Source organism: Hippichthys cyanospilos, chromosome 8 (assembly GCF_059441005.1).
Source record: "Hippichthys cyanospilos isolate Australia breed blue-spotted pipefish chromosome 8, RoL_Hcya_1.0, whole genome shotgun sequence".
Classification (NCBI taxonomy): Eukaryota; Metazoa; Chordata; class Actinopteri; order Syngnathiformes; family Syngnathidae; genus Hippichthys; species Hippichthys cyanospilos.
This window is the reverse complement of record NC_142376.1, coordinates 8022786-8292732: the sequence shown is the minus strand read 5'-3', so window position 1 is coordinate 8292732 and position 269947 is coordinate 8022786. Positions and strand designations below refer to the sequence as shown.

The following is a 269947-nucleotide window of genomic DNA, read 5'->3' as shown; positions in this document are numbered from 1 at the left end:
TTAATTTATGTAAGCATGCACATGCACTTGCCAATTTTTTCACTAGTCAGCAACTTTTCCAAGGAAACTACCATTTTAGCTGTCCTTCTACTGCATGCCGATAAGATCACAAAGTTGAATTTGTCATGTTCTACTGTCATAAACTCCACAGAGGTCAGGTGCAGGGCATGGTACAGTTGAACATTTGGCCACTTATTAAAATGTATTAAGAGCATCTGGTTGGGTGAATAAAAGGGAGGATCAAAGTGCTGGCTGGTTACTGAAGTGAATATATTACACCTCCCTCCTCCCTCCTACTCCTAATAAGCAGATATGAAATAATCATTCCCTCTCATGTCGGCGAAATAGAGCCGTCACGTAGATCAGGCTCGACAGTGACGAGATGAGAAGTTTCACTTGTACACAACCCGCTCAATATTGGATGAACTGCCATCTGAAAAGGAATCCAATTCAAGTAACACGGCACCCTCTTCATCAGACCATTATGGAAATATGCAAATAAATGCTTCGTGACCATGTTCATCTCTAATTAATGCATTTTTTAAGGGATAAAACAATGGCTTCACTGTGTGATTTGGGAGCTTTCCCAGACTCAAAAACAAACAGATGTTGCATGCAAGCGTGAGTGAAAATTTACATTTGGTCGTGTTGTTTAACCCTTGTGCAGTATTTTGACCAATCTTTTGATCTTCACAACATTGGTTATTCACATCAAAAGGAATGGATTAAAAGAAAACGTTAGGGAGCTGAAATTTCACCCAAATGGCGACAACATGTCAAAGTTCAGCATGGCACGACCACTTAGTTATCTAATCACCAGGAGTGTGCCACCCCTTGGCTAAAATACCCAAAAAAGTGACCCAAAACGGTCAAAATACTGCAAAAATGATGTGGGAAAAAAAGTGACCCAAAATGGTCAAAATAGTGCACAGCGGTTAACTTGGCAACATAAAATGTAAATGGCACATCAATGACGTGTATATTTACAAAAAGACTCAAGAAACCATGTCTGAACAGTTACAGGATGTTTGCAATTTTGGTTTGAAGCAATCAATTGGCTCTTCTCCAAAATTAAATCTTTCAGAATTATTTGAAAATTCAGTCCCTTCGCCTCATTTAGCATCATGAAAGTTTATCATGAGCATATCACCAGAAAAACTCCATAGGAACTATGCCCGAAAAGAAAAATGAAGACAACAAATTTGCCTCTAAACAGTCCGTTTCAAGTCTGTTTACCATATTTTAGCAGCATGAGATTTGGTATATGTGTCAATCATGAGGAGACCTAGAAAAAAAATGTCTCATGTCTCATGAAGACATGTTTGGAAAGCAGCAAATTTGCCATTTTGATTGGACAATTTTGAGGTGATTGGGTGATTTCCAAAATCGAATTTGGAGCAGCGGCAAGAATTATTCGAAAATTCAGCCCCAAAAGCCGGTTTCAATTAGCAGCATGCGGTTTAGTGGATCATGAGTAGACCTACAAAAAAGCCTCATGAATTCATGCCTGAAAATAAACAGGAAATCTGCCATTTTGGTTCAAAGCGTTAACTTCTGAGTCATGTCCAATATTTAGCACCCACTGGAATCACAGTACTTAATAATTCAGCCCCTGAAGCTTGTTTCATTTAGCCGCAAGTGGTTTAGTAGATGTGTCCATCATGAATAGACAAACAAAAAAAGCCTCAAGAGGTCATGCTTGAAAAAATATAGAAAAGATGCCATTTTGGTTCAAAGTAATCTTTTAAGAGGCAATCTTCAAAATTGACGGAAGCACCCGCTGGAATTATTTTTAAACTTCAGCCCCCAAAGACTGTTTCATCCAGCAGCATGCAGTTTAGTAGATGTGTCCATCATGAGTAAACCTACAAAAAAGACTCAGGGAGTCAAGCTTGAAAATTAACAGGAAATCTGCCATTTTTGTTAGAAGGAATCGGTTTTGAGTCAGTTTGGTCACTTCCAAATTTGGAGTTACTTAAAAAATCAGCCCCTCAAACCTATTTCATTTAGCAGCATGAGGTTTAGTAAATGTGTCTATCATGAGTAGATGTACAAATTTTTTTTGAAGAAGCCATGCCTGACAATTAACCGGAAATATATCAATTTGGTTCGAAGCAATCTGTTAATCAGGTGATCAATGACTAATTGCAACAAAATTTTCAATATAGTTCAATATCTGTCATTGACTCCTCCTTTCGGCATGGGATTGCCCATTTATTGCTGCCTACCGTTTTTTTTTTTTTTTTTTTTTTTTTAATAAGCCAAAAGCAATTACTGCTTCATCGTGATGCATTCAGGTTCATTTTTGGTTAGGTTAAGGTAGTCATCAACTCGGCTGTACGCGTTGTTTGTTTGGTGCTTATGAATCACGCCGAGGCAGAAGGTCGAACTTCGGTCAGGTGTCTGACGTGGGGTGAAGACCCTCGAGGTAGGCGACAAAGCACGAGTGAGTCATACGATCCGCTTCTTTGGCCTTCGCAGACACCCACCAAAGAGGATTGGGAACAAAAGCAGAGTGTATTCTTCCTGCAGAGGCATGAGCGCCAGAAAATCCTTTCAAGAAGCCTTTAATGCTGCAATTATTTGATGCTGTCTATCATACAAATCCCAATAGTCGATTTACCTTAAAGGGAACTATTTGATTCAAACAGAGGGGGAAAATGGTCATAACTTTATCATAAATGAAAATTAAGACGTCAATTTTGTCTCGAGTCTCTACAATTTGGGATTCAACTATCTTTTTGGGAATATTCCTCACAAGATGGTAAAATAATAATTCAATTCTGATAAAATTGGGGTTTCTGCCTTTTAGTACTAGTAAACTGTGGTATGAGGGCATCACAGTAGCCTTTGTCATTATTTCAAATTACTGTATGTTGGTCCGTGTATTTTTTTTTTTTAAGTGGACGGTGAATGTGGGCATGCACTTAAGTGAACACATAAGTGGGTCAAACCACTGGGTCCACTGGGAGGTAAACACACGGAGATGAGCTTTAATCCATTGGATCGGAGCCGCCTCCAGTAACTCAATTATACACACATCAGTTTCACTACATGCACACACAAAGTGAGGCTGGCCAAAATTGCGCTGCAAGATTAGTCGCTTGTCCAAACTGCCACAGAATGAAGGAATTCAGTAGCGCTTTTATGCGTGTGTATGTGAGACATTCTACCACAGCAAATGGAGATCTGAAGCCTGATTGTCACTTAGCGGTATTGTACTGCGCCGTGACGGACATGCAGCATATTTTTCTTAAACTTCAATTTCTTGCTCCTCTCATATTTCCATCTTCGCCATGACTCCTGAATTAAGAAAGTCTAAAGCGAAAACAAGATTAGCGATTCCAGTAAAATAGACATGAATAAATATTTACAATGATATTTTCGCTTGATTTATATAAACACAGATATAAATAATAATCAGGACAGGGTTATCTTTTGTTTCAAGTATGAATGAAAAAAATCGCAAATTAAATTAAAGTGAGATTGAAATTTCGATCCACTCTCAAGAACTCAATGTCCTCATGAATTTTTCATTGAACTTTCTCGTTCTAATGGAAACAAAAAAAGCATATGAAAAACATGAGTACGCCATTTCAAATGACTTCAGTTTGATCAACAAATAAGGCTCTGGCGACCTCGAATGGACTGTAGCGAAAGTGCACAAACTTAAATTCAAAAGACCGCTAGATGTCACTAAATGTCCATAAATTGCCACACGCGTCTAATTCCATTTTTTCCCCTGTTATAGACTCATTTTAAATTAGAATCAATTATGATTTTCTCTCAATTTTACTCACAGCATCGCATAATAATTACATAAAGAATGTTTTGCGATTTTTTTCAAACGAATGAAAAATAACTAAAAATACACATACTGTAACTTCATATTTGCTCTGTCTACACTGGTTATTGGTTTCAATCGTTTAAATCTCAATGGTTTAAATGAATCCTACCACGACGAAAAAAAATTGGTGCTGTGAGCGATTGTCAAAGCTGACGCATCACTCGGGCGTTTCTCCTATGACTTCCTCTTTGTATGCATGTCTATAGGCAATAAACACACAATAAATCCCTAGCTTTTGAGGAACCCCATTGAAATGAATGACTGGTATGATGGACAGCCAACATCGTGGTGCACATAAGGGCTGACTGTGTGCCTTCTTATCTTTATTTATGCTGTTCAAAATAAAACATTTCTTGCGGTTTTCGTTTTGGACGGAATCTTGCTGAGAGTTATAAACATAATGAAATGACAATGCTGCCTCGACGAACGAATGCTCCAATTTAAGACTATAAATGTGAAGATGATTATAGAGAATATTCAATAAATGCTCAAATAATCATGATGTGCAATTACTACTACTACTATAGTAACAAAATTGGACAAGTTAATATATAGCACTGTACTAGAAGTCCTAGTAGTGATTGGAGGTTAACTAATGGACATTTGCCTAACTAGTAATGCATAACTTCCCGCTGACTAAAATGTATTTTGTTATTTGTGATCATTGTGCTGCTACCCGACAATTGACGGATGAAGATTATGTGTTGTGATTCTGGGTGAGGTTGATCGTAAATGATTGTTTTCAGGTTTGTGCATACGGAGTGGGCGGAGCTGTATTAAAGAGGTAGTTAGTTATAGCCTACTAAGCCGATTAGTTTACCTAAAACTGGACACGTAACATTCAGTTGTGCTACTGGTATGAAAAATTGCCATTAAACGATGAAAATAAAGTTACTTGTATGATACATTCTACTATTGCACTGATTTGCCTTACAGGACAAAGAGCGAAATTGTATAAACTTTAAGCTGGATATTAAGGAAAGTGAATAAGTGTTCAAACGTAGTCCAAATAGTCAAAAGAGGCGCTACTTGTGGAAAAAGGTTACTTACGCCGATAAATGTCCAATTGTTAGTAGTTAACATTTCAGACAGCGCTACTAGAACACAGATATCAACTTATTGTCCTAATAGTATGCAGAAATGTTACATGAATTAGAAATGGAAAAACATGACTATAAAGACATTTGTTTTACTAGTGATGGCAACTCTACAACAAATACACGGACCTTAAGGATCTTATCACAGAGATAGAATATTCCATTTTCTTGATATTCAGTTCCAGGTCCTAGTAGGCCAATGTCGGACTAATATTCTAATTAAGTCACTAGTTGGAGAGTAGTTCTACCGGTCCGGGAGGGGAAAAGTAGCAGTGCTGCTGGTTAGCATGCATGCAGTTTGTTTTGTTGTCCCAATGCGAGACGCCGTGTTGACTTGGTAAACAGGCTCGTCCACAACACTCAACGGAAACACTGACGAAGCATCATAGATGCTCGGCCCACTGAATGCAATATAAAATGCTGGCCCGAGGCTGAAGAAAATTTGCTGCTCTGTGTCTGTAAAATAAGTAAATTGTTCATGATTTTTTTTTTTTATATAAAAAGATTTACTAACTGTCAGGGACAACAACCACAAAAGTTGACTAAATCCTGCATACTTTTTAAACAACAATCAATTAATAACTCATTCAATCCCAAAGACATATTTTTATGTTTTTCAAGAGTCCAGTTGTTCAATTCCAGGTACTTATTTACATCTTTTAATGTTTTGGCCAAAGAAAGTTTTATAAATGGCTGGTACTAAATGAATTACTGATAAGTACTACATCAATTACTCAGGTAATGAGGTCATAGAGGAATCAATTACTTCATAAGTACTCACTTTAAATTGCTTTGGTGCTGTAGTACTGATAGCAATCTATTATTTAGTACTTAATTACCTAAAGTAATAGTATTAGTATTTAGTTTAGTAAATACTAATTTCGATTAGTATTTATTTCCTGAAAGTAATTAATTACTTTAGCCATTCAGTAACAGCCATTTTTAGAACCTCTTTTAGACAAACACTTGAATATTTATGAAAAAAAATAAAGTAAAATGCTGTGCTGTTAGAGTAAAGAAATCAACTGTTAGGCACACGGCTGGTTCTGTGTTTTTTGTTTTTTTTCCACACCCTCCCTGAGGCTTATGATGTTCAGATCTATTTCTTAACCCTCATCTGTCACTCAGCTCCAATGATCTTTTTTTTTTTTTTTTTTGACTAACTACATCAAGGCGAAGCCGTTTGATCCCATCGCTTCTCTCCAAAGTGCAAATTTGGTGCAGAAAACGTGTAATATTTTTATCTTAAAAGCACCCTGAAATTGACAAGCTGTTTTCTTTGACAGGGCGAACACCAACAGATAATTACAATCAAAATAAACCGTTGGGGTAAAAAAACAAAACAAAAAAAAAACAAACCCAACCTCACTCTGCCGGGGAGAAAAACAAAATGAGTGAGTGAAAACCGGCACTTCCTGCTGGCCCTGTTTAGGAGGAGATTCTTTGACATAAATAAGACCGCGGCGTGTGCTATGTGTATGACTACAATTGGGGTTTTCTTATGCTGCCAGCAACATCACGGCAAAATGTCAACAAATGACATTGCGGCACGTGACAATCAATAGTGCTTCCATTATTCCATTTCGCAATGAGTTTTTTTTTTAAACTCATTTTCTGCAAACTATTTTCAGACACATTAACCCAGTGCTTCTCAATTATATTTTGCCAAGCCCCCCCTAAAGAAGAGAAAACATTGACGCCCCCCCCCCCCCCCCCCCCCCCAATGACAAAAAGTTAGATTATTATCGATCAAATTTGGATAAGTATACGAAAACCCATATTACTTTTAACAATAAAAGAAAAAAAACAATATACATCACCTTTCAACAATTGTTTATTGTTTTTTTTTTTTACAGTGTTTATACGGGTTACAGCTTAGTCTAGAACAGAAAAAAAATAACCAAGTATATCAAAATGCCTGAAACAACACGCGCCCCCAGGGGGGCCCCGCCCCACTATTTGAGAAGCACCGCATTAACCTCATTTTTGGGAAAAAATGAATCAACTTTAAATATTTAGGATTGAATGTCTGAGCTTTAAAGATGTATACTTACGTTTTTGGGATTGAATGCCGTAAAACAAAAAAATGTCATTTAAAGCTCTTTTTTGTCAGGTCACTCTTTGCAGAAGATAAAGAATATATGTTTTGCTGTATTGTCAATCTACATGTGATGGCTCCACCATTTGTATAACATTTTTTTGTCAGACCTTTTTAAAGACCTTTATAAACAAGTTTGATGCATTCCTTAACTTACCATATATGCATATATGCACTTCATTTAAAAGTTAGAATTGCTCGCAAAAAAATGTGTTAGCCCATTTCTGTCTCTGACTGGCACATTGTATGATCTTAAATTGTTGAACATTCAAAATTTTAAATCATTTTCACTTTCATATTGGCTGTAAACGTTTTCTTTGTTTTAAATTGATTCTATTTCTGTTAAAGCGAATGTTTATTGATATTTTCTCTTAATTTCACTTAAGCCATTTTTACTGAGCAGCCAAATATGACATTTTATCCACTTCTATCCATTAAATCGAGGGATGTCAGCTATTCATATAAGCAGAAAATTTAAAAAAAAAAAAAGGTCATACTTCCCAGCTCTCGTAAACATCATAACATTTGAGGCTAGCGACCAATGACAAGCGATTGTGCAAGGAAACAAAAATGAAAAAAAGTTAAAGAGCAAAGAAGAGAAGACGGAAGTTGAAGTAGAAAGTTTATTTGAAGTGAACACGGAAGCCTGCAGCATTCCGTTACTTTTGCCATCAGCGATGGACACAAAGGTGTGGAGGAACATGCAAAAAGAAAAACAACACGTGGCAATAACATTAACAAAACGAAAGCTGAGTCATCAAAGATCAGAAGCTAAAAGAGTGCAGAGAATAAATGTGACCTAAGTAATAAAGTGTGGCGCTGCCATACTTTGCATGCTGCTCTGCTTACGTTCACTTTTACAACAATTTACAACATTTCTCTCTTTTTCATTTTGCTTACACTTAACAGCGGCATGGAATCGGGATCCACAGGGACAAAGGCAACCTTGCAATTTTTTATCTTTGGAGATGTGTGTGAGCGTAAAAAATATCCTACGACAGCTGTGTGAAAAGAGTACCGAAAGTACCTCGATATGTGAGTTGAATCTGTGTGCTACTTGACCAATAACATTGACTCTGATCATAATCTACATATTATACTGCCCCCTGCTGGCAACGGCAGCCACACCATAAGTAGCAGCACAATGTCCATTGATTTAAAACATAAAATCACAATGTTAAGACTATTGTTAGGATTTGCTGTCACGCATGGTGACACTACTAGCGCTTTACAGTATTTTATCGTACCATAAAGGCGCAAATAAAAGCCTTAAAATTTCTCTGAAATTCACAATACGCCTTGTGTGTGCACAGAGTCCTAAAATCTGTAAAAATGTTATCGTGTGACTTTAGTTGCGCAAGCAGCAATGAGCCATTCAGAAAACATTATGTAATACAAGTAATACGTACAAATAATATGCTGTGAAATATGGTGTGGGAAATGTGGAACAAAAAATACAAAAACAAACTTCGGAGGCTGGAACAAATTTTTGGAGTTTGCTTTTGTTTCAAAGAGAAAAGCTGAATTGAGTTACATTTATTTGAATAGGGAACGTGGTCGCAAAGCAAATTGAAGTTATTAGCCTGAAAGTATTATTTTTAACTTATTGTCACATAAAAAAAACAAAACAATATGCTCTTTCAAATGGTGTTATATCATGCGTTCAAAAAAAAACAAAAAACGCTGACTAGACAACTATTTGGCTAGCAATATATTCTGTGTGGGAACACTAATGCATCATCGTTTGAAATCGTGACATTTCGCACAATAATACCTAAGAACAGTAGAAGAAAAGAAATTACCTCGGTCGTAACAGTGTGTTGTCCTTTTGTTCCACGTGTCTGGACGGTTGTCACCATAAATATGACATATCCTCTGATTTGATGGAATCCATGTCCTTTGGGGCCTTTAAGAACTGCCCTTTGAAAAAAAGAAAAACAAGAATACTGACAGATTTAACACAGGGTTTAAGCGAATATAACTGACTTTTTTGGATTGTAAAACATTAATATCAACTCATTAGAATATTTTTAATTTTTTTATCTCATTTTCTTAAAAACTGCACTGTACACCAAACGCATTGTTATGAGGAGATTCAGTCAAAAGTTGAACATTTAAAAAGCCTTCAAGATATTAGTATCCAATTATTTAAAACAGATTATTTTTATCAGACGGTTATTTAAGGCCACTGCATGCATTTTTTGGTCCTATGTTAGTTTTTCCAAACAAAATTTTGATGTCCAGATGCAAGGCTTGGACAAAGATGTTTTCAGATGGTAGTGGCCATGGAGTTTATAGATGAGATACTGGAGGAGTCACTGAGAGGCCTAGAAGTGGTTATGTCAAGCTTATATCCGGAAATTTCCCACTAAAGCTCAACCAGCTATTTGTGAGTTGTTGTTGTTCTAACTTCGAGCTCATTCCATCAGAGTATAAATGTGAGAAGTCTGCATGAAAGGATCGCCAGCAGCATGTGCTACCGTTGCCTTTTTGTTTTTTTAATGAAAAAAAAAAAATCATGTGACACATTTTAAAAATGCATAGGTCCATCTTTGCACCAAATTAGTGCAAACAAAGTTTGGCTACCTGCCCTACCGATTCGAGTCCAGCCAAATATGGAAGTCTCCACACACTCTTATTAATATCTGCCGTAGGGTTGCAAAGGAGTTTCTGGTAAACTTCCATGGGAATTAAAGATGTGCCATTTGGGCAATAAGTCACCTCAAACAAGATAAAAATTGAAAAGATAACTATGGTAAAATATTTTAATGTGTATTTTGTATGTCAGCCTCTCGTATTCTCATGCTGGAGCTTGTAAGAGAGCACAGAACCTAAACGTGTTAAATTGTCTTATTAATAGATTTGTACACTTTTTTGTAATGTGTTTTCACAAAACCAGGCTTATGTCATAGAGATTAGAGTTATTGACAAAAATACATATTTTTGACAGAAATGCCCATTTTGGGATTTCTACAAAAAAAATGGTTTCAATTTTAATTTTTCATCAGACAAAAAATTCTAATGAACTCTTTCAGTGCCAAGTGTTATGGGAAAAGGAAACCTCATTAGCATTTTCACTCACCTTTCAAAACCAACGGAATATTGGTTTCTATGTCTATGTAAATATGGGTGTTGGCATATGAAAGACTGACTTCCATTCTTCAGTTATAATTGATGTAGGTTGTAAGTGTAGAAACACTGCCATCCAATGGTCACAGTTAGTACTACAGTGTTCAATTGGCTTGTATTAGGTAAGCATCGGTCAAGGGTGTCAGCTACCCTCCATAAAAAAACATATTATTGCTATTACTATTTTAAAAGCTGAGAATTCTTGTCCATGGCATGGAAAATTAAAAGACAAATGTGACATTTATCTCAAAAAAAGAGATTTAAAATTGTCACCATTTAGTAAATTGCTATAACTGTCAATTGTTTCATTAGAGTCATGTATTATATCATATTAAAAGGAATTAAGAATATATCAATATCTAACTTTTAAACATTTCTGAGACATGTTTTGTGAAATCACAAGACAATGATAACATATTAATAAAAGAAATACATTATGAGATGTCTGTGAAAAATATCAGACAAATGTCATTTTTCATACGTCATACAAATTCATACTTGCGGACACATGAGTTTTCAGTGAGATGGATGTTTTTGGAATGTGTAATTGAACTATCCATTGAGAAAAACATCTGTTTGTTTTTTATTATTTTATTCCAATAAACTTCTGTTAATTCCCATGGAGGTATCCAGCTTTGAAAACTCCTGTCATTTTGCAAACCTAATTCCCTCAAGGCTGCAGGTGTCCCTCAGGGCACAAATGAAATGAGGTAGAATTTTTTTTTTTTTCACCCCTCCATTTCATAACTTTTTCACACTCCTTAAAATGTTCCGACAACTTGAGCAAAGCAAGTCTCCCGTCCTACACGGAGCTCTCGTCCGGCCTGGGCATGAGTTGAGTACGTTTGCGCTTCTCCAAGATCCTGTTGAGCTCGTCGGAGAAGGACGGGCAGATCGGCGCGGCGCTTTCCGCGTCGCTCTGAGTGAGCAGCACGTAGCTGTTGCCGTTCATCCGCCGTAGGACGCTGGGCAAGGTGGCCGAGAGCCCGTTGGGGAAGCTGTACTCCGGGGTGGCTGGTAGCGGAGGGGCCGGCGGCGGGGGGGCCGTATCCGCGTTGGGTGAGGTGAACGCTTCGCCCGGGACGATTTGCAGGAAGCCTCCGTTGCGCATGTCGCCGCCGGCCGCTTTGGAAATGCCGTTGTGGACCCCGTGTCCGTTACCGGAGATGGTCTTCAGCTCCAAGTGGGCGGAATTTCGCTTCTGCTTCCCGTGGTTTCTCTTGGCGCCCGGGAAACCGGCGGCCGCCGCGGACAGTGAGTATTTCCCCCGGGTGCCCAATCGCAGACAGAAGCCCAGGTAGAACAGCACCACGGTGAGAACCACGCACAGGCTGCCCAGGATGGTGATGAGGGATAAATATAGGGCTTCCATGTTTCTGGCGGAGAGCATCTCCGAGTGAGGCATCCGGGGCGCCGGCGCCGGGGCCCCCTCGGAGGGAGTGGGCGGCGGCAAGGTGGGGAAGCGGCGGCGGGGTTCTATCGCGGGCGGGTCGGGAGCCATGGTGACGTTGTAGGTAACCATGGCCACCTGGATGTCGTTCTCCACGGCGTAGCAGGTGTAAAAGCCGCTCTGGTCCTGGCGGGCCCGGATGATGAGCAGGCCGTCGGTGCCGGTCCGGAAGCCGGAGCTGAGGCCGTAGCCTTGCAGCTTCTGGCCGTCCAGCGTCCACAGAGGCGTGGCCAGGTTAGAGCTCAGCTCGCATTGCAGGAGCACGTCGTCGCCCACGCGAACCAAGCGAAGGTGTGTTGACACTTCTGGGAGTGGCAGAAAAAAAATCACATTTTAGATCGTGTGCTTTTGGATTTTTATCATACAAGTAATTTGTTTCTTAATCTTTCTGCAGCATTATGTCCAGACCTTAGATTGTTACATCAAACGCATTTCACAGCAAAGACTTTTTTTAAATGCTGTATGAGTTAGTTTCAATTTTATCAACATGAACTGCATCTCTGAGTTTTCCTTTTGATTATTATTTTATTATTATTATATGGTTAGTTTGTTATCTGTAATAACCTTAGTTTAATCCAGTGTTTCTCAAATACTGGGGCAGGCCCCCCTTGGGGGGTGATGCGATGCTGGGGGGGTGTGGATGGCCCCAGGGAAAAGGATTTGTTTTTGTCATTTGAAGTGTAATTGCAATAAAACAAGAACTTTCATCATGATTTTTTTTTCACTTTGATGCACTCTGTCATTTTTTTCAGTTTTAGACTAAGCTGTAACCCATAACGCTGTAAAAAATAATGAACAGTAGTTGAAAGTTGATTTATATTGCTTTTTTCTTTTGTTAATGTTAAAAAGGATACAGGTTTAGGTATACTTAAATTATTATAGATAATCTTATTTATAGTCAGCGCATCGAGTGGGGGGCGCAAAAAGGTTTCTCTTTCCTGGGGGGGGCTTAGCAAAATATAATTGAGAAGCACTGGTTCAATCTGACAAATACACAAACCGTTACACCTCTTGTTCGTGGTTTTTCTTTTTTTAACCCAGAGGTAGGTCAAGATACCTTTTTAAAAATATCTATGTAGACATTGTCCTCGGTGTCATATTTCATCAAGCAGTTCCTTGACATCTCACCATTATACATCAAAGACTGTCCAAAGTTTGAAACTTGTATTACTTTCATCCATCTTATCACCTAGCTCAGCCCAAAACAAGGAGCCGCCACATTTGATCAGATTGAAACTGCGAGGAAGAAGGCAGCATTCGCCTCCCGTGAATATCAAGCAGATCGCCCTTAGAATGGGATTAAAAGAACAGAGCAGAGGAGCGCGTGCATAATCAGTTTTAAAAAGAGCTCCCCATACCCAACTAGGCTTTTTTTTTTTTTTTGGGGTCTAACTTTTTTAATTCCACTTTCATCACTCGTACTCGTTGAGAGCAAACTTTTGGGAAAATTCCACATACCGGCTTGAACGTTGTCACAGCCCCTGCTGCCTTGCTGGATGTCCTGGATTAATGCGGATCTGTGAGAAAACAACACATGAGGGCAAAGCGTAATCATGGAATTTGATGTCGCTCGCTGCAAAAAGAACATTCTGGACAGTGTCGTATTTGGGTTTTATCAAGAGGTTGTTTGCGTCCAAATATGTAACTACTGAATACAGGCATTTATTCAACAGAAATGTGTGCACGCGAAATGTCAATGTTTTTTTTTTTAACTCATTCAATCCTAAAGATGTAGTTTTATATATTTTTTTACGATACCAGACATCCAATGCCAGGTACTTTTATTTTTTTATTCTTATTTTTTATTCATGTTTGGATAAATGTGGGTCTAAAATGGCTGTTATAGATGCATTAAGTTCTAAAGCAATCAATTACTTTAGATCAGTGCTTTTCAATTATATTTTTCCAAGCCCCCCCTCGGAAAGAGAAAACTTTTTGCGCTCACCAACTCAACACGCTGACTACAAATAGGATTATCGATAAAGATTGTATAATTATCCCTAAACCTGTATCCTTTTTAACATGAACAAGAGAAAAAAGAAAAATAATTCAACTTTCAACAACTGGTCATTATTTTAATGCATTATTTATGTTTATGTTCTCAATTATACTTTTCATTAAACAGAAAACATTTTTTTTTAGGTTGTCTGGTAAAAATTTTATGGACAAAACCACTCAGAAAGTTTGGTCATATTGACCTAGATATTACATTGGTATTTTTTTTATTTTTAAACCTGTAATATTTATTTATTTATTTATTTTAATCACACACTTTTTAGAGTGTAACTGACTAAGTAATTAATTTTTTTAGTAGTTAAATATTCTTGAATACCGGCAATTACTTTCTTCAGTACTTAATTCATTTAGCATCTGACATTTTTAGACCATTTTTTTAACTAGATAAAAAAAACATGAAAAAGGTAAAAATATGTCTTTGGGAATGAATGAGTTAATAACGTTTACCTGACCGCTATTTTTACAACACTTTTAGCAAGTAGGTAAATTTTAGTTGTGTTTTTCTGTACTGCAGTGACAAGAAATGTACCCATTTGTCAGAAATGTGGTTTGGAATACACAGCGGCACGTGTTGACTTTCAGTGTTTTTGCCAACAGATAGATTACATAATACTTCTTGGAAAGGACGCTGTGACAGGGCACAGTGTTGTTTGAGGTTTAATCATAAGGCAAGCGGCAGCTTTTTGATCATCTCACCTGATAGTACATGCAGACGCACATTTGCCTAGCCCCATATGTTTACAGTTTCTATTGTCAGTGTTTGCTACAAGGATGCGCCCACACTGTCAAATGTTCCTTTGGAAGACATGCTGACACACGCGCGCTCGCTCACTAATTCACACTCGTGAAGTCTTTTACCCACTCGTTCACTCGCTCACACTGCATGCGAGTGCACTCGTTTGCAAACACTCACAAATTCATACTCGTTCACGTTCATTCACTCAGTCACACACTCAATCACTCATGTGGCTGGCGAGTGAGGGCTCTCGCTTGCTCACATTCATTCACTCACACTGTCACTGTATACTCATTTGCACTTAGTCACTCATTTACTCGCACTAATTCCCACATTTAATTACTCATTCACTCACTGTACATAAGCAACTACATGCAAAACACTCACAATTGCGCACATGTATTCACTCAGTCACTCACTAATTTGTGCATTCATTCATCCACTCATTCATTCACACTGTATGAGAATAGGTGCATGCAAAAACACACTCATTATCGCTCATTCATTCCTTCACTTTCAGTCATTCATTCATTTACTCACTCATTCACACAGCATGCAAATGAGCAAGCGAGTGCATTCATTTGCTGTCTCGCTCACTCACTCACTCACTCACTCACTCACTCACTCACTCACTCACTCACTCATTCAAACTGTATGCGAGTAAGTGCACACAGACAATCTCTCACCTTCATTCACACAGTCACTCGCTCACTTACTCAGTCATTTACTCACTCATTCACAATGCATACGAGTAAGCGAGTGCATTCACTTGCACACTAAGTCACACACACTCGCTCATATTCATTTACACATACACACACACACAAACACGCCACACAAACATGAACTCCAACTACAGTAACCCTCTCACTCGCCAACTTGATCACTCACACTCCGCTCACGTGCACACGATCACTCGTTGATGCATTCACACACTCACGCCGTTAACAGAACGAGCACCCACTTGTTTGTGTACACCAAGACGTCCACGCACTGATCTCCGCTCCAGGCGCAGTGAGGGTCCCTGGCGAAGATGCAGTCGTAGCAGGAAGCGTACCTTTGGCAATTGAACATCGGCAGCTGCACCACGCCCGACGGGGACCCCACGTACACGCTCCCCTGTTTCAGAACGGACAAATATGAAACACTGCGACAAGCGTGTGTGCATGCGTGCGGATCGGACACGCTACCAGTTGAAGAGAGATGAGCACGTTGTCCACAGGCTGCGCTTCTTCAAAGAGCTGCAGCTCCTCAATGATATGCAGCTGACCCTCCACGTGGACGGCCTTGTGCAGCCAGCCTTCATCTGAGGGCCACATTATGAAGAAGGCACTCAAGCTGGGCCATATTTATATGTTTTCTGCACTAGCCATAATTGATATTTATATAATAACAAGGGAATAACTAATTAAATGTCATCCTACTTACCAGAAACCCTTATTCACTCATTTTCATTCAATGCCAGGGATCGTTTCACATTTTTTAAGAGTCCGCACATTAGATCCCAAATTCTTCAGTCTTAAATCAATACTTGAGTACAGGACAAATACTTAAGTATTAAATCAATACTTACTGTAAGTATCTGGGATTGAATGTCAGGACTCTTAAAAAACGTGAAAATACATCCCCGGCATTGAATGGGTTAATACACAGTATTGAAATAGCAAAAGCAGAGATCATTTTACAGTTGTCTATTAAAACTCATTCGATGCCAAAGACATCAAGGTATTCCATCCCAGGTACGTATATATATATATATATATATATATATATATATATATATATATATATATATATATATATATACAGTCAGCCCCCTGCTTACGAGCATCCTGATTTGCGAACATTCCGCCTTACGAGCGTGGATCAGGGAGAATTTTGTCCTCCGCTTACGAGCAAACCTCTCGTCTTGCGAGCATTCCGTCAAACCAGCCATTGAGTATGTAGAAATGTTCTCGCCTAACTGCGTCAATATATTCAGCAGTTGCGTCATCTACAATCATTAATAGATACTTATGGCGGTAACGTGAACGCTATTGGTCTTACAATCTCACACTGACTGTCTCACTCACGGTGTCTAAATATATTACCATTTAAGTGTAGTGTTTGTACAGCTAAAGGGAAAAACAGCTGACATGAAATTAAATGTGCCGATTGCAGGACAAAGAATTGTCATTGGTTTAAATGTGTGTTTTTTTTTTAATTAATTGTCAATACATTCCAACCGTTTAAAAAAAAGTGCGAATAATTATCAGTCAGTCAAGGAGACGCCAATATGCTATTGGTCGATTAAGGTCACCCGGTCTCACTCACGGAGATGCTATTGGCCGGCGTCACACGTCAATCACAGAAATGCCGATATGCTATTGGCCGAACGCCTTTATCTAGCTTGATGGGACAGGATGGAAGGAAGTAGACAAAATGAGTGAAAAACGGAATGTTTTGAAGACTTTGCAAACTTTATCTGTTAGACATAGCTTCTAAAATTACTAGCAGCGGTAAAGGAAGAAATAAGAGGATGATGTTTTAGTATCTCCGTGATTTGCACCATGACTGAAAGAGTTACTGTAACACTGTAAGACCAATAGCCTATATGCGTTGCCGTATTAACTCAAGAGGTTAATCTCTGCACCCTATTACGGGTGATGATACAGCGCCATATAATGGTTGCTAGACAAGATTGCATGTCAGGTTAGTCGGCGATCTCCCGATATGCATCGGGACAGCGTCATTGTTGCAATTTTGTGAGTTGTAACCATAGGTGAACTGACGCTCGAACAAGCCATAAGTGTGCTGCCTAGTAAATGCAACACACACAACCACCTCTCCGCTTCCACCGTGCTCAATTCACGTCGGGAAAAACAGTTGACATGAAATTAAGTGTGCCGATTGCAGGACAAAAAATCGTCACAGATTTAAATGTGTTTTAATCAATAAGATGTCAATACATTCCAACCGTTTAAAAAAAAAGTGCAAATAATTATCAGTCAGTCAAGGAGACGCCAATATGCTATTGGTCGATTAAGGTCACCCGGTCTCACTCACGGAGATGCTATTGGCCGGTGTCACACGTCAATCACAGAAGTGCCGATATGCTATTGGCCGAACGCCTTTATCTAGCTTGATGGCACAGCTGGTTGGGATGGAAGGAAGTAGAGAAAACCCTGACTGAAAAAGTTACTTTGACACTGTAAGACCAATAGCATATCTGATTTACCGTATTGACTTCGAGCATTCATCTCTGCTCATGTCTGCTTATCTCAGCACAAGTCACGTCTTTCCAAAGGTAAAAGTCATTTATCCTTTGTATTTGTTATTTAATGCAACTGTACAGTAGATTATGTCACTTAATATTAATTTATGTATACAGCGTGATGATTTTACCTAAGGCTTCTGCGCGCGTTGCACGCACTCACGAATTAACATGGGTTTGGATTGCCCGCTATACGAGCAATTCGAGATACGAGCGTAGCCGCTGAACGGATTAAGTTCGTAACCCGGGGGCCCACTGTATATATATATATATATATATATATAAACAAACATGTACAGAGGGCTTAAGACACGAATGTGTAACCCGAATTTCAGTGTAAGTAAATAAATAAATAGGTCTATACCTAAAGTAGCACTAGGAGGGTATCCGTTTTCGACGATACTTTAGCCAAACACTTAAAATAAAAAAAAAGAAATATGAACTACCTGTGATTTAATGTCTGTAAAAAAAAAAAAAAGTACAAATATCTTTGGGATTGAATGAGTTCATTTTTTCCACAGTTCTATACTTGTGTTTAGGCGGGTTAGACTGTATGATTATGTTACTGAGCAAGCTGTTTCCCAGTGTTACCCACCTGTTCCCATGTATAATACATGATATTCTTGCCCATCCAAGCCTTGGACGGCGTTCACAGCCATGTGCGTGTAGTCTGTGCTCCTCGTGAACAACAGGGGGCGGCGGTCGAAAGCCTGGACCCGCTGGGACATCAGCGGGTGCCTTCGGACAAAGTTGAGCACGTCATCGGGCAGGGAGGTGGACGCGTTGATGCCCCTGGCTCTGGTGCTGTCTGTGATACACTGAGGGGAGGAAATGATAAAGAATTCGGTTAACGAAGGTGGCATAAAGTACATATTTTTACTTGGTGAATTGCAACAGTCTCATTGGTATTTCTTTGTGAGTAAAGTGGCCCCAGAGATGGTTTATTGTGCTGAATATTTGCGTGCTGATACCAGATATCATATCAGGCAGATACCAGACTTAAAGCAATGTATCGGGTAGTCATGGAGGTTGCTGATGCACGCCACTGATACTTAGGGATCAACACTTATATTTAACTATTTTCAGTTGTGAAAAGGGAATGTTTTGTTTAAAATTGATTTCATGACTAAACTAGTTTCCATGTACAGGTAATACCATAGAAACTATTGTCCCACTTGCTGTCGTTTGTAAATGACATTGCATGAGCTCATGGCTGAGCTCATTTGTTTTTCGGATAGGCAAGCTGAGACGTGATTTGTTGTTATCTGAGCCTGAGTACATGATGTCATTAGAAGTTGAGCCCAAGTGGCATGATTTTTTTTTTAAGTATTAATTGTACATAATAAATCATTTAGTTATCAAAATAATTACGGAAAAAAAACTTGTTGCTGCTGAAAATGGCTCAATGAGTTGCGCTTTCTTTTAGGGCAAAATAAATCTGACTAAGTCCTCCTCGCCAGTAGTAGGCGCTATTGACAAATTGGCAAATTGTATGCGTCAGTTTAAAATATTCTGTTATTTCTGTATGAATTCAATTTTTCATGTCTCATGTATTATCACATTGTATCGATCAGTACTTGAGTGTGAATACTCAAACTCGTATAGAGCCGAAAAAAAAAGCCTCAAAAACACAATCATTTTAATGATATTCTACCGTTGGGTCACACAAACTAATTTCACAAGATGACCAAACCAAGTCTATCTCATCACAACTGACCACCATGCTTGGTGGTTAAAGCACTGAATGTGCCCTTCGCCACTGCACATTTTGATTACGCATACCATAATAGTCACCCCTGGATGGCTGAGATTAAGTTCGGTGTTAGCAGAACTTCATTTATATGGAATCTCAGGAGAACACAAGGATTCAAAGTGACAGGACTATATAGTATTCATTAGTGATGTAGCAAAGTGAAACTGCATGGGCAAAAGTGAAACGCTTAACGCTGGGGGGAAAAAAAATAAAAAAAACCTTTTGCATAGGTCTGTAAATGATTGATGAAAATGAAATAAAACGACACACTCCGGTGCTGAATATTCTTCTTCTTCTTAGTTTCGAGGGAGCTAATTTGAATGTGCTCCAGTTGTTTTGTGGTGAATGTTATAACATTTCTATACAACAATGGCATGTTTATTCTTCGTTTTGTTACATTGACAAACCAGCCATTAGAATGGAAGCCTACCTAATGACTATCGAGGGACTATTTATTATAATTAAGTAAAATATCTCATTAATTTCGACCCAATCATTCTTCATCTTCTTTGATATACAATGGCATTCATAGTGGCATTGATATACAGTAGCATTAACGTTTAATGCATTGGCATACATATTTTGAGTCTGAATTTGAAATGTTCAACAACATTTGAATGCACCGCATGAATAGTTAGCGACTAGCGCTAATGGAGATTTTTGCAGGTATTAGCAGTTTTTTAGCATCCTTAATTTGTGATTGGATAGGATTTTTTTATAGCGGTGTGTAGATGTCGTTTGCCCTGTGACATGACAGCAAGAAACGGAGTTGCGCTGACTCAAGCTAACCACTCCGCTAACACAGTAATGAAGGACTAGAGCTATTGCATGACGGCCATTTGGTTTGTTTGTTTTGAAAATAGCCTTTGCAACACGGCATTAGGGTGTTGTTCTTCTTCCTTGATAGGCCATTTTTTGGGTTAGGGTTGTAGCAGTAGGGTCAGGAAAGAAGCGGAAGTTTGGCTGTGCTTGACCACTAATTGCCTGCCAAGTGATGCCCTCTCCTCCAATGCACGTGTAAAATTCAGAAAGACAAAAATATATTTTTTGGGTCAATACAACACACGATTTTGGATATTTTTTTGTCTTTCAGCCAAAAACATTTGTTTTTGCCATTTTTGGTAAAGCCGTTTTATTCATAGAATCATTATTTTTTATTTAAATATATATATATATATATATATATATATATATATATATATATATATATATATATATATATATATATATATATATATATATATAAATATATATGCTGCAAAGACTTCTTAAAGCAAGGTCGCACAGTATTTGAACTTTGTTACTTCTACTGGAAAGAATAACGGTTAGAACTGTGAGTTGGTGTCAAGGGACTTGGAGAGTGTTTAAGCATGCAACGAAACGTCGACCCCATTTAGCCAGCGAGCGCTAAACACCTGATTGAACATCCAAGGGTCCTTTTCTCAAATGAGTGCGGCCGACTCATCTAAGCGGCTTTCCCGCTCCCTTGACCGTCTGCCGCTTTGCGTTTAATAGCCAAGTTTAAAATTAAGTGTTCAAGTGACAGCGCGGCAGATAATGTCTGCTCTTCGCTAAGCGAGTCACGGACCGGGCTGTCGCGCTACTAAGACGTCGGCGCCAAAGCAGCACGCCTCAGTTAATTGCAAGGGAAATGAATTTCGATGGCATAAGCCGGTTGGGGGTTTGGAGTTGGGAGTTTACAGCCTCATCCTGGTTATCGTTGAGAAGAGCTTCAATTTTTTTCGTATGCTTTAACCCTTCTGTTCAAATGTGGGTCAAACTTAGCAATTTGAAAGATTAAGTAAATGTATAATGATTTTTTTTTCCATACAAAATATCAGCTTTGCTTCTGTATAACAAACATAATATCCTATTAAAATAGCATTTGTAGCATTCCAGAGAAAAAAAACATAACACACAAGTGTAAATTAAGTCTTACCTTTCTTACTTTGTGAGTGGATGTAAAATAAAAACGAAAACCGTGTTTGAAACTTTTGAATAAATACACATACCTCTGGGTCACAATGACACATAAATTAACATAATTCTGGTCAAAACAAAATACTGGAATTGGATTTTAAATATTTCTGACAGGTTTGGGTGACCAAATACGCCCCGGGGAGAAGTGACCCGGGTACAATATTGCTGTTCCTTGCAAACAAACATAACAGGAGGGTTAAGCAAATCTCAAGTGTTCTCATTTTGTCATTGTCTCTTTGGGCCATAAAACAAACAAACAAACAAACAAACAAATAAATAAATACATAAATAAATGTAAGATGAATAAACAAAATAATAAAGTAATTAAATGAATGAATGAATAAATAAATAAATGAATAAAAAGCAACCTGGCAGTGGCTAGCAAATGAAACAACCAGTCAAGGTGCCACATAATGTGTGTTTACCGTTCCAGGTCGCGGGTCAGGAATTTTTCCACTGTACTCCTTCCAGTCGGAACCCGAGTCCCGCATCTCCATGTAAGGCCCTCGGAAAGCCTCTTGGACATCAGACAGCGAGAAGCGACACAATGCAGACGCCTTTATGCTCTTCCTAAAAAAAAAAAAAGACAAAACAAAAAAACAACACGCACGCACATTGAGTGAATGCAGCGTGCATAGTGTGAGCGGCAACGGCGATAAACCCGGCGTCGTCATGGCAACCGCTGTACAAGTACAGTAGATCAGTGGCACACCTAGTTTACAAGATGAAAATAACAAGATAAATGGGAAAAGAGACGAGGAGGGAAGGCGCTGGAGGAGTTCTGGCAGAGATGTAAGGAGCAGATTAGAGAGTAGGAGGGAATATACAGTATGTCGAAAATTCAGAGAGAGGTGAGAAGCAGGAGTTGAGAATGTAATAAAGCTGAGGACATACATTTCTGAGAAAATTACTTGGATAACATCGTTTTGCGTGCGCTGAATCCTTATACCTCCAAATTCTGCATTTTTCAGAAGACCCGAAAAATGGTCAAATATTTGAACATATGTGCAGATTGCTCAAAAGTATAGATTAACCCTTGTGCAGTATTTTGTCTTTACATCAAAGGGAAAGACACCAGGGAGCTGAAATTTCACCCAGATCGTGACAAAATGTCAAAGTCCAACATGGCACATCATTTATATTATCACATCATCTGTAAGAATGATGTGGAAGAAAACGACCCAAAAATGATCAAAAAACTACACAAGGGTTATAAAAACATCATTAAATTGTGGAAGGTTTCATCAGTGATATGTAATCATTTGACAAACAACACAAACTCCATTTTTAAAAGTGCTTTAGTGAGTTAATCAAAGATAATCACTGCCTAATTTCAAACCTTATGAATTTGGTCCCTGCTAGCATCATGCTAACACATGCTATGAATTGGCTTATTAAATTATGACAGTGTTTTGGTTATTATAAACCTTTAAACAACGATTACAGCATCTTAATTGCAACAGTATTGTTTCTCCATCAAATCTATGTGCTGTATGTCTATGCATTACAAACAGATCCATTTTCATTGAATTATCACTAAGGATGTTTGATGACACTTATTTTCTTTCCAGATTTCTTTCCACGAGTACCAATACCTTATAATAAGGTCTGGTATTTGTCTCGATACCAATACGTTCTATTCATTTATTTAATTACTCGATGCTTTTGACAAATAGGCTGTAGAAGTTTTTTTTTTTCAAGGCATCACAAGTATGTTTGTTAGTGTTTGTAGGGCACAGCAGCAAATTAATTTCATATCTGTTGATTTTAATCATTATGAGGGTTTGTTGTTGAGTAGGGACTCTTGATTCCTCTCCAATGGTCTTTAAAGACAGTTTTAAAAGACTTAGTTTTTTTAGTCATTTAAACAGATTGAAATCTGCAATTTTAATCTATTCTCTGCCACATTTTTCCTTCACAACTTTCAGTCTTCGCAGTCTCATCCACCCTTTCATCTTGCTCCGACTGTCTTAGCATATTGATCTCTGACTTTCATCACCCTTTCTCCCCGCTTCCCCGTTACTCACCAGCCCATGCCGAAAATGGCGTAGAAGAGCGTGTCCTGCGGCGAGTCTCCAGGCATGACGAAGATGCTGCGCAGTTCGTTAAAGTGGAAGTCGTACTCGGGCAGGGTGCACGTCAGCCGGGCCTTGAGGAAGGACGTCCAGCGTTTCTGAAGAGTGAGGAGGCCTCCTCGGTCTCCCTAAGGTGGAGAAGGTGGAGAGACAGAGGGTCAGAGAAAAAAGAAAAAAAAAAGGCCCGGCTCAAGGTGGCACATTAGAGAAACTCCGGAAAGACAGCATGAAAGCATCCAAAAAATTGTAACGTATGGGAAGATATACAAATCTGCTTCATTGAGGAGGCCACCAAGATTGGAAGGAGGCAACTGGACTCTTCTTCTTCAAAGAGGTTTTTGTTTTTTTTTACTAATGTGAGAAAATCAAAAACTATATTGGAGAGACTAAGCAACCCCTTTAGAGCGAATGACACATAAGAGCAACATAATTGTCAATATAACGTGGAGAAAAAGATTTAAGTTTGAAAATAAACATTTTAATAATACTATAACATTATATGACTATTTAAAAAATGTCATAGAGAATCAAGTTATGAAATTAGAGAAAAAAAACGGGTCGGAATAGGAAAACTAATATATATATATATATATATATATATATATATATATATATATATATATATACATATATATATATATATATATATATATATATATATATACATATATATATATATATACATATATATATACATATATATATATATATACATATATATATACATATATATACATATATATATACATATATATATATATATATATATATATATATATATATATATATATATATATATATATATATATAAATAATCGAAATAGGAAAACAAATTTCAGCTTGACAAATCATCATTTTCATAATTTCTTTTCAGGATATTTTGAGCAAATCAACACAGAGATTTTGCTCAAATTGACCCATTTTTGCTTCAGTCTTTTTTTGAGCACAACAATATCCCCAACTCATTATATACAGTACGGTCATAAAATGAGAGAAGACCTTCATATTCAAATGCATTCTATCACTAGCATGTTCAAAGTCCAGCCCACGGGCCAATTGCAGCATGTGTTGTGTCATCAAATCAATAATATGCAGCACAGTTAACCACAGTATATAAAACATGTGGTTAAAATTTTTTTTAGCGTATTTTCACAGCCATAAAAGGCATTTAAAAGTCTTAAATTATCTCCAAAATCGATGGGGCGTCGCTACATCGTATGTGTGCACCGAGTTCCAAATTGTGCAAATGTTGCTGAGTGACATCGATGAGCTTGAATGTCAGGAATGGTTTCATCCACATCCTGAACAACAATTAGACGTGCTCTTTCCAAAAGGAAAAAAAAAAGCATTAAATAAGTACAAGTGATGATAGTGATGAATGCTTAAAGATCTGTCAGCATCTTTCTTTATCCCTGCAGGACATTTATCCTCTCTGCACTCGGAATCACTAGACATCCATTTGCGACAAAGGCCTTCCATCAACGCTTGATTCTGGGCTCACCTTGCAAATCCGAGCCACTCGCGCCACCCGGCTGTAGCCGCCAGAGGTGGCGCTGTACTCCCGGCCTCCCTCGGTGAAGAAGTAGTAGATCTTATCATCTCCCGCCACGCTGCTGTTTGAGCTTTCCCTCACCAGTGCTGAGCCCACAAATTTAGCTTCTGGAAGAGGAACATGGAAAAAAACTTGACTCTAAAAATACACTCCAGTACAAAAGTAAGATGTAAAAATGTAAAAATGTATATACTGTATTATATTATTTCATATTGGCTGATTAGAGCAACGTCATGCTTTCAGCACGGATTGCCTGCATGTTTAAAAATAAGAGCAGCACCAACATATTTTCAATGTAAAGTAACACTGACACACTCGGATCGCTAGAATACTGCACCAACACAACAGTAAAACACCTGACTGTGTCTACTAGTGAAGAGTGTCCCCTGGTGGTGAGTAAATAGCAGTTCAAACTCTTCTTCCGTCTCCCTTTGGCTACTGGGAGATTGCCTCCCAATGGTTGGTAAAAAACTGAAAATAAGCCTCACTAGACTATAAACCGAAGTGTTCAAAGCGTGGGAAAAAAGTAGCGACTGATAAATCTATGAAATTTTCAGTTAAAATCCTGTCACATAGAATGTCAAAACACAAAGTACCGTATGTATGTTTTCAAATGTACGTAAGATGTAAAAAAAAAAAAATGTACCGGGAATGTACATACAGCTGAAATGTACATTCGACTTCACAGTACCAAAGTAGTTTATCTGAACTGCTTCCTACTACTGGGAAGGACCGATTTTGATTCCCTGTTGCAATCGAGACCCAATTATATCGAGGGCTTATGTTTATGCATGGTCTCAGCGAAGTCACTGACACCAACACGAGAGGCTCTTTCGGTCCCGCTTGTTTGAAAACAAGCATTAAGATGCACAGCCTGATGAATAGATTTCACTCATTAGGCTTGGAAGAATTCAATAAAAAGACAACAAGCATTGCCTCGCAAGATGTGGCTTTGTTTTGTTTTTTTTGTTTTTTTTTAAATCCCGTCTCATGTAGACATGGTAAGATTAGGGGAGTGCATGCTTTTGTGGTCAATGGTCACATCTGATTTTAAAAGCAAGAGTCGGGGCATATCTTTTGGCGATGGAGTGTAAAAGAAGTGTATGTAAAACAGATTACAATAAATACAATGATACATCAAATAGAATGATACGAAGAAAAAGGTATTTTTGATCTTTTTCAGTTGAATCACTTTATATTGTTATTGTAATCTATTATTTAATAGATTGTTAAATCTACATATCAAATGTGTTATTTTAAAGACATAATCTTCACTTTCACTTAATTATTACATATATTAATTATAATTAATCATTCAATTTTATAATATAATATAATATAATATAATATAATATAATATAATATAATATAATATAATATAATATAATATAATATAATATAATATAATACGCCCAATTCATTGTTTTAGTTCTTGTCAGACACATTTTTGATTCATTGCTCTACAAATACTCAAAAAAAAAAAAAGTCGCATAAAAAAAAGACTGACCTACTATTTGGATTATACTGTTTATACTGGATTATAACCTAATTTTGGAGGTTGTTTTGGAAAAAAAATATGGGATTGTTTTGTGAAAAAAAAAAAAAAAGAACACAAAAGGTTGGGTCATATTGAACCAAATATTGGTTTGGTCATAGTTTTTTTTTTAATGCATAGTTGGGTCATTTTGAACCTAACCTTTTCATGGAAAAAAAAAAAAGATTTTGATGTGACTTCTCACCATTCAGCCATCGCGTGGGCGCATCCTCCGTCTTCAAAGAGGGAGAGCTGCGTCGGATATCTGGGAAGCTTCGAAACTCATATTGGGAAGCGGTAAACACCTCCTGGTCTGAGAGAGAACCAAAGTCATCGTGAGGTTTTGGGCTCTTTTTGGAGGTGACTTGATCCTTTAGAAAGTCCTTACCAACAATAAGACCCGTGTATCCCGTTGTCGGGCTGTAGGGACATTTGTCTCGACCTTCTTCCGGTAATGACATCATAAAGTTCTCAGTATCCTGTAAAAAAGATGGCCAAATTTGAACAAAATCCATTCTGCAGTGCAATCTTAACACTTTTTTTCCATTGCTTAAAATGTGCATTACAGTAATCCCTCATTTTTCGCGGTTAATGGGGACCCGAACCTTCGCGAGTGAAAAACCGCTAAGTAGTGAAATTTAGGTAAGAGATTTACAACACTCCGGTGCAGCACTGCTCTTTCCTGCTCTTCCTTTGCATCTACCTAAGAGTGCCTGTGAGTTTCATGAGGGAGACATGCACTCCTACAAGACACGTGATTGTGTAGATACAACTCCAGGGTGGAAGTAGATTAGAACTCCTGCTCTCATTGTTCGATGGTCGCACAGGGAGCCAATCACGTGTCTAGTAGGAGTACCCGTCTTCTTCATGAAACCCAAACAAGCTGTTAGGGAGGAAAGAGCAGGGCTGCACCAGAGCGTTGGAAATCTCTTACCTAGATTTCTTTTGTAATAAATCGGAATTTCAGGTGTAAACTGATTGTTATCATGTTTGGTCAGCTAAATTCTTCTCTCTAATTAGACTTTCGGGTGCCATTAATATAACTGCGGCTCTCCAGGAGACTACAGCCAAAGAAATGGGAACAGGAAGAGACAACGGAACAGTTATTATATAGTAAGGTTTAATAATTTAAGATTTAAGTAAATATGCATAATGCAGTAGTTCAATGACCAAGCTGCCTGTGGCATGTGCGTTTATAGTTAACTCGTCTGTCTGGCATCCAGGGAACCGTCACCAGTAGGGGAGGAGTGAAGCAGTGATGGATCACTCTAATTCATCTCATGAAAACGGCCAAAAAATTCATAGTTGACTGTGGCTCCTCTTTTCCTACACACCAAAAGGTCATATGAGCAAGTCCTGTAGACCTGTGAACAAAAGCTACACATTCAATCCCTCTTGAAACTTTGTGTTGGCATGGCAACCAGACACCTGGCTTTGTGGCCTTGCGCGTCTCGTTTATGTGTCCTTGATAACTTCAAGGTTGAAATAACAAACTCAAATCAACGCAATTATCAGAAGGAAAATAGAAATAAAGTGACAGGATCACAGTGTTGCGGTGGTTATCACATCTGCCTCACAGATCTGAGGTTGAGGGTTCAAATCTGAGTCTGTCTAGAAAAATGCAGATGTGCGCACTGTTGTACCCCAGTATGTAAATCAGTGACATATGAAATGCAATGAGGTTAAACATACTATATATGCACACAAGGGACTGAAGGCGTGAGTTCCACACATGTAGAGATGCGTGGAGTTGAACCTCTGCAGGAAGCGGATATGATTAAAACACTCCGTCTGGAGGAAGAGGAAGAGGGAAAAAAAAAGATCAGTCAGGATATAAATATAAAATGATGAAGGGAAAAATGAAAATGTCCACCTTGTTGTCTTTTCCCTTGAGAAGACATTGGCGTTTTTGCTCGGGGGTGGCCTCCCACTCAATCTGATGTCACAAACAGGAAGTTACATAGCACCGTAAGAATGACGACGGAATTTCCAGAGTATACTTATCATTATGCAAATTATGAGCCTAATTTTATATAATTATTGAGGCATGAATGATAAGATCAAAGACTGCTTTTCAGTCTCTTATTGCCAGCATTTTGGTTATTTTTATAATGTAAGTCTCTTTGGAGAATGAATAACATGAACAATAGGACAGAAAGTGCATAAAGAATTACAGAACCTCCCTTTTTACATATTTTTTGTTACAGCTGTATTGTAAATTGTTTTTATCCCCAAACCACACACCACCACCACCAACTAAAGGATTTATTTTTGTGAAGAGCAACAATTGAATTTGATTTGGAGATGTTTGGTAATTCCCTATTTGACATCAATTGGACTTTTTTTTTTAATTGTGGCAGCTGTGTACTGACTCCAGTGGGTTTAAACAAGGTTAGATATTTTGAACAAAGAAAGATACCGTCTTTGAAACTACCTACCGTAATTCCCCAAATATACGACGCACCGGTGTATAGGACACACTCTTAATTTTTGGGTCAAATTCTGGCATTTTATACGTTACTGTGTATAGGACAAACCAACAGTTACCTGGTGCACTCTAATTAAATCCTAATTCTTACATGATACTGTCCGTTTTAGTCATATTCCCGCGTGCAACAAGGATGGACTCGGACGTAGGATCTGTCTGCTTGCTTCTTATATTGAAAATAATGCCTTAACAACATCAGATAAAACGAGCTTCAACGGGTACTTGATGCTAACAGCCAACTGAAAAAAAAGATCCAATCTTTAAGTTACTGTTTATAGGGCGGACCCTTAAGTTTGGCCTTTGTTTTGGGGGAAAAAAAAGTGTGTCTTATTTTTGGCGAATTGCGGTAAGTGGGCAAAAAAAGGAAAAAAATGTCAGGAACATCATACTAGAACACATGCTAAATGTGCATCAAGAAAGTACTGAGCAAAGAAGGAAGGACAGAGTTCTTTCAAGATGCACAGTATACTGGAAAGACTGGTTAAGGCACTGTAGCTACCATGCTAATTCAAGCAAAAACACAGGGGCATTGATTTACTATGACAGCAAACAGCAGTTGCTAAATTGCATTCACTCACAAACAGATTGGTGACAGTCACCAACAGGTCTGAAATATATGTGAAAAAAATAACTTTTCCTGTTTTCAAAGCATAAAATGAAGTTTGAGGTGATGGAATTGGAAATGAGACAAAATTATTGTGTTACGTAGGAGAAATCCTGATTTTTAAATGTATTGAATTCAGTGTTGCTGCTGTACATCCGTAGCGATAGAAGAAGGAAGTTTAGGTGCTTGAGAACTGTACACTAAAAAGGCGGATTCAACACAAACAAACAAACAAACAAACTCACGGTGAGCACAGAACCCGCCGAGATGTCAGCGGCGTCAAGAGCGAACGCGGCCCCTCGGGCCCCGATGTAGAGGCGCTGGCTGTCAGCCTCCAGCAACATAGTGCTGTAGTTGACGGCCGAGGAGGAGCTGAAGCGCCTGCAGCCCTGCAGATCTGTGGGCACATGCGGCATTTGTTCACCATTGTGCAAAAATTCTACAGTCACAATAGACCGCTTGTGCGAGATGCAAAGAGGCGGTGACATTTTTAACAAATTGCAGTGGCATCTCGAACTATAAACGCAAACGGTGCTGCAACATGTAGATAGACATATATAGGCATATAGGCATATATTCTTTGCCCAAAACTTGGGCTAAGATTATTGCAACTTAGTCACATCTGTCTGTATTGTACTGACTCCAATTGGCCAAGGAGCAGCACCAATGTCCAGCAAACTGAATAACAAAATGTGGAAAAAAAAAAAACAGTTTAATTATTTTTGTCCTTTTTATGTTTAGTTTTTGTTGTTTTGTTTTGTTGTTTATAAAGTACATTATAGGCACAATTTATCTTAAAAAATAAAAATATATATATATATATATATATATATATATATATATATACACACACACATATATAAATATATACATACATATGTACTGTATATACATATATATATCGATATACATATATGTACACACATACACACACACACGCATACATACATACATATATACTGTATATACACATATATGTATATACATATACATGTATATATGTACACATATATATACACACACATATATAAATATATAGATACATATGTACTGTATATACATATATATATATATCGATATACATATATGTACACACACACACACACACACGCATACATACATACATACATATATACTGTATATACACATATATGTATATACATATACATGTATATATGTACACATATATATACACACACATATATAAATAGATACATATGTACTGTATATACATATATAATATATATATCAATATACATATATGTTCACACACACATATATGTACACACACATATATATATATATATATATTATATATACACAGCTATATATATATATATATATATATATATATATATATATATATATATATATATATATGTATATATACACAGTACATATGTACAGTATGTATATATTTATATATGTGTGTGTATACATACATACCTACATACATATATACTGTATATACACATCTATATGTATGTACACATATAAGCATATAAACATTACAGTAAATACACTGTAGAAAACAAAATACAGTAAAAAAGTCACAAAAAAGTAAATATATGTAGAAAAACTATAAATAATAGAAACAATACAGATCAAAAACACCCCAGGACACTTTACATAAGAAAATGCAGTGTTTCAAAATCAACGCAAACTCAAACAAACATCTCATTGAATTCGCACTCCGACACATCTCACACTATGCATCACTGCGTGTGCATCCCCATTCCACTACTGTGGAATAGTAGTGCAATGTGGTGAGAAAGCCTTTTGATACTTTTCCATTATATTGCCCTCTATTCAATTTGCGCTGTAGCCGCAATGAAAAAGTCAGCTGGGCTAAGAAATAAGGGTGTCTCTATACGCGCAAAAGAAATAAAAGAAAATGAAAAGAGGCTTTTCAGTTGGAGGTTTCGGCCGCTTATTTGTGACCGCAAACTACTGTATGTACTTTCAGCGTATGTACTTGGAGCTTGTAAGTCCTGTGACTACGCTCGGGGCTTGCGTAAGCAAAACGGGCCATCTATCAGGGTGCCACTCGACTTGAGTAAACATGACATTGCCAGCACCTCCAGGCGTTTTGTAACAGCAACATCCAACCGACAGAATGTTTTACAAGCTGTTTCAGACCAAAAAAAAAAAAAAACCACAAAACAAATTTATCGCAAACCCTCTGGTGCGTTGGTAAAAACCCAAGTTATAGGCAAAATAGTAATGATATTTTTACAAACACTTTAGCCTTGCTTTAAGCTTTTTAAAACACACTTTTACAACTTTTGACTGTGGTTACGCTCAGCACACACGCCCGACTCACTTGAATGATGTCGGGCGTGTGAGGTGGACAGGTGTCAAACAAGGTGAACAATTTAGTGGCTTTTGGCTGGCTCTATTGCTACTGATTTACATTTTAAATCCCTATCCATCCACTCATGAGGAAGCAATATGCACTTCCAAGTGTTTTATGGTCACGGGGTACAGTAAATCACCTCCTGTGCAACTTGAGATTCTCGTCAGCTTGTGGCAGCTCTTTCTTTGAATTATCTCTCGAGAAGCGTCGCGTTAGATGTGTTGTTTTAGCAATGAATTGTTCCTCCGGTGTTCGTGACCATGCTTTCAAATCATTTTTCTACACTGAAATGATTGAAAATGGCGTTCATCTCTTCCACAATCCAACCCGACCCCCCCCCCCCCCCCCCCCCCGCCCTATAATACTGTGCGTTAAAAAAAAACAAACAAAAAAAAATATTACAATATCGGTATGATTGCCATACGAGTCAAAAGTTTTGGAAACCTCCTCTAATTGTGAAAAAATGCTGATGGAATTATTTAATTAACCAAAAAAATGTTTTAGAATACATATGCGCTGTTTGCCTAGATAATAGCATTGCAATATGCTTTGTGACCTTGGATGACATTTGCGTTTAAGATCTAATAGCTTTCAATTGTTAACCTTTTAACACATTCAGTGCCAGGGTTATTAAATTGTTAAGATATTCAATCCCAGGCACGTATTTGTATTTACAAGTATACATGTATTTTTTTTTTTTTTTTATTTCCCTTGCTGTATGAAGGAGTGTGAAATCGGCAAGCACTGAAGGAGTTAGTGTATTTAAGTGCAAATGTATTAGAAGGGCGGCTCGGTGGAACAGTGGTTAGCAGGTCTGCCTCACAATTACGAGACCTGAGTTCCATCAAAAAAAATTAAACAGGTGTAGCCATAGTTGTTGCAGAGGATAAAGAATATATACATGTAACTATTATTATATTTCTACACTGTTGCGCCACTTTTTGTGTTCAAATACCAATTGCGGAAGGGGTTATACAACTGCAATAGCCTTTCTATGGCATTTTGCAATGTTTGTTGGCATCAGGCTAAATGGACTGGAAAGCTAAAGTACGTGCTTGTTTGAAATACATCATTTATTTAGTTTGACAGTAAACTTACAAGTTGATAATAACTTGATATGTCTTGCTTGAAATGTGGCGCTGTCTCAGTCGACTTTTGCCACAGTAAATCGGGATTATCAGATTTGCAACTTGCTCCTCTCTCTACCAACGTACCGCATTTCGGTCCTACTGGCTGATTGTGTGTCGACTCCCTCTCACCAGGAGGAAGAGGAGTATTAGCGTGTCGCTGCGTGGGATTCCTGGACAATAACCTTGCGTACATGACAGCGCACACTATGAGCGGCTCACCCACAGCCAAGCGCAATGTCAAGATTATATCTTAATAATATCATGGCACTTTATATTTTTTCTGTCAGCAAATGCAAAATGGGACTGATTTCTATGAATTTCTCTGAAAAAAATTCATGAGTCATGATGGGAAAAAAAACAAAACAAAGACAACGTATTCTCCGGACTATAAGGCACACCGGTATATAATCCGCAGCAGCAAAATATGAGAAAACAAATATTTTTGCCACGCATAAGCCACACTGGACTATAAACATGCAAAAATATGGTATAAGAGGTTTAAGATTTTTTTAGTTATTTAATTTTTTGTAATTGTATGCCAGCAGCAACATCCTCTCCTCAACAGTCTGAACATGCCTGCATGTTTAGTCCCAACATATTTATAGAAAATGGATGGATGGATATCTGTTAGTTAAATAGCAGTTAAAAATCAAAATCAATACTTCAATAACATCTTTTTTTGTCTCCCTTTGTTTGATGGTTTATTTTAGTGAACATAATAACACATTCTACATAATTCATGTACAATCATAAATGCATAAATAAAATCACAGATACTGTGTCGTGTATATAAAATTTACACATAACCTACCCAAAATTGTATACATTCTCTTATTAAATGTAGACATACATATTTTTTTAAATAATATATTGTTTTCACTCTTTTTGAGCACAGCCACTGATTCACATCTTTTCAGTTCTATTTGATAGTTGTTCCATAAATTGACACCTCAAACAGTACACATATTTGCTAGCAAAAATAAATAAATAAATAAAACAAAACAAAACACAGATAAACCGCAATGGACTATAAGCCGCTGGGCTCAAAACATGAGGAAAATCTCGCAACTTATAGTCCGAAAAATATGGTAATCATTGATAGCAGTCTTATCATTAAGCTAGCGGCCTATCGTTAGCCCTAGCATTAAGCTAGCCGACTTTCATCAACTATTTAGTTTCGGTAATGACACAATGCACGGTTCTCTTCATTTTGGTGAACACATTTTACAGGGTCAAGTTTAAAAATATGTTGCTTTCATATTCATGGGGTGTTCCAAAATTTTAGATTCGGGTTAGCAAAAGCCGTAGTGCTGGGAAAGAGACACTGGGGGGGAAGTTTGGGCGAGGTTACATTAACATTATATGATGAGGGAATAACAAGCAGAGTCACGTAGTCCTTGCATACAAGATTGGAGGTGAAAGGCCAAGTTTTGATACGCTGCACGAGGGGAAAAATAAGCAGCGGCAAGACAAGCCGACATCATCCCAAGATTCTGGAGCTGAAGGTTAGAGCTGCACATCAAAATATGGCACATTTGAAGAATACTAAATTTATCAACAGATTTGCAGTGGAACTCATCGCGGTTGGTATTCTACGTACCATTGTAATATTTCTGACGCATTTGTATTGTACAAGCTTATCGTATTGTGACTTCTTTTTCCCCTTAGCATTCTTGGTTGTGTGACTCATGATGCAAAAACAGGTGATTTCATCACCTGGCTGGGAGTCTGTACCTTCATTAGGTTGCTAAGATACTAAGCGGCCGGATTAACATATGAAAGCCTTCACATACTGTAAAAGCAAGGTCAATTAATTTGAAGACTTTTTGACATAAAAAGTGCACGCGTATGAATAGAAAACAGAATTGGAAGACTGAGGCAGATTGTAGATTAGTACTGCAGCTGAGGTGAGTCATGTAGGAGGACTCGTGGGCAAATCTGGAGCTCACCATGCTGGATGGCGTTACAGTACGGAGAAAATTACATGTTGTGTACTTAATCAAACATATAACTTAATAGAACACATTATTGTCCGTTTGCTTAATGCTAACGGAGAATGTAAAACGACACAGCGAGGGCTAATCAAACCAGCATCAATGTTGGCGTAGTTGGAGAACTCTGAAACTCTGCTAGTCACCAGACTGTTTTATTTTCCTTTTTTTTCCTCGAAAAAATGACTACTTTTAGTGCTGTGTGCTCTGACTATCTTCGTACGTAAAATGCTGCTCCCTAGTGGCCAGTGCGTGCACTCCAGAAGAACCAGCAAAATGTTACATAAATTTAATGACAAGAATAACAATGCAAAAACTGTGATGACTATGAACTATTGAATGCTAGTTTACCTATGAAAAAAAAAGGGTTTTATTGGACACTGGAACAGATTAATACCGTTCCCATTCACTTCAATGGGGAAAGATGATTTCCGATACAAATGAATTAACCTCAAAAAGTCAACGTAACTATGAAAGTCAGATGAACACGAATGAACGCGAATTGATAAAATGTTGACGAATCGACGCAGGTGTAGCCGATCTCGAGCAAGACTGTCGCCATGGTAACGGCGCGTCCCTCAAAGAAGCCGAGACGCCGCCAGTCTCTGTGGGGGAGCCGAGCAGGAGGACTTTGAGAAACCAAGCGCCACGGGCGAGACAACAGACGGCGCGTGTATGTGAGTTGGTAGAACGATGTCATTTATACTTGTGGAAAGATGTTGGGATGTGGGGGGGGAAAAAAAAAAAAAAAAATGGCACTGCGTCAGACGAGCGTCGCAACCGTGGGCAAACAGTTCAAGGCAATAAAGAAAGCTGACAATGTGATGAAGTGAAAAAACACACAAAGTGTGAGTGACTCTCACATTATTGAACAATGTTGTTAGAAATATATAGCACCAGTCAAATACTTGGACACACCTTGCAATTCATGGTACTTACTTAAAACAAGCTAAATTCTAAACATTTTTGATTAGCATTTTTTTGTTACCAAACAATTCTATCGATATAGTGTCTCCTTGTTTATGCCGGATGTTATGTTCTCCAAAATACCCACAGTAACCAAAATCAAAATAGAGATATACTTTTTTTTTTTTTTATGTTTTTGACTGGTGTGATGTAACAGGGAGAAAAATTGCAAGAAAAAAAGCAACGTAAATCTGAAGAGGTTATGGTCAAAAAAGAAAATCCACAAAAGAATGAAATTGCTGATGTAATAATGGACCATGGAATGCCTTTGTTATTTTGATTACATAATTGTTAATCCATAGTTTAAAAAAATAAGGGTATATCTAAAATTTTCACTTGCCCCAAAAACATTTTTAAAATGCTTATTTGCGGGGAAAATTTTAGCATGGTATAAATTTCAAGTAAAAAAAAAAAAAAATTGTAAAAAAAAAAAATAGTAATGACATTTATCCATTAAAAAAAAAATTCTCATTGCTCATTCTAAGGCTACATTCACACTCCATTTTTTTGTGAAATCTGATTTTTTTTTGTGTGTTTTTATTTTCTATTTTTGTGTTATATATAAGCTTAGGCAGGTCGGTGAGGCAGTTATTAGCACGTACGCCTCACAGTCCAGGGACCCGCGTTCAAATACACTTCGCTCCGGCCTTCCTGTGTGGAGTTTGCATGTTCTCCCCGAGCCTGCGTGGGTTCTCACCGGGCTCTCCGGCTTCCTAGACACTCCAGTCTAGGTGTATTGGACAAACTAAATTGTCCTTCGGTGTGATTGGGTGTGTGAATGGTTAGTCGTTCGTCTCTGTGTGCCCTGCAATTGGCTAGCAACCTGTTCAGGATGCCTGAACAGGATGCCCGCCTACTGGCTCAAGTCAGCTGGGATAGGTACCAGCAAGCCTGTGACCCTTGTGAGGAATAGTGGCTTTCGAAAATGGAGGGATGGTTGGATATATATAAGCTTAAGGCTAGGCAACATGATCATGATTTTTAAATATATTCAGCTTGACAATGAATTTCCATCGGGAGTGGCGGTACGCTGTAAGGGTGTATCGAAGGTTGTGGTTAATTTCAACCTTTGATGGGAAAGTGACACAAAACAAGCTTACTGTTGCTCAAGACGGTGACACGCGGAGTCACGTCAAGATCCAGCGGGGGTCTGAATGGGTAGGCGGTTGCCGCGCACAAATAACAGCTAACCAGCAGCAGGAGCCGCAGTGATGAGGAGTGGCCCGCCTTCATCTCTTCACGCACACACTCGGAGAGCAGGGTGCATGCACCAGCAAAAAGCTCACACAAACATATTCACACACTGGCTGTTTGGTTCACTGCAAGGACCTGAAAGAAGAAGAAAAAAAAGCAACCAACAGTCAGCAGGGACAATACACTCAAATGCACAGTTGAGGGCCAAGAAGTGGGCAACAATTGCCTGCAGTGGGAAATATGAAAAACATAACAATGAAACCTCTACTAACACATCTCAAATTAGTGATGTCACGTTACAAATAATTTTGAGGACAAATCTAAAAGTTGATCAATCTGAATCTGGGTCAACAAATGCTCATTAATCATTTTGTTCAAGTTAAATCCGCCAACAGTACTGATTCTGAACGCCCTGGACAGGTGAAACTGACATGGCAACCACGACACAAAGGCTGAGATCTGATTGGACACTAAATTTTACGTATTGGAACCGGTTCAGTCAAACAAAAGTTAAATGACGACATTGGACTGTTGTGAAAAAAATAATAGGATTTCATGAAACAGGTAGCAAAATTTGGATTGCAAATGTCACCGTGCTTTTTGAGGGTGACACAAAACAGCTGAAATAAAAACAAGGCAAAGTGTTTTCCTTCTCTGTGATTTCTGATCAATTGGCTGTCACCGTTCTGACATCAAACATGAAGCCTGCAAAGCTATTTGGTTGCATAACACACAACTCTAATTATTACTCACCCAATACCAATGTGGAAAAACAGGGTTGTTGAATTCACCATTGAAAAAAACTAACATTTTGAAAAGACATAAATACAGACAGCGACCGATATGATCCCCTAATATAAAGAAAATTTGGGTCAACGAATCCCCATTTATCGCAGAATATATGTTCCAGACCAACCCGCAAAAGGTGAAAACCTGAGATATGGAGAATCCATATAAAACATATTATTGGAACTTAGTAAAATATTTTGTAAACCGATTTAAAAATACACCAAAAAATACACAGAAATTAGTGCAGGTGTTATTGTGTATTTTCATCATTTTTCATAATTCTCTTTCACATCCATATCCACTTTCCTGCAAGTGTGATAACTAAGTTGGTCGCGCCATTTCAAACTTTATGAACTCCCGAATTGATTCCAATTTTTGCCAGTCGGCTTTTTCAAAATGGGACTCAATTGACAGCCTAAAATGTTTCTATTGGAAATCAGGTGAGAAGCACAAGACCATTTCACGCTGGTAAATAATATATTAGGATGATAAAAGCAGAAGCTTTTGTTATGCAAACATGTGGGAAACATTGCCCCCTGGTAGTATGATGACACAGTGCTTGATTTGAAATGTACAATCGCCAGCTTTTCTAAAATATTAATATCAGCTTAATTAATTGTGGCAGTCAATATCGTGAGCGCGATTAAAATTCGATTAATATTGCAGCCCTACCTAATGGTCCACTTTCTGTCTTTCCAGACTTGGCTTCACTTTTCTGTGGAACTACTTATCAAAGTAAATATAACTTTAGGAGCTACGTTTTACGAGAAAAAAATTGTGGCGATCCCCGGCCAATTTTGCTAATGACCAAATGGACCCTAAAGTGGCTGTTCTGAACCAAAATGCTACATTTTCAAGCAAGGCTCACTGAGACTTCACTATCGCAATAACTTTCCAAGTCTATAGTGTTATAAATATACTGTGCATTGGCTCCACCAATTACCGCAGTAGTGGCCTTGCTCTTGTGAAGGACCTCCATCCACCCTGAGAGCTGTCAACAGCAATAAAAAGGTGCCAGTTGCCTTTACAGGCTCGTCTAAGCTTCTTTTATCGGGTTGCGGAGGAGGCGCGCCGAGAAGCCCTTTAGGAGTCATTTATCTGGCTCGTGCTCACTCAAATGGCTGTCAAGGCCTCTCTATGCTTTCAGACGGACGCTCCATCAGTCTGCCAAAGTTGTGATGATGTGGGCTTAAGAAAGGAAAATGGGAGGCTTTCACATTAGTACACAAAGAAATCCCCAGAAGCGACACCGAGGCGGCGGGAGATATGAAGGAGATATGAAGAAGGTGGGTAAAATACCGTCTGACACTCCAGCAGCTCCTAGAATCAACTCCTCGCTAGGCCACGCCCCTTAACTCATTCAACGCAATGAATGTTTGTAAATGATGTCCCTTAATTGGAAACCAACCATTTAGGCCGCCACCTAGGAATGTTTTCGTCAAGAACCTTTTCTATTATGTGTATGTAGCATTTTGCCTAGCTCGTCTGTGAAATTCAAGCAGACGTAAATGTAATGTTGAACAGATACCAGTAGATGGCAGTCTTGCAAAGCCAGATCTCGGTTTGCCACGTTGATTATGAGGGAGAGATTTACGAATATCTTGGCAATCGGACAAGTTTACGCACCTCATAGCTGAACAGAGCATTTTATACATTGTCAGTCAAAAGTTTGGAACCACTGTCAAATTCTGACCGCCTCTAATAGGGTCAGTTTTTCAATTTAATACCATTTTTTTTCAATTATCTGGAAAAATGTGCTTACTTTGAACTTCTAAAATAAATCACTGTGTTTTGATTAAAAAAAAAGAATTCATTCAACATCTTTTAAGGTCAATGACAAATTAATTAATGTTTTAATCCATAATTGAATACATTTTTAAATCATGAAAAAACATTGAAATCGAGGGTGTTTCCAGTACTATATGTATAGTACAAACAGTACAGTATAGTATAGTACAGTCGTTGCAGTAGGTAGGAGAAAGTATGTCACAAAAAAAAAATATATTTGCATGTTCTGTCTTAACAACGTGAAATTACGGCCTCTCTTCTTGTTTGTGTAACAACACCCCATTTTACTGGATTATACGCCTGATCAAAAGAAGGAAAGAAACATTTTATTTGACCAAAGTGTGCTAGAAACACCCTCAGTGTCTACAAAGCAGCTGAAAAATATGACAAGGCGACTTCATTTATAGTCATACAAAAAAAAAGACCTTGCACTCTTGTCTGCGCGAGACAAATAGTAGAAAAGAAGACAGCCAAAGACATTGTGCGCTTTTAATAAGCCTCCTTGTTTGAATGTGCAGTTTTTTGTTTGCAATGAGTCTACTGTACACTTTGTTACACTTGGCTTGTGCCACTTTGAAAAAAGACAGCAGCAGTTGGAGATGAATCACTTTACTTTTGCTTATGCTTTGTCATCAGGTTTTGACAAAAATGGCTAAATTGTGGGCCTTTGTTTGGGAGAGGGGGGAAAGGATGCAGACAATTTTCAATAGAAGACTAGAAACATTGTAGCACAGACACAAAGCATAAACATGTTGACCCATGGAGGGGCATGACATTTCCACGCAATTTTCAACGGTGGTAGGTTTGTCTGCTGGCGAAACACTATCAGAAGTGCTGAGAAAAAAATTACAACCTTCATTCGAAAAAAAAAAAATCTACTTCAGCGCAATAATTTATCATAATGTTCAGAATGTGTACGTTGTTTTTTTGTCCAGTTACATTTAAGCTTTTATTTTAAAAAAAAGTCAGTATTGTTTGATTGTCTGTTTACATGCGTTGCTTCACTTTTTGTGTTATCCACGCAAGCATGTATTTATTAATCGTTAACCTGTCAGCCATAATGTGTTTACATCAAGTAGGCAGACACTAAAGTCAAAATTAAGTAAAAATTGAATTAAATTTTTCGTCGGCAAATTATAGCTTGAAACGTCTTATTTTAAGAATCTTTAACTCCATGCAACATGTCTGATTACTGTGAAGCAAGTTGCTTTGAATTCTGAAACAAAAACAAATTCGGTCAAACATTGGCTCGCATCTCGAAAAATACCTTATACGTCAGGTCACACGTATCGTAAGGCGTCAGTGTAAACAAAAGCGTTAACGGACTTTGAGCGAACAGAAATTTCAATTTCGGTTCATGTTTTCTTCATGCCAAAATGAAACAAATGGACTGTAAATGAAGTAAACACTACAAATGATATAGCAAGCCGTTTTGATTTTCACACAAGTGCTTGAAATGTTTTTCTCTCTCGCACACAACTACAGAGGCAAGTCAATAATTTGTTTCAGTTGATTAGATCATATAAAAAAAATGATTGATGACTGATGAACTAAGACATGTGGGGGGACGCATGATTGAGATGAAGTGACAATGAGTGAAGGTATTTCAAAGTCGGCCGCGTGGTGTTTAGTCTTACCTTTATCGTGGAAAAATCGTGTAGAAAAAAAAAAAGCAGGACATGCGTAGTCTTCCTGGAGCTGTTCATACCCAGGTGGACTTTAGTCCCTTTTAACAGCCCTGCATATCAACAGCCACGAAAATGAGAGCAGTCAGCAAGCAAAATCCACCCACGACGCTAACACTTGTATCTTCCAAAATCCTCCTTACTTCTTTTTCTACAGGGCCGTTTGCCCATTCACTTTACCCGGTAAAGCCGCTTTGTAAGTCCGGCGAAGTGGCGTCGTTTGCGATGTGACCGAGTGTGAGTGAGTGGGTTGCGGCAGAACTGGAGAAGATTTGGGGAAAAAAAGGTGCACTCGAGCAACTGTCTGTAAAAGACTTGGTGAGAGGGGCGGCAGTGACATCAACAGGACACTTACAGAACTGCAAGCTAAAGCTATTCAACACTTTTTTTTTAGCCGTTTTCCAAAGATAACTTTTTGTTTTTAATTTACACGCCAACTATTTTTTTCATGTACAAGTAATATCATTCAATGCACACTGAATATATATTGAATATGACATCAGATGTGTTCAGGTAACAACCAATCACGGCTCACTTGTTTTGGGGTGTCGGAGTCATGTGACATCCGCAAGCTCGGCCCTAATTGGTTGTTACCTGAGTCTGCGTCATTGTGATGTCATTTTAAGCCGACAGCAGAGGCTAAATGAGTTCTCAAAAATGGCTGCAAAGGTTTTGTATCCCTTTCAGTCAATGAAATGGAGTTCTTAAAGTTTTTACATTAAAGGGACAGCGTGTAAGATTTAAATCATTTTCATTAAAAAAGGAATAAATTAATTGATTGTAAAATTCAAAAACTGGCAAATTAATATGTTCTTAATGACCAACGGTATGTTGTAAATATAATCATAGGTCTAGTTATCATTATATGATATTACATGGGGGTGGCCCTTCTCCATAGACGGCCATGTTTGTTATAGCTACGGCCATGTTTGCTATACGGACATTGGTAAATGCAGCACCTGCAGCACCTCCTCCTGTCCATGATGAAAAACAGCCAAAATCTTACACATTATTCCGTTAACCTTTTCAGACAAAAAATGTATCTATCATTTAATTCGGTGACGGTTATGCACGCAAGAGAAAGCCTGCTGACAGGTTTGAGTTCGTCAAAATAAAAAATAAAAAATGAAACAGTGCAGGTAATGAATAAAAATTGAACACGAAACACAGGTGATGCACTGGGACATCATCAGTGACGAAGTTAATCATCAATAACAATTAGTATAATAATACAGTAGAAACAATATCAAGCAATGAACATTATTGGGACAAAATTTGTATAATAGCGAGCTCAAGGAGTTTTCAAATGGAGTGTGTAAAAGTGGAACGTCATGAGATTAACCACAGTTTGAGTTCTTCAAAATAAAAAACAAAAAACATCTTGAAACATTGTGCTGTCCATTATCAATGATCAAACACTCAGTCATTGAAGATTAAATCAGTAAAATATAAAAGTGAAGCACAATAACAACGCATTTCTAATCGGATAATTCACACAATTATGATTTATGACAAATTTGACAACGCATTAATTCATAATACTGTACGTTGTGGTTTCAAGATTTATGTTAAACAGACAGGTGTTGATACAGTGGCATCTGCTGGTAGCATTTCTGTGTGTATAACGATATGAAAAGATTGAGTAAACATTAACGCATACAATGTCTCCATAATAGCAAATCAATATATTTTATACATATAGTGTTACTACACCCTCCAAGATGCCGAACCGATTTAAAAAATAAAATAAAAAAATGATGTAAGTAATTACTGTGGCCTTGCAAAGTGCAAGCTCATCTATTAAGGGACCCAATTGCAGACCAAAATAGTGTACAGTTGACTAGAGATGAAAAAAATAAAAATACAACCTTTAGTTTTGAAGGATACAAAAGACAACAGCTCAATAGGAAACTACAGTACCAAATTCCATCAATGGCTCTTTTCATGCATGCAGACAGAAAAAATACTGCTTTGCTGATGAGACAGATCCAAGATCCAAATCAGTGAGGCTGCCTCCATGCTTAATGAGCAAGTCTGGAAGGTGAAGATGGCTATTGAAATAACCTAAGGGGGACAAGGACATCACTTTTGTTTTTGTTTTTTTTACCCCCATTAATCTGCTGAACAACTATAAATTGGATTTAAACTTAGCCTGCGGGTCTTTCAACACATCTTGGGATCAAACTGCCCTCTCCAAAATACGTGATTTTTGAATAAGGAAAATTTCACCATAATAATGTACATTACTTTATGAAAACAGGTCTTGAATTGCCGTTTCAATACAATGCTTTTTCTTCTGGAGTGCCTGCATTGCTCACTAGGGGGCAGTAAAATTTGTACAGACATGAAAGAGAAAAACTAATGCGTTCAACCTTTATTAGAAAATATTTATGGATTTTAATTTTTTTCTCATGGAGCAGAGGTGGAGCTACATCTAGGGTATAATTTTAATGATTTCCCTGCCAATTTTATGGGCATGAAGTATTCTTAGGACTAGATACTTCAATTTATCTTCATAATAAAATGTATTTATTTTATTACAGGAAACCTCGAATGCGTATGGTATGATAAAGTATAATGAAAGCATGCATAGCCACCTTTCACTGAGGTGCTGTCACCCCACGGGAAAATTTCTGGCCAAGACTATGGCAGCCAAGTAACCAAATGGGGAAAAAAAGAGGCTTGAGGTGATACAAAGTGTTTTTATTATAAATGTTGAAAATACTACAGTACATCTGAGGTTATACTTCATAGACAGCATATGGAAACATGGTAACAAAAATAAATATATCTGCACTGTGTGATATGCTTGGATGTATGTATGCGAGAGTTGCGAGATGTGACAAAGAAACAGTCCGTAAATTAGGAACACATGGGAAGCCACCATCTTATTGTTAACTAGGTTTCGTGGTAGGCTGCCCAACTTGTCACTGCACATCACTTTATTAGCGGGGGAATGACAGGAGTATTCAGTATCCTCTGGAGTCATTCTTTCCCCTGCGGCGTCAAATCACTACTTTGTGACTAAATAGCACAGTTACAGTCGTGGCATCTCAGCCAAAGCACTTTAAGCATTTATTAAAATATCCTTGATAATAAAGTACACTCTTCAACCTCACGAGCATAACAATTCAGCAATCGTGTGACTTTTTTTTTTTTTACTACTACTAACCTTTGGGCTAGTAGTGCAACTTTAAGATGCTAATAAAGGATGACAAATCAATGCTCAATTGGCTGCGGTATCCTTGAAATATAATAAAAGTTGAAATGTGGTGTACGAGTAGACTGACTTTTTTTTTACTAGTAATGTTTTTGTTCTCCACTTACTGGTTTTGACCTAGTAGTGTTATAGTAGAAGGCGGGAGTGGAAAATCCGCAGTAGTAACATGGACCTTAAATGAATTACTGCCATTAACGGCTAGAAGTGTCAAAGATCTATTTTAACAGCGGTGAGTTAATTAAGATGGATACCAAATAAATGCTCAAAAGCTTTCCGGCATCATCGGCCACAGGATGAACAGCAATTCATCAAATTGTACTTTTTTTTTTTTTTTAATTATCGCTGAGAAGACTTTACAGCTCTAGTGCAGATATACAAAGAAAGGCGCAGTCTACAAGAAATGAGCCTCTGCAATAAAGATTGTCACGGTAACTAAGCATTTGACGCTGCTCAACTAATGAACCGAAAACCTAACAGCTGTGTACAAAATTTCAAATACTGCGTGTTCTGTTTAAATCCACAGTTGCGGTCACCTTAGGAATTCAGACAATAGTAATATAAGAAAGAAAAAAAAATAGTGGAATGCGGACAGAAATGCCACTAGTGTGGAGAAAAGTGCCACAGTTGGGCCACAAAGTGTTCATTAGTTGATTCTTCATTATAGTGCAGGGGTGGGGATCCTTGGTCCAAAAAAGTCCTCAGAGGGTTTAAGTAAATTAAGGAACAAGTATGATGTTGTCAAACTGTTTTTGAACTAGTCTTCTGAGGTTTTATCTTCTGTACGTGGCCCATACGGTACTGAAGGCTCCCCACCTCTACTTTAGTGTTTCTTCATTGTAGCGGTTTCCTTCTCTTCCCGGATTGTTTAAGACAAAGTGTATGTACACACTACTCACAAAATGTTAGCATTATTGGGCTACGGTGTGAGAATTTCAGGATCTGAAAACAAATTTTGTAACAGGAGCCCTGAAACCACTATGAAACCACTATTTTTTGTGACTTTCAGTCTAAGATCCTGAAATTCTACCCAAACGGCCATAAGATCTATCAACTGAGTAGTGTATGTGTGTGTTATTGTGCATGTTGAAATGTGCTGGAATCCTTAAGCGAGGGTTCTCTGTCGTGGCTTTATTCGTGGGTACAGCTGCAAGAGGCAAAAAAAAGAAAAAAAAAATGACCGCCAAGACTTAAAAAAAGGCCAATATTAGCCAATGGGTTCAATTTGTATCTTACCCCGAGTAGGTTGCGGGGAATGTAGCCTTCGTTTTCTCCTAGGCGCGCCCACCACCACTCGATCTCGTCTTCGTCCTCCCTGCGGATGACCGTCATGCAGTCCCCCTCGCGGAAAGACAACTCGTCTGGATTTTCTCCCGTGAAGTCCCACAGGGCGTAGACCACGCCCCTGTTCATGATGCCCATCTTCTCTTGAACGCCTAGACCGAAAAATGAACCTTTTGACCTATCATATAGCTTTTGTGTTTTAGTCCCCCCCCCCCCAATGATATTTTGCGTAGGTAGCACAAAGCACAAAGTTTTCACACATTCATTTTATGACTGGAATTAACGTTTTGGTGTTTGAATGTACAAAAAGCGAAAAACAACTTCCGACTGACCGTAGAGGAACTGGGAGCATTGGGTGTAACCTTCCTCCATCTCCTCACACTTATCTGCTGCCGTCTGCATGTCGCTATATGTCGTGCTGAAGACCGCTGCGGCCGATTCCACGAGGAACTTGCACACCTGGACGTTGTTGCATGAAGCTGCGCAGTGAAGTGGTGTCCTGTGGGCCAAAATCAGAGACAGGGGCTTTATTTGTGAAACCTAACAGGTTATGAAACTTTTAAACTATGATGAAATTTATTTCTACCATGGGCACTTCTAGCCCATTTTTGGCTTGGGCCAAGTACTTGGTACTTGGGCCAAGTACCTCTATCTTTTAATATTTGTTGATTTTCTTTAAAGCATGTCATATTTCAAAAATGGACTATTTTGTGGAAACGTAATATATTAACAGTAAAATTCGAGCAAGGCTTTCCTACCCCCAAGATGAATTGTTCCAACGGTTTGTAAGTTAGCTGACATTTTTTTTTTGAAACAGGAAAAAAGCACCACTGTCCTGTTTCAATTGGAATAAGAGAAGCTAGCGGCACAAGTTGTGTGTGTGTTCGTAACGCCAACGTGCAACTGACAACTTCAAGCTGAATGGCCATTAGCCAAATATGTTATGCTCCTCTTTCATTAATGTAGGCATGAAATTATATTCAAATTTAAAAGAGAGATACATTTCTCTTGCCTGGCTGGATGCTTGAGACTCCAAGACATCTGACCTCAGAAATGCCCCTGATATTTACTTCCTCCCCCAGCATCAATTAACAGAGAAATAGATATTTTTAGAATTTAATTAAATCAAGGACCCTGTTAAGATTTTTTTCCCCCGCTGAGAATGTGAGATTTAATTTCACTAAGGATCATGCTTAATTAACCCTTGGTGGTATTTTGGCCATTTTGATCTTTACATCAAAAGCACTTCACATCAAAAGGAAAGCATTGAAAGAACACACCGGGCGGCTAAAATGCGAGAATGGTGTGTGTTTGTGTGTGTGAGGGGTACTCAAATGCCCAAAACGCTGAACAAGGGTTAAATTATATATCTTAACAAAATACATTGTGTGCATCATTATCAGAAGAACATTTTGTCTTCAATAATCTTAACTCATTTGCTGTATTTACGGGACGGACAAATAAACTTGATTCAAAACTAAAATCTGATTTAATCGTCATAGAATATAAAACTGAAAACTATTACTCACCAGCCGTCGCTGTCTGCGGCGTTGACGTTGACGCCGTACTGCACGAGAAACTTGACAATTTCCGTGTGTCCGGCGCATACGGCGTTGTGAAGCGCCGTGATACCTTCGTCATTGGGCTGACTGGGGTCTTCAACCTGAGTGCAGAGCCAGGCGGTGGAGGAAAATGTCAAGCATAAGTCCAAAAGAGACATCGTGTGCATTTTCAGCGTGATTGTTCACCTCGTAGATAATTCTCTGGACCAAATCAAACTCTCCCTCCAAAGAAGAGTCAAGCAGCAGGGCCAGCGGGTTGAACTTGACTCTCATGTTGTGGTTGATCCGCTCCGAGCCGAGCTTGCGCAGGTTGGTCCTTTTGCCCTTTAAGAAACGACCGCAGCAATGAGTGTGCCGCAAAGTGTCCTCTCTTCTCGGTGTTTGCCGTCAACTGAGATTGGAAGGCGGTACGTGATTTTGCACAAGATTGGAAGGCGGTACGTGATTTTGCACAATCAAGTCCAGCAGTAAGAAACAACTGCAGCGCTCTTAATTCAGACTTATGCAACTTGATTAGCCGGACCAAAAAAAAAAAAAAGAGGGCTTAGGTTTAGATAAATAGGTCAGTGTATTGATTTCTAATTGGTTGCTTTTTGGGGTAAAACCTGTGCAAATCCTCTTTGGACAATGGGATCACAAGGACACGTAAATTGGGTGTTTATTTTTGACACAATGTGTATCTTAGCCTAACCCTATAAAGAGGAGTGTGGAAATCTGGGAGAAAAGTAGGCTGAACCACTACTTAGTCCAAGTAGAATGAAAAGTAGGCTGAACCACTACTTAGTCCAAGTAGAATAAGGAGGATTTTCTGCAAGAAACAATAGTGGTGCTTGATGGGGATTAGCTCATTATATAACATTGACCCAGCTCATGACAAATCTTGACGGACCAAGCAACAGGTGGAATTACATAGAAATTCATTTCAATTCATTTATTCAGTGAGTAGTCTGCACTTTTAAAGCATAGGGGTACCAAGCAAGGGTTAGGTTTCTATTTCAGGTCTTGAATTAGGGTTGGAATCTGGGGTCAGGGTTTCAAATGAAGGATTTTGAGTTTTAAGCATTGAATATGGTTTCCAATTAGTGTCAAGGAATTCAATCAACGGTTTCAAGCAAAACATAGTGAGTGTTTCAAATTGACAAAGTCTGATGAGCAGTTTCAAGTCAAAAGTAGGGTTTTAAACATGAGTCAGTATTTCAATGACCTGCATGAGAAAAAGTAAATTCGTAAGGGGTCAGGATTTCAAATAGTGGATGAATCATAAGTTTGGGGTTTCAAATAGTGATTTAAGCATAACTCATGGTTTCGGATTAGGGTTTCATCCCAGGGTGCAAATGCTGTTAAGGTTTCAAATTTGCATTTTAACAGTAGGCCAGGGGTGGCCAAGTTCGGTCCTCAAGAGCCACAATCCAGCCTGTTTTCATTGTCTCTCTTCAACTAACACACCTGATTCAAATGATTAGCTCATCAGCATGCTTTGCACAATCCTAATAACGACGCTGATTTGACTCAGGTGTGTTGGTTGAAGAGATACATTGAAAACAGTCTGGATTGTGGCTCTTGAGGACCGAACTTGGCCACCCCTGCAGTAGGCTAAAGTTCCTGGTAAAGCAAAATAGTTTCCAATATCAGGCTTCCAATCAATGGTTGGCATTTTGAAGTAAGGTATCAAGCCAGAGTTACAGTTTGAAAATGGGGTTGAAACCCAAGTCAGGGTCGCAAACTTGGTTTTGTCAAATTTGGGATTACAGTCGTAGGATTTTAAGAAAAGTTTAAAAGTAAAAAAAAAAAAATTCTAGTTTGTAGGGTTTCAATCCAGTTACACTATCAGAGTAGGTTTACAAGTCAGCATGCCACAACTACTAGTCAATCAGCATTTTTGGTTCTTACCGGGGGCAGAGCAACCTGTCCAGTGACTTCAGGTGCTTTCATATTAAAGGTGTCATCTACCAAGCTGTCCTGCTCTGCTCCGCTGGGGTATGGAGGGGGTGGGTAAGGGGGGAACTCTTCCAGGAAGCCCTCAGGAGGAGGAGGAGGAGGGGGGAGATTGAGGTGTGGGTCATCCAAAGCAGCAGGGGGCGGCGGAAGTGGGAAGAGCGCGTCTTCAGGGCGAGGGGCCGGGTGTGATGGAGGAGGAGGGGGGATGATGTGTTCCGTGTTGAAAATGGCGGAGGGCGGCATGCTTTGTTCAACCGGAGCTGGAATGTGGACATTCCCACCATGGAAGTGGGGCCCGTCCAAAGATCGTCCCGCATCCGACGGGTGGTTTTCGGCTTCGCTCAAGGGGTCCGGAAGGAATGGCCCCACTGGTACCTCGACCACCTTCTCTGCTTCACCGGGAAAGGAGGGCGTGATTACAGTGGTCTCCATGGCTGCCAAGGTTGTTTTCTGGTAGAGCAGCTTCTGGATGTTGGGCCCTGCTGGCCCCTCCGGCTCTGTGATGGAGCTGCGCTTCTTCAGTGGCCTGGGGGCATTGTAGAGCTTCTTCCTGAGGGCCTCCAAGTCGCCGTCGCTCTGGTGCCGGTAGGGGTTGGAAATGAATGGGAGTAACTTGGTAGGACTGAGGGGCCGTGGGATACGCTCAGTCTCTGGTTGGGTGCCCTCAGATGGACTTGGACCGGTGTGGCTCGCTCCTGTGTGGTCCACCTCGGTTTCAAGTGCTGGAGAGCGACGTTCCAGGTAAGGGTTCTCTGGGTGCGGTGAGCCTCCACTGGGAATCACTGGTTTTCCATAGACTACAAATAAGAAATCACCTATTATTAATATGAAGCAATAGCATATTATCCTACTAAAATCTATAATATCCATAAATAGAAGTTATCCCTTTCTTGTGGCGAAGTTTGTTTAAATTAGTCAAGAGACCATCCCAGGGTGTCTTGCAAGCCGCTTCTTGTACACATTGGATATTTAACTACTGTCAACTCCATTATGTGACACAAAACCCAGATTCACACAGTACTGCCCAAAATACCTTAATAGTGTGAGTATGCGCTGTGATTTAATATTTTATTCATCCCGCATTGACTGACTGTCAGCACCTCACAAGCATGTATATTTACCCATACTTGGATACATGACATAACACTTTTATTAAATCTCTAATGTATGTATTTTGTGATAGGCTTACCACTGACAAAACCATTAGTGCGGCTGTGAGACCTGCTGAGGGCCCCCTGGATGCCAGCCTGCTGGGTGTACATGGAATAGATAGAGCTGGCAGCGAGAGTCTGCGGTTTGGAAGAAGGCAGCTCCGGAGTGAAAGGCCGCACGGTGGCTGCGGGTGGAAGGTCTTGCTTTGGAGGCAGGGGGAGTGTCTGGCTCTGGGAGGGCGGGAGAGGGACATGAGGCTGGGGTTGGTTGCTGTGTGGCTTGGCTTTCGGGAAGGTGCCCGTGTTGAGGCCCTGTTTGCCATACGGGATGACATTTGGGCCTTTTGGTTTGGTAGGCACAGGCGGTGGGACCTTGACTGGAGCCTTAGGAGCAGACTTTGAAAAGAATGAGAAACCCATTAGAAACACAATTAAAATGTATTTCTGTACTTGCACTATTTGCTTGGATTCTTACATGGGCATCCCTGATCAGGTCATCGCTGCTCTGGTTTTTACGGAGTGAGGTAGCGGGAACCTCAGTTGGCTCAAACATGGAAAATGGACGTACCTTCTTGTCCCTCTTAGGCTCAGTGTCATCTATTGAGAAAGAAAAGATTTTGCAGTGCAGTTTCTATGCAGTGCTGTACTATAAGGCACAAGAAATAACTAAAAACTCTGAAACTAGTCATCGTTTTGTAGGCATATTACGGCTGAGTCGTATGAAGTTAGAATAAACATTTTTTTTCCAACAATCAGGATTTTTTTTATTTGCCCCTCATGCAATCTTTTAAACTGACCCTTAACAGCAAAATTTAATTGCCCAGCCCAACTACAAATGTATATTGTTACCTTGGTTTTTGTGTGAGTGAGATGTCATTCGTGGGAGTGTTGCAGAAGCTGGAACTTGACCGCTGGACTCCAGTTTCGATGATTGGTTCCCTGAAGGATGCACAATAGTAGAAAATGAATAAAATAATGAAAAAGAAAGTTTGTAGTGGCGAGTGATCACATACATACACTTTATCATGCATCATTTCTTAATACAACAATGGATTATTGCAACTCTTCTGAATCTGGGGGTTTATGTAGCGGTTTTCATTCTCTGGTGGAAGAATACTTGCATCCCTAGAATAATCATGAGAATTTCATGAAAATTCTTAAAAGCTCCCTTTCCAACAGACAAGCAAACCACCTGACACATTAGGTATAATCTAACCCACACAGAATGTCACTCCAGCTCAAAAACCAATAAAGGCGGAAACTAGTGGAAGAGAAAACTTCAAAAGCACTCAAGAAAAGGGTCACAAAATAAAACCCATCAGCACATCATCTTTTCCTCACAAAAATATTTTCTAACAGAAGGCCAATGAGAAGCATACCCAACAACACTTCTTTTCTACCTTTTCTCTTGGCTCGAAGTTCTTTCAGAGGTTCAAGTAAGAACATGGCTTCTGATGAAGATGCATACACACAAGAGAAAAAAACAAAACAAAAAAAACAATATGACCTTAGAACTGGACATGGTAGCTGAGCCTTGCAAGGACACATCTGAAAGCAACATGGCTGCTTTGGGGGAAGATCGATAGCAATATTCACCTGAGCTTTACGGATGCTTTGATTAGTTTCACAACACTTTAGCGGAAGTAACCACTTTTTTATTCCCCAATAACTACTGGGATTGAACAAAACACATTTACTTACAAAGCTCACATCAACAGTCCACAGCAAAATAAAAGAACCAAAACAAAACCTCCTTTGACAGTGGATGATGCTTAGAAGAAACACAGCAAACCCGGAAAATAACTCGCTACCTTCTAAACTCAGAGTGATGTTGCAAGCATCGGGGGCGTCACACCTCTCTGCTCCTAACGGGAGCAGTGCAGACTTGTCAAATGCCCTAAATTGTTTTGTTGACTTGGATCGAAATAATAGTGATGTATTTTTTTTTAAGTTAAGGTCATGCCAGTGTGGTCTCTGTACAACATATGCACATTATCTTTACACTTAAGGAGTGTGAGTTATACTGCAGAAATTACTGCAATACAAACAACATCAAAGAAATCTTGATAATGGGAATACTTAGTGGACCGGATTAAGAACAGGCCATGATTTGAAGGTGGAAATGACAACGAATTAACACAATGAATTTGGTTCAGTCTTTAAATCTGCATCCAGGACTCACTCACCTGTTACGGGCTTGCTCTGCAGCTCGTGCGTCGGCAAGGTGGAGGTACCGTCCGGGTACGCTGGTTTTACAAGCAGCTCGTGCCTGCCTGAGCCACCGCGGGGCAGCGTGGACGACTGAATGTATGGACCGACCGCTGCCACACGAGATGGACCGCCTGACTGTTGTTGGCTCGCTGGGCCATCGGAAGGCATCTGCAAAAAAATAAATAGGTTTCAGATATCCTGTACAAAAAGCAAAAAAAAAAAAAAAAATATATCGGTATCATAAAACTCATTTAAAAAAATATGTTATCAAATGTCAATGCGCAAAATTTATGTGCATATATTGTGTAAAGTGAAAGAAATACCATGTCCTTTGCAAGTCATTTTTTCAATCCCAATTTGATTAATGATAAGGGGAGTACATATCTGAAAGAAATTTCAAAAGGCGGTACATCATTGAATAAATAGTTGAGAATATATATATTAGTACCCCAACATCAAAATTTCTGCGCACGGTGGAAAAACTGGACGGATGAGATTCACGACACTTATCACAGTTTAGAGTCAAAAACACCTGACTAAAATCAAACTGTAGTAATAAGAGGAAAATAGGTAACAGATGTTCCTGTGCTGACGCTAAGCTTTGATTACCTGATGTTGTGTGTCTTTTGGAGCCCTCTCTTTACTGGGATAGCCATTCTTGGGAGAACAAAAGCACAAATATGCAACAGCAGTTCAAAACAACAACAAAAAAAAGCTGATGCTTCCCCTGTTTTTATTTCCGATTAAGTATCATCCCTTCTCTTAGGTTCTCTTTAACTTGAGTGAGCTTTCTGAGTATTATGTCAGCCAGACGCTGGTTTGTTGGGTTGAAGGAGAGAACAGCTTGGGATGGATAAAGTCTTTTGTGTGGGTGTGAAAAAGGCCTGCTCATTGTGATTCCGGGCAGTGTCGGTGAATCACTACCTTGCAAGAACCTTTTCTGGACCTCCCGTCTAAACTTTAGCCTTACTTTATTGTGAACGTAAAAAAAATAAATGAATGAGCCTTTCATGGAAATACACTTTGGAATGGTTCAATAGAAGTGAGTAGGTGTACATTTCTGGGTAATTTCCATGTAATTTCTTTCACAGCCTAATTTGCTTTCACAGCCCAGTTCAATAGATCTTTGATGTATATAAGCAAAGGCAGTGAATAAGTTAAAAAATCATTTTGATTTTTATTATTCTAAATTTTATAGAAAGTGAAAATGAGATATATATGTTGGCTGTAAGGTAACAATCATGAATATTTCAATGTGTGAAGATAATCGAGTTTCTCTTTTTGAGTGTTAATCTTAGCAAATCATGAATAATTTTGAACATAAAAATATGCAGATTATATTCTGCACCAATTTAGCCTGCAACGTAAACGGCGGGTTGATAGAGAACATCTTTCTTTCTACCTATAGCTTAACATAATCGCATGCGTTGAGATTTGATGCAAAACAACTAATAAAAGGTTAATTTTATTCACACTTTTGAATTCACAACATCCACTGAACATGTTCATTATCCACCAAGCCTGTTCTAGGGTGTTTTTGGCTTAAAAAAAAGTTATCTTTTAAAGAAAAATAGTTGATCTCGCCCTTTTCCTGTTATAAGCCTGAGAAGATAACATCTCCCCTGACATTACGGCTTGTCTGCAATGTCAGCAGGGCTCTTATAAGTCCACTTGCATGTTGCGGGAGTTGTTTCCCTTCAAATGCGACTCAGCAAACAAGCTGAGATATGACAAGTGGAACAAGCAGCAGTCTCACACAGAAAAGCAAGTCATGTTCTGCTTTTATATCATGGTTCATCATTTGTTATACTGCTTTGAAACATTCACATTAATATCCATGTTTTTTTTTTCGTGTGTTTTTTTTCTCTCCCTAATCTGGTCTCTTATCACGGGTGGTTTTGGAAGACAAATAAGATTCACTGAACAAGACACTTTTCTGTGTGCAATGGGCATCTCAGTGTTCAGTCAAAAAACAGCCACTAGAGAGTGCTATGATCAAGAGCAATCCTAGATGTGGTCAACAAAAGACCTTGGTGTTTACTGACGTGTGTTTTTCTTACAGGTACGTTCTCCTTCTGCTGCAGCGCAGCCTTCTTCTTCCACAGCCGATCGCGGAGTTCGCTGATCCTCTTGTCCATGGCGGCCGCTTCCATGTTGCGCTTGTTCAGGTTCTCACGTTGCTGCTGCAGTTTGGAGTTTTGATCCTGGTTGAGCTTGTTCCTCAGCTGATGAGAAACAAATTTCAAGCTCAGTGAATTGAGGAAGTTTAAGATCAGTGAATTGAAACTTCCTTAATTTTTTTTTTCTGGCAACAAATACCCAATTTCTGATAACTGATTTCAGAAAGTTAATGACAATGGATTTAATTCACAAAACGGTCATCCTGCTCCTTTTTTGTCATTTTCAGCTACTCACAACGGCTGTAATTAGGAATTAGAAAGAGCTGAAAGGACAACACTGTGCCCAAACAAGCTCTTCAGTTATGAAGACGGAAGTCACAAAATAAGATTAAAAACAAATCCTGTTGCTTAATTTGAATACATTGATAAAATCTAATAATCACCTAGTCAAAGCTTTGTCGTCATTTTTCTTTCCCCAACGCATACCTGTAGCTCCTTGTAGAGGCGGTCCAGTTCAGCAACGGAGCTCTGATTGTCGTGGTAGTTGTCCACTTTGCCCCTTTTGAGCAAGTCAAGCTGCCGACTGAGCTCCTCCACCTTGGACGCAGCCATCACCAACTCTCGCTGCTTCTGCTGGAAGAGGTTGTTCATCTGCTCGATCTCCTCCACTACTCACACAGAACAAAATCAACAATGAATCAACATCCATCATTGCATAACAATAAAAGATTATACTGCATCATAACATGATTTTGGGAGCTTACCGAGTTTGCCATTGCTGATGCGCTTCTGCTCCACTTGGCCCTTGAGGGCTCGGACCTTCTTGAGGCGACCTTCCTGGTTTTCGATGTTGTCGCGCAGGCGCTGCAGCTTCTCCTGCTCTGAGACCTGCTGCTGATGACGCTGCTCCTGCTGCTTCAAGTAGCGTAGTCGCTGCTCCTAGTGGCACAGGTAGCAAAAGTATTCACAATGTGCTCCTAGTGGCACAGGTAGCAAAAGTTCTCACAATGTGTGTTCAAATGTAAATACATAAATTTGAATTGAAAATGGCTCTGGTAAAGTACTCATTTAAGTCATGTACTTACACATAAATATAAAAATGAAAACTTGGAAATATAGTTTAGTACAAAGTTCAAATTATTTTTTTTACTTTCAATTATATTGTGCACCACTGGTGTTTGTTCTTGTTTTGTCAATATAGGCAAGTGCTGACGATCATTCCAAGGTGCAGTGGCTTATGCACAGCTTTAGCGAAATGGTGGGCTTGAGGGAAAGAGATAATGGAAAATTTATTAAAACTACATATCTGTGAAGGTGGAAAGGAGTAATTTGAAAGGTGCAATATTTAAATTTTATTTGATAGTGTGGTTTGTCTGCGGCATGAACAAGAAACATGATGCATATTTTGTGAAAACTCATAGGAGTCATCTATCTCAGGCATCTCAAATTCTAAACAATTCACCTGCAGCGATTCATAATACCTGTAAAGTGATTCATAGTATCTGTAAAACCGTTCTCAAAATAGTCGTTTCCTTTACTTTAATCGCAGTCCTCCTTTAATCTCCTTCCACAGTTTTTCCATCCGCTTGCTGTGTTACTTTTATCACCGTCGCCACTACCAGCACTTAAGCTCTTCATCCTCTATATCCAATCATCTCAACCTGCCCCAGTCTGGTCTTTCATCTTTCTTCTCTTGTGCTGGTTTGTACCTTGGAAGCGAGGAGTTGCTGTTGGGCTTCGATTTGCTGCTGCTGCCTGGCTGCCATCTCCTGTAACTCAGCTAAGGTCATATCCATCCTTGGAGTTGATACCTGGGAAAAATAAAAATATACACATATATATACATATATTCATTCATTCAGTACCAGCCTTTTGCAGTCCTCCTATTTACCCTGATGCTACACCCGGGAATAAATGGCTGGACTTTGAAAAGACGTATAAATAAATGTATGGGATTGAATTAGTTTAATGCATTATCAAATTATCAAATGTACCCAAAAGTGGTACAGAGAACTGCACTTCAAAGGTCAAATAGAACATGATTTCAGAAGACAGTTCAGAAATGCTTTAATTAGATCTAGTTTCATGAAACAGTGTTGACATTCTCTTTTTACTTGTAAAACAGTTATGTATGTTACTTAAAACACTGCATGAACAATTTTAAGTTTTTACCATGATGTGTTCACAAATTTTGATACTCTTAAGGAAAAAATGTTCTTTGAAAGTCAAGCAGACTGGAGAGTAAATACGTGAACAAGCAAGTCTTTGTACACACGTCCTCGTTTAATTTCTAATTTGCATTTATATTCAGGTTTAATTAGTTCCCTCGTTGCACAGTATAGAGAAACAAGATAGTGGGTCACATACTTTGTTACCATGATGTGCTTCAAAGACAATAGTCAAATAAAGGTCCAATCAGACATTAAAGCTAACATTTTCTTTATGGGGACAGTGTTTTCTACAATCAAAAACAAAATCCCCTTTATAACAGATCAAGCTCCATTAGTATCTCAAACCAATAGCTTTTTAAAATATTTTAATTTTTTAAAAATGTTTGATAGATTGACACTCACCCCATTCTCCATCCGTCTGTCTGATGGGCCCTTCACCCCATTTCTCTTTGGCTCTAAACCTCTGGACCCCCCTAAACAAACAACATGATGGAACATCCGGTCAGACATGACTACGTAGAAACGAAAAACAAAGTTAATTATTCTCCTTTACAAGCAGCTCTGACAGTTCCTACAACAAAGACGCGTGTACACAGTAATGCGTGCGCCTTTCTCTGTTATCTCGCAGGTGCTGCAGCACTGGACACACACCAGTAGGAAGCAATACAAAAAGCTGGCTGCCGCTCAATGATCTTCCCTCCTCTGGGTAACAACAGCATTCTTGTGACTGGCGATCTCAGGATTTAACTTCATACATAACAGCGAGCGGGGGGAGGGCCTCACAAGTACACTTTCGACCACATGAGGGGCGGGAACACTATACCCTGCCAGAACAAGTTGCTTACATTTTCTTTCTTTTTTTTTAAGGCTGGGAACTTTTAGTCTCAATCCTACAAAGCCCTGCCCCATGACCAAAGGTCTTTAGCTTGCATAATGGCTTTTGATGAGCCTTGACATACTATGACTCATATTTAATAGGCAGAATGGTAAAAATAAAAATACGGACAAGATTTTTTTTTTTCCTTCGGATCATTTATGAATATGTGCATCTTGGTAATAACTTCATAATCAAGGAAGTGATTCAATGTCTATGTTAACATAGATGATGCTGACTATGACAACAGACCAAATATTACCTTTAAAATAAAAAGAAGCAAAAGGCGACAGTGTCATAAATATAAGGAAGAAGTGAGCCAATTGTGGGAAAATAAGAGGGGCTAAGATAGCAGGAAGTAGAAACAAGCATCTAATCTCTAGGCCAGACTCAAGCGGTGAGGGGGCTAAAGGGGCTTAGTTACATAACTAAGGGCTGAGAGGCTCGCACACCACCAAAAATACTCCTGTTTTCTGTGCTCTTGAGGAAAACAGACAGGTAACGAGCTTATACCAACTCGTGTGGAGACCTTGTGTTCTGATCCTGCTTTACATTAGTGCCTTTTAAGATACTAGTGACCCGCCATAGTTAAGTTTTGCTTTGACTTGCAGGCAAAAACCTCAGCTACAAGAACTGCATCGTAGCTGTGACTGTATCACAAGTCACTTGGCAAATGGTGAGCAATTCTTAAAATAAATTAATTAATTAATTTAAAAAAAAAAAGGGGGGGGGGGGTTCCACTTATTTGTCACTCTCAATTTGAAGCTTACAGACAAACGTAGGATTGGGCCGTAAGCGAGACCTTGTAAGTGGCAGAATGCTGAACTGGTTTACAAGACTTGTTTACTATTAGGTACAAACTACTTACTATAGGTACAAACTAATTAAATTTATCTAAAAAGTAATAGTCCACTTAACTTTCTTTTAGCAGTAAAAGGTTAGTATTGTCAATAATTTAATAAATTGTCTTTCACATACAATTAATTCTTTTAAAAACAAATGTTCTCATTAACCGTCAATCTTACATCAAACGTGCTCAAGGCTGAGGTACAGAACTATAATGACCTATAGGTGAACCATGATGAGCACATGTCATTTTCAGTTGTCAGGAAGTAGAAAAATGTGTTATTAAAGGAATTGAACATGAAAAATAATTGTTGAAATTCATTAAAGACAATTATTAACTTTTTACTGCAAATGGCAGAGACTACCTCTTTAAGTGGGTTATGCACAAGTTATGAAGAGCTATTCTTTTGCACAAGCTATGGACGTTAAATTTACATTAAAACCGGTTTTAAATCAGTATTCATTATTTAACTGAATATTTGGCAGGATTTAATGTTGATGGGTTTATTTCTCAGAATAAATTAAACTGTCTAGAATGATTGAAGAAAATTGAGATTATTTTTTGACTATTATCACCCATCACTAAAGAATAAAACAAAGAACTTCACATTGCTTATTTAAAATGACCAAATCTTCTGTTAAAGTCTGCTATCTTAAAGCTAATACACATACATGAAAGCTGGTCTAATGAATAGAATTGATGTTCCAGTAAAAAAGCCTATAGGTATTTGAACAGTGACAACAGATGCCAACATTATCCAAGAATACTGACAAGTATATATTCTCTTATCTGTGAAAGAATTACTCATTTTACGGCTGCTTACCAAGGAAAGTACAGTATTATCAAGAGCCAGTGTGTTTAAAAAAAAAAAAAACTTAAACAGTACAGGGAAGTGGCAATGGATTAATTGCATTGACCTTCATTTCACTGGCAAATATGATTTGTGCTAAATTGTGTTTTAAAAACGTAAATTTTGCAGGCCAGGTACACACTTACCAGATTCCCGATTTGGGGCTCGGTTGTGACGGAGAAAGAACCGCACCTCCGACCTGTGTTGTCCTCTTCGTTGGACCACATCCAGCATCCGCTCTCCGTCCCCCACGGCTCGCTCTGCAACATGAAGGGTAGTCATGTTTACACTGGTCCAAAGCACCAAGTAAACAAAGGCGCATGTAAATGACACCACATTACGGTGGCAGAATCAAAGTCATCATTGTCGGGTGAAACGACCTCGGAGAATATGATTGATGAACTGTCAAATTACGCTTGCCAATATAGAGCCAAGGAATTCATTACCCATTCAGGAAACGATTGATTCAAGCCGTTCGATATCATAACACGTTGCAGTCAAGCAGATGTCAAAAAAGGAGAGAGTAGTCTGCACTGCGAAATGGCTTTTGAGCAGTCCCCCTTCACGCTACTTGTGCAAGTCCTCAAACATGATAATTGGCAAAGCGTCGTCATGGAAACACAGACGCAACTATCTACTTCAGCTCCAAATGCGTCTCAGGAATGGATCAAATGTAAGATGAGGTCTGGGTGCTTGAGTTTGTTGCAGAGATTAAGGATCCCATTTGCATTTTGGAGCGTGCATTAAGAAGCATTTAAAAAAATGGCCATGTAGCTGCACAGCTAATATTCATTTAGGCTTCTCATCAGAAACCACATAAACTAGGTAACCGAGTCACTCACCGGATCCGCGCCACACTTCTGACAGGTGACAGTCAGCCTCCCCCGCCTCCTTGCACAAGTCCACCACGTCCCGACATAACGTTTCCGGAGTGATGGGGACCTCAGTAAAATGTTGATCATTGTTACTGAGGTAAACTGTCAGGAACATCTGAGGGCAAAGAGAGCAAGATTAGACAAACAAAATAAGCTACAACAAACAAGTGCTTTGAGTTTATCCTTTCAAGGGTAGGTCGGGTACCAATGCCAGATATCAGGATAACAGGTTCTCCTTTAAAATTATATCTGTTATTTGGGGGGAAATTTGTGGATCAAATGTATTTGTGGTATTAGTGCTTTGTATCAGTGGTAGTGACTACTCAAGAGTTGAATTCTCATACTGATATCAATCTGGGGAAAAAGAAGTGGAACATTCCTACTAATTGAAATTACCATAAAATCCATTACAGTATTCCGTTAAAAGCCTACAGTCATTTTTTTTTTTTTTTTAGCATGGCAAACTGTTGACGGTATACCCCATCTTACTGGACAAAGATAGCAGGGATACGTACAAGGATTATGGGAGAGCTCTTTGATAATAATAAAAGCACTAAAGTAATGTACTTTTGACAAAAACTGTAATAAGAAAGTAAAACTAAAATATTAGAAGCCCGTGTGTGATAGTTTATTGCGTTCACCAACCAATGTGTTCTTTTAGCCAACAGAGGACAGTTCAATCAATGAAACAAACCAACATATACATACATACAAATATCATAAGCTCAAATGTTCGCTGTCTCATTACAAGTACTGAAGTATTGACTGTAATTTTGACACCCAGTCTATGGAGTGTTGTATGGTGTATTAGCATTATGCTAGCTGACCTTCATAAATTATGTGGTTTGGTTAAAAACAGTCAGGCCTACATTAAAAAACAAACAAACTAATATTTGGAATAAGTACTTTTAAGATGCTACTTTCTTGGTGTCTTGAAAACTCGTAAGGTACCAGTATAAAATACCATCCTGGGTGGAAGCAGCAAGAACAACATAATTCCCCTTAATTGGCATCTAGTATGTACAGTATGTCTTGTCTCACTGATAGCAGTATCAGTTGCCAGGTCCACATTCCTCAGTGTCAAGTGCCACCGCGTTGGTGAACCCTGATCTAAACAGTCTTTTAATATAATCCAAGAGGTACTTTTTCTCCCATTCTTCAGATATTACTTTGCACAAACCATCTTTATTCTTAATTTATGACTGAAGTTTGACTGTCATTGTTTTGTGGAAATTACCATCAGAGCAGCTCCATCTAGTGAATGCAAAATATCACCTCAGCCGCGACTATAGTTTCTGTTCTATGCGCCTTACAATGCAGTGTGCCCTATATATGAAACCAGTTTTAAAATAGGCCTTTCATTGAATGAATTCTGTGCCTCTTATAGTGCGGAAAATACAGTAATCGATTATCAAAGATAAACATCAATTAATTTGGTGATGGCTTATTAGTCTATTGTTGCACCTCTAGAAATATATTCTACATTATTGCGATTGGTTGACAACCAGTCCAGCATGTCACTCGTCTACTGCCCGGACACGGCTGGGATAGGCACCAGCAAGCCAGTGACCCCAAGCAGCTATAGAAAATGAATGGATGCATGCAATACACACAAGGAAGCAAGAAGACTTGAATTTTTGTTAAGAAGAGAAATTGCATAGTGCAGATCAAAAGTCTTCTTCCCGCTTAATATAAGCATAGACAGATGCTAACACATGCACAATATTGTTAGGCAACTCCTAACAGATACACATGTATGCCACACTACCATTATTTCTACATTAAAAAAAATTGCGTTGTATGGATTTTATGTGTACATCACTTTGCACTTAAAAGCTTTGTTCACTTCTGGTAAGACTGCATTTAATAGTGGCGTGGCATGACAATACAGCAGAATCAAATCTAGTCTAATCTAATGCCTAAGAGGCTTTGGGGTCAGCACGGGAATATGCTCTCAGATGTAATCTGATCACACGGTAGGAATGGCAGCTTTGATAAGGCTAAAGTAAAAGCAGTGTCGTCCCATAGTGCATCAGGTCCTGCTTTATCACATTGTGGTGCTATGGCCATCCTGTTTTGTTTCCCCCTCATGCTCCAACTCCAGGTCGAGCTGCTAAATGGTTTCTATTCTTGGTATGTTGCAGCCTACGGGGGCGACGGTGGAAAGACATCAGGTCAGCTGGGTCACAGATACAAAGGCTTCATGGGAGCGAGTATGTGAGGCACCCAGAGCTATTAGTCGGAAACAAAAGTATCGGGGTTGCCTTTATACTGCGTGGCAAAAGAGGGCAATTGTGACACAGCCACAAGTGGTTTTATCCTCCCCTTTTTATCTTCAAGTAGATCAGTTACGCCAGGGGGAAGGAGTCACGTTTCCGTAGCAACATGGTTAGTCGTCTTCTACAGTTAAAGTTAAGTGGTGACACCACTAAAATAGAATGCTGATAATAGCACCCCCATTGATAAGGTGAATCAGCTCGTGATTCATCGGTGAGAGTAATGCAGCTGGTGAGGAAGCTATAAACAGCACTGTTCAAGGGAATAATGATGGAATCAACCTTTCTCTACTCCCGTTTGCTCATCACCATTGCTGCCAACCCGGTTAGCAAGTTACTATGACGAATGCTCTAAACTCCGTGGTAGATGCACTTTACTCAGGATTCCAGCAAAAGCAAAGCAGCTGACATCATCAAAACTTCCCAGCAATGTAGGACATTCAAATGACCCTGTTAATATTTGGAGAGTGGAGGAGAGACAACAACAGTGGGGGGTGGGGCAGTGGAAGGAGATGGGAGGGAGCAAATGCTGCCTGCTGAAAAGCCAATTCCTCATTGCACTAAAGTTAATGTACCAGGGCCAAAATTATCTTGTACCCAGCAAGTAAATATTTGATGCGGGACACTGCAGGTATGTGCAGTATGTGCTTTATCAAAAAATGCCAGCACAAATATCCACATCTCAAAAAAATGTCAACACATTTTTTTGGTGTATTTTTTGCACTCTCAAGTTGACACGATGTCCTGTTTTTGAATCAAACAATGGAAATGAAAACATGTTTGATCCCATTTACTGATTTTAAAGTTAGCTGCAGGTACTAAAAATAAATGTGACACAGGTAACACAGAATACATTGTGTACCTTTTTTGAATATAACATATTTCAAGTTAACTGTCAAATCCGGATGCTCGTTAAATATAATCTACCTACATTAGAAGTTCATTCATTCATTCATGGTTTATGTGCAGTATAAGAAGAGGGCATCGTCATTAGTTTGGTTTTGGAACAAAAATTTGCATGTGACAGCACTTTCTTGGAACAGTACATGACGTTTAAAAAGAAACTATTAACCAGATGAAGTTGTCAAAACAAACAGGAGTTAAATGAACACACTGCCTTAGGCAACCAATTGACTAAATTTTGAGCCAAAAAGAAGTAGGCAAGACTTTGACCTAGATGTGTGAATGTTTTAACACATCTTCATTATTTTGCTTTATAATTTGCATGTTCCGACAACACTTTCTTGAACAGTACATTAAAAAAAAATAACCACTTGACCAGATGAAGCAATCAAAACAGAACTTTGATGAACCCACTGCCTTAGGTAACCAACTGACTAAATTGTCTGCAAAAAAAAAAAAAAAAAAAAGTGGTAAGACATTGACCTAGATGCAAGACAGAGTTCCAACACAATCAAAAAATGTCTTTTTCACCAGCGTTTTGGACTGATAGGACATCATCAAATTGACAAACTGGCAATTACAGTGTGAGCGTGACGATGCGAGGGTTCACTGTAGATATGCTTAAAGTAGAGCCGTGATACAGCTAAGGCACGAGAACTGCATCTCAAGGATTAAATTAATCTACAGTATAAAAATACAGCTTTTCACCAGGCTACTGGCTCAGAATTACAGCGGTAAGCTTAAACTGGGCTTGTTGCAACTCTATAGGCAGTGACTGTGCCAACTGCAAACGAATCATTAATGGCGTTAATGTGGCAATTCTCATGAGGTTTTTACAAAGCAGCATGCAATAGTGATGTTTTTTGTCCCTAAGGTTCAACACCTTAAACACGAACGTAAGGAACCAGAATAGGAATAGTGTGTTAAGTGGAACGTATGGCTGACTAGGAAAGCATGTCCATTGCGCTAGTGGAACATGCACAAGGATGTCTTTTACAGACACACACACAAAAAAAAAAAAAAATCTGCCCAGATGAAAGGCAGGAACATCAAACCCTGGACAATTAGGGAGTGCAGGAAGACATCTAAGGGATAGTCAAGAACCTGCAGCTGGAAGCACTTGCTTGATTTGCCATGTTGACAAAAAAGATTGACAATGAATTGAACTGACAATTAGGTGGTAGGACAGGAGGTTATTAAAAGGGAAAAAATCGTTTGTGTCAGACTAATATTGTTTTGGACAAAATGGGTCACTGTTTAGCAGAACCAAACATTGCAGTTTTGTTCGATTCTGACAATATTTGGGGGGATTATGTTGTCAATAGGTTATCAGTTTGAAATCAAAAACAAAAAAGACACAAAAAAAACCTAATACATGTGACAGTATACTGCACAGTTAACATAGTACATCGTTGCGCATAAACAGACTAAAAAGAAATGCATCAATCATGTACAGCATTCCTCGTCAACTTTTTAAATAATATTCAAAAGAGTTGAATTAATCTATGTAACGGGTTCTGTTTGGGGTAGAAATTGTCCATACTATTGGCGGTGGTAGTCACTATTCCTTATTACGAGAAAAATCCAACCAGTAAATTCATTAGGGGATTGAGAAATAAAAATGTTATTAGTGCATATCACTGTTTTTGCTCACGATGAACTCCCATGCGACGCAAGCCCTCAAGCGATTGAAAATATGAGCAATGCTGATACAAATCCAAACTGTTATTTTGGTCATATTGTAGTGGTCAACCTAGTTTATTGTTACATGGTCACATGAGTAAATGATGTGTAAGATTCTCTGCCAAGTCCGCGAAAAGGCTCATAAAATAAGCAAATAGAACATGAAAACAAAAGTTCTCCTCTTGGCGCTTTCACGCTTAGTGCAGGTATGTAAATATTCTGGATAATAAAAGGATTCCAAAACAACTTCATTTGGTCTTTGCATACACCCAGCACTACATGGGTTCCCAAGAATGCATCAGCAAGTTCCACTGCTTTGATGGACATGCTATTTACTGATGTAGTTTAGAAGCAGGCATGTCAACATTCCAAAGCTTACTGAGGTAAACCCAACTCAACAACTTGGTAGAAACAAGACTTTAGATAGCTATTTAGCCTTGAGATAATTTGGAAACTCTGCAGCAGATGCCACTGATTACATGCTGAAAGAACAGGGCTGTTCATAGCTCTGGGTTGTTGTTTTTTGGACTGTGAGGTCTGACTTTTAAACATCAACACTGAAGCCACAGCCAATCAGAATGAGGGAGGAATGCTCAACAGGAGTGCGGCAGTCTTCACCGATTATTCAGATATGAATAGCAAAAAAAAAAATAACAAAAAGGGCAAACACACGCAGCACAGTTGGCGGGTGATTTATGTCTTACAGGTCGTGAATCAGCAGTTTGAAAGCCAATTAAAAGAGCAGTTGGGAGAAAGGTGGGTTAAAAGCACTTTCATCAATTTCAATCCATACATCAGCCCCTTGATGCCCTCATTCTCCTTGTCAGGGTCAATTCGCCTCTGAAGACCATTGTTCAAACGCAATTGGTCGCATATTGAGTTAAGAGCGATGAAACCTCTCTGACAGTGGCAATTTTCTATTTGCAGGGACAGACAGCACACAGGGGATGGGCTCTGTAATTGAGTTACTCTGTAAAAACAGGATAACCAGCCAATGTAAGGTCATTCTCTTGCATTTCATATCGGTACTGGCTAGGAAAAAAAGAAAAAGTCAGAAAGAATTCATTATCTTCATTTGGCATTTGGAAACTGTTCCAAGTGAGATAAGCTATCTTGCTGTCAATCTGAGGCAGAGCTACATTTTTGTTCTCTCAATTGGATCTTTGTATTCACCTTGGCGAGAGATAGGAAGATGAAATTGTCACTGTAGAAAAGCTGCAAAGACTGTTTATTTGGATAATTGATTAATCTGTCGATTAATCTGATATTAACAATAAAAAGTGTTAAAATGGCATGATTTCAAATGTAATTGAATTGTGATTCAGTCACTGGTTTGGCCCTTCACAAAAAACTTGCAATACATTTTGGGTGGACACCCTGAACTGGTTGCCATACAATTCTATCAAAACTAATAAGTGAAAATTAGTTGTCGATTTTTTGGTGCTAATGACTTAGCTCACCAACAGATGTCAACTTTAGATTCTCAAAAGGTAGCTAAATGATTAAAAAATGATCAAAGATAATGATTAATCTAATAATAGAGGAATCATTGCACCCCTCCACTGTTAAGATTCATGCAGGCATGTCAGCATAAGGCTTGAAACATCAAGAAATGTATTAATCCCTTGGACACACACCATCTAAGATAATGCCTTATGGGGAAAAACAAGAAGCAACTGCAAAAGTCAAATCCTTGACGATTCCTCCGGAGGGTAATCTTAGTGGGCCCGTCTCACACTTTTGCTTCTAGCTGAGGTAAGCAAATTAATCAAGTAGTGAGAACAGTCACCTCCCAAAGTGATTACTGCCCGGTGGTGAGACGCTGCAGCAGCATTTCCCTCGGTGGCCATCACAGCTGTCCCAGCCACAGCTTTCAGAGTTGACATTGCTCCAATATGCACCAATATGTCATCATGAGTCCTTCAAAAAAGGCAAGGCAGCAGAAACCGCACCAGATGGACTTTTTGTCTTCGCCAAAATGGACTTTGAGGCGAAGCGACCTCTTTCGGCACTTCATAATCAGCACCCTGGTCTACAATATTATGTCAAGTGGGAAATAAAGTAAAAAGGATGGGAAGTTTGTATTTTCTAAACTACCTCGATGACTGGATGAGGCCTGACAGAGACAACGTTACCTCAGAGATTTCAAATCACAATTGGGTTTTAATGTTTATGCCTTTGTTCAACAACAGGACTTTGTTTCAAATTGACAATGCAAAATGCAATGGTTACTTTTTCATTTGACAAATGATTAGTTATTCAATAATCGATTAATCATTGCAGCTATAATCACAACAAAAAATATTCACATATATATGATGTTACAAGGGCCATTCATGCAAATATCTGATATCAGAAAATCATTCAACCAAAATCCAGCGGCTAGTCTTAGAGCCTCTGAATGGAATTAGCAAAACAAGCAAAAAATGGCTAGTGGCACTGACACAACATGGTGCCCGGACTCATACAATTTCGAAAAGACCTGAACACAGACCAAAAGTGATGAATTCCCTTCATGTTTCTTATGTCCCTCATACAGAGCCGCCAAAATGTCCACTGGAATTGTACCACTTGGATGCTAAATTCTGGACAAGCGGCCGGACACGCACAAGCTCTTTGTCAAAAGCAAGCCAATGCATTTGCTCTACTGTGAGAACAATACCATGGTAGTTGCGCTAAGACGCATTGACAAAAAACAGAACCACAATTTCTCCTTGCGATCGATAGTCACTCTCACAACTCTTTGTAGGCAAAAGTCAAAGCATTGCTGTTGCCCAAGCGTGGTGACGACGTGCTTACGTAACAGCCACAGAGCACCGACACAAAGCCTATAGTGGCTGGAGAGAAGGCCTGCTCGGGTTTCTGTTGACATACACACACTCAATTTCCCACCAACGTGACACACCAGAGACATGCGTACTGGTTTCACAGAGAGGGAAAAAAGGACACATGCATAAGAATGGGGAAACCTATCTGCTCAGAATCTACTCAGCAATCAGCTCTTTCAGGCATAAGAATGAGGAAGAGCTTTGTGATTTCTACCTAACGCATTCGAAAAGAGTTTACGTTCTCATATTTACCTTCTAAATTAGTATTGACATTATCACCCACAACCAACTTACAGAGGCAATGTAGCGTGTGAATTTGTTTGTTACATGACAGCAATGTGCCAACAATGTCAGTGATTTTGAAGGAGCCTCTCTGTACAGCTTCACACGGACATCCTAACGGTGTTGTTCAACTACTCAACATTCTCAGTGTTTAGCTGTGTGACCATCAAAAAGTCAAGCGCAGCTCCGTTTGCTACAGGAAGCAACATTCTTATTTTCCATTATAAATCATGAGATTCCCAGGGTGATCAGACAATCACGATTTTGAGCCTTGTATCTCAACAGATTTTGCCAGACCTGGTGTGTCCCAATTTTAATTTTATGAAAGTCGTGTGAAGACGCACCCCTCATCCCTTTTTTTTCTTATAAAGTCCAGTCAGCAAGCAAATTGTTTAGGCCATGTGTATGTCAATCACAGAGTTGTCATTGATTCTTATGACAAGCAAACTGGAAAGGAATTTAAACAGATTATTTCACATTTGCGAAACATACCAGAACGAGAACTACTTCCTTCTTCATGTTCAAGAATCATGGGAAATGGCATCAGGCCGTAGCAAGCTCAGCGCCTTCTGGAGGTACGATTGATGATTGACCAATAAGACATCTCATATGTCTATAGAAATACATATTTACTGCACCAAACAGCAATGACTAGTTCGTGGGAAAATTTCAGGGACTACGTGGAAACATTTTATTTATTTGACAAACCAAAACCACAGTACCATTCCATCTGAAGTTGCAGGGCGAAAGGACACAAATTTTACGACATTGGCATAACCTTGAGCAAAAAGGGTTGGATAATAGTAAACGCATTGACTTGTTTAGCGCTGCTGAACTGTGATTAAACAATTTGAACAAGGGGTTGAATGATTCAAGATTTTTTTTGTCGTCGACTATCATGTGATGAAAGTCAAATCACAGTCGATTAATCATTGACGTTTTTAATATTTGGTGTTGCTGGTATGACAAGTCACAGTGGCAATTGCAATAGCCAAAGTTAGCAAAGCTAAACTTATTTTTGTACTCTGAGCCATGCAGTTGTTTCATACCCGGCTTGGCATTTTAACCGTATTATGTCTCTGCTCCACAGAGCTTTGTAGACTGATGATGAGAGTTGATGGGTTAATCGAAAATAAGGTAAATTAGCTGATTGGGAGACGAAATGCCAAACGTGTGATTGGTCTGCTTCAAACTTCCATCATCTATGTGGAGTGAGAAGTCAACTAATGTGCTCAATTCCTACTTTTCATCTTGTCTGCGAAGTAGATTTTATAATGGCACAACTTGTTTCAGTGTAGGACTCTCTGGCAAGGTTAGCTAGTTTTGAAATGGACTTTATTTTTTTTTTTAAGTTTCACTGTCCAATCGCCAATCAAAGGCAGATTTGAATGGAGATTAAATCAGTCACATGATTTATAATGTGCAGTAAACTGCCCGTCACTTATCCTGCGCCACAACAGCCCTTTCACGTACAATCTGGTCTCTACCTTAAATATCTGAAGAGTCTCTGCAGCTTATTGTGTTCACTAAACAAGTCCCTCCTCCTCTATTTACAATACAGTTCTGAGAAGCAATAACAACACTGCATTCTCTTCCAGCTCCAGCCCCCTGGTCTGTACAAGCAGGGTCGGGGGTCACGGCTGTCATTTCGAGACAATACCTTGCATCAATGGTGACGTACAGATGCCGTTTTGTGTTTTTTAATCAGGCCAACGCCAGGGGTTGTATCTCATTCAAACACGCACATATAAATTCAACTAGGGTCAACCTCAAGGCAAATGCGCTCGGTAATGAATCTAATCTTGAAAGAATGCCGTTATTTACAGTCGTCTAGTCATCTAAAGACAACCTAGTTTCCGTTGCCGAAGGTGATTCATTCACTGATTGAGCCATCTTACTAGAAGCACCAGTCTGAGCGGAAGGGAAAAGAATCCTTAAAGCAAAAAAAAAAAAAAAAAAAAAAAAAAAAAACTTCTGCTATATCTGGTTAAACTACAACACGTAGTATAATAATACATTTTAATAATGAAATATAATTTGCAAACTATATTAGCATTATGAAAAATGCCAGTACTTTATAAGAGTTAGTATTCAAATATAATTGAAAAAATTACATTGATGCATTAGTAGTAAAGAAAAAAAAAAGTCTTACAGATTATGATTTAGAAAAATTTCCCTTTAAGTGCAATGGCACCGATATGAATTTCAGACCTTCCTGGCTTGTAAAACAAAAACCTTAAAATACGCATGTCGTAAATAACTATCTGTAGTTGTGTCGTAAGTAACTATCTTTAGTTGTCCATTTACTGTACTTACATTCAGCGGGTAGCAGTCGATCAGCTGTTAACTTCAACTGTCGTCAATATTGATCTGGATCTTTCTGTGTATCATTTTTAGAAGTTTACACCACCCTGCCTGGCCTGTCTGTTGGCACTCGACTGGTCTTCCATCACACTATCTGCAGGTGGCCAACACTAGCTACTCCTCCGCTAACATGGCATGTCTTGGGAGGGAGGCATTGAAAGAGACACTATTAGTTGCGTTTGCAAATGGCAAAATCAGTAAGGGTTTATTTGAAACATCTTCAAGCAACTAGGGGAGAAATGAACTATCAATTTCATTTAGCGATTCTTTATGTGTCATTAAGCTGCATGCTGCCCTTTGGAGTTGCCTAGCATGGAAAGAGGGGGACAAAAGAAAAGACCACTACCAAATCATGTGTGCTAGTACCATATGAGTCATTCTTTCAATTATTAATAGGACTAATTTGAATATTTCAGACTATTCACAATCATAAAAACATACTTGTGCGTTAAAAAAACTAAGGCTTTTGAAAGACTGATTTAAAACATTCTAATGCCAATTTAAAATTAAAATATTAATTTCATAATCATGGATTTGAATGCATTCTTAAGACTGTGGGAATCTTATCGCCACAGAGGAACAGCACACAGCAAATGAATTGCAGTCAAATCATGACCCACAAACTTTTATTCTTTATGATATCTTTTGAATATCTATATTGTTGGTACTACTTTTAATGTAGGAGAATTAAGAGGATTCAGACACAAACACACCACTTTTGGTGGTGAGGCTGGAACAGAAAAAATGTCCATTTTGATGTGGACCTGGTGGTTTGAGATATTTGTGTATGTACATGACAATTGACATGTTTAGGCCATTTTAATGCAACAATGTCCTACCAGGTATGTTTGCACTCCTGAGAAAAGTCCAGCTGACTGGAAATTTGTCTTCCACATCTTTTAAGAAACAACGTATAGTGCAATTCTTTCTGTCGCCTTGCTTTGCATTTGATGGTTTTCATGCAGTATTCCCATTTCAGGCAGAGCAATATAACTGCCTTTTGACTTCTCCAAAAAACGTTCAAAGTTTGTGTTTCACATCAATACAGCTCACCAAATTTTGAGGTATTTGAGGACATGCTGACAAGTTAGATCCGATTTGTATGATGCCAAAGAAAATTATAAGGTCCCAAAATGTATGTCATCGGACCGTGACCGTGGTTGGGAGATGCAAGGTAGCATCCAATTCCATCGAGTTGCAAACATGAGTGGACTTTTGTGTGCTTTTGTTAAAAGTGCTATTAATGTAATAGCTAACTTAATCCTTAATACATTGGCAGCATTTAAACATTTCAAGTCCTTTTTACGGGGCTCTTTTTAGTAGCATTGGTTTACTGATTAAAACGTTTTGATTTTGTTTTTGTTGTTTTTGTCACATACCTAACGGGTTTTGGTTAAGGAACGAATGAAATTCGTATCTCAAAGCACCACAAAAATACATTGTTAAGAGACATTACATAACTGAATACTGCATGTGCTCTTCCACCCATAATATAAACAAAGTTCCGCTGTAACATGCGTCATAAAGTAAACACGCATGTCACGTCACTTTACAGTCCATACATGAAAGAGAACGAATGTCATAGCGACGGACTGCACATTCGGCACGTCAAATTGAGGCAACGTTTTGCGTGATTTCTGCATCAAAAATAGAATCTAGAAGATGTGGGGGGAAATGAGCAGGTATAAAACAACTTTACTCACCGGCATCATTTTAGCTTCGTACCGCATTTAGCTTGAGCATTAATGCACACCACTGGCAGTTTCGACGAAAGCCGAGCGACTTTAATCCAAGGACAGCCCGTGAAGCCGCTTTGGGAGAGGAGACTTTCTCCTCACCGTCACCCCCGTCGTCCTGCCATTAAAAAAGAAAAATATGATTTCGAATTTTCATCTGGGGGTAAAAACACCTCCATTGCCGACCTGTTGCAAACATTAACATGGCCTCCATCGCTAGGAAAGTTTCGTCTTAACAACTTCATACTCATTCGTTACGAGCTCTGTGAACGCGTTTAAAAAAAACGTTCTCTCACCTTGGCGACCCCACGGTTTGTTTATGAAATCATATTCGGTTGTATTACAGGTAGTTTACGGGAGACTTACCCGTGAAAAGACGATGGTAATGAGCTATAAACTCCGTTTTGAAGGATTGCGGTGCTTCGGTAGCTCTCAGCCGAGCCCAGAATGACGTGACGTGGTGTGGAGGAAGAGGAAGGCTGTGGCGTCCAGGCCCAGCCCCCCTGATCCAGTCGCTTCTATAAACTCCACCCAGATTTTTGCATATTGTTCATTTCGCCAAGATTTACAAAAAAATTAAAAAAAAAACACCACGCGTTAAAAACATTTGAAAAGACACAAATCCCCCCCCCCCCCCCCCCCCCAGTGATTTTCACCCGAGAGAAATGGCTTCGTTTGCCGAGTGTTGGAGTCATATTGATCAAAATGATACTTTTTGACATGTTTTTATAACATCGTTTTTATAACAAGTGACATAAACATAACAAATAAGACATAAAACAACACATTAAAACCACCAGACATGTTGCTTTACGCCACAGCAACCAAAGCTTAAAAATGCTTTTGTTTCCTAACATTTACTCACACTCAAATATCGTCACTTAATGCTTACACTGATTTTTTTTATCGTTTTGACAAATCTGAAACGCCAGCAAACCGACTAAATATCACGCATTTCTCTAGATCGAGTTGCGTGATCCCTAAATTAAAAACGGCCAATTATTTTTTAATTTACAATGACGCGCTCAAATCTAAACCCATTGTCACAATGTGCATATTTTATTTAAAACTGCTAATCTATCGCCGAGACTTGATAAAAAAAAAAAAAAAAAAACTACATCTTCCAGAAACGTCCTCCTACGGCAAGCGAAATGCCCAAAAATATATTGTGTCACATTTCCACACGTTGAGTGGACGTCTCGCTTCGGTTTAGCTTGTGTTTTACGGCTCGTTTCATTGTAAACAAGTCTGGTGCAACGTGGATCATGGATGAGCATATAGCCTCTATGTGTGAGCAGCTTGTAAAGGCTGTGCATGTGACTATGGATCCGGAATCGAGTCAAATATACCGGCTGGAGGCCCTGAAGGTATTATCGTTATATTGGTTGTTAGCTAGTTGCTAGCCGCTTGCTAAACGTGTTACCTGTATTTACTTCAGAATGAGTGAGTTAACAAAAAGAAACCTCATGTGTCGTTCGGAGATAAAACATTTTCTAAATATTACCACTGCGTCATTAATGTTGCAAAAGTGGATCTTGTAATATACTTTAAGGCAATTGTTATCCATATGTTTTGAAAGTTAGCCTATCATGCTAACATTTTCCACTACATTCATTCAAACCATAGGGCATCACGTGGAGCGTGATAAAGGACCATTCTCCCTGTTAAAAATCGAGGCAATTTTACATTAATCGACTTCTACCAAACAATGTAAATTGTTATGCTATGTGTTATGCAGTTGTGTTGAAGTATTTTTGTGGCTACATATCTGACATGACATGGTTGTTTTTTTGACAGTTTTTTGAGGAGTTTAAAGACAAAAGCCAACTCTGTGTCCCATGCGCCTTACGTTTAGCAGACAAATCCCAGCCAGCTGTAATCAGGCACTTTGGCTTGCAAATTTTTGAACACGTCATCAAGTAAGTGCTAAAATTAGCCTGAAGGGCTATAAGATTTTGATGATAATGAACATTTGAAGTAGCATGTTTATTCCTTGCAGGTTCCGATGGAACGATATGCAACAACAAGAGAAAATCCAGGTCAAAGACTGCACCATGGAGCTGCTGTTAAAAGTGAGCATGATGCGTTGGTGCACTTGTGCTATAAGTGTAACTCCTAGGTGTTGATGGAACTTCTTTTTGCACTCAGGGCACACATTCAATTCTCAAGGAGGAAAGCTACATTAAAGATGTACTCTCACGAGTGGTGGTGGAAATGATCAAGAGGGAATGGCCACAAAACTGGCCTAATATGCTCAAGGAAATGGAAACTCTAGCGAGCGTTGGGGTGTGTACAGTTCAGTGAACCTCCTCTTTTAATAAATGATTGTGATGCCACAAGGCAAAGCTCTTAAAATGTCAAGGACCATAAAGCATCAACATTATACCTCTGGCATGTACATAGTCATGAACCCATGTTATATTAATGACTTTCTTCAGTAGCTCAAATACTCCACAATTAATTCTTAAATCAGGACACCCGTCGATCCTTAACGAATCTTAAAAGGCATTCAATCCTTGAATCTAAAAACATACATGCAATTAACTCATTGATTAAAATATCTCACTTTATTCACGGAAATGACAACATTCACATAGGAGGCCCAGACAGAACTTGTTATGCTGATCCTACTAAGGCTGGCCGAAGATGTGATCACCTTCCAGACGCTGCCTCAGCAGCGGCGCAGAGATATCCAGCAGACGCTCTCGCAAAACATGGAGAGCATCTTCACGTTCTTCATGACTATCCTGCACCAAAACAGCGTAGAGTACAGAAAACTGGTAAAATAAACAATTGAAGAAACAAAATCTTTAAACTTGGAAAAGCTGCATTCACATAAAATACCTATCTCATCTTTTATTTAGAAAGGGTCGCCACAGCTTGAAATGAAGGTAAGTGCTTCATCTTTCCCTATTGTAATGACTGAAAATGCCATTAATCTTTAGCACCCCCCCCAAAAACCCACAATGTTTTCAAAAGAAAAATAGCAGTGTGAGTGAAGTTCTATTGTTTTTTATGTGTTACTGCAGAAATTATGTTCAGATGCCTGTTGCTTCAAGGGTTTTAACTGAAAAATCAATGCTGATTTTATTAGCTTGTCTATGGTGTTTTGTAATTTGTGTTAGTAATAAGCTGGCAGATCTTTATGTTGTTTGAAATGCAAAATGTGTAATTTTCCACGTTAAAACCTCAAAAGGATGGGCATGGCAATATTTTAACATTTTACATCATTATATCAGGCCAGGGCTCACTGCAGAGTGGCCGTGGCGACCCTGAGCACGCTGGCTGGCTACGTCGACTGGGTGTCTCTGGTGCACATCACGTCCGGCAACTGCCGTCTACTGGAGAGCTTGTGTTTGCTGCTGAGCGAGCCTGAGCTGCAGCTGGAGGCAGCAGAGTGCCTCCTTATCGCCACCAGCCGCAAGGTTCCACACGGCAGACTTGTCGGTTATCGTTATACAAATTTTTGGTACCGCTTCTAAATGTGTTGGTGTTGCTGTTCCACAGGGCAAACTGGAGGAAAGGAAGCCGTTCATGCTGTTGTTTGATGATGTCGCCATCAATTATATTCTTTCTGCAGCCCAGTGAGTGTATTGTGATAGTCATTGTGCTCCCTCTTTAGTATTTGCTGTCATTTCAACCTGGTGTGTCTCCTTTCAGGTCAGCAGATGGTCCGGCCTCCTCTGAAACACAGTAAGTAGAAGGGTGAAGGCCTTCAAGTATGCTATTTCTATTCCTTTTATTCCTCACACTTTTTTTTGACAATCGTTTTCCACATAATCCATCGGATTCACATCATTCCAAATTACAATTATTCAAAACATTCACGGCGTGGGTGCTTGTATGTTTTTCATTCCAAATACCTGTGATTTTCCGATTAATTAAAAAAAATGCCTCTAAAAATTCACCATTCATTCCCAAGGAGGCTGTTTTTAATTGTTCATTTTAATGACTTATTCAACATTGCTGACCTGTTGCCGATTCTGGCAGGTCCACCAACCAAAAAAACTTTAAAAAAAAAAACAAAACCCTGGAATGTTTTCAATATTGTGTAATGGTGAGTTTGTTCATGTATTGCAGACCAGTTCACCTGGTAGAGCGCCGCTACATGTTTCTCAAGAGGCTGTGCCAGGTGCTCTGTGCACTGGGAAATCAGCTTGTCTCACTTGTGGTATGTATGCAAGGCTTTTTTCATGTGTAAAATTTGTGCTTGCCTGAGTGTTTTGCAAAATTTCTCCACAGGGTTCTGATGTCAAAGTGGATGTTCCCCCAAACCTCAGCAAGTACTTGGAAGCCTTGTTGGCTTTCACGACACATTCCAGCCTGGTAAGAGGAATTGAATGGTAAACTTTTGCATTTTTCCTTGTATGTAAAAATGTCACTCCTCCTCCATAACTGCTCACTCGTTCGTCCCTTCTCTACTGGCGAGGAAGAGAGGGGAAAAAAATGTTAATTGGAGGTGATTCTTTTCTGAGGCGTACACATACCCAATCAAATAGTGTCCTGATTAGAAATCTCCTCCCAATATAGAAAAATGTAGAAAAAAAGGAAAAAGCTTATTACAGAGGACAGACAGGATTAGCGATCTTCGAAACGATCATTCATCACACCGCTTCGCCTTTTTCCCCACAGTTTACTGTTTTATTGAAATCTGTGATTATACACTTGTATGGTACATTATATAGACTTTTTCTGATGAAATTGAATGTTTTTTTGACCATAGTTTCTGAAGATGGCCACTCTACCTACCTGGGCATCGATCTTCAAACATGAGACGCTTTCCCAAGATCCCGTTGTTGCAGAAATGACCACCAAATTCCTCAGAGCGTCCATCAGCAACCTTGTCAAGGTTAGCATGTTGTCATCGCTAGAGTGCGACTGTGCCTACTCTGATGCTCATTCATGAGGTTTTATTTTTATTTACTTTTTTTCCTATTTTGGATCCAGGTCGGTTTCCCCAGCCGTAACGACCACCCAAGTTGTCAGTACTCACGTGTGGACTTTGAAAGTGACGAGGATTTTCTCGTTTCCTTCAATTGTAAGATTTTCTTGAGTTGACATGCAGAATCATATTTTTCTACAGATGTCATTGAATATTTTGCATGTGTGTCGCTTTCCCCCTCAGCATTTCGGGCACACTTGGGAGAGGGCGTGAGGGGTGTTTCTCGCCTCGTTCCCTTAGAGGCTTTTCAGATGGCCGCCATGTGGCTGCAGCACCAGCTCGGCAATTCCGCATGTACGTACTTCTGCTCACTGGTCCGAGAAATACATTTACTCTTTAATTAATTAATTCCCAGCCCAATTAAAATTGATTTTTGATGTCTATACCCATCAATGGTAGTGAATGATTGAATTACAATGCTTAAATTCTTAAAAGTGCATGATTGTTGGATAAAGTAGCACCCAAGTTTTGTGTTTCACAAAATTCCTGGAAGGCTAGTGGGATACGATATTCATATTTTCATTGTATCTTTAGTAGTGATAAAAAATGTAATCAGTCCTCAACAGTCTACTGTCTAACCTACATTTGTTAAAAACAAAACAAAAACTTAGTTTTATGGAGAAAAATTATACAACAAGAAATGTGGAGTATTTTTTCCTGTTGAAGGATTTACTTTTTATGACTTGATTCTTCTGGGGTGATTATATTTTCTCTTGTGAAATGCCCTCATTTTTAACTAATTGTCATTTGTGCCAAAATTCACTGCCAGCTGATTTCAGACCCTCCTTTACCCTAATATTTGCGGAAAAAAATACTGTAGGTACTCGGGACTGAATGCTGGACTTTTTAAAGACTTTTAGATAAATCTTTGGAATTGAATGAGTTACTAACACTAGTCAACAGCAAATTTTAACCAGAGATGACTTCGTGAGTCCCTAAGCCAGGTCTGCCCAAACTTTATTACCCCAAGATCTACTTTTCCAGCAGTTAATTGACCATTGAAAAAGTAATTCTCATAGTTGTACAATTTTAAAAAGTCAGCATTTTTCAAATACCAAATACAGTATTTGTCCCAATTTCATCCTTTCCAAATTTAGACCGATTTCAATGCAGAAATCATAAGAAACCATTTCAATTTTTTTACACAGTACAGAGTTTTTTTCCCTTGTAAACACATTGTTAATTTTGTGCACATTGTTAATTTTGTGTAATTGTATGGTGTGCTGCTCACCTATCTCACTTTCTCCAGCTCAAGGCGAAGGGCTGTGCTCGCTTTTCTCCACGCCAGTGCTGGAGTGGGAAGCTGTGACAGTGTTCACGGAGTGCGTGGTACCTCGGGTCTTAAAGACCCTCGAGGAGGAGGTAATAGACGCAGCCCAGACGGACAAGGCACCGAACAGCTCAAGACAAGCACATTACGTTTTCAATGTGACCTTGCAGAAGTTGCCTGTGGACGGGAGTATGGAGCTGCTGCAGGCCGTGCTAAACTACGACACCCGAGAGCCGCTCATCGTGTCCTGCGTGCTCACCAACGTGTCCACGCTCTTCCCTTTCGTCAAATACAGACCGCAGTTCGTGCCTCAGATCCTTGGCAAGGTCAGGCTAGGGTGTTTGAGCTGCCGTCATTGTAACAATATTAAAATCTGGAAATTTTACTTCATGTTACTACTTCTCTCATCGTTGAGGGTCTTTTTTTTTTTTTTTTTTTTTTTAATCAAATAACGAATTGGGTCTCATCACACGTGTATATTGCAAAACCTTGATTTAGCTCTGCCAACATTACAAATTTATTACCTCAAAATAAACCAATGATCATTTTTGCAAGAAGTTAACCTGACCTCATTTATTTTGGCTTTGCAGCTCTTTGAAACGGTGACATTTGACACTGTTCAGGACATTAAGGTAAGTTGAATATACGCACTATAATAATTTGTGCTTTTTCCACAACATGTAGATTACCGATAGATTTTTTTTTTTTTAAATAATGTGATTCAATACAGACTCCACGGACCCGAGGTGTTAACACCGTGAGGAGGCATGCCTGCTGTGCGCTCATCAAGATTTGCCGAGATTATCCACAGTTGATTTTGGTAATATAACTGCTTTCTTTTTGAAGCAACAACGATACGGCAGTGCGTACCAGGTGCTTCTTAATAAAAAAGTATCTTGTGTTCATAATAAATGAGAATATTATGAGGGAGATTAGAAACTTTAATATTGAAACTAGGCTGGAATGGGCTTTAGAACAAATGTTTAATGATTTTGGATAAAATAAGAATTTTTTAAAATTTTAATTTAATTTGAATTGTTTTTTTTTCAATAAATATTCTACGAATAAACGTAAGAAATCATTGCAAAATGTTGAAAAAGTGAACCGCTGTAAATTCGTTCAGTATTCTGGACAGCCATGATTCTCATAATGTGTTACAAGTACTCCTTGAGGTTCATGAAAGAATCTCTTCCCAAGTACAGGTCATTTATAGTTAACTTGAAATTATATTCTTTTTTTGTTTGTTTGTTTGTTTAGTGGAATTATGCTGGTATAATTTTTAGTTTACTTTTACCCGTAGTATATTTTAATAAATATAGTTATCATAATTTTATTTAAATACTATGTTAATTTGTGAATGGTGTATAATGTTGGAGTGACATTCAACAATAAACATCATTCAACCTCCTGTGCTATTAAATCTTAACATTGGTCATGATGGGGGCAGTTGCAGTGGTTCTCACCTTTTTATTATAAGGAAAAAATTGTACTGAGCTCTCCATTACTGTACACTTATCTTCTACTTCTCGCAGCCTTGTTTCGACATGTTTTACAACCAAGTGAAGGAGATGTTCAACAACGCCACGCTTACGTTCATGCAGAAGTGTGCCATGATCGAGTCTCTTGTGCTCATCAGTAACGACTTCAAGGATTTCGAGAAGCAGAAAGCTTTCATAGATGAGCTGCTGGCCTCCGTGATGGCCGACTGGACCTCAGACACCATGCAGCAGTAAGTTCTGGGTCCATTTCGCTCTTGGCATTTTTTTTGTCCTCCTGTAGCTTTTTGTTTTGTTCCCTTTGTTCCTGCTTCACAGAGTGCTGTCCAACCCTGCTTTATTCCTTTCCTTCATCGGAGCTGATCAGGTGGTCAGCGAGCAACACCCAGAAGCTGATACTGCTGGTACTAACAGGGGAAGGGTGAGCATATCTTATTATATCATTCACCAGTTAAAGTATCTTCTGTTGTCAATGGCAGTGAATAAGATAATGGCGTTTCCCAGGGGTCAAAATCAACCAACAGCAGCATCGCTAACATTTTTGTCATCTAATTGTCTCCCAGCTGGGCTTCTGTATGAACGCAATGCTGGCCGTGGTGAAGCGGGCGCACTGGCCTACGGACCCGGAAGCTGCCAAGGGCGGAGGCTTTTTCGTGGGCCATTCACCGTCAGGCTCCCCCATCTACAGAAACCCCAGCACTTCCCAATTTCTAGCATTCCTGCCCAACCTTCTGACTCTCATCAGGTACCTGCTTGGTATTTACAAATCAGCTGAATCGAGGATGGTCACATTTTTCTTCTATTTCGCCACAGAACTCAGAACAGTTTGTTTACGCCGGAGAACAGAGCTCGCCTGAGTGATACCTTTATCAAAGCGCATGAGATGTTAGAGGGAGAGAGAAATCTGGTTCTGGGTGCGTTTTATCAACTAACTATTTAACATTTACTGGTTTTACATTGCTCATGTGAGGCAGCATGAATTCATCCTTAAAATACCCTGTTCTCCAGGTCTGGCTCAGCCCATTCAAGAGTCATATGACACACCTTCTTTTAAAACTATCCTGGAACGAATGCAGTTCTTTTTCTCGCAGCTCTACGACAACTGGTAAAGTTCCCCGTGCTTTTTACAGTCATCGCATATATTTGTATCCTAATATTATTGTCGCTTTATTCTGCAGTTTCCAAATCCTTGGTTACGCATCGTTTTCCCTGCAGCAGGAGTTCTACAGCATAGAAGGGCTGGCCGAAGAATTAACCAAATCAGTTTTCTTCTCCCTTGATCATGTGCCGGACTACAGACTTCGCCCTGTCATTCATATCCTTTTTCACTTTATTTAGTATTTCATTTGTTATGCCTGCACCATTTAATAATCTAGAGTGCCCGGAGTAAACCTACGGGGGCTCGGGGAGAACAGGCAAACTCCACTCTGGAAGGCCGAAGCAAGCTCAAATTTAGTTCAGTAGTCTAAACTGTTGAGTCAAGTCAAGTTTTTTTTTTTTCGTATAGTCCTGAATTGGTGCTCCCTCAAAGGGCTTCACAGGTGAAGAAGAAATCATACACAAATCATAAATACACAACACCATCCCCTGAACAAAGCACCCAGATGTGGAAAGAAGAAATAAAATAAAATAATAAATAAATAAAACATCCGAGGAAAATAAGAAACCTTCAGAAGGGAGAATGCTCCTTTCACACTCAACTGGTTGCACTAGATGGCAAGTGCTAAAAATAACACTCTGCCGTATTAGGCAGTAAGTGTCCGGTGCAAATATGCATGTACACCTATAAACCCATGTTTGAGAACTGTTACATTTTGTTGAATGACTCACAGTGGCTTAAGAACTGTTACATTTTGTTGAAAGACTCACAGTGGCATAGGCATAGGCAATATGTATTTCAATGTGTATTTCTGTGATGAAAACATTTCCTTAGCAGCCGTTACGCTTGTTTGTAAGGCCAATGGTACTGTCATGTCCTGCGGAACACAACAACACTCTTCTTTGCCCTCTGCTTGGCCCGCTATTCAGCTACATTTTGCAGGTTTGATACTTGACTACCAAGTACATTTTGATAAAGCTTCTGTCAAGCCAGTTACTCTCTCCTAATGTTTCTTTTTATTCTTATTTTAGCGTTTGAACCTGAGGTGGCAAGCCGTCATCCAGAGGTCTTCAGCCAAGTAAGCATGCACTGAATATAGTTTTATACCTCAATGTGTTAAAATGTTCGTATTCTGAATATGTAATCTGTCAAATATATTAAAACATTAAGACAAAAATTGATTTTATTTATTTTTTTGAGCAGTGGTGAGGAGGAAGAGGAGGAGCTAGTGTGTCAGGAGAGTCAGGTGACACAGGAGATGTTGGAGGAGCAGCTGTTGCGCCTTCTCACCAGAGATATGCTGGATTTCATCAGTACGTTTCTCTTTTCCCCACTCTACTTTTTTGTTTTACATTCTAAAACAGAGATGGGGTTGATTTTAGTGGGAGCATGTGTATTTGTTTTTCAATTACTTTTTGTTTTTACATTTTTATTAATTTTCTAACCCACTAAACAAAACAATGAAAAAAAATGTATTTAATCAAAAAAAAGAAAGAAAGAAATGTGTGTGTATATAGATGTGTATATATACTTTTATATTGGGTGTGGGTGTGTGTATGTATGTATGTATATATATATATATATATATATATATATATATATATATATATATATATATATATATATATATATATGTGTATATGTATATATATATATATATATGTGTATATGTATATGTTTGTGTGTGTGTGTGAGTTTGGGTTGATGTGTTTTGGCTGTGGAGTGCGTGTTGGGTGGTATATGGGGCTTATGTTTTTTCTGGACCTGTTTTTTGTTGTGTTGCAAGGTTGTTGTGCAATGTTTGTTTTTTATGATGAATTAATAATGGCTGTCATCTTCAGCTGCAAGCTGCATTTTACGGAAATTCCCTGATCATGCTGCCAATAAGGAGGAAACAGAAGGTGAGGATCTCGTCTGGCATAAGAAAATTATCCATATTGACTGAGAATTTGGTTGAGCAATATAAGCTCTTTTCAGTATGTTAGTTTTTACATGAACACACCACCAAACATAGACATTGACAAAAGAAATATTTGGCGATTTTTGTAATATTTTCTGTTAGGTTAATCATATAGTCATGGTCAAATATTTTACCAGTAATCTATTCAAAAAAATCTAATTTTGTTTTTTATTTGATAATTTTAATGACAGATGTAAATAAATGAGTAAACTAATTTCAAACATGCCCTTGACAGAGGAGGATGTGATGATGGATGCAACACAAGCTTCACCCGCCGCCTCGGCCACAGAAGAGCTCTCTGAACTGGGGAAAAGCCTAATGAAGGATGAGGTCAGAACTGTCAGACCTTTGCAGGATCTTACACGTGAACACAACTGTAATTTTTTTCTTCTTTTTATGCAGAACATCTACATGACCCTGTTGTCCTTTTCCTTCACCTCACTGTCGTGGAAGGACGCCGCATACTGCCACCGCACGGCTTCCTTCATCTGCTGGACCCTTCTGCGGCAGGTTGGACAATATTTGAATTGTTGTCAGACTTTTTACTAGTCATGGAGCAGATGAAATTGGTAAGTGAAAAGGAGCTATGATGTGCTTTTGTTCTTTCGCAGGTGACTGGATGCAACCTTCTTCCAGAGGCGGTCGCTTGGTTTTTTGTCAGTGTCCTCAAAGCCCTGGAGATGCACGGGCAGCATGAAGTCTGCAACGGCAGCCTCACACAACTGGCCATGCAAATCTATGACAACCTGGTAAGGCCATCACATTTTATGGGTCGGAGGTACTATATGAAGGTGTTCTTTACTGCCTTTAATGCGTCTTTGTTTCCTTTCATCTCATTTCTTTTCATCATCCTTCATTCTTGATATTCGTACATCCTTGTCCCCTCCGTTTCCTTCCTTCCTTCCTTCCTTGCATCGATCCTCCCTGGCTCCTTTCTTTCTTTCATTTCTTTACTCTTCCGGCCTTAATTTCTTTCAACTCTTCAGTCACTTTGTTCTCTTTGTTTACCCGTTTCTTAATCTTCTCTTTCTACCATCTTTCCTTTCTTCCATTTCAACTACTTTTGTCATCATTTGTCCTTGACTTTCATACATGGTTCCTTCATATCGCCCTTCACTCATCCATTCATCCCTTCATCCACCTGTGCATCTTTTTTTAAATTTTTCCTTGCATCCACTTACTTCAATACATTTTTGGTATGTTTTCCTTCATTTCTTATTTCTTTTCCTTCCTTCTCTCCAGGTTTTCATTCTTTTCATATATCCTATTTGCATACATTCATACAGTACATGCTTATATACAGTACTTTAATTTCATAGCACCTACTTCAATATGCACATCTTTCCATCCAGTCATCCTACCTTTCTTTTTTTGCTTAATTTTTTTTGTATCTATTCTTACCTTTCCTTCCTCACTCTATGCCTTTCCACCTTCATTCATTCCTTGGTCAATCATCTCCGCTTCCCTCCCTTCCATCCTTCCAACCTTTCTTTCCGTTTTTGGCCCTTTTATCCCGCTTTTTTTCCTTCATTACTTCTTTCATAGCTTCCTTAATTTTTTATAGTTATTTGCCCTTCCTAGGTTGTTTCATACCTTCTTCCCACAGTACAATCCTTTTCTCTTAATGCTTATATCCGTCCTAGTCTCTTTCCATCCCTACCCATTATCCTTGTGTCCTTATTTCCTGTCGTCCAGCTTCATTTTTTTGACATTCATTTCTGCCTTCATCCATCTATTTAATAAGTGTATACAGTACCTACTTTACTTACTTTTGGCCCACCGGGTACAGTACAACAAATGATATCTGTGTTATTCGTTTATTCCCTTCCTCAGCGTCCTCGCTACTCTGAGCTGAAGGCAGTGATGACTGAGATCCCTAACATCAGCGTGGAGAATCTTGAGTTGTATGACCAGAATTTGCCCGAGCCCAGCGCGCTGAAGGTTGGCGAAAAGAAGAGGAGAGAAAAGTTCAAGAAGCTTATCGCTGGGACTGTAGGGGTAATGTCACATCCGGTCTTTAGGTGGCGTTGTTGCTCTACTATACAGTATCTATAGGACATTCCCATTAACTCATTCACTGCTAAATATGAACTTTCACCAACCACAGAATATTTTGCTCTGTGAAAATGTAAAAACTGACCCTGCCAAAAGAAAGAGTACTTGCAGAGATAAAATGGTTTCTAGATTTTTTCCAGATCTTTTGTAATAAACAGTGAAAAGTGGGTTAATTTTGCCAAAAACACTAGTTTCTTTAAAAAAAAAAGAGAGAAACGAATTAATAGACACAAGTTTTTTTGGCTCGTGTAACACTTAAATCCCAAGAGAAACAAGGCTGAGGACATTTGAATGCATTTTTTGTATTCAACACAAAGCTAAGAAACCATCAAAACCATTCTCACCCTCGAAACACACACGTATACTACTACCTTTCGCTGCATCTGTCTATGTAACAAACTGAGCATCACGCCTAATCTTTTTCTACTTAAAGCTGTACCAATCTCAACTCCACAATGACCCAGTGTCGCCATCTATAGGGCTATGCTTGTCAGTACAGTAATTTTGAAGTTGAATAACATTTACACCAGCAAGTCAGTGGCAGTAAACGTTTAGATTCCAGTTAACAAATCAAAACATCCATGGCAGCGAATGAGTTAATTAGAAACACATTTTTGGTCCCAACCCTTAGACTGAAGAAATGCTGCTCTGCAGAGTGCTTCCATTTTCTTGAGAGAGAGCGAGCGAGAGAGAGAGAGAGAGAGAGGAAAAAATGCACATTTAAAAGACCTTTCTTTTTTTTCCTCGCCAACAGAAAGCTCTGTGCCAGCAGTTCAGGAAAGAAGTCCATATCCGTAATCTTCCGTCTCTTTATAAGAAGGTGAAGCCCGACAAGGATGGGCTGAGCACCGACGAGACGCCTGGGCTTACGGCACTCTTCAATCCAGAGAATTCCTTTTTTTAGGAGGAGGAGTGGGCCACAGCTTCTTGAATGAACTCTTTTGGAACTCCCAAGTGTGCCGCAACCAACGTATTGTCAAATTAAAAGTTTAATTGGCTTAGTCATTTTTGAACATTTTCACAAAACAAGAAACTAATCAGCGAAGAAGAGCCCACTTGCCTCAAATCGACGTTTGCGGATTACCACGACCTGGACGACTGACAATTTACACAGATGTAAAGGAGAAAGAATTTAGTAAGCACATTTATTTTTTTTATTTATATTGTAACAATAGGTTTATGACCTATTGAATTATGTTGTTAGGCGAACAATATCTTGTCAAAGTGGCACAACGACTAATTACTATCATTCTTACACTTTTTTTTTAAACAAGCTAATTTCAGTGATTATTTTCCCTTCACCCACACTAATTGGCTCAGATGGGCTCACATTGTTTTGCATCAAAATCTGTTCAATGTAAACAGAAATGAGGTATACTTTACAGTCACTTTTGAACATTTTCATTTTTCTTGATAAATTAATAGTGCTGGATTATGTTATTTAGTACTTTGTGTAGTTTCCTGTAATGAACAATTAATGAAAACTTTGATATAAGCTTTTCTGTATTGTATATAATGTACAGTACTTGTCAATTCTCAGCACCCCAAGTACCATATTGTCATGTTTTTTTTTCCATTGTGTGCCAAAATGTCATATTTAAAAAGGCCACATAATCACAAACAGAGGACAAAGTCACATTCCTGCAATGTCCAAGAAATTGTTTTATTATGATGTGTGCTGCTTTTATTGAGCTGTGAAAGTGACAATTTTGTTTTCATTTTTTGAGTTCCTCTCACTTTTTTGTAAGCATGCAGAAACAGGCAGCTTAGAAAAAAGGTAACCCTGAATCTTGGAACATTCATTTCAGTCTCTGGTAATTGTTCATTTATTTTAAAAAAATGTGCTTGTTACACTAAAAGGATCTGTAAAAATAATTAAGCAAAGCCTTTGTAAATTTTAGTGTGATAGTTTGCTTTTGAATAAAACGAAAAAGTTCATGTTGTTTTATCTTTTTTTCTTGTGCCAAAAATGTATTAAATTTGAAACGTAAAGCCAATGTTTAAACAGGTCTACTTTAATAATTCCTTTACATTTTTAACATGTTGGCAAATGGGCTTAATACTTTTTTCGATATGAGTACCACTACTTCATTCACATTGAAAATGAGCAATAATTCTTTAACTGCAAATATACCTTAATATATATTGTATCTGGCCCCCTTTCCCCTTTTTAATCGCGAACAAAATACATCGAGCAAAGCATTTTTGGAAGTGGATGACTTACAGTCCATCCACGACTACCTTGACGGCAACGCCCGCGGTTGCCTGGCAACAACATTTCCGACCCAGTCCGATGAGCTAATCGCAAACAGGTGAGTTCAGCTCGCTGACAAGTCTCCAAAACTCGCTTTTCGAATCTCCGTTTGTGAAATACGCCCCGGTTAGTTTTCCCTTATCTCGACATGTTTGAGTAGGCGTGTTCGCTATTTGCGTGTGTGTGTGAGACTTCGGAACCAGGACGCCCGTCCGTGGAGCCAAGACTATCGGCCAGCTTTGCCGGGTTTCGGTGAGCGACCGCCGGATTGTGGCGGCGGCTCACTTCGCTGGGGCAGAATTCAACCGAGTCAACAACCCTGAGGAGCAGTTTGTCTTTCTACCGGTACTTGGTGAATATAATGTCATTCAAAGTTCAGGGAAGAAAAAAAAAAAAACTTTTTTGTGTTTTTGTGGAAGGCGGGTGGTACTCTGTAGCTCAGTCAAGTACAATACTGCTGATTAAACATCTGATCTAGATACTCTGAAATGTACTTAATTGCAAATATATATATTTTTTTATTGTCAGTTACTAATAAGTAATTTTATGAACAAGAAAAATACACCTGCTTTCGAGTTTGCCTTATTTTTAGTAACCTACATACACTAGTTCTTGTATCAGTTTGCATTAAAATATCTAACGCACCACATTGTGAAGGCCCACTGTAAGAAAACATACTATTTCTCGAAACGGTTAAGCCAATTTTATCTTCACTGGTTGGCTCACAACAGAGGTTATCGCAAGGCACTTAACGTGTTTGCACAATTCTTGAGACACAGTGCTGTATACTGGCAGTAATCTTGCTCACTTGAAAATAAGCAGTACATTAGTAAAATTGTTAATTCTTCAAAAAGACACTTAAAGGCGTTCACTGCCACTCGCAGTTGAAGTTTTCTGCCTACATAAAATTAAAGAGAATTATTCTGTATATTGGACACTCCAAATTTCCCTTTGGTATGATTATGAGTGTGAATGGTTGTTTGTCTCAGTGTGACCTGCAGTTGGCTGGCAACCAGTTCAGAATGAAGCCGGTCTACCGCCTGAAGACTGCTGGGATAGGCGCCAGCAAGGCATTGACCCTAGTGAGAATAAGCAACTACAGAAAAAAACAGATGGATGGTCTGTTTTGAAAATGGCCATAGATTAGCCTTTTAGTGTGCTTGGTTAGTCTTAATCAAAATGGTTCATTGGTGCTGTACTGATGATCTGTGAAAACTTGAGCCTGTTGTAAATCCCACTCGACTTCTAAGATGGCTGGACATGTTCCACTAGTGATGGCCAAATGAAGTTCCATGAAGCAATGAAACTTTGCAGCCAATTGGTTTATACGTAGTTCACAGCTTGATTGTGCTTCATTTGCTCTATGGTGCCTTCAAGTGTTGTGGGAAACCCAAGATGTAAACAGGGTTGAGAATGCTATGGCTTTTTGTTTTGCAAAATGAACAATACATGAAGCTGAAAAAAAAAAAAAATTGCAGTCCCCCACACAAGTATAACAGCAGCCCAAAATCCAAAAAATGAGAGATAACAGGCCATCGCTATTGAGTTTTGCGGCTTTTCAATATTTCCATTTCCTGTCGAACCATCTAAGCATTTCCTGAAGTAGTCACGTGGTCTAGCAGGACAGCGAGGCTTCACACGTCATAATTTCGGGTTCTCGCCCATATGAAGCGCGCCTCGATACATATACTGTAGTACTTAGTGGACACGCCCCTTCCATTACTTGAAACAAGCCCCACATCCCGGGCACATTGTGCATCATCACTAAGTTCCCCTGCAGTATGATTGGCTGCTGCATGAAATCCTACCTGGATGTAGCAGCCAATCAGCCAAATGTATGGATTTTAACAGCAACTCAATGAACAGTCTGTTTTTTTTTTTTTTTTTAATTATTATTCTGGCCCATGTGTCGGCACTGCAGTAAAGGTAACGTTTTTTTGTTTGTTTGTTTTTTGTTTTTTTCAATTATGCCATCACTGGTAGGATAGCAAGGCACCACTATTGAGAAAAAGTTACTAGGCCGTTTCGGCAAAGTAGTGGAAAGTAATAATATAGGGAGTAAATGCTTAAGTCTTCATAAAGTGAAAAATTTGAAGTAAAAAAAAATTACTTAAGGAAAAAAAAAGTGTTCACTTTCTTCCCACCACTTGTGGGGTAGTTTAAAAGGGAATTCTTTTCGGTAGGTGGAGTCAGGCTTGAAGTATTTCCTGGTTTTGCAGCTGGGCCGCACACTGATGATGAACACGTCCGTCCTTGCGAGATTGCGCTCTATAAGACAAGTTATTACTATTTATCTTGACACTACAGTACAGTGAACGCTCACTATTTGCTGTATATACCACAGTTAGGGGGAAAAAGGCTTAAAATGCTTATTATAGTTCTTTTTTAAATGTTTAGTAATACAGTAGATTAATATTGTGTGCTCAAGAGCCACATTGGCTTTTTCAAAACTGATTTATATGCCAGCTATTTTTTTCAATATATTGCATATGTAAATTGTGTGTTTATTTAATCAAAAAAGTATTTCCATTTCAGTTGTACTATAATTAAAAGAGTTAATGAAATAAAACTACCGGTAATTCTTATTTAAATAATTTTTCATGATGGTATTTATTGGCCACGTGTTTTTTTTTAATGTATTTTGTATACAGTATGTATTGTAATACTTAAAATATTCTCATGATTTCTTCAACCACTTACATGATTTAATACTCATTCGAGTTTTACTTCATACATGATTTTTTATGATATTAATGACAATATTTGGTACAATTCTTCATTTATATGTAAAATTATTTTCTTGCATGTTATCTACAATTAGTGATTGTATTTTATTTACAATTTATGTGCTTCACATTTGCTTTTCAGCAATGGGGGAAACGGAGCCCCGTTTTTTTGCAGGACCCCAACTTGCATTTTTTATGTTTATTTATTTCTTTTTTAATCCAGTCCCTTGTTGCAGTTACTTTAATCTGCTGCTCAGTTATCGTTCTTTCCTTTCCCAGTGATATTATAAGTGAGCTTCAATTATTTGTGGATTTTTGTCATTCTGTGTTCAGGCTTGGTCCCAATTCTTAAGGAGTAGTGGAGGTCCACTGAAATCTAATTTTCGCTAACAGATTAATCAATGGAATAAAGTGGTTGTATTTTTTCTTACATTTTATGCAATCTATGTAATATAATCAAGGAATTTATAGTATTTATAGTATTAAGTACGTTTTTTCTTTTTTTTTTTTTTGCACATTAAATTAATAGACCATTACATGGGAAAAAAAACAGATGCATACATTATAATGAACAATTTTTGGGGAAATCTTGATAATTCAAATTCTTGTTAATTTCTCATTTCAAACTCGTTTATTGACATTACTGCTAAGCTTTTAATTTGAGTATTTAAAAAAAAACACCATAAGTCCTAAGAAGCTGGTGCAGCTAAAAGCAAACCAATTATTACTTCCTGTCTGCCAGTTTTGACTCGGTGAAACTTGATTGTGGTGTGCGTGTGTATTTTTTTTAAAAATTTAAATAGCTACTTATCTTACAGTATGATGAGAATCTATCTCTTAGTAGCTGCCTGTAGCCATTCTGACTTTTCTCTATCATTTCGAGACATTTACCACTCTTGTTTTTCCTGGTGTCATAAGGAACCTCTTCTGGAATCTTCCTTCACACTGCATGCCGTGAAGCCAAAAATCGCTGTGAATAGGTGCATTTTTATTTTTTTAATTATTTTCAACAGGCAGATTGACCAGGCAAGCGTTCATTGTACTGTTGCAGCTCGCTCAAGTGTACAATTTTTATTAATGTGATGTAATTACAAGAGCTTCAGTGCAGCTTCATTGTTGAAGAAATTCCCTGGGAATGTATTTATGTGCCATTTCAGAGCAGGTGTGCTGCATTTGCTACTTGAGTAAAGTCATCAAAGATTTGTTTGAGTGTGTGTGTTCATGTGTGGTGACAAAAATAGTGCTTATTAATGTAAACAATATTTTATGTGCAGACTCATTGGAGCCACTTGTTCCAACACTCTTATTGAATGAGTTCAGTGACCTGCACTCCAAGTCTACATTGTATGGGACCCCTCCCAAAAAAAGTGGCAATTATTCTCATTAAGTGACCGGGGGCAGCTTTACTGCCCTTCATCTCCCAGTGTGAGTATTGGCAGCTGTAAGACTCAGTTTGCGTGTCAAGCGCTGACAGACGCGAGGCTGCTAAACTGAGACCAGGCCGCATTTCGCGACGCTAGACCACCGCCTCGCCCTCCAGAAGGACTCTGTGTGTGTGTGGAGGATTACTGGTATTTTCAGATTACTGCTCAGCAAGACTGAACTGTCTGCCTCTCTGACCCCCTTTTTTAATAGACATATCCCTCCACTTGCTATAAAAAATAGGTAAAAGGAGATCCAGTGGAATCTCCGAAATTGTATGCAACCAGTGTTGCTAGTTCACTTACATACGTTAAGCAGTGGAGGAAATACTATATTACCAACGTAAAAGAAGTTCATTTTAATTAGAGTGATCGCTTCAGATATAAATACCTCTGTTTAGCAGTTTTTCAAACTGCAGTAATGGTAAACTGGTAATTGGTGAATGGTAAATGACACTCATAGGCATGACTATTTATCTCCTGAAGAACAGCCATTCTTATTGTACTGAGAATCTGAAGGAGGAGCGAAGACTTCAACATGTATTACATTGACCCCAATGTGTGTAAGGTTTTCTATTGTAGTTAAGTCACAACCCACATTGACAGACGTTAAAAGCAATTAGGAAAAATTCAGCCCAATCTATACATATTTGTAGCAGTCAATGGTAGTGAATAAGTTAAATATAATTTTCTCATTTTAACACCGTGTCCAGAACTTATACCTTTAAAGTGTCTTCCAGAGCACCTTATTCATTGATGATGAACATGAGAACTGATAATACAATATATATTTCTAACATTGTCATTCATAAGAATTTCATTGTGTGGTACAATAATACTATATGTATGACAATAAAACTCTTGAATCTTGGAAAAACAGAACTGCATATTTTTGCCACCTGTCCCTGACCCACTTTTGGGTCCCGAGACAGCACTTGCGAATTACTGATCTGGTTCATGAAAATACCGGTAGTAGGACTAGCGCTGCTAGCTAAGTGGCATTAGAGCAAAAGTGGTCTCTGTTTGTTTGCGGTAAAAGACTTATGGATCAGTGATATGCCCCTCCCCCTTCCCCACGCTGTCTATAATATCTGTAAACACTGAGGTCTTAATCAAGCCAGGGCAAAACATAAAGAATTGGCTGGCATCAGTTGGCAGGGGTTGGGAATGTGGCACAGGGGTGGGGGCTCGGAGAATACTCTCTTTTAATACGGGCTGTCTGTGGGTACCAGGATGGTGCTCTGCCCATCTGCCACAACGCCCACCAGCCCACTGACACACTAACAGGTGCGTGTGTGTGTATTGCTTGTCCGGCCCTGTCCTCACTTCGCCAGGGTAGCAGATGGTGAGGGGTAAGGCTTGGACCCCCCCACCACCACCACCACCACCACACCCATCTCCACTCCAAGCCACCACCCCTTATTTCCCCACCCCACCCGTCTTTGTGTTGTTGAGGAGTGCTGAAAGGCGAACCCCAGTTCCCCCGCCCACCCCATCTCAACACACGCATATAAATCCTTGGCTGGCTGCCATTGGCAGGACTCAGTCAGGTGTCCTAATGCTTCAGTTAGGAGGGGAAACGCCACTTAATCTGCCCATCGCGTGCCACCGGCCACGGCCTGGCCTCTTTTGTGTCTGGCACCCCTTGGATCATTCCCTCCGCCCCCTTCATCTGTCTTTGCCCTTTCCATCCCAACCCAGTTTCTCGACGCCCAAGACGCTGTCATCCTTTTTCTTCAAACATCAGACGTCAATGGACTTTATCCCGTTTGTCACAACCAGCAAAATCAAGTCTTACTTTTTTTTTTCCCCCAAGAGGGTTATCAAACGTGAGGCCCGTGGTTCATACATGGCCGGCCACGTCATTTATATGGCAAACTGAAGTACAGTACAGCTCTGCCATTCATAGTGTTTTCCATGTCTTGTGAGTTCTGAATCAGAAGTAAAAAAAGAAAAAAATGCGGAATTCCAAATTGTCAGCTTTTGAGCTGATGTACCATGCTATATACAGTACTACAGTTGGTCTATTGCGAGTAATGGAACTTTTTTTTTATTCTAGTTTTTGTACCAAAGAAGCCCCACCCTTTGGCTCATCAGACCAAAGCAGATTGTTTCACATGTGGTTGGGACATCCAATGATTTTTTTTTTTTTTGGATGTTTTTCATCTCAGCTAAACCAACACACTATATCACCAGAAGAGCCCCCTACCCACAGTAAAGTATGGTGGTGGTGGAAGCATTCTGCGATGGAAGCAATTTTTCTTTGGCTGGAACTGCAGCTTCAGTCAAGGTGGTGGGAATTATGAACACTTCCAAATGGAAATCAACTTTCATCCTTTCATTTTCTATATGGCTTGTCTTCATTTGTGTCACGGCTGAGCTGGAGCAGATCCCTGCTGACTGGGTATATAGCCCTTACTGATAGCCAGTCAATCATGGAAACCAACCTTTTGGCATGGCTCTGATGCTTAAGTGGTCCTATCCCAACCTGAAGGTTGTGGATACTGAACCTCCACTTCCTTCTATTTGCTGTGTCATCCGTAGGTAAAGGTGGAGCCTGTGTTAAAAGTGCTTCGGAAAGTTTGACAGTAAGAAAGTGATAACAAAATTCGGACACAATCTATGCGGCTGAAAGCGACTGAAGCGACCATCACACAAAATTTGTCTTCACACAGAATATGTTGTATGGTATTATATCTTTATTGAACTACAAAAACATGGTGTGAATGTCAAGGAAGAAGGGGATGATAGAGTGTAGGCTTTAAATCCCAAATTTGAGTGACCTTCACATTTCACTTATGTAAATGTACATTTCTCCCCCCATGCATCTTGTGTATGTCAAGCATCCATCACGCGGCGGGATCACTGCGCCTTATTTGTGCAAGGTGCAGTGCTCTGATTAGGATGAATGATGCTTCCCAGGGAACTTTGATACCATTTGGTTGCGTAACCGTAGAGGGGGGGGGGGGGGTCATTAACATTTGACCCCTGCCGACCTTGGCTTTAATTGACCCCTGATTTGGTCAGCGCTTGGGAGCACACGCAGTGGTCCATAAGGTCAGAGGGCAAAGTGTCCTCAGCTGTGCTGTCATGGAAACGGCAGTGGCTGCCTCTCACGATGGTCACTTTCGATCTTAGGACAGCGGTCACCCCTCTTTGTTTTGGTTTTGTGTGTACAGCTTTGAGGAAGCTTTGTGTAGCAACTATACGACAAAAGAAAATAAAAAAAAAAAAAAATATATATATATATATATATATATATATATATATATATATATATATATATATACATGTTCGCCTCACAGTTAAAGAGACCCGCATTCAAATCCACCGCACTCCGGTCTACCTGTGTGGAGTTTGCATGTTCTCCCCGAGACTGTGTGGGTTCTCTCTGAGCTCTCCGTCTTCCTCCCATGCTCCAAAAACATGCATGGCAGGTGTATTGAATATACTAACTTGTCCTTTGGTGTGATTGGGTGCCATGAATGGTTGTTCGTTTCTGTGTGCCCTGCAGCTGTCTGGCAACTAGTTCAGGGTGTCCCCAGCCTACAGGCCAAAGCCAGCTGGGATAGCCACCAGCAAGCCCTTGTGGGGATAAGCAGCTCTATAAAATGGATGGATGGAGGGAAAACATAACACATTTGCACAGCTCTAGGTTTCTTCACAGAACTTCTCAAAAGATATGAAACGCATTTTCGATTTTACCTTCTTCTTGCAAAGTACTTCAAGAAATGTAGAGGACTTGTGAAATATAGTCAACCTGTCATGCACTTCATGCAACCTGAAGTGAAAGTACATGTACATGAAATAGTCATGTACAGAATCTGGCAAAATGCCACTTGTGACCTGAGAACTGCTATTTCTTTTTATTTTGGCAGGGTCATCAAATTTATACTGGGGCTTGGCTTTACGCCAACAATACACAGACAGCCTGTAGAAAAGACCCTAAATTCATTCATCATTAAAACCTTTTCCCACTGCACTTATTCTTGTTAAGTTTTATTTTAGGAAACGGACTCGGCTTTGATAAATCGTAACGTTCCTTTGAACCTGGTTGAGTGTTGTTCTGGCTGACTTATATGAATGACGAGCCTGGCAAGCCAGACTGACTTTCTATAAAGAAATAAAGTGGATGTGGAAAGTTTCCCTTCAATTGCTGTTTAGCATAGTTTAAAACAAACATTGCAATCAAATTTGTTTATTCGCTTTCTTTGTGTGCAACGAAGCTCTTCGGCAGTGAAACTAAGTCCGTCCTCCTCATAACATTCAAAGTGATGCGCAGTAGAGACAAAAGTTTATTTCCTTTACAGTTAAATGACCAGACACATTGACACTTAAGACACCATCATCCATCAAATTTTTACCGCAACAACATAAATCATTCATTACCGCCTTTCTTTGACTAGCCATGTTGAATTTACTCCGCCCCCATCGCTACTGTTTACTACTTGGCTTCCACGTGTCGTATTTCTGATGTCACGTCAACTCTTCGCTGGTTGGTCCTTTCGTTTGTCTGTTTGGTTAAATTAGCCATGTCTCAGAAGTGCGCTTGTCCAGCAATGAGTCTGGTTCCCAGGCTAGAAGATGACACGAGTCCATTAGAATGACTTCTCTAGCTTACTCCCATCATTTAACAAATCATTAGTTAGGTTCGTCAAAGAATGGACTCCATTCTTAGGTGCAAATAGTTTTTCTCAAAATTATGTGCCCAAGTTGTACCATGTCACCGGATGGTTATTTTATGTACATTATGTTTACAGACTGGCTAATAAATTTTTTAAAAATATATGTTATTGCAGCAAGGCACTGAGCCTCGTACAGCTACTCCGCCATCTTTGTCCATCAAACCAGGCGGTTTTGCTTCCCCACTTCCTGTTTGTGACCGTTGTGAAAGGGTTTCCTCGCAATCAGCGCTGCGGTAGGGGAGGGAAAAATCAATACTTTGAATGTAACGAGTAGCCGTGGAATATGGTAATGATTTATGTCAGGACAGGGAACGGGGGGCGGGGGTGTGATGTTGGCACTGTGTCTAAGTGAGACCCTAGAGGAAGAACTAAAAGCTTTTTCTGCTTTTTGTCCTGGCATCACTCTTCTTCATTTCTCATCTCCCCTTTCTGTTTTCTGTCCTGCACAACCGTCGCTTTTTAACATCCCGCTCAATCATGATGGGACGTGCCCGAGTGGAGTAGGTTGTGAAACGCTACCACCAGCCTTAAACGGCATATGCCCCCCTCTTGCGATGAATGAAAGCCTGTTAATATGAATGTACTGTCTGGGGCAGCTTCGGGTTGAGAGGGAAGCACAAGGCGGGAAAGAGTGAAAAAGAAGGAGCATAGCAAAATTGTGTGTGTGTATGTGTGTGTGTTTGCGTTATTGCAGTGGCCCCACCTACCCCTCCATCCTGTGGAGGAGGCAGTCCCAAGAAGAAGAAGAAGGAAGAGGAAGAGGGGAGGGGTCGGATCCCCTCCCATCTGCCCCCATTGACACACATACATCCACTCACTTCTTTTCTGGCTCATACATGCGCTCTGCTTCATGAGGGGAGCAGCAGCTGAGGAGAGCGACAACGCACCAGCGTCTGCAGGTGTCCCGCCCTCCATCTCCTCTTCCTCCTCATGGATGCTTCGTGACGGTACTATTCCCTTTTTTTCTCTTGTATACTTTCTTCTACCTGTAAAGTTTTCCTCCTGCTTTGTTGGGGATTTCCTCTCGTGTTCGCCTAATCCCTCAGCGTGCATGCGGTCTTGGTGTGTTTGAGTGTGCAGGTTTCCCTCCATGATTGTACTATTAGATAACTTCTATTTTCTTGTAAACCTGTTATTAAGAATATGAATGGGCAATGTAGGGCTCGTGGGCCACATGCATCCCGAGGGAGCATGTGACCCAGCCGACCATGCGATTCGAAACGAAAATCGCTATTCCTATGAAAAAAAAAAATCATTTATGCATAAGAATCTTTTGTTTTTGGTAATAAATGTAAAACTGCATAAAACGGAATTTCCAAGTTGCTTTGGCAGTTTCATTTCTCATGTACATTAGTAATCCATAACGTGGCTCGTGTTCATAATTTGAGCATTTTTGTGCTTACTGTGTGATATTTGGCTTTTTGGTGATGGCCAATGAGCAAGCTACAGTTCTCAGAATACTCTTAATTGTTTTAGTATTTGGTAGTTTGTGGTACATGCAAATGCATTGGGAAGAATGAGTGAGTCAGGACGTTGACTGCTGAAATGCAGTGGCTTGCCTCTAACGTGCCACATTGGCAAGCGCCCAATGCACCCTTTGGATTACAAATTGGCCTCCACGTGTCTCCCCCGGATAATCTGGCATTCTATCCAATTCTTTGCATTTTTTGAACTCAATAACAATGACTACATTTAGCTAATTTGCATTCATGGTTTGATCATTTCTTTCCTTATTTTTGCACCCTGACTTTTTTGATAGTACTGTAGGTAGTGCCTTGGTCCTAGTGCTGTTTGGAAACCTCATTGGAAAAAGAAATATGCTGTATAAGGAAAAGAAAAACGCTAAAACTTTTTTCAAGCTTAAACCTTCACTTAAGGTAAATACTCTAACAAGAAGTGCAACCTCAGATACAAGTGCTATAATTTCCCTACGTACACCTAATTATAAAGCCTATTCTTTTGCTGAGCCAAAAAAATAAAAAGGCACCCACCCCAAATCACACATGCACACACAGGAGTGTATTGACCTGCTAATAGTATTATCCAGAGAGCGTGCGGCAGCAACGGGGTCACATCCCTCTTGGGTTTTGGCTGGTCAGCCCCTCCGGACAAGCTCCGGACAGAGAGGCGGTCATCCTTCAATCTTGCGACTTTTTTTTTTTTTTTTTTTTTACAGCAGAGGTCACGCAAGTCAAAGGGTAATAAGTTTAACCCCTGGAGGCAGCAAGAGTCAGGGGTCACCAACAAGGCTGTAGCGAGAAGGTTTGCATCATCAATCAGTTGGCCCGCTGCTCATATCGATACCCCTTTGCTCATTTGCATGAGATGCTAATAAGCACTAAAAGGCTGATACGATCAGACATATGAAAAAAAAAAGTTGTGTCGTTTTGTCCAACTTTGGATTCTAGTTGTTTTTCCTTCACATGGCCGTCAATGTAATTCCAAAGGGATTGTATGGAACCCAACATGGAGACTGAGTTTGTTTTTGCAGATCCTTCAAGCCACACCTTTTTCAGCGCCATGCGGCATGGAAAGGGAACCCCGAAAAAAAAAAAATGCTGGCTGCATCATCCCCCCCCCCCCCCCCCCTTATTTTTTTCTTATGCGAAACTAGCGTTCTCATTGTGTCATACGAGCAATTTGGGCTTTTTTTGAACAATTTTCTTCTGTTTGAGACACTCGTTCATTTTAGACATACAAATGTCTAATATTTGTGCAACGCTCTCAAATCATAGAAGAGGGAAATTCTCAGCAGCAATATTAATGGCCTCTACAAACTTAAAATAACACAGGAATCAACAAAGTTGAAAAAAAAGGTAGTGAGCGCAAAGCGGCCAATACAGTAGATAGCTAGATAGATATAGTACTTCACCCATAGTCTCTATTTATTGATACTAGAGGTGTTTGAAGTCCATCTTCGGGTCCATTCTCAATGAGTTTTTTTTTGTTTTCCCCATTGGCATGCCGCATATTCTAATAAAAATTAACAAGGGCTGCACAAAAGGATACTAGAAAAAGATTAGCATTGGAAAAGTAGTACAATATATGTTACACTATCTTCACATTTTTTAAATGCAAAACACTAATTGAAAGATTGTCTTTTTTCCTAAATAGAAATGAATTAGAGATTTTCAAGGTCTGACAAAAATATTGTTTTTAAATGTTTATTTATTTTTAACTTATACAGCTCACCAAGACAGTTGCAAGCAAAGTCCATTGAAGATTTCTTCTGTGGTGAATACAGAGTAGCGAAAGCAGTCGCTGTGGACGAAAGCACGTTTTTTCTGATTTCAAGATTTCATCATCTTTTCTCTTGAAAAGGCTTGGCTATGTTGACCTATAGCACATTGAAATATTTTTAGCGGGTTTCCTAAACACGAGATTAAGTGCCCACCCACCCCTCCGAATCTTCCATTTTTTCTATGTTGCCCCAAGTGAGGAAAATGTAAGACATCCTTGATTGAGATAGATACTCAACCTCACTGCGGATAAGTGTATCCCGCCTCGTGTACCCGAGGTGGTGCTGCACTTCTATTTCAGCATCTCCAGAGCCCCCCACTCCCCCCCACACACGCACACACTTGGCCGACATTAACTGGATGTCAGCATTACGCAGGGCTGCTTGTGCCGAAGTGGCCTAAAGCCAGACTGTGGAGCCATGTCCAGGCATTTGATGTCGAGAAACAAAAACTAAAGATTCACAGGGACCTAAAACATGCCGTGCCCCTTGTTATCAACATGTGACGATGTTTGGTTTCTAATGCTCTTTCTTTATGTTTCAGAGTGAGCCAACAAATTCAGAGGCGCCAAGATGGAAGGCTGTGCTAAGGTGGAGGCCATTCCCCACAAACTGAATAAGTGTCATTATTTAAAGGTATGTCTATCACTTAATATACACCACAAGCTATGAGATACTCACGAATCCATGTGCACATTTATGTGTGTGTCCGCATTGTTTGCGCTGCTTGGTCAACACTCACATAGACAGACCCCATCAATCAAAAAAATATAAAAAGCACGTTGTGCACATAATCCTTCTTCCAGGTGGAATTAAAACAAACTTCAAGTGGAAGCATGCTTTTTTTTTTTTTATTTAGAAAAATAAATAAATAATGTGTGTGTGTGTGTGTGTATATATATATATATATATATATATATATATATATAAGTCTTGCTGTACCAGCGCTTCTTTATTTTGGAAAGTAATGAAAAATGTTTCTTGTCCGAAAATTAACTAACTTGCCCATGCTTTTATCACTGAAAAGCTAAGTACTAGAAAAGGAGCTACAAAATAGTGACCACGTGAAAAGTGTGCGCTTCTGAATAAAATTCAGAGGTTTTTCGGTTGAACTGTTTGAAGGCTTGTGCAATTCTCATTGAAATAAATTGTAAAGCAAGACATTTTTTTTTTTTTTTACATTTTGAGATATCTACTTGTTGAGTTTGGCTTTTTAAAATTAAAGCCTGTTTTTTTATTATAGTGTGTAATAGAGGGTGTAGATTGGGATATAGTTTACTATTGGTGAAAGACAGGAATGTTTCAGTTAAAGTTAGGGGTAGACATTCGTTAGATTCATAATTTTCTAATTGCTTATTTTATAATTTTTAGTATCAGTATAATTTATTTACTTAGTGAATTAGTTTGTTATATTCCATTGTATAGGTTTTGCATAGTGCATGGAAATAACTTTAACACTAAGGCTACTAAATTTGTGCAAGACTGTAATGAGATTAACATGTGTGATTTGATTGGTTTGTTTGTGGTTTATTTGCTTTTAGAATTTCATGGCGGGCCAGACTAAATGCTATTGTGGGGCCATATCTGGCTCTTAGGTTGTTGAAAACCCCTTGTGTACTGAGCTGCTTTGTAGGCATTTTCTTCTCCAAATTCTTGTTTACATTTGTCCGTTTTAATCTTTAGTACTCGTCATTAGGAAGCCGAGCCGGCATTGGATGAGTGGTATGGTGCATCCTGTACTGGTCGCCATCCAATGGCGAGGGGTCGGATCCAATTTCAGTACTTTTAAGCGATTTAGAATTCAATTTTTGTAAAATATTGGTGGGAGAAGAAATTGAAATTTTCAACTTAAACTGCATTAGCATCACCTGTGGGTAGCAACCATCTGCTTTTGAGACGTGCGTGTTAAGACCTTGGATAAGAAAACGCTGGATTATTGGCGTCATGTAATGTCGCAAGTCCAACTGAGTAGAGGGCGTGTGATAAACGGCAGGTGTGTACGTTGATAACGGGTTTGTGATCAATCGCACGGTCAAGGTCTCCCCAGTTAGTTTGATCAGCTGAGAGGTTCACGTGTAATAGTTAAAATTACCTCACCAATATCTATCAGACCTGGATCAACCAATTGAATGTTTGGCATTTTTACTTTTCAAACAACTTTGTTTTCTTGAAGTCGTTTCGTTTGATTGAAAGAACATAAGCAACACAGACGAGTTAAATATACACACTCATCTCTTAATTCAATCCACCCAATAATTAATTGATCCAATGATTAACTAAAATGCACTCACCAATCTAAAAATACTACTAAAATTCCTAGTCAAAATTGTCTTGATTTTCAATGTCCAACTTTGCTACAGCACTGTATTTTGCAAACCTACTTTTATACGTTACGCGATATGGATGTTAATTTTCAGCAGCGGACAAAAGTCATATCAAAAGTGAACACATGGCCTTGTCTTCTAATGGTGCCTGTCTGTAGTAAAGTGCACAAATGCTCTTTGTAAAGGTCATGCGTTAACTGCCTGTACCCAATAAAACGCCCATTGAGTGATCCTGTGAAACGGCACTAATTTAATGTTGGACTTTTTGCCAACAGACTGCATGCCGTTCAGGGGTTATATTAAAAAAAAAAAAAAAACGCTAATGGTAGCGGCCGTCTGCCCTGCGATGACGCCGGGGATTCCTTTTAGCCTGCGGTCAACTACGTGCTCCGACGCTTAGACCCAGAAACAGTGGATCAGAGAGCCGGGCTGCTTTGTTTGAGGGGAAAACTAGGTTACCAAACCTGACATTTGATTGTGGTGTAATTGAGGTTGCAAAATTGGCGCATGAAATCTTTCACTCATTTCTCTCCTAAATCTCTATATATTTTAGTTTAAGCCGTCTCGCTCGGGAAATGTTCCATCTTTTTCTCAATTCATGATGGAAATTTCAAATTAAAAATAGTTTTTGTAAAGATTGGATGGTGTTGAATGGTGAGACTCCATCAGGTATGTGCAATAGCGATAGAGACATTACCTTTTCAAACATACCGCCTAAGGACCTGAATTGACCGCTCTGGCCTGCCTGGTTTGCATCAGGCATAAATTCATATTTTAAACGGTACAAATTCGCTCCACGTGGCTTGTGTGACATTATACTGTAATTGTAGGCATCCACCAGAGATACAGAAGACTGCGCTGTAGGGGCAGGGAGGAAGTTGATGTTGCTGGCTGGGTAGGTTATGATCCCAATTACAGAGATGGGATGTAAATATGCAAAGGACGGTACCCACACCCAATCACTACTGAATCTCCATATGCAACCTAGTGAAGGTCAACACACCCATGCTTGAATGCTAGGTTTATTTTATATGGAAAAAAAAAAGTGAGCACACCATAATTATTGCAAAGACTTTTCAGGAGGCAGGGCGATCAAATATTTTGGGAGGAAGTAAAACTAAGATACTGCGTAAAACTGAGATAATGTGGTTGCACAAGTGTGCACTCTCGGGGATGTGGCCATTTTCAAAATAAGCTAATCACATTCAAAGGCATACCTCTGATTGACCCCAAATGAAATTCAACTGTTCTAGTTGGCTTTTCATGACACTTTTCCATCATTAACTTTAGTTATTCAATAATTAAGTAACTTCTTAACTCTGTTACTTAGTCAGAAGTAACGTGTTGGATGGGAGCCGGCACACACCTGTCACAATTTTAACTCTCAAACTTACCCCAGATGGTAAGCTGTTCTTGTAGGCGTTTCCTGAGATCTGTAAAAAAAAAAAAGGGGGGGGGGGGGTGTTTGAAATTATATATATATATATATATATATATATATATATTACTGAAATTTTACGACACTAAAAGCATTGGACCAAAATAGAAATATACTTGTAGAAGTCTTCTCATATTATCTTACGCTACAGGTCTGAGAAATACTGCAGCCCGCCTAGTTGGTTACATGAATTTGTTTATTTTGGGTGCTGATAATCTGTTACCTAAATGTATGACTCTGGCTGTGTTGGAAATCCCTGTGACTTGCCCATTTTGTAATGCTGTGTAAATAGGTAGTGAGTATAATTTAGCTCTTCTGTGTATCCCACAATGCATCCTAATGTATGAACAACTAAGGACATTTGGGCCTAACGAAAAGGTCATTTATGGTGATACATTAAGTGCACTAAACACAGGGTAAGTTACACACTCGAGTCACAACACATTCCAACAGCACTTTAAAATGGCCAACTCACGACAGCACTGTTGTGCCTAGAGTGTGATTTCCAACACAGCCTCTGACAAATGTGTATTACGATAAGGATTAGCTGGTGTGATTTTTAGTTGTAGTCAACCTACCTGTGACCAGTGCGGCATGGATGACATGACCCCATGCACAGTTTCCTCTGTCACATCTACTCTATCCTGCTTTCCCCCTCTCACTTTCTCCATTTTTTTTCCCTGTCCTTTCACTGTCGCGGCAGGACTCCTAATGGAAAATCCAGGAGCAATACAAGTGTCACATCAGTTCACAGAGATGCTGATTGTTTTAAGGCCGTGCGCACCGTGCAAGAAAATAAAAGAACGGGCCTTTGTCAAAGGGTCACCACAGACGTGACACTGACTAGCTAAAGCACCGGTCGATTGCAATTTTTGGCTGAAACTCTTCAGATAAACAAACATCACTGCTAACCTGGTGTCTGGGTTGGGCCACGTGATGTTTACGATGCGAGACCGAGGACAATTTGATGTCAATTTCAGTCGACAGCAGAGGGTGGTACAGGACAAAATGGGAGCGACTTTAAATTGAAAATGGATGCATTATTTTACTTAATTCTTATTCCCTGGTTAGGTGAGTGGTGGCACATAGCACTTAACATAGCAAATAATTACTTTTGCCTCGATTTCCCCTTTAAGCAAATGCTCTATGCAGTGAATTGTCTGGTGGGTTCCTCCTATTGGGTGTGTAGTAAGATGAATCACCACCTAAGTATAATACTGTTATACTGTTATAAATTTCAGTCAATTTCGTCTTTTTTAAAGAAAGTAAACATTTGTGTAGGTACCATACAATTTGTATTTTCAGTTAGTTTACCGAATATTTTAATTGAATAATCTTAAATGTTTTTTTATGACACGTAAGCATGGTGTTAATACTCACTACTTTCAATAATATGAAGTTTATGCAGTTTTACTCAAAACAATTAATTGTCAAAATCAGAGGAATTAATATTTTGACAATTGTCTTTTTCCCCCCAGAAATGCGTATGAAAAAGCAATACAGTTGAAGTTGTGAATACTTAATAATAACGACGTTATACAGTACGTTTATATGATTTTCAGCGTCATAACCACCCTCTGAGGAAAACCTTAACTACATTGTTGCCTGCGATGAAAATGAGTCTGAAAACCCAGGTCTAAAGGATTCTCACACGAGCTCCCATGCGCTTTCCATCTGAATCTCACCCCTCAAGTCCAAATCTAGAGCATCAACAAATAGTACAATATAGTTACGCAGCAGGAGGCTCCTCCCAGACCTGTTTCACAATTTGGGCTGGTCCCGCTATTGTATTAGCCTTTCTTTGATAAATTTACCTCCAGCTGATGCAATGCGTCAGTCTTTTTGTTCTAGCCCAAGACAATTGCTTGTGCAGCGGAGGTCCTCGGGGCCTTAATGAAGTGCTAAAGCGCACACATTGCCCACAGGGCACCGGGGTCATTTTATTGCTCTTAACGTCGACTGACAGCTAACGGAATGGACACCCGCTTTTGAATGGAGCGCAAGACTAAAGTTTATAGGATGATATCATTATGCCATTGTTCGGACCCATGTACATGCTGAGGTCAGCAAAGCGTAAAGGAACTCGGCCAAGACTGAATCCCCAAATATCCGTTGAGTCGCAGTAAGAGGCTAACTCAAACAGACATTAGATGTGAGTGGCTCGTCCGTAACGAGTTACAGGAACACCAGAGACAATACTTGGATGAACACTCTGGACGTGGTGCTGGCCACTCCACCTTTGTTTGCTGGTTTTTTTTTTTTTCATTGTAACGTTTCAGCAAGTTTGATGAAAATATTTAGCCCGATAGCGTAATTGACAATCTTTTTTCAGTGTCACAATATCTAAAAATATCAACGTGCTTTTTAAAAAATTTGTTTATGACTTGGGAAACCGCTATTAAGCTAACAATTCAGCATTTAGGGCTGTATTGTTAGCCTACTAATATAGTTGCAAGAATGACTTTCGTAAATTATTATCACTGTCATACTACAAAAGAAATGACATCAGATACGACATGAGTGTTTTTATTTCATTGTCCCTCACTTCTGTTCGACATCATATTTTTCGATGTCACGACTAGAGTTGTCTTCTTTCCCCTTCACACATTCGTAAAATATCCAAGAAGTTTTTACAATAATATGTTGTCTTCGGCCTAAGAGCACGAACACTGATTATTATTGTGTTTGTAGAAGAATAACTAAGCAGCGAAATTCACACATTTTTATCTACTTCAAGGGCGGCCATTTTGCTGTCTTGCTGTCACTTGGAAATGACATCACCGTTGCTCAGAAAGTGGCCAATCACAGCACAGCTTGTGAACGCTACATGACCAGAAAACAGGTGTCGCTTATAGGTGTCAGCTGCCTTGCACTATTACTCATTACTATTACTTATCACTACCACCACTATAACTAATTTGTCCCACCACCACTACTACTACTTATCACATAGTCTACACTATTTCTACTTTTGGGGGGGGGGGGGGGGGGGGGGTGAAGGTTTTGGGACAGATGGCATTTAGCTCTAGCTGTGCCGAGCTCAGTGGGACCCGAAGCTTAAGAGGTTAGGCCTGTCAAAACCACTCTGTTCATCTAGCGCCTAACAAAGTGGGGACTGTCAGCCTGTTCCGTTTAATAAACTTAAGATTTTCCTTTTGTCAATGTCCGAGCAACATTTTTTCGCAACCCGATGACCCTGACGGTATCCTCCAATGCACTATGACTCGGTGGGAAGGAAAGTGTAGAAACGTATGAATACCTTCAAAACCCCAAGCGATGACCGTAATTGGACTTTGAATAGCATTTAATACTAACCCTTTGCAATTCAGAGGATTTAAAAATGGTAACCCTCAGGAGAGGCCTTTGATAGTCATATGAACTTTATGATGGAGTTCTGTTTTGTTTAAATTTCAACATAACTTGGAAAGCGCTACTCTCGTCTTTCCAGCCATCAGGAGTCGCCACAGCGAATCAATCAATCAAAGCCTACGACTTTCCTTTCATTTTCGCTAAAATTCGTCTGTCACGCATCACATCGTAAACTTTTCTCCACCCGTTACAGTCAACCTGCACATGCTTCTTCTCCTCTTTTCCACACTCTCCATTCCTATGGACTGTGGATTCTAAACACCTTCTTTATCTCCCCTCCCTGTATTCTCACTCTTCCACTTTGGTACCTCTTTCACACACACATACTCCATCTTGCTGCAACTAACCTTCATTCCGCTCTTTTCCAGGGCAAACCTCCACTGTTTCAGCTTCTCCTCCAACCTGTTCCCTCCTCCCACTATAGATCACGGCGTCATCTATAAACATCAAAGTCCATGGAAATTACTCTCTAATGTCATCTGTCACTTTGTCCATCACCATAGCAAACAAGAAAAGGCTCAGAGCTGATTTCTGATGCAGTCCCATCTCCACCTTCAACTCTACTGTCAGACATCCAGCACATCCCCACTGTCTTACTGTCCTCGCACATGTTCTGTACTACTCTAACATACTTTTCTGCCACTCCACACTTCCTCATACAATACCACAGTTCCTCTCTGGGGAACCCTATCGTAAGCAAAGACACAATGCAGCTCTCTCTGACTTTCTCTGCACTTTACTATCAACATTCTCAAAACAAATACTGCATCATAAAAGACGCATGGGCTGGAAATATGGAACAATTACGTGGAAAAATGAGATGCATGGCAGTTTCCTGGGACTCCTTTGCTAGTGTCCATTAAACATTAGAATTTGAATTTAAGAAATAAATGTTTTTAGATAAAAATCACCACAAGAGGGAGCCATGCTGCAGCATCTAGTTTTTCTCCACCGTCAAATACATTCCATATTAAGTACAGTACTTCATTCGTACTAGTAATACTTGACTTTGCGCTCATTTCTTAATGTCCGAATGTTCATTCTTTCCTCTTTTCTCAATTTGTTTCAGTGTTTGTGGTGGGTCAAAGGTTGAAGACAGGCAAGTGGTGACCTCACAGAGGCCACTGTGACATTTGACCTCTAAGCAGGCGTGCAGTTCAATCCTGGAGGATACAGCTCAACAATGACCAGGCACGTGCCTTGGCCTGGTCACCATGGTAACACGAGACCTTTTGGCACGAAGGGGAGAGTGAGGGGGGGGGGGGGGGTCGTATAGAGCGGGGTATTGGTCGTAGCTGTCCCTTCATTGTGATCTGCGTTAACCATCTGCTGCCAATTGACTTGGAAACATAGGACACATCCTTGCCACCATTGAAGGGGCCGACTGAGTAATCTCTGCAGGCAACTGTGAAGGTGCTTTTTATTCTCACAATCACCTGGAGAGATTCTGCAGTTTGTCTCACAATTGTGGTCGAATCATCATCATCAGTGTGCCAAGATCGTACAGCCCACAACCTCGCGTGTCAAAGTGGAGAATTATTAAATGTAAACAAATGTTGCTGCATTGCATGGGTGGACGCTCTTTGCAATATTTTGGCAGTGTTGCTAAACCTATATTCACAACATAAATTATGATATTTGTTCCAAGAAATGTCGACAAAAACGACATCACAGTCGCTCAAGTACAACCCATCAACAAGGCTGAAATATTTCATATAATTTAACCCTTTCCTATAAACTCGGTAGCGGAATAATTTATTTGACCTGACAAAAACATGTTCACCCAAGAAAATAAATGGCACACAATACAGGAAACACATTTGGTCTGTGTGCAATCTGTTTGACCTCCTCAAATTTTCATTACTGTTACATTTTTATTATGACAGTAATTCTGATCAGAGCACCAAAGGCACTTAAAATGAAACTGCGCATTTGCTTTAGCATAGCTAAAATTAAAACATAGCTAAAATTAAAACGGTTAAAACAAAGTTCTGAAGGTGGCCACAAATGTCCAGTCCAGAGCACACAGCTGAATTTCCCTCCTCAAGGCCGCTGCTTCTCCCTTTTCCCCTTTTTCATCCTCTTGTGTTATCCCCACCGTCTCGTCCCGCCCCCGTCCACATCCATTTTGCCGTGTTTTGGTGAAATCTCAGCTGGCAACTGTGAGTCGTTCACTTGCTCCTCTCACAATGGCCTCTGGGATTATGCTAAGCGCGGCGCTTCGGCCCCTCGCTCTCCCGCACCCATCGACCGGCATCAGCGACGCCCTTTTTGGGAGGGCGCGCGGCAAGGAGACCGCGGGCCCTCAATGAAGATGTCAGTGCGATTACACAAGGGCCTCTCACCCGGGACCTGTCTGCTCTTCCTCACCTCCCTCCTTCCACACTTTTTGGGGCGGGTGGTTCCAAAAGAAAAAAAAATGTCTTTTTGAAGCAAAACCTCCTTTCATAATGCATGCTTCTCGCGGATTTGCATGCACTCACTTTCCAGATGCTTGCGCTGCCATCTTGACTTACAGTGATGTGTACTGTACACGCAGACACATTTTCCCATGGCCATTAAGGCACCACACACTTCAATAGATTTTCATTTTTCCCAATAGTTGCCTCAGCATAGCATAATAATAAGAGGTGGTTAGAGGAGAGAAAAATGATACTTGAGTACCGGTACTTTAAAACAGTGGCTTTCAAACTTATGTAGCATCTTAAAAAATACTTAACTCCAAGTATCCCCGTTGTGACATGAAATAAATAGTTTATTTACTTACTTATCATAGGGAAGCTGTACTTGAATATCACAATGGCATTCTGATAAATATAGTTTGTGGAATGTGGATAAAGAAGCAAAAGCCATCACGGAGAAGCCATTTTGTCGCTTGCTGTCACCTAAAAATGGCATTACTGTATGCAGTTATCAAAAGTGTATATACAAAATTTAAGCTCTTAATAATATATTTGAACATTTTATTTCTTGATTCTTTCACAAATCACTTGAGGGAGCCCACATCACTAGTGATACTCGTACCATACTTATGAAGCACTGCTTTAGAAAAATGTGACAAATCAAAGTGTAGTTGTCCAAATTCTTCAGTCACTTAATTATTCAGGTAGTCAATGATTTGAAAATAACAGTTAGCGTTTCTGATCTGAACATTAGCATCAAACAGGCCTAAATATAACATGGGAATGTGCAACAATATTACTATAGTTGAAACTAGATAACATACAAGTTACATAACGATAACAAACACAAGCAAATTCAGCCACAGCAAAAAAGTTTTAAGTCAACTTTGTTAACACTCAAGACACAGTACAATAAGATCACCAGGCAGATTTGAATAGACATTGGTGAAAATATTTAAAAGAAGTTAAAAGAAAGTATGATACTTTGAAAATACTGACGAGGAAAATGTTACATTTTTCTTGATTGTAATTACCGGTATCGTATTTGAAATCATTTTAATTTTTTTTCCATTAAGTACCATACCATTTGTTATTGATCACAATATTACATAAATGTATACAGATGTATTTTTTGGCTTGTTTCACCAGCAAGTCAGAATGGGTCCTGCAATATGGGTCTCATGGTGGTTTTAGTTGAGAGTGGCTGGGGGCAGCAGCAGTAAACACTTTGTTTTCCCCTCCTCCACCGATGATGATGATGATGATGATGATGATGATGAAGGAAGAGCTTTCTGATGTGGATGATACTGCATCAGGAACTGATTGGCCCACTCTCCAAACGCCAACAGTACCTGATGCATTGCCCTCAGCATCGAAAGAAACGTCGCTCGTGACCCTCCTTTTGTTTTTTTTGTTTAGGTATTGTTCACTATGTGCCAAACTGCTGCTCGCTTGCTTGATATTAGCCCCTGTAACTTGGGAGTTGTTAGAAACTCGAAGTGTAACACTTGAGACGTATTTATGACTTGCTTCTGAAAAATAACCAACGGATCGTTTGTAGTCACCATGGAGCTGATTGTATCTGCTTTTGTTCGTACATTGCCAACTAAAATAAACATTCAAGCAAGAGCCTATTACTTTTGTTGGGTCTGTTTTTTTTTCCTGTCTCTTTCTCTCTTTCTCTCTCCCACTTTGACAAGTAGGAAGTGACATCATGGCAGCAGATGTTCCTCTTGTAAACATCCCAAAAGATGCTGACACATCATTGGCATTGACCACCTGCTGACTGCTGCATGCCTCTCACAGGAGAAGGTCAGTATTTGTAAGACATAACCCCTTCTCCAAAGATGATGGAGGAATATTAAAAAGGTCATTCGAAAAAAAAAACTGTGCCAGTGTGCAGAGATTTGACATTACTTAACAGTTTTACTTAACCAAATATTAAGATGCTGTAAGGCTGCCAATGATTGTGTTTATATTTGTCAGTGTTTTGCGGTGTCCTACGTTGTAACATGTTAGTTATACTGTTATATTTTAGGGTACGTGAGTGACAAAACCACAACTTCACAATTGTTAGAGAACAATATAAGAACATTTTATGATTGTATAAAACATAATTAGCAAAAAAAAAAAAATTGACACGAAGCTTTTTCAGTGACAGATTATATTCGTACCTAAAAAACAATAAATATGAATTTTATTGACGTTAAAACCCTCTGTTTATTTAGACTGACAGAGTTGCACTTTATGTTTCCTTATCCAAAATCAATAAATTGGAAAAACAGTCTCAAGTATTTTGATGTTTGAATTTAAATTTTATATATGCAGTACCGCCCATCGTCACTAGAGTACGCCGTTGTGGCTTCTGTCGGAGGCTGCATTCATATGTACGGATAAGGTTACTTAATTTTCAATTTATTTTTTTACATATTTCATCCTTTAACGTAAATTATGTGTTGTAAGCGAAATAATACATTCAACGGCTGAATCGATATAAAAAAAAAAAAGTTATATAGTTCTGAATTGAGCAAATAGCAACAAAGGGCTTTTCCCGTATGTAATACCACCAGGTATTGATAGAGGTCGCCATTGCAGCCTGTTTCGGGCTTACAGCCCGGTGAGCGAGACCCAACCTGGCCGCCTCCCGCCCCCTGCATGTCATCCCCTCACCCCACTTGCGTTCATCCCAAATGCTGCTGCACTCGCACACCATCTGCGTAAAACCACACTTAACACCACTAACCTGTTAGACTTTGGGACTTATATCCACTTACGTCGGCAGTCCAGGTAAGGTATCGAGCGATTTATTTATTTATTTAACCATTCATGTTGTAGCCACTCGTGCGTATTTACGCACGGTTTTGACGCAACGATCCTCCGTTTTTCGTGTTCACATTCCCCCGGGTTCCAGCATCAACTTGACATTACAGGAGATGTCAGGACTCGTTAAAGTCGTCATCATACTTGCTATTAAAACCTCACTATGCTCTCTCTCTCTCTCTCTCTCTCTCTCTCTCTCTCTCTCTCTCTCTCTCTCTCTCTCTCTCTCTCTCTTTTTCGGTCCCACAGTGACCGTCAACATGTTGTGGAACTGCGTGGGTCTCCTCGCTGCTCTCTTTTCTTGTGCCCTCCCCCAGGAGGCTCAGGAGCCCATCTCTTACTCGGTAAGTAGGCAAAAAAAAAGTATCACAATCTTGATAAAGACAAACTAGAGTATTCCTCAATCAACCCACAGAAGTTTGTTTTATTGCATAAGAACAGACAAAATATTATCTTGTGAAAATACCCCATAAATTTCCTACGCTTTATTGTTGGTCGATGCGTGTTATTAATACAATTATTTCCTCCACAGTGCACTGAAGGGTATGAGTATGACAGTGTGAGTGAGCAGTGCAAAGGTAAGGCTGGTGTATACAGTATTTGCAAAAATGACAAAATATTATATTCATATTTGTTATGGCGAATTGTTATGTTATTGAATTAATTATCAAATTCTTACCGAGTTATGTAATATCAAAAAAGGGCACCTACTATTCTGGCAAGCCCCGCCCCCCAAATAAAGTCCAGCCAATCACAGTGAAATACAAAGTCTGGCACATTCTGGATGACTGAATTTAAATATATGTTTTAAATTTTTTAAAACCTTAGAACAGGGATGTCCAAACTTGCTCCTTTTAGGGGCGCCTACGGAAAAATAGAAAAACGCAAGGGCCTTGTTATTTATTTTTATTACTACAACTTACTAAACAGTTTGGATTCTTAGCACATCTTGTGGGTTGCTAAAATGTGTATGGCGGATTGCCAATGGCCCCTGGGCCGTAGTTTGGACACCTCTATCTTATTGTCTGCACATTAGTTGTAGATATGTGGTATGCTTTGGATCATTCTTTAAAAATGAACTAATTCTTCTAATAGTCTACATTCGGTCGTAGATGAATGGTGGTACACATCGAGTCTTGGTTTCAAAAAGGCTGTAATTACTTAATGGTAATTGCCATGTTTTTGAAAAATCTCTTGAATTAAACTATTAATAACATTTTGGTAATAGATGAATGATGTGCTATTTTTTTGGATCATGGTTTAAAAATGACTGTAATTCATCCAAATTTTAGTTCTAGACACACAATAGCTATAGCTCAAAGTTTTAACTTTAGTATTAGACCCATGATGTGGTATGCTTTGGATCACAACTTCATAATAGCTGCAATTCCTTAATTGGGATTTGTGTAAAATTTGCATCCGTTCAGTACATGCCTATGCAATGTTTGGTGCATGATGTGGTATGCTTTGGATCTTGGTTAAAAACTGGCTGAAATTCCATCAAGCTCAATCCCATCTTTTTGTGCAACTTCATAAATGAAAGCTTGTGGAGTCCATCCATAGTTTGACTCCGCTGAAACTATTTGATTCTTATATACAATCTATTGCACTAATTGCAGCCTTTTTCTCGTCCACATTTCAGACATTGACGAGTGTGTCTTGCTGGACGACGCCTGCAAAGGAGGCATGCAGTGCATCAACCATTACGGCGGCTACCTGTGCCTCCCCAAGAGCGCCCGTATCTTCATCAGCAAGGAGGGCGAGGAGGCGCCCCCTCAGGAGCCCGTCCCACCACCTAGCCAACCACAACCCCCTCGCGTCTTCCCCGGGCAGTTCTCTTACACCAGCCGGACGACGGTCCGATGCTCTGCTGGCTTCATGGCGGACGAGCAAAACGTCTGCAGAGGTAAGGGGTACGGGATCAATCGAAAGTGCGTGCTGTTTCGTTCTGGAAATGTCTTGTGGTGGTTCAGTCAGCAGGAGACTTGTCTTTTTTTTTTTGCCATTTCCAACACTTAATAGCCTACCACCAAATTATAAACTGTAATCTTAGATCAGTTTATATTTGTATTTTGGATGTGTAACAAAAAAGATTAAAATAGGAAAATCGTGAGTGAATCAAATCCACCCTAATGGAATCGTTCCACTCTAAAAGGAAAGTCAAGTTTTGCACAAATTTTCTTGACAGTGTTCCCTTGTTGTTTCCCTTTTTTTTGTTGTTTTTTTTTTTGCTTTGTTCCTTTTTTAAGTTTCTTTTGTAAATTGAATCGATATTTTTTGTCTGGTCTGACTTAAAAGGAGTAAAAATGACAAAAAAAATACTGAGATATATTTGGTGCAAAATGAAAATCCATTTAGTAAAGGTTTTTAGAAATAAACAAAACTGACCTAGGAAAAAAAAAGTTGCAAGAAAAATAGCAAAGTACACTTGCAATAGAAAAGGTTATGGCCATAAATGAAAATCCACGAAATAGAGTGATGGCGCAATAACCGAACCGCGATATAGGGAGGGAACACTGTACTGTTTCATACTCTGTTTGCGGAATATGACTCAAGCAGCAAAATCCACCCTTTTTTATCCATCACAGGATGCTCATTTTGCCACTCGCTGTCAACCGATAATAACATCACAGTCGCTCAGGTTACAACCAATCATAGCCCAACTTGCGGATGTCACATGGCCAAACACAAAAAAAACAGCTGGCAGTGTTATAAACTATAACCTTTTCAAGCATTATGGGCAAAAATGTTATGGCAACACATGTAGACAGACAACGTAACAGTGCTCAGAGTAATGTTCTCTATATTTCGTGCAGAGCAGCTAAGTTTACTGCTGGTGAGTTCAAAAGTCTCCTCTGTCTCCAGATATAGCTGTGAGTCTGTCTTCTACTGCTTCCAAGTGTCCAGGGCGTGTTCACCATAATGAGCAGTAGTGTAGTATTAAATGCGAAAAAGTGACAAGAACTTCAACGCAACTCGATTTGATCACGCCGTCGATCAAGTATAATATCATAGAGTGTAATTTTCCGAGAATTTCCGATGGGGAAATATGTATTTGCGTTCAATCCGTTAAACATTACAGCGTTTTGATAGAATTGACGGGCAGCCAAGGCGGCTTACAACACCTTGCTTGCCGATTGGAATCCTCCATCACTGACATCTGCGTAGCACCGCCGTACTCGACACGCTTCAAAAATATTTGGCCCGAAGGGGCTCCTTATCTCCCGTAATATCATCAGTATTCCTCTGTTGCACTTGGCCGATCGCAGCGGGGGCGTGCATCCCCGAGCCGGGCCGGTATTCGATAATTACGTGTTAATGACTTGAGCGCTCCAGAGGTGAAGCGTTCATCCATCTGCGTGACACATGCACGCGTGCGCACCAGATGTGTTGCAAGCTTGTGTGATGTCATGTTGTGTAAACCGTTTGCTTGCGGCGTGATGTTTTTGGCTTCTCCTCAACAAGCCAATCAACATGTTAGGCTCCCTGACTCCGGCTGGGATCAAACTCATCCACCACAGAGGAACATCTTAAGAGTCCCTAATATTTATTGCGTTTGGATTTTTTTTTTTGTCTTAAAATTGGTTAAAATGCATATATTACATTTTTGGGGGACTTTTTTTCATTCATTTCATTCATATGTCAATGTGGACAAAATTATGACGTTTCAAGTAAGTAGACGGTGTTCATATGAATAATTCAGGATTCTGCTAGAAAGGATTCAAAAAGTCAGAAAAAGCCGACAAGCACACTTCAGCTTTATTCCGTTTGACATGATTTCACACAAAATCAATTCATCTTGAACACAACCACATTCCCTGGCATAACCTGTGCAACCATCTCAGTCGTTTATCTTTACTTCCTTTCTCAGAATGACTTTGGTCTTATTTTTAATTACTTATTTTAGGTAACAGTAGGAAAAGTTTTAAAAGTATTTTGGTCTCATTTGAGTTGGGGTGTGTAGACTTTTTATTAATATCAATTGCAGCTCATCAAAAAATAGGTAAACTGATTTAGTGTTAATAATTAAATAATTTTAATTTTTGTAATTGTCAAATGCATAGTAATACTCCACCATGAAATTCTTTTTCTGTTCCCTCCCCCGTGCAGACTACATTCCACAATCGAGCAAACAATAAAGCAGGCAATAAAACATTAAAAAAAAAAAAACAGTAATAGAGCAATAATAATGAAACGCTATTAAATTAATCGACTCACATTCTGAGCATATTATGGAGTAGAACAAACGATACCTATGAGGATGATATCATGCAGTGCAAAATATTATGTATTTAGCAGCTTAACAAGTAATGAATTATTTGATTGGTACGATTAAAATATCGATAATGAATAAAACGTCGATTCAATTGATAAATGAAAACTTCAAACACTCATACGTGAAATTAATTAATCAAGATAGTTACTTGCTTTAAAAGAAAAGTTTTTTATTTATGTCCTAAGACATTTTTAGATTGCTACAAAACGACAACTGCCTAGTTTTCAGTGACCAAATATTCATATTATTTTGTGTATGTATGTACTTGTGGCAACACACGTTTTGTGGTTTAATAGCAGCAGGAATGTAGTGAGTGGCTGTCGTGGTAAAAACAAAAGTAACCAATTTTTTTTTTTTAACACCTAAGGCAACGATCCGTGTAATGGTGTTCCTCATGTGTGTGTTTGTGAGTGTGTTTTTTTTTGTTGTTGTTGTTTTTTTTGTGAATCGTAGGTTTTTATAGGGGTGTAAAACATGGTAGTGCTCACTGCTGTTGAGTCAAAGCAGGAGTGCAGCGTCAGGCCGGGCAAAATCGAGAGAGAAAAAAAAGAGAGAGGGGAAACATGAAAGTGCGGGAAGGAGCGCCCGACCGCAGAAAGTCTCGTAATAACGTCACGGCTTTTGACAGGCCGCCCCGCTTGTTTTCCGGTGACTCCATGTCGCGTGTGTGGCGAATAAACCGAGAGATCAGCGAAACGCTCAGCGGGGGAAAGAACACGGCCAATTTTCCACCGGTTGGACTGCCAAAGGACTGTTTTCAACCGAAAAAAATGATGATATGACAAGAAGGAGGATTAGTGGAAAAGACAAATACTTTTTTTTTTTTTAGGTATATGCGCTTTACTTGAATATTATTTTCTACTTTAAATTTCAGACTAGAAGCTGCACAACCAAATAACGAACAGAAAATCGATTCTCGTCAGCACCGGGCTGTAAAACGGCAGGTTGTGACATCAGATAATTATGCAGAAAGATGGCACATGGAAGTTTTTTTACATTTTTATTTTTATTTAAACCGGTTTTATCAAACTGCCTGGTTACAGCAACATCGCCTTTAAGACAGACTGAACATGCCTGCATGTGAAGAAATAAGAGAAGCACCAACATATTTTCAGCATAACACAGACACACTCAAATTATTCAACTGTGGCACCAACACAATAGTAACATGCCTGGTTTGAAGCCTACCAGAAATTTTTGAGCACTATCATCTTCCCTTTCGCCCTCTGCACTTAATCCATTCATGATTTATGCTGATGTCCATTAGCTACAAATATTTTGTTATCACAGCTGGTATTGAGCCTGTTTTTTTTAATGGCTGCTTTCACAGATTCCAGTACAGATTGCTCCCCTGGTGGCTAGTAAGAAAACTGCAGATACACCGCACTGGACTATAAACCAAAGAGTTCAAAGCGTGAGAAAAAAGTAGCTGCTTACAGTCTGAAATTTATGGTACTTTAATATTCTATATTTCAATAGATATTTGGACTTTCTACTCCTCGTGTTTTTAAGATAGAGGTGAATTACATGTTTTAACCTCTTCGGACAATGGTGGCTGTAGAAAGTTTTACCTTGGGTTGTAAAGTATAGCTTAGCATAGCTTTTAGCCTTATTGTTTGTGCCCATGTTTTTTTTTATTTTTTTTTTTATGTCGGACAGTCATGCGATCTACCAATACATCATTTGATTGTGTTTGATACCAGAGTACCCAAGGATTAAATAATAGCATGTAGCAATCCCAGATCGGTTGCAAAAGTGGACGGATGTTGAAAAATGTCATCGATGAACTCGCTCAAAAACATACACAAGCTTGAGAATGGCCTGCTAGCTTATTGCTAAAATAGAATAGAACATGCTACCAACATGCCATCAGTTAGCATCAATAGTTGCAGTTTTCGAACCATTTAAACGACAGATATTTGAACGTGAAGACCAATAATAACAACACTCACATGCATATATTCTTTCAATGGTAGAAGTATCTTCTTTACCTATTAATGATGAGCCTGCAAATATACTTTTGCAAAGTAACAAAAAACCCTTTGACCTTCAAGTTGAACCCCGTCAGTTTGTTGTTGTAGTGACACAAATTGGCACCCGGATTTGCAACAACCACACGAGCTATAAAACTTAAGTGTGAGTGTGACAGCTTAATGATACTTGCATTTCCATGACCTCGCCCACCCACTAAACACACACACACACACACACACACACACACACACACACACACACATGCACGCACGAGGAAAGATGGCCACAAGTGGCTGGCTGTACGGCATATTTATGCATATTAAGTCTTATTTCCAGCAGCGGTGAGGTCAACCTCTCCCGCAAATGAATGTTGTCCATCAAACGTGGTCTAATTAGTCATTAGCAGTGTTGACAAGCGGTTAGCGTTATTATTTTAGGGTGCCTTCCAAGACCACCATAAAGGCGACTTTTTTTCAGAGTGGGTATTTTGAGTATTAAGGTACCATGATTTACAGTGTGTTTTGTCTTTAAATCCTAGCAACCCCCCAAATTAGATTGTCTATTATTTCAAGAGGGAAATTAAATTGGTAAATTCAGATATAAGCTTGAATTAAACTCACAATGACAATGCACATCCGTGTGGGACTGAACAAAATGAAGACATACAATGTTTTGCAAACGACCAATGACTTGCACCATGTTTCAATTCATTTGCTCTTAATTTGAAAAGTAAAATGTACTGTTGCTGCCTTGGCATTAAAAAAGTGTTAAATTAGAAAAAAAAATCACATACAGAATTGGTTTTAAGAGACTGTTTAACTTAAAATTGTCCAAATCCATGGAATTTCTGCTTTTCAGTAGTTAATAGTGGAGCCCCACCAATTACTCGGCAGTCTCATTTAATTGGCTAATATTTTAAAATCGTCAATAATTTCTTAGGCCAATTTTGTTTTCCCCGTTGACCTTTTTTCATGACATGCTCTTTAGGATCCTTTTGTTCTCATCTTGTCTTGGTACCTTGTAGCCAGTCGTGTTTTGTCCAGGTGTACCTCATTGTCGATCCATTTCCTTATATTTGGATTTAGATTTAGATTCTAGCTTGAGGGAGCTGATTGGTTGACGTACGGGACAAGGCTGACGAGAACAGATAAAAAGAAACACCTAACAAGAAAATGGAGACAAAATCTAATCAAAGCAAAGTGAACAAAAACACAAATCAAGAACGTAAGTATTGTATTTTTCACGGCTGAAATTAGACACTCTTGCGCATGCAGCGCGGGGCAAGACCGGACTTGCCCCTCCTGTTTACCCGTCTGCCTTTGCTAAGGTCACATCAGCCATGTTAGTACCCGCATGCTTGACAAATTTTAGCGACGTCCCCACCTGTCATGATGGACATTTTTTCCCCAAATTCAAAGTCTCCCTTGTGACAGGGGCAACCCTTGCGCTTTGTCAATCTTTTCCGACCGCTAACATTTTTCCGTGAGCATGCAATGCACTTGGGAGGAATATCTCTGGAATGTCAGAGCGTTTTTTTTTTTTCTTTCGTTTGCTCCCGTCTTTTGTGATGGTAAAAATTACTCACCACCTTGACAGATAAGCATCACATCGATCTGCGGGAAGCAGGAATGCAGGCAAGAGAATGAGCACAGGGATAGAGAGAGAGAGAGAGTGTGAGAGAGAGAGAGAGAGAGAGAGAGAGAGACTGTGAGAGAGAGAGAGAGAGAGAGAGGGAGAGGGAGAGTTAGAGAGAGAGAGAGCGGAGCCCCACTCTGCCTTCAGAATTTCGATTTGACAGCCTGCTGATATTTGGAGGAAGGAGACACGCGACCCTGTTTTTATAAATGAATGTTCCACAGCCCTCTGCAATAAGTGTAAATCCACCATGTAAAAACCTTAACACACTTTTTAGTTTTAGATTTGATTTTATAATGTGTTTTGAACACAAAGTTCAGTACAATATGAATATTTTAGTAACTCCAATCTAAATAATGGAGTATATTGCACATCATAAGAGATTTATTGCAATGTTCGCTGGTACACACGACTTGGCGTACTGTGCTTGACTGTGATTCAGAAGTCATATTGATTTTTTTTTTCTGCAGGGGATAAAGAATATATACTTGGTTTCATCGCACCTCCATGCTTGTTAGCAACATGTGAGCTTGTAGGACATTTAAGTGTCAGGAAAAAGATTGCAAAATGTTCTTGTATTGAACCCTTGTGCAGTGTTTTGACCATTTTTTGGGTCATTTTCCTCCACATCATTCTCACTGTGTTTTAGCCAAGGGATGGCTGAGGGATGTTGTTGTTGAACTTTGTCATGTTGTCACCATCTGGGTGAAATTTCAGCTCCCTAGTGTCTTCTTTCAATGCTTTCCCTTTAATGTTAATTTCTCACATTGAACTCATTCAATCCCAAAGACTTATTTTTAGTTTTTAAGAGTGCAGTAAAGTAGTAAAGTCATTGAGTCATTTCTGAATTTTGAAATTGACATGCTGTTTTTAGACCCTCTATTAGCCAAACACTTGAGGAAAAAAAAAGATAAATGTCAAATTTTGTTTGACAGAGGTAGTGCAGATTTTTCTTGGCGGAAGCAGCTTCTGCTTACTTTGTGTTTTTCTGCGCCTGCTGACATTAGCGATGGGGGGGGGCAACTGCGCAGTGTCCTAGGTGAACGCGTGCACAAAGCTGTTGTTCTGCTGTTGCTGTTGGTGGCCGTCCAGAGGCCAGCTGCTTCCTCCACTCATCTGCTCACCGTGTGCTGATCTTTCCGTTGACCTCATGTCGATAAAGGGACACACAGTGCCTATAAATCTTCATGCAGCGCTTTGTATTTATTCATTGTTTTGTTTTTTTTGCAGTTGTAGCTCTTCTTTTTAGCTATTTTGGGGTCCACTATTCAAAAGGTTTTCATTTACCTGTATGAGACCAATGAACACTTTTTGTATTTATGCAGGAACTAAGTCATATTTGATATAGAAACTATTTTCAGAGTAAATGTTCCTTTTTTTAAGAGAAGAAAAGGCAACACTTCCAACTGGTGTGCTGCTTGGAGAATAGTCATAATTTTGAAACAGGCAAAAAATATTGTTGTTATTCTTTCATTATACTTCAATAATGTAATGATGACTATCTTGGACAAATTTACCTTACATGAATTATTGCACTTCTTGTAATGAGATAACTTACAAATCGTCTTTTATCAGAAAATTTAACACTTTAACACACACACACAAATATATATATATATATATATATATATATATATATATATATATATATATATATATATATATATATATATATATATATATATATATATATATATATATATATATATAATATATTTATATATATTTATATTTTTATATATAATTTTTTTGTGATGAATGCCTGTGAAAATGAAAATTCAGTTATTGATATAGTGACATAGTCTAATTCTACACAATTATTTATGCCTTTATTTATTTATTTTTCAGTACAATATATTATTAGAACCCTAGAGTACTTGATGAGTGGAGATTTGACCAAAAAATCGATTCACATAAGATCGGGACAGAACTAATATTCCCTGATATACACCTGGTTTTCTTCATAGAGTTGAGTTAATATAACAGGACTTTAAGCCATTTTTAAATAAGATTCCCCCCACCCCCTTGGATGTTTTTTTTCTTGAAGGGTATCTTTTTGGAGCAATTGACTTTGGCCGTAGTTTCCTTTTCAGGCAGCAATACTGTTCATCGCAAGACGGGAGCACAAGAGGGAATGTTGTTGGTACTCCTGGGGATGTTTCTGACCTTTCGGGAGCACAAATCAAAGTGAGCAAGGCTTTAAATGTAACAAAAACTCCCCTCTCAATATTACAACATGGAAATATTTTATGCTGTAATGTGAAGAAGAATGATGTCTTTGCTTCTTTTGATTTTCTTATCTGACTTGCTTTGAATGGGAAACACTCCCATTTTTTTCTGTCCAAGAGGCTTTTCATGAGAATACGTGTGCAAAAACTAAAAACGACTAAATCTTGTAAAGTAGTGGTTCTCAACAAGTGCTACATGCACGAATATCGGTACATGGAATCCTTTGATGGTTTTGTTTTGTAAAACTAAGTGGAGGTACTTTCCCTATGTTAAAGTATCATGTCAATGAAGTTATGAATTATATTACAGTGGCTAGCAATAAGTGTGCCACTGTGGTACGGCTTTGCGCAGTGATTAATGTGACTTTTACACTAGCAATGCACTTCTTGCCCTCACCACTTCTTTTTGCCAATATTTAATAATCCCATAATCCCAGATACAAAAAGAGAAAGCTCTGCTGTCCAAACCGTTCCTTGGATGTCCTTCTGCTTTTCCATCGCGATGGCTTCAGTAAAAACAAAACTAAAAGCGCTCAAGTGACAATTACAACAAGCCCTGTCACGTTACGAATAAATCCGCATCAAGAAAAAAAAAAAAGATCACACATTTTCTTCAGTGTTTTAAGGCTTGTTTTCTCATGGGTGCACTGTGAAGTCCTTCTTATGTCCTTCTTTAACCGTTGATACTGAACATTGTGTTTTGTTTAACCTTAAAAATTAATCATTCTTAAAATAGAATTAGCTTTGTGAATCGGAGCTGATAGTTTGTGGTTGCCTGTTGAATTTTTTGTTTTCCGAAGATATTTAAAAATGACAGGAAACTATGCTATTAAGCTAACGATATGTACCCCTAAATGATGGTCATTTCAAACTTTTCTTCAAAACAAAAACAAAAAATACTTTACTTTACTTTACTTTACTTTACTTTAAATGTCATACTGTTACCCTAATAACAAAGGTATGATGCTATTAATCTAACAGTATGGTATTTTGTCGTTTTAAACGTTTGGGAAACAAAAAAAAGGAACCACTTTACTTGTTTGTAAAATGTTTTTTTAAAATGTGTTTTTACTTGTTTTCCAGAAATGTTAATGACAACATGAAAGTCTACTACTCGAACGATGTTTCGACCTAACTGCCATATTGTTAGCCTAATAGCAAAGTTGCTATGCTATTATGCTATGTTTAGCTCTAAATACCATAGTTAGCGTAATAGCATGGTGGTGCTAGTCATTAATGTTTATAGAAAATGGGGCCTGTCCACCTCACATTTGTTTTTTTTAGAAAACAAGATTCAAAACATAAAATGTTTCAGTATTTTTTGACATAGTGACAGTAAGGTAAAAGTATCTTGGCCAATAATTTAGCAAAAAAAAAGAGAAAATTATTAGAAAAAGACTCAAGTTCAGGTGAAAGTAAAACAAACTGGAAGAAAAAAGGAAATGCAGCTTATTAAAATATCTCATTAAAAACTAACAACTGAAAATGAACCGAATTTGAAAAAGTCAAAAATAGTCAAAAAGTCCATTTTTTTTAACCTCGATACAGATACCAGAAAATTGGCAATGTATTTTTACTTTGTTACATTGTAGCACTAAATTTTCTTGTCCAAGCACCTCACACACATACACATTCTTTGAGCTTCCCTTCCAAAACTCCCACGGGCCTTTCGAATTAATCCCGAAAAGAGCAAAGGGAGTGTAAAAACTCTGACATCACGCCGTAAATCTAACTTCAAATCTTCAACAACATAAAAAAAAAAAGTCCTCCACCCTTTTTTTTCTCTCCTCATTCTTTCCACTTCCACTTGTCCCCTGGAAAGTCTCGCTTGCGCGTGTTGCTAACAAGAGTGCTGTGTCGAGTAAATGCGGATGACCTCACACATCATCGCTTTTGGAGCTTGTTGCCGTTTAAAAAAAAAAAAAGTTTATGTGTCAACTATATGGACTTACTCCATGCGGTAAGTTGCGGTTGGGGGGACTTTACGGGCCCCAGGAGCCCTCCAAGTATGGGATAACCACCTCAGCCGCAAAAAAACACACACACATTTACTCACACAAGTAATGGCAGCGTATCAAAGGCTCAGCAACAAAGTAGCGGTTAGTTCGTGCGGGCTGCACATATGCTTTTATTTAGCGCTTTCGTTGCCTTACAATGCACACGCGCGTAATAATAATTTTCTTTTGGATGCGCTTTATGCCAGCTTCTCTTGTCTTTATCTTGACGGGCCAAATAGCGCTTAAGTTCATCTTGATGTCACTTCAAAAGGAAACAAATACGGTAGAAAATGCTGATTCGGTTGAAATGTAGCCCAACTGGTTCAGTATTTGCTATATTGCAGATTTTTAAGAGTACTTTTACTTTTTTTCTGTCTTAAATTTATTTTTATACCTTAAATGTAGTGCCACATTGCACCACTGCAACATGTCTGGCAGTAATGAGCACTACTGAAAGAGATGCAGCTGAATTAGAATGAGAATAAAAAGAGGCAGAAAATCGTCACAAACGGATCTCGTGGTGCCATGAAATACGATTTTACTTCGTTCTGTGACTACTCTCATCTCCCAAAACAATTTCAACTCAAATCATCTTACCATAATGAAATAAATAGAATTGCAATTTACAGTTCAGTCCTCCCTAAAACACCCCAAATGTTTGTTTATTCCCAGTTGCAAACTACTGTAAAGAACAGAGACCAGAATAAAACTTATATTGTGAGTTTTACTAATAAATTCTTAATACCGGATTGTCCAAAAAGTTAGACATTCACAAGTTGACAAAAGGTCAAGTTAAGGCCACCTGAAAAGTTTATAGTGCACTTTAGGTTCATCCTGAAATTTCATCCTAAAAACCAATACATTTACGTTTTTTTTTCTAAAGATTTTTTTTTAAGATTTTAGATGGAAAAAGTCAAGATTCGTTAAGTGGGATTTGTGATTAATTAATCTCATTTTAATTTCACCCAAAAACTTCAGAGAAAAACCTCAACCAAAGTTGTTGTTTTCTTTTCATTATTTTTTTCAGTTTAGATACACTGTATTATTGTGGCTGATCAAAAGATTAATATACAATGACAAAAGTGGCATTACATTAGCATCTTTGTTGCTATGGTTAGCTGTGGCTACAGTCGCAGCTGGGTGCTTTGGATTTATGTGGTAGGCTAAACAAGAGCTACTTTGGTATCAAAGGTGCCATCACAAGTTTTATAAAAGTTCAATTTATCTTTCATTAAGCGACAACACTCATATGCTTTCTGATTTTCAGATTTGTCTGCTCCTGAAGATGCTCAAATTAATCTTTTAATCTTTATTATAGTACATTTTAAATTCATCTTGAAATTTCACCCCAAAGCCCAATATATCACTTTTGTTTTTCAGTCATGTATATCACATTATTCCAAATATGTGTTTGGACAAATAAAGGCCTCCACCCCTAAAAGCCACTCTTCCCCCTTCTGCAGGAATTTGGCTAAAAGTCATTTTGCCCAGCTCTGTAATAAAAACATCCAGGAAGAGTCATCTGTAAATGTCAGGCCTGCCTACTTTGGCTCCTGCTCCACTCAATTGTTCACAGTCTTCTGCACCGCTCACACAAAATAATTGACAGTAGGTCGTTGGTTGTATTAGGTAACGATCTGAAGGAATGGTTAAAAAAAGAAAAAGAAAAAGCTTCTTCTTTTTTTGTTTTTGTATTGAGATCGTTAGTGCACTATTGGCTTCATGTCAGCATTGTGACATTACATCGTTTTTATTGCTGATGTTTGTGTGGGGCTGCTGACAAGAGGCACGCCATTTCCAGTCCCTGTGAATCATCAAATACCTTCAACTGGAAGGTGTGGTCCTGACTTGATCCTGGCTTTGGCGTACATAAAAAAAAATATAATGTAATTATTAACAAAAAAATTATTTTATATATAATTTTAAAAAAATTATATATATATATACGTATATATATATATATATATATATATATATATATATATATATACTCATAAAGCAACTCATGAAGCAAAATAAATGAAATTGTTCTATATTTAAACACCTGAGGTGTTCAACCAGGCCACATTTATTCCTCTTAGCAAATGTCTCCTAGCTGAATGCTAACATTGAATGCATAACAACGTAAATTAGCATACATATTACAGTACTTTATATATTTATTTTCATTTTAAGCGTAGATTAAGCACCATTACATAGAAACAGAGCATACGATAATACTTTTTCATCCACAATATTCATCGTGCTTTGTGGGAACTTTGATCAGCGATGTTTCAGTTCATTTTAGCCGTGAACATTTTAGAGGAGTTAAAGAGTAGGCAGAACATTCCCCTAGTCCTTAAATTCTCTTTTTTTTTTTTTTTTGGGGGGGGGGGGTACCATGTGATCGCCTTTCTTTGTTGTGATGCTATTGAAGTGCATCACAGGTGCTGTACAAGCCACATCAAGAAGTTTGGGATTCCCAACCCACCCCCGCTTTCATCCCTTTTTTTTTTATTTTTTTTAAAGGATATAGTGGCATGTGGAGCAGTCTTGTCTGTGCCCGTATGAAGGTTGCCCTATTGGAAATACCTCTCTTTTATCTGTTTGCTACGGGCGCATTTAGCTGGATGACACTTTTGGTGATGCTTGGATTTGATTTAAGTGATTTAAGCATTTTTGATTTAAGCATTTTTTTTAACACAATTCAAAGCAAAATTTCTTAACCTTTACATGCTTGTTTGGTAGAATGGCAACACATTCACCATTTATTTTGCCAGCGTTTCCTTAAATGATTCAAAATACACAAACATAACAATAAGATTAAAATAAGCTTTTTTTTTTGTTCTAGCAAAAAAACGACTTTCAATTTTCCCACACAAGTTCATTTCATTGGGTGTCAATCATACGTGAATTTTGGACACGTTCGGTTCCAACTGTACAGTAAATAAACAATTTGCCTCAACAGATGTATTGATCCATCCTCTTATCAGATTGGTTATCGTTATTCATTTATTTGAGTTACCACTGTTCCACCATAAGTACCAACGTTTAATTTTACACGTGAATAAAAGATAGGGACTCCAGGCAACTAATTACAATGTTCCCTCACTACATTGCTGTTTGGTAATTGCGGCTTCACTCTATCATGGATTTTCATTTATGACAATAACATTTTCGACTGCAGGTTAACTTCCTATTTTTCTTCCTTAAGGTCAGACCAGACCAAAAAAAATAATTATATGTATATACTGTGTATATATATATATATATATATATATATATATATATATATATATATATATATATATATATATATATATATATATATTAACAAACAAAACAAACAAAGTCTTTTTGGTAACGTAACACCTGCAATAAATGAGGGAACAGTATATAGGTGTATATATAATGTGCAATATAATCTAAAAAAAGATGTCAAGCTTTTGACAGTTTTTTGGCTCTTTTGTTTGAATCTCATTGTTCACTTCTACGAATAGCAGCAGCACATTTTTAGCTTTTATGCCTCGCTGCAAACATCTTTTTTCACACTATTTTCGGTCCGCGCTCACGCCAAATCACAAAAATAACGACTCCCTCTTTCCCGATTCTGTGTGTATGCGCGTGTGTGTGGTATTGAGGATAACTCACTTGAAATACTGTGAAACTAATGCCCAATGGCTGTCTACATTGGGGGGACCACCCAGGAAGACTGCTGGTGGGCCTGCTGGGATGAGAGTGCATGGGCGTGTTTGGACGCTCTTCGTGTGTGTGCGTGTGTGTGTGAGAGAGAGAGAGTGGGAGTCAATACACACACGTTTAGAAAAAAGAGGAAGAGTTAGGTGGGAGCAGATGGTGGTCAATCATTACCGGTGCAAGAGTTCGAAGAAGAAAAACAGATTACAATCTTTTTTTTTCTGCATGTCACGTAAATCAACAATTGATGGTTTGTGAAGTTCTTCACATTTTATTGAAACCATAAACTTGCTTAAAAGGTTTTACATCTTGAAAAAAAGCGGGAAATTTGATGTGGAATGGATTGTGCCTTTAAGGGGTGTGGCTTTGTGAGTGTTAGTTAGGCTTTGTTAGTCTGTGCTTCTGGTTGTGAGTAGTGGCCTACACCAGCACGTTTTAATTTTGTGTTTGCGCATTTCAATAAATGGCATGGAGTTCATTGTTGATTTTGCCTCTCCTTACAGTACTGCAATTGCTCCGAAAAGCAATTGCCCCAAAAGCTCCTAAGTCGAGGCAAGGATTTCTAAAGACGACACAGTCATATGGCCATTTGTTGAGTGATAAACAAAAGCCCCCTTAAATCATACAAAGTGATGAGCCATGTGTGCGTTCTTAACCCACCTGCTTTTCCTGTGCGCGTTTACGATGCGTGCACTTATGTGACCATGTCAGTGACCCCCCCCCCCCCCCCCACACACACACACACACACACACACACACACACAGCGTTTTCACGGTGCAAAACCTCACCTCACGTAGCATTGCTTGGTTTTGTTTCTCATATGTTTCAGTACATATATGCGGCCTGTGCGTGTGTGTGTGTTTGTGTGCGTGTGGAGAGCAGACATAGACGAGTGCACGACAGGTCAACACACTTGCGGACCCGAGCAGACTTGCTTCAACATCAGAGGCTCGTACAGCTGCCAGTGTCCTGCCGGCTATCAGAGGAACAGAGACCAATGTGTAGGTCAGTCTTTGTCATTTACTAAAGGACCACTGCGCCCAGTCAGACGTATATGCGTTTTAAAATAACCATGTCTGATATAAAAGATGTGAGTATATTGAACGGAACCGACTCCAATCATTCAATCGTTCCCCTGTAAAATGTGCGCATGTGTTTTATCGTCTGCATATATACTGTAAAACATATTGGTTTTTACGGTAAAACACTGGCAACCCGGTAGCCAGAAAATTACCTCTAAATTATGGTTAACACATTTTCTACATTTATGGTAAAAAGAAATCATTGTTACTGTTGAATTTACACGGTGCGTTTTGTAATTGTAAAATCAACAATATCAATACAATTTTTTACCGTAAATATAGAAAATATGTTAATGTACTTTAATGATACTTTTGTGGCAACCAAGTAGTATGTTCATATGTATATGTGTGTGTATTTATATTACGTATATACGTTACACGTTCAGCATGTATGTAAAAAACATACGTTTGTTCATTTACATAACATACGAAGTGGTCATTTTGCGTCTAAAAAGTCTTTGGTCCCCGGGACTCGCAATACTAAAAAAACTATGGGTCCCAACAGAAATGTTTGGCGTCCCAAATATTGCACAGTAAAAACAACAAATTCAATATATAAAGTAAAGTAAATATAACTAAATATAACTGTATTGGCCCAGAACTTGATGATTGGAAAAAATGTTTAGCCACCTGAAGGTAGAATTTTTGAGAACCACTGCACAATCCAGAGCAGGAGTGTCAAACTCGTTTAAGCTTGCGTCCGCATGGAGGAAAATCTATTCCCAAGTGGGCCGGACCAATAAAATCATGGTATACTTTGATTTAACTTTAAACAAAAACTTCAAATGTACTATTCATTTTTGATACTGTCCAAAATAAAGCATAACTTTTAATCATAAAATATTTATGTTATTATTAATCATAAAACATTTCAAGTTTTTCATTTATTAAAAAAATTCTGCTCAATTGTGCTTCACAAAATTATCTCGTGGGCCGGTTTGGACCCTTTTGTGAGCCAGGACGCGGGACATATGTTTGAAACCCCAGTTTCTGTTGCTATATCTGTCGATTAACACCAGCTAAATTATCAAACTTATCATCTGCGCCGAGTCAACAGACCATAAGCAGCATTATGTTTCACACATGAAAAAAATACAACATTAATTAGCAATGTGTGCCTTGTTCATGTAGAATTAATGCAGGAGCAATGAATTACTATAGTAATGCAAATTACCCTGATAGCTAGTACACCAAACAATTATGGTTCGCATGACACAAGGAATAACATCAAAAATTATGCGTCAGGGACGCAGACAAACAAGAGCACTGCATACTCTGTGTATATATCTGCAATATGTACGTAAAGAATATAAATGCCCTTATAGTCATTTATACATCGATCCATACACGTAGTATATACCGTACTGTATACTGTACTGTACACGTGTGTCCGTGTGTATGTGAAATTGGATAAATATGATTGTTTTTACCACGTTAAAAAGTGTCCTCACAAAGGACCGCAAGGCAGATGGATTCAAAATGGAAAGGCCCTCAAAGGATCCATTTGTATAGTGTGTGTGTCTCTCTGCAGACAGAGACGAGTGCGCGCTGTCCCATTACTGCATGCACACGTGTGTGAACACTCAGGGCTCGTACTACTGCGAGTGCAATGCAGGTCACCGGTTGGCCAGCAACAACCACAGCTGTGTTGGTAAGTCACGCAGGGGACGCATGTGCGTGCATACGTGTGTGTGTTTCAAAGTAGTAAAAGCAGCATGGTACGCTTCCTCCACGGTAACACGGTATTAATCTTCTGCCAGGTTCAATAAGACAAAGGCCAAACGAACCGCTGGAGTTGTTAGTTGGAATCGGCATCGCTTATGTTAAATGGTTTACAAGGATCAGGGAAATAAGACCACACATCAGGAGAAAATCATGACAAAACATCGCGGACTGAGCTCGCCCTGTTATTTGGTGCACATTCGCCATCATTTTAAATATACTGTAGGCTGGTTTAACACAAATTATTCTTTCAACAGAGAAGTTATTAACTCATTCACTTCTGTGGATTTTTAATCTTCGTCAACTTGAACCCAATAGTACACTGCCACAGACGAATATGATCGCCAGGTATGTTTTTTGACGAGACACGGAAGAGGGTCTCGTCCACCTTGTCTTTAAAAGTCAAGTCTACGTAACTGTGTTTACAAGCGGATGCCCTTAGGTGGCAGCATTGCTCCACTATGAATTTAAGATCACAACTTTTGAGTTGAAGATAAAGAAGGGCAGCAAATCACATGAGGAATCATAAATTGAGTCATAGTGAATTATTCCCCTCACACTTTTGGAGTTGTAGTACATTGTACACTATAGTCCTGTTTTTTTTTCATGAACATTATATTAAGACTTATATTGAAGCGTGCTTGCTGCTTCTATTTAAAATGATTGTGTACAAGGACGAAGAGATTCAAGTCCTCCTGCTGACAGACTGCCACCCATTTAGTGTCCGGCTATTGTAATTGGTTGTCTATTATTTTTACCACAATCATGTGGAAGGTGTGTATTTACAAGTGTGTTGCGTTACATCGTCAGATGTCAACGAATGCGAAACGCAGAGTCCATGTCAGCATCACTGCTACAACCTGATTGGCTCCTTCTTGTGCCAGTGTAACCAAGGTCATGAACTGGCCCCGGACTTGGTCTCCTGCCAAGGTAAATGCCACAAATCTCTTGTATCCAACTCAAAAAGTTAGCAGAATTGGAATTTGGGATGAAATTTCAGAAGGAATGAGAAATGTGCTAAGCTTTCCAAATAAACTTCATTTGACCTTCTCAAATAGTGTATTGTTACATTTTCTTGTATGTTGCTGCTTTTTTTGCAGACATAGACGAATGCAGTTACTCCAACTACATGTGTCAGTACCAGTGCATCAACAGTCCGGGGAGTTACTCCTGCGAGTGCCCAGAGGGATACCAGCTGCAGGGCAGCAGGATGTGTCAAGGTACTGTATCATTCTCCATCAGTCAGTCTTCTAGTCTAAGCACTCCACTTTTTGTGTGTCGCAGAACAATTTCACATAAAGCTACATTCCATCCATCCATTTCTGTGGCACATCCTCACAAGCTGGAGTTTATCCCTGCTGAGCTAATTTACAGATTGAACAATAGGGGCCCCAGGATTGACCCCTGGGGAACGCCGGTAGTAAGAGCCATTTCATCCGAGACACCACAACAAATGTCAACAAGAAGTATCCCGTCTTCAGACTTGATCCAGTTTAGAAATTCATGAGAAAATATTGAGTTTTAAAGGACCCAAACGATTAATCAGCACACACATTAAATCGTCCGATTATGGCCTTTCAAGCATCGGCCAAAATTACCAGTAAAAGTAACTTTTTACGGACCCTAACCAGTTGCGGTATTTGTATACAAGTAACACTGGTATCATTATTTATTATACATAAATCCATACATTAACCTTGTACCTTTAAATATTTATCATGAGATTTGGTGATGAGGTCATTTCTGAACCTGTCATTCAAAACATTTTTACAAGCAATGATTAGGTGAGCATTGCAAGGCAATAGTGCAAAAAAAATAACCTGCCAGTCAATACTTTACACACACAACCTAAAAATATAGTTTGTTTAAAATATAAGGATAAAACAAGAATTATGCTTTTATAGCACAGTGGTTAGCATGTCCGCCTCTATGTTCTGAGGTCCCGGGTTTAATTCCGTAATACTTTCAAATAAATTGGTCGGTAAATCGATAGTCAGTATTTATTTACAGCAAAAAAATCAGCTTTGGCCTAAAAAAAAAAATCCAACATTGGTCAGTCATAGGTTTTAATGTCCGTCAGAAGATCCTATGACTGACTGGCTGCATTTGTGTGAGTCAGATTTGATGTGTCACCACTCATGATTTGAACTTTGAGAACAGCATAACAGGACACCAACACATCAACTTAGTATTTCCCCTCAAAGCCACCTGAGTGAATTCACACACACGTGCACACACTCAGTGTTAGTTTTTTTGAAGTGGATTTATTTGATGTTATGTTTTTGCCCTGGCTGCCTCGGTCAGGTGCAGGCCTCTCGAGGGGCGCCCATGAATCCTGCCGCTTGTGCGAAAGAGGAGATGAATCCAGATCGCTGTGCCACAAATAGACCTGTGGTTTGGACTACCTTTGACCGGGCTATTTTTTCGCGCCCAGTGCCCCTTGGCATAACTGGCCCCAACCATGCAGGATTCCCCTCGGAATGTACAATATGAAGCATAGTTTACATTTTATATCCGCAAGCGGTGTTACGATGGCTAACACTCCGAAACGATAATACACGTTAATATGTATTTTGAGACAAAGTTGTTTGTTGTCATTATCTAGACGTGAACGAGTGCGAGACGGGGACGCACAACTGCCAAGACGATGAGATGTGCTGGAACTACTACGGCGGCTTCCGCTGCTATCCCAGAAACCCCTGCGAGACGCCCTACACCCAATCCTCAGAAAAGTGTGTCAACGTCACAGTTTTTTTTTTCTTGCCTCTGATTTGTCGCACTTTCAGTAAAAGTCAAGTGTTCTTGCAGCCGCTGCATCTGCCGCTCTCAGGCCGAGTGCCAGGGCCTGCCGCCGTCCATCGTCTACAAGTACATGAGCATCCGGGCCGAGCGGCCCGTGCCCGCCGATATTTTCCAGATCCAAGCTACCAACATCTACGCCAACACGCACAACACCTTCCGGATCAAAGCTGGTAATGAGGCCGGGGACTTTTTCCTTCGGGTAAGTCGTACAGTTCGTGTGGATTCGTGCATTAATGTTGTCATATTTTGATTTATTTTGGCTCCTGACTGCCCCTGAACTATTTCAGTGCCAAGCGTTATTGGAAAAGGAAACCTCGAGAGGGCCTGTATTTTCAGCATTTTCACTCATCTTTCAAGGCCAACAGAATATTGCGTGCTATGTCTATGTAAATATGGGTTTTGTCATATGAAAGATTGACTTCCATTCTTCAGTTAGAATTGATGTAGGTAATAGCTGTGTTGTAAGTGTAAACACTGCCATCCGATGGTCAGTTATCACTTCAGTGCTCAATTGGCTTATATTAGGTATAGTATATTAGGTATATTACGAGGGCCCTCGATGTGCGGACTATAAATAAGATTATCTATAAAAATTGTATATCTAAACCTGTATCCTTTTTAACATTAACAAAAACTTTCAAACTTTCAACAACTGATGTTTTTTGCAGCGTTTATATGGGTAATAACGAAGTCTAAAACTGAAAAAAAAAATAGCGATTAAATGCATTAAGTAATTATTTTGGAATAATCTCCTGTCAAACTGGAAAAAAAAAAGAGCAATTAAATGAATTAAGTAATTGATTCTTTTTGGAATAATCGATTACTAGCCAACTTAACTCGCCATGAGTTAAAAGATGTACAGGAGTTCATTCACTACCATACTATAGCCGTCAAAAAGGTTTTTTCCTGGGCTAGCAGTGACTAAGCCAACCACCTTGTTCCACAGCGGTCCAGCAACGCCAGCGCCATGCTGGTTCTCACCAAGCCTCTTTCGGGCCCCAGGGAGTACGTGGTGGACCTGGAGATGATCACGCACCACCTGGCCATGAACTACCACTCCAGCTCCCTACTGAGGCTCACCCTCATCGTCGGAGCGTACGCCTTCTGAGCGTCCGTCGCAGCAACGCAGCCAATGTCTGTCTCCGCCTTAGCGTCCTCTACATTTCTCATAGCTTACGTTATTATACAGGAAATAGGGCCGCTGGCCTACAGTATGTGGCCACCGCGCAATGATGAAGAAACTCAGAGGATGCACCGTAACTTTTTAAATTTCAAATTGCTTTTCATATTTTTAGAGATAAAAACACCTGACCGCGGCAGGTGCGTTCATCTGGATCGGATCCAGATTCATACACTATTTGACATTGTGTTGAAAGCACCTAAGAACATTTACAACTTCATTCAAATTGCATGAGTAGACTGCTATAAACACCCCTGTTAAATGAGATCATTTGAATCCAGATTGAAACCTGTGTTAAATGAGATCATTTGAATCCAGATTGAAACAAGTTTGACAAGCCTGTATGAACAAAGACTGTTTTGTTTAAATTAGACAAAGACCGATATAAATGCCAATTCTGCAAATTAAGTTTAATGTCGCTTAAATGGTCAAACAGGATTAGATCCAGATTTAACATGTTTACATACAACAGCAAAACTAGGTTGAAGTGATTTTTTTTAAACCGTCATCAAATCGCATCCCGCTCATTAAAAATCAATGTTAGTGGATTTAAAAGTCTACAAGAATTTAGTGTATTTGTACACTTTATATTTGATACTCATGAGTAACAATTTCCCAGAACGCTTCAGAGAGAACATCTTGCCAGTGAGTCGCTTGCTTCATACGCATTAAGTCATGTACATAGCTAGCTAACAAATCAGTGTGTGTGTGTCTCAAAGGGCGTCCTTAATGTGGCCGAGCTGTTTATACTTTGCACCGATTCACTTCCAAGGCCAAAAACAGGAAATGTGGACACAAGCTTAGCCAGCAGGCCGGCCTGTGGGTCACTCGGCCCCAGCGCCGCTTCATACGTCACATAAGTAGTGGCTCTTTAATGCAACACATATGGAGGATGTGTTTTGTGTGTTTAGCCTTAACTTACTTCAAAAATATATATTGTAACATATCCATCTGTGCCTTAAATGAGCAAAAATCCCCCATCACGCACACTAATCCAGCCCTTCATGCTTTTCATATATTGTTTATATATTTTTTGGGTCCCATATATTTAAAATATATTTTTGGAAATATGTATCTTGTATCAAATGTTTTGCACCGAAAGGAGCAAAAGTTATATTGTGGAATAAAAATATGAACGAATTAATGAGTTGTTCTGTGATCTTTAGACAGGCCATAGCTCTGTCTAATGTAAAAAAGTGCTTTACCGCCATCTAGTGGTATCGATAGGAAATTACAAACCTTTATGTGTGAGTATTTAGACATTCACGCGTTTAGTGACAAAGTATTTATTTGGGTTCAGTCACCAGATGGGAAATAACAAATTTGAAGCCGGCTTACGCTTCCTGTTTGTGTGCATCATATTTACTTTTTGGCATCGTAAGTTCCTTCGTTTTTGTAGGCGCCGACGTATCCCGTGTCATTGACGATGTCCACTCGTCCCTCGCGTCCTCGTCCTTGTCCGCTCTCGTCAAAGCGTTCCTTGTGCGACCCCGTGTACAAAGACGTGTCCGTCAGACGTCCAACTGCGCCGGCTTTTACGGCTTTCTGAGCGACACAAAAACACACCACAGTGAGATAACTAGTTACACGTTTACACCTAAAACTACACTTAAGTAACAATAATTTCACCCATGTCAATGCTAAAGCTAACCTAGCGCCATAACACTTAAATACCAACACTAAAGATAAAGCTATTCATAACCAATGCTTATCCAACAGAATGATTAGCCTTATTAATTAATAATACTAACATCAATGCTAATGCTAACAATTGTGAGTAGAAGCCTAACAAATCATATGCTAACGCTATTACTATCTATTGTAACCTCAACGTAATGCTAACACCATTGCTAATGAAAATGCAAGGATTAGCAATTAAGGCTAACCTAAGGCTATCTGATGATTCTGCTAACAATTCTGAATCCAACCCTTGGCATCTATCTTTGTTCTAACCGTGACTCCAGTTTGGCTGGGTTCTCCTTTCTCTGCCAGATGGTAGACGGCCATGATGGCATCCTCACGGTTTTTGTTCTTGAACCTCTTAGGCGCCAATTCCTGCAGAGCTTGCAGGAACTCATCAAAGTTGATCACGCGGGATGACTTCTGCCTGCAAAAACACAAATATACAAACTCAAATACACAACCGCATTTTCTAACTTTGAGCAAAGTGAGATATGTCAGAATTCTGGAATCACTTGAAGTGGTTGTTTACACTTAGTTTGTTCATTGCTAGCATTTCATCCATGCTCCTTGCGATTTCATGTCGCATTCATTTTGACTGTCCTATTCAATAAACAAAGGAAAGATCCTGCATTTTCAGCTGTTTATTGAAATTAGTCCAACACTCAAATACAAATTCAAAACATTCACAAAAGCTGCTGTGTGCCACGGCTCACACCCAGATGCTCACACACTCATCCAATACTGATCGTAACCTCACTCAGGCGCATCTTGGGAAAGAGCAATGCAGATATTCTCACTTGACTTTGGAGAAGGCAATATCCACATCAGTTACAGTGACGTTCTTGCCGTCTGTGATCTTGCAGTCCTTGCAGAGTTTGGCCCAGTTTTTCCCATTCAGTTCCTTTCCGCTAGACTTGGCATCTCCGTGGATCGCGAAACGGGTGAACGTAGACCTCAGTAGGTCAGAGTTCATGCTCTCCGCCATTACTTAGCCTGCAAAATTTACAAACACAAGGATATAACCACAACTCAAGAAGAACCAGAACAAAATGAGAGGTCATAGAACAACTAAAATAAGTAGCACTACAACCAAAAGGAAAACTATGTATAACACAGTAGAACAAGTAAAACTAAACGTTGGCATTAGTAGAAGAAGGTCAAGTAGGAAATATTTCAAACATGATTATATCTAGTAAAAAGTTTAACCAAAAACACAGTTTAGAAGCTCAAATTGCACCAGAATTCGGTGAAAACTAGCAATTACAATATAGCTTTTTTCTAAATGAAATTTTTAATGTTTTAAAGTGTCATGATTTTATCTCAAATCATAACTGTAGCTGAATTTTACTGTTACACGATGTAATACGAAGCCATTTCTTCCGAAAAAAAAAAATCTACATACAAAAGAAAAATTTCCGAGGCAGTAAAAAAACTTGAACGCCTCATTTGCTCTGATTGGTTACTTGAAAAGCCGAGAGAGGAAAACGAGTTGTGAAAATCTGTAAAAAACATGAAAATCACTCCCAAATTTGCGACAGCACATGACCACAACTAAGGTCCCGTAATTACATTTTTTTTTTAATTCCCACCATAACGTTTTATCATTTTATGTTGCTAACGGTTCCTGCTAATGTTTCCCATTCAATATCAACGTAACAAACCTCCAAATTGTTGTCGTCTGAATGTGGTGAAAAATTGTAATTTTGAGTGAAGCATTCCCGTTTGTGGACACAAGAAGCAGAAATGCAGACATGACATGACTTGAACACGTTGGTAAACGTCCATTATGTTTAAAGTCGTCATATATGTGACGTCACAGCAACGCGATTTTGTGTACATTGATTTGGCGCGTAGCTATACTGCGTTACTGCCTTGGATTACGGCGTTTAGGGACTGCGTGTGTTTGAATGTTTACGTGGACGCGTAAACGTGCTTGAATTCATGAACCGCGCCACGAAATACATTTTACGACACCCCCTCACCGCGTGCGCTTTCTATCCGCTCAATTTCTTTAGAATAAAATTGGGCGTGGTGTGATGGTAAATTGTAAAACGATCCGTGTGTCATTGTTTCCCGTCTTTCGCTCCGGTTTTTTTTTTTTTGTTGTTTTTTTGCGCTGCATGTGCATGAGTCACCCCCCCTGGAGGGATCCTTCACCCCCTCACTCGCCTTCTTTCTTTGCACCACTCACTTTCTAACGGTTGATGAATATTTCACTCGGGAGGTTTTAAAGACACATTCAACAAAACATTCACATCATTAAAATATCTGTTGTTATATCAAAAATTATTTTTCAGCGCCCAGCAAATAAATTCCACATTTATTCCCGGTGACATTAAAAAAAATGTATTCTGTTTAATATTTTATTTTAAAATATCAGTCCATGTTTCAGACATTTTCTCATTCGGCATGCCAGCCTTCGCAGTTGGTGTCCTCTATGGAACGTGTTATTGTAGATGCAGCCCAATCCCATCTTGTGATAAGGAAAACATACATTCTCTCATTACTTTGACTTAACAAGACAGGCCCCAGGGGTGGAGACAGCATAATTATATCCTGACAATTAATGGGCTTGCTCTTCAGAGAACACAACCACAAACCTGATCTTTTTGTGTGTGTGTGTGTGTGCGCGCGTCTCACCAGGGAAGCCTTTGAATTATGACATAATTACAAGGCCAAACACGCTGTAAAAGCGTGATGATTATAGCTACCATGCAGAAAGTTCATATCGGTGAGAAAATCTTTATTATTTTTGTCAGAGGGCCCATTGAATGTGTTGAGTTCAACACCCTCGCAATCTAATGAGATACGAGAGTCGTATCACAAATCCGGAGGTAATATTTCTCAGTCGTGCCGTTTTATGTTTATCATTGTGGTTGTTCGGCTACTTGGTGGTGGATGCATGACGGGTAGGATACATACTGTACTACATGGACAGATCGATTAAACAAGGCCTCAGAATAGACTGCAGTCATTAAAAATGAAAGATTAATCTGGATAATAAATGTTCACAAATTCATGTTGCAAGCCTTTTTTCTCTTATAGACAGCAGGAATGCTGTTTTACTACTTGTAATATTGAAAAAAAAAAGAACGAGGTATTCATCATAGCTTATAATAGTCTTTTTTTATGGAATAAATTTAATTTCATAATTCCAGTTCGGTCAATACCTCCAAAATCATTTTAACATAGACAACTGATTTCCAAGGTAAGATCTTTTTCATTAAATTAAGAATTTTAACAGTTGTCTGATCGGGTTGACGGGTGTGTATTAAACTGATAAGGGATGGTCCAACCTCATTGATAAAGCAAAAAATTTCACTCATTAAACTTGATAAGGCACAACAGCGAAATAAAAAACATTTCTTCAACACAGACTAAACATATCTGCATGTTTAGAGATAAGAGCAGCACCAGCACTGACAATCAAATTGATCGAATATTGCGCCAACAAAACAGTAACACACCTGTTTGCGTTTACTAGTGGGGTGTGCCCACGGGTAGTGAGTAAAATAGCTGTTGAAACTCAAAATCAATACTTTGATAGCTCCTTCTTCGGTTACCTTTTGTTTATTGGGTATTGCCCCCTGTTGCCTAATAAACAGAACTGCAGCTACACTGCGCTGCATTACATAGTCAGAGGGTTAAAAATGTGAGAAAAAAGTAGTGCCTTATAGTCCAATGTTTACAGTAATTGTGATGCCTAAAGTGAGAATCTACAATCATGAAAATATATTTAAAAAAAAAAGAATGAGGTGTGTCCAAGCTTTTGTACTGTACAACAAAATACAAGCTAACTGAAAATAACTTCCATGCACCATTTTTCTATGCAAATATTTGATGTTACAACATGTGGCTTATAGTCCAAAGCTACATGGCAAAAATCAATGTTCTGTTCTGTTCACTGTCCTCTCCACACTTTCTATGTTCCCCATATTTTTCCCCCCTCTCCATTTGATATACTAAGCGGCCATTGCATGCGTGGGCGTGATCGCATGCATGAGTGACAGCCATCAAGACGAGCAGGTGAGGGCAGGTGAGGAGCGGGGTGGAGGGCTCTGGATGCGCTACTCACTTATCGCAAGCTACGGGGCGTGCTGCTGCCGTTGCCGCTGGGTAATAATAACGAGCCGGAGGCCGGCCGGCTGGCTGGCTCGTCGCCTGATCAAATTCCTGGGCGGCCTCGTATCTATGCCTACCAAAAATATTCGGCATACCACATTTTGTTGACTTGTCCGAGCAGGGTGCATGCCGTTGCCGTGCCAAGTGTTAACTGCTTTCTCAAGCTTTCGTCAGTTGATTCTCATCCTTCATTTTATGTTCAATGTGTTGGTGATGGGGCAAGAGTCATGTTTTTTTTTTTCAGATTTTGCTTTGTGCTTTAATTTGTTAAACTCATTCCCTCCCAAAGACATATTTTTATGTTTTTTTAAGAGTCCATAAATACAGTAATGAATATTCAAAACAATACAGAAACAATCAGGTATATTATGAAAAAATATGATGAAAAAATTTAAAACATACAATCAGTGTCTGATTCATTAAACTTTAGATCCTTTCAAACTTTACTTGTATTGATCCAGAAAAAAAAAAAAAAAAAAAAAAAAAAAATATATATATATATATATATATATATATATATATATATATATATATATATATATATATATATATATATATATATATATATATATATATATATATATATATTTTTTTTTTTTCCACAAAAATAATCAATATAAAGTGTCAAACCTGTTCTAATATACAGTGTATTTATATATATATATATATATATATATATATATATATATATATATATATATATATATATATATATATATATATGTCCACAAAAAATATTATACATAAAGCGTGTTCTCAAATCTGTTCTAAAAAATAAATCATTAACTTAATTATTAATAGATGTTTGTCCCCAAAAAAGTAAACAAAGTGTCAGACGTGTTCTTAGAAATAAATAAATATTGTCCCCAGAAAAATAAGTGTCCTCTTTTGGGATCATAGTATGGATGTGTTCACAAAAATAAATAATTAACTTGACAGGTAACGAGAGGCGGCATGTGACAAGTTGGGTCGAACCATTGTAGTATGGGGGAGAATCTGGCTTTTTACAAAAAAGAAATGGAACAACCGACTGAGCATAACATTTGTTTTATGAACTTATATTTTCCTGAAACAATTAATTGAATCATTATTTGTAAAGGATTTTGTTTGTTTGTTTAATTTAACATCCTGATTACCCCCTGAAGTTCCTTCAAGTACCCCCAGGGGTACTAGTCCCCCCATTTGAGAACCACTGCCATATAGTGTTCCGAAAATGTGAAAAACGTCATTAATCATCTTTCATGACATATCGAAAGAATTTTCAACCCAAACCACTGTTTTGCCAACCATTATTTTCTAATCCCACTTTGTTTTTTTGTCTTTCAGATAGGCTTGATGAGCCTGACCGAGATCCAACCTATATTATGAAACTGCAGTAAGTCAATTATATATAAAAGCGTCATTGTTGCTCATCAAAATCATTATGTATGGCAAAATGCCAAACTCTGCAAATACCCGTATCCAGGAGTCATCATTGCCATATAAATCACCTAGGTATAAATCCCAGTTTTTATTGCAGCCATAAAACTTGAAATCACTCTCCTGCAAAATGACAAAAATGGAATTAGCCCACTATAATTCTCATGTGTTATAAAAAAGTCAGAAAGTATTGAACCCCAAAATACTCGAAGTGTTCAAGTTTGTAATATTTATCCTCCGTCGAGTGTGTCCGCTAAATGCAGTTAGCTTTTGGTATCGCAAGCTATTCACGGCTGTCTCTCTCTCTCTCTCTCTCACTCTTTCTTTGCTCGTTCTCTCTTTCTTTTTATTGATGTTTGCTTGTGGGAGCATGTAATTGCATTTGGCCCTGGGTGTACATGCACTCATTAAACCAGTGTCAGTGCCCATTACATTCCGCAGCATTGCAGCTCAGGTGCAGCGTTGGAATCCCAGGCACGAATAACGTTCCCTGGGCGGATGCTCCGAGGTTAGGAGGAGTGTAAGTCATTCCCAGGAATAGAGTGCAATCCGCAAAGTCAAACGCAGTAAAAGCCGTTCAGCTTACAATTCAACTAATGCTATCGCTACATGCTCCAAATTAGCTGCTCGTTTCATGCTAAACGCCCACGCGTTCAACCAAACTAAAATAATGTTCTCGCCTAATTGAAGTCTGTTAGCATTTTGCTAGCATTCAAAAAGAGGTTCGATAGAAAAGATTAGCATAAATGTTGCAGTAGTTCCAGCTAAAAGTAATACAAAAACTAAACTGAAAAAAAATGTCAAAGCTAACCAAAAAAACAATCATGTCCACCCGAGACCAGTGTTATTCATTTGTGTCTCTGTTGTGTCCATCTTGTCTCAGCAAAACAGTCGAGTTAATTTCCTCCCACCCAAACATGAGACACCCTTGGAAAGACCAGGATGTCCTCTACTGAGCACACCGGGACTTAGTAGAGTTGCTAGAATGAGTCCGAAGATACATACTAAAAACAACACAAACGAATATGTAGGGTCATAGGGGGATATTGAAAACTATAAAACTATAATAATAGGGCTGTCACTTTCACATTTTTAAAAAACGGTTGACCCTCTTAATCATTTAATCAAATAATGATACCCCCCCATGTAATATTTGATCAAATTTTGTTTTTTACTAAGGCTGTGCATGAGTTGAAGTGAGTGGCTATGAATACTCATCGTTTATTATCTTGCACACCTTATTCGACACCAACAAAATTTACCCACGTTATGCTAATCGCGATTAGCATTAGCACACTAGTGATTACCACTTCAGTTCTTTCAGTTATCTTTCTTTAATTTGGTCACTTTTTTAATCCCAAACTTGTGACATTCTGTTTTTTTTTTGTGGGGTTCTATCTCTGTGGTCAGCATTGTAACACTGCATGCATCTGTAAGAAAAGTCCATGTAAAAAATGGTGGCACAAACATAGTCATGGATATTTTTTGGCAACCTATTTAAAAAGTCGACCTACCCAACTTGGTCACCTTTTCCTCCCCCAACTAATCATAAGCCTAATGTAAATATCAGTAAGTATTGAACCTCTTTCTTTAATTTGATCACTTTTTTAATCCCAAACTTGTGCCATCCTGTTTTTTTGTGGGGTTCTATTTCTGTGGTAAGCATTGCAACACTGCGTGCATCTGCAAGAAAAGACCATGTAAAAAATTGTGGCACAAACATAGTCATGGATATTTTTTTAAAAGTCGACTTACCCAACTTGGTCACCTTTTTCTCCCCCAACTAATCACAAGCCTAATGTAAACATCCAAATTTCCTGCCCAGCAAATATTGAGTCCAGCAATACCTACAAAACTGTCACTCTGCAAACTTACTTTATAGTGTTCTCCCTTTTCAGGACCAAACCCTGCGACAGAAAATCTGCAAATGATTTTCATACACAAGAAGTGCAGGTAATATATGCCACAAAATTGCAGCAAACATGAAGCTCCTCAACTCACATCAACATATTCCCTTGGTCCCGAGATGCCAAAAGATGATGGCAAAAACAGGTGAGTTATGTTGCGCACATTCATAAAATTCCTTCTTGAAAGTAGAAGAATTTGAAAGTATACCAGGTTCCAGGAGGGAGCGAGCATTGGATTTCATTGTTTGATTGCGCAGTTTGATGCGGGCCTTGTAAATATTATCAGATCAAAAATGGAAGCGTATCAGCTAAATATCTCTCCGTGACTTATAAGAAAAAAAAAAGTGGGGTAATTTAGACGATTCCATTTGTTTGCTCTCAGACAAGATAAGATCTGCTATGTTTGGGAGCCAATCCATTTTGGGATCAGATGTGTAGAATTCGAAAAATGTCCCTTTTCATGCCAAGCTTCAGCGTTTGAACCCTCCTATTTTGTTTCGCCCAAACGATCCCGTCTCTTTGTTCTGCTATCGCGAAACATCAGCTAAGACAAAATATTTTCCTGTGACATTTATTCAGGCAAAGGTGAATAGAGAGAGGGCCTTGTCGCTTGCTGGAGGGTGCAAAATAACTTCAGTTGCCTCCAAGCTGTGCAGAATGTTCTGCAGTGGTTTTCAAGTTCCATAATCATCACTTATTGTGATACATGGCGTCATGCTGAGCCCATTGTTACTCTTGGGGCCTCACTGCTGACAAAGCAGAGGACAAGAAGCTTGGCGAAAAGCATTCACTGGACTTTCACAGATAATTTATCTACTTTTATTGTACAGCTGACTGGGCTGACTGTAAACAACATTTTCGTTGTACGCAAGTAAAATTTACTCTGTAAAATACAAGCAGATATAGCTATATTTTTAACCGTGTGAGATGTGTTGTGAGTGAGCCACCTTTAAAAAAAACAGGGGGGGTATTACTGTTAAAAATATGGACAAAGGGTGCATTTCCATCTATTTGCTGCAGCACTTGTGTTTGTGATTGTCTCGTGTGGGATTGAAAGGGAACACAGAGGGAACAGTAAGTTTCACAAGAATTCACAATAACGCATATTGACGGTTGAGAGTATTTTCAGGGGCAAGAGCTAATTGAAACAGTCGAATTGTGGCTTTTGATTGCATCACGCCATGAAAATAAATTCTAAACATCATTATATGAATTATTGGACTGTATAGTAAATAGTAAGTATATAACATATTCATTCTATTTACTAAATAACAAAGAGTAAAGTTACAGAGAATACAGAAAATAATGTTATAATTTACTAAGGTACACATTACACTAGCACATTTACGTCCCCCCAAAAAACAAACGAAAATTATTCAAACGCCTGCCAAACATGCAAGTTCACCTGCTAACATTTGTTGGTATGACCTGACACCTACAGGCCACTGCTCTCATGTGCACTCTGTATGCCAGTACAGATAAAGGCCCAAGTAACTGTAGAAAGGACATACTGTTTTAAGAAAATTACTGTGGAGTATTTTGGTGCTATTGTTAGGTTTCAAAAGACAATTAGGTATGCGACAATTGTCAAACAAAAGTTGTTCCGACATTTTTCGTGACGAATTTTGTGTGATCATTTAACTCTGGTTTGCGATTACTGAATTCTATCTGGTTGGTTAAAAAAATATTTTTTTCGTGCCCATTTTCTTTTAGATATCCAGTAATATACAATGGAATACTCCGTCGTCTCCTTTTAATGTTTTCATTTAAATATTTCTGTTTATCACTTGCATAGTGGCACTCACCTTTGCCCGCCCAAAAGTTGAAAGCTACTTTGTTATTTTTTTTATACCGACATATCGATTTTGATAATGTTGATAATTTTTAGATATTTCAAAACAGGCAATTTAATCCAATTTGAGCGATGCAAAATAAATTTTCTACGAGAGGCAAAATGTGTCGTTGGAGACCCAGGGGAGATAATCTGAGTATTTTTCTTAAACAAAGAAAGACCCTTATCACTAACTATTCTTACTTTTTTCGAAAACGAGAGATCATTTTTGCAAGGTTCTGAAAGTCTTTAAAATGTCATGTCCTTAAATAACACATTCAAAACATTTAAACACAGTTTGCTTCCCCTTAAAAGCTCTTTAAACTTACATAGGTCTTGATGATATAAACCTCTTGTTTGCCAACTACAATGTCAGCTATTCATATGGATGTTAATCTCCCTTTTTTTAAGACAATTATTTTGACACTTTAAAGAAAAACGATCCCTTTTGTCAACGAATTTTCGTAGTGTCAAGTTTTTTCATATCAAACGCACCAAGTGTGGCGACTAAAGACAACCTCAACCGCAATGACCGGTGAGTTGTAATACCGACTCGACACAACAGATGTCAGTGTCGACTCAATTGTTTTTTTTCCGGTCCAGGCCTCACCCTGCGGCTAGGTAGCTAAGGCATGTTTACCACATAATTAGCATCTCAACTAACCGTAGCCAATTGGAATACAGTACGTTAATCTAACAAAACGTCATGCTGCACCCTTCATTCATTCATTCATTCATTCATTCATTCATTCACTCCACCCGGTGACGATCCCCCCCCAATTTAATGTAGACCGGTTTGTCAAGGGCTGAACACTCCCTCGTCGCTTTTTACACGGGATTTAAATCACTGTCTCCGCGCTAACTGCTTGCCTGTTTGCTGGTAACGCCAATGAGGAGGAGACAAAGGGGAAGAGAGCGAGAGAGCATCGAGTAGAATGAAAGAGAGAGAGACCTCCATCCTTCGCGGTGGGAGGTTTTGAGATGCGCATCTTCTTTCCTGCCCTCCCTCTCCCTCTCTCTCTCTCTCCTCCCTCCCTCCATCTCCTCCTCCTCCTTTCGGTGCTCGTCTAGTCTAAGCCGGCCTAGCTTCCTCACGCCGACCCTCGGAGCCGAACGGAAAGCCGGCCGGGGCCCCAGTTGGCCGGGCGATGCTGCGCTAAACTAGGCCGCCGCTTGCGCACTTCCTGCCGGCTTGGCTTTGTGCTGAGGAAGGGGGGGATGTAGAGAGAAGGTGGGACTCTAAGCCGCCGCCGCCGCCGCGTCCGCCCTGTGCCCGTCCGCCGAGCGGCCTCCCCCTCAGACAAGATGTCGACCAGGACGCCATTGCCCACGGTGAACGAGCGTGACACCGAGAACGTAAGTCGTCCACATTTTTTATTCGCGGTTTGTTTTGTGAGGCGTTGTTTCATTTGCGGTGGGAAATGGCAGCTAGCTTAGTTCGAGGGAGGGCTAAACCGCACACGGCCAATGAGGACTCATCCCACCGCCTCTTTTCCCTTCCTCTGCCGGGAATAAAACCCACCCGGGACTAGAATAACCCAGCACGGAAGGTGCACTTGGCATGGATGTGACGCTTGAGGGCTGGCAAAAGCTGGACCTAGACAACGCACTGCGTCAACCTTCTTGGTTGAATATATAGCAAGGTGTTAGTAAATAACGGGGGTCTTGTCAATATTTAGGGTGGGGGGATGTTAGGTTGCCCTACTTTTTCGCTCGGAAGCATCGCAATGTGACATCCATCACCTCGTGGGCCCCCGAGCCGCACGCTTAGTACTGGGGGGGGGGGGGATTCTACCCCCCCCCCTTCCATGACACGACACCGATCAGCCTATGCTACCAATTTTTACGCTGACATATTTAGAATAAGGCTAATACTTATTTCAAGCTAGTCGGAGGTGTCTTGGACAAATTGTGGCAGCAACAATGACCACGCAAAACGCCTCCTTTTTTGTGTTCAGGGCTCCCCTTGTTTTAATTTGCTGAAATTGCCATCTTTTGGCATGCTTAAAATATGTAAATGCTGCTTGAGATAGCAAAAATTGCTTTTATTTTGCATGGTGATGTTATAATAACTACACAAACCCCTCCTTTTGATGTTCAGGGGTTCCCTAGGTACTTGAGATGCTTTCATTAGCATGCTTAATGTTTTAGGGAGACGGGTTTCTTAAATGTTTGATTTCGAATGTTTGGAGTGCCAGGGATGCTTGTGACACTGAATTTCGGATGTTTTAGCATGTCAGAATGCTCAGAAATGCACAATTACCACACCAACCCCCTTCTTTTTGTGTTCAGGGGTTCCGACGGTGCTTGAAATGCTTGAATTTTGACGTGTGGGTGCTTCACATACTTGGGAATGCTTGAGTTGAACACTGTTGTTTTGAGGTGCTTGAAAATGCTTGCATTCTCAATATTGAGTACTCGGGATGCCATTTTTCGTCAGTGACTGCACAATAAGCAAACAAAACAGCTCTTTTGTTGTGTTTAGAGGGCCAACTGGTGTTTGGATTATAGGAGTTTTTGGTGCTGTAAATTCTTGGATTTTGATGTTTTGAGTGCATTGGGATGCTTTCCAATTTTTATTTCATTAATTTGCTATCAAGGTCTGATTAACACTTTCAACAAATATCATATAGGATAGTTAGGATTTTGCATGACGACATGTAGGGTGATATATGGTGGCATAAATGTTTAGTTTCATTTTTGTTCCGTCCCCTAAAAATACTTTGCGTATGGCCTGAAGCCAATGTGAAATTACATTTTCTGTAGACACCTTAGTTAGTTCAGTGTTAGGTTGCTGAAAGTGAAAAGCACTGCAATTTGATTTAAAAGCATGGTCAAATTGCTTAAACATGACCTTTTGTTGAGGTGTGTGAACCAAGTGTGTTCATCGCTCAGTTTTAAAGGTCACACCAGCCATTTTCTCGGTTTAACACTTTAAGTTGTAACTTTGACTTCACTTGAACCTAATGTGGTATTCTCAGCCTTTACACCGATTCAGAAGTTGTAGCTGCAAATTCTGCAGTCCTATTTGAATTCCAGGCGTTGGTGATTTAACAAACTGAAACTGAACTATATACATAGTTTCTAAACTTTTTCCATTACTATCAAAGCCAACTTTGATGTTTTGGAAATAATTCCAAAATATGTGTTAGATGTAAACACAACACTGTCATAATCAAAAGGCACAGTCCCAGTTTCAAAATATTCATGCATGAAGAGTTTGGAGGTTTTTAGTCAAAATGACACAGCACCTCCTTCATGTTGTTTGTTCGAGCAGTCAGTGATCCCAACAACGTTTCCTGTTGTTGAACACCTCTTGAAATTTTTTTGGGGGGCCATCTGGCAGGGCAGAGTAACAATATGCAAAACATGCTTACAAATTTAGATTCCCATTCAACATGAGTTTGCATGGGATTGTTTAAATCTGAACAGCCACATCCTCACAGCTGCAATTTTCTGCAAACAGTTTATCTCAGTTGTTTATTTTTACATGCACTCTGTTAGAGATTTTCTTTTTTCTCGATTTATTCAGGTTATAGGGTGCAGGAAAATGCCTTGTTTTTATATCTCCCCACACCTCTCAAAAAAGATGCTTTAAATTTTGAACAGGGGTGTGTAGACTTTGTATATACAGTCTATATGTGTCAGCTATGTAAGAAATCAATAAATAAAAGGCCACCAGGGCTCGAATGAGTTGGACTCCAGCTCTTAGCTCCAGGCCCACTATCAACTGAACATTGCATAACATTTTATTACTCAAGAGAGACGGTAGGCTTTTAGTGGACAATCTTATGCGTGTGGGCATCAGACCTCCCTGAAGACGTTACATCGATTATATGGAAAGCCGTTAGAGTATTTATTCTATAATTTCCCTGATATCCACCTTGAGGTCCACATACACCCTTGTTGTCACTAGTGATCCAATTCCGCACGCTCATACATCTTTGGTGCACAAATGTTCTCAAACAGGGGTTCATGAAGGCACCTCAGGGGGTATGTGAGATTTAATGAGCGTTTCTGCAGGTATCAGCAAATCAAATGAGATGTTGTGACATGAATAGTTAATTTTTGTTTTCAAATTAAGAGTAAATGAATTGGAACATATAGTAATTTATGATAGTGACTTCTTAGCACAATGTTTGCCTTCATTGTCAAATTAAGAGCTAATGAATTGGGACATAAAGTATCTTCTGATAGTGACTCGTTAGCACAATGTAGTTAGCGTTTATTTAGTTGAGGTTTATATGTATGCACATTGTCATTGTAATTTCATTGTAATTGTAGTTGATGGTACGTGATTTATCTCATGGAATTGCTGAATATAATACAGGTAGGGATACCATTCCAAATAGTGCACCCCAGTCATTCTACTGGTGTGCTAACTCGCGCTGGTGACCTTAACCTGACTGTCAAGGATGACAAATTAATGCTCCAACGGCTTTCCATATCACTTCATTTTGTGTGGCTGGGAAGCAAAGCGTGTGTTTTCACGGCGTCATGACGCACTAGCCCATCTAGAAGAACCTGTCCCGGTTCTTCGTTTTGGTTCATTCAGAGTGTTTTGGGAGCAGGCCAAGTGTTCAATCAATTTTTTTAACTAGTGAATCTTGCCAAGAATCCTCTGAAGGTGATGTAAAAAATACAATGTGGTCTCTTGCAGAAAATTGTTTTTGTCAAACGCGCCCCAGTGACTCATGGGATGTCAGCATGCACGCTCAGGCTGAGGTGATGCGCACCCTGCAGGGTGTAGCATTTCCCCACTTGAAACGGGAGCCGTCCGGTCCGGCTCACCGCACCGGGGAATTATCCTCCGGCTGGGTGTGGCGCTCTGGAGGCAACAGAGGATCACGGGAGCTTTGACCCCGCCTGGTGCCAACAGCTCTCATTGCCAGCGTTATATTCGCCATGAGCCGCCTTTAATTCACCTTCACATGCCAGAACGCTGCGATTCGTATCACTGTTTTGTTAGAAGGCCTCTGCGGGAATTTTTGAGTATTTTCTCAGAATCTTGAAATGAATGAGTGTCATCCAGTGCTGATAAGGTCAGTGTGTCACTAAGGGAGAGGAGCTCACATGGCGAGCTCATTAGATTAGCATGCGGGTTGCTACTATTTGTGCCGTCTTGTGTAAACAGCAGTATAAACTCAGCCTTTGCATGTTTCACAAGTAGAATCACAGTAGAATCAAAGGTGAGCATCATAAATGCAGATCCCCAACCCTCAAAATACCATTTTATTGTTTGTTTGTTTTTTTTACCATAGATAAATTAGGTTGAATAAACACCCAATTTCATCTGTGGAGCTCTGGAGCAGCATAAAGTGTAAGGTTGAACGCAACAGTACATGTAGAAATTTAGTGAACTGTTCAATGAATGAAAAATAATGAGTTTTATTTGGTAATGCACGCGTATAGCCTAGTGTTCTTTGTATTTCAAGTTTAAAGTTTGTTATCGTTGTTGATCCCGTAAACCGGGAAAAATGCCTTAAAGAGCAGACGAGAAAATTAATATTCGACTTCGTGACGTGAAAAAAAACGTAAGCCAGGGATGTCATAACCCGGGGTCCACTGTACTTCTGTCCTGGTAGCCCATCCATAAAAACGGCAAAGTCATACAGCGCCCTGCCAGGTTGAATCCCCCGCGCGGACTGCGCGGTCCCCACCCGTTTACCTCTCAACGGTTTCATGCACTGTTGAACTCTCTCTTCAAAGTTCTTATCAACTTTCCCTTAAGGTACTTGTCGACTATCGGTCTTGTGCCGGTATTTAGCCTTAGATGGAGTTTATCACCCGCTTTGGGCTGCATTCTGTAAAGAAATGTAGCATAGCAGAACATTGTATGAGATTGATAAGGTGCAAACTTTTTCTCAACTTTGTTAAAGATTAATGTTGCAACTTATATCACTTAGAATATAAACAAAACTATTTAGATAAGGTGCTGCAAATTTCTTAGAATAACAGCTATACAATAAAGATATTCTATTCTTTTCTTTTCCATTGAAGTCGTTGCCTCTCCTTTTTTTTTAAATATATTTTTGGCAAGGAAGAGCAGCCTGTCCACTGCCTCTGGTTTGAGGCATTCCCTGCTGCTGCTGCAATTCTGCCCCAGTCTTTCTCACTGTAGCTACAATATGGATGGGGGCTTGATCTCTAGCAATGTGCAAAGCGGGCGCTTGCGTGATTGCTCTCCATCCCGCTCCGATCTTATCATACGTGCTTCTTTACGTAAACGACTGCACAGTATGTTGCTTTTTGTTGGTTAACGCTGTCTTGTTCCCCCTCGCGAAGCTTGACATTTTACATAATTGGGTAGGTGCCTCTGTTTTAGTTCCTGACAAATTCGTTGTGCAGCTGCTTTTTGTACTTCGAACAAATGTTGCAGCAGTACTTGCTCCACGTCTGTCGCCGCAAACCCCTAACAATTTCCAGACCACTTATGATACAACTCCTGTCTTTTAGAAACAAATCGTTCGATTCTTTAGTCTAAGCCCTGCTGCGCTAGTCTTCTGTTTGGCGTGAATGTGAAGGAAACAAGAGGAATGCAGAAGCTATGGAAGCTCATTAGGGGAAAATGCACCTCAGCAAGCAGAGAAGGAAAAATTTCCTTACAAATTAACAATTTGAAATCCCTAGTTTTGAGAAAGTCTTGTTTAACCTTTTTTTTTTAAATACACCGCAATAACGACCATTTTAACCTTTTGGCTGATGGGAAACGAAAGTCAAGACCTTAAGGAGGTTGTTTTTGTAAAATTACAAAATGGGCATCTCTGTCAAAATGTGTATTTTCATCGAGAACTTCAAACTATTATCTACCAAACATAAGCCTGGTTGGTTTCACACATAAACATAGTGTAATAAAGTTAGCATAGGTCTGTAGGTAATTGTAAATATCAGACAACTGCCACTTTAACACACATGAAGCATCCACACTTCATTTAAAATCATTGATGCTTCTGAATGTGGAAACCACAAAACCACAGAGAAAAGCCAAATAAGGCCAAATAAAAAGTTGTCCTGTGAGATGCCATGATGAAGCCAGGGCATTTAACGCGGGCACTAACCATGGCCTATGGTCTTTTCTCCAGCACTCGTCCGTGGATGGCTTTGTGGAGCCCCCGGTCCCCCCGACAAAGTCGGCGAGTCGCCACAGCCTGCCGCGATGTCGCAACTCCTTTACTTCCACAGAGGAGCACCCGCATATCGGGAACTACCGCCTCCTCAAGACCATCGGGAAGGGCAATTTCGCCAAGGTCAAGCTGGCGCGACATGTTCTGACTGGACGAGAGGTAAGAGAAGTCACCTTCACATGCATACCTGTTCTCTGTTGGCCTTGGAAATGTACCGTTACATGCGGCACGTGGCCACATTAAGAGTATTGATACCACAAATGTATTCCTCCCCCCGTTTGGAGCGCTAACAGCGTCCTTGTTGCTGGCCAATGTTAAACAGGCATATTGGATACGGGTCCAGGTCACGAGGAGAAGGTCAGTTTGTTTGCTTTGTGTACCCGAGTGGCTTTGCTGGCTCATCAGAATGCAAAGACGCGGCTAAGAGTGCGGGAAGGAACATTTGGAAAGAACACAGACCAATAAAACCGATGCGATCTGTATGCAAGGGTGAAACAGAACAACTGAAAGCGTGTTGTGAGAGCGCGTGGGCGTGGTAAAGCCTGACTGATAACCTGTCAGTCACACGGTTTATCTAAGGTTTTAGTGGCATGATTTAAGAGGAGAGTCTTCTAGAAATTCCATATTTTGACTGTAATGTCCATGTTGTCAAATATATAGTGACCCCTTGAGCCAGATACTCTATGATTCGTTCTGTCACTGTAGCGGTGCAGTTTGGGAGAGGCGTGAAAAAAGTAGTACAGAGCAACAACATTCAGATAACAGTCACGCCCTGCAAACATCAAAGAGGAAATGTTTAAAAAAAAACAGGAGAGAAATAAATAAAAGCATGATGGGTCTCTTGACAGAACTTCAATATTTCTTATTGAAATATGAGAATAATGGGGTGACTCCCAAATTATGCCCTTATAGAGCAGCGGTACCAAATACCAGCATTTTACCCCCAAATTCAGAGTGCGTCCTAGCCACAGGTACTTATATTTGGGGTATTATGGTAAGTTTGCCAGGTTTGATTGTATACAGCATACACTATACTGTAAACCAAATCATGACTTTATATACAATTACTTGTATTATAATGATCTCTTCATGCCTACTTAAATATACAATATATTGCTACATACTATGATCTGATCTGTGATCGGTTTGTTTTACCTTGCGTTTAGAAATCCTGATTAGGTAAAGCCTAAATCAAATCATTTAATCAAGCTTGGCAGCAAAGCGCGTGTTTTTGCCGCGCCTTTACTCGGATTTTCTACTGAATTTGTTGTCACGGGTTCGCATGTCGATGGCAAACAGGAATTTGACTCAAGAGGCTCTCAGCGTACTCACGCTCGACAAAGAACAAGTGCTGGGAAGACCTATATATAGACGCACACTCTGTGTAAAAAGCAAACATAAGTGCTGAGCTTCTACAGTATGTGGCGAGTAGGATAATAATTGAATAAGAAGAAGGTCAAGCACACTAAAATCATTTAAGGTTTTATCAATGGAATTCCACAATTAGTACTCGTACATTTGCTTGGACCGATTCAGTTACCACGACCACCGGCATAAGAACTTTGCATTATAATGTTTAATTCTAATCATCTGGCAAATATTATATCAAGCAACTGTTTTGAGTTGTTTGGATTTCAGAACATTTTGCCTGTTTCCAGGTCAAACTGTGGCCAAAACTGTAGCTGAGCAACCCACGGCTAGCACTAGCAGCTGCCGCTAGCGCAGCCACTGAAATACTCCATCCACAGCCTAGTAACTATTGTTTATCTTTCTAATGCATATTTCATACTTTTAGTACACGCATGCGATGAGTCGCCGAGAACACATGATGAATAATTCACTGTTAGAGACATGGAACAACCTGGAAATGCGGGCTTAGCATGTATTGTAGGAACCACAATAATCACCTGTGTCTTTGGCAAAGAGAGGAGTAACTGTCACTGACAGATTTACTGTTATCAGGTGCAGGTTCCCCGTAGGGTCGGAATTAGGTGTCCAACCCTGCAGCTTGGAGGCAATCTTGATGTTTTTGCGGCATGTACTATTATGTAACTGTAACATAAAACAGTTAACCCCCGTTGATTGTGAGGGATATGTACCAGACAAGTGAAAATCTGGGATTAAAAAAAAAAACAAAAAACTATAAATACTCTTTTAAAATGATTACCTAACGCCCGTTTTCACTCTTTGTCAATAAATGACAGGCTGTATCACATAATATCATTTGAAGCAATGGAAAAGAAGACTCCATTTGTCATCACACCCAGTTGAAGCAAATTTGTGAAATTGACAACAAAAGAGACAATGTTTATTGAAAAAAATGTAGATTTAAATCTAAGCTTTTTTGTGAACTAATTAAACATGTAAGTTATCGTTGTGGTAACATTAACTAGCACAATGCTAACAGAACACGAAATGCCATAGCGATTTTATTTCACCATATCTCAGCATCGTTTTTTTTTTTTGTTTTTTTTTTAAACCTTTGAAAGTCAATTTGAACCCTGGGGGAAATTTCGACCCAACCCAAGTATAAGTAAGTATCAGTATAATAAGTATATAAAGTAATTTACAAAATAAATAAAAATCAAAATTATGCAAGTCGAAAAAGTTGTTAAATGAAACCAAGCAAAGCCCATTTACTAAAAATAATGTCAGTTAATTGCCTCCATGACTACTTAAATGGGTACCTGCCCTGAAAGATAATCTCGTCATTTGTTAGTATTATTTTTTCAAGTTTACTCCAATTCAATTGAGATTTAAAAAAAAAAAGAAAAAAAAAAGACTAGCAGCAAAAAGGTGCATTATACTGACGAGTTATTTTTAGAAGTATACCTCACCATGTTGGTAACCCCTTGTACAGATCTCACTGTACCGTATTTTCCGCACCATAATGCGCACCTAAAAGCCTTAATTTTTTTAAAAAGCTGATGGTGCGCCTTATAATCGCCGATAATCGCTGATGGTGCGCCTTATAATCAGTTGCGCTTTATATATGGATCAATATTGAGATTGGGATCCGTAGATGGGGAATGACGTGATAAAGTAAGCTTTACCTGTTTCTTTTGTGTGTTTACAGTTAAACAAGGTTGCTCATATTGACATTGAATTATTATGCTATTGAGAATTTAGAGTTTGTTATTTGAGTTATTATTGTTATTACTTTGACTATTACTATATTGTGATTGAAAAAGTTTTGAAATATGTCATTAATTGAGGGTGTGCCTTATAATCCGGTGCGCCTTATATATGGAAAAATTTGAAAATATGTCATTAATTGAAGGTGCGCTTTATAATCGGGTGCGCCTTATAGTGCGGAAAATACGTTAATTATAGAATTTTAAAATGACTGCTACCTCAACATACAAAGCTTATAACAACTCTGTATTTATTTTCTGCATTTCTGTGTGTGTACAGAACACATTTTTTGAAATCGAAATGATGAATGCATTTAATGGGTTAAAATAGCTCCATCCTGAATTTTGTTAAATGTATGAAATCCTTTACAAATGGATTAATTCCCAGTAGGCAGAAAAGCTACTCTGTAATTCAGTCAAATGCAGAATATATCCAGTGAGATACATTGTGTTTGTGACTTTGCATTTCTTGGTATTGATTGAAGTTCCCATCACAAAGTGCAGTGAAGCCGATCTATTTTGTTTTTGCACTTTGGGCCGATCATTGAGCCGCATGCCTTGCGCCGCTGACCCGTGAAACCCGCCAGGCGAGGACTGACCTGCAGAGTCAGGAACTATTTTTTTTCCACTGCCGTCTTTAATGCTAATATGTCCATGTTTGCTTGGACACCTTCATTTGCATATCGTTGCGCCACAGGAAAACAATCACTCCTGCAAATAAATATTTCCGTTTCATGCCCGTCAAAAGATTTTCATGACACGATTCAGCCGCCGCATGTTATGGCGAAGCTGCCAGATGGGGAAATAATGAGGATGGTTTGTAACAAACAAAATGAAACTCCACAAGACTGGGAATTAGTTTTGACACTCTCTCCTTTCTCACCCCCACCCCCCTCTTATTTTGTCTCCCCAGGTGGCAGTCAAGATTATAGATAAAACCCAGCTGAATCCCACTAGTCTACAGAAGGTGAGTAAAATTATTGATTTATTTATTTTTTGCTCTGATTTTATTTAATTTTTACCAATGTGTTTTCGTTTTTCTTCTTATAAGTTATTCACTGCCGTTGATGGCTATAGATATCATAGATGCATTTATTACTGGGCTGTCAACCGCTCCGTGAGTCAAAAATCAATTTTAACGGTGTTCATAGTTTATTAATTCATACGGGAATCTGTGTAAATGTTCTGAATTCATTTCATTTCTACGTTGTTTTCATTTAACATATTTGCGTCAATACATCAGCCCACTAAAATCGTGTTCTTGTTTCACTCTGCTAGTCGAAGACTCTGTTTATTTCCGCCATTTCCTCATGATTCCCAGTCAGAGAATTTGTGACTGAGTACAATAGGTTAACGCTAATACATAATGGAAAAAAAAAAAACTTAGATGTGCTGAAAAATAGCAGTAGTGTTAGATTGTTTTGATTGCCAAGAAATGTTTTGACAATCAGTCCCTATTGATTTTAGCTAGCTGTAAGCCCTAAGGCTGTGTTGCACCCATACTGATGTTTCAAAAAAGTCATTTAGCAATCACAGCAATTCTAGTTTTCCCTTCACGTAAATATTGTTTCGACAAAACAAAAGTACTTGACAAAAGCGAATTACAACCACTTCTCAGGTAAGACAATCTAACAGTGAAATGTTACATAGAGGGAAACCCAAAAATAATATACCAGTTTTCCTGTTTTTCTTGAAATGCTGTAAAGGATTTGTTGTAATCTCAACGAACCTCGGGGTGTGTTTGATATACTCACCTCCACTTCCTTTCCCCTTAAACCACGCCCACTACTCCTGACTCACAGTTTGTTTTGTGGTTTGACCGCAGCTAAAAATACAACCACCTACCTCTTTGTGGCACTTAGCTTTTGTCTAACAGTCATGACCAATTACAACAAAAGGGACTGTTTCCTGATGACTGTGTCTAAATCTGGCCCATTCTCATGATTTTACACACACACACACGCACGTGCGCACCCACACACACCTCCACACACACACACTGATTAAAAAACTCAGTCTTAGGCAAGTAGAACACTGCTACTAATGCTGCTGCTAATGTGTGTGTGAGCCACCTGCTGTGTTTTGCATCTAAAAATACTGCGACTTGACTGGCAGAGACGCTTTATTCCTCTGCACATCACATTATCACCGCTCACCTCTTGATTCTGCCATGCGCAAGTAGTAGATGATGGAGAAATTGTCGTAGGTGCACATTAAAGGGCCATTACAACAATCGCGCCCTGTAAAAACGGCAGTTAATACCTTGATGCATCTCTTGGCTCGGCTGCAATGGCGCACATATTATAAAGTCGCTTCGATATTAAAGTAGCATTAAGGGAAATCCGTTTTTTTTATTTCATCCTACAAGGCTCCCACAAAAGTAGTAAATGTGATTTACTTGCAAGCCATTATCATAAAACTTTGCACAGGTACGGTCGGCTGGATCAGATCAGCAGATATGTTTACCTTTTCGCAAACTCAATTGATTGTAATGTCTCCGTTTGCCGATCGTTAAATATTGTCATCGATGGAATCCGCGGAATAACACTAACACAATCTTGTTCACGTTAGGGATGTTCTTTGCTCATATAGGTAATAATCAAAGGCATGTAAGAGTTGGTTTTGTTTTAATTCTTTCTTTTTTTCAGTTTTTAATTTTTTGAGGGGTGGTGCTTGGGAAATCAGGTTTTTCTTCTATTCATTTTCCTCATATTGAAATGTTATCAGCATTTTTAGTGTTTAATTGTAATTATTTAATGAACTTGTAATGCCAGCCAATTTTGTTTAAAAAGAGAGAACCTCCGAAGCAATATTGAACATTCTGACTGAATGTAGCTTGTCTGTTTTTTTTTAATACCCCAAACCTTTTCTCCACCCAATCCCATGTAAAAAAACATAAAACAAAATGTTATTGATGGCAATTGACACTGATGGCAGACGAGTTTTGGTTTGACGTCCTTTCACGTCAACGGCTCTTAAAATGTTGAAATTTTTTCCCCAGTGGATCGCGGCTATAGAAAATGGACGGATGGATTTCAGTAAGTGTCAATTGTAGGGAGATTTTTGACCTGACTATTCAGTACGGTTCAGTTCAAACATTTTTTCTTTGCAGAAGACAAGGAATCTGTTCTGTATATCTCTGATTGTTATATCATTTGCTTAGATGTCTTGCTGCACCTTGTGTTCAAATAACCATTGCTTAAATGGGTTATAACACCAAAACATTAATGCAAATGTCATTCGCACCATTTGTGGTGCTTTTTATTTGTGTTGGGAGCTTGTTTAAAAAACACAGTGCAATTTCATATTACATTTCATGGATCAATTTTATAGTTGTTTTTTATAGTGGGTCATAAATCACCGAAAATGCAAGAAAGTAGCATGGTAGCATTTTCTACTTGCCTGCAGGAATCTAATGATATAAAAAAGCTTTTTAGCTGCTCGTACGATCAATTCTCCTAAGAGCTGAATAGTTGGCAAACTGGTATTGAAGTAATAAACACATAATGCGGAATACCTCCGACATGAAACAGGAATATCACTATTCTCCTTCTTTTCTGGGTGGAAATAACACTTTTCCAAATACAACAATAGATATTCCCGTTGTGGATTATCAGTCTGGATTTTGTCCCCCACCAGTGCTGCTCTGCGTCCACATTCACATCTGTAATTGACTTTGATCATAATAGGATCTGACTGCAATTGTTCAGCTAATCAGTGCAAAAGAGACACTCATCTCATCTGACCGAGATTCATTTCAGTGTGCGGGCACTTTTGTTTAACAGCCTATTATGCGGTTTGTAATCTGTGCACACACATCGCAGTAATGAACATCGCCGCCGCCGTGTGTACGAGCGGCTGGGCGGTTCACAATTTGAGTTCGGTCCAGGTTACAAGATGCTAGATCAGGTTGTCCGCAGCCGGGTGAGGACGCGCCGCAGCTGCGTCATATTATGCGAGAGTGGCAACCAATCAGCTGCCTGCTATGAATTATTCAGCAGGCATTTCAGATGTCTGCTTCGGTTGCTCTTAGAGGGACAACACAAGTAAATATCCTCTGAGGATAAATGAGTGCTTTGTTAATGTGTATGCATACTTTTATCTGTACTTTTCATATTTACATGACTTAATAGCATGTGGTGTAAAGTTTGTTACAGAAAGCTGCTCCGGTTCCCATTTAATCTGCCCAATAAGAAATAATTACAGCACTTAAGTCTGAGTCCACTAAGGTTGAATCAAAGGCAAACATCATAAAACTTAATACAATGGGTCTTCGGTTTATGACTGTGTTCTGTGCCTACAATCGAAATGACTAAACTATGCTATTATTTAAATGGAAAAGACTTCTAGGTCATAGTTATAAAACAACCAGATGAAAAACATTTTCAAGGTGGAAAATTGTCTCATGATGAGCCACAAGCCAAAATCAGATGCTGCTTGTGTGATAACAACCAGCAAAAAGTAATATTAAAAATAGCTCTTTTTATTTAAATGAGATTTGCGGGTATAATAATAATAATAGTAATAATAATAATATTAACAATAATAAAAGATCAAAATGTGGTACTAAATTCAATCTACTTCTGCTCCGCACTTTGTGAGCTAACGTCAGAGTGGAAACGAATTAATGTTAGTCATGCTAGTTATTTAGCGAGTTATCTGATTCTGTAGTGAGTTTATTGTATTTATTTCTCCACTTGTAGACTTGCTAACCTAAGTCGTCTGTTGCAAACATTCGAGTCAAGACTTCTTTACTCGTCTCTGCTTTGTGGAGTGATGTTTGCGTAACAACACATTTTTAGCCATGCTAATAAGCTAGTTAAGTTCGACCCTATACTGTAGGATTCATTTCTCTAATCGTAGATATGCTAACTGGAGTGGTTTTAAAATTTAGAAATTATATTCACATCCTTTGTGCCATCATATTGTGAAAAATAATTTTATATTGAACGCGCTCTAAAGATCTTACATCCAAGTGGAAACAAACTGATGTTAGCCATGCCGCTGTAGTGAGTGTATACTATCGATTTCTATAATTGTAGGACAGCTTTCTTTAGTACCTGGTTGCAAACATTCAGTCAACACTTTCCTGCTCTTGTCTGCTTTGAAGTAATGTTGAATTGGAAACAAATCTTAGCATTGCTAGTAAGCTAGTTATCTGCTAATGTATAGTATTTATTTCTCCAATTGTCAACAAGCTAACTCTTATAGCTGATCCAGTCATTCATTTCGAGGCATATTTCTATCTTTCTCTCCTTCAATTTGTCAAAGAGCGATGGCACAAATCAAATGTGACCATTTGACTTTTGGAAAATATTTTACTGAAAATGTACATCTTAGTCCAGTTCTAAACATCACCCATAATTACATAAACACTGTTAATTTGTTATCTCCATTTGGCCCAATCAAAATCAAGGCTAATTATTTGATACATTAGTAAATCTTAGTTCTACCTAATTTTGTGATGTACAGTACCTGTGCATATTTCAATGTCTTCTACTTCACCTCCTATGGAAGACTGTGACCGTATACAGAAGTCCCATCTGCAATGCAGACGTGTGTGTCTTATAATGCAGCAGTTGTCTCCAGGGCTGAATCGATGACCTCATTGACTCAGCGTGTCCTATGCCATCCTTGGGAACCGCGCTACTTGGGCTGCATTAAACGGTAACGCCCACAGTCAACTTTTTTTTTTCTTTTTCCCTTGGCCGACTGACATGTGAGGCGGGCGCTAAAACATCAGCATTGTTTCTGGGCTGTCAAGTGTTGCTAGGTTTCACGTGCCAACCGGGTGACGCTAATTAGAGCCCACAGGGCTTTTACCAGCATGTCGGGGAAGGGGTGGGATGGGGGGCATTTGGGTTTAGATGTCTAGTCATTCTTTGATGACGTTGCTTGAGGGTATCTGAGCCGCTTGGAGATTTGCTCACAAGGGCATCATTTTAGTTGTGAATGAATGTCCCGTAAATAAGAAGAAATTGAACAGCAAGTTTTATCCCTGAAGACAGGCTACATGGTTCATAGGCAACTATTCTCTGCTCTGTGGGTACAATTACCAAAACAGCAAAAAGTGGTACTGAATTACAATCATCCTATATCTTGGTTCTCTTTTTGTAGATTCACTGTACTACAGATTTAAGTCAAATGAATTCACTCAGATTGTTTGAAACATCGCAGTATTTAGTGGTGAGGATTTTTCTATAGTCACTGTCACTGCAAACACACAATGTTACGTACAAGCCAGGCGAAAATTGTGTGTAAAAGACAGAATTTCCAAAAATTGGTAAATTGGGCTGGTTTACACAATTAAACGTATGGTATAGTAATCATTGTGTGCTAATATGATTTAGCCTACCACCATGAGTTTCAACATATTGTAATCCTTCCACAAATGGTCAAGGATAGAAACAGCTGCCTGTGCACCTTTAATTGCTTTATTGAACAAACGGTAAGAAAGCAACCATAAGCACATATATTTACAAGCTGACTCTTCTGCCGAGTAAATCTACTTGCAGTGACAAATTGTTAGCCGCTTCAATTGTGAGTGCTATCCTGAGCCACCGTGAGCCTGGCAGAGCGGCACAGGTCCTGACTCTGATTTAAAACAATACTTTACAAAATTCATAATTATGTATCTTAGGTAGGCCTACACGTGGATGAAATAATAAAGTGTGTAAACTCAGCGACCAAAAATCACACAAGAACGTGGGATTAAGGAACCACTTAAAAAAAAAAAACAGTACATGAATAATATGATTTCATTTTAAAACTATACTTAACAACAATTTATTTAATTAAAACAATAATTAGTAAATATACAGTGTGTTTTTTTTCCTCCCCCTTGTTGAATTAGTGGAATGTGTAGTTTTAGTGGCTAAAATTCATGCAAGTACAGTGTGTAGCATTTCCACTCCTAATTTATAGATATTAGTGAAGTGTGTAGTCTCACTGGCCAAAAATCACATGTGTGCGTGGGATCAAGACATCACTCCCTACCATTTCCAATACGACTGCATTTACCTTGGTAGTGGGAAAAAGTGCTCATGCTAAATCTTTGTGGGAGAAGAATATTGTCCTACAGTTGAATTGGCGCAGCTCCGGTTGCCATCAGTTGAGATTGATCACAAGTGCACGTGTCGAGTTAAATATGGCCTCCCGTGTTGCTGAGCAGGCTGTTTCTAAAAGTGGATACAAGCAACATGCAGTCATCCCTATTGATGAGTGACTCAGGCGTCTTTGCTTGCATGACTGGCTCAGGCTACCTTTTTTTGTTTTGTTTTCATAAGATCTTAGAAAACGCTACAGAGACTGGAACAGGATAATGAAGGAAATAGAGTTTGTTATGATCATTTCTAATTAAATTTTTGGGCTTCTCCTGCATGAGTGATTTAGTTTCCAGATTTTCACCCCTGGCGCCTCAATATTAATCTGTCAATGTGACAACTGAGTTCTTTTCGTGCCCTCAGAGGAACCATGATGGGGCTTGCCATCTGGAAATGCAGTCGCATCTCACTTCGTATCGCTTCATACACAGAAGCAGAGTTTTTTTTGCGTACTGTAGTTCTTTATGGACTTAACCCACGTGTTAACCCGAGTTTACAATGTTAATTTCTTTATTCCGTTGCTGTGTGACGACAATGCCAGCAAATGACTTGAGATGAGGAATACGACACAGTAAACAAAGGACAACGATGGAGGACATCCAGTGTTTTTTTTTGTTTTTTCTTCCTGGCCCATGGCTCTTATAAAAAGAAAAGGACAAGCTTTGTTTGGAAAATACACCATTTGTATTCTTCCCACTGTTGCACAAAGGATACTTTTGTGTTGATCTCGTTGTTTACCTATTCCAGGACTTGCTGAATGGGGAAATTTAATTTAGCGTCTAATTTGAGATGAGTGGATTTTTTTTTTAATTGGTTCAGATTGTTTTATATACAACACCAGTATTTAGTACTACTTCATTTGGTACATCACTAGAAGTTGACCAAAAAGCGTAACTGTTTGTATCCTTTGAATTCATTTTGGGCTGGGGGATTATATGATTGCAGTTAGTGATCACTGTTAGAGATATCAAATAAAGTTAGGCCCATAAGGCTTTTTTTTTTTTTTGGGCTGATACCAACACAAATGATTATTAGAAGTCAAGTTTGGCGACAACCAATATTTGGAGCTGATATTCGTTTTTAGTATAATGGAAAATATTGACATAAAAATCATGATATTCAAAATAAAATTTAAAAGTTGGACTTATCTTTGTATTCAAACACATTTCTAAAACAAAAAGTGCAGAATATTTTATGAAGTTAATTGAAAATTTAAGTAGTTTAGCTAAATACCATATTGGCCATCATTTTTTCATAAAGGGCAGATGCCGAAATGCCGGAATTGATTGCTGACTACTAATAAATTAGCAATTTAAGAAATAAATTAATTTGACTGAAGTCCTCCTGGTTGCTCAATGTGGCGGTAATAATATTCGTTACTCTCAGAGGAGAGATGTCATAGGTCTTTGCATATTGAAATGTATGTGTTTCCACACTTATTATGCCCAAGTATCTATTGCTGAATGAGTGACAAGATGCCATTTATTGCACATGCTAATTATTATCATGTGTGCCTATGATATTTCTCATTGTATGTGCGTTAGTCAAGGAGACTATATCATGATTTTACACATTTTACTTGCAATTCTGTTTTGTATATTAAGTTTGGCAGTGAGAAATTCAATTAACAGCTTGAAGTTTTTTTGTTTTTTTTTTTAAATATAAGAATATTGCTGTGAAGTGAGTTGAGGCTCTGCCAGATAAGACAAAATCTGATAATTTATTCCCAAATTCGTAAACATTAAGTTGAAAGCTCATGAAAAAATAATCGCTCTCCGTATGACCCGGTGGCGTCCTTTAGCCCACAGTGACGCTTTGGCTGCATACAGGAAATACGGTCGACCTAAGCTTCCAAAGCACCTCCTGAGATCCGCCAGAGGAAACGCATCATATGACATCTGTGGTCGGGGTTGTTGACGCTGTCATGTTTTTTAGGCATTCTGTCTTTGAAATAGGCCTCTGTTAATCCCTTCTTTGCCCACCGCCCTATCATCCCGCTCTGTTCTGTCTGACTGTTGCCTTAATCTGTAAATAAGAACAGTTTAATTTCAATGCTGCAATGCAGCTTCCGACCAGCGTACACCATAGATCGTATTAAAAAGGTTTAGTCGGTTCTATTATCTTCCTGTGGCAGTTGAAATCTGCTAACTTTGCAACCAACCAAATGGATCGTTCAAACACCCTATTAGTTGAACAACTTTAGTGTACCATCTCAGAGCAAGATACCTAGCTCATGTTTCCTCAAAAAGAGCTTAGCAAACACACCCGCAGTGTGGGGCTGATCAGCAGAACTAACCCTATGAGATGTTTTGAGAATTGTTTCTAAGAAGACTCAGAAAAAATGCCGGTAACAATGAGTCAGATTTTGTTCAATAATATAGAATCAAAGAAAGCTGGGACAACGGTGTTCGAAATTGAGTTTGGTTTATTTGATGACTTTAACTTAATTCCAAGATTTTAGTTACATATCTATTAGAATTAACACTCTGAGAACCAGTGACGTGAAAAGACGTCGACAGAAACGCCCCTTAGGAGTGCCATTGTAAATTGACGTCATACGTTTTTGTTTGTTGGTTTTTTAATGGGAATGGGAGGGGAAAACCTTTGGGAAACAAACAAAAAAACAAACTTGGACCTTTAGAGCATTTTCTACCTAAGGCATTGAAAGCGCTTTCCACACACTTCTGACACAAGATCAGGAGTAACTGCGCCGCATTGGCCAATGAGATTCCATCCAGCCTGGGGCCCGACGACAGCCTTGGTCTGGTTTAGATGAGCGGAATGCAATTGGGCAGACACGCCGAATGTTGAGGCTGCTTAGTCGTGCATTTATTTATGACTTGATGTGTTCATGGATGCGTTCTCATTGATGCTTGTGCTGCAGTGGCTTTTTATGTGCGTGTTGGAAGTGTGACATAATTACCCACTGGACATTAGGTACACATCTAGTCCAGCGTAGTGTTTAGACAAAGACTTTAAAAACAAATGACAAAAAAATCAGGATATTCCTTTATTTTCAATTACAGTATATCACGAAGGAGAAACGGTTCACAGAATTATGCAGATTAGTTCTAGAATATATTCAAGGGCAGGACATGATACTTTTTGAAACACGAATCATGCCTGACCTAAGCACATACACATATACACTGCCTCATTACAGCGATGAGGACTTTGTAACAATAATGTCCTTGTTGGCAAAGCATCTGTGACTGAAATAGTCCAGCCAGTCTGTGTAAGTGTTCCCGGTCTGATATGTGTTGGTCTGCGTGCTGTAATTAAGGCTAGTTTGGGAGTCTAGGTGCCCCTGGGTGGCTGGAAGTAGGTCACTGGCACAGAAGACTGAAAATCAGGCGTGTTGAACAATGTGCGTGTTGTCATATTTGTGTCATTTGCACTTATCTCGACATCTTTTTTTAGATGGTTTTCTTTTGATTTTTCTTTTAACTCATCAAGTCAAGAAAATACATTACACAGAATGACACTAAAATTGTAATATAGGAGCATTGCGTGACACCGCCTTGTGCCTTTAGATATTATTGACATTGAGACCGAGATCCCATCAAAGATGTCATTATGCCTCGTCACCCTCGGTGGTGACAACATCACTATTGAACAGCCTTTCTGTCATTTTCCACAGCTTTGCTCACATTTGTTGTAGTTTTTGCTTCCGAGCGGCTGCACGCGTGCTTCCCATGTGAGGAGCTTCGGGGCAGTGACGCACACTGGTGAGGGAGAGCAAGAAAGAGAGTGAGGGAGGCAGGAAAAGGCAGACATCAAGATGAGATAGCGAGTCTTTAGTGCAGCCCTCATTCATAAGGATGAAGAATGTCCGTCTTGATGGCCAAGTCACATGAACTGCGGCCATGGCCTGCTTGTTTATTGTCTTCTACTTCAGCCCATTCTCTGCTTATTGAGTCATTGTACTTGATTAATAAGTGTCTTACAGACCTTCCATTTGCTGCATCATTTGCTTAAGAGGCTTTTTCAATAACGAGGCAGATAATTATGAAGAATAGAAAGCATGGCCATGACAAAATAAGGTCGCGCAAACCACATGACCATTTTGTTTAGCCTTCAAAGTATTGAAATAGGAAATTGATCGCTTGATAGTTGGAGTGATGTATGACCTTTCAGTCTGAAAATATGGAATGCTGAAAATGGAAGAAAGAGATGCCGTTTGATCTGGCATGTGGTTGTGCATCAGTGTTTCAATTCAGTATGTATGGAAATTGGGTGGCAATAATAACTTGGCAATATGATATCTTCACCATTCAGCATGATTCACATTTTACATTGTTGTAAATCTCTCAGTTGGTTAAACTCAGGTTTTAACCAAATATTATTCAACTTAACAGTTGAATAAAAATAATTGTACAACATTCAATACAGGTGAAATTTACTTGGACAGTGGCTTATCACTAAAGGGAGGCCACATACCACATTTTGAAAAATCACTAGTTTTAACAAAGTAACAATCATCTCAACTGTTGACGATGTTGCAATGGCGTGTAGCAGAGCAAACCAAATGTTAAAAATGTGTTTTCATTGGTCACTTACATGCACAGTGTCAGCAGAATAATATCGCTTCTGTACCGTGCAAAATAATACAATATATAACATTTCTTTTATTTTATATATTGTATAGCTCATGCTGTAGAAAAAGAATGGCTGGAAATGACTTATGTTAGCATCGGTGCTCGTGCAAACAACAAAAGAAGTGACTTGAGCTGGTCTTGCACTTTCACAAATAGAATAATGTTTTTCTTTTTTTTTATAAAGACATTATAATTTTTCCGTTTTTTTTTCTTTGTTCTGAAAGCAAAGATGCAAAAAAAAATAAAAAAACCCAAACAAATTAGACACTGCAATGCCCTACGCATGTGAGCAAGGAGAGCCTCAGTTGCCAAAGTATTTTTCGCAATTAATTGAATGCTACAAAGTGTAAAACACGCAATTGCTAAAGGCAAACACTTGAAAGAAGCTGCTTTAAGCCACAACTCACGTCAAGGCTCTTTAAAAACACAATCTGACCCTACCTATGACATCAGTATGCCACGCCCATTAATGACACACATCCAACATACCACGACTTAATACATTATGTAATTTTATAAGCAATTATTTATTTAAATTCTGTTTTCTAATTTTATATGATGGGTTACACAAAGCATTTTTTAAAACACGCAAATGAAAAAGGAGAACTCTTGAAAGAAGCACTTTAAACCACAACTCACGTCAGGGCTCATTAAAAACACAATCTGACTCCACCCATGACATCACTATGCCACGCCCATCAATGACACACGTCCAACATACCACTACTTAACACATGATGTCATTTTATAAGCAATTTTATATTTAAATTCTGTTTTCTAATTTCATATAATGGTTTACACCACAGGTGTCAAACTCAAGGCCAGGGGGCCAGATCCGGCCCGCCGCATCATTTCACGCGGCCGCGTAATGCCCATTCCAATTCGAGTTTCCGGTCAAAATATCACATTTGTAAGTCGATTTGAAATTGTTTAGGGGGGGGAAAGCAAGCGCTTTTTGCCCTCACCCTCTCTCTGATTTCAAACTAGGCGGAAGTGTGACAAATACACGCAAAATGTATTTTATCACAGTCATCTGATAGAAACTGTAACTGCAACGTGGCCCTCGATAAGAATGAGTTTGACACCCCTGGTTTACACAATACGCTGCTCACTGAAAATACAATCTGACTCCACCTCAGGACAATATGATGAGGCCACGCCCATTAATGACGCGCATCCGACTGACCACTCCTTTGTACATTATTCACGCTTTATAAAAGCTGTTATTTATTTATATTCTGTTTCTTAATTTTATATCATGTTTTATACACTATAAAGCTTTTTAAAAGTAAAAAAAAAGCCACTGTTATTTATTTTTGCAAAGGGGTGGGTGGATGGGATGGATTAATAAAATTTCAATTAATTTGAATCTGGATCCTTTATTTTGAGTTGAACTCATACCGCTGTTTGAAAATGCACAGGTCATTGAAGTGTATTCTTGTTAAGACTTGTTTTGGGGAGTCCTAATGAGCCGAGAGGCGCCCGAAGGAGCAGTCGAGCCTGAGAGCGGAAAACAGAATTAGCGGAGAAAGTACCTGAGAGGTCCCAGCTGGGTCGGGCTCGGGCTTCACTAACTCCATTTGATGACCTAGAAACCCGCACTCCATTTACTCGCTTACGTAACATCTCAACACATGGTTGAATCCTCCCAATATCAATTCTTCTCTAAGTATAGACAGCAGGTAAGCAAAGATGGCCGACAGAGACCTACGTCGCCGTTGACGTCAAAAGGGGGCAAAGTCCCTTTTTGAGCGCGGCTGAGGCAGGCAGTCAGCAGAATGTAAATGATTCAACAGCACCTCTAAGTGGCTGCAGGAGATCGTCTGACATGACGCCAAGCTGCTCTTAAAGCTCTGCACTCAGTCGATAAACATGATGCAGGGAGAACAAAGATGAGCCGGCATGATTTTATTGGATTGGGCGGGCTGGAAGCTTGTGTGCTGTTACCGCAGTGTGTTGGTGGAGGTTTTTTTTTTGTTGTTGTTGTTTTTTAAACGCTGCTCACTATCTTTGAGCGCAAGACTCATTGATAACGCATCAGTCACGTTTCATGACATAGCACCCAAGCCCCATGATGCGCCAGTCCCCCCCCCCCCTAATCCACTTTGCAACTTTACTTTTGCATAATGACACTTGGCAAACATCAGCAATTTTACAAAAGACAAATGTCCTTCTGTGTGTCTACAGCTCTTCAGGGAAGTGCGGATAATGAAGTTACTGAATCATCCAAATATTGGTAAGTTCTAACACTAAGTAATGTTGTCAAAAGTAGTGTAGTTTTAACTTTAGACGGGAGGCAAAATCGTATTTCTGAACTCACATGCTTCACCAGCCAGTCGCACATCATTACTCACATGTTCGGCCAATCGAATATTCTAAATATCATAGATACCTTTATGTCATTATTTTGAATGATAAATAAATATAATTAAAATTATTATCCACTTATTTAGCCATTTTCGGCAATAAAAAAGTGAAAGTGAAAAAAAGTTTAAAAAAAAAGTAATATTGTGTGTATAATCAAATTAGCAATTAAGTACAGTAATTATTTTTCATGTAGAACTACAGTAGCATTTTTTACATTAGCTGTCAATTGAAGATTACATCACAGTTGCTCAGTCGGATAACGACCAATCACAGCTCACCTGTTGGTCATGTGACGTACACATGCTGAGCTTCATCAAGTCATTTTTAGTCAACAGCATGTGGAAAAAAATGTTTTTTAAAGATATTAACTGTATTTCAAAAATAATTCCAGAATTCCTGAATAATTAAATAAACTGCATAAATGTTTAATTTTAATTGTACTAAAATATAACAAAATTAATTGTTATTATTAATTACATATATATTGTTGCTAAATAAAACAGTTTGTTATTTTATATCTGTAACTAGTTTGATTTGCAATGTAATTTTGGGGCAATAGAAAATAAAAGTAAAAAAAGAAAAAAAAGAAATAATTCTTATTGTGAAATATACTGATTGTCTTAGTACTGTAATATAATATAATGTAATTATAGATTTTATTTTATTCATACATATAACAATTATATATTATCATCTTATATTTTTTTAAAGTTGAACAGTTTATAATTAAAAAAAAATATATATATACAGTATAGCTACAATATGATTTACGTGAAGAATGTTTTTAAGTAATTACATTTTATTTTATTTTCTCAATATAATGCTGCTTGATAAACATTTTGCACACTTTATATCATATCATAGCCATAGTCCAGCAGATTCTCTTTAATTGAAGAGCCTCTATGAAAGCTTGAGTGGATTGCATAGCTTCTTGGATGCCAAACATGATTTGCCAGGCAGGACTGAGCTTTACAATTAGAAAATAAAAGGGGAACTGCTGTGTGCTCTTTATTAAAAAAAAACGTCATGCTATTTGTCTGTTTTTTGCCCTCTGCAGTAAAACTTTTTGAGGTGATTGAAACGGAGAAAACGCTCTATCTGGTGATGGAGTATGCCAGTGGCGGTAAGTGACACTGCTAAATTTTTGTTAACCTTTTTGCCCTCCACACGTGCCAAAGCACGCTCCCACTGCAGCTTGAGCCACACCCCAACTCCCCAAAGAACCATTTTCATCCAACGTGTTCTCAGTCCACATACTCCCTTCTACACATTAATGTTCCTCTGTGTGTTACAGGTGAAGTGTTTGACTACCTGGTGGCCCATGGTAGGATGAAGGAGAAGGAGGCTAGGGCCAAGTTCAGACAGGTGAGTCACCCACCCACAGCACGAGAGGCTTCATGCAGCAAGATCATGCTGTGTCACGGACTGCGGAGGAAAACCGGAGCTGGAGCGTGCCTGGCTTGCTGGGCTGCGTGTGCTGACACCCAGTGGTGCGCCAGTAACATTGAGCCAATGTTCATTTTACAGCAAAACAGTCAAAGAATGTGCCTTTTATTCACAACAGTCAAGCCCATTTGAATGATAATCCACTTAAAATATACAAATTGAACAGGAGATGACTCAGGTTGTGTTTTTTGACTTATTTCTGCTCCAGTGTGCATTATATTAGGTACACATGCGCAATTGCTGCATAGACAATTCCAGTGGTTCTCAAACCTTTTACTGCAAAGAGGACCCGAAGATAATAAATAACTCAACGACAACCGGGATCCTCAGGATTACTGTATATACTATGGCCTGCTAAAAAAAAAAGTACATTAGATTGAATTACGCAATCTTCCCTGGGGCAGGTCTAGAAAAAACACAAGTAAAAAAAAATCATTAAAATACATTGATAACAAAGGTAAAACAAAAAATATACTAAATATAAAAAATATACTTCAAATGTATTTCATTTTTGAAAAGTTAAACGGTGGTGTACACAAAATAGATGCTGCAACTGTGAAGTAAAAATGTACTGCATTTTTAACATGATTCATTCTGAGAAAAGTAACTATTTTAGTTCATGTATATTTTATTATTATAAGACACTTAAACATTACGCAGTTTGAACATCAACACTGGGCTGAAATATATGAAAAACATTCAAATATAATGCATTGACCAAGAAAGCAGTTCTTCAAAACTAATCACAAATGTATTTAACTGTAATTTTGGTTTTAAATACAACTCAATTTTACGTGAAATTTTGAACTGCACTTAAAAGTAAAAAATGTGCTGCTTAAATATGAACAAAAAGTGCTGTGTTGACTTTAAAAAAAGTTTAAAAAAGCATTTATACATAGCCATAATCTTTATTCTAATACGTTTGATTATTCAGTATTTTTTTTCTGTAATTATTTCACATTATCACGAGAGCTGGCTTAGTTGATAAACTTTCAGTACATGTTTGTGGCTATAATTGCAAAACAATTCCAGCAAGAAACCTTTTACGCTTTAAATTACCCAAAGTATGTAACGTAAGTTACATGATGTGATATCTGTGTTTCAGATCGTGTCTGCTGTGCAGTATTGTCACCAGAGGAGGATCGTTCACAGAGATCTCAAGGTGATGCGCCTAACTCGTCTGAGAATATTTATTTGGTGTATATATGCCCTATTTTACTTTATTTCGACTACTGGAAAGTTTGAAGAAAAAAAAAAGTAGTCCACAACACCATTCGTTCACTAAACTCAAATTTACAGTACGTGGACAAAACAAGATGTTTAGGAGGTTGATCAGTGAACGTGCCGTTCGTCTTCCTATCAGGCCGAGAACCTTCTATTGGACGCCGACATGAATATCAAGATAGCCGATTTTGGCTTTAGCAATGAGTTCACCGTTGGCAGCAAGTTGGACACCTTCTGCGGTTCCCCGCCCTACGCTGCTCCGGAACTCTTCCAGGGAAAGAAGTACGACGGACCCGAGGTGGACGTGTGGAGCCTCGGGGTCATCCTCTACACACTGGTCAGCGGCTCCCTGCCCTTCGACGGACAAAACCTCAAGGTATGACTTGTACTAGAAACAAAAACAGATTATTCCAATGAGTGACTCACCATGCGAACTCAATCACCGCCATTGATGAGTAAAGACGTCAAAGGTTTATTTTTTCATAACTATGCGTGTTAGGGTTGGGGTTAGGGGTGTAAATATTCTTCACATTGAACAAGTGAATGTTATTTGTACAAAATATTTTGCTATTGTTGTCTGAGCACTGCTGTGCATTGAGAGGACAAAGACCAAATTTAACACACAATGAAATGATGTGCTGGCCAGGTATTTTCCAACTGGATGTTTCTTTTTTTTTTTTTTTTTTAGTTTACATGCATCAACATGATTTTGTGTTTCTTGAATAAACAGATTAAGAGTGGAATTTCCTGTTTTTATCATTAGGGAGCGTAATACTCTCCTGAGGTTTATCTGCCCTACTTTAATAATGCACAACTGTCGAAATGATTAATGAGGTGGAGGCAGTGTGCAGAGTGGAAATGTGATACACTTTTAATTCATCTTCATTGCTAAGTTTTTTTTAAGCCCCCAGTATAGGGGGTAGGTTTGTATGTATCAGTGTAGGATCATGCATCCATTTGTGTGCAAGAAGTCAGAATATACATCTAAAATTGGGGCACAAACTTGAGATTGATTACATCTTACATACTTTTTCAACTCATTTTTTTTACCAAATGTGTTAACAGAGTCCAGACATTCAATCCTAGGTACAGATTTCAAACATCACAAACATCAGCTAGTGAATAGATTTTCAAAAAGTGATTTCAATTGAAGCCTATCGTTAAAATAATGCAACGAAGGCAGTTGCCCAGACCATGTAACTTTGCTTTTTAAATGCTTTAACGTAATGCAAACACGTTGTGCACACATATTGTCAGGCTAACAAAAACTAACCCATGTTGGGGTAGTTATACCTATTCAAGCAAGAGATAGTTTAACACAAATGGTGCAGCAAAACCTGTAGACAGACAATAAGGCAATACTCAAATGCATAAAATTATCCACCGCAAAATGTTGTCCTAAGATGTCACATTCTTCACTTTATTTAATTTAATGTTTGTTCATTATCATTGCTAACTGGTCTTCTTTCTCACAACACAGGAGCTGAGAGAGCGAGTCCTGCGTGGAAAGTACCGCATCCCTTTCTACATGTCCACAGACTGTGAAAACCTACTGAAAAAACTACTGGTGCTCAACCCGGTCAAACGTGGCAGTTTGGAGGTACCTTTTCTACTTCTGTTAACTTCACACCATGACTATTTGCTCCGTTGGATTTCAGATGAGAAAACTTAAGAGAGTTGCCTGTTGTGTTTTTGTGTGTTAGGAAAGTTAGCTGACTGAATGAATCATTGCAAACGTTTGTCAGTTCACAGTCAATACACTTGCTCCGCAAACCACGCCAAAGCAGCATGCTAATAACAATTGATCAGTTTGTCATTCTGCTCTGCTAGTGATTAGAATGTTTGAAAATTGTGTTGCACGCAGCCCGGGGGTCATGATTATGTGTCATTAGAAGCCGTCATGAGTGAAATCGACAATATTTGAATTCTTTGTTAGCAAATCATGAAAGACCACTGGATGAATGTGGGTCACGAAGAGGAGGAGCTGAAACCGTACATCGAGCCCGAGGCCGATTTCAACGACTCGACCAGAATAGGTGCAATATTTTTCCCCCTGTACGCGGAGGTCATTGTCAAGGTCGTCTTTGCGAGAGTAACTTAGCTATTTTCTCATTCCCGACAGAGCTGATGGTGACCATGGGCTTCCCTAAAGATGAGATCACAGAGTCCTTACAAAGCCAGAAGTACGATGATGTCATGGCCACTTATCTGCTGCTAGGAAGAAAAGCACCAGAGGTCAGCTTCTTTCTCATCTCGACATCATCACTGGTGTTAAATGCAATTTAACTTTGACTCACTTACTGCCGGACATTTTCAATGCTGAGTTTCCCATGTTGCCAGTCCTTGTAGAGCCTTTAAAACTCATCTTTCAAGACTAACAAAATCTTTCGTGACAAAATAATTACCAAACCCACCCAAAAAAAATCTTTCACCCCCAACAACAAAGTCATTTCTTTCAGCTTTTTTCTGTTCTTCGGTAATCATGAGTAGTAAGAGGTTTGATTTGACTCAAAACACTAGTTTCTTACCAAACATGCTTTTTATGAAACGAAATATCAACCTGGAAAGCGACTTTGGTCTTAATATGTCAGACGATAAAACAACCCAAATAAATGAAAAATAAAGTGATAGCAAAAATGGTTTATTTTTAGATATGCAAGTGGCAACCATCAAAAAAACGGAATGAGCATTTCAAATGCTTCAAATATTTGCTTTTTGTTCATGGCCTGTTCTGCTGCCCCCAGTGCTTTTCTCACCAATAATTTTCTTTCTGTGCTAGTTAAGTCGAGTTTTTAGGGCAAGTGTTGGCGTTTGAAATATGACCCTAATTTAAATCCGTTGATGTCTCGGAATTTTGGCCTGCCCGCAAAATTGTTGGGTAGTTTTGACCGAATCTCGTCAGCCAATTGAAGGAGAGGATTCCCTTAATAGAAAAGGAAATGGAAGAATTGAGGGTTTTCTTTTTGTATGGCATCATGAATTGCATCATATTTCCTCATGATTGTCCCATACAGTATCAGTCTATTTTCGAAGCACCTGTAGTGTTTTTTTTTTCCATTAAAAAAAAAAAATCCACAACCATACAGCGTATGCAAAATACTAGGCGAAGTAGGCGCCTTTTATCCTGATCACTTTGAACATCCTGGTATTTTCATTGTCAGCTTTAAGATGCAGAGGATGATTTATGCCCTGGAACGACTTCCAGTTCGCAATTGTGCATTTTCAAGAGCCAAACTGTTCCCTTCATAAAACCTTTGCATCACCCTTCTCATCTTACTACACAAAGAGCATATTGTTGAAGGAGCTACAAAGTGACCTCCTTATTAAAGTAATAAAGTGGGACCTTGACTTAATAGATTCACTCATTGTTATTATTGTAAGTTCAACAATCTCCCCAAAAATGACCATGTAATCATTCTTTCATGGCAGTTTGAGGGCAGCGAGCCCCTGACCAACAGCGTCCTGGCCCAGCGGCAGCGTCCCACCAGCGACATCAACAACGGCTCCAGTATTTCCCCCGCCCATCCCAAAGTCACGCGCAGCATCTCGGCCAATCAGAAGCAGCGCCGCTACAGCGATCATGGTGGGGATGATGGTGATGGTGGTGATGGTGTCATAGACAAGCGAAGTAAAGTAACCCCTTCCTTCCCTGCTCTGAGCGTGCTGCTGGCTGTTTGGTACTGTATGGAGGGGGAAGTTGCTGATGCCTGTTGCGTTTAAAGTATTCCTCGGCACCTGTTCTCCAAATAAGAGATATTTACTTGTCATGCCCAGTTGATGTGGACTGTAATAACGCCAATAATTATGGTCAAGCAAACCATATTATCTGCTAGCTTAATGCTAACAATGCCAAAGCGAAATTCGCATATACAGTGTAGCCACAATAATATTCAAGGCTTATATTCAGGACTTGCCTGATATATACCTTTGAAAAATCATTCAAAAAATCTGCGCTTATGTTGTCAAAATTCACCGCAAAGCGACTTCCTCCTGTAATGTGGGACCGTTGTGTCTGAGGACATCTGCTGGCTGACTGCTTTCTCGCAGCTCCCACCGAAGCAGCAGCACCTCAAAGCATGAGGAGTGATCAGCAATGCTTTGTAACACATTGAAAAGAGTCTGTTCTTGCACTGTTTAAACAAATGAATTTAAGAGATGTCTATAATGGGAAGTAAATTGTGGCTTTCAATGGCTTAGCTTGATGTTAAGGGGGCCTCATTCATTAGTGTTTGTCTTTTTTCCTCCTTCTCAAAACCTTAAATATTGAAATTGCTCATGTTTATGTCCAACTTTCCATTTTTCAAATGACATTGCAGCTCCAACTGCCAATTTGTGTTTGGCTAAATTACATATAAGTAGCTCCACCGCTCATAAATGTTTAACAGAGCTTTAGATGTAAAAGCTAAATAGGGTGAATACTGTGTTATGTTAGTTTTATGTTTTGAGATGAGCACACGACTGATGAAGTGTGTAGCAAAAGTCAGATAGTAACACCAAGGGGATGTGATGTTTCATAAATGGAGTAACCTATCCACTGAATGAGACCCAATGACCTTTTTAAACGGTAACCACGGTTTTCATTCAGTAATGTCAACATACCATCTTGCTCTAACTTTTTAGTGGGTCCATCCGTGCCGCCGGCGGTGTCATACACCCGGCGTGGCCAGGCCCTGAGCGTGGAGAGCGACCACAGAGAGGAGTGGGACGGAGCCCGCCGACTGGAGCTCAGCACTTCCAAGGGGGACGTTCCTGCCTCGCCACTGGGGGTGCAGGAGAGGAAGAAAACTACAAGTGCTGTTGGGGTAAGAACTTTTAAGTACATTGCCCCAAGCGGCAGAGGGTTACAAAAGGGGGTCATGTGAGAAACTGGAGCAGTTGTTGAAGCCTGTGCGAACCTGATTTGTGATGGTGCCTTCTGCACTACTTTTTTTATGTTCTGAATATGCAACAATTAATGAATAGACAACCAATTGGTAAATTAATCAATAGTCATTTTTGTGAATTGATAAATGACTAATCGCTTGAAGACCTAAAATGATCCAAAACCTCAGACTTTCAGCGACTCCATACACATACAAACAAGTGTTTTTACTCTGAAAAACAATTCTCAACATTTTAGCCTATATTCTGATCTTATAAAACATGTTTTTTTCTGCACTGACAAATTGAGAAAATGTCCTAGGCATAGTCATTTTTTTAATCTGGTTTTTTGATTGACAAAATTGAGTTATTTTTTTTTATTATTATTATTAAAGTATTTCAAAAAATGGTTTGTTGCAGCCATAATATCTTAATTTAGAAAAACCATGGAAGATACTGTCTAAAAAAGCTTATCTGTAAATAGGCGTTCAGTATTTAAGAATAAAGACAACATTTTTTGTAATGTATAGCTTTAATGCTTATGTTCTTGTGTGTGTTTTCTTGCCACAGACCAACGGATCAATGACTCGTAGGAACACGTACGTGTGTGAGCGATCCTCCACCGAGCGCTATTCGGGCATCCCTAATGGCAAAGACAGCAGGTAAGCAAACTCAAAGTTCAAACACTGTAGAAGAAGAGCTCCGCCGTGGTGTCCTTTTGAAACCGTTGCTCCCGTCATGTCAGTTTAACCGAGGTGTCGGGCAGCACCCCGTCAACCGCAGTGACCTCCACGCGGCCTCGTCACATCAAGTCCATGTCATCTTCGGGACACCCTTCAAAGAGCACATTGCCCCCCATCGATGACAACACTGAGCTGAAATCCAGGTGAGTTTTTTTTTTTTTAATGAATAATTAGATTGTTCAGTATTGTGCTTTAAAATATACAATTAGTCGGGTTAGGCTGAGAACACACAACACTTCAAAATAAACCTTATCATATCAAATAATGCATGGACACAAATGCCTTACAACACTTTTATTTTGAAGTTCTTTTCCCAGAAAAGCATGTGACAACAACTCTTTCTCTGTAGCACTGTTGTGAGTCTTGTTGCAACTCCTGATATAAAAACAACACAACGTTGTTGTGAAACCATGTTAAATCGGAAAGAAATGGTAACATAGTGGTTTATCAGACAACTTGTAAACACCGCAAAAAAAAATGTGCCGAGTGACTCCTATTTATGTTTGCTTTTGTGCACTAATTTCTTTTATTTTGTTGCAATCTGCTCAATACAAAGAAAACTGGAAAATGTAAATTGGATATTATTTTACATCACAATTTTGGCCAAAATCTCGTCTCATTTTCATGGATTTGGAAGCAAAAATATTTGTGCATTATGGGCACCGTGCTATTTTTTATGTTTTCTCAGGATAGACCGCCAGGGGGCAGTAAAATACCTACAACCGTACTACATGTAGATTTAAGCTGCAATAGTTTCTTGTTTGTTCGTCTTTTTAGTGACAATCCAAAGTGTCTTCATAACCAAAGCTTAACATAAATTTTGCCACACCACACAAAGTCTTTCTTTTCTTCCCTAGCTCCTCTCCAAGGGGCCCTTCCACTTCTCCCTCCGCGCACAGTATTAGCACCCCCGAGAAAAACCGCTTCCCACGGGGCACCACCAGCCGCAGCACCTTCCACGGCGCCCAGCTCCGTGACCGCCGCAGCGCCACATACAACGGGCCGCCCGCTTCGCCCACACTGTCCCATGACACGGGCGCCCTGGCGCAGCAGAGACGGGGCACCTCCACTGGCATCATCAGCAAGATCACCTCCAAGTTTGTCCGCAGGTCAGTGGGCAGGCATGAGATTCACACACAGCTGAGGTTTCAAAGATTGAAGGAATTTCTTTTCTCAAAAATCAAGGATACGCAGATTCAAGGACCTTTTTCAAATCCACATGCTTGGTATGAAAAACAATCCCCGAGGTCACGGGTTAGCCAGAGGGTCACAAGACGTGTGGGAATAAAGTTGAAACAATATCATAAGATAAAATAGATATGATAAGATAATGCTCATGATATTTACAAGGTCATTTTATACTTAATGTCTGGAAATAGTCTTATTATTAATCAGTATTATAATTGCATTTAAAATAATCATGATTATTATTTTTTTCAATAATCGTCCAGCCATAATGCATGCTTAAATGTGCAAGTTATGGTTAGATAATGGTCAAAGTGATCTTTTATGCTCAATGAAAACCTTTTTATTGCCAAATTCATTTCCCGCTGTTGCCTGTATATTAAATTATACAGTAGTTCCATATACAGTATATGTTAGGGTTTTGCTTTAATTTTAATTCATTCTAATATCGGTAAAAAACCTAACAAACATTTATTGGAAATATATATATATATATTAACATTTTTAATATTTTAATATTTGCTCTTTTTCAACCTCCATATTGGGGGGGGCTAGTTATGTCCACATAACTCAAAACCAGACCAATTTTCTCCACACATATGTGTTTGGATAAAATTAATATGAATGCAAAATAAGTAATGGTATGTCATTTACAAGGATTAAAATAATTATATATACCTCTAATTCGATATAGGATCCGTGTTAGTGCGTTTTGGAGACCCCCATTTCAAACAATTTGGACTGGTCCGAAGTTGACTACCCGTGGAAAACTAATGACAATGTTTGTGCAAATGCCTAGCAGGAAGGAGAGGACGTCCGGGATTTAAATGATATTTGGCGTGTCAGAAAAAAAACAACTAAATAAAACGTTGAAAGGTTTTACTGTCGCAACATTAGTTTCCGCATTTGCATCTGTGTGCGCACGTACATTGCCTTGTACTTGTCTCGTTTCCGCCTCCCCCTCCCCCCCCATAAATGCAACAGTATGTTATTCAATATACAATGAAGAAGTGCGTCTAAAAGTGCCGTAATTTTGTCATGTGTTTTATTTGGGCAGCCATGATATGCGTAACAACTAAAGTCAGGGGTAGACGCATTTTGTAAAACTCATCCAAATTGAAGTAAAACGGGGGGGTCGACTTATGCACAAGCTCGACTTGTACACGGAGAAGTACGGTAGGTTTCATCAAGTATGAAAACTGGCTAGCGCCGTACACTAGCGCCCAGCCGCTCTTTGGCTCACGTCTTTCTTTTCTTTTCTTCCCTTCCCCTTGGCGTAGAGCTCTGTCTTTCAGGTCCAATCGGAGGTAGGACAACACTTTGTGCCCCTCTTGCCCCACCAGCAACAAATAAACCAAGACTTTTAATAACTCCCTCCGTAGCACCTCCTTTACCAAACTGACACCTTCCTCTTGTTATGCTGTTTACTGTACATCCCGCTCCTCTTCTTCTCCCCTGTGTCCACTTAGCTTGGGATCAAGCTCACAGCTCACCGGCTTCATTGTAACATGCCTCTCATGTTGTCGGCGCCCCTCCTCCTGATTTCGTACTCTCCCCGTTCCGCGTCTTGGTAGAAAAGAATCAGGCCAGACGGAGTCTTTGAAAGTGACGCGTTTGACCCACACGAAGCAGTTAGCCTCATTCCGTGCTCACCCCAGGAGTGTGGATTCTTTCCTGGCATGACGCTTGAAGCCCCTCGCTGTGTCACACTGATGATGAGGATGATGGCGGGGGTGGGTGCTGCGTATTTCCGTGTAGCCGGCGGGAGTAACAATGTATTGTTATTCCTGCTTTGATTTCAGGGTGCCCAGCGAGGGAGAGGCCAGTGCCAGGACAGAAACACCCAGGTGAGGTTTGGCATTCAAATCAAGCGCCGTGGCTCCTTTAGGGGATCTGACACTGAATTTGACACGTGTCAGCTTTGGCTTTTCACACAGAACTCAGCGGGATTTTGCCACGTGCGTTGGTTTAGGCCCCACCAGTTAGGGGTCTAAACTGTCCGCTAGAGAAATTGTCACTGAAAGTAGATTTTTCATCTGACTTTTTCAGTGCGAGTCGTTTTCACAATAATCGAGTGCCCTAATTCCTGAATTTGTTAGACCTTCAACTTGTTGTCGTTTCTCTTTTCAAACCGAGTTTCATCGCCTCATCTCTTCTACTCAAAAGTTGAGCTGATGTCACGTTCATGAAAAACGTTATTGACAAATGTGTCCCACGATGTGTATGTGGTCCCACGATTTTTGGTCTGCCTCCAATTTAATCAATTCCATTGTCAAACACTAGGTGGCAGCACACTTATTTTGTTAAACAAATTTTGACTAAAAAGGAATTCAAAAATAGAATATCTTTTATTATCTGATTCTTCAAAGTAGGCACCAAGAGCTTTGCACAGCTTTATTATGCGGATTATGCTTTAAGAACTAGAAGGCCTTTCAGTTCACATTTGCACTTTTATCAAATTAATAGCTTGAATTTCTTGACCATTTATTGTGTGCGACCATTGAATTTGAAAGTGCTTCCAAACTCTTGTTGGTTACTGTACATTCGGGTTCTCCAAAGTTTTTTCTTTTGAGGGCTACGGACAGATAAATTGAAGGACGCAAGAGACACTTTGACTTTTGACCATTATTTAAGCAGTTACTTGGAAATCATTTCTGTAATATTTTTACAATTTAAACCTTGACAGAGCACAAAATGGAGGAATACAATTGTGCTTGAAAATGTTCATATGTTATGTTTGAGATTACATGGAAACAACTTTGTATTTTTGCATATACAGAAAGCTCTGCGGTATGTAAAACAAAATTATTGGTAGCAAATGCCGGTTTCCAGAGGGCCGCTAAAAATGGATGGCGGGGCACAAATGGTCCCTGGGCGACAGTTTGGACACCAACGCTAGTGACTATAATTCTCAGTTGATGACCCTAAGCGTTCATAGCAGCGGGTTAATATCGTGTCTAACGTCTTTTTTTTTTTTTTTTTTTTTTTTTTATTCATCCGCTGCTGGCCCAGGAGCGCGTCAGGCGAGCCCAAGGAGGACGGCGGGCGAGACGCCAAACCGCGCTCTCTGCGTTTCACCTGGAGCATGAAGACCACCTCGTCCATGGAGCCCTCGGAGATGATGCGCGAGATCCGCAAGGTCCTGGACGCCAACAGCTGCGACTACGAGCAGCGCGAGCGCTTCCTGCTCTTCTGCGTGCACGGCGACGCCCGCCAGGACAACCTGGTCCAATGGGAGATGGAGGTGTGCAAGCTGCCCCGCCTCTCCCTCAACGGCGTGCGCTTCAAGAGGATATCGGGCACATCCATCGCCTTTAAGAACATCGCCTGCAAAATCGCCAACGAGCTCAAACTGTGAGCTCATCTCAACACTGGATCCGTGCACTGAAGCTCCTCATCAAGCATTATCAGGGTGGCCTCGGCTAGTAGCGTGCAATACTGGCCACGAATGTACTGCACAGAGGAAATGGCCTCTGCCCCGTCGTTTTCCTTCATTTCAAACTGTCCGTCCGGGCCTGCGCGTGTCTCAACTCTTTCAAAGGATACGTAACATGCAGTATGCAGCTGAACACCCTGCAATATTTTTCTTTTCTTTTCTAAACGACTACTACCGGATCTTACGCTGAATTACTAGCCGCTTTTTCCACCTGTGTTCCATGCGTATGTAGAGCAGGCTGGAGCTCATACTAAAAACTATGTAAAAAGAATTGTACTGTATGCATAACATCTGCAGGTACTGTATATTGATTTTGGAGTTGTGTACAGATTTTCTTTCACGGGATTCTTTTTTCCTTCCTAATATAAGTGATGTCCTTAGAGCATTATTGTCCGTTTTTTTTTTTCTTTGCTCTGTGATTATTTTTGTAAGAAGCCACCACTTGAGAATAGTGTTTTTCATTTTATTTAAAAAGCACTAAATTATTTTGCAGAGTATGAAAAGGGAGAGGTTCCCTTGCCTTTTGTGTTCTATTTGATTTGCCTATGGAGGAAACGAAAAAAAAAAACACTTAAGTTGCACCACGTAGTTGTAAAACTGAAAATGTGTTCACTTTATTTTCTCTGGGCAGCAGGGGAAGGTGACACAGAGGCCCCCTGCTGCACTTTGCACAAGTTTTCTCAGTATGACAGTATGCACCTGTTGTTTCTTGCCCCTTCCCCGACAAGATTTGCTGTTCCTTAGTTCCATTACAAGCAGGCATTTGAATCGATTCGTCGCGAAGCATGAGAAGTTAAAAAGAGAACGTTCGTCTCAACAAACTCGTTTGGTCCTGCTTCTCCATCAATGTGATACTTGTGTATCCTGTTTTTTTGTTTGTTTTTTCGTTTATTTTTTTCTTTTTTTTTTGTTAATTCAGCAAATTTTATTGTATTTATTCCATTACATTGTAATGTGCTGCTTTGTAGAAATGAGGTGTGCACTTTGTTGGAGAAAATAAAAAGGATTTTATTTGTTTGTATCCATTTCATTTGATTGCTGTCAGACAAATAACATCCAGCAAATTAGTGGCGTGCCTAAACACTATCACAAACATTGACCTATATTTACAACCCTGATTAAATCATTTGTCATGATATATACAGTAGCTATCTCTCTATCTATCGTGATTCGAGACATCGAAAAAGGACGATGGGAAAAACGATGACCGTCACGTGTTGTGATACGTCAGTACAGGTGTTAAAATTAAACGGTCACTGCGGAAGTGGATTTTTGAACTATCGAAAGGTTGCACTGTAAGGTCCTATTTTACTTTAGTTTGAACGCAATATAATGTATTTAATACGTTAAAGCAAATTTGCTTGTTGTGGACAAGCAAGGTAAACAAGACATTCATATGAGCGTCACGCTGATTTACATTGCTGAGAATTACAGAAGTAAAAGACGGAAATGCTAGTTTAGCGTTATGACTACTTCAACTTTTTTTTTCCTTTGTCTTTGAGCAGTGTTCCAAAATTTCTTAGTGGGGACTGTTAATTTTTGGGCCTAGACAAAACATTAAAAAAAAAATGTAGAGTCAGTCTCCGTCTACAATTTTTCGACGCAAAGGTAAGTCGCTTTACTGTTTTGATCCCAGTCATAATTTTCTACTCTGTGTGTTTCGTACTTTTAATACTGTCATTATAGATTATTTGCCAAATTGTTAAGTGCTTCAAATATTATCTTGTTGTGCCCTGTTGTTTATTGTTAAACGTACATGTCTATGAAGAAACGAACCATTAATTTGTTTATTTGTTTGTTTTCGCAAACGTGTTGAACACCAAACAAAAATATATGTTTGCATGTATGGACACTACAGTCCTTTGTCATGCCATATATATGACTGACTTTTATCAAATTATATTATGTCCGCGGCTTATCGCTTGTTATGTCCTACAAGCCAGTGCTTCTCTTTTTTTCGGAGTTTTTTTTTTTTTTTTTTTTAAATATACACTCTATATGAAAACAAATAGCTTCACTCAGCTTAACCTGTTAAAATGGCCTTTGGAAGTAAACATTCTCGGGCACATGCCTAATTTTCTTGCACGTTTGTTTCTGTTTGTTGAATAGATTTTTTGTGGCAGACAGAGGCAAAAAGCAGTGAGTGACATTGCTTTGACTTTATTGAGAGGATACTCAAGAGATTACAATCATTGCTTTAACAGTTGTAGAGCAACTTTAACCTCTGGATGTCCAAGTTGGACAGACCAGACCTCTGGCCAATCTCGACAGCGGAGTTGGGGATGGGGGTGATGGTTTCTTTCCCGTTGGTGCTGAAGGACGTTCTGCCATAGTGCATGATGGATGAGTAGTCGTACGGGGTGCCCAGGTTATTGGTGTCCTCCTTGTTGAAGTTGAAGGCCTTGGTCGGGTCTACGTTTTCCCAGTTGACGCGGATGTAGCTGTCGCGGTCGCTACGGGTCTGTTCGTGCTGGAAGCCCAGAGCGTGGTTGAGCTCGTGCTGGATGATGCCGTGGTAGAGGCAGCCGCCGCGGTTGATGGACAACACCTGTGGACCGCCCTGCCTTCCCAGAGGCGAGTAGCAACCCTCTTTGTTCTCCACGTGGATGTAGTCATTCTCGCCGCTCCAGGGCACGAAGCGGATGCAGGTGACGTCGTGGAAGGATCTCATGGCCGTCTCGATCTTTTGCTTCTCCCACTCGGGGAAGTCTTGACTCACCACGTAAGGGATAATCACGAAGCCGTTGGGGCCTTTCTTCCACAAGCAGCTCTGGGCCCAGCACTTCAGGGCGTTCCTGTTTTTGGGAATCATGATGTCTCCTTCTAGCAGGAACTCATTACTCTCACTGTTGGCTGTCAGGATTCGGGCAGAGATGTCGATCGGGTCTTCCTCGTCTTGATCTTGGATGTCTTCTTTCTGGTAAGCCTGACAGAGGCCAAGCAGGAAGAACATCAGGAGGCTGGCCAGGCGACTCATCTTCATGTTTCTCAGGCGGCTCTTTGATGATCAATGTCCTCCTTGGGTGTTGCTGACAGATTTATGCGCTACGCTGCAGGTGTGGCTCAGGGAGGATTTTGGGTTTGGGTCCTTATTGCTAAGCCTATGCAAACCTCTCAAGGGCGGACTCCACCGACAATCCATCAAGTACACAATGTTTTGTTATTCTTGTCAGAAAAGGTAAACATGCTTTCCTGAGTTGGATATGTTTGGAGTACACTGTACACGTACAGTACCAAAAGTCTGGAAAAACTTTCAAATTCAAGTGGCATTCACACAGTAGGACTTTTTGTGAAATCTGTTGTTTTTGTGAGGTCATTCACATTTCCAAATAAATCCAATCTTTATACGAGCTATGTATGAATGGCTAAACAAACCAAAATATGTTTAGGCTTTAAATTCTTCAAAGTAGGCACGTTTTTGCCTTTTCTATTGATTGATTGAAAAGATTGATTTGTTCTTTTTATTCAAGTTGTTTTTCATATTTAAGAATGCACCGATCTCAGCAGCACTCTTAATTTATTTGTATACCCGTTATCACTGCCATTGACAGCTATAGATGTCAAAGATCAATTTTTACTGGGCTAACTTATTCATTGTGATTGATAACTATTTGAGTGTGAATGAATTAATCTTTCTACATTCATTATGTCAGTGCAGTGTGGGGGACTCATTTGCTTTCAAGACACACTAAAAAAATCCATAATAATGATGAATAACGACAAAAATTGCAATCATGCCGCAAGCTCACATGAGGCTAATCAGTGATTGAAGCTTTTATTGAAATAGCACAATGTATGTCAATGATGTCATCCTAACTGTGACGTTGTCAGAGCTGCTGCTACAATTTGGATTCTTTGCAACTAGACCAGGCAACTAACAAATTCTTGAGAGAAAAAAGAATAAGAAAAGAAAAGACTGTTATTACAGTACCGCTTTGTATACATGATAGACAAAAATGAATTAAACCTCAGCTTAAGGTTGTGAAAATAGTGTCAAGTCGAGTACTCTGAAAAACGCTATCATCAATATAGTTTAAAAATACAAACATTCATGATTAAAATGTACAAGGAGAAAAAGGCAGGTCACTTTTAAATATCAATCTAACTGCTGTTGCCCCTTACAAAAGCTTCATTTTTTTTTTTTTTATAAATTGGAATCAGAAAAATGTAAACATTTGTTTTTGTTTTTTTGGCAGATTGGTTTAAAAGTTCCACGTGAGCATTACTTTGTGCCGATAAATACATGAGCAAACAAATGTAATGCGTGTATGGCTGATGGTGAAAATCATGTTATAATGCACATTCTGGATTCGTGGGCGATGATGGACTGCATGGATGGTGTGATCATGCAGGAAGTCTGATTCTAGCTTGAGATGCATGCATTGAGGCCAACCTGGATCCTAGTAAAATATAACTTGGGGGGAAAAAGTATTGGGACGCACTCGGAAAATGCTAAATCCTAAAAAAAACAAACGTGTGTTCTATGTCGTGTCCTCCTGAGCATGTGTGCACGATTTCATATCAATTGATCAAATGTTGAAAAATGAATTGAATTGAAAACTGAAAAATGTTGGACTATATGTTTCCAAGTTATTTTCTTTGCAAAAGCCTCCAAGTCATTCAGCTTTACCGCCATTGTCAACCGACTCAAAAAAAAAAAAAAAAAAAAAAAAAAAAAAATATATATATATATATATATATATATATATATATATATATATATATATATATATATATATATATATAATAAATACTATATATATACCGGTACCGACAAATTTTCATGTTGAAGATGCAAAATTTGAGAAATTTAGAGGCATCTGTGGTGCTGATTTAAGTTTGAAGGCGCTCAAAAAAAAGTTAATCCAAAGAATGTTTTTTGATGTTATGTAAGATTCTTCAAAGTAGGCACCTTTTTGATGGCTTGGATTGATTTTCAGTTCACATTTTAATAGTTGTGTGTGTGTTTTTTTTTTTTTTTTTAATTCTTAAAGCGTTTGAGAACATTTACATTTGAAGGTGGTTCCAACCTTTTGACTGGTACACAGTGCAAGTGGATTTTTGAAAGACTGCTGGAGAATGCCAAAATAACCCTGATCTAATAGCCTCAAAGCAAAACTGCTGTATCCCTGTCTTACGTGTTTCAAGCATGACTTTTTGGAGAGGGAAGGTGGGGTTACTCTACTCGTAATAGACATGCCTAACAAATTCCGTATCGCGAACGGAATATACCTTCAGGGTTTGAATTTTTGAAAAGGAGCCTGAGCAAGCCATTTTTTTCCTGATCAGCATGTCCCAATACTTTTGCCCACTTTGAAAGGAGAACACATAGTATAATGCATGCCTTTCTCAAGATAGCATCAACTGTCATCTAGGCGTACATATACCCGTCTCGGTGGCGCTCAGTTGCTCAGGTCGATGACCAGATGCTCGTAAATCTGCGTTTTCCCTTTGAAACTGGAGGCCAGCAGGAACTGGCGGTTGTCGATTGAGACGGGCGAGAAGGCCCTCGGCGCTTGGATGTTGAGCTCCTGGAAGTGGACAAACTCTCCTTTCTTGGCATCCCAGCGGTACACCTGAGTGAAGGAGTAGTCGCTGCCCAGGATGGCGTACTGCCAGCTGCCCACGGCGAACGGCTGGAAGACCATGGAGCCGCGCGAGGGCATGGTCTGCAGTTCCCGAAAGAGGGCGCCGTCCCAGCGCATCACCTTGGAGTCGCCGATGAAGCGCGTCAGACAGAGGAAAAGGTCCGACTTGACCTGGAAATGCTTGACGGCGTAGACGTCCTCCATCTCGGGGATGTCTGTACGCCGCTCAAAGAGCTTGGTGCCTTTGTTCCACTGGTAAATAACGGGCCTCTGCGAGCTGCTAGAGAGGATGAGGTGAGGCTTGGAGGAGATCTCCATGTACTCCACGTCGGTGTCGCGGTACCACGGGTGCAGCGACTGATGCGAGTAAAAGCCGTTGCCGTTCCACTTGTAAATGGTGGTGGAGCCGGCTTTGGAGCTGTCGGCGATGGCGAAGAAGGACTCTCCGTCGATGCGGAAGGTCTCGACGTCGTTGGGCTTGCGGATCTTGAGGATGTCGATGCCTTGTAGCTTGATGAACTTGTTGGCCGAAGTATCTCGCTTGTAGATGTGCGAGCCGCCAAACAGCTGAGCCACGATGATGAAAAGCTGGTTGTCGATCACCAGAGGTTTGCAGATCACTGTGGAAGTGCCTGGGAGGAGACAATAATTGATCGGTTAGGCTCACAAGCTATTTGCCGCAGCCCTTCCGTCATCGTCTGCCATTTTTTGTCGAACCAAACCGTAATCATCATCCTTTTGGTTATTTCTTCTGTCACTTCACCACGAAGTGGGCATTTTACACATTTTTGCTTGTCTGTCGACAAATTGGCCACGCATCATCGACGGACCGGCAAAAATGCGCAACCCTACGTTTGCGACAAATACAATCACTTAGTTCGACTTTTTATTAGGTTTCTCGTCATTCGTCGGCCCAACGGAAGACGTAAGGATGGGCGGGTCAGACCGCAAAGGACAAATGTATTGATTGTCGGTACATGACTACTATCAACTCTGTAATGACAGTTATGTTTTGTAAATAGGGTATTTTCAGTCTTCACATCCTAGTCTTTAAATTTCTAGCAGTTATTACTCCATGGTTTTGTTTTTATGGTTTATCGTTCACAGTACTAAAAACTACTAAAACTCAGGGCACACAGTCTTTTATCTCTACAGTTTTCTTCAGGGGGACAGAACACTGGGTGAAACTCCACGAAATCCAGAACCAAATGTTCTTTATTGCACATTCGGAATTGATTTGCCTCTCAGTGATCGTGATCCATGTAAATGACACAAGTGGCCTGAGTAAACAGGACTGACATCATCATCTTACTATGTGAGTGTGTGTGGCAATTTTATTAGATGACGTTACTTCCCCGTTTGAATCTGCAGCGGTAGAGCAGACAGAAACATTTGTTCACTTGATTTCAAACGGAGTTCGACAGCCCTGAAAACACAATTTTCTTTCATACTTACTGTCGATATCATCGAAATTCCTGAAGACCATCTCCACATGATCCCACTCCATGAAGCTACACTTGCCAATGAAGGGCTGAGCAAAGACCACATACTGGTCTTCGCCAAAAGTGAAGGCCTCCACGGATATGGATTCAAACTTAAGGGACTGGTATGAAGCAAACTCTATGAGACACACAAAGGAATGAAATCAATTTTTAACCAAGATCAAAAATTGAAAGCGCCCACCCAACAAGCTAACTAACCAAGGTGCTAGGCAGAGCTAAAAAGTTTGCTCGCCAGCACCTGTGGTGATGCAGTCGAAGGACTGCGGCGCGAGGTCGTTGATCCTCTTGTCCTGCAGTGCCGACGGGCCTTTGCAGTAGATCTGATCCACCGTGGCGTTGGTGCTGTAGATCCACTCCACCAACCACTTTAGCTTACAGTTGCATGAGAACCGGTTCCCTCGTAAGTCTCTGGACAACGGGCGGCACGGTTCAAAAGTCAGAATTTCAGCTTAGGTTTAGGGTTAAACCCTCGAACCATTAATTACATCATTACATCAATCTGTACTAGGGGTGAACCCATACAACATTTTCACTTCTCATAGAATACAGACATTGCAGTCGAGAGTATTTTCTGATACCAGTCCGATACAATATTTGCTGGGCGTGCTACAAGAATTTTTGGTTGTATGGTATGAAGCAATGATTCAAATATATGAAAAAACAAAACAGGCAGCAATCATCATAAGAAAATTTGATACAAGTATTCAAAATATTTGGGTTACATAAATTCAGCCTTGTCTGCATAGCCTGTACTGTATATGAGTTCTAATGTCTAATTTCCTTCTTTTTTTGGATGCTAGCCAACCAATATCAGATATTAATATTGGACTAGGACACGCTTAGTCTATAATCCAAGACCCATTGATTGGCCGGCCAATTACGGCCCTTCCAATAATTGCAGATTTATTGTAGGGTTATATACCCTATCAATTCACAACAGTTGTATACAGTTGTGTACAAGTAACAATGCTGATATTTGCTGCACATACGTGTGTGCTTAGTTATATATCATGAGATTCGTCAATAGTCACATTCTGTGGACCTGCCATTCAAAACAAAGTCAATTTTAATTTCACAAGCGATTCAAGGAAGTTGTACAAGAATTGACCTGAGTTCCGCTACTTGACACAAAACTTAAAATACCCCGCCCATAAAAACAAACAAAAAAAAACAAATATAACGCAGTATAAATCAAGCATCAATATGTCATATATGATAAAAATTCCACTACTGGTAACAAACACATATGGCAAGGTTTAATGGGCCCCATTTAATAGATTGAGCCACACAATGCATTCTGGGAACTGAAAATAAACATTTTTTTTTAAGTTGGTTGTTAAAGATGACCCATGCTGTTCTCCGTGTATACAGAATAAGAAAAAAGAAGGTTGTTGAAACTCTGTGCATTGAAATGCATCGGGAGGAAACAGATGTTATTATATTCATTCCAATGAAAAAAAGAAAAAAAAAATCCTTTTCAGTTGTGTCTGTTCGTACGTGCTTTATTATTGACAATTTGACCTTTGAGCTTAGAAGATTTATTTGGATATCGGAAAAAGGTTCCAAAAATAAACGACGTTTGCCCTTCTACTGTACTCTCATTAAAACTGAGGCACTGGAGAAGAGTCACCAACACATTTGTATTCATTAATTCCAAATTCTCCCCCTCGTGCAATTTTAATGGTGTGAAATGTGCCAGCAGCCCACACACTTTTAGAGTGTCGGCCGGAGAGGCGTAATGATGTCGTCAACTAAATATAGAGGCCGCTGTACAAGAAACCCATTGTTCATCTTTGCATAGTTTGGCCCATTATGTAACTCATTATACAATTCGTTAGAATTGCAATTGTTAAAATAAATTGGAAAAAAAAAAGTGATACTTACACTTTTGTTAAGGCTTCCAGGCCCTTGAACAAATCTTTGGGGAGGGTCTCAAGATTATTGTAAGCCAGGCTTCTAGAGAGGGGAAAGAAAATATAAAAAAAATCACGCTGCGTCATCGAGTCAAACAGCACCTCCTCTTTTTTTTCTTCTTGTTTTAGGGCTAACGATAAACACGCGATATTGTGCAATGGGAGAAAGAACACCTCAGAGCAGATGTTTTCAGGCAGTTTCCTTGCTTGAGGGTGGTGAGGTTTGTGCATGTACAATGCAGGTAAGCTTGCAGTAATGCGGTGCTTTCTTGACTTATATGCTTTACTGTTCTATACTCATTATTGAAACATAACTAAATACTGTATTTAAAAAACAATTATGAAGAACTAAGGCAGACAGGGTGGAACATATTCTCCTCACAACACATTCTGCTGTACCTCAAGGCTCCATACTTGTCCCCATATGCTTTTCCTTACGTTTATTAATAATTTGGACTTATTTATGCATTTTTTTTATGTCTTTGCTAATGATGTTAGGTTTTATGGTTATTTTAGTCGTTATAATAATACAGACAACTTAATTCAGTCTGATTTAAACACAGTTTACCAGACTTTCAGGTCACAAACAGTTAGAAATAGCAGCCAAAAAATGTTTTTATTCAATCGATGCCAACCCAAAATATCTGGACTGGATAGAAATTTATTCAAGGCATAATTACTGTATTTCTCCTTTCATACTGCTTAGCATAATAATCGTGATGTTTATATTTTCTGGTACAGAAAGCATTTGGTGTATACTGTGTAATCCTGCATTTTGGAGGGTGTCATACTCACAAATGCACTAAGGTTTTCAGTCCTCGGAAAGCGTATGGCGATATGGAGTTGATCTGGTTGTTTTCGATGAACCTTTAGACGGAAAAAATATTCTTAGCTCAGTGAAGTCCTCATTAACTCGTGGATGGCAGTGAATGAGTTAAGAAGAAAATGTCGCATGTTAAAAACACATTGCAAAAATGTGTTGTCTACTTACAAATATTCCAGATGAGGGAGCCCGAGGAAAGCATCCTCGTCTATAGACTCCAGATTATTGGCTGTGAAGAGGCTGCACAGAGATTTTAAAATTCAGCATTCCACTAATTTAAAATGGCAAATCTTACAACAACAAAATTTAAGAATATGAGGCTTTGTTTGGAATTAAACAAATCACATTCAAACTGATGTGCCTCTGTTTAACCCCGAGTAAATTATAGTTCTTCTAGTAGTAGTAATTTTAATATGAAAAGTATGTTTGGATGGCACATACAATTGTATTCTGAAAAAAGACACAAAAAAACAAAACATAAAAATGTGCTGATTACTAACATTTTATTTCAGTTATTGCAGCTTCACTCTTTCACGAAATTGCATTTATGACCATTAACATTTTCTATGGCAGGTTTGCATCATTGTTTTTCTTCCCATCTTTCTTACGTCATACCAGTTGAAAAATAGCAATTTTATTAAACAAAAAACACCTTTGACCACAAAATATTGTTTTTATGTATGAGTGTGTGTGTTTTTAACCAAAAAAAAAATTAAAGAAGGAATGAACACAAAAAAAAAAACTTTAATGTCTACTTTTTTAATTTTGGTAACTGTGGGTATTGTTTGGGAACATAACCGTAGCAAAAAGCTAAGAAACACAGCTTGTCAATAATAATACTTGCAGACATATATTCTTAATCCTCTATTTAAAAAAATAGAGGCTTCCTCTCACACTCCGGAAACGTGCATGGGACATACTAAATTGGTGCTTGAATGGTTATTGTTCTCTGTGTGCCCTGCGATTGGCTGGCAACCAGTCCAGAGTGTCCCCCGCCTACTGCCCGAAGTCGACTGGGATGGGCATCAGCAAGCCTGCGACCCTTGTGAGGATATGCGGCTTTAGAAAATGGGTGGATGAAATATACTGCCCCCAGTGGCTAAGGCAGGCACAACAGAAGGAGCAGCTCCATGAATTGAAGCATGAAATGATGTGGGATTAGTTTACATTCTATTTAATTATGTTAAGAATGGCTGCGGTGATTACACTTCATTATCTTTTTGAAGACCCGTTTGAAACCTTTTTGGGGTTTTTTTTTTAAGGGGAAAGCATTTCTATTAATTTCAACTTGGAATGATTTCAGATCAATTTTATCGGTATCTGTGTATCAGAAAGCACTCCTAGCGCACAACATGGCGATAGTTTGCTGCAAAATAAGAAAGACAATACAGTGTAATGGGGAGAGAAGAATCGCAAGTTTGCTCACACGAGGTGCAGGGCGGGCGTGTGGATGAAGCTCTCCTTGGGGATCTCCGTGAATTCCGACTTGACGAAAGACCTGAGCAAGGGAATCGAACAGAAACACCGCAGTGAAGCAGAGGCGGGGCGGCATCGGGAAGAGGGCTGAGGCCGCCTTACAGCGAGATAACATCGGGCGGGAAGGCTCTGGGGACGAGGCCGGCGCTCTCGCACAGCGCGTTGTCTTTGGTGCAAGTGCAGGACGCGGGGCACCGCGGCTGCCTGGCCCGCCTGCAGTCCGCCGCCGGCGGCCCCGCGCACGCCAGCGCCAGCGCCAGCACGGCCATCCACGGGGATGCTCGGCGCCATCCTGAGGGAGCCATCCTCCTCCCGGGGCGTCCTCCGCGCATCAGCCGCTCTCCTCCGCCGCCGCCGCAGCCGCTCGTTTGTCCGTGGTGGGGATCGCGCCGACGGAAACGTGAAACGAGCTCAATAGAAGGCGAGCCACTCGCTCAGACGAGGGAGCGCGGTATGCACGGGCGCAGGTGGGGAAGCCCAGCGGGAGCAGACGGAGCTCGCATCTCCATCCGAGTGAAAACCACGCCTTATGGTTTGGGGGAGCGCGAGAGGTGGGGGGAGGAAGAGAAAAGAGGAGGAGGAGGTGTGAGCTCTGTGGTGAATCAGCTGGAGAAAATGCATGTCATTTCCATTAGTGGGTGGATCCATCTGGATATTTATATCATTGATTCTGGTATCGGTGTAAAAATAATGCTCATTCCGCTGGTAGAATATTGATCCTGTTATGGATGACAATCTCGATATGCTACTGATGTGAAAATGCAGCTCATTTCCGCTGGCTTGGCGTTTGCATTTACCTGGATTTTCGTATTGTAGGTACTATTTGATATCGGTGAAGAAATGCCCGTCAACCTGCTTGTGGTTTATCGATACGGATCTCGACAACGTTGATTTCACAGAGATTTTAATATACTGCAAAAAAAAAGAAAATTCTTATCTTTCCATTGGTGAGGTATCGATCCTGTTGTGGATAACAACTTTGATATGATACTGAAAACACATGTCCTTTCCACTGCCGTTTGCATCCAGACAGATATTTATATTGTTGATACTGTTTGATGTCACTGTAAAATATTTATCAGTCAGCTGGTGGGGTATGGATCCTGATGTGGACTACAACCTCGATATGATACTGATGTGAAAATGCAGGTCAATTCCACTGGCGTTTGCGTCCCCCCCAGATATTCGTATTGTTGATACTATTTGATATCAGTGTGAAAATGCTTGTCAATCTGCTTTTGGTATATCGATACAGATCTTGATACTGTTGATATCACACGGATGTGAATATATTTGTTGTATCCATTGAGTAGATCAATACAAATATTCCTGGTTTTTAATAGTGTTTAATATCAGTGTGGCAATCCTTATCTTTCCATTGGTGGGGTATTGATCCTGCTATGGATAACAACCTTGATATGATACTGACATAAAAATACATGCCATTTCCACTGGCGCGTGAATCCATCTGGATGTTCATATTGTTGATACCAAATACTATGTTAACCTTAATTATGATACTGATTTGAACATTTACTTCATTTCCACTGGTGGGTGTATTGATCCCGATATTCAAGTCATGAATATTTTTTGATATCATTGTAAAAATGCTTGTGATTTCTTTGGTGGGGACTTGAAACTGTTGGCAACGACAACGTTGATATTGTTTGATACTGATGTGAAAATGCATGTAATATTGCTGGTTTGGTATTGATCCCATTGTTGATAACAATATTGATTATTGTTTAACACCGGCCTGAAACTGCAGGCCATTACCACTGGTACGAGATCGATATGATCTAAATGTTGAGATCAATGACACTGTTTGATACTGTTTTAAGAATGCATGTTATTTCCATGACTGTGGAATTGATCCGGTCGACGATAACAACCATGATACTGTATTGACAGATACAGATATGAAAATGATTGATATTTTCACCGGGTTATCGATTGAACAACCTAACATATTTTTTTTATTGCTTCTAAAACACATTAGTTAAAATAATATGCGCTGAATGTGTTCGCGTTGGTTTGCTTTTGAATTGTAGTATCAGAATGATACAACATTTTCACATCCATCCAGAAGAGAAAGTATGATCTACAATTGGGTTGTATATATTGCCGTAACGTAAGTCACTTTAAAAAATATCAGCAGTGGTATCTGTGATACTGGCCCTGTGTACTGTACATAGTAGATGTAAGCGTGCAGGAAATCCCCATCAAAATCAATAGCAGGCATATGGTCACTGTATTTGTCAGTCAAAAAGTATTTTCTACCCATTTGCAATCATGTTTACCACATTTGCCGCTTGATTTTTCATGCACGGTTTCTATGACGACTAATGGACTGGGGACCTGACCGCCCCCTGTGTTAGTGGGGGTGTGGGGAATACCCCCTGTCAAAGTGACAGCTGGCGTAATTACGCAGCACTCAAACAAAGAGACTTTGACGTCATCTACCATGGCACCGATCAATGGATATTTATGTATTTGTGGTCAAAATATTAGGTATAGCAAGCCAAACAAATTGAATTTGGTGTTGTGCACAATTACTTTGGTATCATGTTATAGTTTCTGTTAGTGTTGAAGGAAATTGTTGAATTGTTGAAATGTTGTAATTACCATAATATTCATGCTAATTTCAGTTAGCTTATCAATGACGTTTTCCATTTTAGCATCAAGCTTAATGAGTTTTAGATTAAATGAAATGGTTTGTTGGAACGTGTTGCTGTTTAAAATATAACATGTTTCATTTTTTTAGTTCGTTAATAATTCTATTGTCAAATTCACCTTGGAATACTTTCAGAAATGTGTTTTTGTTGTTCTTTTAAACATATGACCTTGGAGAACAGGCTTTGCGTTTGCCGTGTAAAGTGTAGTTGCGCACCCGTGGCACCAGGTGGTGCAATAGCACTGATATTGGCAAAGCCTGCATGAATTAATAATGTTTAACTTGGTCAACATTTTTTTCTAAATCACATTAATAATCAACGTGAGTTTGAAAAAAAATCTGCAAACTGTTTTTTACTTTTTTTATTCATAATAAAATCAAGTTAAAATGGTGCACCTGTGTTATTGTTACAGATCAATTTACATTTATGATATTTATTAAGAAAAAATCAGCATCAAACAGTTGATCAAAAATATTCCTAGTGCAAACAATGATTAATACATCTTTTTCAGGCACTTTGATGCACTTATTTTTTTCTGTTTCAGACTAACCTGTAAAAACCTTTAAAAAAAAAATAAACATATTTGTCAAAAGTTGATTTCTTTTGCTTTTTTTTGTTCATGTGAAAAAGGATACATTTTTAGGTATAGATATCAATTTTTCATTGATATGATTCATCTATAATCCACGGCGAGTCGGGGCGCAAAAAGTTTCCTCAGGAGCTGTGCAAAACAATAATTGAAGCACTGGAGTACATGAAGGATATATATATATATATATATATATATATATATATATATATATATATATATATATATATATATATATATATATATATTACACATACATAGCCCTAGTCGAAATAAAATCATACATAAATGGAAAAAGAGAGTCAATACATTTTACGATTAATTCGAACAAAACGATAAATCAGTCAAAAGTAGTCGTCTTCCTGGAATGCCATTCTGAATATATGCTCTAATGGATACAAAACCAGCCCCCTAATTGCCGCTTCCCCCATCTGCAGTTAAGTAAACAAACCCCCGTGGGCTGTGTCCTATCCAAGGCAATGCGGCATTAAATAGCTCCCTCCAACAAGCTGCCTCCCGAGCTTCCCCTAATGAGATTACAGCATTTCATATCCGGTGTCTGTTTATCATGATAATACAATTTAGGCATGGGCAGTCAAGCTTTTTTTTCTTCTTTTCGACGAGCACTCAGGGGACACTTTTAGGCCACTAAAGCTATGAGAACGCATGGTTGGGGGGGGGGCTATTCCCAGAAGGCGAGTAACAGTAATGGACAAACGGAATTTTTCATGAGCTAAGACGGAGAACACTAGACATGATTGTGGTGCGACAAGAAGACGGGTCGTGACAGTGCATGGAAATAAGACAATGCAACGCACTGTCCACTCACGTTATTGGCACGCTGTGGTCTTACAGTTGTTCATATGGCTCTCGGAGTTTGGAGATCACTATCCAAAGAAAAATATACTCCTGTTTACATCATCAAAAATGTCATCTGTTGAAATGTTCTGTTTCTTTATATAATTGTCAGAAGTGTTCTTTGGCATTCAACTGTGGCTTGTATGGAGAGAGATTAGTGTCGTTACAGAAACAAAAAGGGATTTGAAACAAAAAAATGCAAATACTGTACACAAAAAATGATTTGCTAACAAAATGAATGTATTTTGCAGTAAAAAAAAAAAACACTCCAAACCGGATCAATATTTCTAATTAATTTAAAAATAAGTATATAATTCAAGAAAATCAGAATTTAACTGAGTTTTTTAAAATAATAAAGACGTAAACTTCCCTCTATAGTAGATATAAATAGATTTTTATGCTAAAACAGCGACTATGATGTACAATGTGCTTCCTAAATATAGTATGTAAATATATATAATATATATATATATATGTATATATATATATATATATATATATATATAATGTATGTATGTATGTGTGTGTGTGTGTGTGTGTGTGTGTGTGTGTGTATGCTCCCTACATCTTTCCAAATCCATCTGAGACCCACCATATTAATACATGTGCAATGTTGTGTCGGGGAGACACAGTCAAGTGAAATCCATCCCACAGATCACAGGTGTCGAACTCCAGTCCTCGAGGGCCGGTATCCTACATGTTTTTCAAATCTTTTCCCTCAAAAACACCTGATTCAAATGATTGGGATCATTTTAAAGCTCTTGCAGAGCCTGCTAATGAGCTAATCATTTGAATCAGGTGTGTTGGGGAAAGAAAACTGGAAAACATGCAGGATGAAGGCCCTCAAGGACTGGAGTTCGACACCTATGCCACAAATGAACCATCATTGGAAGGACCAGGATGTCCTCTACCGAGGACACTAGGACTTGGCTTGCTTCAATATGTCAAATATAAAGACCAAAAACAAATGTCCACCACATTGGACACTGATTAATAGGCCGGGTCTCAGGTGGATATCATGACAGACACAACACCGGCATGCTTTTCCAAAAATAGACTTTATTTACATATTTGACTGTCTATACAAGCTATTGGACATAAAATACTACAACATGTGAAAGGATCAAATCACTCGTCTCCTTTGTGTATTTCCGGCCTCGCTTGTTGCCCCATGTGCTCCGCAAAATTCTAAGCAGGACTATATTACTGACTATATGTAGTAAGTAGGGGGGGGACTTAAAAAGAAAAAAGAAAAGCCTTGGGTCTCCAATGGGCTTATAAGCAAATCCAATAGAGTCAAATCTCCTTATGCCGTTCGTCGGCTTATAAGAGTAGCAGAAGACATTTTGAAAAACTAACTACCTGACGTATAGTACAGTATGAATCGTAACAACCTAAAAATTTCGTTTTATCGATGTACATATTTCTGTTGGTATTTGGCATGGCATCGGTTTGATATTGAAATACCGATTTGGGGGTATTTGCAGCCCCGGTTTGTCCAAGATGTGATTTTTCACGAGCGGATCTCAAAAATGTCAGTTTTAGCAGATGACGCACGTCTTTGACTTGCCGCCAGCGTCGCCCTGATCGCCACCTTCCAGTTTTTTCTTCTCATCTTCGATGGCTTTCATTTTAGCCTCGTGCACGTCGGCGAGCGCTTTCCACTCTCCCCGGTTGTTGTTCAGACCCGTGAACATGGGCGAGATCTCCGTGTGGAAGCGGGAAAACTCCTGCAGGATTTAAAAAAAAAAAACGCAAGCGCAAAAAAAGTTAGCGTGATTTTGTCCTTATTGCACAAAACAGGAAAAAAAAAAAAGTTTAGCCAAACGTCATCACCTTGTACACAAAAGAGCAGACAAAATCGATGAAGCCGCATTGCATCTTGGGTAGCTCGTCTGCGTGATTTCTGTCCATCATTGGCTAAAACGGGACACGAGAAAGGGTTACAAGTTGAAAAATGGAACCATACTTTCTTTTCATTGCTGGCAGAAGAAGGGAAAAAAATACGATCCTGGTATTTATTTAATTATGTAATTATTATAGAATAATTGTTGACGCTAAATGAGCTGATTAGCTTAAGAAGAAGAGACAAGAAAATAAATTGCCTGCTACTCTGATACCAAGTATTGTATTGACTGATATCTGGCCGAGTTTCAAAGCATTTTTACTTAAGATTGCAGTCGATTCGAAAATCAGCCACACTCTCGGAGTAGTATTACAATCACAGACTAGAAATTACAAATGACAAGTTTTTGGTTTTGAGAACGGTTTTGATTTCTTTCTTTTTTTCTTTTTTTTTTAAAGGAAAATGCTATATACATTGGAATAGGGTAAAAAAAATCTCATTTTTTGGGTGGGACTGGGAATTTTGTGAATCAAAAGTATAAGTGGTATCAGCACTTGTTACAGTATTTGTGAGTACTCAAAAGTTTAGTACTCATACTGGTATCAGTCAAAAAAAAGTGACAACAAAAGTCATGATATTACCATCGGTATTAGGGAAGGGTGAGTACTGATACCAAGTATTGAATCGGGCCGATAGCTGACCTTATTTCAAAGTATGCGCTTGATACTAGAGTACTAGTATCAGCTGCTCTCTTAGCACACTTTTACGATCACAAACTAAAAAATATTAATTACGAGAATAAAAGAATTGCCATTAATTTTACAACATTTGAAGTGGGGATTTTGTGTATCAGTAGAATATCTGGTATCAGTAACTATTAAACGATGAAAAGCTGTACTGGTGTCAGTCTAGGTGATACACTGATACCAAACATCCCAATTACATTTCATTGTGGTGTATCAATAGCATTGATACACGGTCCACTAGTATGAAATATTGATACCATGTATGGTATCACTATCAGTTTTGTATAAGGATGGACGAGTATCTCTACCGATCAATACCTAGCCTTTCAAGGTACACTCAACGGCAACCGATGCTATTATCGGCCGCTCTGTTGATGATCACGCACCAAAAATGACAAATTAGAGGAGTGTTATCAAACTCAAGGCCCGGGGGCCAAATGCGACCCAGCACATCATTTTATGTGACCCGCGAAATGCTAATTATGACGTCAAGGTTTTGACGAAAATATCAAATTATTCTTCAACTCGGGGGGGAACAACAAGCATTTTTTGTTACCAATTTCTCTTTGGAACAGTTTTTACCCGCCTCTGGTCTCTAAACTAGGTAAATATGTGGGGAAAAGAAATCATATAATGCCAAGCTCCATGTGATCCATAACAGGACATAAATGTGTTACTAATTATGGAAGAGATGAGGCTGGTTAGACCTAGTGTTAGTATTTTCACAGGCTGTCAGATCTGACAGAGGGGGGGGCCACGCCGGTGAGGGTGTGGTCACAGTCATGGTCAATCAAAGCGGTTTGAATGCGGTGTATGATTGGCTATATAAGTGGAACGTAAGGCCAATTCTGATTGAAAAGGGCTTACAATGGGCTGCTGTTCCAGTACGGTCCTTTCCAAGTCGCCCTGCTCCCAGAATTCTGCCGCCACCATCAGAGCCACCTGATAATTAGAAGCAAGACGGCGTTTTGATATTTGCAGATTTTGATTTAGGAACGAGCACGCAAACTCACCTTACTCTGAACCTCCCACGGCTTCGTAATGGCCGACAGATCGCATGCTGTCATCATCATTGCCCTAAGAGAGGAAAAAAAAAAAAAAGACAACAAGGCCATGATGATTTCATCTCTGATTATTTGTCCAAAAAAATCAGGGGAGCTGCGTTTTAAATTTACATGATGATCTCCTTCCTGGTGGGGTTGTTGGAGACGTAGCTGACTTTATCTTTCTCGTCCGGGATCCCCTCCATTGCATCAACGATCTTCTGGAACATTGTTCTCTTCCTGGAGGCCACGAAAACAAGATTCCAGAATCGATCGCGAAAACCATAACGACTAAGCCGACCTTTAACGTACTTGAAATAAAGCGCCAGGTCCGTGGCGATGATGCAAACTTCAAACAGATGCTGCACCGTCTCAAACTGACGTTTTTGCATGTTTTGGAAGATATTCAAGTTCTGGAATAGGGAATGTGGTTAGTTTGCATTTTTTTTGCCACCCTCCCCCAATTCCATTAGCAAGGGCCCACCTCGTCCTCCATGAGCGTTTTGCTGTACTCCAGGTGGTGTCGCTCCATCACGGAGCTGCTGTGAAGCTTGGCTAGTGGTGATGCGCTCCTAATAAAAGAACATCATCCGAAATGTTACACCAACCTTTAACGCCGGTTAGTACTAACGATACCAAATTTTTGAGTAGGTCGCACCACACTGGATTTGGTCGCACACTTTTTCGGTGAAATATTTGCACATGTATAGTGGTTTCAATTCACATATCGTCATTTCACATGACATATAGAGTGACTTAAGTTATGATACTTGCAAAATATTTGACGAGAACAAGAACCGTCTGCAACAAGTATTGGTTGGCAAAACCCCTTTTTTCCATGAGGTACATGAAAAAGAAAGAAAAGAGAAACCTTTTTGCCCCCCCCCCCCCCCCCCCCCCCCCCCCCCCCCCCCCCCCGGTCGATGCACTGACTATAAATAAGATTATTATTGATGAAAATTGTTTTTTGCATTAACAACAGAAAAACACAATACAAATCAACTTTCAACAACTGTTAATTATTTTGATCGCGTTTATAGGGGTTACAGCTTAGTCTAAAACGGAAAAAAAGAAGCCAGTGCACCAAAGTGCCTGAAACTAAAAGAAAATGATGAAAATGATTACTTTATTGCAATTACATTCCACATGACAAAAACAAAGCCTTTTTCCTGGCATCACCTCACGCCCCTCCAGGAGGGCCCGCCCCATTATTTGAGAAGCACCCCATTAAAACAAACCACCAGAATGGAAGACAGAAGCCTAATTACTTAATTCAATATTGTGTACTTAAGTGACTAGATGGACCATAATATTGTATGTAATTATGGTCAAATATCAAAGTAATTTCACGTCCATCATTCTTCTTGTTATAAGTCAGCTTTTATAGATTTTCTACGAAAATGGTATTGTTGAAATTTGCAGTTAATGTTATTGCATTGACATTTTCTGTCAAGTTTGAAACGTCTGATTGTGTTTGAATGCACCTCATGCATCGTTGGTGTTGGCTTAGTGACATTCCTTCCTATCTCCTTACTTTGTCTGGTAGAGGTTGTTGGTCCCCCTGTGGTCAATGTCATGGCAGAATCCTGCAGCCACCATGGCGAAGGCCTCGAGATCCGAGTAGTACTTCTTCAGCTTGCCTGTCTGTTTCGGGAGAAAGCAAGGCGGGGTTTTTACATAAGCAAAACGGCGGCTCGCCACTTGCGTTCTGCTTACAAGCAGGAGGGTGAACATGGTTTGGCCCACGTTGAAGCCGTGCCTCCAGTTGTGGTAGGTGATGTCGCGATAACCTCTGCGAACGGTGTACATCCATCGTGTCAGGGTCTGGGCAAAGAAAGTAACGTGCAGTACCAGTCAGAAGTTTGGAAACGGCTTCAAATTCTACGGTGTAAAAAAAAAAATCAAGCTATTAACACTTAATGGCCAGCTGTTAAATACCTTTTAAAGACATTTTTTTCCATTGGCTGTTGGCTGAAAATCACTAGTGTTCAAGGCCATGTGATGTTAGTCATATGATGTTCATAAGCTGAGCTGTGATTGGTCGTTAAGCCTCTAGCATATGTGAAGTCATTTTCAGTCAATAGAAAGTGGCAAAATGAGTTTTTAATTGTGTTTGTTATACATTAAAAAAATACTTCAGTCATCAAATAAACTCCTTCAATCCCAAACGTTTTTATGTTTGTTTGTTTTTCCTGGGCATTGAGAATAAGTTCTACAAATAACTTTTTCTTAGTACTAAAATAATTATGCTCTAAAAGAAGTAGTTTAATTATTAAAAATATCAATCACTTTAGGTAAGTACTAAAATAATTGATTACTTTCGTTAAGTAGTAAAGTAATTGTTTCCATACTAAAATAATTCATAATGTATAATGTAAATAGATGACTTAAAATAGATAAAAATGTAATTTGATTGCTAAAGTACCAAAATAAATAATCATTACACTGTACATTAATCTATATCCACTACTTCATGGCCTAAAGTAATTGATTAACGTAAGCAAGTAGTAACAGTACTTTTTACTTAATGTGGTATTTATTAATCAAAATACTTGATTACTTTGGTTCTTATTACCTAAAGTGACTGATTACTTCAGTGCTTAATTCATTTAGCACCAGTCATGTTCAAACACTGCTTTAGCCATCACTAAGGTAAAAAAAAAAAAATAAGTAGCTTATATTGAATGGCTTGATTCTTAAAAAATGTAAAAATATGTCTGGGTTTGAATTGATTAAAGCGTTTAAACCGGTGTTTGTAAATGTTCCTACTCCAAAGTTGCAGTTGTGTTAAGGTTCTGAATTACCGTAAAATCAATTAAACTTTCACTAGCCTGTTTAAAGTGTTCTACATCATTTGTTGGTATGGTATGATATGGTTTCGTTCAACATTTTTGTTCAAATATATATAAAATCTATATACATGAAATTATTTTTTGTTTTGTTTTGTTTATTTTATCAGTCGTTTCGACAGCAAAATTCAACTAGAAGCGACAGATAAGACGAGGCAGGCCGTTACCTCAGCCGGGACTTTAAACTTCTCCACTACCCCCAGCTCGAAGAAGCAGCGGATGCCGCACTTGATGAGCTCAAATTCGGACAGCGGGAAGTCACTGAAGCTGAACTCGTGCAGATCCACCGTCTTGGATTCGGGAATGTTGGCTCTCTGGGTGAGCGCGACACATTTTAGAATCACCAAAACATGTTATGTATGCTTGTAAAATCATGGACATGTTGGGGGCCCCACCAATAGTTTGTACATCTCCTTCTGGTCACAGTCCTCAGGCGTCGAGCCAAACTTTTCGATGGTGTTCTAAGGAGGTCAAGAAGGTTTGGCATTTTTTCCTTCTATCAGTTGACAGCTCGTGGCTAAATGTTGGGAGTCTTACCAAAATACTCTGCACGTCATTCGGCGTAGCCTTTGTTTGATACATGAGCATTTCCTGCGCCACATCCTTACTCCACTCAGTCCGGTTAAGCTTGTCGTACGTGTCGCTATTCAAGGTGGACCAGCCCAGGAACTGGGTCAGAGCCTAGACGGACACATTTATGCAATTAAAATGGATTGCTTTTGAAATAATTCCAGCGTTTTGACAGACCTCTGTAATTTGCTCGTCATTCTCGTCAAACGGCTTGCCGTCTCTCCTGTTGAAAAAAGTGGCCACGCCCACGATCTCTTCCTTTTTGTTGACGATCGGAAGTGAGAGGACGTTCTTGATTGTCCAGCCGCTCTCATCAACCGCTTCTTTCTGTAAATTCAAATCCACAGGTACTTTTGTAAAACAATCCCAAATAAGAGTCAACAAACTTAAGTTTAGGGACGTAGCATTAGTTAATAAGGTATTAGAAAATACATTTGCCAACCAATTGTTGGGTAGGCCAGATAGGAAGCACCCCCAACCCCCCAAAACCTCACGTGGCCTCTTCGCTAATCCAGCATGAAATGTTGTCTCACCTGAAACGTGAAATAGTCATCCCCCGCGGCATTCATCATGTTGCAAATCTAGAAAATACATAAAAAGAGTAGATTAATAAAAGTCTTTCAAAATGTCCTCTCTAATGAAGCAAATTAGTGGAGCTTACAAATCCATTCTCAGCCACGTAGGTGGGCAGTCCGCTGACCAGTGCCCAGTGGTCCGCAGGGGGGCCGCTGTTAGGTCACATAGCAGATTTATTCGAACAAAAAAAGACAATTGTGATTTATTTTCTATTTTTGGAGAGTGTCCAATGTACTTACGGAATAACTTTAATTTCCTCTTTGTCTTCCAGCAGGTAGTCAATGATCTTGTAGAAATTGATTTCCTTTATGGTTGGAAAAGAAGCAAATTTTATCAATACATGTAATGACCTGTTATGGTAAGATACAGTATTTATGTAATAAAACCCAGAAAAAAAAATCCTTATAAGTGATATTCTGGGGCAACACTGTATAATTGGAGAAAGAACCTGCTGCAGTAAATTTCCATTTTGCTGAATAAACTCACTCTGCCATCCGGTGTCTTGGGACCCTTGTAGGGCTCCTGTTCCCCGAGTTTGATGGCCCACTCATCAAAGAATTCCTGGAGGCAAGAAAAAAAAATGCTGCATCATGAAAAAAGTCAATCAAGAAAAAACAACTCTCCATGAGTAAAATCTCCATCACTCACTTTCTCTTTGGTCATGTCCAGGAGCCCCACCGAGTACCTCTCGCACTTGATGTAAGTCCTGACCGTGTAGAGGGCTTTGTGAAACTGCCTCTCGATGTCCGTCAGCTCCTCAAACACTTTGCTGGCCGACCACAGCAGCACCTATGGTGAGTTGGTGTGCATACCGTTTTAAAAATTATTTTTTTATGCTTTGATTTCTGGTGGCGAGTGCTTTCGTTGGTGTACCTGGCTTCTCCTGGATTCCACATCCCACATGTATGCGGTGTGCGCTTGGAGGGCGACCACAGACAAAAAGTTGACATATTTATTGAAGAGCTGTTAAAAAAAAAAGAAAAAAAGATCTGTTTTTTTCATCATAGAATATGAATCTTTGTCCCCTTTAGTTTTTGCACTACAAATATAAGAGCAAATGAAGCAACATGAAGTCTTGAACCATGTGTAAACAAATTAGTTGGAAAGATTGGTCCTTCACGAAGCTTCATTTCACCATCAATAAGTAATGAATGATCCATACACAATCAAGTGAGGGAGTGACTGGATCAAGATGCCTTGCAAACAGTTTGAAAATAAAGCTTTTTTATGGAACCAGTTGGATGGAAAGTTTCAAGGCTTCATGAGGCTTCATCTGCCCATCACTAGAAAATATTTCCAATTAAAGCTTAGTTCCCACACCATCTAGCACTCAAAAGTGTCCCCAATGGCATGACAAAATTTTCCATTTTTTCTTTTCTTTTCTTTATTTTTCCCCTGCTTTTTCGTCATCTCTCTCTAACCGTATGCGCAAGTCGGCAAAAAGGCATTCCAAACAGCAGACAGTGGGCGGGGTGTAGTTTTGAGGCGTAAGTATAGCTAACTAGCTAGCTAGTCTATACTGCCCGTCACATTTGACCCGCGTTCTAGTCTTCAGCAGTTATTTTTAAATACTTTAAGTAAAGTATTATGTAAAGTATGTAAAGGGGGGCTGTGATGGATTTACTGAATTTCCATTCTTTATAATGGGGAAATATGATCACAAAACAAATAAAATTTGCAGCTCACGGCACCACTATATAATAATTTCTTCATTCACATTATAGGATCTTTAACTTGTCACTTGGCATGGAACTTGAAGGTTGAAGGCTTGATTTACTAATTTGCACGTCTGCTAAAAAGTCATATTTTTGGATGCAGCGTTGATTTCGAATCTCCTTTCCTGTACCCGGCCATTGTGTGCAATGCACTCACCTCCTGATCACTCTTTGAAAAGGCGTCGGCACCTTGCTTGTTGAGCACCATGACGACGCCGATGGGCTCCTTTCCGTTCAAGATGGGAGCGGTCATTAAACATTTGGTGGTGTATTTGGTCTGCTTGTCCACAAAGTCGCTAAAATGAGAGTCCTGGAAGTCCAAATACACACAAAAAAAGATTCTAACACTCATTAGATCACATATTGTAATAACTAAAGGTAATTTAGTTACTTTTCACCGGTATGCTGATACCAGGTAATCGATACTACTACTTTTGATACAAAAAAAGTATTAAATGACTGGCAAATTGTTTTCATGAAAGACCTTTCATTGAGTTGCTTGTTTCAGACGGGCTCACCTTTTTCACGTCAGCAATATTCTGCGGCTTCTTGGAGTGCGCCGTCCACCCGACGATCCCCATATCGATAGGGAACACGATTTCCACGTTGGGGTTGACCAGGTTTTTGTCAAAAGCGGAATTGTGCGTGACGTCAAAAAGGACCGTGGACAGCTCGGGCGTCCCGTTGCGCGACCGGTAGCCAAAGTAGCTGCAGCGGTCCGCCTGAACCAGCAGCGCGATCCTCTGCAGAACTTTGTGCAGGGCCTTTTCCATCGGGCCGCTGCCTTGCAGCTCCTTGACCAGCTCGAACACGAACTGGGCCTCCTGGATGGTGGTGGCCTCGTTGTACGAAGATGGCTCTTGGACCTGCACCTTGTTGTCGAAGGCGGTGGCGATAACATCCGCTTTGACCTTTTTGTCATAGTACTCCTTGGCAAACTGGGGGTTGTTGTCCAGGAATTTCTCCACAGTGTCCTTGTCTCCCATCTTTTTAACCCTTAAAATCCAAAGATGCTCCTGGAAGTGCAGTGAACGCGACGGTACGACTCCCCTATTGGGTCTTCACGTTACCCGGGTCCAGCTTTCTCAAACCCCGCCTCCCGGGGGAACAGACGGTAACCAGTGGCTTACTGGTTAAGGGGATCCCGCTTATGACTGTGACGCAAGCGTCATAAAGCCCATGAGCTTTCTTAACGTGCAAATCCATCCACTTGACATTTGACTGGGAGTCAATCCCACGGATAACCATAGCTGAGTTATGGCAACAACAGAATGAACGTCAGTGACTGCCTGCGCATTTGGTGTCTGGGGGGGATTCAGTGGGGACTTAATCCTCAACAACTATTACCTCGCAATTTTAGAAACCATCAAATGACACCGACATGCAATATTACAGAACATAGCTTTTTGATGTACATCATACAACATAAGTCATAATTCAATAAGTTACAGTATTTATAATCGAGGAAAGGAAATTAATAAGACAGTTAAAATGTAAACAAGCATCTACCATTCAAATGTAAACATAAAAGGAGACAGACTGTCTTTGTTCTCAGCCAGTTTTGTTGCGAAAAGATCAGTACGAACGGCAACTGAAAGGCTTTCAGCATTATAGTGAGCAATTTGCTAAAATGCATTTGAAAGGTAATCCAACTGCTCTCACCAATTTTACATATTTTCACATAATCGATTTTAAAAATGACAATTTAATTCGATTTATCGACCAGTCCTAGAATAGTAGTTTAGAGGTGGTAACCATGATTTTCTTTCATTTGTGCAATGCAATAAAAACACATTTTTATTCCTTTTTTCTTATTGTTGTATGTTGAGAATACCGACATAGTTAAAAAATAAATTGCTGAGAATTTCATTGATTACATGGAATTGATTTGCAAATAGTCTCAACTAGTTTGCTTTCCAAAGTACAATAGAAGTTAGAAACATTTACCAAAATTCAATTAAAAAAAAAACCAACAACAACAAAAAAAGCTAAGAATTACAATACCTTTAAAACGACATGATTATTCTGATGTTTGTTTTTAATCTGCTGTAAATGAAGAGTCAAGAGTCTAGGGTAGAGTTGACAGGATAAAGGGAGGATTTGTCACAGGGGTTGTGAGTTAGATGAGCAGTGTCAGCAGGTGTTTTGTAAGCATCACCTGCTGATGCACTTACATTGACATTTAATGTGGTTAACACAATCTTTTGTGATACATTTATTTAAGATTCAAAATTGTCACTGAGGATAAGCTTATACGGATTCAAAAAAACGTCCCTTTTTTCTAAAACAAAAAGAAAACCAGATTTCCTCTTTGAAACTTGTTTTATTGAACTGTGATATACAATTTAACAGGATTTTTCAAAAGTTCATTCCAATTAATTGAGCTAGCTACATCGGTAAAACGTGAAGCACCAATTTCCGAAGCAATAATCTGTGACCTTAAATAGTTCAGAAAAAGGATTAACTGACAAGCTGTTTTGAGCTATGATCAGTGTGGGGGAGTAGGAGGTCAAAGGGTCACAAAAAACAATGCATTCATTTCTCTTATTTGCAAAGCAAGCTAAGCACATCGATAGAACTCGAGAAGATTTTGGGGGTGTATTCAAAACCCAACACTTCCAGCGACTGAACAGCTCCCAACATGAAGACCTCACCTCAAGTGAGAGAACAACTCCCAACATGAAGACCTCGGCTCAGTTCAGACAGACTTCCAGGTGGTCCATCATCTGCCGGTACTTAGTGACAGGAGACTGGATCCCACAGACGGGGCACTCCAGGGAACTTTTATCCAAACTGCTGCCATTGGGCGACGACATCCAGCGGGGTGTCATTTCTTCATAGACGGGCTCGTCCTCCTCCGCCTTTTTGTCGTCATCCTGCTGGATTCGCTGTTAAAGGATATTAAGAATAATCAATGCAACCCAACAGAATTGGGTTTTATACCTTCGAAAGTGTGTCAAATTATTTTTTTTTTCCCACTTTGACTGATGGATATTCATATTTGCGGCTGAATGATGTGTAAGAATATGACCCCAAAACGGTCAGAATACTGCACAAGGGTAAAACATGAATAAATAAAACGGGCGCTTACTTTTTCAAAGTATGCCAATTGGTCATTGCTTCTTCGGAGCAGACCCATGAGTCTGACCAGCTGTGCCTTCAAATATGAGCAGTTCTCCATTTCATCCTCAAGTTCCTGGGAGGAACTATGGACCTAAAAGCGTTGCGCCAAAACAAATGGGGTTCCCCCTTCTACTTGACAACACCAAGATTTTACAGCGGTACAAATCAAATGTTGTAAATAAATCCATTTGCAACGTTAATAGCTGATATTGTCATGTTTGTATCCCACTTTAGGAAGATATCATACCTGTTGCTCCAAGTCTGCAATCTTATCCTGACTGGCATTGTGACGCTTTACCATGAAACTCTGAAAGACAGAAGACTGAGACAGCCACAACAAAGGAAATTTCAAAGGCCAGAACTCATGTGAGTGTTTTTATTTTGTTGTTTTACTACATGGCAGTACCGGCCTTAATCTGACATTATTAATAAATGATTATAGTACTTAGGCTGCATTTCCCCTAGGAAAATCGCATATCCCGGTGGTCACCTGCCCCTACAACCTTGGGCTGTCGATCTTACAATACACAAGGGGAAACTGCATATATTAAGGGTTGATTTGAATCCACGTATAATCGAAGTAACTCAGATACTCGCTTATTAGTGTACACGTCAGGAAAAAATATGTCAAGCCAATGGCAGCGACAATTGCTAATGTTAACGCTGCTTACGGCTGTTAAAACATGACAGAAATGCGGTGAAAAAAAATCTAAATAAACCTTACTTACCTTACCTTAATAATATATGGGCACAAATGCCTTGCTTTTATTTTGAAATTGTTCCTGACAAAATACTGCAGCGTAACAGCTTGACTAGTTTTACTACGTAAACTGTTGTCTCCGACTCCTGATACAAACAACACTGCTTTGTTACGTGTTTGAAAACAGGTTCAATTGTTAGTTCAAGGCGCTAACAAAAAACTTAATTGCGCTGCCATTGACATAACGGTGCCTGTTGCCAATGTTTACCGGTGGATCGGGCTACGATTGCTGGATCTATCACGCAGTAAATTAGCTGAAAGCTAGCAGCACTTAAATGCTCCATATAGGGAGGCGTGATGGATGTCAATAACTTTGCACACTTTGATGTTAACAGCCTGACAAAGTTGCCGTTCCTACCGATCACTTGTTCCTTCATAAAGGAAAATGTGCTGTTAGGTCTTCTATACAATTAGAGAAGTATGGAATTATATTTTCTTTGCTTGGTGGGAAAATATAATATATATATATATATATATATATATATATATATATATATATATATATATATATTTTAACATTTTTAATATTTTATTTCTGCAATACCCTAAGACGCCACATGGTGGCAAGGGGAAGCATGCGGGGGATGTACCCCTCTCTTTTAGGGCTTGGTCCATGGCCAGGATAAATAGTGGGTATTCTCAGTAATAACAATACATTTTAATGTCCAAACCGCAAAATGATGATCAAACTTTGTTGCGGGCCCCAAAAATACAAGTAAAGTTTTACCAGAAGACAGGGCCAATACTTAGTCTTCCAGGGTACCTCTTGTTCCAATTTGGCGGAGTGACGCTTCTCCTCATCCAGTTTCCACTGGAGCACTTTCATCTCATCCATCATCAGCTCTTTTTCCTCAGAGCAATGTTGAAGGTGCTGCCTGAGCTCATTAGCCTCCAGCTCTTTTTTCTCATACCTGCACATTCATTTTTCATTCAGGTGCATCTCAGTAGAACGGAATATACCGGAAAACTCCATTTAATTTAGAAGATGAACTTGAATTGTGAATGTCATATATTTACTGTGTATAGATTCTCTTGAGCAGTGGTTCTCGACCTTATTTCAAAGTGAAATATTTTTCCAACAAAGGACATCCGAGCCAGAGCAAGGATTTTTTTTTTCTTTCTTTTCATAAATATAGTGCGGTGCCTTCCGTGTCTGATTTATTAAATTTTGGAGCTTGTAGTGGTATTTCATGGAGTATTTTTATCCAACAACTCCATAGGACAGATCCTTTATCTTGTTTTATTTCTGGCTCGTCTGTCAGATAATTGTGTCACTAATAAAAATGAGTGTCTATATAAATCTGACCAAAAAGAGGGCAAATGTTTTGCAAGGTTATAACTATAGCCTCATGTTACAATTGATTTGCTCTTAATTTGAAAACCGTTGCTGACGCAGCATTAAAAAAAAAAAACATTAAAATAGATATTCTGATACCTGCATTCCTCCAGGGCCAGGGGTACACGTGCCACCATTTGAGAACCGCTATTATGTTTCTTTCTTTTTTTTTTTCATGTTGATAAATAAACCTCACACCTGCTGAAAATCCCCAAAGCACTGTCTCCTGAAACTAAATTACAATAACTAAATTTTAGCAGACCATTTTAAAAAAGTCCAATGTTTAGTGATTGTACAGAGTGGTAAAAATAATAGTTATAAGGTTAGGGAAATAAATATTGGAAAAAAAACTGAGTACAATTTAAAAAAAATGTACACAGTCAGTTGAATTTAACTACTGAAATACATTAACTTTACCCATGCATTATATTAATTTATTGTTAAGCACCTTTGAACTGTATAATTTCTTTACAATACAGTACTAGTCAAAAGTTTGAAAATGCCTTCAGATTAACCGTTTTTATTTATTTTCACCTTCATACTCTAAATCAATGCAGAAGTAATCCAGACTATGCAGCAATATGATTTTTTTTTAAACTTAATATATTTAAGAGTTAATATTTTAGATTCTTTAGGTCCCCTTTGCCCTGATAACAACTTTGCACATCTTGATGATTTGGAATGATTTCAGTTCACTCCTGTGCATTTTCAAGAGTTGACCGTTTGATTTTCCTGACTTCTAAATGTGTTTGGAACTGTTCAAATTTGAAGCTGTTTCCAAAATTATGACCATCGCTGTTTCCTGCGACGCACCTATTTTTAGTGTCTGCCAGGTCTTGGAGCGTGACGTCGAGCTCCTGCTTGAGCGTCAACAGGTTGTCTCGACCAGTCACCAGACGTTTTTCAAAGTGCTCCTTCATCCGGCTCGCGTTCTCCTCTGCTGCAAGCGAGCACACAAACAAAAACATCTTAACAGATGTGCTTGTTGTTGCGCCTTTGGTGACACGCCGCCTTGTGTCTTACCCTCTGAATGCTCCTTATTGTGCTGCGTGAACCGGTCCCGGACGGCCTGGTCCAGCTGGTTGTCCAGCCACAGCATTCTGTCCACGAGCGTCCTCACGTAGGCCTCTCGCTGCTGGTTGTAAGCCAGCCACTGTTGGTTCTTGGCTAAGGCCTTGGGGTGAGGAAAAGGCGGTTAGCCAGACGTGGAAATAATAAGCTCCCAAAAGAGCAATGAATCAGCAACGAGCGTGCATCTGTGCTGCCTTGAGAAACGAGTTGAATTATTTCTGTGTACGCTCTCGTAACGTTGAGAGATTCCAATCGCCCTTCCAATCACCCCCAAAACGCTTTTTATGTTTTGTTTTGTTTTTTTATAAAGAAAATCGCACTCTGCGACAATGTACTTCATCAAAAAGGTACAGCAATAACCTCATTTGATTAAATGTGAGGAATAAATCTGTTTGTGCAACATTATTTGATTCATGTTGTTGCACTGATCCATTTGGTGTGCAAAAAGTTACTTACATCTTTGAGACTCTTTTGGAGCACTGAAACATCATTGGAGAACTGCTCATTTGAAGTGCTGTCCTAAAACAGTCCAAAAAATCAAATATTAAACATTGTATGTTATAAATAAACTGTTAAGTTCTTATATAATGATACAATAATTAGACAAGGCAAGATTGTATTCAAGAACCATTGTGTGATAGATTTGAAATCAAATTTTATTTGAATTTTTTAAAGTTGAAGCATATAATAAAGCCCTATAAACACAAACAAGAAAGAGTCAGCATTACTATCAATGACTCGAAAGTAATCAAATATCTTACAACACCATAAATCATCAGTTAGTCTCTGGTCCTCACATAAGGTGAGGAATTCCTGAAGCAAAGTTGTTTTAAATACTCAACGTCTAATTCATTTAAGCTATTCGGCTGAGAAAATGATTATTCTGGTTCTCATACCTGATCCAGAGCAAAAAGTTACCTACATCTTTGAGACTCTTTTGGAGCTCTGCAGCATCATCGGACAACTGCTCATTTGACGCGCTGACCTAAAACAGTCAAAAAGTAAGAAAGGAAATAGGAAGTACATAATGGTTGACATGCCATAATGATTTTAGCTGCAATAGATTTTAAGTGAATTGTTATATAGTTTTTATGTTGAAGTGTGGTTCAAGCGTTAATCGTCAAACTGCGTTTGATGTTTATTGGCATAACATAAATTCATACTATAATAGCTTGAGAACCACCTCAATAAAAGATCAACATCTAATTAAAAACATAAAAGCAAGGTGAAAATACATAAGGCTTTTGGGAAAATAACAGTGAAGGTTTTTAGGGTAAATTTAAATATTTTTAAATAAGTTTATACCTAATCAAGTTTGTCATCTTTATGCGGGTTCATGCTAATAAAGGAGAGGTTTAAGTACCGCGACTACCATCTAGTGGCGTCAAGTGGTACTTGCCTAAAAATTCATTGGGGTCTGGCATCCACCAGAGGAAAACAGCCTCACAGTCACAGCTAAGCACCATTCTTTGCAAGATAGTTGACCCAATTCAAAAACAACAAATCAATATATTGACACAAAGCCTCTTGAATGTTTTCCTTGATGCAGCACAAAGATCAAATCATGTGCTTCCACTGATCAAACTAATTGATTCTCATGCTCATCTGATTTCCTTGATGCAGCACAAAGATCAAATCATGTGCTTCCACTGATCAAACTAATTGATTCTCATGCTCATCTGACACAAGCGCTGACAACATGTCTGTGACACTGATCACCTCTTCTGATCTTTTTTTTTTCCCCGATCAACTATTTTTGTCAGCATGATAAAAGATCTTATGAACATTTTTTTTTTTCCCTCTCCATCCAAACTGCTAAAAATATATAGATTTATCATTTCAAATCCTATGCGGGGGTTACCTGTGGAGGAGACATGAAGGTCCACTCCTCCTGCAGATCAAGGCTGCTACAAAATGGATTTGTCTTTTTGCACAGATTTGTACCTTTGTCATACCTGTAGGCCATTTCCTGCTTGTTGATTAATTGCACTAAGAAGTGCTCTCGAGCCACTGTAATCAAAGAAAAGAAAAATAAAAGCCGACAATTTGACCGAGAGTCATATGTGTAATTTATACTTATGCTAAAGATGCATTAATTACATTTTAACCCATTAACAAATTACAAGAACGCATGAGAAAATCATTCTAAAAAGTAATTTGAGGCTAACACAACACGAGTGTACGTGAAAAACGTAGCTAGCTTAAACGGTAATTCTGTACATTAAAAAAGATACGTCCCATTTTTTTGTATTATAATACGCCCCATAAAAATAAAACCAAAATAAAAATAACTATTTACCCTCTAACAGTTACAATGGATTCAATATGTGCAGCAAGGGTTAACTTTATCGACTTTTACCGTCGAAAATGAGCAGTAATATTGAGCAAAACTTATGTTTGCCTCAAAAAGCAGGTCCGTGAGAAAGACAAGGACGTACTCAGGGAAACTCGGAATAATTAAAACTTATTAGTGATACAATCGTCATTCGCGAATTTAAAAGTATAATCAATTCATTTAGTTATGTATTTACATGAACGTTTGTACATATTTTGTCAAGTAGATCTGTGTATACACTTCATAGCTATGAGATTCTAACAACAAAATTATTTCCCAGGTACCGGAATGCAGCATTGTTTGCTGAATTACCATTGGAGGGCGCTAAAGGAACATTGCTATAAAATATGGCGTAGCAAAAATAATGTAAAATATTCAAAGTTAAAATCTTTTTTGGTTGTTGTTTTGTAGTATTTTATTGAAGAGGTGGCAAAATCACTTATAATCTGTACTTGTGGACGTATTTGAATAAAGAAAGTATAGTAAAGAGATGAACGAGATTTTTTGACCCCTACAATATAGAAACTGAAAAAAAAACAAAAACAAAAAAAACGTAACTTTGGACAGACACCCCCGCCCTAAATAAAAACAAAAAAAAAACATGCTCATGCATAACAACGGAAGAAAAAATGTGAAGTGACCAGCAAAAAAAAAAAAAAAAAAAAAGCTAAATTAGGTAGTCCTGACGCCTGCATGCTTTTTCAGAATAGATGTTGAACTGGTGAAACTTATTTGCTAGTAGTTTTTAGGTCGGCATCAGCATCAAACATTTCTCATAAATAAATCAGTGAAAGAGGGATATCTCTCTTCTCTAAATCTGTACTGATTGGAAAATGAAGTCTCATGAAGCACTTGCGAAGCGTTTCTGCTCCTCTAGCTAGCACTATTGGTTTAAAGATGCAGAGGAAATATCCATTAGACTACACTTCATCTTTAAAACCAACACCATCATCTTTTTGTGTTTTCTCGGTCTTATATGTTTCTGCTTGACTTTGTTGTTGTATTGGTTGACTCAGCTCTGTGACACACAAATCAACTCGCCCTCCTCCTCTTTCCCCTCCTCCTGCTGCCACTCGCCTCTCTTCATTACTCCTTTCAGTTGTCCTTTGACTGGAGACTTAAGGAATATGCTGCTCCTCTGAGAATTATTATTTTTTGGACGCATCAAACATGTTGCGGGTAACTGTTGAGTCTGCGTGCGGAATCCCCAAAAAAACACTAGGCAGTCCTGACCCAATTGCTTCAGTTTTTTTCAGAGGTGAGATTTTATCAAATACTTTACAAAGTTGAAGGTGGTATTTCAATAATATAGCATTTCGATTGCAGTTTTGTTTTTAAACATTATTGAATATGGTAGCTTACTTTTTAGTCACTTTTAATGTATGCATTTATTGATGTTTGTCTTTGCGTTGCGACCACAATAAGGTAAAATGTATGTCTGCATTAATTAGATACTAGAAACAACAATTTAATAATTGAATATGTTTATTTCATTAAGTGTATCATTTAATTGATCAGTAAATCCCAAAATGGTATGCAGGGCACAAGTTCGATTTGGGCTCTCTCTGATGGTATACAAAAGAATTATTTCCTGCGTGCAATTGGAATTATTAAGCTTACTATCTTTACTTTTAGTCTTTAAGATGCTTGTTTTCATTATTTTTTACTTTTTTGTTCAATTAATTTGTTAGAATCATATACATATAAGTATCATACACATATGCATTTGTTTTACTACATTTAAAGGGGAAGGGGGATTGGATTTTTGATGTACAGTATATGGCCATCAATGGTATTGAACGAGTAAAATGAAACCCTAAAGGGTAAGTCACCGCTATAAATGTCTTAACACAAATTTGTTCTAAGCATCCAAACAAATCTAAAGATGGCATTATTATCAAGACTTTGATTTCGGAAGATGCAAATAGCAAAAAAATAAAATCTCCACCTTTTTTTGTACATTTAATGGGGTGGCCATTTTGCCTCTTGCTGTAGACTCAAAGTGCGATCACAGTTGCTCAGTGTTCAGGTAACAACCAATCATGGCTCAGCATACAAAAATCACATGACCTTTGGTGCGTCAGAAAAGAGGTGCGTCATGATTGGTTGTTACCTGTCACTGTGATGTCATTTACAAGCAACAGCCGGTTGCCCCTGTGTGTGTTTTTTTTTAAATACATTTCTTTTATATTCCATAAAAGCAATATTAATCAAAATGATGTGTCAAGCAGGGAAACAGAACATATTGGAACGAAACTTTTGTTTTGACATTTTCAGGCACAGTGTTAATGTTCAATATAAAGAATGGGATATTACCTACCTTGTAATGTGAGATTCAGATACAGCAATCATGACAATTTAATAATCAAGATAATTTGTCGTCACACTTGCAAGGAGGTATTTGATTTTCTACATTGCTTCCTTACGTTGATTTCACAGTCGCGTAACGCTTCGGTGCCAGTGACATGGTTCTTTTTCCGACGAGGGTGCCTTTGTGATTTCAGGTGAAAAGAAGAAAACCAAAGCTGTTGACAACGAGCTAAATCCCGTGTGGAATGAAGTGAGTGCAGTTCACAGCAGTTATGAAATATTCATCGTAAAGCGAGACATGAGGAAATGTTACGTCTTTGATAAACAATTATGGTTTTTATTTTGTGATTGCAGGCTCTGGAGTTTGATTTAAAAGGCTTAGCCTTGGATGCGTCTTCATTCATCGATGTGGTGGTGAAAGACTATGAGACTATCGGCCATCACAAGTATGTCATTGTCATTTATGTCAGACTTGTGTACAAATGATGACTTTGAAATGAAAGGAAATGAAACTTGCAGCAATGCAAGTACAGAAGTAGGCGCTAATACAGAAAGTGAAAGATATTGTCTCGTTGATTGGTTTCGATATTAGCACATTGCAGAAAAAAGACATCAATTTAAACATGCTTAAACAATTATTTGTACTTGGGATTGATTTGATCTGGAAATATTCCATTTTTGTGGAGTATGCATGCATGGAGCATGTCTATAGGCTAACTGCTATGTTCTTGGAATGTGGGCGGAAGCAGGAGACAACTTCACACAGAACAATTACAGCCGAGATTCAAACCCAAAACCTCAACACTCCTGTGCCAACCAGTACTGCACCGTACTAGTTCTAAAAATGAATCAAATCAACTGACCGTGATAATGACTAAAAGTCCCCAAATATTTATCCATCACTATAAAAACTAAAATGGATGATGAAATAGGTAATATTCACCTTATAACTGTATAAATACATAATTATATAGTCCATGAAGGGCTGCAAACTGTCATTATTATTGACTACATTTTTTTTCTCTACAGTATCAACATCACTGAACACACTCCTGTGGTTAAGTTCAGACTTGTAGAGTTCGCGAGAAAAAAATAAAAGCATTGTCATCCTGTACTCATAAGGAATGTTGCCTTAAAAGGGCACAATCACTGCTCTTTTATAAACTTCCCCTCACAGGATGCCACACCATCACACGCAGTATAAATCCTGCACTTAAGATAGGAACCGTGATTTGGGGGTTTGGGCAGAGCAGAAAAGGGCAGCGTAAAAAAATTCGAATGAACCCTTGTCTGAATGATTCTGGAGTTTCTCTGTGTGAGAGCCATGCGCACACTTGGATGTGTTTCCATGACCGCTGCTCCAGACGGTGGATTGAGCAAGAAGAATGCCTGCCTTGGCTTGTCATTGGCACAGCTATGATTTGGAAAACAGACTTCTTATTTGTGCCGTGATCTCAATTTGAGGAAAAGTAACATATGGTTTAAGATGAGTATGCGATTTCTCACTACGCAGAAATTATGTTAAATGATGAAAGATCACTAGGCCAAAACTATGATGCAATCCGGCCTTTCTCGAGCAAAATCAGCTGCGATAGTGAAGTTCACCCAGAACGTGAATGTGGTAACCCAAATACGAGTAAAAAAAAAAAAAGACGGGACCGATATTTGGGTCAGTTTGATCCAACTTTATGAATTGTTTAGCGCAAAACAAACCCAAACCGTTTTATACAAGTCCAATTTAAAAATTAATGCAGAAAGTTGCATCAAATTGACCCAAATATTGTATCAGTCTTATTATTACCTTTATTTATTACACACAACTGTTTTAGAATATGCATTTTAGTTGGTATTTTTCCTTCTATCCTCCTAAGACCCAGACTATTGATTTGTGTCCACTGATGTGTGCATTTTGTTTCAGAAAGTCAGCAAAGTTAATTGCCTCACCACCAAAACACATTGGAAAGGCCAGGATGTCCTCTATTGTGTACACTGGGACTTAGTTGTACTCTATAACTTTTGGCTCTAATTAGTCAAAAGTTAGAGACAAAAAATGTCCACTTGTGGACACAAATGACTAGTCTGGGTCTGAGAAGGCTATATGGAGTCTTTTATGAATGCAAGGTAAAATATAGATCACAATAGGTATTATGTACACAGAATATTAAACTACAATTGTTTGACCTGCTTTATTTTCTACATAGTAATACAGAAATAAATGCATTTACAAAATGTAGCTTTGATTAGTTTTCTTTTTTAAGCAAATTAGTTTTATTTGGATGGCCAATATTTGGTTTTTTTCAATGTCAATTTTAGTTATTTCGTTTGTTTCCGTTTACTATGTTAAAGTTGGTTTTGTTTACATCAGGAAGTCGAGATGCTGTGCCAGTGTATGGTATGAAAGATGACCTCATGTGCTGTTTATAGCAGTGTGTGTTTGAAGAAAGGGATGAGCTGCTGCCACACATGTGGATGTGGTTGATGTTTAAAACCTCTTGAAGGGTCTGCACGGTCAACTACTATACAAATTATCTCATTTGTTCTTAGATTGAATGATGGCAGTTGCTTTCTAAGTGAAACTATTTTTACAACCCGCTTGACATATTTAAATAGAGAAAAAAGTAGCTCATGGATGTGATCGCTGCTGTTCCTCACCATCACCATAAATTTGGCCATACAAGCATGGAAAACGACATGCCTGTGGTGAGTTATAATTGTTACCATCTTGCCGTTACTCCTACTATGATTCCATCTTTTCAAGCATGGTTATTTCATACAGTAAACGAAAGATTGAGGGGGGATAACCATTGCATCAACAGAAATAAAACTAAAAAACGGAAAGTTTAAAAAAAATATGTTTTAAAAACAAACCAGAATTACGGTAAAAAAAACATTTGCTTTATGTATATTCTATTGACGTGAAGAAATATTGATGGATTTATTTGATGAACTAATTTTAATTAGTTCCCTCCATTACTGTATGATATAAATTTTGGTAAATGCCCTGCAATGACATTTCGCAGTGTCAAGTGTTAATTGCTTTTTTTTTTTTAAATACCGTAACATGTTTTTTGAGGCCCAAATTTCCTCAAGAGTATTGATAATGTGTCTGAGACATTTTTAATTTGCAGGTGCGAAATTGTGCACAATGTAATAATTCTATTTTCTTTTCACTTCTGCTGCATCAGAATCCTGTGATGACTTTGCCATTGCAAAAACGCTGCCCACTAATGCTCCCCACTGAATCAAAGAAAACAGAAATGAAACAGCAGAAAACAGGAACATGACTCACTTGAAAAATTTTGGTTCTGCCATTTGTACGACAGCAACAGGTTTTCATAATGGCATCCGAGACAAAGGCGATGCAAAATGAAAACTAATGTAAATGAAAGATCTAAAATTATTAACACTTTCACCGCAAAACTGTTGCTTCTGCTGCTTCTGCTTTTGCCACGGGAAGAAACTCCTTAGAAGTTTCGGAATGTCATCCATCCATTTTTAATAGTTGTGCAATATTGACATTTTTAGCAAAAGCAACACACATTTTGTCATCCATTGTGGTTAATAACCATACAGCTCCATCACAAAGGTGAAGAAGTGGAATGGGGAAGTGGAAACGGTCCACTCCCCACATGCAATTAGTCACTCAGTGGCCCACACGTGACGTTTCCCAGTGGACATTTGGCAATAATACAAATGATTAACAGTAAAGATTCATGTTTAATTTCTCTCTTGCATTCCAGGTTCATCGGCTCCGCGAAAATCTCGCTGAGGGACTTGGCCGGTGGTCACGTGTCATCTCTGCCCTCCAAGAATGTGCCCCTGATCGATGAGAAGCACCAACCAATTGGGGTGAAAACCTTTTTTGAAAGTGAAATTTATAAATTTGGGGGTGATAAGGCCAATTTGTGAAGGTCAGATCTTAAATTTAAACTGAACATGAGCATTTAATGAGCACATAATAGACTGCATAAGATGATTCAGGTTGCAATATAACAACTATATTTCAAGTGTCAAAAGTTTTTATACCTATTGATATTTCTCTATGCCAGAGTGGACATTTTGGTCTTGTTAAATTGTCCTACTACACATTAACACATGTGATAGAGCTGTGGTACTCAACCTTTCTTCAGTGATGTACCCCCTGTGAAATATATTTTCAGCCAAGTATCCCTTAATCAGTGCATTATTAATAAATATTTGTCCAAAAAAAAGTCAACATAAAGTTGATTTTCTTCTCAAAAAGAAATAATTATAAACAAATATTTGTCCATAGAAAAATATTCAGCTTTTGGGATCATAGAAGAAATCATTAACTCGAGAGGTGGCACGTGAAAAATTGGGGCGAACCACGCTAATATGGGGGAGAATCTGGCTTTTTAGAGTAATAACATTGAATAACAGACAGACAGAACTTAAAATTTGTTTTGTGTTGGAAACAATTTTCCTGAAACAATTGTTTCAATATTTATTTTTTAAGGATTTTTGCGTGTTTGTTTTATTTAAAATCTCAAGTACCCCCCGAAGTTCCTTCAAGTACCCCCAGGGGTACTAGTTCCCTCATTTGAGAAGCACTGTGATTGACAACTTGTGTTGGCCGAGTACCAATATCAAGTGTCATATTGGGCCGATATCCTGGCCTTATTCAGAGGTATCGGTACTAGCCGAGACTAGTATCAACCGTTCTTATGGAGCAGTTTTATTGGAATGGAGTAGAAGAATTTTAAATTTCTATTAATTTGATGGAAAAATGCAATATTGGAACATATTAGTCTTTCATTTAAATTATGTCATTGTTTTTTTGAGGGGTGTTAAATCAAAAGTATTAGTGGTGTCGGTACTTGGCATCGGTATGAGCGACAACTCAAGAATCGAGTACTCGTACAGTTATCGGTCTGAAATTTTGTGTATCAAAATGATCGGTACTTGGTATCAGTATCTGTGACTCCTTAAGAGTTGAGTTTCTGTACCGGTAAATAGTGGTATCGCACATCTCTAAAAACTACAACTTTCTGTAGAAAAAATACAAAATGTTGATAACCCAACAACAGCTAGTTTCAATGGGCCGCTTACCCCATGACGACATCGTGGACACAAGGACACCAAAAGCACTTTATAGTGCCTCAGTGCCTTCTAAATATAATAATTGTGGCTTTTTTTTTCAGGCAACCATTAATTTGCTCATCGGGTATGAACCACCCGGGCAAGCACCTGATGGCGACGCGTCTCATGCGGACAATGGTAGGAAGACAGTACACAAAATAAAACAATGTGTTAAACTCAAAATTTGTCAAGGTATGAATAATCATTTCTATTCCTTCCACTGTGGATCCCAGGAGTCTACGAGGAGCCTGACGAGGGGGACGCCGCCGTTGACGTCGCGGATCATGCGGGAAGCCCGGCAGGTCAGGGCACGCCAGTCCAGCCCGGTAAAGCGAGCCATAAGCCGCTCCGCATCGGCCGCAAGAAACACAGAGCGTTGGCTAACAAGCCCCAGGATTTCCAGGTATTGTATTGGAGTGTCAATCAAGAAGGGAATTTGTAATCATTTAAATGGTAGCAGGCATAAACAACAGAAGATGATATTATTCCTGCACTTATTCTTCTTTTTTCTTCAGATCCGCATTCGGGTCATCGAGTGCAGACAGCTGCCTGGCAACAACATCAAGCCCGTGGTAAAGGTGAACGTATGCGGCCAGACGCACAGGACACGCATACGAAGTGGCAATAACCCCTTCTTTGATGAGGTAGTGTGTTCATTTACAGTCATTAACTCATTCAATCCCAAAGACATTTTTTAAAACTTTTTTTTATATTCTAAACATTCACTCATAGGGAGTTATGTTTGTTTTCAAATTTTTGCAAACGTTTTCTTAATGGAGGGTCTAAAATGGAAACTGAACTGAGAATTAAGTCAATGTTTTAAGTACTAAAGTACCGTAATCCCCGAAATATAAGAGGCACCTTTGTGTAGGACGCACCCTCAATTTTGGGATCAAATTCTCTTATTTTCCATGTTACGGTGTATAAAATGCACCAACAGTTTAGCAACAATGTAAAAAGTATAGAAAAACAGAATAAATATCATCTTCCTAAACTCTTCATACAGTCTTGTGTTCATATCTGTAAATTATATATTTGTTGTGCTTTAACTGTGAGTCAGATATCCTACATTGTGAGCGGTCAATAAACGCCTCGGCAGTTTAGCGTTGAATGCACTCCAAGCAATTGTTTTTCCTTTTCCTGGCGATGCAGCCGGAGTTCAGTTTGCCATAAATACCCCAAACTGAGCAGCATCAGTGTTTCACCAACTTTGTGATTTTGCCATTTTGATAAGCGAGTCAAATTGAATACCTAGTTCAGTATTCTCTAACCGGTGCGCTCTCAATTGAATCAACTGGAGCCATCATAACCTTTACATGATCCGTTTTAATATTATTCCAATGTCTGAACGATGATGGACTCGGACGGTGGTTCAGTCTGCTCGCTTCTTTTAATGAAAATAATGCCGTAACAACCTCAGCTAACAGGAGCTGCTGTTAGCTGCAACAGACGCTTTTTGCGAGCAGCCAACCGATGTTTACCCTCTTGCACATCTCGTTATGGTAATTATTGTAAGTAAGAATGCGAGCACTATAAAAATGTGCATCTGTGCGTCTAAACTCCGTTTATGTGGCTGACAGATCAATGTTTCTCTAATGGTGTCCAAAAAAAAAAAAAAAATCAAAGTTGTCGTTTATAGAGTGTTTTTGATGTTTGCGTGTAGTAATTCTATTGTTTTTTTTTTAACATCCCTTTAGATATTTTTCTACAACGTTAACATGCTCCCATCAGAGCTGTTGGATGAAAGTGTCAGTCTAAGGGTGTGTATATTTAGTTTTTTAAAATTATAACATGTTTGACAAATGAAAGACGAATTCACATTTAATTAAATGCTGCGCTGTTTCTTTGCAAAGGTTTATGATTCCTTTTCCCTCCGTGCTGACAGTCTCATGGGCGAGTTCAAGGTACTGCACTCCTAAATTGTATTTGTATTTAAATTGCATAATAAATGTAATTGCATTTAATTTTTTATTTTGTTTTTAAATGGCCAAGTCACATGAACCATGAACATGTTTGGTGGCCCTTTACATGTAATTGTCATTTTTTAAATACCCCCCCCCCCCCCCCCCCCCCCCAACAGCTGGATGTTGGCTACATCTACGATGAACCAGGTGAGTTTTTGTCCCTAAAAGGTTTTTCTTTTTCTTTTCTTCCTGCGTATACAATATGTAAATATCACACTGCGTTCAGGTCATGCTATCCTGAGGAAATGGCTGTTGCTGAGTGACCCCGATGACTCCAGTTCTGGTGCCAAAGGTTACCTGAAAGTCAGCATTATCGTGGTGGTGACCGGTGAAGAGCCACCGGTGCGTGTATATCCTCCGAGCACAGCTCCGGGAATATAGAACGGAATTTTCAGTTTCTTGTTGGTCACAATATTAGATACACTTATTATAGATGTACTTTTCAATTGTGCATAGATTAAAAAAAAAAAAACTTTCCTTTTCAGATTAAGAGCAAATTAATTGGAGCAGGAAACACCTCTATGAATGATTGCCTTAAGTAAGATGAGGGTCACAATGTTCTTTGTAAATATCAACTCTTACATTGGATCTCACAGAACATTTATAAATAATTGGGTTGAATATTATAATAATGAAAATGAGATAACGACACTGAATTTGCTCCGGCCGGGCAGGCCGAGAGGAAAGAGACGAGCGAGGATCAGGACGACATCGAAAGCAACCTTCTGGTGCCGGCAGGAGTCACGATGAGATGGGCCACGCTCAGCCTCAAAGTGTTCCGTGCAGAAGACATGCCACAAAGTATGTGAAAATTCAAAGATGTACTATATCCTCCTGAGACGCAACTTATTCATTTGTGTCCACTTTTCTGTCCATTTTGTTTCAGCAAAAGATAAAAGTGAATTGCATTTGATAAAAAAATACATAATTGATGTCCTATTCTGAGTGCACTAGGACTTAGATCCAATGAGTTAGAAGATATACCCAAAAAAACAAATGTCCACTACAGTGGACACAAATGGATAGGCTGAGTCTCAAGCGGATATCATGCAGTATGTTGTTAAATCTCTTTCAGTGCTGTAAAACTTTTTTTTCTCTTCTCAGTGGATGATGCGATGTTTCAGACAGTAAAAAACGTCTTTGGCGGGGATGGAGACAGGAAGAACTTGGTGGATCCGTATTTGGAGGTTAGCTTTGCTGGAAAAAAGGTAATTGAGTCAAAGCCCGAAGTTTTAATTCCACTCACATTGGCAAGAAACACATTTTCATTTTGGTCATTTTAGCTGTGCACCAAGATCGTTGAGAAAAATGCCAATCCCGAATGGAATCAGATAGTCCACCTTCAGGTCAAGGTACAAAATGGGATATACCATATTTTCCACACTATACGGTGCACCTTCAATGATTGGCCCATTTTAACGTTGTTTTCATATATAGGCTGCAGCGCATTATAAGGTGCATAGAGTAGAAGCTACAGCAGTGGCTGGGCTTGCATTATGCATCCACTAGATGGAGCTGCGCTAAATAAAGATGATTTGTGGAAAGTAGTAATGTGAGGAAAGGGGTGGGACAATACCTCTTGATCACATTAAAAGACTGTTTAGATCAATACCAAGAAAATTCAAGGCTTTTAGGTGTGCCTTATAGTAAGGAAAACACGGTAATTTAGCAATTTAATTTATCTTGAGTTTTTATCGACCTCGGTTTTCCTCTGCAGTTCCCTTCCATGTGCGAACGTGTCAAGTTGACCATGTTTGACTGGTAAGAGGGGAGGAAATTTCCCACACATCAACATGTCAGCTGTTGCTTGATGAGCCAATGTGCTCTTGGCAGGGACCGAGTCAGCAAGGACGACGCCATTGGAACAACGTACTTGAACCTGGGCAAGATCTCCTCCGCTGGCGGAGAGATTGAAGGTATTGCTGTTAGTTGTCATATTGACAATTAAAATAATTAAAATAATTCTGTATCAGTCAATGGTTTCAAAAAACACCTTAAAAAATTAAATGGTTGTTAAACACATTAATAGGTGAACAAAATCTATCAATTCTTCAATGCACAGTTCTGAACAGAAAGTTATTCCGGTTCATAAAGCGTCATCCATATCATAAAACTGATTGCAAAGTTGGGCAAAAAGTGCCTACTTTGAATAATTTAAATATAAAAAGTTTTAAATCACATTTTGGGTTTAATTCCTTAATATTCCTTCATAATGTGGATGGGTAATTTACGTATTAATTCGGGTATTATTAGTATTCAGGAAACCTTTTAAATTAATTAAAAAAAAATTGACTTGATACACAAACAATCATGCATTTTTTGAAAGGAGTTAACATAAAACATATCGGCACAAACTGTATATCAATATAAGATCCATTCAAATAAAAATATATATATTATAATTATATATAATTTACATAGATTTTTAAAAAATATATGTTAAATCTTTGTTAAACCTTTTTAATAGAAATAATTTACATGTATTTTACTACAGAAGATACTATAAAATAAAATCTATGGCTACTACGAGTAATAACAATAAAAAATAACAATGTAGAGAGTTTATATTTTCTAAGGATGATTTAATGTTTTGTTTCATTTTCAAACAGAAACACAAGGTGAACTTTGCAACAGCATGTCTGAACGTATGTACCAGCTTAAATAGACTTTTAAGGGTTTTGCTCCATATTTGTGTATGTGTGTGTGTATTGGTGTGGCAGTATTACACTAAGCTACTCAACCGATTTCTGAAAAAAAAAACATCATAGTGAGTCCTAGCCACCCCCAAGGCCAAACTTTATTTTTTCTTCAGACGCGTATTCTTCCCGACCGCATGTCACGTGATCTTCATGGAAATCGGTCAAGTAGCGTTTGTCTGAATGTTGTTAAAATACACTCGACAGAGGTTATCATGGTGGTGGGAATAAAATATTGTGAAACAAGAATAACAATAGAAAAAAAAATAAATGATAAGGGTTGTTAAATGTCTTGTTTCATTTTTAAACAGACATACAAGGTGAACATTGCAAAATCTTGTCTGAATGTCTAACAGACGTCTCAGTCATTTTGTGTTTGTATGCGTGTGTGCGCCCACTGTAGCGAACCCTTCAACAGACGAATCTGGTTTCCTGCCAACTTTTGGGCCTTGTTATGTCAACTTGTATGGCAGCCCAAGGGAGTTTAGCGGACTCTGTGACCCGTACGAGGAACTTAACCTCGGCAAGGTAGGTTCAAAACAAAAACAATCATCACTGCATGGAATGTTTTGATGATCTCTGGTCTGAAAGTCTGCATGGAACTTGGCTGCGCTTGTAGGGTGAAGGTGTCGCCTACAGGGGGAGGGTCCTGGTCGAGCTGTCTACTCTGCTGGATGCAAAGGTGGATAAGAACGTAGATGATATATGCAGCGACGACATCCTGGTGGCACAGGTAGGATTATTTGGATAATCCTAAAATGTCCTTTTAAGGGCTTATTTTATGGAGAATTAAATTTTTTGGACACTTTGAAGTGTGTTGTTTTGTTTTTTAATGTTGCAATGTGCTGAAGTGTTTTTCCAGATCCCACACTGTGCCCCCCTCATGGGAGCATAGTTTGGGAGTTGTTTTTTTTGCCCCTTCCTCTTATCCCATGTGTTTTCCACTTCTTATCTGAGAAATTGGCAAACCGTCAAACGACTCATCAGATTGCGCATCATTTTCTTCCTCTTTATTTTGGGTGTCGCAGTCATGTTTCTTGAATAGGTTGAAACAGTCAAATGAATTTTGTGGCTATATTTTCGTAACATGTGCAACGATAATACATTAATAATAAATAGTAAAGCTAATTTAATGTTTTATAATGGTTTGACAGGTACAGTACATTTCAATTTCAAATTAAGAGCAAATTAATTGGAACATGGAGTAAGTACTTGGCTAAACATTACACGCCGTTATTTTGTCAGCTTTTATGCAAATTGTCATTAGTGACGCAATTTTCAGGCAGACGATCGTAGCTACTTGCCCCCCCAATAGATAATCCCAATTTGTTTCCAGTTGTAATCAAACAGACTTTAAATTGAGATGAGTGAAAATGAAAAGCTGCAGGTAGCACACCTGATTTCACTTGTGACCCACCACATCTTTCTCTTTTGGATGCAGAAATACCAACGGAGGAGGAAGTTCTCCCTCTGCGCCGTGTTCCACAGTGCCTGCATGCTCCAAGAGCCGGGCGAGCCCATCCAGTTTGAGGTCAGCATGGGAAACTACGGCAACAAGCTGGACTCCACCTGCAAGCCCTTGGCGTCCACCACCAAGTACAGCTTTGCCGTATTTGACGGTACGGTCAGTGTAATTTGTACCCGGGCCTTCGCTGCAGATTTATTCCACCACTAATGCCACCAATAACAAAGAAAACAAAATATGAGGACCCCTGATTTAAACCATTGACATTTGAAGAAATATTAATGGAATTATTATTTTTGGGTATATTTTGCATGCCTTTAGGTAACCACTACTACTACCTGCCCTGGGCGGACACCAAGCCCGTGGTAACGCTCACTTCCTCCTGGGAAGACATCAGCCATCGTTTAGATGCTGTCAACATTCTTCTGTCTGTTGCAGAACGACTCGTAAGATTAAGGCACAATGGCGCGTTGGAACAACGCGTCAGCGCAAACGCTCATCATCGCTCCTTTTGTCATTTCGTAGGAGCAAAACCTGTCCTCTTTGAAAATGGCCATCCAGTCCAAGGTGTCTGAGGACCGACTGGTTGAAATTTGGCTTAAGCTCATCAGTCACTTGCTTGAGGACCTAAACAGGTAATGCTTTATTGACCTAATTTGCAGTTTTTAAAGCTGTAAAAAAAAATGGGGTGGGGGGGACAGTTTTCAGCTTCCAGAGATGGAAGGTCAGCACAATGTAACCACGCTGGATCTTCAAATAAAAAACATGCGTGACGCATCACTGAAGAGCCTCCAACAGTCGGCCAACTGCATGAGAGAAGAGGCCACGGATGTCAAGGCAACTATCTGTGACATTGAAGACTGGCTGGATAGACTCAAACAGCTGGCAGATGAGGTCAGAAAAGATGACTTTCCTGGATTATTTTTGCCTTCACTTTAGTTGCAGCCCGCATCCACAATAGAGACATGAAACGATAGTACCGATCAAAAGGTTGAAAACACTGTCAAATTAAATTGGTCTCAATCACATTGAGATCAAGACATTCAAGCTATTAGCTTTTGCAAATGCATGAATTTGAAGTCGAAGCCATACCAGCTCATAAACCACCATCAATTTAATACAGCTGAAAGAAAATGTCAATGTGCAATGTGCGAAGCTGTCATAATGGCAAAAATAGGTAGATGATAAAAAAAATAACACGTTTGTTATTAGCAATACTTTTCACTAAAAAGACCTAAAAAGGAAGCAAATTGTGTTAAATGTCAATATTTTAAGATTTAAGGAAGATTTCAAAAAGTTAGCAAAAATGATCCTTTGTTTCAAACTTAAAACATTACAATGGCAGGTGGTAGTTTTTTTATGACATTTGAACATTCAAAAACACATGTAAGCAGTGTAAACCTTTTTTTTTTCAACTTTTGTGCGGTATTTTGACCATTCTTTTAATCTTTACATACAAGGCATTTCACAACAAAACAATAGCATTGAGAAAAGACACTAGGGAGCTGAAATTTCACCCAGATGGTGATAACATGTCAAAGTTAAACATGGCATGATTGATTAGTTATCACACTACCATTACTGTGCCATCCTTGACTAAACTACTGTGAGAATGACGTGGAAGAAAATGACCGAAAAATAGTCAAAATACTGCACAAGGGTTAACGTACATCAAAGCACGTCTCATCTGCGTCTTTCTCCAAAAAAGGCCAACTGTTACCTCCAGGTGACATTAGCGTAAAACAGACACATTAAATACATATAAATAATGTGTATTTAAACACCAAAATGTTCAAACAAACCATATAACTACTGCTAAAGAAAGCTTGCTAGCTTAATGCTAACATTTGGCCGTATGGTGTTTGACTATAACTGATTGAGCATATGTTTCTTTGCTAAAGTCTAAACTGTTTTTGTTTTTCACCAGCCTCAGAACAGCATGCCTGATGTAATCATCTGGATGTTGAGAGGAGAGAAGCGCGTGGCTTTCGCCCGCGTACCGGCTCACCGCGTTCTCTATTCCAACTTCAGCGAACAAGCCTGTGGCAAACACTGCGGACGCACGCAGACCATCTTCATGCAGGTACTGAAACAAGTCATTCACCATAGCGCTGCCTTTTCTTGTAGATTTATTTTCTCCCCTGCTGGATGTTTTTCAGTACCCGATGGATAAAAACAAAGGCGTCAAGATTCCTGTTCAGCTACGGGTCAACATGTGGCTTGGACTCTCCGCATGGGAGAAGAAGTTCAACAGCTTCTCTGAGGGAAACTTCAGTGTCTACGCAGAAATGGTAGCTATGGCTCGTCAACCCGTAACTGGTTAACCAAATTAAATATCTCAATTCTCTCGCCATAGTATGAAAATCAGGCCCAGCTGTTTGGGAAGTGGGGAACCAATGGTCTGGTGGGTCGCCACAAGTCCTCAGACGTGACAGGAAAAGTGAAACTCAAAAAAGAGCGCTTCCTGCCACCACGCGGATGGGAGTGGGAGGATGACTGGTTTGTCGATCCTGACCGCTGGTACGCTGGTAGTTTGAATATAGTTTGAGACCATTTGAATTCGGTGTTTCCAAATGCTTGACTCGTAACGTAAGTGAGAAAAACGGAAAAATGATTATCTTGGTATTTTATTTTTTTTTTTAAGATTAGATTGTGCAATTGTTTGAAATGACCATATTAAACCGTGCGCCCTTTAGGTCACAGGCCAAATTTCTAACTACTTCAGGTTCTGTTATGCTACACGACTTGATATCCGCACCTCTCGACTATTTCCTCTTTTGATTGTCGGTAATCATAATTCAGTGAATGTTCCAGCTACCGTAGCCAACGGCTAACACAATCGCAGGAAATAGAAAGAAAGGAATTTTAGCTTCTAGCAGTGTTTTAATACGAGGAGTTCTGGTTCCCTCCCTGAAAGCTTACATTCTCCCAGCATAGTTCGTGTAAATAGTTTATCATGGCACAGCGTCTGAGTCACAAAGCCTCTCATCAACGTGTGTGCCTCTGCCCCTTTTTACAGCCTGTTGACAGAAGCCGACGCGGGCCACACAGAGTTCACGGACGAGGTTTTTCAGAACGAAACACGTTTCCCCGGTGGAGAGTGGAAACCTGCTTCGGAGCCCTACACTGATGTGGTACACCATGCACATACACTCACACTCACACACACACAAGGGGGTTATCCTATCAGTGGAGACCTCTCATTGACATAATTATTCCTGCTTGTGCACTGCAGAAAACAGTGTTGTATAGGGCAAGCGAAGCACTGGAATAAGTAGCCCTGTACTCTAAGAGCTAAAAATATTAAATGTTTAAAAATGATCAAGGCAGAGCCATAAAAAGCAAAAAAAAAAAAAGAAATAGTCTTTTAAATTTTGTTTTTAGTTGCTCTATTCTCATATTGAGCACTGGCAAATTTATGCAGCCTATATTGTTTGAGTTTTATTGTTTAATCACATTGTCTTATTTGTATTTTTATTGTTTAACCTTCTATATGTATTTGTATATTTAAGTTATGGACCTCAGGAAGACTAGTTAAGACCTCAATATCAACTAATGGGAATCCATACAAACAAATAAACATAACGCAAACCCTAGCCCCTAACCTTCACCATCACAACAGATTGCCCAACCCTAACCCTTACCCTAATCTCAACCAAAATTGAATTCTAACTTGTACTCAAAAAGCAAGTCTTGTCCCTCAAAAAGATGTCTGAATGTGTGTGATCTAGCAAAGTGGTCTCCACAAGGGGAAAAAACAAGGACACACAGACACACACACAACCTGTGTCAACACAACGTGAATAATGGAGGTGAAGATTACCGGACAAAAGCCTTGTCTCAAACAGGAAAAATTCCTCTTTTTATCAGTTTGCTCTGCGCTATTATGTCGCCGCGCACGCCGCCAAACCCACTGAGTCTTTTTCACACGACCGCAGCTGGTCTCAGATGTTTGCGAGCGTTTTAAAACAATTCAGCTCTGTGTTTTGCTTTACCTTCCCTTCTCATAAGCCTTGACGCTCTAGGCTGCTCTTTTCAAAGGTCAGATTAACTCATGATGCGACATAGCTAAAAATAAGGGATTCAAGCACAGAGGCTCCCACAGGGAAAGATAGAGAGTACATGTGCCTCCTTATAACTGATAATGTTGGAGACTACTGATTGTCAAAGTATGCATGTATGCGAAGAATTAAGTGGAGTTCTTATGTTCATTTAAAATAGATTTTAAAGTTCTGCTACTCTTCTATATATCATTAAATGGTTTAGGGCCTTAATATATTAAAGCAATGCTAATTGAGTATACACCCTTTAGAACTATGAGGTCTGTAGAATCAGGTCCACAAATGGACCCCAAAATTCAAAGTAAATATGGTGATGCAGCAGTGAGCTGTTATGCTGCCAAAGAAAGTGTAGTCAACCAACCCCAAGTGTAAATGCTTTTAAATGCAGATTAATATTGTTTTTTTCTTCTTTTTTTTTTTTACCCAATACATTTGTAAAATTTCATCAAATTCATGTACTTGTGTCTTATGTTCTCTTAGTAATTTTAGTTGGCTAGTTTTTATTTATTTTGTTTTCATTTACATTTTTTTCCAATAACATCTTGTATGTGCCTCTACTATTCTAAACATTCCAATTACTATTTTCTTTATGTGTATGTAAATATGAATTAAGCAGCAAAATCCACTTGTTTTTATCTTATCACAGGGTGCTGCCATTTTTGTCACGTGTCGCTAAAAACGATATCTCAATTGTCCGTGGCACAAAAAAAATCACCAACCACGGTTCACCTGTTTTCTGAAATTGATCATATGACAGACTCATACTGAGCTCTGATTGGTCATTACCTGAGCTCCGAGCAACAGTGATGTCATTTTTAGTTAACAGCAAGTGGCAAAATACTGTATATGTGAATGGAGCCTGCTGCATATTGTATGTAGAATCGCGTTGCCCAGCAATAATATTTGTAACATAAGTATTTTTTTAGATGATGAGCTGGAGTCGCAGGTCCTTAGATTCTTTGGTCAGATTCCGCAAAAGATAAAGAAGTAGCAAGACTGCTATCCACTTTAAATGTATTCAGGTTCAAGTTAAGTGCGTCTATTTAATAATAGGTGTTTTTTGAGGGAATATGTGTCTGTGTGCTGTAGAATGGTGAAAAGGCTCAGAGCCCCTCAGAGTTCGAATGCCCCGTTGGGTGGAAGTGGGAGGACGACTGGAGTTTTGACAGTAACAGAGCTGTAGATGAGAGAGGTAACGTATAATAGGGTGGTGCGGATCCACTGTTCAAAATGTGTAAACGTGTTTTTTGACAAGGCTGGGAGTATGGAGTCACCATTCCGCCTGATGACAAACCCAAAACCTGGGTGCCAGCGGAAAAAATGTACCACATCCATCGTAGGAAAAGGCTGGTCCGACCTCGAAGGAAGACATCTGAAAAATCAACCGTTGATGTAAGCAGCAGTTGATTGGCCGTTTTAGAAAAATCACGCTGAAATGATCTTTCTTGACTTGCTCTTGTGCAGAAACGGGAGATAGGAGAAGGCTGGGAATATTCCTCCCTCATCGGCTGGAAGTTTCATCGCAAGGAGCGCTCGTCCGACACGTTCCGTCGCCGACGCTGGCGAAGGAAGATGGTCCCCTCGGAACGAATAGGGGCGTCCGCCATCTTCAGGTTGGAAGGCGCGCTGGTGAGTCAACTCATTAAGGGAACTAAATGGAAGAGGAAATGCCAACAGATTCAATCTTTTCTTTTAGAAATGTGCTGCATTTATAGATTTTTTTTCTTCATTTTAGGAATGATGTTGCAATCCTTTAAGCAAGAGATGTTTGAAAATACACACCTGTAGACAAATAATATAATCATTAGGCATACATTTTTTAGCCTCTTTAGCCAATTTAATTGCTTAATTGTTTGAAACAATTAGTAACTGCCTTTTATTCAAGTGTTATATTTTACACAGTCCAGTACGTCTGCATATATCGTATTATACTGCCCTCTGGTGACCAAAAAGAGACACGCAATGAACAAATGATCCACTGTTTAATATATTCAACCCTACAGACATAGTTTTATGTTTTTTTTAAAGGCCAGACATTCAATCCCAGGTACTTGGTATTTGGAATAGAATTACCAAATTGTTTACAATGTATTTAATTGTGGTTATGGGCTATGACAACATGAATGACTTTGTTCTGAGTCATGTCCTTTATGCCAGTGATTCATTTACACGTGATTCGGCTTGTTAAGTTTCTGAAAGAGGTACTAAAGTAATAAATAGCCAATTTCAGCAGTGATAAGTGACTATTTTCTCTAGAGTTCATTTGATACCCTAAATTTTTAAATGTACAATTCACATGCGCGCAAGACTCAAGGAACGACCATTCACAGTCCCCCTGATTTCCTAGTTTGGTCATGTAACATTCGCAATCTCAGCCGTGATTGGTCGTTATCGGAACCTTGTTGACATGTTATGCCATTTGCAGTCGACAGCAAGATGACAAATGTGTTTTTAAAGACACTGTACATGAATTCTAATTTAGTTATGAAATGAACTATGGACAAAATATGAAGTTTTTAGTGGTGAAAATGGCTAAATAAGTTTAGTATTCTCCCAAGTAATCCCCCTCTGCCATTTGAACTGATTCATATATTATGTCTGTACATGTCCCCTGATTGATACACGTATCCTATGTGTTCTGACAGGGAGTTGACGTCGACGAGAAGGCCAGTAAAACGGATGCCGCCAAACTATTTGGTGCCAACACTCCCACTATTTCCTGCCACTTTAGCCGTGAGTAGTCAGTCAAATATAGCACATGACTGATTCAAGGGCTTTGTGTTTATTTAAGTACTATTTCCTGACTAGTCCAATTTTAAAGTAATACAATTTGTTGGAATATAGTGTATTGTTCTCAGCAGTGATTAATATAGAAATGCTCTCTTCAGGGTCTTACATTTTCCAGCTGCGGGTGTACGTGTACCAAGCGAGGAACCTTTGTGCCATGGACAAAGATAGCTTCTCAGGTGAGAAGCCCGAAATGAGAATAATTCATTGTATGAGTCGAGAACAACAGTAAATTGGAACAACAAAGAAAATCACTTTATATAAGACTTTATATTAAAAAAAAAACACAGATGACCTTTGAAAAGGTTGAACTATTATGTGAGAAAAACTGTACTAACGTGCAAAGCACAAAAAACAAAACTTTTGTTTACGATGTTCACTTGCTCTTTGAGCGTTCATTGGTCTTGGTGGACCCCTAGTGGTCACGGGGGCGTAATTTGGCTTATGTTATAGTTTATATATACGTATATATCATCTTCCAACTGACTGTCCTCTGCAGATCCATATGCCCACGTGTCATTCCTTCACCTAAGCAAAACAACGGAAGTCATCAGTGCCACACTGAACCCCACGTGGGATCAGAGTCTCATCTTTGATGACGTTGAAATCTACGGGGATCCCCAAACCATAGCCCGCAATCCTCCGGATGTTGTTTTGGAGCTCTATGACAGCGACAAAGTGGTACGTTTTAAGAAAGCAAGTCACGGACCATGATTAGACTTGTATGAGAATTTGATGTCCTCCAGGGTAAAGATGAGCCCATGGGTCGCTGTATGTTTCCCCCGGTAGTCAAACTCAACCTCAGTGTCGCTTCTGCTAGTAAACTGCTGTGGTACCCAGTTTTTAAAAAGGGGCGCAGTGCTGGAGAAGTACTGCTGGCGGCCGAGCTTCTACTGAAAGACAAGGTAAACACTGGACGCTGGATGTTGATAAATAAGATTGATAAAACAATATGTGCTCTTATCTTGCAGACAAACGAGGGAGATCTTCCATTGGCTCCTCCTCGGCGAGGAGAGAAGCTCTACATGGTTCCTCAAGGAATCAGGCCTGTTGTGCAACTTACTGCCATCGAGGTAACATCTTTCACTCTTACTTCATTTGTTAATTGAAATAAACAATTTTTTATTCTTTAACTTTCAGGTCTTGACTTGGGGCTTGAGGAACATGAAAAGCTACCAGCTAGCCACTGTCGCCTCTCCAAACTTGATCGTTGAATGCGGCGGCGAGATCGTTCAAACGGCCGTTATCAAGAATTTCAAAAAGAACCCCAATTTCCCTGGATCAGTGCTGCTACTCAAAGTGGTATGAACACCTGGAAGTTTGCTAAAAATGCACCACTAGCTTAATGCTAACAAGTACGAAACGCCATAGGAAATGATCATCAGCGTTTTAGTGTTTTTTAACCTGCAAGTAACTACTTTTTCACAAATAGAGCAGCAGTACATATAAGAAAAAACAATACAATATTATTTATGAGTGGAATTGAAGTAAAAAAGATTCTTTACAATAATTTGTCCCTAACCCATACATTTTATACGTCTTGGTACAACCAGTTTGCCACTTGCTATCGACTGAAAATCACAGTTTCTTTGGACTTGACCAACAACCAATCATGCCTCACTTGTATTCTGAGTTAGGTCATGTGACATACACAAGCTGATCTGTGATTGGTTGTTACCTGACCTCTGAGCATCTGTGATGTCATTCTCAGTTGACAGCAAATGGAAAAGGTATTTTTAAAGGTATTAATTGACCATGAAAAGTTAATAAACAAATTATTCTAGACAAAACATGAATGTTTACTTCTGAAAATCCCTTAAAGTGATACTGGAAGAAATGACAATTTCTATGGCAAAATGTCCACTCTCTGAGATGGATTAGAACTTTTGCTGCTTAATTCATGTTCCAATAAACACATTATTAATCAGAATGCATTGTTTAGACCCTGTTTACAACATATTGTCAAAATATTTTCGCTTGACTCCCCTTTAAAGCATGTATTTTCCACACCACATTCCTGTGATAAACAGGGATTCATAGTATATGTATAACAGCCATTAAAATAAAAGTTTCCTCTCTATCTCACTTTCAAATAACATGTTGCTTTCCAGCTTCTCCCCAAAGAAGAGATGTACACCCCCCCCATTATCCTGAAGGTCATCGACCACAGACCGTTCGGGAGGAAGCCGGTGGTGGGCCAGTGCACCATCGACTGCTTGGAGGACTTCCGCTGCGACCCCTATAAAGTCAACAGTCAAGTCTGCATGTCAGCCAGAGGTAGGCAAACTCAAAACTACATAAACGCAACCCCGCACCGCTTCTATTCACTTATTTCCGTGTCCTCTCCACATTTCAGTGGCAATGATAACAGCTGCTCAGGGAGATGTTGTCATAGACATCGAGGAGAGGCCGGCAGTCAAAGTTGAGGTGATTTGTAACACATTCATAGCATTATGTAAATTATGCTTTAATAACGTTTTCAATGACTCTTAAATTACAGGTTCAAACTGAGAAGGTGAGTTCCTTCCCATCCTTTTTTTGTGGTATGAATACCAGCCTTTCATTTGATTTGAATTGGTAAATTTGATTTGGGATAGGACTAAAAAGAGTTGTCTTCTGACTCTTATTAGTCTCATTTGTACAGGAAGAGGAAGCCGTTGATTGGTGGAGTAAGTTCTACGCCTCCATCGGACAGCAGGAGAAGTGCGGGCCTTACCTTACGAAGGGATATGACACGTTGCAGGTGATCTCCTTCAGATATTGATTTACATTGCCCATGCCTGACACAAGATAGCACCAAAGAACTACTTTTTATTAGACACTGTTTTGGCACTAATTTGTGTTATGATTATTTTTAAATCCTTTCACTGTCCAACACTTTCTGGAGCTTTCTGTCCTATTGCATGGACAGGTGTATGACTGTGAACTGGAGCAAGTGGAACAGTTTCAGGGACTCACAGATTTTTGCAGCACCTTCAAACTTTCACGAGGAAAGGCAGATGGAGAAGAAGACGATCCTTCTGTTGTGGGAGAGTTCAAGGTGAGGAAACCTGGATTGTATGTGGGAATATATTATCCCACGCCAATGACTTAAAAATCTTTTTGAGGCTAAGTTGTTACTTCATGATTTCCTCTTTGCTGTTTCACAGGGCTCGTTCAAGATCTACCCCCTGCCTGACGACCCTGCCGTGCAGGCTCCCCCCCGACAATTCCGAGAGCTTCCCGAAAGCGGGCCTCAGGAGTGCCTGGTTAGAATCTACGTGGTGCGCTGTATCGACCTGCAGCCCAAGGACACCAATGGAATGGTATGTTGATGATTAAGACATTATTTGAAGTTAAAGACACTGCTAATATCGTTTTCTTTCAGTGTGATCCATACGTCAAGATTTCCTTGGGGAGAAAGACTGTGGATGACAGGGATAACTACCAACCAAATACTCTCAATCCAGAAATTGGAAGGTGATTCCGGGCAGATGTTTCGTTTTACTTTTTGTTTTTAACACCGTTCTAAAAACCTTTTTTTCTCATTTGTTCAGGATGTTTGAGCTGTCCTGCTACTTGCCCCAAGACAAGGATCTGAAGATCGCAGTGTATGACTACGACTTACTGAGCAGAGACGAAAAAGTGGGCGAGACCATCATTGATTTAGAGAATCGACTGCTGTCACGTTTTAGGTCCTGCTGTGGCCTGTCACAGACCTACTGTGTGTGAGTATCATTGTGGTCGAGCAGGATTTTGGAGCCCATCGCCAATCAGCGAGTTAAAAACAACAATAAGCTAGTTGACCTCTCGTAAATGCACAATCCTCATTTTATTGACAAACATAATTATTTAAAAACACTGGAAAAAACTCTGACACCTGAATATAAAAAGCATATGTATATGTCCAGAAAGCTTTTGTTAGCAAAGTGATCCAAAATTATTATTTTTACTGACCAAAATATAAATGTTTCATGTACAATTAATGCATTTAAAACTACTTTTTTTTCCACTTGGTGACCACTGAAATTGACATTGTGTGTGCACCAGGTGATGACCAATCACACCTCACCAAGCTGTGCTGTGATTGGTTGGCTGAGCCTTGAGCTCGTGTCATTTTCAGTTGACAGCAAGTGAACAAAAAATGTATTCAAATGTATTAATTGTACCCTAAAAATAATTCATATTTCAGAATACTATAAGGAAAAACATCAATATTTTATTGCTTGACATGGCTATACAAGTTTAGCACCCCCTTAACAATGACAGCACAAACCCCGCCTCTTAAAGGCGCATACATTTGTGTACAGACACTATGATATGTGCAGTATTTTCAATGCATTTAATGAATAACGTTTTTTTTTTAATACATGTATAGTATAAAAAGTACTGTATGCGCTCACTCAGTTGTGCAGATGTTCAATTTTTAGAATTGCAATACTATTCTTTATTATTGTTCCATTATTTTATTTCTTTGCAGCTCTGGGATGAATCAATGGCGAGACCAGCTGAAACCTTCTCAGATCCTCCAAAACATGGCCAAGATTAGGGGAGTTCCTCCTCCACGCTTTGAAGAAGATGGAAGCACTCTGTCTTTTTCTGGAAAACAATACAGCTTGCAGAATTTTGGTATTTTATGATTTATGAAAAAAAATCCACTTGACTTGCATTCATGTCTTTTTTTTGCCCTTTGTCAGAGGTTACCACTCCCTCCCACCCCCACCTTGGCCCAGCAAGAGAGAGACTTCCACTGCATGTCCTCAGAGACCAGGGCTTGGTACCCGAACATGTAGAAACCAGGACACTGTGCAGCTCCCACCAACCCAATTTGTCCCAGGTTAAGACACGTTATTAAAAGTTCACTTTATAGAGCATCTTACAAATCGGTCAGTAAAACACTGACTTAGGAGCTTTCATTCAACATCAAGAAGGTAATTGTGCTTAAAATGTCCCTTCCCACAAATACAGGGACGGATTCAAATGTGGGTGGACATCTTTCCCAAGAGCCTCGGTCTGCCGGGGCCGCCTTGTGACATCACTCCACGGAAGGCCAAGAAGTAGGAAACTTAAGTGATGGGGTTTTTGGAGAATTCCTCGATAAAGTGCAAGGATAATATCCACACTGTTGTGCTATCTTCGAAACAGGTACTTCTTGCGTGCCATTATTTGGAACACGACTGATGTCACTCTGGATGAGACGAGCATCACGGGGGAAAGCATGAGCGATATCTATGTCAAAGGGTATATACATGTGCGTGTGTGTGTGTGTGTGTGTGTATTATGTATGTAGGTTTTTTTCTTATTTATTCTACTTAGATGGATGCCAGGAATGGAGGAGGACAAACAGAAGACGGACGTTCATTACAGATCACTGGATGGTGACGGGAATTTCAACTGGAGGTTTGTCTTTGCCTTCAAATACTTGCCCGCGGAGCAGCTGTGCGTCGTCTCAAGGAAAGTGAGTGAGCACATCTAGATGGAATTGAACATGGACATTGCAGAGGACTAAAGTCTGACTTTGGTTTGTTTACTTTCCGAGGAACACTTTTGGAATCTGGACAAAACTGAGTTTAGGATTCCTCCCAAGATAATTGTTCAGATATGGGATAATGACAAGTTTTCCTTGGATGACTACTTGGGTAAGAAAAGATTTGGACTCGTTTATTTATGCTGTGACATTTTAGAGTGATCACTCAATGTGTGTCCATTTGTGTCCCAGGTTCAATTGAGCTGGACCTACTCAATTTAATCGCTCCTGCAAAGACACCCGAAAAGTGCAGCTTGAAAATGTTGCCTGACACGATCGGGTCCATCTCCTCCAAGAAGTCCGTCTTGAACTCACTTTTCTCCCAGAAGTCAGTTCGAGGCTGGTGGCCGTGCGCCATTGAGCAGGGCGGGAAGAAAGTCCTTGGTGTATGTTTGAAACCACATTTATAATTCCTTCATTGTTGTTTATATCTCACTTAAATGAGACACATGCATCCATCGCTCCATTTTTTACAGTAACTGGGGCATAAACGCAGTTTAGTTTTAACGAGAGGTACCGTAATAGTTTTTGGCAGCAAACTGCCACAAGATGACGCCAAACATTACTTTTATGTTAGCGAAGGACTAGTCATCTTGTTTTTCAGTTGGTTAAAAAAAATACGTTCAAAAAGTTGAATAAGCTGTATACAAGCAATTCATAAGCAAAAGTAAAATCCCCATAACATGTCAACTTGATCTGTTTTATAGGGAAAAGTCGAGATGACATTAGAAATTGTGGAAGAGAAGGAAATGGAGGAGAGACCAGCAGGGAAAGGCAGAGAAGAGCCCAACATGAACCCTAGACTTGAGCCACCTAAGTAACTATCATTCCAAATATAAATAATCGTCATATTGCGTCGATGTGAATAATCATCGTCTCCTTATCCCTCTTCGCCAGCCGCCCTGACACGTCTTTCTTCTGGTTTACAAACCCTTGCAAGACCATGAAGTTTATTGTATGGCGGAGATTCAGATTGCTTTTCATCTTTGGAATCATATTGCTACTCGTCCTACTGTTCTTTGGCATCCTTTTCTACTCTCTGCCTGTAAGTTCTCTTTTTCTTTGATACAGATAATTGCGCCAATATACATGTCAAAATTTTGTTAACAATTACGTAACATTTATCTCCACAGAACTATATTTCCATGAAGATTGTGAAGCCATTCTCCAAGTGACAGCAAACGAACCATTTTAATGCAGAATTTTTCAAATGATCTTCCATGACTTGATAAATACTCATCCCAGCACTATTTGCACTATTATTGACTGTGTTGCCCATTTCAAAATGTTACCTTTTTTTTTAATAAAATGTACATAAAGATGATCTCGATAAATGCGTCCAAGTCCAAACTCCTGTTTGAGTGTTCTTACCAATATTTTTTTTAACATACTGTACATAATGTATAAATCAAGTAATGCAAAGTATTTGATTAATTCAGGTTTAGTCAGTTAACTTGAGACGTACGGGAATACATTAATTACACTGACGTCAATAGACCGAGCCCCTGCAGTGATTTGCGCTTTTTCGTTTTTTTTTTAATATAAATTGTACGACAACAAACCCGTTTACGGCTAAGTCGCTTGGATACCGCCATCTGATCCCACCCTCTCCCCAAAGAAATCTGTTTTGATTGGTAGCGCTACCTCTTGCCGTCAAACTGTATCCGCCGTCGCGCTGTCATGTCAATAGAGCTGAAATTTGGACAATAACCACGTTATAGTGGGCTATTTTGAATGATATCTGATGTGGCGCTACCTTGTTGCTTTCGGAATGAAAAAAGCAACAATTTAATTTATCTACCCGAGGAGTAAAACCCTGGGAGCGACATGTTCGTAAGTTGTTTCTCTTCATTTTCAACAGCATCTGCTAGCTTGACGCGGCGGTTTTGCTATCCAGTAAAAGGCAAACATTTAAGCACGTTAAGTATAATTAGCACGTTAATGCTAAATTAGCCTAAACTCTATATTTAATCTGTGTTAAGTTTTGTCATCGGGTGCATTTCGACACCGATAGACCGTTACTTAACCAACAACAATTACACCGTTTTTCTCAGTTAATTTGCTAGTTGCTCTTTTTTATTTGTTTAATGTCATATCTAATACGTCAGATTAGTTGAAAGTTTACCTTATTTGCTATTCGTGACGAGAGCTCTTTGATTGACATTTTACGGCTTGATTAAAATTCCAAATTGCCATTATACATTTGTCAATTGTAGGGATTGTTCTATAAATTACTTATTTTACAAACATTGAACCTTTAGGTGAATTCTTAGCTTAAAATAAGTTCGTGGTATATAATGTTATGTAAATAGACCTAAAGAAGGTAAAAGCAAGCCTAATCAATCATTTTAGCACCCTCTAATTGGACATCCGAAGCCTAATGCTGGTGAGAAACCCTGACACTAACCCTACTAATTTGAAATCATTTTTCCAAATGAGAGTGTCCTACTTCCTATTATTTTTGTGTGTCTATCTGCGGTGCCAGGTCCTGAGCTGATAGTTTGGTAACATATTCAGAAGAAAAAAAGTCTATTTTATGAGTAGTATATGCATATCCTTATCAAACTCTTCTTTTTTTTTAAGTAGTCCTTATCCACTCATCTGGTCTGATTGATCCAAAATGGATGCAGAAATGGATTCTCAGAGGAGGTGAATAAAAGCACATTAATGAAACTTGATTGGATGCACAATGCTTATTATTATTTTTGCATTTGTTCCAGTGTGACTGGTGATAGCCAATCCGACGGCGGATCAGTTGAGCTCTTCTGCAGAGCCCCGGAGCAAGATGGAGACATTTTTTTACGGGGAGATGCGGGCTCTCAGTCTCTAATGGACTGCAGATCTATAAGTGGTTTCAGCGATCCTCATCCCCACTCCCCTGCGGAGTGTTCTAATGGACAAAAATCCAAGAGGCCCAGTTCTCCCGGGCCTCACCCTGTGAAAGCAACCTGTGTCGCCGTACACTCCCCAAATCCCAAACCGGCCTCCTGCACGAGTCCAAGGAAGGGCCTGTCATCCAACGACGTGGAGATGCAAAGTCCCGACAGCCCCGTTGGTAAAACACTGCTCGTCAACAACTCGGCAGGAGATGGTGGCGCTTGTGTGGAAGAGTGTGAAGGGGCTCGCGGAGACAAATCTCAGCACTTTGTTTCAGAGCCCGATGCCGCAGGAACCGGGGATGCCGTGGCGGCAGACTGTAGTGATCTATCGGACTTAAGCCAGGAATTAATTAGCAACCAGTCAGGCGCTACCTGCGAAAGGTATTTGTCACTTGTCTTCCTTTGATGATGAGGAGAGCAAAGGGTTAGGATTTTTGGGGCAGGTTTTGGGCAATTTAATGTGGCGAATTAAACTAAGCGGCGTCTGGGTCTGACTTAACTTCTTATTGCAGCTAATTACATTTGTGTGCAGCAGAATGACTAAATGCTGCTTCACCAGGTTTGCTTTGAAACCTGTGTTCCACTAATTGAACTAATTGACTTAATGGGTTTTATTCCTTTAGCCTTTCTTTGATGTATTCAGGACCTTAAAGCATTCAGTGGTTTTTGAGACCAGAAGCAGGACTTTAAATTCTATTCTTCAGCTAAAATATTATTATTACCATTTGGTCGACTGTTTTTTTTTAGGGTTAATTAATCAACTTTTTGAGAGTTTTGGTGGTCTTTGAATGCACCTCGAGCGCAGTAAAAAGGAACAGGTTTCTTTTCCCCTTCCAATTACAGCAACTAAATTAAACCTGTTATCTAATTTAACCACTGAATTCAGTAATGTGACATGGGTTTGTCATTACGTACATGCTAGGTGCATGGCTTTAATTGTATATTTATATAATCAAGTGCCTTACGAGATAATCTCATGTTTTGTGAGTTTCTTGTTTCATTGTCCTCTCCCAACTTGTCTTTGCAGCGTTCCATCACCCTTGCATGAGGGCACCAGAAGATGGCTGGGGACACCCATAGATGAGCTGAACAGGATGCCCCAGTGTGCACCCCCTCTGTCTCACCTGAAAGCCACGCCTAACCACACTGTCACCATAAGGGTGAGGAACCTGCGCCATGATACAATAATTAACAGCTCTCCAACAATTGCCCTTGAGACCACTTCATGTGTGTCATTTTTACAGACAGATCTCCTCAGAGAGGGCGAGGTGCCCGTCCCGTACCCCGGCAAGTTCAAAGACGCTTGGGATGACGTGTCAGTCAAGATGCCTTGCTCTGAGAAGAATCTCTTTCCAATGGAGTCGGAGGTCTAAGATGCACACGGCACTTCAACTTAAACAGATGCATAATGTACGTGGTGTAATAATGATAGCAAAAAAAAAAAAATGTGTCATAGGATGGAGGTGGTGTCCAGAGTCGGTGGGAGTTAATCCAATCTGCCTTGCAAGGAGGGTTCAAAAGTTCCCTGGATGTGAGGGTAAGTCATGCGCAGTTTTTTTTAAGCATCAATTCATAAAAGAAAGCAGAACTGCAAAGTTGTCTTAGTTTAGCTCATCGTGATTTCACCAATGCTGCAGATATCCACAAGATGGCAGTGTTTGCAAAACTATGACCCTACAGTTGATCTGTTGCTTCTGATCCTTTGTTAGGATGCTATCTTGAGATACAACACAGCACACGCAAAGAAATGGGACTTCACTGCCCTCAACCTTCTTTGCACAGAGGTGAGCCACACCCAAAAATTTTTTTTACGAAGACTGCCGTTGAATGATATTTTCATACCTTGATTGTGAGACTATTATCTCCCATAATACATGTTTCTTGTTCGCTATCAAAATTGCCAGAAGCACACTTGTTTTCTTGTAACACTTTCTTTTATGCACACTTAACATAACGGGATTTTTCGGAATTCACTGCACTTTTTGAGTCAATCTTAAAATGTGAAATTCATACCCACTGCTATATATAGACCTTTCTAAACGTTTTTTTTCCTCTACTCCTTGAACTAATGTTTTGGTGCGAGGCGGAGCTTGAGAGATCGACCGGCTGCTTGAGCCACTTTATTGCTTCATCCGATTTAATTAAAAGGGGCCATCCCATCTGAAATGATGCTAAGTAAGGCCTTCAGAGTTGCCTTTCCACTGACCGTTCTCTATTCTAAGGCTTTTCTCTGAAAAAAAAATGCTGCTCCTTAGGGAGTGTTGAAAAAGCTTACAGTTTTAGCAGAATGTCCTCTTTGAACATTTCGAGTGGTTTGGATGGTATTGGACTCTGTTCAATTGCAAGCATAGATTTAAAGCTGAATTCATTTAGGATCCATTAAGCCACATGTTATGTCTACTTTATAAGCATTTAGTGTTTTTGTACAGGATACAACTTTTTATTATAGTGCCCTCCGGTGTGTGTGTGTGTGTGTGTGTGTGTGTGTGTGTGTGTGTGTGTGTGTGTGTGTGTGGCGGGGGGGGGGGGGGGGGGGTGCAGAGTCTTGAACTCTCAGTTCGTGAATGCAGTGACAACGTTCAAACAAACACAACGGGCACAACACCTTTTTTTAATTAATAAATACTGAAGTCATCCAGATTATGCAGCAACTTGTAAGGTTTATTTACCAAAGGTAAAAATGTCAATCAAATCATAACGTTTCAGATTTTAGATTTTTGAAAGTAGGAAGCTTTTGCCAAGATGATTCTTTGCACTGTTTTAGTTTCTTGCATTTTAAATGTGGATAATGCTTTCTTTATTATGGAATTACTTTGATTTCACTACTATATGATCATGAGTTCTTAGCTTGATTTTTTTTCACCTGTTACTGTATTTAAGCCCATTTGAATTTCAAAGTGTTTTCAAATTTTAGACTGCTCCTCTATTGCAGTCAGATCATTAATGTGTTCCGCGTGATAAATGGGGAGGCCCACTGTGTAGTACACTATTAAAAAACATCCAATTTATTAAATTTTCCAAGCATTTGTGACGCATTAAATAATTGTCCAGACATACCACAGCCAAGCTCCACTGATTGACACTCCCTCGGTGGCTGTAGGAGAGATGAAAAAAAAAAAAGAATTATACAAATTGGGATGAGTCTGTAAATTGTCGTCATGTTTCTCTCCTGCCAAATGAAACTGTCACGGTGTCACTTTGTGATAAATGTCTGAGGGCCCAGCATGGAAGTGGTCCAGGGCTGAGTACAGCTGAAGCCTCAAGGGACTACACAAACATTTGCGATTTGTCAAGCATTCCCCACTTGCGATTGTCAAACGTTAACGCTTTGTTTGTCGTTCTGACCCGAGACATCTGTTGTCAACAAACCAAACAAATGCTTGGGATTGAATGTTAAGTCGCTTTTATTACAACATAGGTTGAATGCTGAAAAAATTTCACAGCTCAGACTTATATCAACAAATATTTTGACCTTGAAGCCTCACAGTGATCACGTTATTCTTTACTCTATTACGGTAGACTTATGCACTAATTCGTGTCAAAATAAGTAAATTCATGTGATGCCGGCAAACCAGCAGGAAAAGGGGTGGAGAAGACAGAGAAGGTCCACAGTTTGGGATCATTTCACACTTAAAAAAAAAAAAAAAGTAAGAAGTAGAAATTCATTTTGTCTTGAATAGGGCTGCACAGTTAATCGAATTTTATTCGCGATCACGATATTGTTTGCCACAATTAATTAAGCTGATCCTCTGTGATTCACATTTAAAAAGTCAAGCACTTTATTATTACAAGACAAACCAAGTTCTATGTCATCCTTCCACTAGGGGGCAATGTTTCCCACATGTTTGAATGAGCAAAACCTCAACTTTGCTCACCCTAATATTACTTATGTGAAATGGCATTGAATTGCTCACCTGTTTCCTAATATATACAGTGCTAGCTGTCAATGGAGACACATTTTGAAAAAATTGGCAAAAAATTAGAATAAATTCACATTTTGACTGTTAATTGATTGAAAATTGGCTTAAAAGTAAATAACGTCCTTCGTTCTGAGTAGGCTTTTTTGAATATATATTGAAAATTAATTGATGAGCCTGTCAGTAATCGATTCAAAAAATACTATATTTTAGTTTTAATAGACAACAGTTGTTTTAAAAAAAAATATATATATATATACATTTATTGAACTGTTCGACTGGAACATTACTATTTAAAGTAAGGTTTAGACTCGTACTCAAAATCAGCAGTCGGTGTTAGCTTACAATTTAACTACCGAATCCCAAGTATGGTACCTATGCCGAACAACACACCTTTTTAAGTGGGGTGCACTTTATCTATCCCATATTTTACCTAAAGTGTTAAAGTGTAGTCAAAGTGTACCCCTTGCTTGAAAGTATGTTATTAAATCCATCCTTTTCGCCTATGTTGTGCTAGCTAGCACTAAGCTAACAACACAGGGTTTCTCTGGTCTAGCATCAAAGTTTGCAAACTTTCTTTTCAAAGAAACAACAAAGGTTACGTTGCCTAGGTTCCCTCTCTTGACAAATTAATAAAGGTCATTAGGGGGCACAAATACTTCTTTTCTGACGACAATACTCTGACACATTAGTGTCAAAAATTCCGTTTTTTATTGCTTTATTAAGTTAATATCCAAAAAGATCATAAGTGGAATGTTCAGCTCTGGTCCTGGAACTTGAGTGATGTCATTTAAGGTCAGCGGTTATAACTGTGTGGGATATCATATTTCCACCTTCATACTGCCACATCCTCCATCTACCATCTATTAGTCCCACAGGAGCGTTTTATGATGCCTGCCAGCTCATTACTTCTGACAGCGTTTAGTCAGACCTGCTCGGCTCCCATATAAACGCCGCCCGGACAAATTGCCCAGCAAAGACTTTGCCGTCGAAAATCAAGCCACGCGGCTGCTCTGGTTGCGCTATTGGCCATTTGCATTTGCTCCAGAAGGTCCATTTAATCAGCTGCTCTGCTTACCTTGATAGAATAAGGCAAGTGATTGATGACAGTGACATTTGAAGCCAATACGCTCATAAGTGATTGCGTTGTAAATCCGGCTGTATGACGGAGTAAGTGTGTTTATTTTAGAGGGGATTGCTGAGGCAAGCTGGAGGCTGAAGTATGAGGCTGCTTTTACACCGGCAGGCGCCTTTTACAGATTGATGTGGCTTTTTTCGCCGCTGGTGGATTTTACATGGTCTTCTTCCGTTTTGTGACTCTTATCCCAAATTGGGGGTTTCATTCCAGCTACTCATTGCCACGCCTCCCCTAGTGACTTCCATCAAGCTTTAGAATCCCGGCTGTGGGCTACTGGGTTTTTCCTATCTGAAGAACATAATGGGAATGCAGCTAATTAACAGAAGATGCTTGCCATGACAAAGTAAATAAAGGTGCAGGTTTTAATCACCTAATGCTATCTGTTGCTGGAAATGAGCTGTTTACTTTTTTTTCAGAGAACATTTAAATAGGGCACAATATGATGGTTTCCTGAGTGGAATCAACAAGCTGCTCCCTGATGTTAATCAGATGCACGCAATCACCCTCACAGGCTCAAATTAAGGTTCGGTACTTAAATCTGAGTAAAAAAAATGGCTCATATATTAATGTGAAATATTTAGGAGATTCTCATTTAACTCTTTCAATGCCATGGATGAGAATTACCGTCTTTTAAAATAATAATAATAATAATAATAAATATGGTGATAATATTCTTGTCAAGTACGTTTTTTTTTTCTTTTATGGAGAATAGCTGACACCCTTGACTAATGCTTACCTATTATAATTCAATTGAACGCTGTTGTGATAACTGTGACCATGTAATGGCGGTGTTTCCACACATTACAAAGATATTACCTACATGCAATTCTAAGTAAGGAATGAAAAACATTCTTTCAATTCATACCACCTGTTTTACAAAGATGAGTGAAAATGCTAAATATACTGGCCCTCTAAAGGTTTCCTTTTCCGATAACGCTTGGCACTGAAAGAGGTAATTGCTACAAATCTGCAATGCCTGCTGGAGAGGAACAACAGAGGACCAGGGACTATTCTAAAAGGTGCTCATCAGCAATGAGAAACTGACTTGCTAACAACATGAATATAAAAATGTAAAATAGAATAAAAAAGGATCAAATAAGTTATGCAGAAATGTAAATGTTTTCTAGAACCACTTCCACTGACTCAAGTTTGAAGAAATAGTATTCACTGAAGCAACTAATGAAATGTTACTTCTTTCTAGTGTCTGGAGCATTGCGAGGTTCAGCACCTTTATGAGGCCGTATTGCCTTCCATGGTCAAGCTAGCACTCAGTGCGCCACGCCTCTGCACTATGGTACGTACTACTGCAGTCTCCTACTATTAAGAATTACAGATTGAGAGTTCTTAGAAATATTGTTATTTTTGATTTATGTTATGGAAAGCAGACCAGAATGATGCTTCATAAACTTAATTTCATGAAAATAGACTTTTTTTTTTAAACTGGGGCATCTTGACTGCAGTGTTGCATGTTCCAAGTATGAGTTGTTGCTTTTCTTATTTGTTTCTTTCGTCTCCCTCTCATTTTTCTTCTCAGTTTTTCTTTTTCTTCTCCCCTATTTTTTTTCTTCACCTTTTTCTTTTTTGGTTTTCATCCCCTCCTATTTTTTTCTTCCTTTTTGTCTTCAATTTTTCTCATTCTCTTTCTCCCTTTTCATCTTTTCTCATTTTTCTTCCACTTTCTTCTCCTCTTTCACCATCTTTTTCTCCTTTTCCTATTTGCCTTGTTTCTTCGTTTTCCTCTCATTGTTATTGTTCTTTTTCCCCACGTCTTCTTATTCTTGTTTCCTTTTTTTTTGTTTTGCTCTTTTTTATTGCTCTGTTGTACTCTTTTCCTTTTCTTATTTTTATTTTTTTCTTCATCTTTTTCGTCCATCATTGTACTGCAAAACCAAAGTTTAGATGAGCATTCTTCATATACACCAGCGCTTGATAATGTAAAGGGGGAAAAAGGTCATAAAAGTGTTGTGATGCCCTCACCAGTAGGCAAGGAGAGCCACACTTGCCAATGCACTTTCAACCATTTATTGAATTGGACAAAAACACTTCAGCTGACTACCTCCACATACTAGGACATGCCATTAAAGGGACATATATAACAAACAAATACTTTTAAGAATCAAACATTTAAGGCGAGGAATAAGTAAAAATATGTCTGTTACTATTTTTTTCCCCAATACTGAAACAAACCTAGATAGTAATTTGTCATCTGACACAATGCAGGAATTTCAGGTTCATGTCATCACATTGACAGCGGTTTGTTAATAACGATTCCGTCTGGCTCAGCTTCATATCGCAGTAGTAAGCCTCAAGCCAGATGTTCAGCCCGGTCTTATTAGAGCCGGTATTGATCCGTTAACTGACGCAGTCTTGGGAGGCTCTTTAGCTCTAATCAGCCAAGATATATGAGCCTGTGCGTCTGGCTGGTAGAACACAGGCGAGCGCGAGAAAACACAGACCTTAATTACTCCTTTCCATTAATTTAATGGAAGCCTTTTTGTGTCTTCGGCTTGTTAGATTGCTTTACTAATCATCCGCCCCCATTAGCTTAAGGAGTCACGCTATCAGAGTCGCGCCCGTGTATGTTCAGTGTCTCTCCTTGGACGGCTCCTCCTCCTGATTTGTTCGTCATCTATGTTGGCATAATCCTCACAGTCTTCCCCTTTGTCTCTTCCCTCAAGCCAATCCCCTTGCTGAAGTCACGGATGAACCACTCCCTAACCATGTCTCAGGAGCAAATAGCATGTCTTCTGGCCAACGCCTTCTTCTGCACTTTCCCGCGACGCAACTCCCGCAAGTCCGAGTACTGCAACTATCCCGAGATCAACTTCTACAGGTGAAGGCACTATACACAAAGACGCCGAGCTCCTGTATGGCGACCTCCAAGTTGTACAACTTTGAAAAAGTAAAAAAAAACAAAAAAATACAAGGATGTGTGATATTAAAACTGCAATCAGTCTGTTTTTGCTTTGTCTTGAAGGCAAAAACGTCCATAAGGGGGCACTAGTGCCTTAAAAAAAAACTAGGACCAAGTTGATCTTCTTTAGCTCTTAATATTTTACATATGTGTCCAATATAACACCACTGCAACATTAACATTTGGTCTTGATTCAGTGGCCAACCCTTCAGTTTTATATGTGCTGATATTTTGGGGAAATAGACTATGCGACTCTTTGAAGTGGGAGTCAAGAACCATTGGTCATTGGGAAATTTTGGAAACAATAATAGGAGGAAGATTTTTGCTATAAGGTGCACTCATCTATCATTTCTCTTGAATGTCATTTGTTTTTTGTTAAGAAAATTCTTATTTATGAGTCACTGTTTTGTTTACGTGTACAGTGCAATTAATATAATATGGGATAATTCATACAATACTTGCTTATAAGGTAATATGTGGTTCTTATCACATTACCCTACTGTCTGTCTTAATATATTTTCAGCTATCTTTTTACCTGGTGGACATACTCCAGGTCTTGTCTCATTTGGGAGCCGCCTCCTTATTAGTGACATGGTTAATAACATCCAGCCTTGCTTGTATTTTTACCACAGTTATAAGGGGTCCTACATACAGTTGGCCAAACATCAAGTATGTTACTCTGCTCTTATATATCATTATGAAACCATGGAGACCACAAAAACTTTGCTGAAATTCCGGGAAGGAAATCCCTGAACATGAACAGAACATGTAATTCAAAACCATCATAAAAAAAACAATCTGTCCACCCACAGATTCTGGGAATGTGGGAAGCATTTCTTCTGTGTTTGGAGCCACTTTTCCCAAAAGAAGGCCCAGCTTCAGTCATGTTGTGCAGGCTTTTGTTTTTAACCAGATGCCCTGTTTTGAAGCTCCTCCTCTCACTTCAACATAGTTCCTTAATACTAGAATGCCAAAAGATGGTGCTGAAGCTATACTTTTATATGAAATCTAAGACTGTCGCTATCAAATTATTTTGAAATCGACTATCCTGTCGATTATCATGACTTTCTTTAGGTGTTTTTTTAGTACTGTTTTGGTATGCCTTTTCCTCTCTGATAATTTAACTTGATTTTGCCACTCTTTTTAAAATTAGAAATGATCCCAAATTTATAATATCCCTTTTTTTGAGGGGTGCCCTTTTGCCACCATTGCAACACTGCGTATGTCTGCAAGAAAGGTCCGCCTAGAAAACCGTGGCATCTTCGAGGCGGATATTTTTACTCAACCTACCCATTTTTAGTCAACTTGCACACATTCTTTCACCCCCCCACCCAGCTCTAATGAAATCTGTATGATGGCAACGATTTTTTTTGTTCATATTTCCAGTGTCCCAATGGAAATCATTGTCAAAAACTCTCAAGTCCCAGTCATTGGTACAAGAAGGCTTTCTCCCTGCATATCAGCTTTGCAGCGGGCTAAATGAAGAGCTCTGTACTGTAATAATATAAGCATTGATTCCATTCAGGTAGTGCTTCTATCGCATGCTCGGGCCCCACCTTTTCTATCAGCATTCCTTCCTGCAGCATAATATAGAACCAAGTTTGTGAGACGATGAGACAAGACAAGCGGCGCAGGCTGAAATGGGTGGTGGATCGTTATTGCCCAAGCACCTCCCCATCTCCACCTCCGCCTCCCCTTTAATTGAGGGAGTGTCCATCACTTTGGTTATTGGCTACAGTGGCGCTCCGTCTTGGACAGGCAGCACAGCAAGCAATCTGCTGATTGCTTTTTTGGCAGAACTGTCGAGGTTTGTCCTCGTTAAGTGATGGATATGTTGGAGGGGGAGGATGGAAGGCTGAGACGCAGCTCTTCAGCTGCTGTTTTCCTCTGCTTGAGAAGGAAATGATGTGGAAAACAATGTAATATCCAAGCGGAGGTATTTTTTTTTTTCTGTATAAAATTAATAACTGAGCGTGGTTATTTCATTTCCAAAAATATTTTAAATTATCTGCCAAGTTCACGGCTTTTTTTTAATAACTTTGAAAGAACTTTAAAAAAAAAAAAAAAAAAAGCTCTGGCCCTGTTGTAAATCTTACACACATTGTTGTCAGCCCTGACAAAATGTGACAAACTATTTGATTGAAACAACACTTCGTCTGCCTCCTCTTGCAGGTTATTTGAAGGCTCTTCACCACGACAAATTGAGAAGTTGAAAACTCTCATTTGCTACTTTAGGAGAGTTTCACAGACCAGTAAGCCTCAGGAAATCACACACACCACATATACACATGAGAATTAACATTTTGATTGTTGTTGTCTTTTAGGACCAAAGGGCCTTGTGACATTCACAAGACAAACACTGAATTCACTTCCAACCTGGGAGAAGTAATATTTTTTTGTATTTATTTAAAAATCAGTTAAAAAAAAAAAGAAAAAAATTGAGAAAATGCTTTTCAGTATTTTGAATATTTTTCTTTCAATGCAAATAAAAGCTCTAAATAAAATATTTGCGTTTGGGCTTTAGACTTTATGTTGTCTAATTTAAATATTTTTAATTTTACCCTATCATATTTAGCAACAGCAAAAAATGTTATTCCAAATTCCAAAGAATTGATCCATTTTAGCTAATATTCTCCTGAGACACAGCCTATTCATTTATTACTGTAGTGGGCATTTATTTTTGGTCTATATCTTTGGACTAATTGAAGCTACTTTACAGTGTGCTCAGTAGAGGACATCCACATATTTCCAATGATGTCTCATTTGTTTGGGTGGATGCAATTCACTTGACTGTTTTGCTAGGGCAAAAAAGGCACAACAGTGGACACAAATGAATTGTCTGGTTTCCAGGAGGATATTGTAAAACACAACTGTGCTAATCATGTGTGAAGTGATTTTCGGGCTTTTAAATGTATTTTTCTTTGTTGATAAATGGCATAACTAAAATATGTCTTAATTTTCAAGCTGCCAGACTCAGCTGACGCGCTTACATATCACTTATGAGGGCACGATTGAAGATGATGGTTACGGGATGCTGCAGGTACTGTTTTTTCGTGTATTAATTTTTTTTTCATTGTCAAAAAAATGATTGATGTCAGTGGCACTCCTTGGTAGTATTCCTGTTGACATTTCTTTACATCATTGGTGCTCAAAATATTAAAAAAAAAAAAAACTAACATAAAAAATGCAATTCTCCGTTCCTTGTCTGCTGCATTGCAGCCACCCTTTCTTCCCGCCGACAGCTGAAGTGTCCACAGGAGTAGCTCAGAGAAACATAAAGGGGATAGCAAGGACCCCGGGGTGCTGGGAGAGCGATTCGCATTGATAGGGGAAAAAATGACGAGGGTGTGTCCTCTTACTGGTGGCGACCCATCCCGGGTTCAGGAGTCCACTTGGTGGATTGACGCCTCCTTCGACTGTGGCTCTCTTCTGAGGTTTTCGATAGGGCAAAGTCGGCTGTCATTCTGTCAGGGGTGTGAAATTTAAGAATGAGAAGGGTTAGGCTCGGGGTGAATAAGGTGAAGAGAACCAGTTTGAAACTATGAGCATCGAAACATTCTCGCTGTCACACAGATTGACATGGCTGTGGTCCAGTAAGCAGGACCCTCCCCCTGACAGACATGTTTAAATCGCAGCATTTTGATTATAATTTTTTTTTTCTTGCCACGGGTAGGCTTACATGACATTTTATATATATATATATATATATATATATATATATATATATATATATATATATATATATATATATATATATATATATATATACACACACACACACACACTTTTGTTAGGGGGGAAATGTAACAATAGACATTCCCAGTACCTGTCAAAAGTTTAGAAACACCTTCAAATGGTCTCACAATGTATTACGAGGTCAAGAAATATAAGCTCGTAACACTTGAAACCGCAACTGATGTGAACTGAAAATGATTCCACCTCATAGCTTCTTCCACATTATAATGTTAACTGACAAAATAGCAGACAAAAGGTGCCTACCTCGAATATTCTAAAATCTAAAATATTTTCCTTTGAATAATGTTTTATTTATTTTTTTAACTTGCAAAATCATTGACCTGTTTCTGCACTCGAAGGTGTTCCTAAACTCTTTATTTATGAACATTCGCAGTGCAGGATGAAAAAAATATGTATTTTGAACTTCTATTCTGATTACTAATCTGTATTCAACCAAACAAGAGTCCAATTAATATGACAAAATCGAAGTCGTTGATTCAAGTTGTTCTGCCTCTCTAATGAAGTTAAAACACAGCTAGTTTTAAGGATCCAATTTTATGAACTAGCATTTCTGCTCTGTTCACCATTCGTTACAGCGGTGTGAGTTTTTATAGATCCAACATGCGTGTTTGTGCTTCCTCATTATATTATTCCCAAACAGGAAGAAGCATGTGATCTTTATCTGTATTAAATGAGCACAGTGGGCGGCAGGAAATAAGGACATACTAATTGAGTCATTCATCTGCATAAATGGATGTTTAATCTCAGTTAGACCCAACTGTATTGAACAGACAAGACCTTTTCGGTTAAGTGGAAGGAGAAGAAGTTCCTGGGACCTATGCTAACAAAATGTCCCTTTTCCTCACAAGGTGGACTTTGCAAACCGATTTGTAGGCGGTGGCGTCACGGGGCACGGCCTGGTCCAAGAAGAGATCCGATTCATCATCAACCCCGAACTCATCGTCTCCCGTCTCTTCACTGAAGCATTGGAATACAACGAATGCCTCATCATTACAGGTAAAATAAATACATGGACCATGGGACTGGCTTTACTTGATGACAGTAATTTCCCTTGAATGTCATTTATAGACAAAAAAAAAATCCAAAAGCCATAGGGAGTGCAATTGTCCAGTGGGAAAAAAAAAATCACATTGTAATGAGGTTTACCAGTACGTAGGCCTAAAAAAAGGCTGAAAAAAAGATGTTTCTAATGCAACAAAATGGTATTATTACACCACCGCCTTTAAACCTGTTTAAAACAGTTAAAAGTGGACACACACAAAATAAAGACAAAATCAAAGTTTTGAAAATTAGCTCACTAAAATTACTAAAAGAGTGCGCAGTGCAAGAACAAGAATTGAAAGACGTTTATCGTAGAATGGTAAATGTGGGAAAAGCATAAATTTTAAGATAATAAATTAAAACATTTATATTTTTATTAGTTGATTTGAAGTCTATTTATACACATTTTTCACTTGCAAATTAGGGCTTTGGCTTGTCTGGATTTTTTTGGCTTGTTGTATTATACACAACAAGTACAGAGGAAAAAATGATTTTTAACTCAATCAGTGCATTTGACGACTATAAACTTTTTTTTTTTTAAACTGGACTGTAAGTGAATGTGTTACTTGCGTTTTGAACGTAGTTTTATGACTGACTGGCAATAGCAATGAATCAGAACTTTGATAAATAAAGATGGATCCTTGACCTATGCCAGTGGGGGAAAAAAGAGTCTTTTTTTTTTTTTTTTGCCCGAAGCCAGCTGGGATAGGCACCAGCAAGCCTGCAACCCTTGTGAGGATAAGCGGCTATAAAAAAATGAATAGATGTATATTAGTATTGTGTGTGTCGATTTCCACATAACGGTTGCCATAGTAGAGCGGACGGACAACGCCACTCGGCTCCAGCGATGCCACCAAACACACACAAACCGCTTCATTCTCCGCCGTCAAAGTAAAAATCGACTTTTGTCTTATTAAGTACCGCGGTCAACGACACAATGGCGCCGCCCTGTCTACTCTGCGACATTCATCTCTTTTCCGAGTCACCTTCAGTTGTTAGTCATCGTCCCCCCCCCCCCAAACCTCAGCCACCTCCCTCCCGCTATCGCTCCTCTTCCTCCTCCTCCTCCTCCTCCTCCCCACTTAACTTTATTACATTTGGACGGAAAGGAATTTATAACTGCACTAAGGTCATCGCTCCACTAATGGAATGGCCCAGTTACGCCATTGATTCATTAAAACCTCAAACAATATTCTTTGCACGCATTCAGTCTTTCCTGTAATTCTAATCCAGACTTCTAAGATTTTGTTTAGTCTAGATTTAGATTCACCTTTGTCCTCTTATTATATTCCTCGCTACCGTGAATCCTAGCATTCGTTTTCAATGCGATGTCGGTATTCCTCCGTGGAGGCGTCGTCGGATGGGAAGGTAAAAGAATTTTGCGATGTAATCTGGTGACGGGAACCTTTATGGCGGGATGTTGCAGGGAGGAGCCGGACAGTTTCCGGCACAAATGACATCAAGGTGATTGGATAGGACAGCGGCTCTTGTCTGTTGATAAAGACAAGGATACGAGCGCCTTGTTCCTAGAAGATGAAGTTGCTTGTTTTGTGGGAATTAATACTTCTTTATTCTCAATGGACAGGCTAGTTTTTCCTCGGAAAAGTTTTCACAAGGTGCATTTTGATGCCATGTGGCTGAAATGAAATCAATGGAAAGAAATGAGAATAGGGCCGTTTAAGTAATTCAGTGTTGCTCTTGAAACAACTTTTTTTCTTTTGGAAAGAAGGTTAAATGCAGATTCAGGCACTCCAATTTGCTGAGACTCGAGTTTCCTTAGATTCAATGTGCTGTATTAAAAGTAAGTGTTTTATCCTCATCTGGTATTTGCTCTATTTGTCAACAGGGCCGCATATAATTATTTTAATAATCTATTTTTTTTTTGTGATAAAGGGACAGTATACTATGATAACCATTTTGAAAATAAAATGTAGATCCAACCACATGTAAATCCACCCAGTTATAGCCAAAAGGCTCATTTAAATTGGTAGTCCCTTGCCATAAGAAACATGGCTAATATAAAGCAAGAGCAGTAATAAAACACTAGAATCAAGATACGGGTAAAATACAAACCTTACATAGTTTTAATCTCGCATTTAAGACTGAATCAGGTGTGTGCACAATCAAACCCTTAAAAATGTACATGTTAAACGGGCTTAGTTGTGGCTTATTCGCTTTTTGAACCATTTCTTCCCATTAAGACTGGATGCTTTTTATTTTGACCTCAAAGCAGATTACTAATTAAATCATAGGCTTTTATCGATGGCAATCCATTCCTTGCTGATACTGTGTGCGCACACAGCACTAAATTTAATTTGAAAGACAAGGGGCTGAAACACACTTAGGTCCACTCTGTGTGCTCTTACCGCTGATGACAAACTAATGTCTACATCGGTGATGTTTCAGGGTTGCCTCTTGGGTATGACACCAATTTGCTTTTGATGCAAATTTGGGGAAGACTTCACTCATATTCTATGAGGAATTACTTTTTTTATGTCTTAGACTTTGAACGGGTTTTTTGGGGACAATTTAAAACTGCGGGCAGTGATGTATTTCCCTCCTTTGTCTGTGTATAGGTGCTGAACAGTACAGTCGATATTCTGGCTACGCTGAAACTTACAAGTGGGCCGAGTGCTATAAAGATGAAACTCCAAGGTATTTGTTTACTCACTCGTATTTTTTTTGGCTATTCCCCTGTGGCAACCCAGTTAATCTGTTGAGAAAAATTGAAATAAGTCTTATTTTTCATTTGTAGGGATGATTGGCAGAGACGATGCACTGAGATTGTGGCCATCGATGCTCTGAAATACAAACATTTCATGGAACAATTTCTGCCTGAAAAGATGACAAGAGAGCTCAACAAGGTGAAAAACTTTTTTTGAGTTGACATTTAAATATTATAGCGAAATCTTTAATCGTGGACAAAATTCACAGAACCTTATGAGCTTTTATTTCTGCATTCCTGCTTTCGTTTGTTTTTCAGGCATACTGTGGATTCTTCCGCAATAACGCCAACAGAAAGCATCTGTCTGCGATAGCCACCGGCAATTGGGGCTGCGGCGCTTTTGGCGGAGACACACGACTCAAAGGTACCATTCGATTCAATCGAGAAAGAACCGATTTATGTAAACGGTTGATGAAACCCTATTAGAACAAATTAGCAGCATTAAAAAACACATGCTGTATGGAAAATACTTGATGTTTCAACAACAATTTAAAATGTCCAATAGCTTTCTGCTAACACACAATGTTGAACACCATAGACAGGCTAACTGAAATTAGCATAGATGTGATGGGCACCATTAACACACGTGGAACATCAGCACATATAAAGAGAGCGAGTACGTAATGAATTTTAAACTGACAAAACGTGGCGAAATTATTTATTGTTTTGTTCAAATTACTCCAAGTGTGGTGTTGTCTATTTTTTTAAAGCACTATAGAAAGCCGGACCCCCTCAACCCCACCCCACGCTCAATTAGTCGCCAGCCCGTGCGTCACTCATCAGTTTCTTCCCACCCTTTATCGATCCCCTGACACACGTTTATGCTTTCCATTAAAACGCCGATTGATTACAGGCCAGGGAGAACATAAATCGTATCCTCGGTGGACTCACGCAACATCAGTCTTCATAAGCGAGGGCCCACTTACCATCTCGGGGAAGACTTAACGCTGCACATTTCCTCCAATTGCAAATGGTCAGGTTTGACATCGTTTGAGCAACGTAAAATCAGTTCACATTCAGAGAGTTCTTCAAATAGCATCTTCACGGATCCATGCTTGCTTTGCTACAAAAATAGCTTCTTTTTTTTTTTTTTTTGTAACATTTCTTCTGGACGTGTCGCTGGGGAACCCATTAGCTTTGGAATTAGTTTAGTGTTTTATATCCCCATACTGGTGGCAGCATACTTACATGAGCCCAAGCTATTTTGTCGTTGTAAAGATTACAGCCCGTTTCAAAATGATGTTTTGAGTCCTGTTCATTAATCCGGAGTTAATACCCATACCGTTAAATATTTAATGGTCCTAATTTGCTCAAAGATGGAAGGCCTACTAGCAGAAGGCATCCCTCGTTTTGGATTAGTGAGCGATTATAAACCGAGCTCAATTACTTATATCTGTTTCATTCTGCTAGGGATGGGCCCAGAAAAATATGGTTTCATATTCTTTTTTTCTTCCCAGTTGCATAAAAAGCGAATAATAATGGCATTATTAAATTTAATTTTCCACCCTTCCCGCTAAGCTTTGTGTTATTTGTCCCGATACCAAGTATTTTTGAGTTTTGTAATGACTGTTTAATCCTTTAACCCTACCAACCTCCACAAAAAGAATATAAATAGTTTGAAAAAGCTTCCCCTTGGAGAAAATGGCCCTTTAAACACATCTTATGTTTTTGAAAAGCTAACATCAATACATTTAGCAAAAATATTCCATTTGAAAATTATATGCAAGCACAAACTGCCATTGACCATCTTGATTTAAAAAACATTTGAATCAATGCCTACTTTTGTTTGTCATTCCTTTGTTTATTGAAATAATCTAAAATAGGGCCCACCAATATGGATTTTTTTGGGGGGGCCAATGCTGATTTTTGTCAGAGAGAAAATACAGATTACCAATTCATCAAGTGATTCAATTTGAAAACTACAATGACCAAAATAGCATGTTTCATTCCAATGCATTTCTATAGGTGTCAAAATCGTTAAGAGATCATTTTCCTTTCCAGTTTACAGAATGCATTGTATGTCACAATTAAGTTATAATGCCATTATTACTTGTTGTTTCTGTTACTGTTGAATAGTTAATAGTTGAATATTTGTTGTATTTAACGCGTTTATGCTTCATTTATTTTGCACTTTGTATTCTATATATAAAATAAATTCAGATTTGCTTCATTTTGGTCCACAGAATTAGCTTATCTACTAATTTCAAGATGTATATTTAAGAATACAAGTCTATGGTATGGATTTGTGGGTAATAAATAATGACATACTACCTGTATACATATGTGCACACTACCCCAGCTAGGTGTAGACAAGGCCTAAAATACGACAGGATAATGCTGTGCGGCCATTGTTGCCTGCTTTTGCCTTTTAAGCTTACTTGTTTTCTCTTACATTAGCGCTGATCCAGCTGATGGCGGCGGCAGAAGCGGGCAGGGACGTGGCGTACTTCACTTTTGGAGATGCTCGGCTCATGCAAGATGTTCATGACATGCATACTTTCCTGACTGAGAAACAAGTCACTGTGGGTAAGGCTGACATTTTCTTCCCCTAACCTATAGTAATGGAATCTCTGCAACAGGTTATGACATACAGTAAAACTCCTCTACAAGGAAACCCGCATGTGCAAAAATACCCCCCAGTGTGGAAAAAAAAAAAATCCATGCATTGAAGCCTTTTCCTCTTTCTTGCTTCGTCATACCAGGAAAAAAAATCCCCCTGTTGCATAATGCGATTTTTTTTCTGCATTTGTGTTGCACTGAAATTCACAATAGTGAAAACAAGCCTGCAGGAAAAGTCAAAATTGGTTTATACTTAAGCGCGCTTTTTGTTAGCACTTATTACTTGGAGCGGCTTTCCCCCGCAGTCAGACGATATTCTCTCATCCTCCAGGTGGCAGTAAATGTACTACAGCATACAAACTACTCTATAACAAAGGTAGAGAATCCAAATCGTTGTATCTATCTATTATTGTTTGTTTGTTTTTTTTATGTTGGGTGGTTTTGTTTTTAACTTCAGTCTGATTGTTGATTGTACGTTTTTTACGTCAGAGACATAGATATGCGATAGTTGCGATTTGCGGTTGTGAAAAATTTCCGGCTGCGAATATGATGTCATTGTAGAGGAGTTCTACTGTACCATAAAGCCATGGACTAGGAAATAATATGCCTCAAAAGGACTTGAAATGCAATCTTTCACTTTTTTAATTCTTATTTTTCTTTCCAAATAAACAAACAAAATATAGCCCAGCATCCTTGAATCTTTCAAGGTTGCATTGAATCTCATTAAATTCTCTTATAGTAGAGTACACAATAAATGCGACAGGGGAAAGTGTTCGCCACCATTTCGCTCGTGAAGATTGAAAAGCTTGTCCTTGCTGACGCTATTAGCATGCAAGAATGCGATAAAAAAAAAAAAAAATAGGAGGGAGCACATGTACATGCTAAGTTATTACACCTTATGGGCCATGTCTTTTCCTTGGGCCCATCCATTCAGCATCAGAGTGGATTACTGGTGACCCCTCTTTCCTCCCCTCGCCCTCCCCCGCTTTTCATTTTTTTTTCCCCCTCCCGCTGACATTTATTGAAGCCTTTCGGAGAAATTCGCCTCTGGCTATCCATTTCCTAAAGTGGAGCTGCAGAAACACACCAGTACAAGCTTGAGTTCTTTTTGTGTGTATTTTTTTTTCATTCTCAATCTGTTTGTTCTCTTTGTCATCCAAATCTCTTTGTCCTTGCTCGTCTTGTCCCGCCTCCTCCATCTACGTCCTCGGTCCAGGGAGGCTGTACGGCCTTTTGAACCAATATTCCAGTTTGGTTTGTAAGAACTGCCGCACGACCAGGCCCGACGTCAGCCTGTACGATTTCATCTACCGCAGCATCTCTTCCCCTGCAACCGCCGATGCCTTGGACTCTGCTAAGGACTCTGGGATGTCCCCTACAGCATCGGACTCTCATTAAAAAAAAAAAAAAAAAAAACCTCTCCAACTCCCTTCTTCCAGGTCCAGAAACCTCAGTCGTGTGCTAACAATCACTCTTACAGGTGCACCTCAATATGTCAAATTTATGAGGAAAATCATTTATTGCAGTAATTCAACAAATATTAGCAAAGGACTCGCAAGAATAGCAAAAAAATCTGAGTTTTGGAGTTTCTTAATTGGAGATTTCTCAGCTGAGAACTCCTGTAGAGATAGCCCAGTCGCTTTATTGCCTTTGTCCAAAAAAAAAAAAAAAAGGTTGTTTTATTTGTCCAGATTGTGGTAGTCTGCAAAGTTTGAAACGAGGCAAACAAAAATCTTATTTGTTGAAGTTGTTCGTTTTTTTCCCCCGAAAAAAGATTGCTCTTGGCATTTATGAAAATAATTAAAATGATGTTTAATGCAACGTAGTCAAGAAGAAACTATCTTTCACTTTCCAAATCATTCTACTGAAATAAATGACATTTGAAATGATAAGCAATTTACCGAGATGCACCTGTCCCCACCCTCCCTTTAAGTTTGTGATTTGTCCACCGCACAAACTACCAAAACACAGTCTTGCCTTTCTCGCCGGTTGTGGGTGTATGTCCAGCGTCAACCTCGTGTGGTCAAGTCGTCTTTCCGGTTTATAGCAATAGTAGCGGTAAATCCTTGAATGTCAAATTTTCAAACTAGCGACTGTGGAATATAATAATCTGTCGGCGAGTGTTGATTTTTGTCGGTCCTCAAATATCACAATGATTGAACCAACCACGTTGTTTTTCCTTACCTGGAAGTAATATTGAGCAATTTTCAAATATAATCAACTATTATTTTGAAAGTTTTCTTCCCATGTGTTTTTTTTTTAGCAAACACAAGTTATGTCTTACAATAAACTACATCGTATTTATACTGCATTGATGTTTTCGGTCGATAGGTTAGGTTGAGCTCTATTTTGAAGGTTCTTGGAAACAAATAATCACAAGTAGAGCCTTGTTAAAATACGGTAAAATAATCAGATGCATGTTTGTGGGCGAACAATCCCAGATTTGATGATGATCCATTGTTGTCAGTATTATCTCTTCTATTTTAGTGAAAGAAGGCAGTGAGTGACAGAGCGATGCCACATTGTAGTCTATGCATGGGTAACACACAGTATATCTTAATAAATTTTCCCAACGTATATGCTGCTCTTCCATATCTTTAGCCGGCATTATTTAAACAGCGTGACAAATGATCATTATTACAAACGCGTGGAGCTGTCGATGTGGAGTGAATATTTTTCACCGGCAAACTTCGCCCAAACGTTCAAATGTATTTGCAATTTTAATTGCAATTTTTTGTAATTGCTTTTTTTTTAGCATTTCACCTACATTATATTCATATGTTATAGCACAGGCTATAAAACGGCCCCATGGCAGAATTTAGCCTGCATGTTTGAATGTATTTGGAAATATGTTCAAATGTATTTGCAAGTACATTTGAACATATACACATTTTCAAAGGTATTTTAAGTGCAAATGTGCCCGAACATACTTGCAAATACATTCAAATATACTACAGTAATAGTCCAAATGTTAAAAGCAGCATAATAATGGCTCAAGATATTCAATTGCAAATGTGCAAAAACATTTGACGTACTTGTGTGCTACATGCTAAAAACAGATCACCCCCCCAATAATGACACAAGGGTAATCATTTGCTCATGCACAATTTCGCTTATATTTTAAGAATATGTTATGTAAAAAAAAATACCTGTGTTTATGGCCTTAATATTGTTGATTCTGTATCCCCCTCTGATCTCCGCGGAGTATGAACATAAGCAAAAAAACACCCACAAGGCTTTTTTTTTTTATGTTGGCCTACTAGTATCTTTGAAGGTATTTGCATGTAAATTTGAACATTTAAATATTTTGAAAGAGCAAATATTTCCAAACGTACTTGCAAATACAATCGAAATACTTTCAAAATACTTGAACGCTACATGGTAAAATCATACCATTTTTTTCCCCTCATGCTAGTGTGGTGTAATGATTGACGCTGTTTGTCATGTTTCACCTACATAATAAGAATATCAGTGAAAATTCAGTAAACATTGTTTATTTTTATGGCTTTGTTGTCTGTTCTGCAGTTTTTTTCCCGATAATACGACTGAAATGTGAAATACCCCATGGCATTATGGGGAGAAAATGCTATTTAGCATTTAGCCTCATAGACTAAAAAATGCTAAAATTAGCAATTATTCCCCATAATGCCACAGTATATTGACTTAAAAAAATAAAAGTACATGCTGTTTTCTTTAACATTTAGCCTATATTATACCAAGAACATTTGATCTCATGGTGTATGCCCATAATCAAGTGAAGACCATGTTCATTAAAAAAAAAAAAAAGGCAACGCTTTCCGCATTTAGCGTACAAGTACAAACAAGGGTAAAATAATCCAAGTAAAAACGTTGACCACAATGGCATCTCCACACCGCTATGTTATTCATTAAAGAAACTGTTATTCATTGAAAAAAAAACATCATCCCTCCATCATGTACGAACCGATGGGTACAAAGAATTGCACGTTAAATATGATTTTTTTTTCATGTATCTACTCAGCATTTTGTTATTAGACTACAAATGATATATGAGCACTATTTAACGATGCTTTGGTTACATATCCATTAACGACTGTAAATGTATCACATAGTACTGTACTGTAGGTTTTGAGGTTACACTTTTTTTTATTATGGTTCCTTATTAAAAGATATCCTGTTTAAGCTGCTTCTGCACTCTTCTCACTGTAATTTCAATATTCATAGGTCATTGTGACATCACAAAAACTTTTATTGCCGGCTCTTCAAAGTGTTCGCAGATCCGTCACTTGATTTCATAAACTCATGCATTATTGAATGACGTGAAATGTGATTGATTTCCACGAGGCCGCGTGCGCCCTCCGCTCCCACCGCAAATTAAATCGGGCCTTCATACATGCTTTATTAGATGAATTAGGCTTCCTAAGTAGCGTCACGACTTGGAAATCCATAAACGGCACCGAGGCTCGGGCTCGGCTCACGTAAAGTGGATTACGCATTATGCGCCTCCAAACGAGACTTTGGTACAAAGTCACTTTGGGGATGTTGGACCCGGACGCTGTTGACTTTTCACTCCGGATCGGCTTGTTTTGTGCCGTATTTATTTTTGCTGGTGTCCTCGAAATTAAAGATTAACTTGTTCTCTGAGCTTTGATCAGCAGGAGAGTCGCTGCAGTCAACAACACGGATTCACATGCAAAATGTCCACCTTTTTTTTTTTTTTTAAACCCGTGTCATGATGGTAATTATCCTAAACAGGAGGTGATTTAACACAGAGGCTGCAGTATGTTAGCCAGCGGCGCAGGTCTTTGCAAGCACGAAGACTATTAATAAAACGCCACAAAGCAAATGGCCCTCGCTCAGTCTTTGTCAGGGAGCAGAGTCGCCCCGACAAAATGGCATTTTTGTTCATAATTGCCTGACCCTTCCTTCTGCGGGTCATGTGGGGAGCAACGGCAAAGACACATGCAAATAATGAGTCCCTGGGTTTCCGTATCATACATGATGGGGATTTTTAAGGCATTAATACCGTGCACTATTAAACACAAAATGGGGTTCAATTTAAATTGTTTAGTTATTTTTTTTCATGTGTAGCGTAATAACCTCTTCTCCCATATGTTTTTTAATCCCAAAAATACTACAAATGTTGCATGTTTTGTTTTGCTTTTACATGTAATTTTAGGTTTTGCAGCGGTATCGTTTCGATATCGGTTTCGAGGTACTTTTTTTTTAGGCTGGAATTCTAATTGGAGTCATGACAACATAAGACAAATGAGTAAGAATTCTGTCAACCTGATTATATTTTATACCCATCCCCCCCCCCCCCCCCCACGGCTAGCGGCCAGCATCTCTGAATGATGAAAGCCAAAATGAAGAACAGCATTTTAAAATTGGGCCGGACCAATTATTTGATTGTTTTGTAGCCCATCAATCTGAAACCACTTGCCCATTTTTTAACCTAGCCTCTTTAAATGGGCTACTGCCCCCCTTCCACCCCCTAAAAAATATAATAATACTCAGTTTAATAATACTCCGTTTTGATTAAAGAGCAAAAGAGTACAGAGGTTTAGCGGGTTGCAGTTTGAATTTCTTGTTCTGTGTTTTTTCTGCTATTCTGGCATCCTGTCACAATCCAAAAACATGCAGTTTGGGTTCACTGAAGACTCATTGGGTTGACTACCAGTACAGAGTTAACCGCTCTTCTGGCTTCCTCAAAAATATCATGGGCCGCATTGTACTTATAGTTCCTTTCGGAAGGCCATTGGGATTGTGAGGTCAAACGATGCAAATTTTCAAATAGGCTGCTAAGAAGTGTTTAAAAGGGGTGTTGGTAACAAAAAATGTGTAAAAGATGAAGAAAACGTGAAAACGTGTGTGTATATATATATATATATATATATATATATATATATATATATATATATATATATATATATATATATATATTTAGCAAAAATTCAAAAAAAACAAAAAGCACTAGCAACACAGTATTTATGCTAATAGCATGTTGCCAAACATGTTTCTCTAAAGTGGTGAAGAAAAAGTAGAGTAAGTAAAAGTATAGAAATACATGTTTGAGAACAAAAATGTAAAAGAATGTTGGCCTTCGCTAAAGTTTAAATATATGAGGTGTTGACAAGCAACAAAATGCAAATTGTGTTCAATTGTGTATCACGGGGGTTAGTTCACAAAAATAAAACTGGTGTGTTTTAGAAGAAGAAACCAAGAAACATTTTACATAAACATATGCCATCAAGAAACACATAAACATAAGCGATATGAAAAGCCATGTAGAGTTTGATTATTATCTTATTATTGAAATTGATATTTTTGACTGTTCTCACCTAAGAGGGAGAAAAGAAATGCCAGAAAATAGCAATGTAAACCTGGAAAAGAAAAAGTTATGGTCATAAATGAAAATCTGAGATAAGAGTAAAGCCGCAGTACCCGATCCGCGTGTGACGAGGGAACGTAGTACTTCCCGAATTTGATTCACTAAAATTGCTATCACCTTACTGCGCAAACTATGTGTTAATGTTTTTTAAACTAATGTTTACGTTGCGCATTGCACACATTGGATGGAACGGTCCAGTAAGTTTATTCGGAAGTTTTTTAGTTCGAATTACGTAATTTGTCAGATCAGATCATTGCTTTGAATGCGAATGTTTTAATTTGTGGGGACGTCCTACGAAGTTTGCATACGTGCTTGACGCTGTCACCCAAGAATGCAAATGGTTGTGCGGATGTAGCACCTGACTGGCGGGTGGGGGTTGCAAGTGCATTGGAATTTGTGTCACCTTCCTTGTCTCACCTTTCCCACACA

The 269947-nt window shown here is 39.1% G+C and overlaps 12 protein-coding genes across 31 annotated transcripts; 5 read left to right on the top strand and 7 right to left on the bottom strand.

Moving 5' to 3' along the window:
- Positions 1-7651: 7651 nt before the first annotated feature.
- On the bottom strand, positions 7652-41760 carry LOC148420031 (semaphorin-4G-like). Its single transcript, XM_088421855.1, has 16 exons — positions 41655-41760; positions 41464-41564; positions 37156-37384; positions 29858-30009; positions 28394-28456; positions 28213-28311; positions 26909-26999; positions 26726-26833; positions 24936-25093; positions 23387-23562; positions 21785-21929; positions 18222-18444; positions 15564-15679; positions 15338-15492; positions 13080-13138; positions 7652-11926 (listed from the first exon to the last, which is right to left on the bottom strand). Exons 3-16 carry the CDS (start codon positions 37286-37288, stop codon positions 10974-10976), a joined length of 2631 nt encoding a protein of 876 aa, XP_088277981.1. The 5' UTR covers positions 37289-37384; positions 41464-41564; positions 41655-41760; the 3' UTR covers positions 7652-10973.
- Positions 41761-44199: 2439 nt separating this feature from the next.
- tp53bp2a (tumor protein p53 binding protein, 2a) lies at positions 44200-73166 on the bottom strand. 4 transcript variants are annotated; one of them, XM_088421955.1, is made up of 21 exons: positions 73050-73166; positions 72651-72801; positions 70900-71086; positions 60579-60726; positions 59883-59996; positions 57568-57638; positions 56704-56805; positions 55759-55933; positions 55481-55662; positions 54935-55099; positions 53484-53531; positions 52850-53042; positions 51513-51602; positions 51139-51260; positions 50702-51059; positions 49465-50309; positions 47761-47898; positions 47542-47675; positions 46345-46511; positions 45965-46164; positions 44200-45875 (listed from the first exon to the last, which is right to left on the bottom strand). In XM_088421955.1, the coding sequence occupies exons 4-21, from the start codon at positions 60724-60726 to the stop codon at positions 45834-45836; spliced, it is 3294 nt and encodes a 1097-aa protein (XP_088278081.1). In that variant the 5' UTR covers positions 70900-71086; positions 72651-72801; positions 73050-73166; the 3' UTR covers positions 44200-45833. The 4 variants fall into 4 exon arrangements, with proteins under 4 accessions (XP_088278081.1, XP_088278080.1, XP_088278082.1 ...); XM_088421954.1 differs by lacking the exon at positions 70900-71086; XM_088421956.1 differs by lacking the exons at positions 53484-53531; positions 70900-71086.
- Positions 73167-73868: 702 nt separating this feature from the next.
- On the top strand, positions 73869-87443 carry xpo5 (exportin 5). Its single transcript, XM_088421963.1, has 33 exons — positions 73869-74050; positions 74481-74602; positions 74683-74755; positions 74832-74969; positions 75281-75463; positions 75548-75574; positions 75923-76108; positions 76191-76267; positions 76344-76376; positions 76764-76854; positions 76926-77009; positions 77407-77532; positions 77631-77721; positions 77809-77919; positions 78875-78987; positions 79066-79221; positions 79486-79527; positions 79626-79715; positions 80428-80624; positions 80710-80812; positions 80955-81136; positions 81205-81305; positions 81400-81496; positions 81570-81699; positions 82328-82432; positions 82522-82568; positions 82694-82803; positions 83332-83391; positions 83686-83780; positions 83853-83960; positions 84062-84199; positions 85284-85448; positions 86260-87443. The coding sequence occupies exons 1-33, from the start codon at positions 73949-73951 to the stop codon at positions 86407-86409; spliced, it is 3633 nt and encodes a 1210-aa protein (XP_088278089.1). The 5' UTR covers positions 73869-73948; the 3' UTR covers positions 86410-87443.
- A 21710-nt stretch (positions 87444-109153) lies between these two features.
- On the top strand, positions 109154-135898 carry efemp1 (EGF-like fibulin extracellular matrix protein 1). Of its 3 annotated transcripts, none has more exons than XM_088421958.1 (11): positions 109154-111174; positions 112432-112526; positions 112715-112760; positions 113825-114088; positions 128851-128973; positions 130582-130701; positions 131583-131702; positions 131873-131992; positions 133378-133504; positions 133581-133773; positions 134521-135898. In XM_088421958.1, exons 1-11 carry the CDS (start codon positions 111156-111158, stop codon positions 134680-134682), a joined length of 1389 nt encoding a protein of 462 aa, XP_088278084.1. In that variant the 5' UTR covers positions 109154-111155; the 3' UTR covers positions 134683-135898. The 3 variants fall into 3 exon arrangements, with proteins under 3 accessions (XP_088278084.1, XP_088278086.1, XP_088278085.1); XM_088421959.1 differs by lacking the exon at positions 109154-111174 and adding an exon at positions 112016-112149; XM_088421960.1 differs by lacking the exons at positions 128851-128973; positions 130582-130701 and having other exon boundaries at positions 111066-111174.
- Positions 135899-136024: 126 nt separating this feature from the next.
- LOC148420027 (tubulin polymerization-promoting protein family member 3-like) lies at positions 136025-143900 on the bottom strand. Of its 2 annotated transcripts, none has more exons than XM_088421962.1 (4): positions 143854-143900; positions 137235-137430; positions 136708-136861; positions 136025-136299 (listed from the first exon to the last, which is right to left on the bottom strand). In XM_088421962.1, exons 2-4 carry the CDS (start codon positions 137420-137422, stop codon positions 136117-136119), a joined length of 525 nt encoding a protein of 174 aa, XP_088278088.1. In that variant the 5' UTR covers positions 137423-137430; positions 143854-143900; the 3' UTR covers positions 136025-136116. The 2 variants fall into 2 exon arrangements, with proteins under 2 accessions (XP_088278088.1, XP_088278087.1); XM_088421961.1 differs by lacking the exon at positions 143854-143900 and adding an exon at positions 138099-138245.
- A 2648-nt stretch (positions 143901-146548) lies between these two features.
- Positions 146549-183957, top strand: LOC148420026 (serine/threonine-protein kinase MARK1-like). Of its 6 annotated transcripts, none has more exons than XM_088421437.1 (19): positions 146550-147072; positions 152799-152999; positions 156888-156941; positions 169863-169911; positions 171100-171165; positions 171337-171407; positions 172594-172650; positions 172852-173088; positions 174193-174312; positions 174649-174748; positions 174835-174947; positions 176142-176340; positions 177333-177514; positions 178143-178234; positions 178318-178458; positions 179173-179424; positions 180781-180807; positions 181303-181347; positions 182513-183957. In XM_088421437.1, the coding sequence occupies exons 1-19, from the start codon at positions 147022-147024 to the stop codon at positions 182856-182858; spliced, it is 2403 nt and encodes an 800-aa protein (XP_088277563.1). In that variant the 5' UTR covers positions 146550-147021; the 3' UTR covers positions 182859-183957. The 6 variants fall into 6 exon arrangements, with proteins under 6 accessions (XP_088277568.1, XP_088277563.1, XP_088277565.1 ...); XM_088421440.1 differs by having other exon boundaries at positions 146552-147072; positions 176142-176295; XM_088421439.1 differs by lacking the exon at positions 180781-180807 and having other exon boundaries at positions 146551-147072.
- A 1176-nt stretch (positions 183958-185133) lies between these two features.
- Positions 185134-186080, bottom strand: LOC148420025 (high choriolytic enzyme 1-like). The gene has a single exon (XM_088421762.1). The coding sequence runs from the start codon at positions 185917-185919 to the stop codon at positions 185134-185136; it is 786 nt and encodes a 261-aa protein (XP_088277888.1). The 5' UTR covers positions 185920-186080.
- Positions 186081-187865: 1785 nt separating this feature from the next.
- LOC148420024 (leucine-rich glioma-inactivated protein 1-like) lies at positions 187866-194802 on the bottom strand. The gene is made up of 8 exons (XM_088422260.1): positions 194341-194802; positions 194189-194260; positions 192931-193002; positions 192735-192806; positions 191911-191982; positions 190265-190434; positions 189980-190144; positions 187866-189156 (listed from the first exon to the last, which is right to left on the bottom strand). Exons 1-8 carry the CDS (start codon positions 194568-194570, stop codon positions 188339-188341), a joined length of 1671 nt encoding a protein of 556 aa, XP_088278386.1. The 5' UTR covers positions 194571-194802; the 3' UTR covers positions 187866-188338.
- A 4711-nt stretch (positions 194803-199513) lies between these two features.
- LOC148420023 (cone cGMP-specific 3',5'-cyclic phosphodiesterase subunit alpha'-like) lies at positions 199514-208691 on the bottom strand. Its single transcript, XM_088422258.1, has 21 exons — positions 208224-208691; positions 207863-208015; positions 206864-206953; positions 206639-206779; positions 206477-206551; positions 206230-206294; positions 206076-206142; positions 205948-205995; positions 205592-205741; positions 205382-205525; positions 205240-205305; positions 205012-205158; positions 203712-203819; positions 203530-203639; positions 202480-202567; positions 202308-202408; positions 202128-202235; positions 201966-202029; positions 201820-201894; positions 200197-200280; positions 199514-200090 (listed from the first exon to the last, which is right to left on the bottom strand). Exons 1-21 carry the CDS (start codon positions 208689-208691, stop codon positions 199902-199904), a joined length of 2541 nt encoding a protein of 846 aa, XP_088278384.1. The 3' UTR covers positions 199514-199901.
- A 1330-nt stretch (positions 208692-210021) lies between these two features.
- LOC148420022 (centrosomal protein of 55 kDa-like) lies at positions 210022-218895 on the bottom strand. 6 transcript variants are annotated; one of them, XM_088422263.1, is made up of 10 exons: positions 218651-218895; positions 215857-216005; positions 214918-214980; positions 214452-214514; positions 213948-214098; positions 213738-213864; positions 212352-212499; positions 211076-211150; positions 210797-210919; positions 210022-210593 (listed from the first exon to the last, which is right to left on the bottom strand). In XM_088422263.1, the coding sequence occupies exons 2-10, from the start codon at positions 215959-215961 to the stop codon at positions 210399-210401; spliced, it is 1050 nt and encodes a 349-aa protein (XP_088278389.1). In that variant the 5' UTR covers positions 215962-216005; positions 218651-218895; the 3' UTR covers positions 210022-210398. The 6 variants fall into 6 exon arrangements, with proteins under 6 accessions (XP_088278389.1, XP_088278388.1, XP_088278392.1 ...); XM_088422262.1 differs by having other exon boundaries at positions 218757-218895; XM_088422266.1 differs by lacking the exon at positions 218651-218895 and adding an exon at positions 216295-216995 and having other exon boundaries at positions 211076-211135.
- myofl (myoferlin like) lies at positions 217424-243543 on the top strand. 2 transcript variants are annotated; one of them, XM_088422256.1, is made up of 54 exons: positions 217424-217588; positions 218835-218890; positions 218995-219086; positions 222381-222489; positions 223803-223878; positions 223974-224143; positions 224256-224384; positions 225438-225500; positions 225594-225644; positions 225821-225851; positions 225931-226046; positions 226379-226505; positions 226809-226912; positions 226988-227056; positions 227422-227465; positions 227538-227620; positions 228314-228349; positions 228804-228928; positions 229020-229133; positions 229842-230019; positions 230187-230311; positions 230391-230500; positions 230567-230759; positions 231793-231948; positions 232025-232156; positions 232222-232385; positions 232885-232999; positions 235016-235118; positions 235182-235318; positions 235391-235555; positions 236572-236659; positions 236815-236892; positions 237213-237394; positions 237460-237618; positions 237685-237786; positions 237854-238015; positions 238825-238990; positions 239070-239140; positions 239214-239228; positions 239358-239456; positions 239625-239753; positions 239863-240018; positions 240081-240172; positions 240250-240420; positions 241173-241321; positions 241390-241529; positions 241661-241749; positions 241838-241933; positions 242009-242150; positions 242232-242331; positions 242412-242605; positions 242927-243036; positions 243117-243264; positions 243353-243543. In XM_088422256.1, the coding sequence occupies exons 1-54, from the start codon at positions 217501-217503 to the stop codon at positions 243392-243394; spliced, it is 6141 nt and encodes a 2046-aa protein (XP_088278382.1). In that variant the 5' UTR covers positions 217424-217500; the 3' UTR covers positions 243395-243543. The 2 variants fall into 2 exon arrangements, with proteins under 2 accessions (XP_088278382.1, XP_088278383.1); XM_088422257.1 differs by lacking the exon at positions 228314-228349.
- A 348-nt stretch (positions 243544-243891) lies between these two features.
- On the top strand, positions 243892-267313 carry parga (poly (ADP-ribose) glycohydrolase a). 3 transcript variants are annotated; one of them, XM_088421765.1, is made up of 19 exons: positions 243892-244052; positions 244803-244868; positions 244940-245274; positions 245374-245479; positions 246126-246258; positions 246343-246465; positions 246555-246635; positions 246808-246882; positions 251355-251447; positions 252832-252986; positions 255240-255319; positions 255392-255452; positions 256032-256107; positions 257672-257819; positions 260441-260519; positions 260620-260728; positions 260848-260953; positions 262987-263115; positions 264365-267313. In XM_088421765.1, exons 2-19 carry the CDS (start codon positions 244840-244842, stop codon positions 264544-264546), a joined length of 2100 nt encoding a protein of 699 aa, XP_088277891.1. In that variant the 5' UTR covers positions 243892-244052; positions 244803-244839; the 3' UTR covers positions 264547-267313. The 3 variants fall into 3 exon arrangements, with proteins under 3 accessions (XP_088277891.1, XP_088277890.1, XP_088277889.1); XM_088421764.1 differs by having other exon boundaries at positions 244806-244868; positions 244940-245479; XM_088421763.1 differs by having other exon boundaries at positions 244940-245479.
- The last annotated feature ends 2634 nt before the right edge of the window (positions 267314-269947 follow it).

Excerpts from the sequence above, each read along its gene's own strand:
- LOC148420031 (XM_088421855.1), bottom strand. The coding sequence starts at position 37,288 with ATGAAGGCGGGCCACTCCTCATCACTGCGGCTCCTGCTGCTGGTTAGC. Across the intron at positions 28,312-28,393 it reads TCAAGGGAAAAGACAACAAG|ACGGAGTGTTTTAATCATAT; the intron begins GTGGACATTTTC and ends CTCTTCCTCCAG. Across the intron at positions 25,094-26,725 it reads GCCCACGCGATGGCTGAATG|AAGCTAAATTTGTGGGCTCA; the intron begins GTGAGAAGTCAC and ends TTCCTCTTCCAG.
- tp53bp2a (XM_088421954.1), bottom strand. The coding sequence starts at position 72,677 with ATGCGGTACGAAGCTAAAATGATGCCG. Across the intron at positions 57,639-59,882 it reads AGCCCCAAATCGGGAATCTG|GGGGGTCCAGAGGTTTAGAG; the intron begins GTAAGTGTGTAC and ends TTGTTTGTTTAG. Across the intron at positions 51,060-51,138 it reads ACCTGATCAGGGATGCCCAT|TCTGCTCCTAAGGCTCCAGT; the intron begins GTAAGAATCCAA and ends TTCTTTTCAAAG.
- xpo5 (XM_088421963.1), top strand. The coding sequence starts at position 73,949 with ATGGATGAGCATATAGCCTCTATGTGTGAGCAGCTTGTAAAGGCTGTG. Across the intron at positions 74,603-74,682 it reads ATTTTTGAACACGTCATCAA|GTTCCGATGGAACGATATGC; the intron begins GTAAGTGCTAAA and ends TATTCCTTGCAG. Across the intron at positions 81,137-81,204 it reads AACCTTCTGACTCTCATCAG|AACTCAGAACAGTTTGTTTA; the intron begins GTACCTGCTTGG and ends ATTTCGCCACAG.
- efemp1 (XM_088421958.1), top strand. Across the intron at positions 131,703-131,872 it reads GGACTTGGTCTCCTGCCAAG|ACATAGACGAATGCAGTTAC; the intron begins GTAAATGCCACA and ends CTTTTTTTGCAG. Across the intron at positions 131,993-133,377 it reads GGGCAGCAGGATGTGTCAAG|ACGTGAACGAGTGCGAGACG; the intron begins GTACTGTATCAT and ends GTCATTATCTAG.
- LOC148420027 (XM_088421962.1), bottom strand. The coding sequence starts at position 137,422 with ATGGCGGAGAGCATGAACTCTGACCTACTGAGGTCTACGTTCACCCGT. Across the intron at positions 136,862-137,234 it reads ATTGCCTTCTCCAAAGTCAA|GCAGAAGTCATCCCGCGTGA; the intron begins GTGAGAATATCT and ends GTGTTTTTGCAG. Across the intron at positions 136,300-136,707 it reads CCAGCCAAACTGGAGTCACG|AAAGCCGTAAAAGCCGGCGC; the intron begins GTTAGAACAAAG and ends TGTGTCGCTCAG.
- LOC148420026 (XM_088421437.1), top strand. The coding sequence starts at position 147,022 with ATGTCGACCAGGACGCCATTGCCCACGGTGAACGAGCGTGACACCGAG. Across the intron at positions 156,942-169,862 it reads ATCCCACTAGTCTACAGAAG|CTCTTCAGGGAAGTGCGGAT; the intron begins GTGAGTAAAATT and ends GTGTGTCTACAG. Across the intron at positions 180,808-181,302 it reads TCTTTCAGGTCCAATCGGAG|GGTGCCCAGCGAGGGAGAGG; the intron begins GTAGGACAACAC and ends CTTTGATTTCAG.
- LOC148420025 (XM_088421762.1), bottom strand. The coding sequence starts at position 185,919 with ATGAAGATGAGTCGCCTGGCCAGCCTCCTGATGTTCTTCCTGCTTGGC.
- LOC148420024 (XM_088422260.1), bottom strand. The coding sequence starts at position 194,570 with ATGCGCGGAGGACGCCCCGGGAGGAGGATGGCTCCCTCAGGATGGCGC. Across the intron at positions 194,261-194,340 it reads CCGCCCGATGTTATCTCGCT|GTCTTTCGTCAAGTCGGAAT; the intron begins GTAAGGCGGCCT and ends TCCCTTGCTCAG. Across the intron at positions 191,983-192,734 it reads CTGAAAACCTTAGTGCATTT|AAGCCTGGCTTACAATAATC; the intron begins GTGAGTATGACA and ends TCCCCTCTCTAG.
- LOC148420023 (XM_088422258.1), bottom strand. The coding sequence starts at position 208,691 with ATGGGAGACAAGGACACTGTGGAGAAATTCCTGGACAACAACCCCCAG. Across the intron at positions 206,552-206,638 it reads TGGACATGACCAAAGAGAAA|GAATTCTTTGATGAGTGGGC; the intron begins GTGAGTGATGGA and ends TCTTGCCTCCAG. Across the intron at positions 203,640-203,711 it reads CCATGTTCACCCTCCTGCTT|ACAGGCAAGCTGAAGAAGTA; the intron begins GTAAGCAGAACG and ends CTCCCGAAACAG.
- LOC148420022 (XM_088422263.1), bottom strand. The coding sequence starts at position 215,961 with ATGGCCTACAGGTATGACAAAGGTACAAATCTGTGCAAAAAGACAAAT. Across the intron at positions 214,515-214,917 it reads TCCAAAAGAGTCTCAAAGAT|GACAGCACTTCAAATGAGCA; the intron begins GTAGGTAACTTT and ends GGACTGTTTTAG. Across the intron at positions 213,865-213,947 it reads CAATAAGGAGCATTCAGAGG|CAGAGGAGAACGCGAGCCGG; the intron begins GTAAGACACAAG and ends GCTCGCTTGCAG.
- myofl (XM_088422256.1), top strand. The coding sequence starts at position 217,501 with ATGTTGCGGGTAACTGTTGAGTCTGCGTGCGGAATCCCCAAAAAAACA. Across the intron at positions 232,157-232,221 it reads TCAGTGTCTACGCAGAAATG|TATGAAAATCAGGCCCAGCT; the intron begins GTAGCTATGGCT and ends CTCTCGCCATAG. Across the intron at positions 235,556-236,571 it reads TCAGGTTGGAAGGCGCGCTG|GGAGTTGACGTCGACGAGAA; the intron begins GTGAGTCAACTC and ends GTGTTCTGACAG.
- parga (XM_088421764.1), top strand. The coding sequence starts at position 244,840 with ATGGATGCAGAAATGGATTCTCAGAGGAG. Across the intron at positions 246,636-246,807 it reads AAAGTTCCCTGGATGTGAGG|GATGCTATCTTGAGATACAA; the intron begins GTAAGTCATGCG and ends ATCCTTTGTTAG. Across the intron at positions 246,883-251,354 it reads TCAACCTTCTTTGCACAGAG|TGTCTGGAGCATTGCGAGGT; the intron begins GTGAGCCACACC and ends ACTTCTTTCTAG.